This window comes from Schistocerca cancellata, chromosome 1, assembly GCF_023864275.1.
Source record: "Schistocerca cancellata isolate TAMUIC-IGC-003103 chromosome 1, iqSchCanc2.1, whole genome shotgun sequence".
NCBI lineage: Eukaryota > Metazoa > Arthropoda > Insecta > Orthoptera > Acrididae > Schistocerca > Schistocerca cancellata.
Window position 1 is genome coordinate 870,256,225 of NC_064626.1, and position 217,672 is coordinate 870,473,896.

General features: G+C 39.8%; 1 protein-coding gene across 2 annotated transcripts; it reads left to right on the forward strand.

Moving 5' to 3' along the window:
* The first annotated feature begins 55,908 nt into the window (after nucleotides 1-55,908).
* LOC126189981 (F-box only protein 21-like) lies at nucleotides 55,909-160,415 on the forward strand. 2 transcript variants are annotated; one of them, XM_049930983.1, is made up of 11 exons: nucleotides 55,909-56,166; nucleotides 58,611-58,856; nucleotides 59,131-59,296; nucleotides 63,503-63,772; nucleotides 81,643-81,776; nucleotides 82,368-82,521; nucleotides 104,787-104,996; nucleotides 107,695-107,790; nucleotides 126,444-126,500; nucleotides 144,528-144,750; nucleotides 158,231-160,415. In XM_049930983.1, the coding sequence occupies exons 1-11, from the start codon at nucleotides 55,997-55,999 to the stop codon at nucleotides 158,422-158,424; spliced, it is 1,920 nt and encodes a 639-aa protein (XP_049786940.1). In that variant the 5' UTR covers nucleotides 55,909-55,996; the 3' UTR covers nucleotides 158,425-160,415. The 2 variants fall into 2 exon arrangements, with proteins under 2 accessions (XP_049786940.1, XP_049786941.1); XM_049930984.1 differs by lacking the exon at nucleotides 126,444-126,500.
* Nucleotides 160,416-217,672: the final 57,257 nt, after the last annotated feature.

Here is a 217,672-nt window from a genome sequence, read left to right on the forward strand (position 1 = left end):
ATAGTAGGGAGCAGCTTACATTTAGAGATAATACAAGACGACCTGCTTAAATCTTTCGAGGCGTTCGGTTAAAAAGTGAAACGAGTGCATAAAGTAGTTTTCAAAGATCTGGGTACAACAGAACGACCAAAACAAGAAAGAATATGTAGGAAGACCGCAGAATGAGACAAAGGATCAAACAGATGGCACATCACAACGAACGGCAGCTAGCAACAGCAGAAAATGCAGATCATAGCGTCGCAAGTTGCTATGAGCCATTAACGGAAACTATTACTGTAGAAATAGTTTAACATTGCAGAATAGGCCAGAAAGTGATTAAAGATGTGTGTGATGAAAAAGTGATATTTCAGAAATTTTGATGTTGATACAAATTTTGTAATATTCAGGAAACATAATAGTAAACTTAAAACTGAAAAAAATGTAGTCAAAGTTGATGATACATAAGATCAAAAAAAGAGAGTATCTCAAATGAGGACAATTATCAGCTAAATATAGAGGAAGAGGAAAAACTTACAAATAATGGAAGTATTGAAAAAAATATGAAGGGAACGAAAGAAGGATATTAAAGAAATGCTGAGGGAACAAAAGGAAAAGATTAAAGAAAATATCAAGGAAATTTTCAAGACAAGGGAGAAAGTGCTGGATGAAAAAATAAACAAACAAAAAGAGAGGAACAAAATAAAATAAACGAAGAAATAAAATCACAACTAGGGAAACAGGAAACAGAAATCAAGAAAACAGCAGCATGAGAAAGTAACATAGCTTTTCTGGCAAATGTGATGGCGCAAAGACAAGAGGCATCTAGTAAATGCGCAAAGGAGATTGAGCAAGTAATACAATTTGCAAACCAAGTGGCAGGAGAAGTGCAGAAGGTACAGCAAACTATTGAAAAGCGGGTTGAACAGACAGTCAATAGCAACGTGTCCAGTGTAGCAAAATCAGCGACTGGTCACATGCAATAGTGGCCAAGATGGAACCCCAAGTGGAATTTATACATAGTTGTAAATTCAGTAAAGTACATATGTCGTCGTCCATATAACAGGAGAAAGGATGGACCTAATGATGGATTCTTGGAAAAGTAGCTGAAGAGAAATCAGTTTCTTGACACACCCTCCAATGAGAGAAATATGCTGCAATGGGTGGTACAAAGATTACCATGTGAAGTATGTAGCCTCTCAATAGGAATTATGATTGTCAATGCTGAGCAGGCCAGGACCATTTATGCGCAATTAGAACATGGGGACAGACCACCAGAAGTGCAAGGAGACAACTCTAATAATGCAACACTGCAGTGCAACATGTGCCATAAACAAGGGTGGAGAAACGAACATAGAAACTGAAGAGGCAAAGGGCGCAGTGATTACACTCTCAGATACAGGAAGAGAAAGGCACAGGCGGATGAGAGGAATAAGAGTGCAGCTCGTGGGAAGATGCACTACTGGTCATTAAAATCGCTACACCACAAAGATGACGTGCTACAGACGCGAAATTTAACCGACAGGAAGAAGATGCTGTGATATGCAAATGATTAGTTTTTCAGAGCATTCGCACAAGGCTGGCGCCGGTGGCGACACCTACAACGTGCTGACATGAGGAAAGTTTCCAACCGATTTCTCATACACAAACAGCAGTTGACCGGCGTTGCCTGGTGAAACGTTGTTGTGATGCCACGTGTAAAGAGGATAAATGCGTACCATCACATTTCTGACTTTGATAAAGGTTGGATTGTAGCTTATCGCGATTGCAGTTTATCGTATCGCGACATTGCTGCTCGCATTGGTCGATATCCAATGAATGTTTGCAGAATATGGAATTGGTGGGTTCAGGAGAGTAATACGGAATGCCGTGCTGGATCCGAACGGTCTCATATCACTAGCAGTCGAGATGACAGGCATCTTATCCGCATGGCTGTAACGAATCGTGCAGCCACGTCTCGATCCCTTAGTCAACAGATGGGGACGTTTGCAAGACGCCAACCATCTGCACGAACAGTTCGACGACGTTTGCAGCAGCCTGGTCGTAGATATTGCTAATTGCTATAATCGCACTATTTCACTCCCATTTACGGAGCTTGTTAGCACTTGATGTTAGGTTTGCGCCATTCAAATGCATTGTGTTGTGGTAATCGCTGCTACTTGCTGGATCGCTGCCGTGTCTCGATGCTGATGCTGGCTCTAAATCTGGTTGTCTAGGGTTAAAAACATGAGGTCCCGTGTTTTTTATATGCTTTTCATGATAAAGAACGTGCGAAACCAACAAATAAACTTCAAATATTTATTACTCTGGTGGCCATCTTAATTCCACTGTCCACCAAAGACCATGACACAACACAAAGTAGTATTTCCGTTACATGTTCTTTGCATTGTTTATCCACCTCAAACAATAACACACAAACACACTTTATCAAAGTGACATTCCGACTGCCTCTCGACCCTTCTTGCTGCTCGTATTTATAACATTGTCAAAGAACTACTAAAAAGAGATATAGTTTATAAGTCACATGTACATCTGTTATCATAATTTGTGCAGAAAAGTTATTAATTTGCATCGAGTGACATAATTTAACATGTTATTAAAATGACAGACAGATTTGTTGACTTGACAGAATAATTCTCTGTTACAAAAAGGCCGTTTTTTAGAAGTTTGTCAATTGACTTCTCTAATTTGCATAAATAAGTAAATAACATGAATTATTAAGAATTACATTGGTTTTCGTCTAAAATAGGATTGCTTATGTGAATACTGAGTGAAAACACTCCTAGTGAACAAATAGGTTTCACTGGGTGATTTTTATTTAAGGAGATCCAAAATACCTAAGTTGTCCACTATTTTCCGTACTTCATATTAATTATTTAAGATGAACTTCGTGTTTTTACATGATGACATTTGCTGTATCAGTGATCAAGTGATATTAACTTTTGTGTGGGTCAGTTACTCAGTATAATTTAATGGGTTGACTGTTTATGGAGACATGTTATGCAATCATTGTTAACATACACAATACCTTTGCTATAATCATAAATACTCGTTAAACTGGTTGAATTTGGAGGGTATCGCATACTTCGGTACAGTAAAGCCTTTAATATGTTCCGTTACAATACCTCCCTCGGGTAATATCATTTACAGAATGTTAATGATATTAGCCGACTAGGACGAATGTGTCAAATGGTTAAAATTTGGAAAAGTACTACTTTAATATTTTTTTTTTACTATGCATAATGTGTATGTATACAAGGACCGTTACAACGTTTCAAAATGACTTTTTCCTGCAAATATTTTAGTTGTGTTGTTTCAAATGCACTTTGTGTTATGTCATTCAGTATGATAGCATAATAAAAATATTTAGTAATATATGAAAGTAAAAAAAAAATGTTAATCTTTGCTCCCAGTGAGCCACATGGAAAATGATCAAAGACAAACAGAAATATATCACATGCGATTTTAAGATATATAAAAAATATAAGTAAATTATTTCACTGTCAGTTCTCATTGAGTCACAGATTAATCAAGATAATAGAAGGAACATAAATATATTACATAGATGGACAGGTCATATGTCCATAGGAAAATATTGCAACTGTCTGCTCTTTTCGAGCCACATAAAAGAAATGAAAACAAAGAACATAATTATAAGTATGGACATGATATATAAACACAAACACTTGGGAAGTCACATGTATGAATATAATATGCATTTTAAAAAAAGGAATTATTTAAAAACTTGTCTCCCATTGAGGCACATAGTCAAGACAGTACAAGAACATATTAATACTAAAATTGGACACTTAAATTGGTCACAACATAACACAAACATCAGACTTGGTGAACATCTGATTAGCTGTAGAAAATTGTACACAAATCTTATGCCTAAGAACACAATAGTAACAAAATGATGGGTCTTGCACAACAATTTTTTCATTGTCTTTTATTTGGTGCAAGTATGTCCCATATTCAACAATACAAAAGGAAAGTAATAAATGTGTCACCTTCTCGCCCGTTGCAAGTAAAGATGTTTCAAAATTTAATATTCAATAGTGACAATAAAAATATAAAAACATTCTCTCAGAGATCTGGAACTTTTCCAGGATGAGTGGTAGTTGCTATTTGACACACCCAGTAAAATCTTTGCTGATAACATGCGTTATGGAAAATGGGTAAGTAACTGTATTCAAACAGGGAAATGTGCTTAATTATCTTTATATGGTTTCAATTCAGTGATGTTTCTTAATCCAAATAACCTTCTTGATCTGGGAAAGATAAGTCTATACGCATTAGGATGTGGGCTTTCTTTTATTTCAAATGGACAAATGTCAATGTTTACTTTAACATATGGACAACCTAGCTCAACATCTTTGTCTATTTCTGTATTTTCAAACAATAGATCATTTTCAATTTCTTTAGTTCCTAAGTCTAATGTCTCTTTCCTACACTTAGACACATCCCTATCTGTTTGCAAAGCATTGACATTTAAACATAAACCTTTGTTTTCATCTGTTCCTTTTAACACTGTGTTGTCACTTAACACCCTACTGTTTTCACCCCATTTTTTATAAAGTCCACTACGGATTCTTGTCCACCATGTAGGATACAAGGTTGCACTTACCTTTGCTAATTCTTTCCAAAAGGCATCTTTGTTTATACAGTGTCCATAGTTGTTCCACAAAACTTCTAAAAACTTTTCCCCTTTTTCTTGAAAACACACATTTACATTCCATCCCTTTATATTTTCTTTAATATTATTATTATTACCATTCTCATAGGTTAGTGTTTCATAGTTCCCAATAGGCAATAGCTTGTCCTCAGATACACATTCCCTAGTCTGCATTTCACTTACATTAACCTCGTTATTACCTATGTTTGTCACATCACTTACCTTTACCTCATCATCACTTTTCAATTCTACAAATACTTTTATTTCTTCCTCCACACTCTCATCAACAACATCACTTGATTTAGGATCATTATTTAAATGTCCCTCTATTTCTTCTTCCTCCTCCTCCTCCACAACAACCCCATCTTCAGTTTCCCCCCTATGTATCTGAATCTCAGCAATTGAGTCTTTGGCTCCATTACACACTTCGTCATCCCCCTTCTTATCAAATAAACCCCCCAAAATAGATTCTATTTGTGGTGTGTCTGACTTGTTATTAACACCAGTATCTTTTTCAGCCCAACTATGGAACTCTGCAATACCTTCAACTTCTGCACTTTCACTAACTACCTGCGCTTGAACACTGTTTTTAACTGTATCACTTATACTCATAGTATCCCAAAACCTTTTATTAAATTCTAATTTATTTATTCTAACAACATCAGTATTTTCATGGTACTTACTCTTTACATTGTATCTTCTCCTTCTCCAGTTTCGGTTATGTGTTGTCCTGTCATAATATTGTCCAGCCCCAAAACTACGGACATCTAGTGGGACTGTCCACTGTTTCCCGGCTGGTTCCCTCTGTCTATCCGTTTGTAGTTGTCGTTTTGTTCACTAGTTTCAACAAACCCCCTTCTATCTTGTTCTCTTCCCCAATACCTATTTCTATCATTCCTGTTATCTCTCCTCCATCCTCCCTCCTGTGTATAGTTTCTGAAATCATTTTCATATCTCCTATCTCCCCTATTTGGAGCATTATTTCCAGAATTTTCAAAGTCCCTCCTCCCATAATAATCTCTATTTACATTCCTGTTCCACCCCCCATACTGATTGTTGCCAGAGCCAAAACTTTGGTTATTCTCTCTTTCCAAGGCCCTATCTAATCTATCTACAAATTTCAGGAACTCTTCCATTGAATCGTCTGGTCCATGGACCAATTCCCACTGCAGTCTCTCTGGTAACCTTCTTTTTAAAACATCAATTTGTGTCATAATATCAAAAGAGTTATTCAAGTAAGCAAGTTTTTTCAATTGATCTCTGCAAAATTTTTGCATTCCCCCTACTTTCCCTCTATACACTGGTCCATTTAGAAATTCTGACTTTAATCTGGCTTGTATGGATTGTGACCAAAATTTGCAAATAAACTTAGCTTCAAACTCTTCAAAAGTATTCCAAGAATCATTATTCTCATTTTCCCAGGATAGGGCCTCCCCTTCTAGAAACCGTTTTACTAGCTTAATTTTTATGTTATCTGACATTCCTACAACAAACATATCCTTACATTGGTGAATAAAGTCAATAGGGTGCAGATTTTCACCAGGAAAGCATTTCACTTGGATGTGCCCATACATTGTATTTTGTTTGTAAATCGTTTGTTTGGACATCAATGCGTCCTCCAATTGTGTACATTTAGTGTGTATATTTTCTACTTTTGTATCTACATTAGTGGTATACAGGTTGTATTCTTGTTTAAAGTTTTCTGAAGTTTTGTCTATTCTCTGATCTAATCTTTCAACTTCAGTATCTACTCTGTTGTAGATGACAGCAATGCTGTCTGTGTTAGCTTGTATGTTTTCATTTAAACTTTCAACTTCAACTTGAAATTCTTTTCTGAAGTGTATCAACTGTTCTCTAGTGTCCTTACTGAGGGTAGTTTTAATTTCCTCACACTTCTCATTGAGATGAGTACTTAATAGATCAAAATCCAAACTTAACTTATCCAGTCTATCTGTGAGTTTCAAACTTACTTGTTCACTTGATTGTTTAGAATCCAAACGTACTTGTTCACTGGATTGTTTAAGTTGCGAGCTTATTTGAGTTGCAAACCCTGCTAGCCACTCTGTTAAGTTTAATTGTTCACTATCCCCTGGTTCAATTTTTACATTTCCTACGATCTCATCACTCTCAGGTAGAGACATGTTAACTATTAATTATTTTAAATGACAACAACAACAAAATACCTTGCTTTATGCTATGAAGTCGTGATCGGTGTTCTTGTTGGCTTTCTTCACTTCTATTCGGTTTTATCGAAGCTGAAGTCTTGATTGATGAATTCCATTGACATAATCCAGACGTTAATCTTCCAAGCGGTGTGATGATGGTTTTAGGTAGTCGCACAAACACAATTTATTTATTTTTGACATATTTTCACTGTTGCCACACTGCACAAATAAACTTTTTTGGAATTATAAGCACTTACGAAATTTATCGCTGCACTATTATCATCGATGCACTTAAAGATCCCAGCTGAGCCCCCACTTTTGTAATGGTCGCCTGGTCGTAGATATTGCTAATTGCTATAATCGCACTATTTCACTCCCATTTACGGAGCTTGTTAGCACTTGATGTTAGGTTGGCGCCATTAAAATGCATTGTGTTGTGGTAATCGCTGCTACTTGCTGGATCGCTGCCATGTCTCGATGCTGATGCTGGCTCTAAATCTGGTTGTCTAGGGTTAAAAACATGAGGTCCCATGTTTTTTATATGCTTTTCATGATAAAGAACGTGCGAAACCAACAAATATGTAAACTTCAAATATTTATTACTCTGGTGGCCATCTTAATTCCACTGTCCACCAAAGACCATGACACAACACAAAGTAGTATTTCCGTTACATGTTCTTTGCATTGTTTATCCACCTCAAACAATAACACACAAACACACTTTATCAAAGTGACATTCCGACTGCCTCTCGACCCTTCTTGCTGCTCGTATTTATAACATTGTCAAAGAACTACTAAAAAGAGATATAGTTTATAAGTCACATGTACATCTGTTATCATAATTTGTGCAGAAAAGTTATTAATTTGCATCGAGTGACATAATTTAACATGTTATTAAAATGACAGACAGATTTGTTGACTTGACAGAATAATTCTCTGTTACAAAAAGGCCGTTTTTTAGAAGTTTGTCAATTGACTTCTCTAATTTGCATAAATAAGTAAATAACATGAATTATTAAGAATTACATTGGTTTTCGTCTAAAATAGGATTGCTTACGTGAATACTGTGTGAAAACACTCCTAGTGAACAAATAGGTTTCACTGGGTGATTTTTATTTAAGGAGATCCAAAATACCTAAGTTGTCCACTATTTTCCGTACTTCATATTAATTATTTAAGATGAACTTCGTGTTTTTACATGATGACATTTGCTGTATCAGTGATAAAGTGATATTAACTTTTGCGTGGGTCAGTTACTCAGTATAATTTAATGGGTTGACTGTTTATGGAGACATGTTATGCAATCATTGTTAACATACACAATACCTTTGCTATAATCATAAATACTCGTTAAACTGGTTGAATTTGAAGGGTATCGCATACTTCGGTACAGTAAAGCCTTTAATATGTTCCGTTACAACTGTCAGCTCGGAGACCATGGATGCGGTTATACTTGACGCTGCATCACAGACAGGAGCCCCTGCAATGATGTACTCAACGACGAATCTGGGTGCACGAATGGCAAAACGTCATTTTTTCGGATGAATTCAGGTTCTGTTTACAGCATCATGACGGTCGTCTCGGTCACCTCTTGTTCGTATTGACGACACTTTGAACAGTGGACGTTACATTTCAGATTTTTTAAGACCCGTGGCTCTACCCTTCATTCGATCCCTGTGAAACCCTACATTTCAGCAGGCTAATGCGCGACCGCATGTTGCAGGTCCTGTAGGGGCCTTTCTGGATACAGAAAATGTTGGACAGCTGCCCTGTCCAGCACATTCTCCAGATCTCTCACCAACTGAAAACGTCTGGTCAATGGTGGCCGAGCAACTGTCTCGTCACAATACACCACTTACTACTCTTGATTAACTGTGGTATCGTGTTGAAGCTGCATGAGCAGCTGTACCTGTACACGCCATCCAAGCTCTGTTTGACTCTATGCCCAGGCGTATCAAGGCTGTTATTATGGCCAGAGGTGGTTGTCATGGGTACTGATTTCTCAGGATCTATACACCCAAATTGCGTGAAAACGTAATCACATGTCAGTTCTAGTATAATATATTTGTCCAATGAATACCCGTTTATCATCTGCATTTCTTCTCGGTGTAGCCATTTTAATGGCCGGTAGTGCAGATTCAAAGAATGGAGGCCGATAAGTGGGACGGAACCGCCCGAAAATGAGAACATGGGAAATATAGAGCGTTCAGGATTAACCTGGCCTTATACGTACTTGGAGGGGCCACAAATAACTAGAGAAACAAAGAGACACATTTACGCAATAAAATCAGAAAAAATAAGGGAAGAAGCAGAAGACCTGTTAGAAGAAGATACTACAGTAAAAGACCAGGCAGTAACCACTCCTGTAATCGGTGTTAAAATATGTGTGGGTTGACTAAATCATTAGTTGACTCGGGAAGCCAAATGTGCGCCATGGGAAACAACGTGTATACGAATTACTGAGTAGTGGATTCAAAATAAAACGAATCGTGAGTGAATACGGGAAAACTGCTGTCAGGTAATGGTCCCAGTGGAAATAGAAAGAGAATCGTATCGAATGGATGCTGTGGTCATGCCTAATTAAAAAGAGAAAGTCATGACTGGCTCCAATTGGTTGACAGAGAACAATTCTGAGGTAGATTATGGGCGTAATGAAATGAGGTTATACGATGGAGAAAAGAAGAAAAAGTATATTTAGTGACAAAACGACAATGGATAGAATATAATGTTTTTCCTGCATTTACTGATTGGCAACACAAGAAAAGAAAGTAGAAAAGAAGAATTTAGTAGCCAAAGCGGAAGATCTATATATCTGATTAGTGAGGAAGAAGCAAATAAGCTGACATGGGAAGAAATTAATACCAAAATAAATGGAATTTCTAATATAGGGGCTGTAGCAGCTGGACAGCTACCCAGCTTAATTGAAAGTTTTAGCGAAGTTTTTGGAAAAAGACCGGGGATGATAAGAAGCCCACCATATCATACAAAAATTAAAACCTCATAAACGATATTTTAAGCCATCTCTTCTAATTCTTTTACTCAGGAAGAAAACAGTAGGAAAGGAGTTGCAAAAAATTCGGAATACACGAGTAATAGATTGGCCTCGAATTCAGTATTAGCCCTTTAGTCATTGTGGCAAAGAAAATCGGCGATGTGAGGCATGTGTTGGATACATCCCAAGCCAACAAAGTATTTGTTCCAGAAGGTAATCTTCAAATAACCATTCATTAGCTAATTCAAAAATTCAAAGGAGCAAGAATATTTACAAGTCTCGAACTAACGTCTGGATATCACCAAGTTTTGCTGGACCCAGGCGGCACAGACAGTATTTTTATACAAAGGGAGCTGTTATCAATACAAAATGCTAACTTTTGAGTTGGAAGTATCGGTATCAGGTTTTATGTATACACTAGACTGAGTGTTGAAAAAATTGCTATTTGCATGGATAATGTATTGATAACCAATGAAACATGAGAGGAACGAATAAAGGCATTAGGAGAAATATTAGAAAAGTATGTGCTTGTAGGCGCAAGACTTAATTTTCAGAAATCGGAATCTGGCGGACCAGAGATACGTTTCATAGGTATCAAACCATTTCTGGAAAAGCTGGCAGTAATAAGAGATTTTCTGATAGCGAGGAACAGAAAGACATTAAAAGGCTTTTACGGCCTCTGTGGCTTCTATCGATTGTTTGTTGATGAAAAAACTTTGACTAGCGAGATGCTGCATAGAATATTGAAATAAGGCATAGGCTGGGTTAGTAAAATGTATGAGAGATTTCCAGAAAATAAAAGAAGAGCTCTGTGTTGCTCCCCTACTGGCTCATCCAAATATGACGAAAATATTCTACTTGGGTTGTGATGCATCGGATTATGGTGTCAGGATCCATTTATATCAAAGAGAAGAAGAAGATGATGATGAAAAGGATGGTATAGGAACAGCTGCTTCGGTAGTTGGCTATTAAGGGCGCAAGAGAAAAGTATTTCGTGACTCAGAAGGAGGCATGGGTAGTAGTGTTTGGGATTGCAAAAGTTAGATACTATGTAGTGGGACCGAAAATCAGTTGTGGTAACAGATCACAAGGGTCTATCTTTATGCTAACATGTAGACATTGGCAAGCAATATTGGTTAAGTGGTTGCTGGCTCTACAAGAATTTGATTTTAATATTCATTAAGGAGAGACCTGGGCCCCTATCTCGCCCATGTTAATTCACCAATGTTAATGACCCATTATCTCAGAGACTGTTGTAGATACGGATTTTAAATTTCGGCATTATATAAACTACTGTCTCTTTATTCTACTGATCTACAATGGAAGGTTTTGCATCAAAAACAAAAGGTTTTACAAATTTTTTACTCAATGCCTGTACTTCTGCAAAAATTTTGTTAACATAAATATACATAAAAATAGCTGAACTGAACGCAGATTCTTGGTTGTAGATCCATGGCTTACTGGATAGTTGTGCAGGACCCTGTAAAAGTTTCAGTGCAGTAGGATGAATAGTTTCTGAGAAAACGGGGCATTTGTAGTGAAAAATGTATACACTGAGAAAAGGACGTTTAAAGTTTTCATATGACATTCCTTACCTTTATTGTTACATGATGTTATTAAAAACACCCTGCTCCATATTCTAGGTCATCTTCACCACGAGTTCTATCAAGTAAAAGCTGCCTTCTCCTTTTCCTTGCCTCTTTGGTCACATGTTTTGCTGAAACCTCAGCTTTTTTCACTCTTCTGATGTCAACTTTGTGAAGAACTTCCACTGTATGCTTCCCCAAAATCACTCTCAGCTTCTCAAGTACTCTCAGTCTGCCGCTACATCCATTATTAAATGTGATTACAGTGTCATACGTTCCTAACTGTGGGGCCTTCATCCCTACAAATACACTTTTTCGTATGCGAGTCCAGAGAAGATTATTGAAAGATTCGTTGACGTTTTGTGTTTTCTCATGCAAACACCTTTTCAACAGATATGGATGGGCCAGACCTCTAAATATAGGCTTCAGAGCCTCCATTACTGCTTGAGGCACACTGTTTTCATGCTTAAAATCTGCCAGAGATCCTTCAGCTTCAGATTTTCTATATTTGCACCATGTCTCAGGAGGAGGAGGAGGACCAAAACAATGTTAGGGGTTGTTATCAGTTGAAATTTTATGATAGTAGATAGCCCACACAGCTCTCACCATATTGTGCAAATCATTGATGTTGTCCCTGATAGCTTTGCCATAATAATCTTGAAACTGATCTATCACCTTTTCAGTCAGTGTGCCAGGACCTTTTATTGTTTTACTGTCTGATAGCTTTGCGTTGCCAAGTTTTATTTTCTGAGACGTGCACCCATTCTCTTTCTCACATGGCCTACACACTCTAGTTTAGTTATGGGCACACTGTAAGGTTTGCTGTCCACTACTGCTTTGAAGGCTTGCTGTCTCCATTTCCCAAGAACTGAATGTACCTAACTCCCCTTTCTTCCTCAGATCGCTGAAAAATATTTACTGCAGCAGCAACTTCCATCCCTCCACTTGTTCCCTCATAATTTTTTCCACAGTTTGGCTTATGGGCTTATTCTCTCTCTATCCACGCCAGCACTTGTGCATCCTTGACAATATTTTGTCAAAATCTCAAGATCCAGGACTTTTCCTGTGTCAATACTTGTTGCTGTTGCAACTCCATTCTTAGATTTGTGTCCTCGTCTCTGCCAGGAACCATCAAAGGCGATACTGATATCAGTGCAACCATCATTTGCTTCCACTGCTTCTTTTGTTGCAGATATCATGGAATCTGTAGCCATTTCCTTTACACAATCATCAATGACAATTGTGTAGTGTTCATACTCTGTAGGAGGACGTGGAAAATTCATGATGCTGCACAACATTTTCCCAGCTGCCTGACCCTTCCCAATGCACCTCAGTCCATATACTAATCTTACGTTATTAGTATACAAGTTGTTTTTCCACTTGCCTGATGTGCAAAACGATTTAGAGAATTCGCAGTTCTGACAGGAAATACGTAAATGACAAACAATACCTTTCATATCTGATTCATCTTCAGACAGTGTTACTGCACCACTACAAAGAGAACAACTCACTGCTTCACTTAGATCACAAGCCAAAATACCGAACTCCACAATTATATTCGTATCCATGACTTCTACACTGAGCTCTTCATAAACTCTAAAGTCAACTTTTCTTTTTGAAGCACTGGGGGGAGAGGGTGTAGGCACTGCACTTCTCTTGTCACTGCTGTCGCTTGTAGTTCCTTGTGATATACTCAAACAGGCTTCATCAGCTACACATTTTCGGTAAAAAAAGTTACCTTTGTTCTTTCGCTTCTTGAATATTCCGCGTGGTTTTGTCATTTGTCTTCTGCAAAATGCTGTCAATGTCTGCTTGCTGAGCGAACTAAAACCCAGAAAGTTATTCACGAAACACTTCGCTCCTATCAAACCAAGGGCTACGGAAACAATACACTGTGTAGAGCAGACTGTCAACTACAAAACAACAAAACCACAGCCTTTATAGTGAATAGTTTCGGAAACATGACAATTCAAATGAGTCAATGTAAGTCGCGAGGAGGAAAACTGACAATGCAGATATACAGTAAAGGACGATAATACTAACAAGATAATATTTCCACCAAATAAATAATAAAACAGAATGTTCAGGAGATTCCGTAGATTTTAATGAAACAAAAAAATAAAAAGCAATTGTTTTCCATTTTTTGGCACAGGTCTCCCCTTTTGCCAGGCAAGCAAGAAGTAATGTTGAATACGCTATCACATCTGTCTAGGGGTCTAGAGGGCGAACCAACATCGCTTTTGCCGAGGGAAAATAGTATTAGTCACATAGAAGGGGTTACTCACGAAAAAGCAGTGCGAAAAATGTTACGAAACATTAGGAGGGAGGAAAATAAAGAAAAAAAGTTAGTGTTAATCAAGAGAAAATACAACAGTGCCAGGGAAGATATAATCACACTATATTATCTTGTGTACGATGGAGTATTGTAAGTAATGCAACACATTTTTTCTCAGCTAGTTTCGGCTGAAAAAAATGCAGAATTTGTTGTGGGACATCGTGGAATATTACTGCTTCAGCCCCTTTAGTTTCATGAGACTCCAGCAGGAGGTCGCACTATATGCAGCCATCAAAACAGCTTCTGTAACAGAGGTGCACTGCAAGCAGACAGCTATTATTGAATTTCTTTTGACAGAAAAGCAGAGCATCGCAGGTATTCATAGGCTCTTGCCGAATGTCTACAGCGACCTGGCACTGAACAAAAATACGTTGAGTCGTTGGGTAACGTGTCTGTCATCATCGAAAAAGATCGCGAAAAATTGTCCAGTCTCCAGCGTGCCAGCTGACCACACACGGCTGTGATTCCTGCAATGTTGGAACGTGTGGACACACTCATTTGACTTGATCCACGGATCAAAATCAGATACTTCGCTGCAGAACTGGACATCTTGTTGGTAAAGCTTACAGGAATGTACCAACTATCTGTAGAATCGATGATACGCAGAAACGGAGCTGTATTGCGTTACAAAGATGGCCCAAGGAGCTATTAAGCAGGTGGTCATAATGTTTTGGCTCGTCTGTACTTGTAGCTGTGTACCGCTAAAGGGTTCCTAATTGTAGAGTGTGACATGGCGGTGTATAATGTAATTATGTGCGTAAGAAACACCGTACTGTAATCTAGTTCCGAATTTGAAGATTTCGAGCGCTGCGACATTTGCCACAATCCGATGTCTTGGGTTGACTACAATCGATCATGCTCCATATAATCCCGACTTGGCTCCATCCGATTTTCAGCTGTTTCCAAAAATGAAGAACACCTTCGAGAGTTCATTTTGATAGTGATGAAGCGGTTAAGTGGAGGTGAGGTTGTGATTCCGCCAACAAAGTCGAACGTTCTATAGTGACGGTATCAACAAACTGTTCTTCGAGAGTCTGTTGTACAATTTTATTCCATAGTATAATACACTATTTTGAATTTTTGACTTGTTCCTTCTGTTTGGATGTAAACACAGTCTGGATTTGATTCCATGGTCTTGTATTGTGCCATTTGTCATGTACAGATTAAGATTTTTTCTTATATACATGATGTTTTGATAGGTTTATTCAAACAGAAGTGTCAGAGTTTCTAGCTTTTTAAATAAATCTCTACAGTGTGCCCTGTTACAGCCATTTGTTACTATTTGTATATTGAAAATAGTCTGTATGTTTCCAGCACTTATTCCCCAAAACATTATTCCTTAACTGTGGATTGAATGCATATATCCAAAGCAGGCTACTTTGAGACATGAAATGCACACAGGATTCACAATTCATAACAGGCTAAGAATAGCTTCTTTGCCAAAATTCTCACATGTTTTGTCCATTTTAACTGACAATCTACATTCATCCCCAAGAATCTGTTATCAGTTACACGATCTAGTACATCATTGTTTACTTTTAATATGATATCATTGGGTTTCTTATTTTGTCAGAGTTTTATACAGTTTGTATTTTTTGCATTTAATGTTACTCTATTCCTAAATAATCAGTTGATGTCTCTGAGATCTTCATCGGCTTTTTCTGTTAACTGAGTTGAATTTTTGTAATCACTATACTGCTGTTATCGCAAATAGCATTTTTTCTCCATACCTACACTCTGTGGGAAATCATTTACAAATATAGGGAATGAGATAGCTCCCAATACACTTCCCTGGGTGACGCCTATTTGAATACATTTCGGATCTGGTAAGTGTTTTACTACTAGTCTTTCAGAAATATGTGAGATTTCAGCTCTTGGCACCCTGTTTTCTGAATGACTTAAACCAATTCTGTGCTGTATCCATTGTTCCTAATACTTCTAATTTGCGTAGTAAAATTCTGTGGTCAACTGTGTCGAATGCCTGTGACTGGCCCAAAAAAATACGTGTTGCATTATTGCCCGTGTATAATGCTTCAAGTACAACTTTAGTAAACTGTGCTGTAGCTGACTGTGTACTTCTTGTGGAATTGAAACAGAACTGCACATTGAATTGAAGGTTGTATTTATTTAAGTACTTCATTAGTCTATTTTTTCATTATGGTTTCGGTAGTTTTGGAAATGCAAGATAATTAAGAAATTGGGCTGTGGTTTTCTACATTTTCTGGGACACCACTTTTTAATACTGATATTACTTTTGCTTTTCCTGTATCCTGGATAGGGCGTCCGCTTCCCAAAGTTTCCTTGTGACAGCGGAGGGAGTAGGCTGCCAGTTGTCTGCATATTCTGTAACTCAGTGTTGCACATTTTTGACATCGTTTTCACATCTTTAAAGAGACCATTTTTGACTAAGCTGCGTAAATCTGGAAAGGATATGATCTGTATTTGTATGATGAGTCGAAAATGGGTCTCGGCCCGAAACTAGCCATCGAATGAATAAAAATAAAGTAAAATTTGCAACTTGGAAATGGTTTTTCGGTGTACAAAAATAGATATAAATTTGAACTATAAGAGAGCACATAAAATAGCGACGGCATTTCAAGGAACGTATCTACAGATCAGTAACACAAAACATTCTTTACCTTTTTTCAAATTCTCTTCTCAGAATGTAGGATGACGTAAAGTATCGATGCTCTCGAAGAACAATGACACAACTACAAATTTCGACAAATCGACTTTATTGCTTTAGTCACCTCAGAAATAGGCAGCACATACCGCGAAACATCGTCAGAACTGCTGTTGGACACCGTGATACTAGAGGGTACTTGCGTCTTTCTGGAAATATCGATTGTTATGACTTAGAATGGGAAGACCGTCATCATAATTGTCAGTTGCGTTTTTGAGATTCGTGAATGAAATGACGTATTCGGTGAAACAATGACGCAGTTGCTGAATGTTGCAGGTTGGGAATCATTTCAATTGAAATCCTGGGTGCGATAGCGACATTGTGTCACTGTTTTCCCGATGTTCGAGTAACTTCTGCGTCATAATCATTCTTAACATAACTGTTTTCTCAACGTTTAAATAACTTTTATGCCATAACTGTTCATAGCGTCATTGTTCATGTGAGCAAAATGGCTTGACATATAAGTCACTTTCTTTTCTGTTTTATAGAGGCATAAATGGGCGACTGAGCAGTTAAGAATATGTGCCTGAGCTCTTGAAGGGCAAATGGAGCGTAACAAAAGGACTAGGGAGATAAATTGTTCCATGATAAGTGAAACACAGCTACAGGTCAACAGAACAGAGGAACAGCCGTCAATTCCACTGCAACATAAGAAAAAAACAAGTGAGCAAGGAGGAGCCACAGGCATCACCATCAAAACTAAGTTCAACGTGTCATAAATGACGGAAGTTTCGAGTATGTATGTGACTAAAAGGGCAAGTGCAAGAAAATCAGTTTTGAAATGAGTGCCAGTGCCAGTAACATTCTGTCTGGGTCTGTCAAATTCAAGTGAAAAATCACTTATCCATAAAGAAAAAGCTCCGATTAAAAGCCTAAAAAAAGAATGCAGAATGTTAGCAATTGATGCAAAGTAAAAGTTAAAACTTTGAGAAACAGTGGGCAAAGTTTTATATCAAGAATAGGTAAAATTGTTTATGCTTGTGCTGCATTGGTGCTGCATGTATTAATGAATGCACCGCCTCTTGTATAAACTATCAGAAGACTACAGGTGTCAACTGTTCGCTAATTACTAGGTGTTGGGATCGATAGAAAGACAGTGAGCTTTTCTGAATTCACACATTGAGGTGCTCATTCTCAAATGTCGTCGCATTACTGTCCAAGAACCCAGAAAGCCAAGTAGCGCTTTCTACTTAATAAAAGACGAGTAGAAGATTTGTGTGTGCAAAAGGTTTCTGATAAACTCTTTAGGAATATCCGAAAGGAAAATCTGTACTGTTATCGAATTGAAAATGACTGGGACTGAGAGGGCACCTGCGGACAAACGAGGGAAACATGGAGGACATCGTAAGACTGATTCAGAAATCTTGCATTCAGTTAAGAATAAACTGAATTGGCTGTAATGGGATTCACTATGTAAGAAGTGACACGAGAAGTTATCGATGGTGGCTGATCCATTGCAAAAATGCCCAGAAATTACTCTTGAGAGCGATCTTCTGCTAATCTGTGAGCGGCAAATTACAACGTCTATGTACATATATTCAACACCGAAATCAGCGTCATCAATGGGAAGCTTCCAAAAACTCTACAGATGAAGAGAAGGTATAGATACAAAATGCATTTCAAGAATAGGAAGAAAAAGAACTGAGATGCACAGAGGAAAACAAGGACAAGGAGCTGGCTCAAACTAAGGAGATACAACTAGCTATTTATGATTTACAAGCTGTCTTACCAGTGCCAACAGGACAAACATCGACCTTTTTCTGAAATTCGTGCCTCAGCAGCTACAATTTCACAGTAAGTGTCCACACACACATTGTTTTCACATTCTTTTACTACTCTTGAAGTCTGTATTACTTATTTTTGCAGTTTGTGTCAGAAACAGGATTTGCCAAAAGTATTCCCTTTTTTTTATTTTTTGGCATGAGGCAACTGGGAGTAGAGGCATCATAGAAACAGCAGTTGTGTCTTACAATATCTTGAAGAGTTATCTGAGAACCTTCCTGCAACAAACGTTGTGTTTTACTCCGAGAGCTGTGGAGGACAATTGAAGAACGAGTAAGTACCAAAAACTCAGACTGTGATTTGGAGAAAGTGTGTAACAAAATGTTTCTGTTGTAAAAATCACATTGATTAAAATTTTCATTTTCTATTACAGATATGTGATGGCTGTGTATTTGTATGCTGTAAAATGGCTGAATATTCGGTCCATAATGCACAAGTATTTGATTCACACCGAGAGCTGTGGAGGACAATAGAAGAACGAGTAAGTACCAAAAACTCAGACTGTGATTCGGAGAAAGTGTGTAACAAAATGTTTCTGTTGTAAAAATCACATTGATTAAAATTTTCATTTTCTATTACAGATATGTGATGGCTGTGTATTTGTATGCTGTAAAATGGCTGAATATTCGGTCCATAATGCACAAGTATTTGATTCATGCTCACACCCAAAACTAGGGAGACACAATTCAAAGGATTGTTGAAAGATCAGTTAAGAGTGCTAAGAAGTTGGTCCAATTTATGTACCCAATCAATACATATCAATCATCCAAAATGCAAAAAAGAAGGTAATCCTCTACATCTTAGAGAAATGGGTTTTTCAGATTTCAAGGGCATTAAAGCTTTGCATGGTGAGAGGGTTCCTTACAGACAGGCAGCAATAGCTGACAGTGACAGACGCAGCAACAGATAAGTAACCGCATTTGTCATTTACGAGTTCCTAACCAGGAGCGAATTTCATTATATCATCTGTGTGCTTTAATAGTTTAGTTTCTTGAGTTTCTGTGTGTAAATTTAACATCTAATAGCCACAGTTCTCGCGTTTTTCATTTGCGTCAGAAAGTAAACCGATTGTGTGACATATTACAAGTTCCAAATCAGGCTCAAATTATTTAGTTTCACCTGAGTACTTCGGTAGTTAGGTTTTTGAATATCTGCATATTAATAGACACAGTTCGTGCGTTTTTGGCAGGTTCAACAGTAGAATTACACAGCATGTGCTGATAGTCCGTTTATCTGCATAGTTTAGTTTTCCACAGTCTTTAGTATGGACAGGGACTGCGTTTGTTGTGTGCGGATGCGAGCCGAGTTGGTGACACTTCGCTCTTAGCTTCAGGCTGTGATGGCTTCAGTTACACAGCTTGAGGCTGCAGTGGATGGGCACCACTGTTGTGGGCCGGCCGTGGGGTTCCAACGGACGTCCAGCACGTCAGAGTCGTCCGATAGGTCCTCATCGGTGGCCAACCCAGTTATTGCTCACACTGAGGCTGACCCCTTACCTGTGGTCGAGTGGGAGGTCGCCCCGGAGCGAAGCACATGGCGAAAGACTTCCCAGGCGGCCGCACATAAGGTCTTCCTGGTTTGTCTGACAAACAGGTTTCAGGTGCTGTCTGTGGCTGACACTGTCGCTGAGCCAGATGCTGTCGCCTGTCCTGTTTCAGAGGAAACCACTCAGCCTTCAAGATCTGGGTAATCGTTGAGGGTGGGATTATTGGTAGTTGGGAGCTCCAACGATAGGCGGGTTATAGGGCACCTTAGGGACTTGGCTGACAAGAAGGGTAAAAAATCCAATGTGCACTCCGTGTGCATACCGGGTGGAGTCATTCCAGATGTGGAAAGGGTCCTCAGGGATGCCATGAAGAGCACAGGGTGCAGCCAACTGCAGGTGGTTGCTCATGTTGGTACCAATGATGTGTGTCACTTTGGATCAGAAGGCATTCTCTCGGGTTTCGGAGTGGCTAACAGAAGTGGTAAAGGCTGCCAGTCTTGCTTGCACGATGAAAGTAGAGTTGACCATTTGCAGCATAGTCTATAGGATCGATTGCGGACCTTTGGTACAGAGCCGAGAGGAGGGTCTGAATCAGAGGCTCAGACGGTTCTGCGACTGTGTAGGCTGCAGATTCCTAGACTTGCACGAAAGGGTGGTTGGGTTTCGGGTTCCGCTGAATAGGTCAGGTGTTCACTATACGCAGGAGGCGGCTACACGGGTAGCAGGGACTGTGTGGCGTGGAATGGGCGGTTTTTTAGGTTAGAGGGTCTCGGAAAAACACAAGAAGGGCTGCAGTCAGAAAGGGTGCAGGATGAACACAGGAAAAACGTAGATACAGTTGTAAATTGTCGTAGCTATGTTGGGAAAGTACCAGAGCTTCAAGCGCTAATAGAAAGCACTGATGGTCAAATCGTTATAGGCACTGAAAGCTGACTAAAACCGGATATAAGCTCAGCCGAAATTTTTGCGAAGAACCTAACAGTGTTCCGAAAGGATAGGCTAAACACGGTTGGCGGAGGCGCGTTTGTTGCTGTCAGAAGTAGTTTAACTTGTCGCGAAATTGAAGTAGACACTTCTTGTGAGTTAGTATGGGCAGAGGTCATTGTTGGCAACCGGTATAAAATAATAATTGGATCCTTTTACCGACCTCCCAATTCAGATAATACTAGACTTGGCCACTGTTTCTATGTTTCGATTCAGTGTATCGATACGTGGAACTGTTTCAGTGTTTCGGAATGGCTGTGGTTCACTGTTTCGAAACAGTGGTGTTTGATTCCGCCCCTGTCTCGGATAACCGGACCAGATTCGATCTCGAGCCAGACACAGAAACTGTATCGTTGTTTCAAAATAAGGCTGTTTCAGTCCACCTGTGCTTGAAACGGACTAATTGTATCGAAACAGTGATGTTTCATTCCCCTCTGTGTCGGACGGGATTCGGGCTCGGCACAGGTACTGAAACACAATATACCACATCGTGAAACACTTTCAAGAGTGTCGAAATCTTTTTGACAAGCAATAGCATGAAGCTTAAGATATCCGAAAATAGAGCTTCGTTTCTAGCTGACTGTCCTATCCCGAAATGGCGTAACATCTGCTTTATAAACACTAACCAAAGAATAAAACAACACATACAAGTCACATTCAAAATAATAAATATGTGAAAATCATTCAATTAAATTACACTTTTTTTATAACATACGCTTCTCTGTTCATGTATAGTAATCATATTAAGAAACGCAAGTAAGCCTACAACATTGTGAATAAAAAAAGGCGTAGAGTGACAGTTATTAGACATATATACAAATTTAATGTAGGTATAATTGCAAGCAATCTGTTTGACATATCACTGATAGTGTAATGGTGAATGGGAAAGGCTGGGAAGCATGGTGAATTTATAGTTACGGTTCGAAACACTTTGAAAGACAAAATTTTTTTCTGTTATATTTTGTTATTTATTCGAATTATTTGGCATTATTTGTAAGGCTATAGTCACTGTGCCTACAATGATTCCCTTTGTGTGCATGGAAATTATCAGGATGGGTATATTACCCATACTAACGGAATGTGGGAATCCCAGTAGCATATCCGGTGTTTCTGCAGTTTGCTCCCATTTCCAGTTCCGTTCGTGGTGGTTCTTCTGTCTTCAGCTATGGCTGTCCTCAGCCAATTGAAAAGTATGAAAGTCACACGCCACGAAAGCAGCGCCTTCGCTGCATGAAATACGAAACTGCCAAGACGCCTAAGTAGTAGTTTCAAACTTTCTGCGATATGATTAGCGCTCTCGCACCTCATTCGTGTTTATATGGACATACCTATACAGTAGACATTCAAGATGATAAAATGTGTAGGTTTATTAAATTACAAAACACAAACTGTTTCACTGTTTCGAAATAGCGTATCGAAACATTACATTGTACTGTTTCATTTGTTTCGAAGCAGTTACGTGTTTCAGTTTGCCCATCTCTAGATAATACAGTTGCTGAAAGGTTCAAAGAAAACTTGAGTTTGATTTCGAACTCGTACTCGAATCATACGATAATACACTCCTGCAAATGGAAAAAAGAACACATTGACACCGGTGTGTCAGACCCACCATACTTGCTCCGGACACTGCGAGAGGGCTGTACAAGCAATGATCACACGCTCGGCACAGCGGACACACCAGGAACCGCGGTGTTGGCCGTCGAATGGCGCTAGCTGCGCAGCATTTGTGCACTGCCGCCGTCAGTGTCAGCCAGTTTGCCGTGGCATACGGAGCTCCATCGCAGTCTTTAACACTGGTAGCATGCCGCGACAGCGTGGACGTGAACCCTATGTGCAGTTGACGGACTTTGAGCGAGGGCGTATAGTGGGCATGCGGGAGGCCGGGTGGACGTACCGTCGAATTGCTCAACACGTGGGGCGTGAGGTCTCCACAGTACATCGATGTTGTCGCCAGTGGTCGGCGGAAGGTGCACGTGCCCGTCGACCTGGGACCGGACCGCAGCGACGATTTTCTTTACACATAAATTTTCTTTACACATAAATGTTATTTGTTTCTTTTTCTGTCATTTTTAATTGTTTCTGTCAATGTATTATTTTATAACGTATTTAAGAAGTAAAAATTAAAAGTGATGAGGACAACGTGGAGGGTAAAAATCGTAGAGAGAGACCAAGAGATGAATACACTAAACAGATTCAGAAGGATGTAGGTTGCAGTAGGTACTGGGAGATGAAGAAGCTTGCACAGGATAGAGTAGCATGGAGAGCTGCATTAAACCAGCCTCAGGACTGAAGACCATAACAACAACAACAACAACAATAGAACAATAAAACTCTGTAAGAATAAGCAAAAAAATCTGATTAAAAGATATTTTAAACTTTTCCCCATACAATGTTTTTGGCTGTATTTGTTATTTTGGTTAATAATGTCAGAAGAGCAGTGACATACTTGTCAAAAGGGTTGCCAGGGGACGAATGGGTTGTTTAATTGGCAAAAATAATTTTTATATTTTGTAGAGAACACTTGTTGTCACAATCAGATCGACTTTCAATTCTATGTAAATTATACTGTTGTTCAGTGAAGTTTTTAAACAATGTCATTTGGTTTTCTGCATCTCCTGTAAACTTTTCGTTTTGATGGTTACATCATTGTTCATCTGGAAGGTCGATATATTTTTTTACAATAGTGTCTATGCTTCTGGTCTGTCCGTTTAGCAGATCAAATCAAATGGGGTTTCAATTGAATAGTGACAGAGAGCAATTGCAGATTCTGTCCAACTTGCTCAGATGTCAACTCAAGAAGAAGAACCAGAAGACAGAGAAAAGTGAACATAAGATATCATAAATGAGGAACGAAATTAGTGCAGTGAATACACAGAAAAAATCTAATTGTCTTCTATTGCTGGAACTGGACAGAGAAGAAAGCTACTTAATTTTATGGATTTGGCTTTACAATACACCTAAGAGCTACGTGTATCGCATTTGTTACTCATGTAAAACTTCATGTCAATACAGAAAGTGCACAAGGCAATGTTAATAACTTCTGGTTGGAGGCTAAAAATAGTAAAAGTCACTTAGGATCAACAACATTCACACTGAATTATAGTGTTCATATAAATTCATTTGTCCTATAGGCAAACTGAAGTCATTACACATTGTAACTACCAGTATAACAAGTGGTGTGCTCTATAGTGTACCTATCAGGGTGTCTAGGTAGGAAGATAATCATACATGTTCACTACTTAATAAAATAAATGTTGATTTGCATAAATTATTCTACTGACAAAACAAAGATTTTACACGCAATTTGCAGCACTGTAACAAGTGGAGTAATTACCTTGTGCCTCTATCTGAGTTGCTAACACATATGAAAAAAGTAACTATAATATATATGTACAGAGAACATTTAGAATTTTACAGTATAGAAATAACTTGAATAATGAGCAATAATTTATAGGTGTCATTATTTACATATTGAGGTTCGATCATTTAGAATAGCCTTGTTGATATAAAAGTAAGAACTAAAAAAATTATCTCTTATAACATTCCAATAAAAAAAGGAAAAAATTATTTCCTTTCCTTTCTTACATTACATCAAACTCTAGGTAACTTGGAAGTAACAAAATCACCTTTCCTAATGCCACCAAATGATGGAAATGCCTTGAAGCATATGTTGGAAAGGCTATATCGTGACATTTTTTCAAGTCCCACAGAAAAACCAATAAAGCCTGGGGCAGGATATTCTTCATGTAGTTATTTCAGTTTTGGAATATGTTGTGTCTGGAGATTCTGAGATTGTGTGCATCTGGGGTACACCAATAGTGGTCATTGACAAAGTAACTGGAGTGACATCAGGTATGTGAAACTGAGTGAGTGGACTGCTTATGTGCAGTGGTTCAGAGATGACGTAACATGAAATATAAGAATAAATCGTATTACAATGGTTAGATGCATAAAACGTAGTTTTCTTCTTAAAAGGAAAGTTCATTTGGTTAGAACATTGTCTCTTATAATCAGAGATGAACAAAGAGCATTGGAAAATACCATACACATTGATATATAATCGTTTGGTGCACCAGCAGCCTCTCTGTCCATCTCTTTCTGCTCCTCTCTCTCTCCATCTTTTTGTTCCCCCCTCTCTATGTCCATTTCCTCTCTTCTTCTTTATCCATCTCTTTTTCCCTTCTCTCTGGCCTTGAGTATTGCTTCTTGTTATTGCTAATTCGGATTCTGTAAAGGTATTATAATCATAAGCTGATAAGACATAAATGCAACTTTCACCTTTCCTGTGGAAATCAACAGTGAAGCAGAAAATAAAATCACACATTTTCACAGCATTTCTATCTTATAGTCGGTTTTAGCAGAAAACTTGTACATCCTTGTTTAACCCTAGGAGTACCATCGAATTTTCCATAATGAAAAGTAAGAAGGGGGTTACTTTGTGCCAACCATCAAAAAGGCCTCAAATAAAATGAACCTTCTTTAACGTGTTTAACTTTTATTGATAACAAATTTTTAAATGCGTACTGATGCATAAGTAGGGTAGAAACCTGAAAATCCTAGCAGCGCCAACACATTTTCCATAATGTTTACATTGAGTGGAGGGGTATTTATGATCACCACTAAAATTTCAAAAAAATACAAATTTCGTTAACTGTCGTTGATTTTCATTCGTATCATGGCTTTTCAAGTTACATAGATGTCTAACGAAGGTCCTAAACCTGAAACTAAGAATATGATATCTGTTGTGAAATGCCACATTATCATTGACACTTAAATTTAAAACAGTTATGAAACTGACATAAGAAATCATTAAAACAATGGATATTTTTTCAAAATTTTAAAGTAGAAAGTAACAGACTCCATTATGATATTTTCAAGGGGAGGGCACAAAGTACCCCACACCGCCCCTCCTGGTATTGTAAGGGTTGAATCCATCCGAATTTTTATTATAGTATCGTGTAAAAATTTAATGCAAATTAGTCAAGAACTTTTCGAGATTTTTGCTGATAAATTTTCCCCATTAAAAATCTGCAGCCTATGTCTCTCTGAATGTTTATCAGAGTGACATGTAAAATTTTCCAGTAAACTAGTCAAGAATCTATTGAGATTTTTGCTAACAACATTCCCCCTTTATTACATATTCTTTACATAACACACGGATTTATAATATATAGCCTTTGTTCGTCGGAATATTCATTAGGGTATCGTGTAAAAATTTGAAGTTAATCAGTCAAGTGTTTTCGAGATTTTTGGTAACAAGATTAAACAATGACTGGCCTTATAAAGTAGTATCGATGTTTGGGGATATATATATAGTATTCTGACTTCAGTAATATAAACTTAATTGTTGTATTACAGTTGTATAACCAGAATTATAATGATAAATGTTCAACAAAGACTGCTTTTAGGTTCTCTCATTATTTTGCTTGACAATGGGTGTAGATGTGTGTTTTTATACATTGTACTTTCCATGATGTTTTCACTACACCTCGTTCTTAGAAACACGCACCTTGCAATAGATATAAACTCAAACAAAGAGATCAGACGTAAAATGGTGAGTGCATTCCATGATATCTATCTAAAAATAAGTAACACAGGACAATTCTGTATCTCTTTTTTAATTCTCTTCTCAGAATGCAAGATGGCATGTAACATACCTTTTTACAATAGTGCCTGTGCTCCTGGCGTATCTATATGGCAGATCAAATCAAATGTGTTTTGAATCTTATACTGTTGGAGAGCAATTTCGGATACCACCCGATTCCCTCACATGCGTACTTGAGATGAAGGAAAAGTAAACATCAGATAAAACTAATGAGGAGCAAAATTGGTGTAGTGAATTACACAGAAATGGGCTAACTGTCTGATGTTGTCAAAATGGGTCACTGGATGCAGAAGAAAGTTTAATTTTATGGATCTGACGTTACATTATGCGAAATGTATTGCCAGCAGTAGAACAGTTCTACAGTCAGCTTCAAATGCAGGTTCTCTAAATATTCTCAGTAGTGTTATAGGAAAATAATGTTGTCTTCTCCCAGAGTATTCCATTTGAGTTCGTGAAGGATCTCAGTAATATTCACTTGTTGGTCGAACCTACTGGTAATAAATCTAGCATCCCACCTCTGACTTGCTTCGATGTCGTCCTGTAATCTGATCTGATGAGAATCCAAAACACTCAATCAGTACTCAAGAATGGGTCGCAGTAGTGTTCTTTGCATGGTTCTTTTACAGATGTACCACACTTTCCTAAAATAAATAAATTGAACTCGACCAATCGCCTTCACTACTACCTTTTTCACGTGCCTGTTCGATTTCATATCGCTTTGCAATGTTATGACAGGATACTTAACTGACATCGTTGTGTCAAGCTGCACATTACATGTGCTGTATTCGTACATTAGGTGATTGTTTTTCCTACTCAGCTGCATTAACTTATTTTTTTAGATTTAGAGCAAGCTGCCATTCATGACACCAACTGGAAATGTTGTCTAAGCTATCTTGTATCTTCCTACAGACACTCAACAATAGCATCTTCCTGTATACCACAGCATCATAAGAAGATCTATTGGCGGTCCTAAACAGTCGAGAAGTTCTAAAGAATGGGTTGTAGTAGTGTTCTGTGAGCGGTCTCTTTTACAGAAGGACCGCACTTTTCCCAGTATACTGAAGTCGACCACTAGCTCGTTCAATTACATACCAGTTTGTAACGTTGCACATCGATGCTTAATCGTATGACTGAGTCAAGCAGCGCACATTATGGGATTGTTTTTTCTACTCATCTGTACTAACTTGCATTTTTCTACGTTTAGAGCAAGCTGCCATTCATCACACAACTAGAAATTTTTCGAAAGTTATCCTCCTACAGTTACTCGATAAAAACATCTTCTTGTGCACCACAAAATCAGCTGCAAACGGCCGCAGATTGCTGCTCATTCTGCCCATCAGATCATTTATGTATACAGAGAATAAGTGCCATCCTATCACAATTCCCTGGGACACCCCTGACAGTACCCTTGTCTCTGATGAACACTTGCCATGAACGACAAGATAATGAATCCTTTGCTTAAGAAGTCCTCAAGCTACTCAGGTATCTGGGAACCTGATCCATGTATATAGAACCTGCTTGCTGTCCTTCATCCATCATTCGCAAGATACTATGTGAGAAAAGGGCAAGCTGAGTTTCGCAAGGGCGATTCTTTTTAAATCTGCGCTGATTTGTGAACATAAGCTTTGCTGTCTCAAGAAAGTTTATTTTATTCGAACTGAGGATATGTTCAAGAATTCTGCAGCAAAACGATGTTAAGGATATTGGTCTATAATTTTGCAGGACAGTTGTTTTACAGTCCTTATACACCTACACTCTTTCCAGACGCTTGGGACTTTGCACCAGTTGCGAGATCCATGATAAATACAATCTGGGTAAGGGGTCAATGCCATAGAATACTCTTTGTAAAACTGAACTGAGGTTTCCCCCAGACCTGGTGACTTATTTTTTTAACTCTTTCGGGTAATTCTCTACAATAGGTATGCCTGGTACTATGTCCTCAATTTGGGAGTCTGTATGATAGACGGCGGTATGTTGTATGATCTCCCTATGTGAATGATTTCTTAAATGCGAAATTTAAAACTTCGATTTTCCTTTTGCTGTCTACTATTGCCACATCAGGTTAAAACACTTCGACCCTCTTAGCGATTTTACGTAGGGTCACAATTTTCTCAATTTCTCGTCAAGGACTTGTGCTAAGGTATGATGCTTTGTCAATCGATCTTTTCACAGATGCACTAATTTCTGCCAACTGATGCCTGTCGTCATTTTCACCTTCTTTTTGATACGAGAGTGCAACAGTCCCTGCTTCCTCAGCGATTTCCGAATTCTGTTATTAAGCCATGGAGGGTTTTTTCTGTCCTTAATGCACTTATTCGGCACATACTTCTCAAGAGCACGATTTACAGTCTGCTTAAATTTTGTCCATAATTCCTCTACATCCATTACACTGGAGATACATGGTGTCCATTCATTTTCTAAGCGGGACACTAATAACTGCTTATCTATTCTTTCTAGTAAAAATACTTTTCTAGCCTTCTTGGCCGGTTGATTGAGTTTAGTAACCATCATCGCTATGATGTCATCCTTATCACTAATGCCTGTCTCAATAGTGACATTATCGATAAGATCATGTCTGTTTGAAGCTACAAGTTCTAAAATATTTCGATTGTGTGTATATTTTGGATGCCCTTGAAAGTAGCGCCAATTTTGCAGTTTAGATGGTTTGGATACTTTTGGAGACATGGTCAAGATGGCTGCTCTAGAGTTACATTCTGACTGGTTGTTTCATTTATGCAATTCAGCTCATTCGTGTCAAAGAGATTTCAGGTATGGAAATATCATTGCGACACTTAATTTTGTACGTACATTTCTGTGTGCGAGCACGTGCGCTTGTGTGTGTGTGTGTGTGTGTGTGTGTGTGTGTGTGTGTGCTTTGCTGGTGAATCGGTGACAGTTTACTGTTGATAGAGCATATCGCCACTCTCCTGCCTCTGTGTATAGGAAACCTGCCTGTGTGTGTCATGGGTACGATACAAAGCTCAGTATGGTACTTATGCACCGAGAAATGTGCAATAGTCGGCATAGATATACTTTTTCTGTCTCGCGTTCTTCCTCTCTTTTTTCTATAAAATTATCATGATGTTTGTTCCCCTTATATAGACCCTTCATATATTCCCACTATCTTTCCCTTCATAGCTCCGTACAGAATTGCCAACTAAGTTCTCGATATTCAGGCATGACTTTTTCTTTTCTCCAAAGTTCTCTTTAATTTCGTTTCAGGTGGCAGCTGTCTTGCCCCTAGTAATGCACTCTACTACAGCCTTGCTTTTGTTCTCTAGCCATTTCTGCGTTGTCGTTTTGCACTTTCTGTCAGTCTCAGTTCTTGGACGTATGCATTTCCTTCTGCCTGCTTTATTTGCACAGTTTTATATTTTATCCCTTTGTCAATTAAATTCAGTCTCTGTGTTACCCAGGGATCTCCATTAGACCTTTTCCTTTGTCCTATGTGATCTTCTATTGGCATCAGTATTTCATCCTTCAGTGTCACTGATTTGTCTTCTATTGTATTCTTTTTCCTTGTTTCAGTCAAACATTGCCTAGTAGCTAATGTTTACTTCAATTTTTCGAGATCTGTTGTCTTTAATTTATTAACATTGTCTTTAATCTGCAGTTCATAACCAACAAGTTTGGCCAGAGTCTGCATCTGCCCCATAAAACGCCTTACAGTTTAAAATGTGGTTTTGAAATTTATCTCTTAGCATTATACAGGGTGAATCGCCTAAACCTTGCACTGCAAATATTGCGGAAATAGAAAGTGCTTTGATGTGTAGTTTTCACAGAATCGATTGGTAGTCAGGGGCTTGTACTGTTAGCGAATAAAGAGATTGTAATAATACTTACAAAGTGTATTTTTTGTACAAACGTACAGTTTTCTAAATAGGACAATGCCTGTTGAGATTAATAAACTAAAAGTAGGATGAATAAGAATGTCAGTAGTGTTTGTGCAGGATTCTAGTGAGAGTCATTTACGAAGTATCTGATTTCTAAAAGTTTCTACGCTGACACTTGCTGGTGCCATTCAGCCTTCGTAGTTGCTGGGTACGATGTTGTTGTGTTTGTTTACAGTGTGCTTGCGTGTTCCTTGAGTGCATCACGAATTGCTAGTCAGTGTGCGACAGTGGAAGCAGTAGACTGTGAGTGGACGGTGGAATTTACCAATGCAGAGAAAGCCGACATGGTCATGGTGCATAGAGAGTGTAGGAAGAATACAGTGTGTGCCTGTACAATGTATGTGGCAAGATATCCCAATAGACGTCAACCTCCTCAGTAATATTTATCAACCTCTTCAACCAGATATGTGAAAATGGTAGTGTAACACCTAGACAACGTAAGAGAAAGAAACAAATAACGACAGAAGAGGGGGAAATTGATGTTGTTACTGCTGTTTCAGTCGATCCACACTGATTCGCACGTTAGCTCCTGCGCAACTGCACGAGGAACTGGCACGAGTCAGGCAAGTGATCTACGCATTCTCCATCGACAAAGGTTTCATCCCTAACACTACTCTCTCCATCTAGAGATGCATGGAAACGATTACGAAACCCATGTTAACTTCTGTATAAAGGTATTAAGATGGGATACTCCAGATCCACCCTGTATCTTGTTTAGTGATGAAGCCATATCTACCAATCAAGGCCCATGCACTATTGGTCTTTCAACATCCTCCCATTGACTTCGTCAGGTGGAACAGCGTCCATGGAGTGTAAACGTGTGTTGTGCGATAGTCAACCATTAGCTCTTAGCTTGTTTTTCATAGATGGAACTATGAACATACACAAGTATTGCAATCTTACACGGATGCTAGAAGATGCTCCTCTGCAGATTAGGAGGAACTTGTGGTACCAACATGATGGCTGTCCAGCCCATAGCACACTAACTACTACAGCATATCTTCATGAATTCTTTCCAAATTGTGGGATTGAACGCAGAGGACCTGGACCTTGGTCAGTCCATTCCCCAAATTTATCACCTGTTGCCTTTTTTCTGTGGGGAAAGCTGAAAGATGCTACACTCCTGCAACAAACACCACTGACATTCTAATTTACTCTACTTTCAGTTTGTTAGTGTCAATAGGCATTGTTCCATTTACAAAGTGTATGTTTGCAGAAAAATACACTTTCTAACTATTATTACAATCTGTTTATTGCCTAACAACACGGCACCCTTACTACCAATCCATTCTGTGAAAACTGCACATCGGTACCACTTCTCATTTCCACAATATCTGTGGCGCAAGTTTTAGATGATACATCCTTTACATCCAGTCTGAAACAATCTATTTTCCACAGTCTGGATACAGAATCAGGACTAAGGAACTAGCAATGATTAACTTTTGTAAGGGCTGGGACGTGACTCACAGTGGCAGGTGAATTGACTTCAGGCAAATGAGTATGGACCACAGTTTCACTGCCAGAACATGGGATGTGGAGATGGTGGTGACTGGAATCCTATGACGAACCCTCTGTAAAACATTTCTGATTATAGTACCTTTTGTCTGCAGCTCGTGGTCGCGCGGTAGCGTTCTCGCTTCCCGCGCCCGGGTTCCCGGGTTCGATTCCCGGCGGGGTCAGGGATTTTCTCTGCCTCGTGATGACTGGGTGTTGTGTGATGTCCATAGGTTAGTTAGGTTTAAGTAGTTCTCAGTTCTAGGGGACTGATGATCATAGATGTTAAGTCCCATAGTGCTCAGAGCCAATTAGTACCTTTTATTTATGTCGGTTATACAGATGAAACCATAGCTGGAGAGGAGGGTGTTGTCTTCTGTGACATAGGTGGCCATGGGTGACAATGTCAGCGATTTGCATTCCAGGTAGGAAAACATTTGGGAATCAGCAGTTCATGATGGCAGTGTTAGCCACAGAGACGTGATGCAAGTGGGTTGCCATAGGCAATGGAGGACAGACAGCCCCTTCACTGCTCCGCTGCTCCGTGGCTGCAGTGACAATGCACCAGGATAGGCAGTGTTTAAACCATGTGCCCGGTATGACCAAGGGCCATGGCTTACACCGGCCGCAGGGGATGGTCAGAAAGAATGTATGACCATGCATGCCAGATGATAGTGTCATTGTAGCTGGGCAGGCAGCTGACCCAAGTTCATACTCATGGTCAACCAGGCAGATGATTTCCAGCAGAAGGTAGTCACCCAGTAGGGCACCAAGTAGACCACATGCAGACTTTAGCTCAGGAGGGAGCCTGCAGCTACTGAATGCGAAGTCCGTGGATGGTAGACAGCTGCATCTTCTGTTACTGCAAGAGGCCTCCATCTTGTAATCATCAGCTTGTGTATACTGTGTTGCGCAACATACTGTACTCACTGGTATACTGCTGGGTGCAATGAACATCTGAGAATGGAAGTCTGATTTGGGGTGGAGATATATAAGTGAGCTGGCTCTTTAATCTTTCTCTAACAACAGCAGTCCCACTCTGGAAAGCGAATTGTATAGTTTCATCTGTGTGCTTTGGTAGTTAAGTTTTTTAATCTCAGCATGTAATCTAAATTATTAGACACAGGTCTTGCGTTTTCTTCAGTGTCTACAGGAGAGCTCAACACTGTGTGTTGATAATCATTTATTTGTCTGTAAGTGTAGTTTTCCAATCTCTTTAATATGAGTAGGGACTGCAATTGCTGTTAAGCTCCAGATTGTGTTGTCTTCGGTTACACAACCTGAGGCTGCAGTGGATGGGCATAACTGTTGAGGACTGGCTGTGGAGATCCAAAGGACATCTAGCATGACCCACAAGTTGGCTGATCAGTCCATACAGGTGGCCAGTTTAGTTACTGCTCAAATGGAGGTTGACCTCTCACCTGTGGTCAAGTGGGAGGTTGCCTCAGGCTGTACCACGATGTGAATGACTTCCCACAGGGGGGAGAGTGGAGAGGGGCAAACGTAAGGCCTCCAGGTGCTGTCTGTGGCTCCTCAAGCAGGTGCAGTCACTTGCCTTGTTCCACAGGAAATTCCCAACCTGCAGGATTTGGGCGGCCACACAAGGTGGGATTATCGGTAGCTGGGAGCTGCAATGTTAGGCCCATTATGGAGCCACTTAAGTACATGGTTGCCAAGGAGGGGAAGAAAGCCTGTGAGCACTCCATGTGCATACCAGAGGTAGTCATGCCAGACATGGAATTGATCCTTCAAAATGCCATGAAGTGCATGGAGTGCAGCCAGCTGTGGGTGGTGGCTCACGTCAGTAATGATGATTTGTGTTGCTTCGGATCAGAAGAGATTCTCTCTGGTTTCAAGCTTGCAAGATGAAAGCAGAGCTCACCATTTGCTGCATGGTCGACAGGACTGATTGCAGTCATCTGGCACAGAGCTCAGTGAAGCATCCGAATCAGAGGCTCAGATGGTTCTGTGACCCTGTAGGCTGCAGATTCCTCAACTTGTGTCATGGGGTAATGGGGTTTTGTGTTCCACTAAACAGGTCAGGAGTCAATTACAAACAGGAGGTGGCTACACAGGTAGTGGGGACTGTGTGTTATGCACTTGGCGTTTTTTTAGGTTAGAGGGTCTCAGGGCAAACCAAAAAAGCCTTCAGTCCCAAAGAGTGCAAGAGTACAACAAAGGAAGAACATAGGTCTAGGAACCTTCAGTATAACAGCTGTAAATTATCATAGCTAAGTTGGGAAAGTACCAGAGCTCTAAGCACTAATAGAAAGCACTGATGCTTAAATCGTTATATGCACTTAAAGCTGGCTAAAGCCAGAGATAAGTTCAGGGGAAATTTTTGCGAAGGACCAAATGGTGTTCAGAAAGAGTAGGCTAAATACAAGTGCAGTGGCGTTTTTGTTGCTGTTAGAAGTAGTTTATTTTGTAGTGCAATAGAAGTAAAGACATTATTGGCTACCTCAATCACATAATAATTTAAATAAAATAATAATTCGATACTTTTTACCGACCTTAAAAAAAATTTGCGTCTAATTTCAAACACATACCGAACCTCATGCAATCATATTTGGTGGTGACTTCAATTTACCTCGATATGATGGCGAAGATACGTGTTTTAATCTGGAGGTATGCATAAAACATCATCTGAAATTGTGCTAGAAAGTTATTTTGAGCAGCTGGTTCATGAGCCCACTCAAACAGTAAACAGTTGTGAAGACACACTTGATATTTTTACAACAAATAGTCCTGAGCTAATTACGAGCATCAAAACGGATCCAGGGATTAGAGAACAAAGGGTTGTCATAGCGAGACTGAATACTTTAACTCCCAAATTCACCAAAACAAGACTAAAGATACATCTGTTCAAAAAAGAAGACAAAAACTCGCCTGACACCTCCCTGAGAGACAGTCTCCACTGTTTCTAAATTAACAGTGCAAGTTCAAATGTCTCTGAGCACTATGGGACGTAACTTCTGAGGTCATCAGTCCCCTAGAACTTAGAACTACTTAAACCTAACTAACCTAAGGACACCACACACATCCATGCCCAAGGCAGGATTCGAACCTGTGACCCTAGCGATAGTAGAGGACAAGGAGTTATTTTTAGGAAATACGGTGTGAAACTGTGATTTAGTGTGTTTCAGTGCGCGATGCGCCAGCCTCACAGCAAACGGCGGACGAAGGTTGGCCGGCGCGTTATGCAGGTGACACAGTTTAACAACGAGCATCGGTATGTGTGTACGTGCGCGGCAGCCATCAGAACGCAGCATTAGCAGAATTACGCAGACGCTGGCCGCGTGTGGCGCGGTTGCGCTAGCCAACTCATCGAGAACCTTCTAGTAAACTCGCCTCCGCGTAACTGGCAGATTCAGCAGCGGCCTGCACTATTTAAGGGCACTAGAGGTGGGCGTCGGCATTCGGTTCGACCGACTGGGCGTTCGGTCGCTGTCACGTCGTCGTTATCAGTGACGCTGTCTCCGAGGACCGGTAGGAGGGGGGGCGTTGCCCGCTGCTGCATCAGCGACTCCCGGCGTCGTCACAAGCCGCCGCGTCTGCGAGCTGGGCCGCGCCTCGTGCTGCTAACCCCCTACCGCCTGCGCAGCCGCTGACCAAGCGGCGTCGCGTTCCCCGGACTGCGTGCATCAGCTCATCTCCACCACGACACGAGCGGTGGGGCTGAACTACCGGAAAATGTATTTGGAGAACCAACAATAAAGAGGAAGATTGCTAAAAACAGCCACCTTCTTCTACCCAGCCACCCCGGCTGGCAGTGCAAGTCTAGAGCTCCGTCGGAACTGTCCTTTAACCTTGCTTAATAAGTTCTCGTTCAGTTGTTTGTTAAGTGTTTCCACTTTATTTGTGAGATTATTGTAGTCAAGTTTAGTTCCCATCGAAGCACTGGAACACGCCGTCGATGGATCAGAATAGGAATCGGGCACAATTGCGTCTTGAATACGGTCGGCGAGATTGGCTACGGCGCCAAGCGGCATATCAGTTTGTGACACGACGAGGGCTTTCACTTCAGCTGGCAATCTACTGCTCCATAATGTACGAAGTAGAGTATCCAGGACCGTGTCTGCATCGACTTTGCTCCTCACGTGACGGAGGTATTGGGACGGTTTTAGAACCTGTTAGAACCTGCCGTACCCTCTCCTCGTGCGAGGCGGATACTCGTTGAATTAAATCGGTCTTGAGTTTCGTGAAGGTCTCTGTGTTGGGCGGCGAAGTTATTATATCCTGTACTTCGGCAGCGTATCGATGGTCTAATTGGCTCACTACCAATGCAAATTTGGTGGAATCCGACGTCACACCTGCACAAAGAAAACTCGCCTCGACTTGTGTGAGCCATAACACAAGGTTGTGGGGCCAGAATGACAGTAGTCGTACTGCCAGTCTCGAATTCCAGGGAGTTTCTGGTGTATCTGTCATGTTCCCGATAACGAATGTCACTTTCTAGGTCCTAATGAATCGTCTTCTTAGCCACAATCACGTCGCGATCATCAGAAGTCACGTTGCTAATGTGCGTTAGGTTCGCGACTAACTATCGCGTTGTTCTTATTGTGGAAGAAGTAGGTCTTCTATGTTTATTATGTTTTTATTGAAGATCACTCAGGAAAGAACACATAACATAGGCAGTGATTACACTATAATAACCAATGGAACGTTACAGAAAACTTGGGTAGAACTCCCCAGAAACGTGAAATCAACAACGGCACAATTATAACGTAGCACATCGTTTAAGAGTCATGGAACGCTCGCGCGCCGCGGCAAAGAGTACGTATATGTCAGTGGTCCTAGCGGCCGGCACGCTAACCTCGTTGACACTTGCGTATCGTCAGCTGATCGCGGCTGACAAGATATTAGGAAAAATGTACACCCGAACAAGGAGAGTACGAGATAATGCAACCCAGAGTTGGAAAGTGACAGGGGAGGGGAGTGAAAGTGGGTATAATCCTCATGAGGAGGTAATTAGGGAACCAATTATGGACCAGCAATCGCATAATTGAGTGAGGAAAATCTTGGTGAAAGAGTCCCAAATGTAATAAACGTAGGACAGCAATCACATAATTTAAGTGATAGTAACATCATTGATGTAGGGTGACAGTAGAAGCAGACCCAAGTATAAGTAGAAATAGTAATATACAGGAGTCTATAAACACCAAAGTTACACAGGAAACTGTGAAACTTACATCAAATGTTACAGAGCTTAAGGGTGATATTATTATTAAATTCATGGCGAGTATGCAACGTCAGTTAAATGAGAATATGCGACGTTTAAATAATAAGTTTGATACTAAATTTAATTCCCAAACTTAAAAATTCGACACCCAAATGGGTTTACTCAATGAAAAATTTCATAACAAGTTTGAGTCACTTAAAAATGCTAATAGACAGTTAAATGAGAAATTCGATAACTTAAAAGTAGAGTGGGAAGAACGATTAAATACTAAATTTAGTGAATTAGAAATAAAAGTTTCCATAGATATGACTAACCTACACACCGAATTTATGGATAAAATTAATGAGATGGAAAATAAATATGGAACTATTTCAAAGGGGCATAGTGATTTGTCGAATAAAATCTGTAACTGTGAAAATAGTTACTTGAAGGCTAATGTGCAATTTAAGGATCTGTCTAAAAATATGTCAGAATTTGAATAAACGCTTGTAAGGCCATAGATAAATATTTAAAGGATCAAACTAAAAAATTAGATCTTCCTGAGTGGACAGAAGTTAAAAATAAGGAAATCGAAGAGAAAGTCAATATCAGTGTCGAGTTGAAACAAGCTGAGGAAGTTAAGGATAAACAAATGGCAAATGATGAACTTATCAACTTATTTACTACTGATTTTCAGGCTATTAAAGTAGTAACCTAAGTGGCAAAGTGAAACAAATTGTAAATTGTCAGAATTAGAACAAAAATTTTCACGAAATGTATAGACTAAAGACAACTATTCTGAAGACAGGCTTAGGAATAATTAATCCAGTAGTGAAGTAAAATGTAAGTGTTGAATACACCCAATAAATTTTGTGACTGTTGCAGAAATGAAAATGACACCTTTGTCCAAAGGGCTACTTGCTGTCTTTAGAGGCTGAGACAAGCGTATTGAAAAGCAGACATCCTTCAAAAATTTTCATGAACAATTTTAAGCATATTTTTCCTCGCAGTTGGTCTGAACAAGATAGACTTCAATTTATTGTGTCCAAGATCACAGGTGAAGTAGTACTGTGAGCTGCAGAAACGAGTGAGAATTGTAATACATGCGCGAAGTTTGAACAACTTTGCTTAGAGAAATAATGGTCGAGTAGCAAACAGGAGAGTTACGAAAGGAAGTGGTTCAAACGGTTCAAATGGCTCTGAGCACTATGGGGCTTAACTTCTGAGGTCATCAGTCCCCTAGAACTTAGAACTACTTAAACCTAACTAACCTAATGACATCACACACATCCATGCCTGAGGCATGATACGAACCTGCGACGTAGCGGTCGCGTGGTTCCAGACTGCAGCAGCTAGAACCGCTCGGCCACACCGGCCGGCGAAAGGAAGTGTATTAACCGGAATTTTATAATAGTAAACGAGGTTCATTAAGACAGTATTTCGAGAAATACATTAATAAAAGGAGGTACTGGAGTGATCCTATTTCCTATAGAGAAGTGATATGTATTTTGAAATGAAGATTACCTATTGATATACGTGAGAAACTTATAAATGTCCTTGACAATGACGTGGAACAGTTCCTGTCTGTGGTCGATTCGATCGATATGATACTAGAAGATGCCCAAGTATGGAACAATAATCAAATGTCTACCTCACAATGTAATTATAATAATAGTAATAACAATGACGACAGCTTTTACGCCCATGTGAAAAGAATGAATGATGAAAGGCTGACAAAGAAAATATTCATGTTTTTTGACAAGAACCCCAGAACCCAAATTACCTGGTTCAAAGAAGTCAAAGCAGACTTAGAGGAGATGGGTATAGGAGAAGATGATATAACCAACAGAGACTTAATGAGAGACAAAATTCAACATTTTGAAGGATTTGAAGTGAAGAAGAGAAGAACTGGAGGAACAGTGTGGACAGAAGACCGAAGGGAGCAGCACAGAGAGAGGATGAAGACATATTGGCAGAAGAGAAAAGAGGAGGAGCGCAATAGGAGAAATGTACATTGAAAAATAGTTGTTTAACGCGGTCCCTAGACGGCCAAAATCGGTATAAAAAAATGACGACAACCGAGATACAAATACGCCAGAGAGATAAACAAGATAAACATACCGATACAGACAAGACTGAGGATTTGGATGAATTAATTCAGAAAATCTGTGCTGCTCGCTTCCTGACATCCCTTGATATGCGAAGTTCATACAGGCAAACGAAAATCTCTATTGACTCTCGAAAGTATACTGCTTTTATTTTTATTGGCAGAAGTTACCGATTCACTGTTATGCCATTTGGACTAAATATTAGTGGAAGTGTATTTGTATCGGTGCTAGACACTGTACTCTGACGATATTTGCTCGATAGAGTTACCTTGTATGTGGACGACTTATTGATTGCTACCGAAACATGGGAGAAGCATCTCGAGCTGCTTGAAAGAGTATTTGTGAAATTCTTAGAGTATGGAGTAACAGTAAATTTAATGAAATCTAGATTCGCCAGAAGTCAACTGAAGTTCCTAGGACATTTAATTACGCCAGACGGTATTATGCCGAATCCTAAGAAAATGAGTACTATCAAAGAGTGTCCCTATCCTAAAAATAAAAAGGAATTAAAATCTTTCATGGTATTTGCCTCATTTTTCCGCCGATTTTTGCCTAATCAATTGATCAGCCAAGAATGTTTATTGCAGTTATTGCGAAAGAATATCACGTGGAAATGGACCCCTGAATGTAGTCAAGAATTTGACAAAATCTGAGACGCTTTAGTTAATGCCCCATTGCTATATCATCCAAAACTTGAAAAGGATTTTTGCATCGCCACTGATGCTTCTGAAACAGGCCTAGGCGCGTCACTTTTCCAAATGGATGATCCACAAGATATGAATACCATTAAGCTTATAGGATTCGCAAATAGAACGCTCTCTAAATGTGAAAGGGCATACTGTACCACAGAGTTAGAGGTGCTAGATGTGGTATGGGCGCTTAAAAAGTTTAGATATTTTGGTTATGGAAAAAGAATAACCATATTTTGTGACTGTAAAGCTTTGTCTTATATTTTAACGGGAAGAATGTTAACTCAAGGTTAACCAGATGGGCCTTGTTACTTCAAGGATGTAACATATCAGTGCAATATATAAAAGGGAAGGACAATGTTGTGGCAGATGCTCTATCTCGTATGCCTAGGAGACAGGATAGTGAAGAATTTGAGGAACAGACTTTCAATTTCAAAGTAATGAATTTGTCACCGCATTTTGTGAGAAACAAATTTCAAAGTCATGTCACAATATGTCGCAGTTGCAAGAACAAGATCCTTATTGGAAATCTGTACGAGATGTTATCAGCCAAGGAGCTACGAATTATTCTGGTAGTCTATATACTTTACAATTTAATATACTATTTCTGTTGGAATTGTGTGAACAATATACTTCGTGTGTGACGGCGCAAAGTGCACAGTGTAAAATAGACCTCTTTGGCATTGTCTAACACTCTTTGTGTGCGCTAATTATTCTGTTGTGTTCGCTGTAAATTTTTTTTGTTCTTGGATGTGCAAATATAGTTACTAGTAAAATGTCCTTTTTTTCTCCTTAATACTTATCCAGCTGCGCAAATTCCAATAGGTTATGGGCCCAGGCTGCATTTGGAATAAGTATATCAATAAAATAGTAGGGAGAAAGTAATGGAAAAGTTCCAATTTACGCGAAGTGCGAGTTATCCTTACAAGACGATCGCAATTTTTTTCTGCATTATTTTTCGGTGTTCTTTACGGCAATAAAAAGCAAGTTACCGTTAAGAATGAGTGCGGCACAAATTCCACAGATTGAAAGACTTATAGGTAACGAAAATTACGCAACCTGGAAGTTCGCAGTAGAAGCGTATTTACGTTTAGACGACCTATGGGACGTGGTAGATGGGACAATGAAATCCACAGATCAGAATTATTCAAGTAAGGATAGGAAAGCAAAATCAAAATTGATATTACTGATTGATTCGGTGAATTATGTTCATGTTGAAAAAGCTGCTACAGCGAAAGAAGTCTGGGACAATTTACGAAGTGCATTCGAGGATGGTGGTCTTACGAGAAAAGTAGGATTATTACGCGAGTTAATTATCACTCGTGTGGACAAATGTAAGAGTGTAGATGAATACCTTAACAAAATAATAACCACGTCGAACCGACTGAGAAACATCAGATTCGAGATCGCTGACGAATGGATAGGAACATTGCTGTTGGCAGGACTGCCCGAAAAGTATGCACCTATGATTATGGGACTTGAAAGCTCGGGTATACCAATCACAGGCGACAGTGTTAAGGTGAAAATCCTGCAGGACGTAAAGAGTGCTCCAAGCTGTTGTACATTGGAGAAGGAAGGTGCGTCTGCTCCCTACTCGACAAACAAAAAGAAGAAATCGGTGAGGTGCTATAAATGTCAGAAGATAGGACATATTGCGTCTCAGTGCAAAGAAAAAGTAAGCCCAAGATCAGACACTCAGCAGAAGAGGTATGTTACTGATAGCCCAAAGAGAAAGACCAAAAACAAAGGTAAGGCACTCTCATGTTTTTATTCTTTTGGTGGGATGAGTAATCGTTATATGGAATGGATTTTAGACTCAGATGCATCTGTGCATATTGTTAAAGATAAATCACTTCTTTATGACATCAAAGATAAGACTCATATGGGAATATCTACTGATGATGGCAACAAGCTCCAGTGTCACCTGGCTGGGAAACTAGATCTACATGTAAGTGTAAATGGTGAATCAGATATGGTTACAGCACACAATGTTCATTATGTGAAAAATGTGGCGACTAACCTGCTGTCTGTAGGGGAAATTGTCAAGAAAGGAAATACAGTCACTTTTGACATGCAGGGTGCAAGAGTAATCAGTGAAAGTGGTGAGGTTATAGCTACAGCAAGTAACGAAAGGGGTATTTTTAAGTTGGATACCATTGACAGTAAACATAAAAATGTTAGTGATTCAGTATATTCAGCAGAAGGTTTTTTATGGCACCGGAGGCTTGGACATCTAAATAGAAAGAGTATGTCTATAATAAAGCATATGGTAAAGGGAATACAGAATTTTAGTGTGTCCAAGGATCCTTGTGAGACATGTATAAAGGGAAAACAAGCAAGGTTACCCTTCAAGACTAGTAAGGGTAAATCCACAGAAGTCTTACAGTTAATCCACACAGATGTATGTGGCCCGATGGAGTGTGAATCCATAGGTGGGAGTAATTATTTTCTTATGTTTATTGATAATTACTCACGATATACTCATGTTTATTTTCTTAGTTCTAAAGACCAAGTGAGAGATATCTTTGAGGAATATTGCAATATGGTTGAAAGGTGGACGGGAAAGAAGATCAAGATCATCAGGTCTGGTAATGGGAGAGAATATATTAACCAGAAATTGAAGAACCATCTGGCAGAAAAGGGAATCAGGCATCAAACTACCATAAGGTACAGCCCATCTCAAAATGGGGTTGCTGAGAGGGCTAATAGGACCATTGTTGAGAAAGCAAGGAGCATGATGACTGACGCTGAATTATCCAAAGATTTTTGGGCAGAGGCAGTGTCAACAGCTGTATGTTTGAACAATAGATCACCTACAAAAGCATTAAAGAATAGAACCCCTTATGAGATATGGATAGGAAAGAAACCTGATCCAAGCAATATAAGGGTTTTTGGGTGTGATGCAATGGCACATATTTCAAAACAGCTAAGAGGAAAATGGGATCCGAAAGCTAAAAAGTATATTTTTGTAGGCTATTGTGAGAATTCAAAGGGATACCGATTAATGTATCCTCTGACTAAAAAGATTGTCACAAGTAGAGATGTAATATTCTTTGAAAATAGAAAGGACTCAAAAGAGAGCAAAACCACTAAGTCAACTGCACCTAGTTCAGAAGGTGAAACCTTGTGTGAGGAAATAGGAAGTGAAGAAGAGGAAGACGACAGCCAAGGACAAATGGATACAATTTATGATGACAATGAGTTAGAGGATGAAAAAAATGAAGAAAACAATGTAAGGCGTTCTTCTCGTGTACCAAAACCGAAGGATTATCCAGATTTTTAGATGTATACAGCACAGTCTTTTAATGATGAGCCAAGAACAGCAGAAGAAGCAATGACTGGCCCAAACTCTCAAGAATGGAAAGAAGCGATGAAGAGAGAATTAGAATCTTTATATCAGAACGAAACCTTTGAATGGGTAGATATGCCAGGAGATAGGAAACCACTGCAGGCAAGATGGGTATTCAATTTGAAGAACCCTGAAATCTCATCACCAAAATACAAAGCAAGACTTGTGGTAAAAGGTTATTCACAAAGACAAGGGGTAGATTACGAAGAAACTTTTTCACCTGTAGTCAAGTATGCATCATTGAGATATCTTTTAGCCTTGGCAGTAAAACGAAATTTAATAATTCATCATATGGATGTTAAAACGGCATATTTAAATGGGAAATTGGAGGAAGAGATATATGTCATTCCACCAAGGGAAGCCATAAAAACCAGGTCAGAAAGTAAAAAGATTTGGCGTTTGAGAAAAAGTATTTATGGACTTAACAAAGTGGACGTTGCTGGAATCGATGTCTACATGAAACTCTAATAAATATGAATATGAAGCAATCCAAGGCAGATCCCAGCATTTACTATAAAGGGAGAAAAGAAGAAATAATAATAATGGCGATATGGGTGGACGATTTCTTTATCCTGACTGAAAGTGAAGGCCAAATGAGAATTTTCAAGAAACAGCTGCAAACCAAGTTTAAGGTGCATGATTTGGGAGAAGTCAAACGTTATTTAGGTATGCAGATTACTAAGGATGAAGAAAGACAAGAATTGAGCATAAGTCAATCATCATACATGGAAAAAATATTAAAGAAATTTGGCATGAGTGACTGCAAACCCATAAGTACTCCAATGGAAGTAGGAGTGAAGTTAAGTGTAAATGAGACTGATGTAAGATGTGACAAGAATGTTCCTTATTGAGAAGCAGTAGGGAGTCTGTTATATTTGTCTCAAACGTCACGACCCGACATTGCTTTTGTCACCAATGCAGTGAGCAGATATTGCAGAGACCCAAAGGAAAAGCACTGGAAAGCTGTAAAGACGATATTCCGATACCTAAGAGGAACCTCAAACTATGAGTTAAAATACCATAGAGATGGTAGCGCAAAATTAGAGGGATATAGCGATGCAGACTGGGGGAGTGAATTGGGAGACAGATACTCCACCACTGGCTGCTGTTTTAAATTAATGGGAGGCCTCACGTCATAGTCCCGTCAAAAGCAAAAAACTGTTGCATTGAGCACCGTAGAGGCCGAGTATATGGCACTATCTTACACCACACAGGAAGCATTATGGCTACAAACATTAATAAGTGAAATAGAACCCAATTTAATTGAGGAACCTACAACCATCTTCTGTGACAATAAGGGAGCCATAAACCTAGCTAAAAATGATGTTACTAGTGCTAGGACAAAGCATATTGATATATGGCACCATTTCATTTGGGACCACATAGAGCGACAGGAAATTGCCGTGGACTATCTGCGCACAGAAGACATGTTAGCTGACCTTCTGACCAAACCCTTGGAAAGGGAGAAGTTTGAGAAGATTGTGGGACTATTTGGTTTATCTTGTGGAAGCAACACACAAAATATAAGTTCAAGGGGGGGGGGGGTGTTGGAATTGTGTGAACAATATATTTCGTGTGTGACGGCGCAAAGCGCACTGTGTAAAATAGACCTCTTTGGCATTGTCTAATACTCTTTGTGTGCGCTAATTATTCTGTTGTGTTCGCTGTAAATTTTTTTTTCTTGAATGTGCAAATATAGTTATTAGTAAAATGTCATTTTTTTCTCTTTAATACTTATTCAGCTGCGCAGATTCCAATAATTTCGAGGAAAAACTCATGACGAACCATGGAAAGTATGCATTCCAAAGGAACACCTTGAATCTTTACTGTGGTATACACATCTGAAGTGGGAACAGTTTGGATCTTTAAAATGCAAAGCCAAGTTAGCCCAATATTGCTACCATCTGAACTTAGAAACGCTTGGCTAAATTAAATTACATTGGATTAATTATTCATTTCATAGACCCATAAAAGAGGGAATCCTCCTGGATGAGATTTGCCAGAAAACTAAACCCATCAACTATCGCCGAAAAAATTGAATTTCATCCAGTCATACCACCCCAACCTTTGACATTGATATCTTGTGATGAGAGTGGACCATGTCTTACTGCTCATGGAAGATTTAAGTATATTCTGGCATTCCACAATATTTTTTGAAGTATGTGAAATTGTATCTACATGTGCATCCTATGTTAAAGAAATTGGTCAATGATTTCAAAACAGAGGTTGGAATACCAAAGATGGTATTAACAGACAATGCTGCCTATTTCACTAGCAGAATTTGGAGAGAGACTACAAAGGAATACAATATTCTACATATACATCTACATCTACCTGATTACTCTGCTATTCACAATAACATGCCTGGCAGAGTGTTCAATGAACCACCTTCAAACTGTCTCTCTACCGTTCCACTCTCGAATGGCACACGGGAAAAACGAGCATTTAAATTTTTCTGTGTGAGCCCTGATTTCTCTTAATCGTGGTGATCATTTCTCCCTATGTAGGTGGGTGCCAACAGAATGTTATCATAATCGGAAGAGAAAACTGGTGATTGAAATTTCATGAGAAGATCTCATCGCAACGAAAAACGCCTTTGTTTTAATGATTGCCACTCCAATTCACTATCAGTCTGTGACACTATCTCCCCTTTTTCGCGATAATACAAAACGAGCTGACCTTCTTTGTACTTTTTTCGATGTCATCCGTCAGTCTCACCTGATGCAGATTCCACAGCATGTAGCAATACTCCAGAATAGGGCTGACAAGCGTGGTGTAAGCAGTCTCTTAAGTAGACCTGTTGCACCTTCTAAGTGTCTGCCAATAAATCACAGTCTTTGGTCTGCTCTACCCACAATATTATCTAAGAAACCAGGTGTTGAAGACAATGAAAGTATGATACAAAACATATGGAAATAATTATTTGAATTTCATGATGAACTGATAACCATTATGGTAAGGAATACAAATCTAATGAAGGTACAATGGTAGGAAGATGGAAGAACTATTGTCAGACATAAACATAGGACAATTATGTGACGGAAGAAACTTCAATACTGGATGACAATGTATACAACAGAAAAAAGGCACCAAAACAAGCACAGGTGAACAATACCCACAGTATTTATGATGAAGACGCAAATCTGCACAATAAGGGGAAAACGCATAAGCAAATCTGTAGCACACTTTTATAACAATAAGCCAGCACTTGACGGTTAATGAATGAAACATTTTAAACACAGGAATATATTACGATACACATACCAACGAGATTATTCCTAACCTGCAGTAAGCAGCTTCAAGCCGTGAAACAGACAAGAAATGCTGTAATCCAAATTCCAAGGAAATAATCTTTATTAAAACAATTATGAAAGACATTCGCCAAATAACAGGAAGAATTTCGCATTCACTTCGTTTTCTTGTTGACAAAACAATTTTAGGAAAAGACACAGCACTTTCTCCAGAGAGAATCGCAAGACATGCGGTGGAGAAGCAGAGATGATGTTACCAGCTGATATGTCATGCAACCCAACAATGTACACGGTTCAGCCATCCTAAGAAAGAAGACGACCGAGCCGACTATATGTGTGTATACAGATCGGTGGAGGTCACAGTTGTATCCATTTTCTATCAGAACTGGCTGCAATCCCTGCCTTTTGCAGCCAGTTGAAAGGGTTCAAATGGCTCTAAGCACTATGGGACTTAACTTCTGAGGTCATCAGTCCGATATACTTAGAACTACCTCACACGCATCTATGCCCGAGGCAGGATTAGAACCTGCTACCATTGCAGCCACGTGTTCCGGACTGAAGCGCCTAGAACCACTCGACCTCGGCTGCCGGGAGTTGAAAGGGCTTCTCACCAAATAGTGAATAGCTGTGTGTGTGTTGTGTAGTAAATGTGAAGTGCATTGTGTCAGAAAGCGAAATTCGAAGAGATTGATTGACTTTTGAAGACTCATTTAAATGTTTCTGTTAGGCCCCCATTTACAATTATTATTTAAATTTAAATTCAAATTTACAATTATTATTTAAAATTTGATGTAAAGTATATGTTACAACTTGTGGTACGAATCTTGGGATGGCTGAACTAAGGTATAACAGCACAGTACACAACCCTAGTACACTCCAGTGAATCCTGTAACGTCTTCGATCTTGTCGCGACATTACAAAATGGGTGGGGGGGAGGGTGAGAAGGCAGTTTAGCAATGCAAGGGGCACCAAATTTGTTATAAAAGTCAGTAAATTACTCAAAGGACATTATTTTTCAGTACAGGTATTTCGTTCATTCCAACCAAGTGTCGATTCGTTATGTCATCGTTCAGACACTAGTTGACTAAAAATAATAATTTCTCTCAGGCAATAAAATTTTATTGATTATGAAATTAAGTTCTTGATGTTTATTCATAATTGGAAATATTTAATTAGTAATTACATGCCATAATTTATTTGTGTACTATAAAGTGTTTTGAATTTTGTATGCAAAAAAAGTGTCAATTTATGTGTGGCTTTTCCTCTGAGACAAGTCATCACTTATAGTGCTAAAAGTGCACATGTACAGTTCGCTGACCTATGTGGTGAATTTTACTTGTGATCTTGACCCGAATGGAGAGTAAATTCAGTTTCATTTAATCTATACATGAGATAAACACATCATGTTATATCAAAAGAGTCGTTCAGCCCATTAGGAAAAACTGAAACATGCCTGCTCAATTTGAAATACGTTACACACCAGTGGGTGATCGAGCTGTCCAGTAAAGCGCGTACAATAATTGCAAATGCGTTTGGACTTAATGCACGAAGTTGGAAATTAATTTGAGACAAGTGCTGATTTTGACAAAAATTGAACCAGAAGTTTATTCAAAATATCGGGGTCCAGTTTGAACTGAGACATGTATCACCTTGTTGATTACGTTGCCTACCACCACTGTACAGCAGCTTAATTAATTCATTAGAACGATTTGCGACGTAGTAAGGCCCATTACACACACAAAGTGTTACACGAAGTTTGCCTACCGCATGAAAGTATGAGACTGTTTTTCTTCCACGTACATGCCAATAGACTGGCAGTTTCAAACGCTAAATTATTAACTGTTGTGTAACTTCATCGATTGTCCCACATCACTACGGAACTTGTTGTATCGAGTCTCTTCACAAGAGATCTCAAGAAGCTGGGATAAACAGGAAGAAGAAACAGCCTTAGAAGAAGTATAGCAGGTAACAGCTGTAGACGACGTTAGCGACTAGAAACGTAAACAGCTGTGGTCCTTTATGTTATGTGCTTTATTTCTATGTGCGGTGAGTTTGTTTTGCGCTGCAGAATGTCTGAAGCTTGTGTGGCTGCTAAACGGGAAGTTCAGCGATCTACACATATTTCGTGTGGTCAGACACGTGAGTTTGTGTGCTTGGTGAGGGCAATATTTCGAAAACGAGAGAGAGAATGGTGTAGCTCTATTGCATTTAACAAAGGTAGTCGAAAGAACTGCAGACACCTTGGAGATACACAAAAATACTGTCGTCAAAATTTGTAAGGAGGAATACTGTGCAGAAAGGGAAGAGCCTGGTTCGTCGAAACTGCGGACAGCCGGAAAGAAGAGGAGGACAGAACCACATGTAACAAACTTTTGCTCTTTTCAATAAAATGCTGTACATATATATATTATTACGAAAGAAAAGAGCATCCAACTATAAAAATCTGTGAGTTACTCTTCGTGAGGCAGAGTTATTCAAAAGCAGCAAAACATGTTTTTAACGGTTGTCAGAGCCCTTCCTTTTCAGTACAAAAATATTAATGGACCGAAAATTATAATGGAAAGAAGTGACATCGTAGTTTGACGGTGCCGATTTTTAAGAAATATCATTAAAGTGCCATTTGAAGACATTGCGTGGCTCGACGAAACCTTGATAAACTCTGGTCATTCAGCAGAAAAGACTGGACAGATGATAGCATATGTGGAAGATCTGCTGTCCCAGTGAAAGGGCGCAGGAATTATTGTCTTGCATGCTGGAACTTCATCTGGTTTCGTACCTGTCTCCTTGTTTACAAATCGAGGAAAACAAACGACTACAATGAGGAGATGAATCACGATAGTTTTCTGGAAAACTTAAATCGGATATCTGTCACTGTAATGGATAATGCCCCGTACCATTCAGTTACAAAAGAAAAAGTTCCAGCGATGGCAACGAAAAACTCCGACGTTGTTGAGCGGTTGAAACGCCACAATGTGAAAATTCAGTACGATTTATGTAAGGTGGAGCTCATGGAAATAGTAGAGAAAAATAAGCCACAGTTTCGACAGTATGTTGTGGACGAGCTAGCTAAAGCACATGGCCACAGGGCTCTTGGGCTTCCTCCATACCACGCATCTTTAACGCCATCGAAATGATTTGGACACATATTAATAAATTACATGGCAACAAATATCGAAAGTTTCACTGACACAAAAATTCAAAGACTGTTAGAGGAAGCAGTGCCACAAATAACGCCAGAGAAGTGAAGAAATATGCGCCACACAGAAACAGTTGTTAAAAAAGCATGGAAAAGTGAAGCGAATGTCGAGAGTAATATGAAGATATAATTATATCTTTGGACAGTTGCAATGGCTCGTCCAGATAACGACAGGGTTGAGTGAGAAAGTGATTCTAAACTAAGAGGCATTTATCCTTTGCCTTAGCTAGTCTTTATTTTTGTGTTTGTATTCCGTAGTTTTGACTGAATGGTGTGTACAGCAGTTGCACAATAAATCTCATCTAATTATTAAGGAGTACTCCTCTGCACAAACATACACACTACAGTGATTAGTAAGTACTCAAGCAGTTTATATTATTTTATTGTTGTTAGTTACTCTATTACATGAACGATTCAGATCCAGATCGAATACGATAATTGAATGTGATTCATTCTGATTATTCCACACTCAACTGTGCTTCAGTGTCAATCACTTTGTTATTCTGATCTGGATATAGAGACCTCTGCGAGAAATCATGATGTTCATATCCCATTCCATTCTGTTAACAGCCTATAGGAACGCTGCCATTTGATATGCAGTATGGACTGTGTTGATGTTCTATTCTTGTAATCAGTCGCAGTACATGAAGGTCCATTATAAGCCTGTTTGCACAGAGTTTATTGAAATGCCAGGTAGTTATAATTAAACTTCCCATATTTAACACTTTATAACATGGAAACTAATTACTGTATGAGTACCAAACTTGGTAACATTAATGTCCAGATTATGGGATGCATGATTTCCATGTGTCACAGTTCCATCATCCAGTTCCAACTATGGCCACCAGTTGCCATGATCAGTAATCGTGATTCACAGTCTCATTCAACTGACCAGTTGCATCTCACTTGTTGATATGTCAATATGAGCTTGGACAATAGGAGCAGGGTATTATTGGTGGAAGTCTGTTATCAAAACAACAGTAATGCTGCAGCTGGGCTTCAAGAACATCACTGGCTGAAAGGATTATGGAAGAGTCCTCTTTCTCCACCTGCTGTGTGGTGCATGGTGAGGAACTTCGAATCAACTGGAGAAGTGGTCTCGCTCCAGGAAGCACCACAGGTGGTTGATGAAATCGCTGTTGCTATGGCAGACAACGCTGTGCGCAGTCAGGCAGTGTGCATGCTGTGTCACGACAGTTGAACATCCTGTAGTCCACTGTATGGAAGATACTTCGAACCATTCTCAAATGGTATCTGTACAAGTTCCACATTGTACAGCAGCTCGCACCACAGTACGCGTATTGACTTCGCTCTCCACTTTCTCACAAGGCTTGAAGTTGACAAGCGCTGGTCCTAGACCATCCTATGGACAGAGGAAGCTCATTTTTCTCTGATGGGTGAGGTGAACACAGAATTGCTGTGGGGCTCTTCACTTCCAGTAAAGGTGCTTAAAGTTTCTCTGTATGGTGAATGTACCACTGTATGGTGTAGCTTCACTGCTACGTTCATCATTGGCCCATTGTTTTTTGAGCAGGTTGACGCTCAGTTACCAATGATGTGCAATGTGACTGGTCAGCGTTACTGTGATATACTGCACCAGCATGTCACACTCGTACTACAGGAGAGACATTGAACTCAGCAGTTTTCATGTAAGATGGGGCCCCACCATACATCGCTCATGCAGTTCACCTGCTTCTCCAAAACACATTTGGAAATGATCGTATTATCAGCCGATTGTTTCCAAATGATTGGCCAGCACAATCAACTGATCTCATTCCCTGTGATTTCTGGTTGTGGGGCTACCTGAAGGACAAGGTTTACCAGGGGAACGTTCACACATATGCTAATCTCAAGTGCAGCATATCAAGAGAGGTAGCCAGCGTAAATATGGATATGATTTGTTCTGTTGTGTAGAAGGCAATCCTGCCTATTCAGACTCTTCTGGACACTGATGGGCGCCATTTGAGCTCGTTTTGTAGCAGTAATGGTACTGGTATGTAATGGTATGATGTACTGTAGTAACACATTAAAAGTGTTTCAATTGAATTGATTCTGCATTATTTCTCTTCCCCATGTCCTTGACATTAGTGCTATCAAGTTTGGTCCTCATATGGTAATTAGAGTCCACGTTATAATGTGATAAATAGGGAAAGTTCAATTATAACTACCCAGTATGAAATAGTTTACACTCAATGGTGGATGACGATAATACACACAGAGTGTAAAAAAAAGCACCTGACAAATGTAAGTTAACACAAACCAAAAGAACATTAACGTTGTATCATTAACACCCTCTCTCAATGTTAATTATCGGTGTTACAAAAACAAAATTACAAACTTTAAGCAAGTCCTAACAAGGCTCTAAATTTGTCAGATTTTACTCTTTGTAGTGACTATGTCAGAACATCAACTTGTTGCTCATTTGTGCTAAAGTGCTTTTACTGAACTTTCATAGCAAAATCTTTCCCAATCACAAGTAAAATTTTGACTTCTATATGCTTTAGTTTATGATGGAACTGTGGGTTCTTGCAAACGTTTGTTACTGGCATATTGTCTTCATAAAGTACAATAGCTATTTGACTGTCAGAAAGACTACAATACAAATTACTCGCTAGTTGCCATGCTTAAGGCTACAAATTTTTATTCAGTTAATGACAGTAGCACTGTGGGTTTCTTCTTAGATAACCATGAAACGCTACAATCCAAAGCTTTGGAAAGATAACCATTTGTGGACTTTCTATTTACTCTGCTACCAGCCCAGTCACAGTCAACGTAACCAATTGTGGGATTGGTACAATTTTTCTCCCAAGCATATAACAGACTAAGTCTTAGGGTTCCCTTAACATAACACATGTTTTGAACGTTTTCATAAATCCAGACTTGCACATGATTGGCACCTGCTTAAAATACTTGTTGCTGCACAAATATCTGGCTGGAACCTAACATGGCATACATCGGTGCAATATTAATTTTTACATCTTTTCTCGACGTCTTCATTTTCGGATTTTTCTCCTTTTAACACACTGTGATCAAAATTTTCCTCTATAAGAGTTAAAACGGAGTTACATTCAAATATATCAAACACATTCAACACTTTTTCAAGACAGATAATTTGAAAAATATTAATAGTACCCTCCTGTAATTTCTGAACAATATTCATGCCCAAATATTTCCTAATCAGACTTAAATCTTTCATTTTAAAGTGTTCACTTGAATTATCAGTTTCAGTCCGGGAATTTGAAGCTGTCAGCAGGTCAGCAGGTCATCAGAGTAAACAAATAGGTATTTTCTATGACTATTTTCTATCTTTATATACAAGCAATACTCAAAATCAATTCTTACCAATCCTGAGGCAGTAATAACTGTGTTGGATTTAACATCCTAGTTTTAGGTGAGTCCAGAACCTTTCTAAGTTCACAAAATTTACCATTCATGCTACTGAAACACCCAGTAGGTAATTCGGCATAAATGTCTTCGCTTATCTCTCCATAGAAAAAAGCATATAGGTGCTAAAGTTATCCTCAATACAAAAAAAAATCGAAAAAAGACTGAGAAATCTCACTGAAGTTAATTTTGATACTGGTTGTATATTTCTGAATAAGTCAATCTTTGATGGAAACTATTAGCTATAAGATGAGCTTTATAAGAAACAACATTTCGTTTCTCAACTCTTTTTTGCCTAAAACCCCACTTTGTGTCAGTAACATTACAATCATTTGGCTTCAATGTATGATCCCACATATTATTTTCTTCCATATTATTTTCCCTTGCTATCTCATCTTTCCCATTTTCATCATCACTATGAGACATCACTTCAATGTAGGTGTTGCGGTCATCACCTTTCACTGCAATACACAGGTCCAACTCTTTATCCTCTAAGTAATATTTTCAAATCTTCCAAGTGCAATTCTCTGGCATAAAATACTTCAAATGAAGTTTTACCTCTGACACGACTTGGACCAGTTCACTATATACCTATGTCAGAGTTCATAAACTCTAGACTATTATCACTCCTTACATGCTTAATATTCAGATTGGTTTCTCTCTGAGCTTTTCCAGTAAAGTTCTTGTTCAAAGCTTTAACTTCATCCTTCTGTTTCTTAAAGAATACTTTGAGGTAAACTGCGTGGTCATCCTTCAAATGCCATAAGTATCTCACTTCTCCAGGCGAATGCATCTCCATCAGTCCATAGACTTCTGGATGAACCATTTCAAGTGGAGCATTACCACTGGACGAAAGGCAAGCCATGTTGTTTACCCACCAAACACTCTTAACAAGTGACAAAGTCGATAACGAAGTCCATTCCCATACATGGCAAGAAGTCCCTCATATGTATAATGCTCTGAGGGCACAATTCTTTTTTATGCCAAACATTCAAGTTTTCAACATGTTTACACAAATTCACCAGACCACTATCAATATTGACCAATGGAAGCTCATTATTGTCAACCACAGAGTGTGCGTAACAGCACACGTGAGAGTAACCATTGACGGTTATGATTGTATTTCAGTTAGGGAAAACAACCTCGATACGTTGTATTGACCTATTTGGATGATGGTGAACTTCACTGTTCAAGAATTCACGTTGTTCCTTGTTTGAAACTAAACACATACTTTTGTCCAACGCAGTACCTGCTTAAACAGATTGAATTTCAGTTCAGGCACAAAAAGCACTCCACTAAGCACTGTTGCCCCGTTCCATGGATACAGTTTCACAGTACCATGCCAAATTTTACCACCAAGTTTACTGTTACCCACAGTCACTTTCATTGATCTTTGCACACTGTCAGGTTTCTTAACCAGTTCTCTCTTACTGCATTTATGCTCTCTAGCTCCTGTATCAATGAACCAATAATCTTCTAGGTTAACTCCTTGACTCACACGAAAAAGGCATTTATATCCTGAGCCTTTTTTGCCTTCCTTGGACTTCAACAACCTGCAATATGACTTCAAATGGCCTCTTTGCTTACAATAATTGTAGCTTCCCTTTTCTCTCTTCGCTGTATTTTTGCAATCCTTTACAAATTGGTGCTCCTTGCCACAAACATAACAGGTAATTTTTTTCTGCCTGCTTACACTGTCCAAAGCTGCCTCCTGCCGATCAGACATTGTTTCTCTCTTCTTCAATAAGCAATCTTGAACTTAATTCGTTAAGTGTGTGCTTCTCAAAGGGGACAGACTCCCATGCTGAAGAGAAATATTGATATCTCTCTGGCAATGACATCAACGACTTGGTTATTAAACTTCCTGGCAGATTAAAACTGTGTGCCGGACCGAGACTTGAACTCGGGACCTTTGCGCCTTTCGCGGGCAAGTGCTCTCCACTATAGAGTGAAAATTTCATTCTAGAAACAACCCCCAGGCTGTGGCTAAGCCATGTCCCCGCAATATCCTTTCTTTCATTAGTGCTAGTTCTGCAAGGTTCGCAGGAGAGTTTCTGTAAAGTTTGGAAGGTAGGAGACGAGGTACTGGCGGAATTAAAGCTGTGAGGATGGGGCGTGAGTCGTGTTGGGTAGCTCAGTTGATAGAGCACTTGTCCGCGAAAGGCAAAGGTCCTGAGTTCGAGTCTCGGTCCGGCACACAGTTTTAATCTGCCAGGAAGTTTCATATCAGCGCACACTCCGCTGTAGAGTGAAAATTTCATTCTAACTTGGTTATTATTATTTTCTCTGAAACCCCTGCTTTAATTTGGTGTTGATTTCTCATATTTTCGGCATAACTGCAACCACCGAGTTAGCGCTTGGGGCAAGAAAATCATTTAATGAAGTAGGTGGATGCTCACGGCTGACTCTTTCTCATACTTTTTTTTAGTTTAGTCCACATGCCAGTGATGTCGTATATGAAATTATATGAGTGAGTGGCGCTACCTTCATCTGCATCACAATAAGAACCTTGCCTTTACGTCTTTATGCAGTAATGTTTTCTCCTCGCATTCTTTCTGTTTCGGAGGCTTAATAGCTGTCATTGATAGTATCTAGAAGGTTTTTTCCTCTGAATGTTACTTCCATTTGGAATTTTCATACAACCCAATTGTCCCTTCCAGACAACTTCAAATACTTACGCGTTAATTGTTCCACTGTGTCATGCCAACACTATGGCGGTAAAGTCAAATTTGCTGTTACTAGCGGTATCACCAAAAAACTCAGCCACTACACTACACTTATTCACCTGCGCCTATAACCTGTAATCAGGTGCAGTAAATGAAGCTCTATTGTAAGTCTGTTCGTACAGACTCACTCAAAAGTGTAATATGTAACTCAATGGCAGACGACAATAATACATACAGAGGGGAAAGAAAATTAAAGAACACTAACATTGTGCCACTGACACTTACGTCATGTGTAAATCACCTCTAGCGTTTCTGTAAGCTCGCAACATACAATCTGCTGGGGTTCATGTATGCCTGCACGAAGTACTTCAGAGGATGCATGTGCAACTTTTCGTTGTCTGTGGGGTTACTGCTTCTTAGCCGGATTTAATAAGAGTTACTATGAAATCTTCTTTTGAAGTTCTTTGGTAGGCAGCTTTGACAGGGCGATTGAGAAGGGTAAATATTGGGAAGATGAATGGTTGAAGTCAGTTGACATGGATGGTGCTTTGTCTATAACTTATTTACCCAATGAGATAATAGAACATATCCTAGAAAGTGAATGTTTAACGGCGAAAGATTTATGCAACTTTGAAGCAACATGTACCAAATTCAGAAACCTACTCATCAACAACAATAAGCTGTGGAAAATCAAGTTTCATCAATCGTGAGTACATCGCTTCGGACTGTAATAGATACCATTTTTGGTAATAAAACTCAAATATTTAGTGAAGCAAAATATACTGTCATTCAATTTAGAAACACGGGTGCTGATTTTCAGTCCTTAAATTAGAACAGGTCTTATTTAAATAGTGTTAAAAGATCTATTTTTGTACTCGATTCACAATATTTTTGTTTTCCTGTCCGTTGTGTAACGAGTAAGTCAAGGAATGATTATATTATTTTCCCCACTTAGTGCAGTATGTTTACGTGTTAATATGATTGAATGTGAGTGCAACAATTGTACATTTAGTGATTTTGTAGTTTTGGCACACAGAATGTGTTTAACGGAGACGTATGTCGTGATGTTAATGTATTGTTTGATGCAATAATGAATAATGCAGCAATTTTTAGTAAAAGCGTTTTCATCATTCGCTGGAATTTAGACGCGCAGAATAATTTGTATTGCAGAAATCAGTGATACACGTCGTATAGTGGAAGCAGCTAAACTATACGGAAGAGAACTAAAAATGACACCATTCCATCATTTTAGTCACCAAATGGCCACACTGAAGTTGAAGAATCGACAGTGTTTTGAATAGTTTGATAAAGTTTTCTTTGGGCTGAACGGGGCTTGTAATTTTATCGTAGTGTTCCCACGCATCCTCCTAGTAACATTTAAATTTTATAAGAATGTGTGGTCACAAATGACAAGCAAAAATTATTTATTTAATGTAGTTTTACCAGCGAAATTCCACTCAATTATCATTCTTGCACAAATTTTAGAATTTACAAAGACCTCTAGGAAATCGAATATAATCTGCACCATCACAGTTTATTTTGTGATATTAACATTGTCTTTTTGCTTTGTAGAACTTAGAACACTTTCAGAAATCAAAAGTTCAGCTGATCTGGGATATCGGCTTCGTTCTATGGTGTTACTCCATTACAGTGTGTGATGTCGTAGATGTGCAAACAGGAAGAGAACAGAACAGTGACAAATTTTTGGCATCCTTTATTTTTTGCGATATATATTTTGATAGCTGGCAGATTTCTAGTGTAGCCAGAGGACTAGGCGAAGTGGTATCAAAGGCTTCAGTTAAAATAACTTCAAGCTATCAGACTGTTTAGGAGAGTTCGAAGTCTGCCCTGAAGAATAAGTTAAGGAATAATGTGACAGCACTTGTTGGAGAAGAAAATTTGATCTTGCCAAGCTATACAGCTTGTAATTCAACTCAAGTACTGTCGGATCATCACTGAACTACGTCAGATGATGATGTTACTGTTCTGTTTGAGTACTTTAGGATTATCACTGTCATATCACAGTCCAAACACTAGATGATTTGCTCATATGATTGCTATTGTTGAATGTCTTGAAACAGCAACTGGAAGAACCTATCAATTTTTGGAATAACTCCAGTAAATGTGTTGTGCCATACTGAAATATAATTGGTGTAGATGCAGTCAGGTCTGCAGAAAGGAGAACTAGGTGTCATAGAACATAATCTAATGAAAGAGGTAAATATCATACTTATTCGAATTGCAGGATTTGTTATAACCTTCAGTATGACAAAGAAGCATAAGTATCTTAAGGCAGATTTTATTCGGATAATGACAAGACCTTTCATCCAGTAGATAAGATGCGATTGGGATGTGAATCCTCCATTTGATAAGATTCTGAGAGTGCTGAACCCAGCGGTTAGCTTGGCGTTGAACTGTTACATTACCTGAAAATAGGTAAGTGAGCAACAGCTTTTGTTATGTGAGGCTACAACAGGCTGTGGCATAACTCCATCCAGCTGCATCCATATTGAGTGTATTTCGCTGGTTTAAATGGAAACCAGTCTGCCATTTCAGATAATAGTAGAATGAGTGTAGTGTATATTTTTAATATTTATTTTGATCGTACTTCTCCTTAAAATAGAAAGTGAGCAGAGTTTTAACTGTTAGTGATTGGTTGATACCATATTTTGCTTGAGCACTCAACAATGTACTCCTGCATATTTAAGATTCAAGAAACCCCAAATGTGAAACCACATTCCTAATAAAGTCTATGGCACTTGATGTGAAGAAATTTTTGGGTCTGCGCATTTGTTAATCTTGAGCTCTCATAGTGATTGTTCTGAATTTTGGGATAGGTTGTAAATTTATGAAACTAACATTTTTATATATTTCACCATTAAAACATAACATTTAAATATTTTAACTGTATTCATCCAAAATTATTACCTAAGTACTGATGCTAATTTAAGCTCTCTAATTATGCATTTGAACTGATAATATGGTAGCTTGTATTCAGTGATGTTACATTGTTGTCAATATTACTTTCTTCAATGGTAAAAAACATAAGATTGTAGGATTAAATTATATTTAATGGTATCTGTGAAATTTTATAATGCCTGGTTCTTGTGAATCTTGTGTGTAATTAGTGGTATGTGTGTCTGTGTGAAGGTGGCCACGACTTGTCTGCAATTCGAAAAGGCACTATGTTGCTGATTGGAGAGCGGAGTTCAAAACCAGACTCCACTTTGGGTGGAAGGTTAGACAACTGTTATCACAAATGTCTGCAAAGTTTTACAAAAAGGAGGACATTTCTCATGCACAGCTGTCAGATTTTTGGGCTTTGCTGGAACATCATCCACATGCTTATCCTTTCATGATCAGTGAACTGATGCTGATACTATATGACCATAGTGTGTAAGTAGAAAAACATTTCTGTAGCTAATGTAGCTTTAGTAAATTATTGCCATGGTTGATTTATATCATTGTATGCACTATACATAAATGAATTTAAAGTAACGAAAGAAATTGTGCTTTGGAGTTATTGTGCTTGATATTATACGATGGCCTTGCATATTTCCCACTGATAAGTAACTTTCGTATGAGTGACAGAACACACTAAATTAAAAAACAGCCATCATAGACATCTTGCAGTTATCGTAAGTTACCGTGTACTGAATTTCTATTACAGTAGCACAGATCTGACTTTGAAGTACTATGCTGAGAAAGTTACTCGCTTGGTACGCCAAGCACATTTGACTAAGAAGTGGAAGAATTTCATTGCATTACCACCTGAGCGCCAGATTCTGGAGCGTGGGGCGACAATGGTAGCACAATGGTGTCAACCTCTTATAGAGGTCAGTAGTTGAGTTCTTCATTTAATAATATAAATTAACTCGGATATTATTGTGTGAACAGAGGTGGACACAAATGTCTGAACTAATATAAATTTCTGGGAGATGCATTAATTTCCCTAGTTTCTTACTAAGAACAGATGAGCCCTGCAACTGTCAAAACTATATAGAGTTGCACTGACCTAACTTAAAATTGCAGTACCACCCATCGGCTTTGACATGTGGCATCATCTGTCTGGCAGACACATCTGTTTTGAGCTTGTACAACCTGGCAATCATGACATCATTCGTTACACATGTGAACATACACAAATAATGCGAAAAATGTTTAATAGCAGAAATAACATGGAACTAATGGGACAACTATGGGAATTAAGAGGTTTAGACATACTAAATGTATGAGAATCCTTGTAATGGAGGTATACTGAAACAAGTAATACAAAAATTGAGATGAAATCCTCAACAGAAAAAAAAAACTGAATATTGTGAACTTCAACTAAGAAACCCGCCCCCCTCTTGTCCACCCTCCTCGCAGCCTCACACAGATCACTAAAGGAAACAAACCAACAACTGTTCATTAAATCCGTATCCAGCTAACCCTAGCCTCATAAATACCAACCACTGGCCTACCAATTAACATCTGTCCCCAACACAATATCCAAATGAAAATATAATAAATAAAAAAATTAACAGTTATAATATTTTTGGCAGGGGGGGGGGGGGGGGAAGAAAAACACAATCCAAACAAAACACACTTGCATAATAATTCTGCCCCATGTACATGTTCTACTACATTAAAGATGCAGCACCTTTTCTCAATGTCATTACTTCACCGTGCCGTTGAAACTTAAAAACATTCTGCCGTACCATACAAATGCAGAAAATTGCCATATTGTTGCCCATAGCAACATAAAAATTATAAATTGTGAATTTCATCATAACATCCATAACTAGTAACATAGGAAAAGCAAACAATTAAATTTCCAACTAATAACCACACAGTGAACTTAACAGTTCTGAAACTAAAAACAAATGAGTAGCCAATAACTAATGACATGAAAGTAACTCTCTGAATAAACCAACAAAAACAAACTTCCAGAACACAGTAATAGACAGTACTAAGTCAATGTTTCACTAACATTATTCACTTAAAATTTTGAAACATAGACATTCAAATCTAGTGTGGGCCACAGATAAAATGTCATATCCAAACATGATGCATTTGAATTTGCCACACAAACATGTAGTCATGTAACAAATCATAGCTAAGTCGTGCATCAAAGCCGATGGAGGGTACTGCGAACTTAGGTTGACCCGTTGCTTCTCTCTTGCTATTCATATTTCTTAATCAAAAGTCCTTATAAAAAAGTTTATTATGTGATTGGTAGAAATACTTGTACGTTGTTACCTGATGTGTGCATGTTCAATTTGTCTTGAAGATTCTCTCTCTCTCTCTCTCTCTCTCTCTCTCTCTCTCTCTCTCTCTCTCTCTCTCTCTCTCTCTCTCTCTCTAATAGCTTAATTGGACAAGACTAAGAACTTCAGAAAGTATAGCAGCCCAATTTTTTAGCAATCCGCTTGAATTCTTTTATTAAGTTCAAAGAAAGCCACTACAATGCTAAAAATGTTGTAATCGTGTTGAATTAGAAACATCTGATGCTTACAAGATTTACATTCATGTTCTTTGGTCCAAAATTGTGTCCATTAGTCAGGAAAACGCATTTTCAATAACTTGTCACAGCCATAAAAAGTTAAAATACTTGTAAAGCTCAATTTAAGAGAAGCCTCAAAGATTTAAGGATTTGTCAGTGGCCATCTACTCATACTCCATTAACAAGTGTTGACCTCCCCATCATCAGTACCTCTGTCCACATAAAGCATTACCAACCACTAGCAAATCGCCACTTGGCCAGATGCGATCCACCTCATACCAAGAAGTCCCTTCCATATGGCCTAGCCACCCGTGGTTCTTGCGTCTAGGGTGATACAGGCCTCTCCATAAATGCAAAGGGTTTTGTGAAGGCATTCACAGACCAAAATTTCCCTCCCAATCTTGTCCAGAAACAGACCTCCTATGCCACATCTCTCCAGTCACTGTCTTCCACACACCCACTGTCTGTCCACAAAGGAGCACTCCTCTCATGACCCAGTACCATCCAGGCTGGGAGCAATTGTATCGCATTCTCCCCCAGGGTTTTGACTACATGTCACTGTGCCCTGGAATGTGAAATATCCTCTACACTATCCTTACCTCCATTCTCAGAGTGGTATTCTATCACTCACCAAACCTACGCAATATTCTTTACTGTCCCTACTCTGCCTCGGCTTCCAACCCGATGATTTATGGCTCATATCTGTGCACTAGACCTAAATGCAAGACCTGTCCCTTACATATTCACACTGCCAACAACTCCAATCCTGTCACAGGCATGTCTTGCCCATGAGAGGCAGGGACACCTGTGAAAGCAACCATGTGATTGACCAGCTAAGCTGCAACTGCTGTCTCCTTCTTCATTGGCATGACAACTAACAAGCTCTGTCTGCATGAATGCCCACAGACAAACTGTGGCCCAGAGACAGCTGAACTATCTGTTGCTGAACATGCTGCCAATGTTATATGCTTCACTTTGACTGATTCACAACCCACACTATCTGGATTCTTCCTACCAACCATAGTTTTTCCAAGTTTTGTGCAGATGAGAACTTTCCCTACAGCATATTGTTTGTGAAGCCCCTCTGGCCTAAACCTTCGCTAGTCTGTCCCCACCTATCTGTTCCCCTTTGAGCTCCCACTCCAGTACTACACGCATCCTCTATCCCACCAACACACTAAAAGGCCTTCCCCTTCCCACATTTCTCTCCTTTTTCCTCTCCCCTTTCCTTCTGACTGCCCCCCCCCCCCCTCCCCAATGCCCTTCTCCACTCAGCGCAGCCTCCTGACACAGCACAGCATCTAACAGCTCTATCTTGTCCCACCAAGTCCCTGCATGTACCACCAGGCAGTGCTAGTATCTTCCCTTACCCATACCCTGCTATCCCTTCCCCACACATCATGCTGCCTCCTTACCCGCACCACCCAACCCAGCAGATTCCTGCTCAGTCAGATCACACACAGTTGGGCTTTAATGTACAGCTGCCGTGTGTGTGTGTGTGTGTGTGTGTGTGTGTGTGTGTGTGTGTGTGTTGTTTTAAATTTGAAATAAGATGAGTATTAAGTAAAACCTGATTTCCGCACATCTTCTAAGTCTCGCAGACTGCTTTCTGTTTGATATTGTGTTGTTCAAATAGCCTAAGAGTATCATATGAACTATACTGTGTTGTACATTTACATATTCTATCACACATTTGTTATTGCTTCTTAAATGAAAATGTTTCAGATTTTTGCCTTTTTCCACAACTGTGAGTTTTATTTCACTTATGAATTGTTTAAGGAATGATAGAATAACTTTTTCTTTTAAAAGGGTGTTACGTATTCTTGTTTTATGACATGTTCTTTGTCTTTGAGGATCTCCTCATTATGAATGTATGGAGCTAAGTATACTTAATGTAATATGGGCTGAAACGTGATGTGTTGTTGCTATCAAGTTTGTTGATAGTACACTCGGGTGAAAATTTGAAGCATGTTTTTGTGATGTTTTATCTATATTTGAGGGTATTGTAAGAGAAAATGACATGGCATGAAATGGTGAGGGATGATCCTAATGAAGGAATGTCCAGGGGTGCCAAGACTTTATAACCTACTGAATTGTTGATCAAACAGTAAATTTTAGCTAACTGTGGAATAATCATTAAACACTGTGGTAAATGAAAAAGTCATCTGCAGCTACGAAAACTACTGAAGTAAAACTAGAGTTCACATACAACGATATTGGAGTTAGGAATTTCATCTGAGAAATCCTGAGCAAACCTTTATGGTGAAACAAAGTTGGTCCCCTATATTTGTCGCTGCTATTTAAACAAGGAAGAGTTCTCTCTATATTGTACTCCATATGTAAAGTGTGTTTTCATTGTGCACCATGGGAGTGTATTTTAGTGAATATAAGACCAGGAACATTGCATTATTCTTTTAATAAATGCATTGTAATGTGTAATCTTGGGGACTGTTTTATACACATATATTTTTAGTTGAATTTTTAACTCACTTTAATCAGATAGTTATTTGACTGCATTTTATGTTATTCATGTTCCATGATTTACATTGTAATACAGGTTCCATACCAGTCTATTGCTACACAGCTTGATTCAATAGCTGCTCGTGCTAAAGAAGTATTGCAAGAAGAACACCCAAATCATCCCCTTTTATCAGCATCTGTTGAGGACCTGCACCGTTTCCGGGAGTGCAATATTCCAGATAATCAGTGGAAGCCAAGTGAATCACAAGAAGTCCTCAGTGCTGTATGCCATGTTCTGTTCCAGGAGATGGGATTCCATGGCAACAGTACGATGTATTATTCTGCAGATAATTCTTACATTGACAAGGTAAATATTTGTAGTTTTTCTTCACATGCAGAAGGCTGCAACTCAAAAATTAAAGGTGCAAATTTAGAGACAAGTGGTTTGCTCCTGTTATGATTGGTGAATTTTGTGTGCTCACAGTTACAGTTACTGGTCATTATGAAATATTGAATATTTTTGTTACAAATGTTAATGCATGTTCCTAGAACCTGTTGAGAGGGGAGAGGACAAAAAAATATTTTTTTTAAATTGCTCTTTATTCTAAAGCCTTTTCATCTCTAGATTCAAATAACTTGAAATTAACTTGCAAAGTCTATTGGTAAAATGTAGCTCAAATTAATTACCTTCAGCAGTTTGCTTAATGATGCTTTGGCTAATTCTCCATTAAAAAAGGAAAAGATTAAGATGTTCTGCTTTATGAACTGAGTCTCTGTTAGGCCACGTAGCTCTCAGCCATGTTGCAAAAAAGGCAGCAACTCAGCCATAGAAATTTTGTCATCTGCAATTTGTTGGGAATATTACACAAGAGAGATAAAGGCTGCATGCCAAATAATGGTGTAAGTATTTCAGCCTGAAAGCGTACTCTTCATTCATAGATTCTTTCATATTTTGTGTTCAGTCAGTTTCATTGTGAAAGATATCTTCAGGGATGTGGACACATTAACTACTAGCTACTTCTATGAAATATAGTAATGATAAATTATGACCAGTGCTGATCTTACACAGTGATAATTATGGGAATTACTGCTAGAGTACTTTGTACATGCTTATAAATACTAGGAGAACAGCTTTGTAAGAAATGTACTGCTCTTCTGCCTATTCTGCTCAGCTGTTTTTTATCTAATAGTTCAGACAAAGCATTTATGCAACACAGACCTCTACAATCCAGACGCTCCTATGTAGTGCGCAATTGACCACTGCATGTCATGAGGCCGACTGCCCATATAAAAAAAGAGGCTGAGAGTATTGTGTTTCCAATAGAGAAGCGGTAATAGAAGATTGGGTCAATTAGGAGGTCTCTGTAACTTTGAATGTAGATTAGTCATTGGATACCATCTGAGCAACAAATCTGTCAGCGAAATGTCATCCCTTCTAAAGATGACAAAATAGACTGTTCGTAATGTGATTGTGAAGTGGAAATGCAAAGGAACAATTACAGCTAAAAGAGTCCAACACTGGTGGACAGGGACTGCCAAGCATTGCATTGAAATTGGCTAAAGGAATTGCTTGAGAGTTCCAAAGTGCTACCAGCAATCCAGCTGACACAGGGACTGTAAAGAGCTAAAAGGAATGTGGTACAATAAACCACAAATTTCTATAGTTGGTGCTAAGCAACACATGAGGTGATGTCAAGAATGATGCCACTCGATGGTGGATGACAGGAAAAGTGTGATTTGGAGCGATGAACTGGGCAATACCCAGTGGCAATCGAATGGAAGGGTTTGGATTTGGCAAATGATTGGATAACATTACCTGCAGTCGTGTGTAATGCCAGCAGTGAAGTATGGTGGTTTTGGTGTTACTTTATAGGAGTGTTCTTCATGGCTGTGATGTCTGTTTTTAATATTAAGAAAATGCTATATGAGGAAGGATAAGAACACATTTTATTATTGTGTGCTGCATATAGTAAAGAAACAATCCAGAGATGATGACTGTATCAGCATGACAATGCAGCCTGTAATAAGGCATCTGACCGAGCAAGGTGGCAAATTGGTTAGCACACTGGACTTGCATTCGAGGGAATGATAGTTCAAATGGGCCAACCTGACTTAGGTTTTTCGTGATTTCCCTAAATCGCTTCAGGCAAATGCTGCGATGGGGTCTTTGAATGGGCACTGCAAATTCCCTTCCCCAGCCTTTCCTAATCCATGCTTGTTCTCCATCTCTAATGACCTCATTATTGTTGACGGGACATTAAACATTAATGTTCTCCAATAAAGCATCTGTGGAGCAATGGTTTGTGGATAATAACGTTCCTGACATGGACTGGCCTCTCCAGAGCCCCGACCTGAACCCAGTGAACCATCTTTGGGATGAGTTAGAACATCAACTTTGCTTCAGATCCTGGCATTGGGCATCACTACTTTTTCTGGCTTTGGCTGTTGAGGAAGAATGGGATGCCATTCCTCCACGTACATTCAGACACTTAATTGAAATGCTTCCCAGTAGAGTTCAAGCTGTCGTAAAGTTGAAGGGTGGGCACACCCCTTGTTAATTCCTACTAATAGATAGATGTCCAGATTCTTTTTATCAAATAGTGTATATACTGGTAAAGTCAAGATCTGCTCAGATCATATCATTATAGTTAAACGAAATTTTACAATCAAGGGGCTAATTATTCTCGTAAATTATAAGGCTGGCTAATCAGATATTCTGTTACTTCTTTTTTTGGTATTTGGGTGTTTCAAACTTCCTGCCTGATGTATACAGCAACCTTTTGTGTATACTTTTGCACCATAATATAAAACTGTATTCTGAACACTAAATACAGTTACATGATCTCTGTTTTTATTACTGGTATTTAAGTTCTCAATTGCAGCTTTCAACTTATTCACCAGAGGCCTTGAAGAGACTACATAAACAGTTTGGTTATGAACTTCATGCAATATTCTTACTGCAGATTTTTGTAAAATGGTCTTTGGCCTTAATTATAGTGCCCAAGAAGAGTATTCCTGTGGGCAGTGTTGAGCGAAAGTATGCAACCTGTGCTAGCAGTGCTACCAGCAGGCAACAGAATGGGATATTTCTTAGTGGAAACAAATCAGAACTGAGCTTTGTGGTTAACTTATCCACCTGTGGTGACACCTCATTTTATTATTATCTGTGTTGAAAAAAGGCACTGTTAGCACTGTTAAAAGTAAAACATTCACTGGGGCTTCATGAACATCAGGGAGCTGAAGTGAAGATTGGGAAAACAAGGTTGTGGAGTTTTATTGCTGCTCCATTGTGAAAGTTCATGGTAATTTCTCCTAAGGTGGTCAGCCACTGCCCAAAAAATGGACAGTTGAAATGACAATTGGTTATGATGAGTCACAAAGCTGGTGGCGGGTACGCTGAGGGCAGCTTGTTCATTGGAGAACAAAGATTGTCAGTCTAAATTTAAAGGTCACTGTGAAGATACAGATCACCCTTTCTTGAGAAATTCTAGCAGTGTTTAGAATTATGAGGGTGAGGAAAAATGAATTGCACCAGGAATACTAACAAGGGAAATGAATGATGCTGAATGCTTAAAACCCCTCAAAAATGCATTAGAATACAATTCCCCAAAGACACTGGTATGAGCCATTTGCAAGCAAATTGAAGCTGTTGTGTGCTAGTGCCTGTAGGCCAGGCCTGGCTACACTGTGACAAACTTCAGACAGACTGGGTCTGCAGGCCACATGTGGACCTGGCTCAGCCTGTCTGCTTCGCTCGTTCCTTCCTGGAAATACTTGCTACAGTGCAACATTTTGTTTAGTATTGTGGTATGGGATTTTTCAGGCGAGAAAATGCTCTTTGGTCTGGGAGAATTGTCTTATCAGCACTGTTCACCCTAAGCTATTTGTTCATGGAATGATGAAAAGGAAAGTTCCTATGCACCATAGCGGAGATGCTGAGTCGCAGATAAGCACAATAAAGAGTGTCGCGTGCCCCCGCCCCCCTCCCACACACACACAAACAGTCTCAGGCAATTGAAACCACACTGTGAGTGGCAGCACCAGTGCATGATGGGAGTGGTGACTGGATGGGGATAAGGAGGAGGCAGGTGAGGAGAGGGGAGGGATAGTATGTGGGAGGTGGGATGGGCAGACAGTGAAGGGCTGCATGTTAGACGAAGGGCAGGGGAGAGGTGGGGTTGGGGGAGAGGGGGAAGTAGTGGCAAAGGAGTGAAGTAAAAAGACTGAGTGTGATGGTGGAATGATGGCAGTGTAGTGCTGGAATGGGAACAGGGAAGGGGCTGGATGGGTGAGGACAGTGACTAATGAAGGTTGAGGCCAGGAGGGTTACGGGAACATAGAATGCATTGCAGGAAGAGTTCCCACCTGTGCTATTCAGAAAAGCTGGTGTAGGTGGGAAGGATCTATATGGCACACTGTGAAGCACTCATGGAAATGAAGGATGTCATGTTAGGCAGCATGTTCAGCAACTGGGTGCTGCACTTGTTTCGTGGCCACAGTTTGTGGGTGGCCATTCATGCGGACAGACAGCTTGTTGGTTGTCATGTCCACATCGAATACAGCACAGTGGTTGCAGCTTAGCTTCTCGATCACATGACTGGCTTCACAGGTTAGCCCTGCTTTTGATGGGATAGGTGGTGATTGTGACTGGTCTGGAGTAGGTGGTGGTGGTGGGAGAATGCATGAGACAGGTCTTGCATCTAGGTCTATTACAGGGGTATGAGCCATGAGGTAAGGGGTTGGGAGCAGGGGTTGTGTAAGAATGGACGAGTATATTGTGAAGGTTTGGTGGACTGAGAAATACCACTGTGAGAGGGTTATCATTTCTGGGCACGGCGAAAGGTAGTAGATACCCTGTCAGAGAATATAATTCACTTGCTCCTTGTTTACCTTTCGTCATGCCCGAAAATGAGATTTTCTGTCCACTATCCTCCCCACCCCGCCCACAGTGGTATTCGTTGTCCACCAAACCTACACCGTCCTTACACAACCCCTTACCTCATGGCTCATATGCCTGTAATGGACCAGATAGAAGACATGTGCCATACATCCTCCCATCACCACCTATTATAGGCCGGTCACAAACAGCACCCATCCCATCAAAGGGAGGGCTACTTGTGAAACCAGTCATGTCATCTACAAGGTAAGCTGCAACCACTGTGCTGCATTCTATGTGGGCATGACAACCAACAAGCTGTCTATCTGTACAAATGGCCACCGACAAACTGTGGCAAAGAAACCAAGTGGCTCACCCTGTAGCTGAACACACTGCTAAACATGATATACTTCATTTCAATGATTGCTTCACAGCCTGTACCATATGGATCCTTCCCACCAACACCAGCGTTTCTGAATTGTGCAGTTGGGAACTCTCCCTGCACCTGCAATACATTCTACGTTCCCTAACCCTCTTGGCCTCGACCTTCATTAGTCACTGTCCTCACCTATCTAGCCTCTTCCCTGTTCCTATTCCAGCACTACACAACCTTCATTCCACCACCACACCCAGTCTTTTTACTTCTCTCCTTTTCCACTACTTTGTGTTGTGTTTTGTTGTGTTGTCTACATCTATTGTTGATGAAGGCCTTAATGGCCGAAAGCTTTATTTATTTGTGACAGTCTTTTTGTTGTGCCTGTCTGTGACTCAGCATCTCCACTATATGGTGAGCAGCAACTTTCCTTTTCCTAATATTGTTACACTCCATCCTGGATTTTCCATTGTTTGTTCGTGGTATGAAGCATGTTAACAGGTCTGATTACTATTTGCACTAAAAGAGGCAGTCTAGTGATCTGTCATCATAAGGTTTTAAAAATTTATTTGAATTACGAAATAAAGGGATGAAAATTCTCAGCGTATATAATGCAACTGCATAGGTGACAGGTATTGCAGAGTTGTTATGAAACAATGTTACAATACCAAGTAGAAAGAGTTTAAAGAATTAGCTGACAATGAAAACAGTGTTTGACAAAAAGGATTCATTGTTCTGTACACCAAAAAGCACTTTGTGCTAAATTTGCAGGCATGCAGCACTTGATGAAATTAGTGATATGAATAGTAAAGTTTTCATAATCACACCCATTGTTATACTGTCAGTTGTAGCCATTTTCAGTGGAGTGGAATATGGAGATTTTATATATTACTGAAAAGTACATTGATCAAGTGAAAGGGCATGCCTCAAATTACTTTTAGATTTAAAATTCGATGTTATTGAATGTATGAACTAAGAAAAGAGTGCAGGAATGAAAAGTAGAATTATTAGAATGGATTGGAAATGTCACATTTAAATTGGAATTGATTGCACACTGTCTATAGTAAGACATTGCAAGGTGAAAATTTTCTTACTGATTTGATTACAACAAATTTAAAGAGACAATTCCATTATAGAGCACACACATACTGGAAAATGCATTCCAGTTCACTTAACTTAACTGTCATGAGGTGAAAATGTGATGTTTAAAGGCTTCATTGTGGCCTTGAAAGAATTAAAAGAATAGTTTCGTGAAAATTTTGGGGTCGCTGCCATTCTGATGGCTGTTTTCAAGTTTGTTTTGTGTTTTTTTTTGAGACTGTTTGCTGTTCCACTTGAAGGTGTCCCTGTGGATTGCAGATATAACTGATTGACTTGCTAAGTAATTCCTATTTTAATGACAAATCCTTTTGCATTAAAACTGTCCACATTGCTTTTCTCAGGTACAGTTTATATTCTGAGTCGTGGTCACCTTTGTGCTCATACGGCAAAGACTACCAAATCCAGGGGTAAAACCCAATGGGACTCAGGGCAAGTAAGGCTAGCAACCTGCTTCCCTGGTACTTTAGGTATGATGCTGGCAACAACCAGAGCAAAATGCCTCGGACCTTTGGAGGTGACGGAGTCCCACCTCTAACTGACAAACCAGGGACTCCTAAGATACGACTTGGCAAACAAATGGTAATGAGATGGGGAGCTATTAATATCAGTGGGGGCTACTCTGGGAAGAAGGTAGAGCTGGCAGAGGCTGCAAGTAAGATGGGGCTGGACGTTTTAGCTATTAGTGACATTCGGGTGAGGGGTGAGAAAGAAGAGGAAGTGGGAGAATACAAGGTCTACCTGTCAGGAGTCAAAACAGGAATAGCACAATGGGGTGTAGGGCTTTACATCAGGAAAGAAATGGAACCCAGCGTAGTTGCAATAAGGTATGTAAACGAACGACTGATGTGGATAGATTTGACAGTGTCTAGCAAGAAGATTAGGATTGTGTCAGTATATTCGCATTGTGAAGGGACAGATCAAGATAAGATGGATAGTTTTTATGAGGCACTCAGTGATGTAGTTGTTAGAGTAAAGGACAAGGACAGTGTTCTGCTCATGGGTGATTTTAACGCCAGGATTGGAAATCGAACAGAAGGGTATGAAAAGGTTATGGGTAAATTTGGAGAGGATATGTAGGCCAACAGGAACGGGAAACAACTCTTGGTTTTCTGTGCCAGTATGGGCTTAGTAATCACAAACTCCATTTTTAAACATAAGAACATTCACCGGTATACTTGGGAAGGCAGGGGAACCAGATCTGTCATTGACTATATAATAACAGATCAGGAATTCAGGAAGGCTGTGAGGGACACACGTGTATTCAGGGGATTCTTTGATGACACTGATCATTATTTAATCTGCAGTGAAATTGAGATTGTGAGGCTGAAAGTGCAGGAGGTCAGGTCCATATGTAGGAGGATAAGAGTGGAGAAACTTCAGGATAAGGAAATCGGGCACAAGTACATAACAGCGATCTCAGAAAGGTACCAGTTAGTTGAATGTAGTCAATTACAGTCATTGGAAAAGGAATGGACAAGGTACAGGGACACAGTACTAGAAGTGGCTAAAGAATGTCTTGGAACAGTAGTGTGTAAAAGTAGGATGAAGCAAACAGCTTGGTGGAATGATACAGTCAAGGCAGCCTGTAAAAGGAAAAAGAAGGCGTATCAAAAATGGCTACATACCAGAACCCAAGTAGACAGAGAAAGTTATGTTGAAGAAAGAAACAAAGCCAAACAGATAATTGCAGCATCCAAGAAGAAATCGTGGGAAGACTTTGGAAACAGGTTGGAGACTATGGGTCAAGCTGCTGGAAAACCATTCTGGAGTGTAATTAGCAGTCTTCAAAAGGGAGGTAAGAAGGAAATAACAAGTATTTTGGACAGGTCAGGAAAACTGCGGTGAATCCTGTGGATGCCTTGGGCAGATGGAGGGAATATTTTGAAGAGTAGCTCAATGTAGCTGAAAATGTGATCAGTAATGTTTCAGATTTCGAGGTAGAATGGGATAGGAATGATGATGGAAATAGGATCACATTTGAGGAAGTGGAAAAAATGGTCAATAGATTGCAGTGCAATAAAGCGGCTGGGGTGGATGAAATTAAGTCGGAACTCATCAAATACAGTGGAATGTCAGGTCTTAAATGGCTACGCAGGATAATTGAAATGGCCTTGGAGTTGGGACAGGTTCCATCAGACTGGACAAAAGCAGTAACCACACCAATCTTTAAACATGGAAACAGAAAAGATTGTAACAACTACAGAGGTATCTCTTCAATCAGCGTTGTGGGTAAAATCTTCTCAGGTATTGTTGAAAGGAAAGTGCGAGTATTAGTTGAGGACCAATTGGATGAAAATCAGTATGGGTTTAGGCCTCTTAGAGGTTGTCAGGACCAGATCTTTAGCTTACGGCAAATAATGGAGAAATGTTATAAGTGGAACAGGGAATTGTATCTATGCTTTATAGATCTAGAAAAGGCATATGACTGGGTTCCTAGGAGGAAGTTATTGTCTGTTCTACAAGATTATGGAATAGGAGGCAAACTTTTGCAAGCAATTAAAGGTCTTTACATGGATAGTCAGGCAGCAGTTAGAGTTGACAGTAAATTGAGTTCATGGTTCAGAGTAGTTTCAGGGGTAAGACAAGGCTGCAACCTGTCTCCACTGTTGTTCATATTATTTATGGATCATATGTTGAAAACAATAGACTGGCTGGGTGAGATTAAGATATGTGAACACAAAATAAGCAGTCTTGCATATGCGGATGACTTAGTTGTGATGGCAGATTCGATTGAAAGTTTGCAAAGTAATATTTCAGAGCTAGATCAGAAATGTAAGGACTATGGTATGAAGATTAGCATCTCCAAAACGAAAGTAATGTCAGTGGGAAAGAAATATAAACGGATTGAGTGCCAAATAGGAGGAACAAAGTTAGAACAGGTGGACGGTTTCAAGTACTTAGGATGCATATTCTCACAGGATGGCAACATAGTGAAAGAACTGGAAGCGAGGTGTAGCAAAGCTAATGCAGTGAGCACTCAGCTACGATCAACTCTCTTCTGCAAGAAGGAAGTCAGTACCAAGACTAAGTTATCTGTGCACCGTTCAATCTTTCGACCAACCTTGTTGTATGGGAGCGAAAGCTGGGTGGATTCAGGTTACCTTATCAACAAGGTTGAGGTTACGGATATGAAAGTAGCTAGGATGATTGCAGGTACTAGTAGATGGGAACAATGGCAGGAGGGTGTCCACAATGAGGAAATCAAAGAAAAACTGGGAATGAACTCCATAGATGTAGCAGTCATGGCGAACAGGCTTAGATGGTGGGGTCATGTTACACGCATGGGAGAAGCAAGGTTACCCAAGAGACTCATGGAGTCAGCAGTAGAGGGTAGGAGGAGTCGGGGCAGACCGAGGAGAAGGTACCTGGATTCGGTTAAGAATGATTTTGAAGTAATAGGTTTAACATCAGAAGAGGCACCAATGTTAGCACTGAATAGGGGATCATGGAGGAACTGTATAAGGGGGGCTATGCTCCAGACTGAACGCTGAAAGGCATAATCAGTCTTAGATGATGATGATGATGATGATGATGAGTTTCCAGTTCTCCATAATGAGGTTGCAAATGTGCTACAATATTTTGAGCAACATATTTGTGTGGAAAGACCTTTTATCAATTATGAAACCATATTAATCATACATGACAACCTGAGAGAAATCGCCTGTGGCTGCCCATATGCTGACAGTTTGTACCAGATAAAAATTATGTTATGCTTTCAGTGCACTGAAAATAATACTGAAGATCTTTTTTGTTTGTGACCTATGTTGTTGGAGCATGTGAAATATAACACCAAGTTGTATGCAGTGCGACTGCATTGGCATTTAAATGGTCCTCCCCCCCCCCCCCCCTCCCTCTGCTCAAGCCCCCTCAGGTTCAGACAGCATGATATGATGGTGGGGAAAGTGTGTAGCAAGGCTGAGTGCTATGACACTCATTTCAGGGCATGACTCATAAGCCAAATTCATAGCCAAGCCAGCTTTAGATGGTGGCATATTGTACCTGCAGTGGTGAGTATTTACTTAGTTGTGTGCATAGTATACCTGCAGTAGGAGGCCATCTTTTGGAGTGCTCAGTTGCGGATTAAGAGTAAAAAGAGTGTACGTCATTAACATGATGTGAATTAATCCCAAGAATGTTATCAGAATTTCAGACATAAAGTTGCAATGTGCTAATTATGGAAGTTTAATTGGAATTTGAGTCACGGGCATGGAGATCATAGTAGGTTATTAGCATATATGACATACAGCTGAACATCAAATCCTTGATTTCAATGGCTGCTTCACAACCTGGCCCATGTGGGTCTTCATCTCCACTACCAACTTTTCTGATCTGTGCAGATTGGAGTTATCCTTACAACACATTCTCCTCTTCCAGAATTATCGTGGTGTCAACATAAGAGTATTTACTGTCACCACACCTTCCATCCAACAGTTTCCACACCCTTTTTCCTATCAACCCCTCCCAGTTCATGTCTCCTCACTCCCATTGTACACCATTCTCTGCCAATACACCCACTGGACTCTTCCTGCTGCTTCAGTTACACAGTTCATTTCTGGCTGGAGAGAGTGGTCATGGTGCATGATGCTCAATATGTGACAGTATTACATTGTTTGATTTTTGCCTAACAGCTTTCCTTCCATCCCACAACCCAGTGATGTTTATTTTGTTATTACTCACTGTCTGTTCATTATCGTCCTTCCTGTGTATTTAAATTGCTTTACAAACTGGAACTGCTCTGATTTCCAAGCAACACTGTACCAACAGTCTCGTCTACACTCAACACACCACTGTGTGACAATGTGGATGGTCAGGGCAGTATCTCTGCCAGCTGATGGTCATAATTATTCCTGTTGATCACATTTCTTCCCTCGTCTTTCTCTGTTGTTGTCTGTTATTTTCCTCTCCTACCTATGACACACCAATTTGTGAATGTTGCCTTAACCAATTTCCCCCACCCCTTCTCTTTCTCCTCACTTATCCCACCCTGCACATATTCCCATACTTCATCTGTTCTGCCACTTTTACTACGTTTTTTACGAATTTGTGTCTTTTATGTATCTGTATGTATTTTTACTTGTCGTTTTGTTATTTCGTCTTCCCTCACAACTGCTACACCTTCATTTGCCCATTTGCTAAATCATTTCCTGTTTCTCCAATGCCATCCCTGCCTCAGTGGATCCCTTTTCTATGTTTCTGCACCAGTTCAGAAGAGTATTCCTTCTCCTAGCTAAAATAATCATAAATCTTGTTCTTTAAATCTTCTTAAAGCATGAATCCCCAATGGCCTAGCTGGATTCCACCCTTCCTTTCACAATGACCTTCACCTTTCCAGTTTCTGCCAACCCTGTCCCTCGCAAACCTGGTTCTGCGAAAACACATCCATGACCCAGGAATCCCAGGAATTTTTCTGCTCCCTCTGTAAGATACTGCTGCTCTGTAATCCCTACTACATACATCCCATCTCTGAAATTGAGTCCCGTGTTCTTCAGCACCTGGAAGAGCATTCTAGATACCACCTCCATAAGTTATTCAGCCTGCTGACATCCTACTGCTTCCTTGAGGCACCATTATCCAGTCCCTATCCTACCCATAGTGTTCCTCCTCATCAACCTCTCATAACACCTGCCTAACTGACGTTTTCAACTTGCTGCTTCCCCAAAACTTTCTACCAATACTTGACTAAATCCAGAGCTGAAAAATTCCCAGAATACTGTTGTTAACATCTCCACCAAAATCTTCAGCCCCACAGAAGTTTGTCCTATCCAGAGGCCTAACATTTAGCCTCATACCCAAGGTTAACCATTTTGGACTTGTCAAACATCTACTTCCCTTCTCCTAACCCCTGCAATGGAAACGCTTCTCTGCCATTAGTCCCTCCATCCAAAGCCAACCTAATTCCAACAATGAACCCTACCTCTTCTAGTTCATACCATCATCCAGCTGTGATCCTCTCCCCTCACCCCCATGTAACCACCCCCTGGTCATGTTCCAGGAATTTCTTATCTCCAACTTGGGCCTCGCTGTCCTTCCTCAGGATCCTTCCTAAGAACACTTAAGCTTCCAGAAGAAGAAAGGACAGCCATACACAGCCTCGGAACAGATACCGACCTGATAATTCTACCTGTAGACAAAGGTTCCACTACTGTCATTATGAATGCCCGTGATTACCTGGCAGAAGACCTTAGCCAGATGTCTGAGTCCACTACCTATAAACTCTGTCATAGTGATCTCATTCCAGAAGTAAAACATAAAATTTCCCTCCTCATACAACACAACCCCACATACATGCTTTCTACATGCTCCCCAAAATCTGCAAACCCAACACTCTAGGAATTGCTATTGTAGCTGGATATTGTGCTCATTCTGAAAACATTTCGGCCCTCATTGTCCAATACTTCCAACCAGTTGCCCGAAATGTAGCCTCCCATGTCAAGTATAAGAACCACTTAATTCACAGACTCTCAGCCAACCCCATCCCTTCACCTCCTGTGTCCATACTCATGCCACTTCCATATACATGAACATACACTGTGTCCATTGTGTTGCAACTATTGAACACTACCTTTCCCAGCATCTTTGAGGCTACAAACCCAGTTCCTCATGCCTCGTACACCTTAACAACTTAATTGTAACAGAATACTACTACTACTACTTTGAAGGCTAGGTATACAAACAAATCTGTGGCACAGCCATGGGCACCCAAATGATACCCTTGTAGGCCAACCTTTTTATGGGTCATGTAGAGGAAACCTTCCTAGCCTTCCAAAATCCCAAACACCTTGTTTTCGTGATCTGATCCTGTTCAAATCAGTGTGCATCATTCCTGTATGTTGACTTTTTCATCTCTGATGGTTCCATCCACACCTCTGCCCACATTAAATTCACCAACCGTCAACAGTATCTGCATTTCAACAGCTGCCATCCATTCAATACCAAAAGATCCCTCCCATACAGCCTGGCCATCCAGGTATGTTATATCTGCAGCGACAAGAACTCCCTTGCCCAGTATGCTGAGGGTCTCTCAAAGGCTTTCATAGACAGACACTATCCCCCACACTTAATCCGCAAACAATTTCCCAAGTCATCCTCACACACTCCCAAATCTCCCACCACCCCCAAGAACCAGCTACAAAGGAGCACTCATCTCGTCACCCTAATACCACTGGGACTGGAACAGTTGGATCACATCCTTTGTCAGGGCATTGATTACCTATCATGAGGCCCTAAACTGAGGGACATCCTACACAAAATCCTTCCCACCTCTCGTGAAGTGGTGTTCAATCATGCACAAGGAAGTATTCTGATAACCTGTGCTTGTTGAACCTGTCTAGTGTCTAGTACAGACCTATGAGTCCCCACTCTGTGAAGTGGTTTCTCTGGAAATAGTTTTCTGTGGTTGTCTGTAAATAACTCACACGAAACAAAAACTTTTAGAATCAATACTTGGGAAGGCCAGTACCAATTTTTATCTGTATCATGTAGGTAGATGCTTTTTGTCATTAAAAAATCACACAGTGTTGTCAGAAATGACAAAAAAACGAGGTACTGTATTCTCACAGTAAAGAATTATAAATCTATTTTTAATTATACTTCAGATGTTTACCATGATTTTATATGAATCGTTATACCTAACTGCAGCAAAAGTTTCATCCAAATTTGGTGTTTCTGAAATGAAGTTATCTCCTAGGTTTTTTCAGTGCGATGAAATGAATATTGTATAGGATGTAGAACATCCAAAATGCTTATGAGGTGACGAACTGCAGCTATAGGGAAAGATTCTCATCTGGTCGACGTCTTTGATGTCTGTCTGTCTTGTGTTCCTTTGAGTGTGTGTGATGAGGATTATTGAGAATGTTCCTCGGAACATTCAAATTACCAATTTGCTAAAAATTTTGATTTTCATTCTTCTAACAGACAAGTTGCACCTGTAAAGCCAACTATTATGACAATTATTTATGGTGCTACAATCACATTCATGGAGTTAAATGAGCACAATTATTGTGAAAAGGGTTTTGCACTTGTCACCCTTTGGTGTGTAGCACTTTGTCAGTGTCTCTGTGTAAGTTACCCCCCTCCCATTTTAGTACAGGACATTTTAGTCAGGAGTAAAAGATGTATCTTAAATTTAATGTAAATGTAAATACTTCAGGAGCCATGCCCAAATGAGGGCTACCCTGCCCAAGATCCTCCCACCTTTCCTGAAGGGATATTCCACCATCCACCCAACCTACACAATGTCCTGACCCATTGTGACAGTGACCTGCTTTATTTCTTAATTGATTGTCCTCAATGTCGATGTACTGCGTTGCTACATTGGCTGACAAATGGGGTTTGTAATTTCGACACTGACTACTGTAAATAATGTAGCAGACAGGTGCACAGTTGCATTTCACGGTTCTTTACTTTCACTGTTCGAAACCCCCCCCTCCAATAATATACAGTTATATGGCCAGTGTGCTATTGTTTAACTTTAAAAAAGCCTCATTAATAGTTCTCAGGCAAACATCCACATACTGCTACGATAGATTACTGTTGAACACCTACAAGCAGTAAAAACCTAACCACACATTTCACAGTCTTTCAGATATTACAGTACATATTGAACAGACACTGTCGTTGGTTTAACACACTGCATAATTGTTAAACTTATTCCACAGTTAAGTTGATGCATTGTTGTTGTTCCAGCCAACACAGGTTCTTGTCTGAAACTCGGCCGTGGACTAACTGACTCGGGACCAGAAATCGGGCCCTTATATAGCCTTACAGTAATAGGTTCTGAAACTATACATTGTTCAAAGTTTAATTTACAGAAATTACAATTAAAACTTAATTCATTAAATTAACTGAATACATCAAAAAATTGGTTCTTTTTTATAGTTTCTTCTACTAAAAGGGTTAAGCTGAATTATTTGTTTAAATCATGAAATTAACATATATAGTTACACAAACCATACTTTTGACAAAACTGTTAATTACTTTGGAATTAAGGGCTGGCTTCGCTAACGTGTTTTCAAATAGAGCCAGATAGATCCTTCAAGAATACTGTTAGTTGTTCCTCCAAATGTTTATAATTAGTACAGAATTTATATTTATTTGTAAGTCAGCAATAGAATTTAAGTTACGAAACAATTGCTGATCTCGCTCTGTAATGAAAGATACTAACTAGTAATAGTGAAAATAATTTAGAAAATAAATTACATACATAAAATCAAGCTCAAAATTAGACCTGGTGTTATATTCTTTAGAACTGAGGCCCACTCTTTCTCATCTAGGCCCAATCTTTCTCATCAAGACCCAATCTTTCTCATCTATGAAAATGTAGATTATACTCATGTATGTTAAGGGTAATTAATTCAAAATGAAAAAAAGAATTTTAAGGATACAGATGGCAAAACAAGAGGGGAAGTAAAAATATCCCAGCTTGTTTGGTCACACTCCCACTCTCGACTCCCAACCACAGGAATCATAGCCTTGTGGAAGACCCAGATGCAAATCCTACCAGATTCACCGACACTGCACATCCCACTCAAGTCCTGTCACAGTCATAGCCTATACCATCAAAAGCAAGACCACCTGTGGGAGCTGCCGTGCCATAACTAGCTCTGTTGCAATTACTGTATAGCATTTTATGTGGACATGACCACCAAGCAACTTTTCACCAGAATGAATGGCTGCTGCCAAATTGGTCAAGGACAAAGTTAACCGTGCACTGACACAGCACAGTGCTGAGTATAACATGCCAGAGTTCAGTGATTGTTTCACATCTTTGTCACCTGGATTCTTCTCTACAGCACCAGCTTTGCTAAACTACGTAGATGAGAGCGATACTTGCAACACACCCTCCACTCCTGTAACACTTCTGGTTTCCATCTCCACTAACCCACTGTCCCCACGCGCGTGCACACACACACACACACACACACACACACACACACACACACACACACACTGCCTGGACAAAGGGTATATTCTGAAAGCTAGCTTATCTCGTCTGTTGATTACTCATCACTTCTACTATTAGGTAAATCATCATAAATTTAGGTTGACACAGTGTGTAAACACTGGCAGAATACTTGTCTGCCTCATTGATCTGGTAGGATGGAGAGCTTAATGTTTATTGGTAGAATTGTAGGCCACCTGTGTGCTTATTATGCATGCAGATAAAAGGCAAACAGTGATATTTCAGATAGTTGCCACAATTACAGAGGTAGCAAGGCTGATCATGCTTATTCAGTAGTGCAATTACAAACTGGCGGTAGAAATATGGTAGAAATGTTTTATGTAAAAAGCAATAATTGTAACTTTTTAAGTAGAAAATAATAGTGACTTTCGAAGCTATACATTCCTCTTTTTAAGAGGGGCGAGGGCGGGGGAGGGGGGGAGAGAGGGAGAGATAGAGGGGGGGGGAGGGGTTGTGTGAGTGAAGTGGGGGGGAAAAAGGGAAGGGCTCTTACACCTTAGTGGGAGAGTGACCTGAATTCACTCCCCTGTCCAATCCTTTCTGAACTTCAACCAGTCCCCCCTCCTTCCCTGAGGAAGGAGTGTATAGTTCTAGTAGCAAGATATAGTGCTTCTCATGTTACGTGTTTCTATTAGGAATATTGAGAGTTGTGCCTCCTGAAAGTTAAGTACTGACCAGTCTTCCTGTCTCTTTGCAAAATTAAACAATGGAAAATCCAGGCTGGAATGTAACAGTACCAGAAAGGAAAGTTGCTACTCACCATTTAGCAGAGATGCTGAGTCGCGATAGGCGCAATAAAAAGATTCACACACTCTTAGCTTTCAGCCATTAAGGCCTTTGTTAGCAGTACACACACACACACACACACACACACACACACACACACACACACCTGCAGTCTCAGAGAGCTGAAACTACACTGCTAGCAGCAGCACCAGTGCATGATGGGAGTGGCGACTGGGTGTGGGTAAGGAGGAGGCTGGGGTGGGGAGGGGGAGGGATAGTCTGGTGGGAGTGGCAGACAGTGAAGTGTTGCAGTTTAGACGGAGGGCCCTCCCCCTATTCCTCCCCCTCCCCGCCCCAGTCTCCTCCTTACCCCCACCCAGTCGCCACTCCCATCATGCACTGGTGCTGCTGCTCGCAGTGTAGTTTCAGCTCTCTGAGACTCTCTGTGTGTGTGTGTGTGTGTGTGTGTGTGTGTGTGTGTGTGTGTGTGTTTGCGCTACATGGTGAGTAGCAACTTTCCTTCTCTGGTTTTGCAATTTTAACAAGCTTTTTTAATTTAATTTTCAGATTGTATGTGGTGGCTTTCAAATATACGTAAGATTTAATTAAATGTAATACACAGTTCACACAATCGGTGTTCTAGAAAATAAAAATTTGTTGTATGGATGCTATTAACATTTAGTTTTGTATCCTGCCTACCCTAGAACCTGGATTATTTATGTAATCAGAAGAGTGTTGTAATTTTTTTGCATAGTTCTGAAAATAATGCACAAAAGTGTATTATTATGCATGTACCATTACCAGTGAAAAGAGAAAATCAAAATACCTCTTCTTTCAGATACAAATTAGAAGCCTTTATTATTGGGGCCATCCTTTGATTTTCTATTGCAGTCCAGATCTACAAAGTTGCATTTAGTGTAAAGGGAATGGAAAATGTGTAAATTGAAATAGGATGTTCCTTAAATATCTTCCTATTAAAAGTGCACGTGATTGATACTATATAACTGCTGCTCAGATTCAGCCCATAAGCAGAACTTAGGTATATTTGTGATGTTCTATTACTTTTAGGATACTTTTTGCTTGGATCAGGTAATGTGTCCATGTCTTTGAATTACTTATAAATGGTACTCACAATGCTTCGATATTGTAATTGTGTGTTATCAGTTCTTAATATATAATTATTGCTTTTTCACAAACCAGGTACTGCAGTATCGACGTGGCATACCCATTACTCTGAGTATTCTGTTTGAAAGTATTGCGAGACGCCTGGGTGTGAGGTGTGAACCAGTTAGTTTTCCTGCACATTTCTTATTGCGATGGAGAGATCATTATGGGTCAGTATTGTGTTTTATATTCTGTGATTAGTTAAAATGTCGTATTAACATCAGTGGTGATATTACATTGATTATTGTGGAGTAACTTTAATGTGAAGGTTTTGTGTTGCTAGTGTTGGTTGTGTTAGATATCAGTATTAATTGAGCCGGCACTAGGTTGTTTGTGGCATTGCAAAACTCGACAAGCAGTTGCAGTAGGCATTACTGAATGCTTTGTATTGGCCATTGCTTGTTCTGTTGTTTTCAAATGAGTGAAAAGGCTGCTGTAGCTATATGGAACATTGTAAGCAACTCTCTCTCTCTCTCTCTCTCTCTCTGTGTGTGTGTGTGTGTGTGTGTGTGTGTGTGTGTGTGTGTGTGTGTGTGTGTGTGTGTGAAGGGGGGGGGGGATGATCTAGAATATGTACATGTGAGTGTGTGTATACATAGATGTTGTAGAGTGCCTGCTTAGTCCTCCACTACAGTGTGAGTTTTCCTGATGGAATCTGTTGTTTGTATTCCACTTTGGATATCACAGTACCAAATAATATGAATATGGTTTGACATTCTTGCATTGTGGGTCTGGGATGTTGGTAATTTGGATTTTTACAGAACTGATACTGCACCAGATGGTGGTAGCCCAGTCTATTACATAGATGTCTTCAATGGTGGACAGTTCCTCACAAAGCGCAGCTGCCCTCGGTACTCATCAGACATCCCCTGTCCCATGGGAGGACTTACCTTTCAAGCTGCTACTGCTCAACAGGTCTGTTAAATCAACTATTGATCGCTGATAGCCATCAGCATACAGAATATAAATGCTGCTGCCTCTGTATAATACAGGCCATAAAATAGTAAGAGTGTTCAAAGCAGGTTTCTTTAATACCTGAATTAATTGACATTTCCTGAAGTACTTGATACACTTAGATACACTGGTATGCTCTCCAGGGCTTGCAAATATTCTTTTAGCTGCATTTCATATTCCTGACATTTTAATCTCCAAAATCTTCTTATGTAGTGAACAAGGTGCGAGCTTAGTTTTAAATAAGATCTAGAACATATGACTTCCAGTTTCATTCCTGTCAGCATTTAACATTGTCATTAATTTTCTCATTATGAAAATATTGAAGGGCAATGTATTTTAATTGTTAAAAATCATACAAAAGCAAAGATCTCACAAAATATTTTTTATTCGTGACAACTGGTTTAAACTGTCATAGCTGTCAACTTCAGGACTTAATTTTTTTTTTTAAGTAGGCCTAAAACATTTTCACTTTATGCTGGACCTCATGAACAAGATGTGAAGTTGATAAAACTCACCACCAGTCTGTCATTGCTAAAATATTGAAAAACACACAGCACGTTGCCCAGCAGGCCATGTCCTTGTACATATTTCTCACAGAAGCTTGTACTTGATACAAATATGGTACACAATAGCACATATGTTTACATATGCTGGACACATGCTAAACAGTGCAAATCCACTTTAAATGGCCTACAGTAGCACATCTATTTACATATGCAGGACACATACTGAACACTGCAAATCACTTTAAATGGCGTATAGGCCATTTATTGTGGATTTGCACTGTTTAGTATGTGTCCAGTGTATGTAAACAGATGTGATATTGTGTGCAGTATTTGTATTGTGTGCAGTATTTGTATTGTGTGCAGTATTTGTATTGTGTGCAGTATTTGTATTGTGTGCAGTATTTGTATTGTGTGCAGTATTTGTATTGTGTGCAGTATTTGTATTGTGTGCAGTATTTGTATTGTGTGCAGTACTTGTATTGTGTGCAGTACTTGTATTGTGTGCAGTACTTGTATTGTGTGCAGTACTTGTATTGTGTGCAGTACTTGTATTGTGTAACAAGCATCTGTGAGCAATATGTATATGGACATGGCCCTCTGGACAATGTGCTATGTATTTTTAATATTTTAGCAATGACAAACGTCTTTAATGTGCTGGGTTGTATCCACTTGACTTCTTGTGCATGAGGTTGTGTAAAATGAAAATGTTTTACTTAAAAAAAGTTAAGGCCTGAAGATACAGATAAGACTTTTGAAACCAGTTGTCTTAAATAAAAAATATTTTGTGCTATCTTGGCTTTTGAATGGTTTTTAACAATTGAACATATTCTGTTCCATTTATTGCTTTTTCTCACGCATTACTTGTACTTGTGGATGAAGCATTTTGCAGTAGTTAATTTATTTTATTTATATTTATTTATTTATTTATTATCTTTTATTGCATACAGTCACCAACTGGTGACTTTTGCAAATGTCATAGCATTTTTATACAATTTTTGTGCAAACAGTAGGAATTTGCAATTCAGATGTACAAGAAGTCTCTTACGGGTGATGCACTTGGCACTATATGGTGCAGTACTTCATAATGCAACATACAGTTGTTACATAGTATAGGTATTTGAATTTACAAGAGTTAGGCCTGCATTTAAGAATAGCTACATTTTAATATCAGTATTCATTCAATGAGTACAAACATTTGAGAGTTAAGAATGATTTTAATTCCCTTTTGAATACTTTACCTCTGTGGCATCTTATAGCACTTGGCAGTTTGTTAAACCACATGTGGCCACTAATCCAAGGACTATGATCTGTTGTCTTCAGTTTAGTTCTGTTTCTGAAGAAGCAATCTTTTTGTCTTGTGTTATGGGTATGCACACCAGAGCACTTGGTTTCATTATTTTTATGGTCCACAAAGAATGTTATTAATTTGTACAGATACAAGGAATGACTGTTAGATATTTATGTTGTACAAAGTTTTCCCTACATGAATCTCTGTATTCTAGTCGATACATGGTCCTGATTGCTCTTTTCTGCAGTGTTAGGATTCTGTTCATGTGTCTAACAGCAGCACATCCCCATACCTCTATTCCATAATTAATATATGCAAATATTGTCCCATGATAAGCAGTTTTAATGTTTGTTCAGAGACAAATTTAGATTGATAATTAAGTGCAGTAAACTGCTGATTTTATTGCATACAAAATTGAAATAGTCTACCCATCTAAGATTTTTGTCTAGGCATAACCCCAAAAATTTACATTTGTCAGTGTCTACTTTTTTGATGCCACTTAATAATAATTGATAATAATCAATATAGGTTTGGCATGAATTACCAAGTTTAAATAGTAATAGCTAGAATTTGCTAATATTAACTTTTAGACCTTGATCATGGTAGTAAGTAGTTATTTGACTTAAGCCATCAGTTGCAGCCAGTGTCAAGTCATTAGTTTGTTTGCAGAACAACAAAAGTGAGGTATTATCTGAGTAACTTACTAACTGGCAGTACAGAGGTGCCTCTAAATCATTAATGTAGACCAGGAAAAGGAAAGGGCCCAATATGGAGCCCTAAGGTACGCCATGTTTTACTGCTTTGTAGCTGGATTGGAAATGTTTGATCTGATCATTAATTTCATAACTCAGCTTTGTACACTGCTTACAATTGGTTAGATAAGTGATCAGTAGTTGTATGGATGTGGCATTTATATTGTAAGTTTCCAGTTTGCTTAGTAGTATCTCATGGTTCACGGAGTCAAATGCTTTAGTAAGGTCTAGAAATATCCTTATGGTCTGCATTCCCTCATTCGGGGCATCATGCACCTTGTGGAGAAATACAGTAATTGCCGTAATGGTACTGTGATTGCTTTCTGAAGCCCTGCTGTGTTTCTGCTAGTAAATTATTCTTTGTGAAATAATCGTTAAGTTGTCAACAAAACAATTTTAAATATTTTACTGAAAATCTGTATTAGTGATATGGGCCTGAAGTTTGATAGCTCTTCTTTCGATCCTTTATTATGCACAGGTGTAACTGTCCTTTTCTTCAATATATTTGAAAATGTGTGCTCCCTGATACTGCTGTTTGAGGCTTTCCCGGCGCTGCATCTGCTTGATAGGTTCCCGGGATTTACGCCGGATCATATTGTAGAAACCGCACAATATTTCAGCGAGACAACTGCCCGCCATCTTCAGGTGCTACTGTCGCGTCGCTGAGAAGCGCGCCAATTTATATGCTGGCTTTCTAGATCAGCGCAGGCGCCAGCGGGGCATAATGTCATCGAAGACCAATCGTAGACAGCGTCGAATACCAGAGTCCTCTGCTGAAGAAACGGGTCGCGGTCTGCGGAAGCGCGCCGCGGCGTGGGAAAATGCGGCCGGGAGCGACGGACCCCGTTCGCGCGCGCGCGATTTAAGCATCTGCGCTAAGGCTTCCCATCTGCGTTGACTCGGCGCGGTTGCTAATCTGTGGCTGACGATTCCTTAGTGCCGCCAAGGCTGGTTCCCAGGCTTTGCTCAGGTGAAACCCCGTGTCTCTGTTTAATAGGTCACTGCTTATACGTATTTCGACCGCCTCTTTGATGATGGAGTCCCAGTATGTGGAAGCATGCGAGAGGATCTTAGTTTTTTCATAATTCATGCCGTGTCCCGTGTCAAGGCAATGTTCAGCAACCGCAGATTTCTCTGGCTGACCCAACCTCGTGTGACGTTTATGTTCGTCGCATCTGTCTTTGACCGTACGACACGTCTGGCCAATATAAGATTTCCCACACTGGCACGGGATTTTGTATATTCCTGGTCTCCTCAGGCCGAGGTTGTCTTTAACAGAGCCCAGCATCGATTTCACTTTTGCTGGAGGCCGGAAAACACATTTAATCCGATGTTTCTTGAAAATTCTGCCCACCTTAAAAGACACGCCACCGACATACGGTAGAAAAACCAACCCCGTGGTGTTATCTGCTTTCTTGAGGTTTGGAGCGTGCTGGTCGAAACGCGTTCCGGATCTGCTTCTCGGAGTACCCATTCTGGGCAAATACAGAGCGGAGATGGTTGAGCTCTGCCGATAAGCTGTCCTGATCTGAGATGGCTCTAGCCCTATGCACTAGTGTCCGTAATACACCGCTGCGCTGTGAGGGATGATGACAGCTCGTAGCTTGTAAATACAAGTCTGTGTGCGTAGGCTTCCGGAACACACTGTGACCCAAGGAGCCGTCTCCTTTTCTACGCACCAAAACATCCAGAAATGGGAGCTCACCATCTTTTTCTACCTCCATGGTAAAACAGATATTTGGATGGAGGGAGTTCAGATGTTCCAGGAACGAAGGAAGCGTTGCTGTCCCATGCGGCCATACCACAAACGTATCATCTACATATCTCCAAAAACATTTGGGTTTCCGAACCGCCATCTGAAGTGCTTTGTCCTCGAAATCTTCCATAAAAAGATTTGCTACTATGGGAGACAAAGGGCTACCCATAGCAACACCGTCAGTCTGCTCGAAATACTGGTTGTTAAATAAAAAGTAAGTCGAGGTAAGCACATGTTTGAAAAGGTGTAAGACATCCCCTTCGAGCTTGGCTCCTATAAGTTGTAATGAGTCCATCAGAGGCACCCGTGTGAACAAGGAAACCACATCGAAACTCACTAGTAAGTCTGTAGATTCAAGACGCAGGTTCTTCATTCGCCGTATAAAATCTTCTGAGTTTCGAATATGGTGTTCACATTTCCCCACCATGGGACTCAGAAGAGAAGCCAGATGTTTAGCTAGATGGTATGTTGGGGCACCTATATTACTAACGATAGGGCGAAGCGGAACATTCTCCTTATGTATCTTAGGCAGGCCATAAAGTCGTGGCGGAACTGGCGCTCGTTCTCTTAAACTCTTCTTCAGATGGTCAGGAAGTTGGCTGGATTTGAGGAGAGCGGATGTCCTCCGTTGTACGGCATCCGTCGGATCTTTCTGGAGTCGACGATACGCTGTATCCTGTAGTAGGTCCATCATCTTGCCAAAATAAGATGTAGCAGGCATAAGAACAGTGGCGTTACCTTTGTCAGCTGGTAAAATTACTATATCATTGTCTTCTTTTAAAGAACAGAGCGCTCTCCTTTCTTCAATGGTGACGTTCTGCTTGGGTGCAGGCATCCTGGTTATTGATCTACAAGCCTCTCGCCTTATTTCTTCAGCAGCATCATTCGGAAGTTTTAAAACACCTTGTTCAACGGCACTGATGAACTCCTTGATGGGCAAGGTCTTGAGAGTAGGCGCAAAATTAAGTCCCTTTTCTAACACTGACATTGCAGCGTCACTCAGTGGTTTATCTGTGAGATTAAACACAGTCCGTCTGCTAAATTTCCCTTCTTGCAATGACCGGTGTGTAAGGCGTTGGAACTTAGAAGTTTGACGCGCTGTGATTTGCTGCCGCACCCAGTCCAAAAACGCCCAAGTAGAGCTGTCCACCCACTCCCAGGAATCCGCTGACAGACCCGACGAGATCTTTAGGTGAAGTGAGAGCAGGCTTCTGGAGACTTGGTCTAATACTCGTCTAGTATAACGGATTCTTTCTCTCACCAGTGCCCTGCTTGCTCGTTGTTTAATTCTCCTGGCCTCCGCAGAGTCCACATAATGGGTAAACTTGGCGAAAGTTGGTATAGTTTGCTGGTCCCGACATCTCAGTAAGAACGCGAGAGAGCACAACAGTCTCTCCCTCTTGTTGCGGAGTTTATCGAACTCACGTACTGCGTTAACCATCTCCTCCCCGTAGAGGTACCAGATGTGCTGTTTGAGGCTTTCCCGGCGCTGCATCTGCTTGATAGGTTCCCGGGATTTACGCCGGATCATATTGTAGAAACCGCACAATATTTCAGCGAGACAACTGCCCGCCATCTTCAGGTGCTACTGTCGCATCGCTGATACTGCTGTTCATCATATGGGTAATTATTCCAACTAATTCCTTATTGCATTTTTTAATTATAATACTACTCAGTCCGTCCCAGCCAGATGAGGTCTTATTCTTTAACTTATTTATTATGTTTCCTATTTTGTCCACTCTCACTTCCTTAAAGTCAAAAGCAGTTTTCAGCTTAGGGTAAGGCTTTACCATCTGAGTCAGACTTGTGTCATTATCTGGATTCTCCGCTAAAGATATAAAATAATCATTAAATATATTGCAGATTTTATCTGGATCAATAATATGGTTTCCTTCATGTTGGTTTCTGTCAATTTGAGCATCTAACATCGGAGTGACTTTGCAATATCTATTTATTATATTCCGTGAAGTCTTTCCTATGTGTGTTGACTGAGCTATTTCCTTATCTAGGATCTGTCTTCTTAAATTTGAGAGCTGTTCCTGAAATTGTTTTTTAGCTTGATTGTACTTATCCTTAAATATTTGCAATTTAGTTGACTTACGTAGCACACTTAGATCATGTAAGCTGGAAGAGTCAGACTGGTGTTTTTTACATTTTGGTTGTGAGTTACTACTTCCTTAATTTCTTTCACTGGACAGCAAAAATTAAGATACTGTAAAATAATATTATAAAATTTGGCCCATTTTTATCTGGACCCTTTTTGCTGAAGAACTAGTTCCCATTCCTCAGATGCTAGTTTACTTTTAAAAGCATTGTTTTTCTCTTTAAGCATACTTTTATGTTCTATGACCTGAGTCCTTTCTTGGATGCTTGTGTGTCCATTGACATTTGTGGTCAGTAGTGGAAGTCCACATTACAGCATCTAATACTATCTTTTACCTCTTTACTTAGTATTATGTAGTCTGTTCTACTTGAAGTAGACTGAGTTACTCTTGTATCTGAATTTACTGCATCCATAAGATTTTAGGAGTTAAGAGTATCTATTAGCCTCAGTTATGGTTTTTGAGAGATGTTGCCTCTATATTCAAGTCACCAAGGATTGTTACCTCGTTTGTGTCACAGTGTCCCACTATTTTACTAAAAATTTCTATGAAACGCCGTACCTCTGATTTTGGTGGACAATAAATCCCAATAATTTTCTGTTTCACCGTGCCCTTTCTGCAATCTTTGATATGGGGTTCAACGCCTGGTGACTTGAACTTATTCATTTTCAGTGAAAACGGTTTGCAACATCTCTCAAGGCATGCACACAATTTAGTATCCCTACACTAGACAAGTTGTCGGCTATATGTCTGTCATAGATGTAAGTCTGTTTTTGGACTGCTATGTAAAGTTATGATTAAAATTCAGACAGCAAAGTTAGGTAACTGAATATTTTCACTTTCATATCGTGATGTTACAAGCTATAGGTTTTATATGTATAATTGATGATGGAGAGCAAAGACTGGGTTGAACAACATATAAGTAGCTAGCAAGATGCCTGTATAAAGTACGTGATACATATGCCAAAAGGAAGGTTGGGGCAACTGCGTCCAGAAAATCTCGGACCATTAAGTACACCACATGGCCAAGCACTAGCAGACAGCACAACTTGTACTACAGTGGTTGTGTTCCAGAACAGAAAATCTGCCTCAACTACAGAAAAAGATTAACCTCTGCACAATGCAATACGATAAAACAATAGTATAGACTTCAGTTTATATGTATTGGTAAGAAAGTGTAATATGTTGTAAGTGTGTCATTTGACTAAATCAGTAATTGTAAACATGAAGAATTAAGTTGTGAACTTGGATAGGTTACAACAGTCCAGATTCGTAGTGTAAAATATTTACCTAAACGGGATACTTTCAGTGACATAGGAAATTAATATATGTAATATTGGAATTCAAATGAAAAGTAAAAATATATTTAATTTGTTTTGCCCGCGTCTCGTGGTCGTGCGGTAGCGTTCTCGCTTCCCACGCCCGGGTTCCCGGGTTCGATTCCCGGCGGGGTCAGGCATTTTCTCTGCCTCGTGATGGCTGGGTGTTGTGTGCTGTCCTTAGGTTAGTTAGGTTTAAGTAGTTCTAAGTTCTCGGGGACTGATGACCATAGATGTTAAGTCCCATAGTGCTCAGAGCCATTTGAACCATTTTTTAATTTGTTTAATATGAATTATGTTAAACCTAAATAATTTCAAATGGTGGTCTAGAAGTTAAGAATTAACATAATTCAAGTAGTAATCATGTGATAAAGGTGAAAAGGAAGAGAGCAGGGTAGGTTTAAGGGTATTTTGTCAGTGTTCTTGGTTGGGATAAGAACTGTGTGGCCTAAGAGCCATTGATGGTAGTGATAATGTGGTAGGCAGTTTGAACTTTTTCATTTTCAGTGAAAACGGTTTGCAATTGTGAGACTCTGTTATTCAAGAGATGTGTGAACTAGATAAATGTGGGGAATTTATTGACATTAGCGAGTTAGAGTACTGGATGATGCCATTGCTCAAGTAAAAAATTACCTGTGTAGAAACTAATTGTTTGCTTGTGCTGCTATAGGCTAAAATTGTGTTTAATTATTGTGAATATTAGTTCCTGTAGGCCACTGGTTGAGGGAATGTGTTTGATGAGTGTAATAAAACTAAAGTTGAGTCAAAACCTGTGTTGGCATACATCATTGTCCACACAAGCCTTTCCCAGTTTCTTATTTGATGTTTCATATTTGTGCTGTAAATTGTCCATTCACTGTTCTGGATGTATAATACATATAAATAAGACAATAGTATAGTCCTTTATTTATGTGTATTGTACAGGGAACAAAGCAGCTGCACACAACCAGCGCCAACACAAGTATTCAAGCCACTAAATGTACTAAATAGTTGCGTGCTCGCCCACCAGAAACATTGCTGTTGGTTGATCTCTCCAGGTAGAAATCAGCGGTAGCATAATGCATTGCAATGTAACTTAAATGATTTACACAATGTGTATGAGGGGAAAGTTCTCAGGGTACAAGAATGTTACCTGCTCCATATTTAATTGGCATTTGAAATGACATGCCATGACTTCCCACCTACCCAGCTTCACCACCAGTATGACACAGTCCACCCAACTGTCAGAATTGGTGTGAGCTATGGCCACTAACTGGCTGCCCAAGTCCAGCACCAGTCTGGTGTGAGCTATATTTTGTGTGTGACCTTTCTCTGCATTTACCTTTACGCCTCTTAAACATTACCTGTATTTAAATGTCTGAACATAGGTTGGACAAAGGATAGGAGACTTGGAAGAACAAACCCATCCCGAGCACATCAGTTTTCCTTGAAACACATCAGTTTTCCTTAAAAATTACAAATTTATTTCAATATATGGCAACAGTCAGAATGATAATTAAAACTGCAGTCTTCTTTCACCTGAAGTGTAATAATGAAGAGAAAGTTGCTCTTACATAAGCAGTCCTTAAGGCAAGAGAAGCATCAATTCAAATAACAAGCTTCACTTACACAAGCAAATTTAAAATGGAGAAACAATAGTTGAAACAGCTACTGTCCATCACAATAAGTGGGCCGAAACCACCTTTACCCCTGCAGGGGCCACTCTTAAGGGGACACAGTCGCGAACAGGCTCAAAAAAATCGATTTTTTTTTTTAGTCTTAATCTATGCTTCAATTATTTGGCTACAAAATGCCGTTTGTTTCATACAAATATGATTATTAGATTCGGAGTTATTAATTTGTTCGTGAAGCATGGTAACTAGCGCCACGTCCATTTTTGCTGTGTCTTGCGCAGTAGTCAGCATTGACTATAGTACAACAATCATTTATGTTCCACGGGTATAAATACTCTTTATTTGGGTTGCAAGAGAGAATTGTTATTCTTATGTTTGCCAGCCTGTCTGCGTTGTCGACTATCGTTTGTCAGTTTCTTCATCCTAGTTGTTTACGTTTTGGTGATACAAATGTAATGATTTTGTGAAACTTTATAACACAATAGGTAGAATAAGGAAGTTTGGATATAAGCCTAAGTTTCGTGGAAATAAATATGTAAAAATAAACCTCGAAACTGCTAGTTTTGAACAGAGGGCAGAAAATAATATTGAAAGTGAAGTCAGTGCGAGTGTCAGTGCTTCAAGCAAGAAGCTTCTAGGTGCTGCCGTTTTCCAAGTGCCTCTCAAATGCGTGACAATGCAATATGTGGTGTGAACAGTGTTTCTGTTGTTACTGACACAAACATTCTGATCTCCATGAGTTTATTACGTGAACTTATTGAAAAACACACAAATTGTAAAAACTGTGGTGGAAACGTTACTTTGCACGAAGATGTGGTGAAAACCAAGGGAATTGTTTGTAATTTAGTTTTGACATGTTTGGAATGTAGCTGTACTGCCAATACAATGTCATCCCACGTAGCAAGAAGCAGATTGTATAAAAACAATATAAGATTAGTGTATGCACTTAGATCTATTGGAAAAGGGCGAAGTGCAGGTGCTGTTCATTGTGCAGTGATGAACATTCCTCCACCTCCAAGAAAGTTTGATGTTTACAACAAGACTACTGGTGCAGTTGTAGCTGAGGTAAGTGAATCTACAATGTTGAAAGCAGCCAAAGAAGCAGTTCAGTTGAATGATATGAAATCTGACCCAAGGCAAATTTCTGCTGGTTTTGATGACAGTTGGCAGAAACGTGGGCATACATCCCAAATGGCATTGTGTCAGCAACTTCTTTTTATACTGCGAAGGTTCTGGATATTGAAATTATTACCAAGTTCTGTGACATCTGTAGCAAAAATCCCACTATACAACAAGTGTGCAAAAAGGACTATGATGGTTCTAGTGGAGGCATGGAAGTGGCTGGTGTTGCTAACATTTTCAAAAGGTCTGTGCAGTAAGAGGTATTCTCTATACAGACTATCTTGGGGACGGGGACAGTAAGGCTTATCAGAAAGTGGTAGAAGATAAACCTTATGAACCTAGAGTCAAAATTAATAAACTGTTATGTATAGGACATGTACAGAAAAGAATGGGCTCACGACTTCTAAAGATATGTAAGGAAAAAAAGTTAGGTGGTAAAGGGGGCCTGACAAAGGCTGAAATAGACAGGATCCAGACTTATTATGGTATGGCCATTAGAAATAGCTACAACAATGTAGAAGAAATGAGGAGAGCCATCTGGGCTGTATTCTTTCATAAAATTTCAACGTATGAGGAACCACAACATAACCTTTGCCCACAGGGACCTGACAGCTGGTGCAAATTCAACAACCCAGCTATATCTTGCAGCTATAAGCACAAACATTCAATTCCAGAAAAAAACCCTGCTAGCTGTAAAACCCATTTTCAGAGACCTTACCCAACAAGAGCTCTTGAAAAAGTGTCTGCATGGAAAAACTCAAAACCCAAATGAAAGTTTGAATTGTGTCATTTAGACAAGGCTACCAAAAATGTTTTCGTTAGAAAAGAAACACTAAAATTTGGTATTCATGATGCAGTTATGTGCTTCAATGCTGGTGTGTCAAAGAAGACTGATGTATTAAGAGTCTTGGGAGCAAAGGATGGTATCAATACTGAAAGGGGACTGAAAAAGATTGACATGGACCGTATCCGTTATGCTGATATTTCTGCAGGAAATGCTACCAAGGAGGCCAGGATAGCCAGAAGATCAAAGAAAAGAAGATAAAGATCAAGAAGCTGAGCCACAGTATAGCCCTGGAATGTTTTAAGTGTGTCTGTATGACATTGTACATTACTTTCTTGCATGTAAAACTTTAATACCATTTTTCTCAAAACTACATTTTTTGACCTTCTGGTACACTTTTCTCAAAAACTATGACTGCTACAGACATCAGACTTACAGTATCTCTTGTTAATATAACGATGATTAATTAGATAAAAAAAATAGACCAATAGTGATAAAAAGAACAGATTTACAAGCTCCAAGGTGTTTAGAAAAGTTTTAATTTTTTGTCTTATAGAACAAAAAAATAATTACTCATGAAATATATAAAATACATAACCATTTTTTATGTGATTAGAGAATGATGTTTCAGCTGTACACTGTAAAAGTTTCAGGTCTTTATCTCCATTAGTTAATTCAGAAAGTGTACCTGACGTTTGCTCGTTTTAGCATTGATTCCTTGCGGGAGTCCCTCGCGACTGTGTCCCCTTAAAACTCAGTAGACAACAAGTTAGTCACACACAATTTTAAACGGCTGTAAGGCCTTTAAATAAAAGCCCCACATGTATAATAGTGGTATTAAGTAAAGATTTCTAAATTAAATTACACATTAACCAAGACCAAAAATCAATCACCTGAGGAGGAGGGCAAATTTACAACTTTAATTCTTGTAATCTTCCAATGGGTTATAAGAAGTGTGCAACTAAGTTACGCCAAGCTGACTATCAAGAGTAGAGGACAGTGAAGTGCAGATGGAATTTAAACATTCAAAAACTTGAGTTGAAGAGCACAGTATATGTTCATAAATGCAACTACAGAAAACAGATTCTTAGCTTCATTACGTTAGATTCCAAGACAGGGAAAGCTTGAAAAGGCAGTTGCTTAAAACCACCCATTAACTAGAATATCCATAAATCTTAATATGGTTGGCAGCTGCAGCTGGAATCAAAACTCCGTGCGAGAGCTAATGGCCACTGGAGATGCCATCTGGGTACATACAAGAGTACATACATGCGGGTGAGTGCTGTGTTGATTAAAATGTCATGGCTCAGAAGCCAAGGCCGCGAGTTTCGACCACTGCATTTTCGTACATTATCCAAAGAAGTAAATACAAATTCCGTATTGTTCATCTTCAAATGTAGCACAATTTCAGTGTACTACGAAAGTCTGACTGGCAAGACTGTTTGGGATGTTTGTCAATATGGCCAACCCTACGTTCTGAATTTTTTCCTATCTGTGCGAAGAGATGGTTGCTAATAGGAACCTGATGAAATTTGAATCACATACAGTATTCTCTTCACCATAAGAATAATACGAATATAAACATTTTGCCATGTATTCTTTCGTGTTTGCTGCTATCTCATTTAAATCCTGTCTGCCAAATAAACTACGAAACTAGAGTAGAGTGAGACAACAGCAAACGCGGAAGAATGTACGTATCGTGTCATGTTTATATTCGTATTATTCTTATGCCTAATAGTGATACAGTCAGAAATGAAGCACGGCAACTGACTAGATTTTTAAATCTAAGATGACTAATTTCTGTGCAGAATTTGATGTACTAAAGAAGCGGCCGCAAAGATTTTCAAAGGGAGAAAAATTTTCGCCTAACTCTCGTTCAGAACATGTTATATCATACACAGTCTATTATTTGGTTCTTGTTGATTATTATCAAAGAAAGCAGCAGTGTAAGTTACAACAAATAGCAGTCTCTTGCCATTGTTTCGCTAATGAGACAATTCCTCTTTCTTTTTTTTTTTTTTTTTTTTTTTACGCGGCGGTAGCGTGCACAAAAGCAAGCCAAGCCGCGACAGGCGTAAACACGCACTATCAGAATGCGACAAACAATGCATGACACAGTGCAGTAATGCATTTTCAGCTTAAGATTGACGCAAACACCTATAACAAAGAAAACGGCACTTATCAGATCAAAGCAAAATAAGCAATCGATTCAAACCAGACGAAGCACGTGAAAAAGGAAGGACACCTGTATAAATACGGACGGAGCAACTGACGCATAGCAATAGCTATGTGGTAAAGCTTAACTGCTAAGCTTAAGACTCGAACCAAACTACTGTAGCTGTATCGTCATTCATTCGGCCTAAATTGTGTCTCATATTACAATGGACCAACTTTGTTTCGATTTGGAGGTGCGGCCTACAACTTTTCTCTCCCCTTGAATTTCGAGTCTCAAATTTCAGGTGCGGCTTAGATTCGGGAAATTTTTTTTTCCTTTATTTCGAGTCTCATTTTTCAGGTGCGGCTTAGATTCGAGTGCGGCTTAGATTCGAGTAAATACGGTAAGCTGTTTAGATCTTTTAAAACTGAATAAAGCCCTTAAAGTAACGTAACATTTGCTAAGCAATTGCTTAACTCTAAGTGAAGTGAATGAGGTTGAAACCTATTAATTATAAACAGAAATTTCAATTATCTTACCAAAGATCTTAATATAAGAGGAGAAGACGCTTACAATAATCAATAGCAGACTAAGCAACAGACACCGAATGCTCTTCTGAAACTACACAATAGATACAAGCTTGCCTGCCTAACACTGACTTCAGGCTTAGTATTTATAGATAACTTTGAGGTTGCAGATTCTCAAGATTTAAACGCATCTAAAACAAATTTAAAAGAACCAAAAGATGTAAAATACAGGATGGAATGTAACAATATTATGAGAATGAAAGTTGTTACTCACCATATAGCAGAAATGCTGAATTGCAGATAGGCACAACAAAAGACTCTCACAATTATAGCTTTCGGCCTTTAAGGCCTTTGTGAACAATACACACACATACGCATGCGCGCGCCCACACACACACACACACACACACACACACACACACACACACACACACACACACACACAGATTTCAGTCTCAGGCAACTGAAACCACACTGCGAGCAGCAGCACCAAAGCGTGATGGGAGTGGCGACTGGGTGGTTGTAAGGAGAAGACTGGGGCAGGTAGGGGGACGGATAGTATGGTGGGGATGGGAGACAATGAAGTTCTGCAAGTTAGATGGAGGGCAGGGGATAGATTGGAGGGGGAGGGGGAGAATAGTGGAAAAGGATAGAAATAAAAAGCCTGGGTCTGGTGGTGGAATGATGGCTGTGTAGTGCTGGAATGGGAACAGGGAAGGGGCTGGATGGGTGAGGACAGTGACTAACGAAGGTTGAGGCCAGAAGGGTTACAGGAACATAGGATGTGTTGCAGGGAAAGTTCCCAGCTGCGCAGTTCAGAAAAGCTGCTGGTGGTGGTGGTGGTGGGAAGGATCCATACCGCATAGGCTCGTCTTTCGCTATCGAAAGCTGGGGTGACTCCATCAGATTTCATCCTGGTTCCCCATTTTGCATTCATTTCATCCTTTTCTTGAATTTTCACATGCATTTGGATGTATTTCTGCGAAATTTTTTGGATATAATTCTACATTATTTACGTAATTTTTCACATTTTCCCCCCACCATGGATCCTTGCTCCTTCCATCTGTGTCAATACAGGAAAGTTTCCTTATCCTTAGCGAGACCCATATACTGTTCCTGCATTATTGCCTAGTTCGTGGAATCCTCCCAGTGGCCTCACCATCAAATTACCCATCTCCGGCTGCTACCCCTACTTCCACAATGACCTCTGCCTGTTCAGGTTTCACTAATCCTTAGCGCTCACAAACATAGCACTGCAAAACCATATCAACCAAGCCCAAACCTCCTTGCAGTACCTTCTCTCATTTGCAAAATTCTCCTGCTATTCAATCACAAATTCCTTGAACTCGTAACGCACATTGAAACTCTTTCCCTCCAGCAACATGAGCAACATGCACAATGCCACCTCAAAAAGCTCTCCATCTTGCTCACTTCCTGCCCCCGCCTTGGAGTACCACTGTCCAGCAACTCTACAACAACTTCAAAGGCTCCACCACTGTTTTTTTGAACCGCAAGGATTACCTGGTAGAATGACTCAGAGCTGTCAGATACATCCACCTACAAACCTTGCCACAGTGACCCCATTCCAGAAATCCAGCAGGATCTCCAGTCACTCCTCAAAGCCGTAGGCCCATCCTGGAACCTCTCCCCAGAGTCCATCTTTCTACTCACCCATACCACTCGCTGCACTCCTACCTTCTACATGCTTCCTAAAGTCCATAAGCGTAACCACCCAGGATGCCCCATTGTGGCTGGTTACTGTGCCCCCACTGAGAGAATCTCTGCTCTTGTAGACCAACACCTTCAGACTACTACCTGGAACCTGCCCTCCTATATAACAGATACCAACCATTCCCACCACCGACTCTCCACACTTCATCTTCCTCTACCACACGGTGCCTTGCTCGTCACTATTGATGCCGCCTCCCTGTACACCAACATTCTTAATGCCCCCGGACTTAACGCTATCGAACACTACCTTTCCCAAAGCCCGAAGGATTCCAAACCAACAACCTCATTCCTAGTTGCCATGACCAACTATGTCCTCACCCACAGTTACTTCTCCTTTGAAGGCATTACCTACAAACAAATCCGGGTACAGCTATTAGCACCCTCATAGCACCATCCTATGCCAACCTATTCATGGACCATCTAGAGGAATCCTTCCTAAAAACCCAGAATCCCTCACCTGGTTCAGATTCATTGATAACATCTTTGCTATATGGATTGAAGTTGAGGGCACCCTATCCACATTCATCCAGAACCTCAGCAACTTTTCCCCCATTTGCTTCACCTGGTCCTCCTTGACCCAACAAGCAACCTTCCTATATGTTGATCTCCACCTCAAAAGATAGCTACATCAGTACCTCCGTCCATATCAAACCATCAGCAATACCTCCACTTTGACACTGCTACCCATTCCATATCAAGACGTCCCTTCTGTATAGCCTAGCCACCCGTGGTCGTCACATCTACAGTGATGAGCTGTCCCTCTCGAAATATACAGAGGTTCTCACTGAAGTCGTCACTGACCATAATTATCCTACCCACCTTGTACAAAAACAAATCTCCCATGCCTTATCTTTCCAGTCTCCCACCACCTTCCAAAGACCCACCGTCTGGCCACAGAGTAGCATTCCCCTCGTAACTCAATACCATCCAGGCCTGGAGCAACTGAATTCCATTATTCGTCAGGGTTTCGATTACCTCTCATCTTGCCCTGAAATGAGAAATGTCCTGCCCCACTATCCTTCCCAGCCCTCCCACAGTGGTATTCCACTGTCCACTGAACCTACACAATATACTTGTCCATCCTTAAACATCCCCTGCTCCCAATCCCTTACCTCATGGCTCATACCCCTGTAATAGACCTAGATGCAAGACTTGTCCCATACATCCCCCCCCCCCCACCACCACCACCACCACCACCACCACCACCACCACCACCACCACCACCACCTACCCCAGTCCAATCACTAACATGACCTATCCCATCAAAGGCAGAGCTACGTGTGAAACCAGTCATATGGTCTACAAGCTAAGCTGCAACCACTGTGCTGCATTCTATGTGGGCATGACAACCAACAGGCTATCTGTCCACATGAATGGCCACTGACAAACTGTGACAAAGAAACAAGTGGACCACCCTGTAGCTGAACACACTGCCAAACATGATGTCCTTCATTTCAATGACTGCTTCACTGCCTATGCTGTATGGATCCTTCTTACCAACACCAGCTTTTCTGAATTTTACAGATGGGAACTTTCCCTGCAATACATCCTACGTTCCCATAACCCTCCTGGCCTCAACCTTCATTAGTCACTGTCCTCACCCATCCAGCCTCTTCCCTGTTCCTATTCCAGCACTGCATAGCCTTCATTCCACCACCACACCCAGGCTTTTTATTTCTCTCCTTTTCTACTACTTCCACCTCTCCCCCCCCCCCCCCCCCGACCTCTCCCCTGCCCTCTGTCTAACATGCGGCACTTCACTGTCTGCCATCCCCTTCCGTACCCCAGGCTTCTCCTTACCCCCACCCAGTTGCCACTCCTATCACACATTGGTGCTGCTGCTTGCAGTGTGGTTTCAGTTGCCTGAGCCTGTAGTCGTGTGTGTGAGTTGCATTTGCGCATGCGTGTGTGTGTGTGTGTGTGTGTGTGTGTGTGTGTGTGTGTGTGTGTGTGTTAACAGAGGCCTCAATGGCCGAAAGCTATAATTGTGAGAGTCTTTTTGTTGTGTTTAACTGCGATACAGCATCCCCACTACATAGTGAGTAGCACATTCCTTCTTATAATACTGTTAAATTTAAAAGAACTTTAGTTTAAACATCAAAAGCTGATTCAGCATTGCTTAAAACTTACAACAGATAAGGAATGACTTAAAGCTGAGTAACAATAAATGGAAACACCAGTGCACATTATCGCTGGCAGAATTGGTTAGGATAATTCAAAGACAAATTTACTGACTACGAGGTTCTAATAGACTGGCTGCCTGGACAACACTTCTTACACATACATAAACAGAAATCACTAAGCAATTCAGGAGAGTTACACTTGTGGCTTCAAATAGGTTTCAGTAGTTGCGGAAAACCTAATCTTTCAAACTCCACAGGCAAGGTTCACTGAGGGCAAAAATACAGTATGTACCGTAACTTCTTTAGTACTCCATATGCTATCATTCAAAGCACTATTTCGGCCACCAACATCCAAACTGCACACGGTGAGAACACTCCAGAAGGCAACTTGTTGGCGCTCTCTCTCTCTCTCTCTCTCTCTCTCTCTCTCTCTCTCTCTCTCTCTCTCTCCCCCCCCCCTCCCCCTCCCACTCTCCCCCCTCTCCCCTCCCCCCTCCTCCTCTCCCCCCTCCCTCCCCCTCTCTCTTTCTAAACCCCAGAAATCAGCCACAGTGGATGCTATCGTGCATATGGCTCCAAATACAAGAGGCCCCAACAGCCACCATGTCAACAGGTTGGCCCCTCAGTCCGTACCTGCTGCCACCTTGTACCATCATCATCTCACCGTCTGCGGCATGGGTACCAACTTTTCCTCAGTTGCAAACTGCAACAAACCAAGTGAATCATTGTGACACTCATGCCTCCTACCAGGATGTCAGTCAGTCAGGGAATCCAAAGATACCACAATGCTGCCACGGCTCATATATGCCAGAAAATGTATTATCAGCTTCACTTCTGATATGCCATTCAGCACAGATAATTCATGAAGTCAGTGTGTCATTTGTAGAGTGAGATTTTCCACATCCTTGATATCTGTTGGCTGATGAAAGATGTTAGTGGGTTCAGGTAGTTAGTAAGTAGGAAGTAACCCACTTTTAGGAGGTTTTTTGATAGTTTTTGCAGATCAGCATTGTACCAATCTTGTGCTATCAGTGATGTGAGCCCCAGACCAGTGCTTCTACATGCTGGGTGGAGTTGTTTGGTCTGTGGAGCCATGAAGGAAAGGCATGGAGTGCATGTGACCTTCATGATGCCAAAGAAATCGTAACAACATTGATGTTCTGTTTCTGATTGTACTATCGTTCTGAGCCTCGTGTGAGATGGATGCATGACAATATCTACCTGGAATGTAATGCATGTGTAGTAAATTCATTAAGAGAAGTTAGTTGTACATTGTAGGAAATACATAGAGTTCATCTTCTGAGTGTGTTACTCCACTGGAACAAGAAAAGTCTCTTTTCAGCATCTTCAACACATGGGATTGAAGTCCATGAGTGAGAAGCTGTGTCATAATTGAAGGATACTGAATAGTAGGACCCTTACAGCATTGGTAAGAGAAGCACGAAACCTAAGAAGGTACTGAAGCTACAGATGGACTACTGGACTGTTTCAATGGCCTATTCCTAACAGCCCTGTTGGGGAAATAAAGAACAAGGAAACATTCCAGTAGCTTGTGCCGGCCTCTCAGTAGTGGTAGCTTCTGCCAGCCTGGCTACACAGTTGGGTAGCCCTACACCTACCTTCTGTGCCCACAATGGTTCCTCATGAATAAATCTATTTATTACACCAGTTTGTGTAAGGTCATCACTTGATAACTGGTTGAAATAAGTTTTTTGCGTTCCGTCTGACAGTTCTGGTGTCGCATGTTTCCATAAAAAAAAAATAATAAAAAAATGGTGAATTTTGTTTCTTGATGAATGTGGGAAACTCAAAAATCTTTTTTAATACCTTTCCATAGCTGTTCAATATGCCCACTTGAGATGCGCAGCATATGCAAATGCGGTATTCAAATTGTCCCCACACTGCAGCAAGCATGTCTCGAGTTACAGCTTCCACAGCTGCTGTTGTGCAATGTCTCAGGTCACTCATTGTTGGTAGCAGAGGCACATAAACTGTCTTTTATAAACCCCCACAAGAAATAATCACATACAGTAGGGTCCAGTGACCTTGTAGGCCAGTAATGTAAAACTGAATCATTTGGTCCAGTGCGACCAATCCAGTGTTCAATAATCCTTTACTTTGAAAATTCCAACAGTTTCAGATGCCAGTGTGGTGGTGCCACGTCCTGTTTGTAAATGAAGTCATGTGGATCAGTCTCCAACTGTGGGAAAAGAAAGTTCTCAAGCATATCGAGATATGTATGTCCTGTAACAATTGTCTTGGCAAAGAAAAATGGACCGTACACCTTTTCCCATGAAATTGCACAAAACACATAAAATTTTGGAGAGTCCCTCTCATGCTGTACAGCTTCATGTGGATGTTCCGTGCTACATATTCTCACATTATGATGGTTCACCTTTTCATTTAAATGGAATGCTGCCTCAAGTGTGGCAGGAAACTGTTGTCCTCCATCTTGCCAAGAACGAAATTACAGAACTCCACACATTGTTGTTTGTCACCTTCGTGAAGAGCTAGCAGTAGCTGAATTTTGTATGGTTTCATGTGTAAATGTTAATGCAAAACACTCCAGAGGGACATAGAGGCTATGTTGAGCTGTCAAGCTGCACAGTGAACGGATTTCTGCAGACTCCTTGTGAAACTATGCCAGATGTGTTAGATGTCTGTGTCAGACACTAGGGGACGGCCCCGGTGATTTGCTGTTACATGAGCAACCTGTTCCTCGGAATTATTCATGCCATCGTCTAATGCTCTGTGCTGTTGGAGGATCCGCACCATACCTAATACAAAAGTCACGCTGAACAGTTATTACTGACCTGCACTGAGCAAAATGTAGAACACTTGCTGTTGACCTGACACTATTTTTACTAGAATTGAAGTGGGCGCACACTGCTGCTACCTAGTGGGAACCATGTAAAACTCAAGAGTTTGCTCTTTCCAACAGTATGTTCATGCACACGTCTCAAATAACAGAATAGTTACGATTTTTTTTTTTTTTAATCTGATGATTCTTTTTGATACACCCTATATATAAATACACGTATAATATATAAAGGGGAAACATTGTTACAGAAAATCTTAAAGTACTTGACTGTTTTACTTCAAATTTTTTCACAATACTTCAACATTCAGACATAGGTGGACAGGCTGTATATTTTTGTAATGTATTATGTATGTACATATATATGTAATTAATATATAAAAGGGAAATGCAGTTATCAAAAATTTCAAAACGATCTTGACTGATTTACTTCACATTTTTACACGATACCTGAACTTTCAGATGGATAGTGAAATAAGAGTGGAACCCAAAATCTACACCTATGGTACATATGTAGTGATTATTTCTGATTCTGAAGATGCTGTTTTATTGCATACAGTCCCGGGATTTCGTAACACAATATTCTGCATGCTTTTAGTTAGATAGGACATTTCTGATGATATATTTTTGGGCTTTACAAGGAGTGTACTGTGAACTGCACAATGAATTACTTTCAACAAGTCAAAGAAAATGTCAGTTGCTAATACTTTGTTTAAATTGTGTGTGTGTGTGTGTGTGTGTGTGTGTGTGTGTGTGTGTGTGTGTGTGTGTGTGTGTGTGTGTGTGTGTGTGTGTGTAAACATTTAACTGTGCAGCTAACATTACAAGAGATCTTCATGACCTGAATGTGTACTCAAAGCCAAAATTGTTCTCATACAGGCAAACAATTTTTGCTTGGAGTACAGATCGTGGTTATGAAGATCTCCTGTAATGTTAGTCACAAATCCATCATCTTGGAGTTTGAGAACACTCGCACTTCATTTCCATGAAAAAACTTGGCAAAGTTCGATGAACTGCTCCAACAGTTTGGCATGGCTCAGCTAGTGAACTTCCCAAAGACATGGTAAATCTCCATATTCACAAATGAGTTCTAGAAAACATCTTGTACTGTAGATGATTAAACGCTTTCGCTCAGGTAGCATTAGAAATTTTCACTAATCTGCTGAGTAATTAATTGTACACTTTTTTTTTAAACAAGCATTTTCCTTGTGAATTGTGCAGTGTATAGGAATGCAAAAAGGGGCAAAATATATCTTGCCCTGTTGAGTCCTTCAGTAGGATGAAGGGTAATAGCTCCTCACAAATTCCCAATGTTTCATTCACTGCCCTAATCTATTATTTTGTATCAGATAAGTCCAGTGACAGATGCAGTGGCAAAGAAAATACAACAGCGTTGGTTACATTCATTGTTATTTGCAACTGCACATCTGTAATTTCCAGTTAGGCTCATTACATGGCACTTGATTTCTTCTACATAGAAAAAATGTTAGAGCAGTGGATAAATAATTAAAGATTTTACATGTAAAATTCATCCCAATATGATACTTTTTTCAACTTTCTCTAGTGTGAAAAAATATTGCTACCTTATAATACTGGAAACATTTATAATCATATCATAAATCTGTTTTAGGTTGTTGAACGAATAGCAAACAACTTAGAAGTGGCTGGCCGTCAACGCACTCACAGCAGTTGCCGCCGCATGCGAATGCGGAGTAACTTGGAGCTGCTTCACTTGGTTAGCCCTAGTGACCTGAGTTGCATTCTGCATCTGGCTCGTTACTATATGTTGTATAATATGGATCTAGGTGATCTAACAGAAACCATTGAAGCTGTTAGAGATGTGAGTAAATTACTTAATTTCTTAGCTTCTAACAGGTTTTCATAGTTGTCTGCAGCACCAGCACAATTCTTGTCTTTCTCCCCCTCCCTCTTTCTCCCCCCTCCCTCTTTCTCCCCCTCCCCGGGTTCCCGGGTTCGATTCCCGGCGGGGTCAGGGATTTTCTCTGCCTCGTGATGGCTGGGTGTTGTGTGCTGTTCTTAGGTTAGTTAGGTTTAAGTAGTTCTAAGTTCTAGGGGACTTATGACCACAGCAGTTGAGTCCCATAGTGCTCAGAGCCATTTGAACCATTTTTCTTTCTCCCCCTCCCTCTTTCTCCCCCCTCCCTCTTTCTCCCCCCTCCCTCTTTCTCCCCCCTCCCTCTTTCTCCCCCCTCCCTCTTTCTCCCCCCTCCCTCTTTCTCCCCTCCCTCTTTCTCCCCCCTCCCTCTTTCTCCCCCCTCCCTCTTTCTCCCCCCTCCCTCTTTCTCCCCCCTCCCTCTTTCTCCCCCTCCCTCTTTCTCTCCCTCCCTCTTTTTCCCCCCTCCCTCTTTTCCCCCCCTCCCTCTTTTCCCCCCCTCCCTCTTTTCCCCCCCTCCCTCTTTTTCCCCCCTCCCTCTTTTTCCCCCCTCCCTCTTTTCCCCCCCCCCTCTTTTCCCCCCTCCCTCTTTTCCCCCTCCCTCTTTTCCCCCCTCCCTCTTTTTCCCCCCTCCCTCTTTTTCCCCCCTCCCTCTTTCCCCCCTCCCTCTTTTTCCCCCCTCCCTCTTTTTCCCCCCTCCCTCTTTTTCCCCCCTCCCTCTTTTTCCCCCCTCCCTCTTTTCCCCCCTCCCTCTTTCCCCCCCTCCCTCTTTTCCCCCCTCCCTCTTTTTCCCCCCTCCCTCTTTTTCCCCCCTCCCTCTTTTCCCCCTCCCTCTTTCTCCCCCCTCCCTCTTTCTCCCCCCTCCCTCTTTCTCCCCCCTCCCTCTTTCTCCCCCCTCCCTCTTTCTCCCCCCTCCCTCTTTCTCCCCCTCCCTCTTTCTCCCCCTCCCTCTTTCTCCCCCTCCCTCTTTCTCCCCCTCCCTCTTTCTCCCCCTCCCTCTTTCTCCCCCTCCCTCTTTCTCCCCCCTCCCTCTTTCTCCCCCCCGCCCTCTTTCTCCCCCCCCCGCCCTCTTTCTCCCCCCCCGCCCTCTTTCTCCCCCCCGCCCTCTTTCTTCCCCCCCGCCCTCTTTCTCCCCCCCGCCCTCTTTCTCCCCCCCGCCCTCTTTCTCCCCCCCGCCCTCTTTCTCCCCCCCGCCCTCTTTCTCCCCCCCGCCCTCTTTCTCCCCCTCGCCCTCTTTCTCCCCCCGCCCTCTTTATCCCCCCATTTTCCTTTGGGAAACTAAATACTGAATTTTTCATGCTCAGATATATGTTTGATGTTTATTACTTTCAGTCCATTAATTCAGCTGATATTTTAAAACTATTGTCATGTGTAGAAGTTATTTAAAAAAAATTTGCTGAATGATCATTCTTATTTAAATAATTTGGGTGAAACCATTGAAAGTATCAGTGAACCATACCAGTTCCTGTAATCAAGTGGAGTTCAAAGTCTAATTTCTCCCTGAGCCAAGTTGCTTTATCTGGAAGACTCCAAATTTGTACTCAGTGTTGGTGAGGCTGCATGGTAACACCAATAGTGATGGAGGGAAACAGCTTTGTGAATGTGAAGATGACACCACTTCCGTCATCTGGACATGGGTTAAAAGTGGTAGTGGTAGTGAAGATCAGTACTCAAACTGTAGTCCCCCAGCACAATATACTTCGAAGGCCACTTGTCCACAAGGACTGTACTACAGTGACAGGGTAGCCAGGCAGCTACCAGTCCAGATTCAGACACGCATCCTGTCTGGTAGTTGAATGCCTTGAGGTGGTAATCCCTCAGTAGACAACTTGGCAGTGTGAAGACGCCACGTAGTCTGTGTAAAATGTTCTGCTCACGCAGGTGACTGCAGTTCTGGAGCAGAGGTCCAGAGTAGGTGATGGGCTGCACGCAGTCTTAGTCTTGAAGTTTGAGGTTGGCACAGTGTCGTAGCTCGGCATCATGCACACACCTGGATGCTGTCTGAGAACATCTGAGCACAATGAATGAGCATATCTGACTCAAGTGCTAACTATGCGAATCCAGCTGGCTAATGTTGTTCTCTTCTCTTCAGCATTTTAGCCCAGAAACCTTTTTAAGTTAGCGTCCCCATTCGTCACTATGGCCTGCTTTTCTCGTTCAATCAGTTCTTCATGCTGCTTAGCCATAGCTGAAAGGTGTCTTAATTTTGCTTTTCAGAAGTGGTAGCAGATGTATTTCGCAGTGTTGGCGTACTGAATAAGTACACTTGCACTCTGAATATATCTCCTTAAATCGTAATGTGTGGTCACCATAATCACGGCACCTCTTTTCCAATGACAGTTTTGCTTCATTGGTGCCAGGCAGTACAATGCTCCAAACTAGATTGTGGTGCAGCAGTATTTTCCTGTAGCCTTTTTGATCAAATAAAAACAGTGAAATTCTGTACTTTGCTGTGCTAGAAGGTCATATCAGGAAAAAAGTGACAAAATTGTGTTACTGATGGGTGTGGGTGATAGATATATTGCAAACTAGTAAATGTGTACAGTCCAGCAAGACAAGATTTTTAATAATGGAAAGTAGACATTGCGTTTTAGTCTTTGTGCCTAAAAGAGTTCATACTTTAACAAACCCTTCCTTTTTACAGAATATGGAACGTCGCCTAAGGGATCAAGCTGAACACATAATGCAGATGTTGCAAGTTTATGAAACACACAGAACTTATGTCCAAAGTTCTCCTGAGGTATGTAATTTATGATCAGAAAGTATTCTTTATTACATAGCTTTTCTGCCAAAGTGGAGAAAAATAGTTTAACATTGTGTAGACATAATTCACGCACCAAAACAATTTTTTTTTTTTTCCTGATTGATATCCACATAGTGAATTTTGTAGTGGTACTTCGTATTGAGAGCTGTGTAAAATGGCATACCAGTCAGTAGGAACATGCAATGAGAATAATGAAATAGTTCAGACTTTACGGCAGTGTCCACATTTAAATGAGACTGAACAGATTAATCTAGTCAGGGAGTCCTTTTGACTGGCGGGCTAGGAGTAGTTCAGAGAAGTGTGCTTCCTGTGGTATTTCCAGTACTGCCATGGGAGCTGTTGAGCAGTCTGAGTATGGTCATTTGACCAAGAAGAGGGGGGGGGGGGGGCAGGTATATAGCAGAGCCCTTTAACGGGTGAATAAATGTGTTTTTCTGACTAGTGTGCTCCCTCCAGTTGTCGACAGTGCTGTTGCAGGAGATGATTGAAGTGTGAGAATGGAAGCTTGTAAGTTAAAAAGCTTCTTAAGAATGTACAAAAGCTCCCATTAAGAACAAGAACATACTTTATGTATATAATATTTTTTATACATGTATACATGGTTTAAGTGATAACTGTTCACAATGTACCACTGTGGTGTATGTGGAATAAAGATGAACAGTTTGATATAGGGCACTTCTATCAAGGTGGGAAATAGCCACAAATTGACCAACAAAAGCAATCTAAGCTGCAGTGCTAGTGTGCCACACAAGATATCAGCTAAAATTGCCCACAAATATTAAAAACATGGTCTTGCACTTACAAAATGTGGAACAGACTTTCACGTAAATTTTGCCCCAAAATACTATGCATTATAATGGCATGAATTTAATAAGAAGTTTTGTATGTCTGGCCATTTTACTACAAAACTACTGTGCTTATAAGGGTTAAGTCTAGATCAAATTATAACTGCAATTAGTTTGTACATAATGTTTACAGAAGTCTCTTTTTTTCTTTCATTACCCTCACAGGAAAGTTTTAATTGATAATAGTAATGAAACAGCCAACTAAGCTGGTGGCATAAGGGAATGAAAGGATATTGAAAATATCAAATTGTTCAGCTAGACTTCCCCTATACCACTGTGTATGTTGTAAACAATCATCGTTTACACCCTGAACATGTAATTCAATGATATAACAATTTCATAGATGTGAGAGTACATTATGTAGTACAAATGTGCTGAAAACTGTTTTTCCTCATATTTCTGTGGTGGGTTGAATATGCCTTACTCAAACTTTTATGCTTCTCTTAACATTGACATGCTTCAAGATGGGATACACTAGATTATGCACTGGCCTTTCTGAAGAAGTGAATGAATTATAGTGGAATCAGTCTCCGTATTGGGACATTTGCCAAAGTTTATTTAATTTATGCTGACAATAAAATATTGATGATGCCTGAAATGATTTTTAATAGCAAAGAATCTACTATGTTCTAACTTACAGCCAATGCATAAAGAGCCTTAGAACTCGTCTAGAACTCCTGTTCCAGAGCTAAAAATCTGCATTGCTTAATGTGACAAAACTAATTTGATAATTGTATCTAGGCGGTTAATAAATACACAGTAACACTGAATAGTAACAGTGGCCTCATAAAATGGCAAAATGAAAATAAATTATCAATATCGTAGCTTATCTAAAGTGAACTAGGTGTCTGACCCTGTGTATTGGAAGCAGTGCTGTCATGAGACTGTGCAGGCAACTGTTGAAATCCTCACCGTATTCAACTGGAGCACCTCTGAGCCTCTGATGTGGTGTGAAAGCTCCACTTCTGGAAAGAACACTCCATGAATGTTACCACTACAGGGCACACACATTTCCTCTCTTCACAGTCCATTTCTTTAATTGCTTCATTGATTTGATATTTACTCCAAAAACCAAGAATCAATGCATAGGGTGGACTGGTAGCTCTTATTCAGTCAGTCAATAAAGTGTCACAATATTGTAGCAACGTGTCTCAGGCCTTTGCATCATTAAAAACTAGTGGATGTGTGTTACCATATTGAGTCCCACTGCCAGAAATTTAACAGGATTTATTGTTATAACTTTGTTAGTATCAACTAGTTGCAGTGTTTTCTTATGTTACAGTATATTGTTACTTATGATTGTAGGTGGAAGCATAATATTAAGGACATCTTTTATGCCACAATTCCCTCCTTCCTTACTAAATCAAATCAAATAGCTAGAAAAAATTCTTGCTCAATTGAAAAGCACTTCTGGGTTGCTCTGCATTATCTTTCTGAACATTTACCATTCAAGAGTTGTGCTACTGTTTGGATAAAATTCTTTTTGATCACATCATCTAAAAAAATGGAAAGTGTTTGTTTCACCTGAGTGGACTTTGGCATGCTACACTTACTTCAAACCAGTATTGCTTCCTTTGTATAGTACTCAATGTTTGTACATAACTTGTATCTCATCACGTTTTAGTCTGTTCAGATGTATGCTTGTGTGTGTATGGGTTGCTGGTTTAATTTTTTACTTGGAGTTTTATTTTTAAAAGATGCCTATGTCTGTAGGTGCCCTTGACACTAGGAAGTCAGTTTAATATTTTTATCTTATGACTCACTCTCTGAGAACTTGTCATTACTTTCTTTTTACGAAAATGTTCACATTTAGTGCATGTTTTGATTCTTCTAGCATGTTTCACATGCCATACTGTGCATATGTTTATTTTGACACTTCAAGTTTGCTACTTTGCATCATAGTTTAGGATGTCACTTCTTTCACCTGACAAGCAACTTAAATTTTTCTGTTTGACTTACTTCACGGTAGAAGCATATGTACTTACGTTTACTTCCTTTTATACAAAATGTCAGTGTTAGTTATCAACTTGATTTAACACATTTTTTCATCATTTCTGTTCCTTTCTGTGTACATGTTCGTAAATGTATAATATCGACTCTGACTGACTAGCATCTTTGCACTCTCAGGTTTATCCTTGAAGCATATGAGATCTTTGTCACTTTTCCAACATCTGTGTTTCTTCCACCATACTGGTTACATGGGACTTGTTTTATGTGTCTGTTGTGAACATTGGTTTTATCATTATGTCAAGTGTTTTGTCGCTTTTTAACCTTAGGTAATATGTGCTCTGGCATGGTGTTCAGAAGAATGGAGGGATTTATACCACCATATGTTGTTGTTTTTATAATGTTTGGTACCATGTTGCCGTACACGATAAATTTGTTGTTAAGTAATTATAAATTCTTATTTTTCTTTATGGTCAAATTTGTAAACTTCTTGTTTTGTGGGACTGATTGCTTCCAGACCACCTGATGATGACCAAATGTTGAAATTGAAATTGTGATGTAAGAAAAATAAAAGTTTTGGTACAGCCAAAGCGGAATGATTACAGTCTCTCAACAGACACTGCAGGGTACTTTATTATGACCCACAAAACATAAATACCTACAAGAATAGATGTAAACCATTAAACTTAGATTCCTTTATTTTTGTATGCAAAACGGTGTATTAAATATTGCAGGATTACTTGAAAGTGGGCAAATTAGAAAAATGAGATTTGTCATGTGTAAGTTACCATAGAAGCTTCTAGAACTGACCTGCGGGTCTAGATACAACCACTGTGTACCCTTGTGTTTATGCCAACACAATTAGCTACTAGCCACCACTGTTGGCTTCTAGCTGAGTAATAAGGTCTACCATTTTACTTCGCAATGCAGCATGGAACATATTGTGTTGATGATTTCTAACTCTTTGTTGCCAACAACAAAAAAGTAGTGTGCCTAACTTTTCTCAGCTGAGCCCTTTCAAACTGCACTAAAATACAAAATAATCATATTTATAAGATTTTCAGCTTAGCAAAATACCACAACAAAAATATTTTTTCATGTTATTGAAAGTAGTCACAAATTGAAATGGTAATCCAGTACAGGATCAACCAGGCAGAACAGCTGTTCTGGCAGAACAGCTGCACTGGTTACTGATTTCGTTCTGCGACAAAAGCCATTGTTGTCATTAAGCCAAGACCAGGGAAGGGTGATTGCCTGAGCTCTTATCTTCCCTCTGTTTGGAGTATGGAAAGTGTGAACAGTTACCTAAGGCCGGTGTGCTCCCCTCTGTGGGCCCCCTGGAAGGAAGGAGTGCACCATTAGAGATGCTGTCAGTCATGGGGGATTCGCCCACGATGAGTACATAAACTCATCAACACAACCTCCATCTAATAAATGGGAATGGAATGGGGCCAGAGACACAGCGAATCTCCCAGTTGCACCTGGATACCTTACGATGTTGTGCGTAGGGGGAGGTCAGAACTTCATACAGTTGCAGGTGCATTAAAGTCTTGCACTTGCTTACTCAGTGCAACTTTGATTCTAGAGACACAGTGCTTTTCAAGCCCAAAAATGGTTTAAAGCTACATTCTTCCATGGATATGCTGTTCGTATAGAGGCTCATTGAACACTGGATTCTTCAGGTGGTGTCATATACACTCAACTACGTGATGGTATGATAGAGGGAGACATGAGACGTTATCTCTCTGATCAGGCTGTAAACACAGTCCATCGGGCTTCGAAGAAGGTGTATGCAGAATTAGTGCCTACCCGCATCCATTTCCTAGCGTTCGAGCAAGTGGACCTTGGGCTATGAAGTCATCATCAGACCCTACATACCGAACCCAATTTGTTGCTACCAATGACTGTGTATAACCACACGTGCATGTCCTGTAAAAACTTGGCCAAATGAGTGACTTGTGAAAGGGATGTTCATCAGGGAGATTGCAAACCTCCCTCTACCTGCTGCATCAGCTGCAGTGACGAATATGCTGCTTCATCCTGTGAACCTTGATTAGTGAGCTGCTCAGAAGATCCAGGTGAAGGAAAAGATACCCATCAATGTTGCTCATTAAATGTTAGCTAGCCGAAAGCCTTGTATACCACTGTCTGGCAGTTCCAGTACCGTTGTTATTATATCACGATCCATGAAAGATATGGCCGTGCAAACTTGTGACTTCCACTTCAGTGCTACAATTGTGAAATCGTGTCGTGCTAAGGTGATGTCACTACCTCTGCCCACTACAGTTGGTCAACACACCATAAAACCTTCACCCACACTGTTGAAGTCACTTGTGACACGACCAGAAGAATGGAAATTCATAAAAGAATACTCCTGAAATGACTTTTAGTGCACCTCAAAGGCGTCTGGGTCCACATCTGACAAATGCGAAGGTACTAAGAAGCCGAAAACACAAAAGTTCTTCCCCTTCTTCCACTAGGAGGTCCTCTGCAACAGTGGCACTGCACAACACCTCTGTGTGGCTGATCTACATTTCGCAGGTGCTATTCACCAACAGATTCTGTAGCGTGGAGTCAGCTGACCTGACCCAGGGAGGTTTTTTGATACCTCTGAAGAAATAATGGAACAGGCTCCTCCAGCCTCAGAACCCTGTGGTAGTATGCATCTGAAATCTGACAGGGTGATGGAACGCATGATCGATGGTCGGCTTGTATGGTAGCTTGAGTCTTAGAATTTGCTAACAAAATGCACAATGTGGATTTAATGAGCAGCGCTCTACAGTTGATCATCTTGTTTCCCTGTCAACCCATATTATGTAAAAGTTTCTGCTGCAAGTGCCAGACTGTAGCTATGTTTTTTGATTTGAAGAAGACTTGCGATATCTGTCGGAGGGTGGGCATTCTTTGAACAATGCACATGTGGGACTTAAGATTCTGGCTTCCCCATTATATCTGGGTTTTTTAAAAAGACAGGTTTTCAAGGTACGTGTGAGTTCGGTTTTGTTGAACATTTTTATTTAGGATAACTAGGTGCCTCTGGCACTGTTGTGACTTACGGTGGTGGAAGAAGTTTCTTCCACTGTCCCTACGTCTCAGTTCTGTTGCTCTTCTCTTCGTTGAAACAACACAAGTCTTGGAGCAGATGTTCAATAGAAAACTCTGTTGGTCCTGCCACATCTGTTATCTGGTAGCACGCTGTACCTGATCTCTGAATATCTGCGTGATTCAAACTGTACTTCTTGAGATGCAGATCAGAAAATCATCCTTCGCTTGTACCAATCCCTTGTCCGATCAAAAATGGACTATGGTTTTCTCGTTTACTCATTGGCATGACTGCCTATTTTATGCCATCTCAATGCAGTCCATCATCGACGCATTTGACTGGCCATGGGAAGTTTCTACACTATCCCAGTTATAAGTCTCTATCCACATGCTGCCAAACTACCACTGTCATACCGACTTAATCTTCTCCTTAGCAGACATGTGTACCATCTGTTCTCTATGCTCAACCACCCATCCTATGCGCACTTTCTTGATAACTTCCTGACTGCCAGTACATAGTAAGTGCAACATCTTTGCTGCCTCCTGTTTGGTTACTGCTTCAGAAGCTTAACCTCACATTATCTACCATGGTCCTGAAGGATGAGACCCCTTCATCACCTTGCTTTTGTGCAGAGGTTGGACTTTCCCAAGGAACACTAATGTAGATTTGACTTAAATCGCTGAAAGATTCTCAAACTTTGCACGCAACTTGCAGACAGCACCTTAGTCTATGCTGATGGCTCTGAAACCGGCCATGGTGTTGGATGCACCTTTGCCATTAGCAATAAACATTTTAGATACTTTCTTCAATAACAGTGCACGATTTTTGACTGCAGTGCTTTCTGTCCTCTATCGGGCCACCCAGTACATCTGACAACTCGGGCTTCTCAATTGTGTATTATGTTCAGATTCAGTTAGTGCCCTCCAGTGCTTCTGTGTGCTATACACATATTACTCCTAGAAATTGTGCAAGATTCCAGTTCAGATATACTGAGACAATGAATGAGAGTCGTATTGACTATCACCAAATAGAAAAAAACCCAAGTATTCCTGTTTCTATGGATAAAAGGGAATTTTAAAATTTGCTGTAAATTTCTAGAACTATGATATTACTTAGAAATTTTGCAGAGTTGTAAACCATGCTTATTATATTTATCAGGACTATTTTATTAGTTCATTAATAACTGATAATATTGTGCATAGGCTGATAAAATTTTATATCAGGGAATTAATGGAATATTTTCTATTAAATTTATGAGAATGAACCTTTATGATGTATGCGCTTCCTAATCCTAATCCTTCCAATCCTAAAATTCCTTTTTAAAAAAATTAAAAAATATTTAAATGCAAATAAATAACAAAATAATCCAGTATGGTGCTCAGTATCTACTGGAATGTGTGTGAATGTTAGTTTGTGTCTGCTTTTAATATAGTAGAGAACTGGGTTGAGTTGACTGATACTTAAAGTATGTTTCATCAGTGACGGCAGATGTTAACAGAAAGAAAATAACAGGAAGCAATCCCTTAGTTGAGAGTTATAAGATATTATTTTCAGTGAAAATGCAGCTCACTTTGTCTGTAAGTAGCATCAAAAATAGGAAAAAAAGTGGTTGACACTAGAGGGGTTGATGGTAATAAAATTACTGTGCAGCAGAAAACGCTAATTGAAAATACTATGAACAAATGGAGATAGTCACACTGGGCAGCCCACTGTTGCCCATGGTTATGAATGTGTATGTGGCATACTTGCAGAAAGAAGCCCAGAATTCATCCAAATATAAACTTAGGTGCTTTTTCCATTCTGCAGATGGCATATTCATCTGGCCACATGGAAGAGGTAAACTTGGTGACTTCCTCGTGCACCTATACCCTATACTCCCCAACATCAGATTTATTTACCCTATACTCCCCAACATCAGATTCATTATGGAGACTGAAGCAGAGGAAGAGCACTGTTCTGAACATAGTGTCAGGTGAAGAGCAGATTGCATTTAAAGTTGCAGTGTATTTCAAAACAAACGCACACTGACATGTATTAGTGTGCAGACAGCTGCCATCAACTTATGCAGAGGAATGTGCTACCAAAATATTAGTACACAGTGTGTGCGTGGCAGATTAGTATGCTCTATGCTAACCACTACAGTGCAACCTGTGGAGGTGGACGAAGTTATGGAGGAAGAGGCAGTCGCTGCTTTTATATCGCACACTGGTGTGCTATTAGGTAAACTCGCACATGTACTGAAAGAGCCCTGAGTAAGATCTGTCTTCTGCCCACCCAATATAACACGAGTGTAATTGAGGAGAGTAAAAGATGACACTTGTTTATGGAAGGTGTGGTATACCAGATTCTCTGCCAGTGAGGCAACACACATGTTGTGCAAATAATGTGCACCATCGAAAATTGCAATTGAGAACACTAATGACCCACTCAGTTGATGTATCCCGACAAATCAGCACTTGCATTACATTGTTTGTCTGAGGCAGTGGAAGACGGATGATTCTGGACTTCAGCACCAGCATGGAAATACTGGGACAATGTCATTAGAGGCCATCAAAGTATGTAACAGGAACAATCTCATCAACTGGGACTGCAACTGTAGTCCCAGCAAGAACCAGCACTTGATATAATTACAAATACACTCAGCAAACTCACTGAGCTGGTGGAGAGAGCAGATGGAGTACCCAAATCCATGATACCCTAGCCGGGGTGTCCTGCTGGGCGTCGCCAACTGCAGAAGCAGATGCTCTTGCTTCTTAGCCACTGTCACGGGCTCTCAGGCATAGACTGCATACAGAGTAGCCCACAGGCAAAGGGGATACAAGACCTCCTGGGGTGATAAAATAGTGCGCCTGATAATAGGAAGAGGTCTGATCATGAAATATTGTGCCTGTTGGACACAATGAACTGACAGTACATGCGTGGACTTCTAAACTTCTTTTTTTATTTCACATTTTTGAGAAGTGTTTTCTCATATGCTTTGTTTACCAACGATGCTTTCCAGTTTTTGGGTAATTTTGTCATAAATTTTTGGACTGTCAGATAATACATACATAATATAAACGTGTGTGTGTGTGTGTGTGTGTGTGTGTGTGTGGTTGTTTTTTTTTGTGCTCCACATCTCCTCCTATACCACTGGACTGATTTCACCTAGACTTGGTACATGTATCACTTCCTGTCTGGAAAGAACCACCCTTCCAGTCAAAGGTGCTAGGGTGGAGGTGGAAAACAAGTGTAGCCCAAGATGTGGGAATAACCAAATTTTTCATCTAATATTTGAGAATAAGAGCACTTAGTGACTTGCAAAAAATTTTACACATAATTTCAAAACTTTACATAACTTTTCCTCGCTGAAGGCTCCCACACAATGATTAAAGGAAAAAAGCGTTTCTCTTACCGCATTTTTGCTGATGGTACAGTAAAACTGCCGCATCAGGAACAATACTGAAGATATCCACAAAATTATATAGTTGCACAACACACAATTCAGGAGGTACAACTTAAAAAAATGTTGAGCCGTTGGAGGAGGTGGATAGAGTGTGTGATTTGGTGGAGGTAGACAGAGAGGGAGGGGGGTTTTTCGGAGGAGGTGGACAGGGAGGTAGCGGGGGGGGGGGGGGGGTTAATTGTTTATCATTTAGAAACAGCTGCCATTTTTGTTTCGGGCTGCAAGCGGGTTTTTGCATTTCAAGCATCTGCAGTTTTTTAAATTATTCAGTAATGGATTGCCCCAGGCCTTTCAAATAAGAAGTCTTTAGTTCAACACACTGGACTATAAATTAAAACCATGGTTGCCTAGCTGAATGTATTCCTTGATACATTTTTAATGGCACAGTTAATGGTCACAGAATTTTTAAAAAAGCAATTTTTGAACAGTATTTTTCCAAAACACCAAAAAAACGTATTTTCAAAAATGGATTTTTTGAATTTTTTCATTCTTTGCCCAGCAATATCTTTGTTAGGGAGCCAAAAAAAAAATCTGATATCATAACAGTATATTAAGTGTGTAATTTTCAGACTTCAGAATAAATTTCATCTTTGAGATTCAGTGGCAAGTTACCAAAAAAACACACAAAAAACCACTTTTCTTAATATCTGCAACATCTAGACTAATGGAATAGAGTATATCAATTACATAATTTAAATGCATGAAAAAACACATGAAATTAAAGTATGAGTAGGTGTTGAAACAATCCTCTGTGTGTTGTCTGCCCCTTCCACCAACATCTGTTCACTCACACTCAGTTAACAATGTGCTCTTGAAGTGTGCTGTTTAATAATGGAGTCTCGATGTCCTGGTGTTTGTATTAATGAAGCTTGCCATAAAAGAGTGAATGGAGTGTTTCCTAAAGACTTCACTTTAATTGAAGAGTACTCTGAAGAGGAATGTGTTGGTTTATTTAAGAGTTGTCTCAGAGGTCATCTCAGCTTGCAGATACCATGAAATTAAATACTTTAATTTCAGCACATATTTGACCAGTCTTGCTTTGGACCCTTTTCAGAAACATAATAAGCCTATTACAAAAGGTCTGAGAGAAATAATGTTTGATCAGTGTTCTAAAAATAAAATCCCTTTTATTAATGTAATACTAGGAAAGTCATTGTGTCCAACACGTTATTCTAAGATCTTTGTCTTTAACAAAGAAAGGGTTGGTGATATTTAGATGAAGAATTTTTCGACTCATCAGAGACTATAAAAAAGTGGACTTACCTTGTGAAATCCAAGTATATGGCCTGCTACTAAAATTAGAAGACTCAGCACAGAAAATACTTTTTGCATTGAATGCAAAAATTGAGAAATTGCAACTGCTATCAAAAGCAAAGTTGCACTAAACCAAATGGAAGTTCTAAAAATTCTCTGACCAAATATGATGGTTTGATGGAAAAGCTAAAAATTAAAGGTTGTATTTCAAGGAAAGAGGATAAAGTTAAGATTTGTTACCAAATTGTTGGAGTCGAGCAAAAGTTAGAGATGAATTTAATATGTCGGAATGTTTGATTAAATTAACAATGCAATTAGTAAAAGAGCTGGGAATTTTACCTGCATTACAAAAGAAATATGCGTCTAATTTCATAAATGTAAAGATGTCCAAAAAGGTTATTAGGTTTTATGAAGATGACAATAACCGACGTCTGATTCCTGGCAAAAAAGATTTTCTGTGAAAGAAAATTGTACTAAGATTCAGACATAAAAGAGGTTAATATTGTATAACTATTCACTGAATTCAAAAAAGAAAATCCTGACAATAAAATTGGGAGGTTAAAATTTTGCAAGTTGAGACTGTAATGGTGTATTGTTGCGGGGGCATCTGACACCTGTAATGTTTGCATTTGTTTCTATCACCATAATGTAAAGTTGATGATAGATGAGGCTAATCTTGTAGTTGACTATAAAGACCTTTTGGAAGTTGTGGTTTGCAATATTGATAGTTACAATTGTATGATCATGGAAAAATGTCAGGATTGTCCAAACAAGGTTTACTTGACATATTGGAAGAATTGGAAGAAGACGATTTGCTGCCTGACAATATAAAATACAAACAATGGGTGACACAAGACAGAATGGAAATTGTGACAATTACAAAACCACAAGAAGAGTTTCATGAAGTGTTGGTAGCTAACCTTGAAAAGCTGAAAATGTATCATTTTATTACCAAAACTCAGAGTAAATTTCTGAAAGAGAAAAGCAAGCCTTTTCAGTTGATGAATGCTTAGTTCTTAAGACTTCAGAGATGAAGTTTAAGGGCAGCAATGGGTAAACAAATGGACCACAGCTCATCCATTTGTTCTGTTATAAAGATCAAGATTAAGTGTCTCAGTTACTGTGTCATAAGTGACTACCTTGAACACAATGCTACAGCAGTGCTGGCTTTTCAACTGCAATTGACAAACTACGCAAAACAGCACCATCCTCCTTCCATAAAAAAACTTATTACTTCCCTGGTGGTGCTGCAAATACACACACACTTCCTTTCACAAAGAAGATCGTGGACTTGATGCAGAATGGCACTTTTTTTTGCATCATGTCATGGGAAGAATGTGTGAGATAGTGTCACATGTACAATGAAGCAAGCTGTCACGAAAGCTTGAAAGCTAGTCTGCAGCGTACCTGTGAGAACTGGATCTAAATGTTTGAATTCTGTAAAGAACAGGGAAAATATAAGGAAATACAAGAACTTTATGCCAGTTCCTTGGAGAAGATGTTGAACACTTGTTAGAAGATTAAAGGCACCCGATCTTTGCATTGTTTTATACCTCAGTCACACAACTCGTCCAAGTGTGAGTTCACATCAACATCCCATGACAGTGAACTTCCACAATGTGGAAAACTTGTACCACTGACAATTCAAAAAAAGAGGACATAATGGTTTGTGTTTGTGGTGAACAGTGGTGGGTTGCCAAGTTGATAATATTGATTGTCAAAACAAAGATGTGCGTGTTACAATTTACCACCCACCAGGACCGAGGACCTTGTTTAAAAATGTGGAAAAGTATCACGTCTGGATGCTTGTTACAATGTACTGAAGAAGTTTTCTCCCATGGAGTATACAGCTGTAACTGGGCGAACTTTTAACCTAACGACGAAACTGAGTGAAGATATTCCTCTGTTGTTCAATAAACAATGTGGTAAAAACAAATAAGATAAGAACAAGACAATGTAAGTAGTTGGTTTATTTTTTAAGAAAATTATCATAGATATATTTAAATTATGTAACTGATACACTGTATTCATTAGCGCAGATATTAAGAAACAAACTTTCGACTCGCCGGTAATTTCTTTTAATAACTTCTCATTGAATCTCAAAGTGGAAATTTATACTGAAGTTTGATAACATAAAGGTTTATTAAGTGTGTAATTTTCAGATTTTTATCTGGTGCCCTAAACAAAGAAATTGCAGACCAGCGAATGAAAAAATTCAAACACTGTTATTTAAAAAAGTATATCTTTTTTAAGTGTAAGCTTCTCACCATTGGTACTTTATAAAAAGTAACTATACTGTGTAATGTAATAGCACAGAAAATATTACTGCTGAGCAGTTATTCCTTCTTTGGAGAAATACTATTCAAAAGTTGAGTTACTTTAATTTGCGACAATACTTCCAGCTACGTGAGCTTGGTTTTAATTTATAGTCTATGTGGACTGAACTAAATGCTTCTTATCTGAACTGGGGCAACCCATTACTGAATAATTTAAAAACAGCAGATGATTGTAAATGTGAAAGAATGTTTGTGGCTGAAGGAAAAGTAGCTGCTGTTTCTAAATGATAACCAATAAAAAAATCTTATAAATATTTTTGAGTTAACCGAACGTGAGGGAATTCACACAACTAACATAAATTTTTTTTTTTCTGAGATGGTCATGCAACCAGTGCTGGGACCACTTGTTATAGATTTATGGATTGCCATGTGCAAAAAAAAAAAAGTTGTTATGTGATAACTGGAAGTGCTAAAAGTGATTCAGGACAGGCACATCTAGTAAAATTCTTGTATTGTATGTTTTTATAGATCATTTTGGTCCCAAAAATTCACTGTCATATAACCACAGTCACTTCCAATATTGTATTCCATGTATGTATCTGAAGAATTTTTCTTTTGGTTTTCACCCAGATTTATGTTAGAATGCCACTCCCCCTGTTCATATAAAACATCTTGTAGTGGGATTTCCTGTCATTTCAGTTTCTGTAACTCTTTGTGTGTACCTTCTACATCTTTACCAAAATGTGAACATGTTGAATAATTTCCACGGGAAAAAAAGGCACCATGAAGGAATTATCCAAATGGGATGCAAATGGGTAGTGCTCTACATGAAGAGACAAGAAAATGATTAATGTTTTAGAAACATTGGACAATTTATTCAAGAGAGAGAGAGCTTCACAAATTGAGCAAGTCAGATAAGGCTTTGGTCCACCTCTGCCCTAATATAAGTCGTTATTCAATTTGGCATTGATTGATCATCGTTGGATGTTCTCGTGAGGGATGTTGTGCCAAGTTATCTCCAATTGACATGTTAGATTGTCAAAATCTTGAGTTGGTTTGGAAGCCCCTGTCCATTAGCAAGCAAAAAGACAAGCAGTAGAAACCCATGCCATGTGTGAGTTGGCACTATCTTGCTGAAGTGTAAGCCCTGGCTGGCTTGCAATGAAGAGCAACAAAACAGTGTGTAGAATATTGTAAATATACCAAGAGTGCTGCTGATGAGAACCAAAGTGGTCCTGCTATGAAAAGAAATGACCCCCCGGACCATCATTCCTGGTTGTCAGCCCATATTATATATGTTTAGAACAAGTCTTGCTGTTGTGCCTGAAGTCTCAACAGGGTCTGCTATGTATCCTCCATAAATTATTTTTCTGCAACAAGCTATAGATATGAAATTTCTTTCTACTCTGTTTCTCTGTAATAAAATGTGTTCTGCTTCTAATGCTATTTGATCACCTTTGTCACATCTCATTTGATCTTACTTAATTCCTCTTCCAACTCATTTAACCTATCTTATGATCCTATTGAAATTTATTGTTTCTAAGTAAAAATTAGGAAAAGCTTTAGGGTTTTTAAGGGTAATGTTGTTGTCTATTATAAAAGATTTGTGTAGCAAGGTGGAGGTGTAGTAGTAACTGGCCAAGCTTCATGGACACAGCTGTCACCCATACTCAGTCAACTATTCTCAATATTCTTCCTCCTGCATTCAATTACTGGATCTTTTACATCTGCTGTGGCCTGACTCACTTTGTAAGGCATGTGAACATTGTTGCCCGTTCTTCGTATGGAAGTTAAAACTTGCATAGCCTGTACAAAAACAGTTTTTTTCCCCTTCTCTGATTGAATCCACTATGGGGTGCTACTGCAACTGTATTCCTAATCCATAGAAATCCTATGGGAGGTGGCTAGACAGGGATCTTTCTCCCTCAGTAAATATATAAGTGTTTGTTATCTATAGAGTGAGTGTGACACCACTTAGAGGTATGATACCTCAGCTCTGCAATCGGATTTTTTGTGGACATCTCCTTGTTTTACTTCTGTCCTTCCTTTATGAAGTGAGTGATGTAATAGATGCTGAATAGCTTCTCAGATAATTTTATATGAAGAGAATGGTGTCCTCACTGAAATATTTAAAGTGATATCATTTTCATTGTTGCTTTTAATAGTGTTTCCTCCAGTGTGAAAAGTCCTGTTAAGTTTCCTTTGTAAGTGGATGATACTTATTCTTCTGCTCTTTCTCTAACCTTGTGACCACAACTTATAAACTTCAGCTGACACTCAAGAGGTTAGCACAAAACTTCAGTTTTAAATTTTATGCAAACACCCCTTCTGGTCATGTTTCTTAACCCTTTATTTTGATGAAAGGTTTCTACAAAAATATGTACCCATTTTCATAGTATACTTTGCACACTTGGCTTCATGTTACGGACTAAATAATTAATTATGAAATATTATCTATTGTAATAAATAAAATGATCATTCAATAATTACCATGCAAAAGACAATAACAGTACCAGGTGGACTGTAGTGAACCATGTATTCTGGTGGTCATGATCTGTTGTGCGCTGCTGATGTTTTCATAGTGATGCCTGCAGTTGACAGCACTTGCACATGATGGAAGGGCTGAACATCATCTTCAAATGTGTCCCTAAGTTTCCACTGCGGAAAAATATTTCTGTTGCAGCTAACACACAGTAAAAGTTGACGTGCACAGTTATAGTCAGAGATTCTGAATGCGTAACATACCTGACTGGCATGTAAGGGGCATAAATTAGCTTTTAAGAATTTGAAGAGGCGTTAAATTTTGTGTGACTCACTTGGTTGTCACATGTAAGAGTATTTACAGTAACAGTGATGAGACCGCTGAAAAATATTTAAGTGTCTCATTGCTGAAAAAATAGCGAAGTATTGGTGGTGGTAACACCCAGTCCTCGAGTAAGGAAAATCTCCAACCCAGCCGGGATTCGACTCTGTGCCCCTCACATGACATTCAGCCGTGCTGATCACTCATCTGTGGAAAATTGGGGGCAGATAGAAATTGTCTGCTATAGTTATACAGACACTTCAAGTCTTGCCTTGAATATGATTACACATGGATTTCCCCAGTCTTCATATCTAAAGATACGAGGTACATTTCATCATAAGAGGACTAAATTAGCTTCTGGGACTCACAACCAGGACATACTCAGCATGTGCGCATAGGCTGAGGACCCATGATTATCAATCTGTTACCAGTTCCTCATGGTGCAAACTGTATGAAAGACTCATCCGGTAATGCAATAGCCTTCATATGATTTGTTTACCACTCTCGAAGATCGTATGGGATTAGAGTTAAGCAACAACGAATGCGCCTAAATGTAGCAGACATTCAGGTTTTGCCTCAGGGGTGACATCAGGCTACGTTCAAATATAAATGTGCCACAAATCTAGATATTGTGTGAATCTACCAGACAGGCAAATATAGACCCACAATGGAGTCCTTTGCAAGATTTGTTAGGTGCTGAGAACACTGGCTCAAAAGAGTGCTCAGCATCTCCTTGTCCTTCGGTGATCTCTCAACATCTGATACTGTTTCTGCCCCTTATATATATATATATATATATATCCTGTCAGGCCTACTGACAACAATAGCTCACTGTGGTAGCTGTTCAATCTGTTGCAGAGAATTGAGAGTCTAACCACTTGCATATTTGCTGGTGGATTGGGTGTGTTTGCGGGTGCAGCTGCCACCTGAGTGCTTAACGTTTTTTGTCAGGTGCTTCATTTACCTGTAAAATGTCTCCTATTTCTGTATGTGAACTTCGCTTTTGTGCCCAAATTTTTTGCTCTACCCCCTAACTTGCATTTCAAAGAAGAGTCAACAGTTCGAAGAGTAAACACCTTTCATGAGCTAAATCAGCAATATGTGTTGAGCAGGCACAGATGTTTGCAACTGAAAATGAATCTGCACATTTATAAGCATTTATCAATTTTGGTTTCATCTTATTGATCTTAGGAGTAACATGATTTAATTTCTAACTTTTTTCAATATCTTTAGTAGTTAACACAAGAGTTCCCTGTCCAATGTACTGCTAATGGTAGCATAACTCTACACTTAATCATCAGTTATGGATGATGCTGTGATATACAGAGAAGTCTCAATGCTAGAAAATTGCAGCAGAATACAGGAAGACTTGTAGAGGATCGATGCTTGGTGCAGGGATTGGCAGTTGACCCTCAACATAAATAAATGGAATTAAAAAATTTGCTGCACAAATAGGCAGATATACTCATTATTGTATGATTACATGATTTCCAACAGACAGTGGATGCAGGTGCAGCCATTAAGCAACTTTGTAGTCACTCAAAAATGCAATGACCGCACAATAAATTATGGCTGGCAGTTTAGCGGTGGCAGCATTTGCTGTGACATCAGTGTTACATCTTGTAACTGCGCACACCCCATGTCCTATTGACTGCATATTAAGTAAGAAATTCTGTTGGATGGTGGTTTAATATGGTGGTAAATTTTAATAAATGTAAGGATGGTGATAGTTCAGTGAAGTTTTGAGTGTCACATAACATTGGCATTGTGGCTGACAGAAAGGTTAGCTTGTAAAACAAAATTTTGCCCCTACTCCAGCTTGCCTGAGTTTTAAACTTTTTCAGGCTGCTGTATAAACTTATAATTAATTATTAATTGTAGAAAATTGGTGCATTTTGCCATGAATTTGTTTGCTCATCGCAAATGCTATGGAGATTCTGAATAAACTCAAATAACTTACAATAAAAGAGAAGTGCTGTGTATTATGGAGAAGCTTACTCTTAAAACCTCAAAATTTATTGTTTCAATAAGGATTGAATTCCATATTGACTCGCCCCATATAAGCCTCAAAATCACTATGGTAGTAAAATCTGAGAAACTTTTTTATGCATCATTTGCTATTTTTCTGTTGTATGTGTGAATTCATTTGAATTTACATTCTGCAGTCCTGTTGATTACATTTTCACTTTGGCTCACAATAAGTAGAACTCTGTCATCCCTTATGGTAGTTCTTGTAAGAAAATAATTTTCAACGTCCTCATGCTGTTTGAAGACTGTTCTTACTATCAGTTGATTCTTTCTCCTCTTTAAACAGCTCTGGGTTCCCCACTGCCCACTGTCCCAGATATAACACTTCCTAATTCACAGTGTCAATGGCTGCAAGATTATCCTACAAAAAATATTATGAACTTGGTTTGCATTTGGATATTTCTGCTGCATTTCATGATGTGCAGTTGACTGGAGGCTACTAAATGTTGCCGTGACAACCTTCACCAGATAACCTGATAACCTACATGCCCATGTACTGAAATGTACTGCTGTGGCCACCATTGTTTCTCAACAAATGTCTCAAGCTCTGGTCTCTCATTGTCACAACACAGCACCAAACAAATGACACATTACTTTCAAACAATGTAAATTGCAGCAACAATTCTGATAGGCTGGTTTGTTAGCAGCACTCGGAACTTGGTTAATGTAGAGTTGAATAGAAGCGAGTATGATGCATCTATTTGGCTTGTAAGTATTAATGGTGTAGAAAAACTTTTTAAAAAGTAGTTGTAAATACCTTTTAGTACTATATTTGTATGTTATTGCCATGGAACATTGGAATATTCATTAATGAAGCTGCATGCATGCAAGCACATTGGGAAGCAGCCAGAACAATTCACAACTGAAACAATGAGGCTTTATAGACTAGTGCATGTACTTCTAGTATTGCTTCGAACATGAACTGTGTTTTCTTCTAATGAGAATTTTAGAAAGAAACATTTAAAATAAAGTATGAAAATTGTTGCAGACCACTGATGATGCTTTGACAAAATGCAAAGCTAACTGCATCTGGGGCAAGAATAAGGCAAGTAATAACAATTGCATATAGACTGTCTTTTTTTCCTTTACCAACATGATTACATTCAAAAAAGATTATATTTGAGAAATTACATCATAGACGGGATGCCACATAGTCCTCAAAAGCTGCTGATTGTTATATCACTGTATTCGGGGTAGTATTTTAATCAGTGTGTTAGTGGTCTGATTTAATTTTTTAGTTTCACAGGATTTGATTCACCATTATTTTGCTTCCTCATTTTTAATAAAATGCAATTTGTGTTCCTTATATTGATATTTGAAGTATTTTTAGTTTACTGTACATAGAACTGAATTCATTATTTTTCTTTAATTTGCATCATATGTTTATTGATTCGTCTTGTTGTTGAAGTCCATTAATACAAATATTGTGTATTATTATTATTATTATTATTATTATTATTATTATTATTATTAGCATCATGGCATATGAAAAGTTATGTTAGCAGTGTGGTTCCATGTGTTTGTATCTTTGTATACTATGTCATATAAATTAAAAATTTGATATCTTATTTTTAATGTATTAGGTTGGTGTATAAGTTCTTAGCATTTCTGTTTTGCATGTTGGTATTCCAGTTGATACGGGTTTATTGATAGATTCTCATTTTTATTTGTAGTACAGTGTTGCTATTTGAGTTCACATACTGCCCTTTTGTCATTTGGTGATAGTAAGTGAAGCTGTGGACATTAGAAAAGTTTCAAGTGGAGAAATCAGAACATTTCCCACTTACTCTTCTCTTTGAGTCCAATAGAGAGGTGACAGCTTTGGAGGCAGTCAGAAACATTTGCATCATGATGGTACCCTTGGTCTAGGGGTAGCATCTTTGATTCATAATCAAAACATCTTCGGTCCCGGGTTCGATCCCCGCCACTGCCTAAATTTTGATAAATAATCAGCATTGGCGGCCGAAGACTTCCGGCATAAGAAGTCAGCCTCATTCTGCCAACGACCTTGTCAAAGAGGGCGGAGGAGCGGATAGAGGTTCAGGGCACTCACTTGTCCTAGGGGTGGGAAATTGCCCCTCAAGGCGGAAGAATCAGTAATGATCAATGACATGAGGATGCAGAAGGCAATGGAAACCACTGCATTAAAGACACGTAACGTGTATCCACAGGACATGTGGCCTGTATTTGAAGAAGTATCATGATGATCTCTCCATTGGCAAAAGATTACGGAATAGTCCCCCATTTGGATCTCTGGGAGGGGACTGCCAAGGGGGAGGTTACCATGAGAAAAAGATTGAATAATCAACGAAAGGATAATGTTTTACGAGTCGGGGCGTGGAATGTCAGGAGCTTGAACTTGGTAGGGAAACTAGAAAATCTGAAAAGGGAAATGCAAAGGCTCAATCTAGATATAGTAGGAGTCAGTGAAGTGAAATGGAAGGAAGACAAGGATTTCTGGTCAGATGAGTATCAGGTAATATCAACAGCAGCAGAAAATGGTATAACAGGTGTAGGATTCCTTATGATTAGCAAGGTAGGGCAGAGGGTGTGTTACTGTGAACAGTTCAGTGACCAGGTTGTTCTAATTAGAATCGACAGCAGACCAACACCAACAACAATAGTTCAGGTATACATGCCGACGTCGCAAGCTGAAGATGAACAGATAGAGAAAGTGTATAAGGATATTGAAAGGGTAATGCAGTATGTAAAGGGGGACGAAAATCTAATAGTCATGGGCGACTGGAATGCAGTTGTAGGGGAAGGAGTAGAAGAAAAGGTTACAGGAGAATATGGGCTTGGGACAAGGAATGAAAGAGGAGAAAGACTAATTGAGTTCTGTAACAAGTTTCAGCTAGTAATAGCGAATACCCTGTTCAAGAATCACAAGAGGAGGAGGTATACTTGGAAAAGGCCGGGAGATACGGGAAGATTTCAATTAGATTACATCATGGTCAGACAGAGATTCCGAGATCAGATACTGGATTATATGGCGTACCCAGGAGCAGATATAGACTCGGATCACAATATAGTAGTGATGAAGAGTAGGCTGAAGTTCAAGACATTAGTCAGGAAGAATCAATACGCAAAGAAGTGGGATACGGAAGTACTAAGGAATGACGAGATATGTTTGAAGTTATCTAATGCTATAGATACAGCAGTAAGGAATAGCGCAGTAGGCAGTACAGTTGAAGAGGAATGGACGTCTCTAAAAAGGGCCATCACAGAAGTTGGGAAGGAAAACATAGGTACAAAGAAGGTAGCTGCGAAGAAACCATGGGTAACAGAAGAAATACTTCAGTTGATTGATGAAAGGAGGAAGTAGAAACATGTTCCGGGAAAATCAGGAATACAGAAATACAAGTCGCTGAGGAATGAAATAAATAGGAAGTGCAGGGAAGCTAAGATGAAATGGCTGCAGGAAAAATGTGAAGACATCAAAAAAGATATGATTGTCGGAAGGACAGACTCAGCATACAGGAAAGTCAAAACAACCTTTGGTGACATTAAAAGCAACGGTGGTAACATTAAGAGTGCAACGGGAATTCCACTGTTAAATGCAGAGGAAAGAGCAGATAGGTGGAAAGAATACATTGAAAGCTCTATGAGGGTGAAGATTTGTCTGATGTGATAGAAGAAGAAACAGGAGTCGATTTAGAAGAGATAGGGGATCCAGTATTAGAATCGGAATTTAAAAGAGCTTTGGAGGCCTTACGGTCAAATAAGGCAGAAGGGATAGATAACATTCCATCAGAATTTCTAAAATCATTGGGGAAGTGGCAACAAAACGACTATTCACGTTGGTGTGTAGAATATGAGTCTGGCGACATACCATCTGACTTTCGGAAAAGCATCATCCACACAATTCTGAAGACGGCAAGAGCTGACAAGTGCGAGAATTATCGCAGAATCAGCTTAACAGCTCATGCATTAAAGCTGCTTACAAGAATAATATACAGAAGAATGGAAAAGAAAATTGAGAATGCGCTAGGTGACGATCAGTTTGGCTTTAGGAAAAGTAAAGGGACGAGAGAGGCAATTCTGACGTTACGGCTAATAATGGAAGCAAGGCTAAAGAAAAATTAAGACACTTTCATAGGATTTGTTGACCTGGAAAAAGCGTTCGACAATATAAAATGGTGCAAGCTGTTCGAGATTCTGAAAGAAGTAGGGGTAAGCTATAGGGAGAGACGGGTCATATACAATATGTACAACAACCAAGAGGGAATAATAAGAGTGGACGATCAAGAACGAAGTGCTCGTATTAAGAAGGGTGTAAGACAAGGCTGTAGCCTTTCGCCCCTACTCTTCAATCTGTACATCGAGGAAACAATGGTGGAAATAAAAGAAAGGTTCAGGAGTGGAATTAAAATACAAGGTGAAAGGATATCAATGATACGATTCGCTGATGACATTGCTATCCTGAATGAAAGTGAAGAAGAATTAAATGGTCTGCTGAACGGAATGAACAGTCTAATGAGTACACAGTATGGTTTGAGAGTAAATCGGAGAAAGACGAAAGTAATGAGAAGTAGTAGAAATGAGAACAGCGAGAAACTTAACATCAGGATTGATGGTCACGAAGTCAATGAAGTTAAGGAATTCTGCTACCTAGGCAGTAAAATAACCAATGACGGACGGAGCGAGGAGGACATCAAAAGCAGATTCGCTGTGGTAAAAAAGGCATTTCTGGCCAAGAGAAGTCTACTAATATCAAATACTGGCCTTAATTTGAGGAAGAAATTTCTGAGGATGTACGTCTGGAGTACAGCATTGTATGGTAGTGAAACATGGGCTGTGGGAAAACCGGAACAGAAGAGAATCGAAGCATTTGAGATGTGGTGCTGTAGACGAATGTTGAAAATTAGGTGGACTGATAAGGTAAGGAATGAGGAGGTCCTACGCAGAATCGGAGAGGAAAGGAATATGTGGAAAACACTGATAAGGAGAAGGGACAGGATGATAGGACATCTGCTAAGACATGAGGGAATGACTTCCATGGTACTAGAGGGAGCTGTAGAGGGCAAAAACTGTAGAGGAAGACAGAGATTGGAATACGTCAAGCAAATAATTGAGGACGTAGGTTGCAAGTGCTACTCTGAGATGAAGAGGTTAGCACAGGAAAGGAATTCGTGGCGGGCCGCATCAAACCAGTCAGTAGACTGATGACCAAAAAAAAAAAAAGTGGGGATAATGCCATTGAGCATGACTTCCTCATTTTGAGGGGGATCGTTTTCACATCAGTGACATTCCACATTCAGGAAGACGTACAGGATTTGTTGAAGATTGTTTAAACATGTTAGTCCATAATAATCCACATCAGTGTACTTGAAAAGTGGCAAATGTGATGACCTGTGATCATTCCACCACTGTGCAACATTTGCATATGCTGGGGAAGGTTCAAAAATTATGGTTATGGGTACCACATGCTCTAAGCCAAATTTACAAAAATCAGTAGGTGACCATACGTGCACCTTGCTTCCTCATCATCAATTGGCTTGTGAAAACCACCAACCATTCCTATCCTGTATTGTTACTATTGACAAGAAACGTGAGGGATTTGAAAAATATGCCTACCTGGCTTGTGAATATCTTTTGTGTTGCTATGGGCAACTACGGACGCTGTGTTTTATTTTATTCCGTGTATTGAGCTTTGTGTGTGTAATTCGTGTAGCTTCCTTAATGTATTAATAAATTGTTCCAATCAGAAACTGCCCGTACATTACTCTGCTAACAGGATTATAAATCAGCGTAATATTCTAAAAAATTACGAGATCACCGGTTGAGGAAAATTAGCAGCAGCGCGCAGTAATTTGGAACGACGCAATCGCTAAAATCATGGTGCCAGTAAATACCAATTCATTGCCTACGATTGAAAAGCTGATGGGAAGAGAAAACTACAGTACCTGGCAGTTCACTATGTGAACATATTTAGAATACGAGCAATTGTGGGGGTGTGTCAGTGGTGAAGTACAGGATGGAACTAAAATTTGTACAGCAAGAGCCAAAATTATACTCTCTGTTCATCCGTTTATATATGTTCACTTGCAAGATACACCTGCAGCAAAAGAAGCATGGGACAAGCTAAAGAAAGTCTACGAAGATTCTGATCTCTTTAGAAGGGTAAGGTTATTAAAAATGTTACTGTCAACCAGACTGGAGAATTGTTTGTCAGTAGAATAATATGTGTCTAAGATAATTTCCACGTCACAAAAATTAAATGGCTTGAATTTTGAAGTTAAAGGACAATGGATTGGGTGAATTCTGCTTGCAGGATTACCAGACGAATACAAACCTATGGTTATGAGCATAGAAATTCAAATGTGCCGATCACAGGAGACTCCATAAAAAATAAATTACTGCAAGAAATAAATGATGAAGCTTGTAATGAACAATCGATTAGTGATGCTGCTCTGCGAATAGACAAGGAAAAAAGCGATGTAATACTCAAAAAGGGTCCCAGGTGCTATTATTGCAACAAGTGCAGGCATCTGGCTAAAAACTGTTGCAGCAAGAAGAAACAGATGAAAAATCTTCGACCAAGACAGCCAGCTACCAGACATTTCTCACAACAGTAGCTGCAGGTAGAGATACACAGACAGAATGGTACGCAGACTCGGGCACATCAGCGCATGAGTCTAAATGTCCTTGTAATGAAAGTAGTGTTGAAGCATTGACAGGCTCACAAGTTTTAATAGCAAATAATGAAAACTCACCCCTAAAAGGTGTAGGATCTTCATTTGTAGATGTTCTTACTGGTAACAAGAAAGCTAGAATCAAAGTAGAGGATATTCTATATTAACCTCAGCTAAGCACAAATCTACTGTCTGTCAGTAAAATAGTAGAAAAAGATCATTCAATTTTATTTGACAAACAAGGTTGTCATATTTACGATGCATGGTTGCTAATGCGTCATTAGCAAACGGAATGTACCGACTAGACCAACCATATGATCGAATTTTTGAGGCAAAATCCATATTGCAGGCAAATAGTGCAGACTTGAGGCATGAAAGGCTAGGTCATCTACATTCTGAAGCTATGGATGCACTTTGTAAAGGCCTGGCTAGTGGAATTTCATACAAGGGAGCAATAAATACACCCTGTGCAATTTGCTTAGAGGGAAAACAAACAGGACCACCTTTTCCACAATCTAGCTCAAGAGTCACAGAAATTCTCAAGGTAGTTCACTCAGATTTGTGTGGGCTGATGGAAACTAGATCAGTTGGAGGAGCCAAATACTTCCTCACTCTAATTTATGATTATTCCAGGAAAGTATTTGTATATTTCCTCAGAAATAAACATAAAGTAGCACAACCGATACGAGACTTCAAAAATCTAGTAGAAAGCAAACTGGAAAAAGGATCTGCACTCTATGCACCAATAATCGTACTACAGAATATGTAAATGATAATCTGATAAAATTTTTCAGAAAGGAAGGAATCCAACATCAGACTACAGCGCCATATACACCAGAACAAAACAGAGTGGCTGAGTGTTACAACCTTTCAACAGTAGAAAAAGCAAGATGCCTGCTCTTTGAAGAAAATTTGCCAAATAAATTCTGGGCAGAAGCAGTCTCCACTGCAGTTTATTTAATTAAGAGGTCCTCGACTGATGCACTAAAGAACAAGACCCCTGAGAAAGATTGGACAAACAAGAAGCCGAATAGTAAGCGTCTTAGAATATTTGGAAGTAAGGCATATGCTCACATTCCAAGAGCCAACAGAGGAAAATGGACAAAAGAAGTGTCGAGTGTATTTTAGAAGGATACTGTGAAGATTCAAAAGCATACAGACTTTTTGAACCTAACTGTCAGAGAATCATAAAAACGAGAGATCTGATTTTTGATGAAGATACTTCAAAACAGTGTAAAGAGGGAACTGAGTCAAAGGAACCAAGTCGACTGTTTCTCCCACTGAAAGAGAAAAAGCAAGATGAAGTAACTGCAACTGAATTAGAAGAAATTGAACCTGAACCTGAGAGTGTAACATCAAGTAGTAGTACAGTGAATACTAGCAGCAATGACGAAACAAGTCCAGACGATCCAATAAATGATAATGAGCAACTGCAGCAAATACGAAGGTCATCGAGAATTCCAAAGCCAGAGAAACTGCATGACTTTGAAAACTTATCAGTCTAAACAGCCAACTGACTGTGATCCTTTGACATTGGAAGAAGTGATGATGTCGGACAATACTGAAAACTGGCTGAAGACAATACAAGAGGAGTTACAATCTCACAAAGAGAACCACACATGGAATCTGCTGATTTACCTACAGATAAAAAGCCATTAAAAGCAAAATGGATATTTAAAAGGAAACAGATATGAAAGGTCTCATTGTATGCTCTAAAGCACGGCTAGTGATAAAAGGTTGTGCACAGAAGCAAGGCCTGGACTATGATGAAACATACGTGCCAGTCATAAATATAACTCATTAAGATATTTATTTGCTATGGCTGCTAAATATGATCTTGACATTGATCACTTAGATGTTGTCACAGCTTTCTTACAAGTTGACTTACATGAAAAGATTTATGTGAAAGTTCCAGAAGTAGATCCAGTTACAAAGGCAGTGAAAGATAATGGTGTAAAAAGACTGAAAAAGGCAGTATATGGATTGAAACAAAGGTGGTCGCTGATAGAACATGAAAGTAGATGGCACACTATTGAATCTAAACTTCAAAAGGTCAACAGCTGATCCTTGTGTTTATTATAAAAATCAAGGTTCAGACATTTTAATAGTTGCTGTTTATGTGGATGATATGTTCATTTTTAGTAACAATTCACAAGACACATGTTTTTAAAAACAAATTCGGAGAAAAATTTAAGCAATGTATGTACAATTAGGAACAAGGCCGGACCTAGCCTTTCCAATAGGAATTGTTAGCTGTTTTTGTAATAATCCAGGCATACTGCACTGGCAAGCAGTCAAAAGAATCTTCAGTATCTAAAAGGTACTAAAGATATGAAACTTCTGTTTTCTAAATCAGAGGACTGCCGCATAGTAGGTTACTGTGATGCAGATTGGGCCAGAGATTCTGGAGACAGGAAGTCAACAACTGGATATCTCTCTAAATCTCAGGAGCAGTGATATCTTGGCAGTGTAAGAAACAGCCAACAGTGGTCTTATCTACAGCTGAGGTAGGATATATGGCTCTGACCTCAGCATGTCAAGAGGCTCTATGGCTTCAAAGACTATGCAATGAAATACCACCAAATCCCAAAAAAGACCCCGTCAAACTATCATGTGACAACAGGGCAGCAATTGACCTGTTGGAGACTAGCGGCTATAAGAGTCGAACCAGGCATAATTCTAGTGGGGGTGTGGGATTTTAGAATCTATGCCTCCGTGCTGTGTGAATATCTTTTGTGTTGCTATGGCCAATTACGGCCGCTGTGTTTTATTTTATTCTGTGTATTGAGCTTTATGTGTATAACTCGTGTAGTTTACTGAATGTATCAATAAATTGTTCCAATCAGAAACTGTCCATAGATTACTCTGCTAACAAAGTGGTACCTTTAATGTAAGGAAAAGAAAGGAATGGTTGAGCCCAAACAAAGTAGCAACTCCCTGTACAAAGACATGCACGCATGTACAACAGATAATGTTATGTATCTGGCACAACAGTGACAATATGCTGTACTACGAATTGCTTCTCTGAGGTGTAACTGTGACTGCTGAAATTTAGTGTCAACAACTGAAATGTCTTGTAGATGCAATCCAAGAACAACCACCAGGAGGACTGTGCAAAGTGGTGCTACTCCACGATAATGCCTGCCTGCATTATAATAGACTGACAAAAAAACACTTTACGGAAGTTGGGCTGCGATGTAATTCCATGCCCAATTTACTCACTTGATCTTGAGCCCTCAGATTTTCGTCTTTTCCGCTCTATCAAACAAGTTTCAAGGAACTTTGTTTCTGGATGAAAATGTGCTCTGAACATGGCTTGATGAGTTCTTCGCCTGAAACCAAAGTGATTTCCACAGTTGCAGAATTGAGAAGTTACCCCAGTATCAGCAGACTGTTGTAAATAGTGAAGGAGAATATATTGATGATAACTGTTAACTCTCTTTTATTGGTTCTGCTGTGTTTATTAAACCAATAGAAAATGCTACAAACTTATTCACCAACCTAATAGTTTTGTCATTTAATCATTTGGTACTTGCAACTGCGCTCACATCTGTTCTAAAATAGCAGAGGTCTGTATGATCAGTGTTTTACACACACATTCTTTTGTCATAACATCATTGTATTCTGTAAACAGGAAGCAATATCGTGCTTATATATAACTATTTCAAATGTGACAAACAAAATCCAACATGAAAGTCACAAGGTTAAGTAGAGTTAGGTAAATGTTCAAAGAGTAAAAAATTGAATTTATGATTGAACTGATAGAAGCCTTTATTTTATGTATTTGAAATGGCCTATAAATGTGAAAATAATGAGCTTGTCCATAAAATAATTTTCTCCGCAGCAAGTTACTGGCATCAGAAATTTATTTAAAACAAACCCATAGATAGAAGCTTGAATATCATACTTAATTGCAAACATTTGAATCCAAAGTGTGTTCCTCTTAAACCTCAGAGAAATAGGTTGAAGGTATATGTAGGAAATCTGATGGGAGGATCAGTTTTCAGAATTTAAGATCTGAGAATGAGTACCTGCATGGAAAGAAAGATTACAGCAATGGTGGCATTAATATGTGGGGAGTAAAACAGATATTGGCCACCATAAACAGAGAGTTAGTGAGAAAATGTGGTTGGGAAACAGTGCCAGAGAAATATTTGTATGAAAAAAACTACTGTGAACAGAAGTAAGGGGGAGATTAGTTGTAGGGAACAAAGTGATGTAAGCTTGTAAGTGTTGTACTTACATTGTCTGATGTCTGAAAAGGGACTAGAAGCAAGAGATAGTAGGGAGACTGAGAGGATAATGGGTATCAAAACATAGTTACTTTGTTTTCATAATATTGGAATTCTTAAGTGCAACTAGCTTATACACAATCAGACATACAAACAAAGATGTAAAAATAGTTTTGCAAGACCTTTAATTGAAGGGCTTTAATTACAGGGGTTTGACAAAACTATGGAAACACTGCAAGAAATGCATGCTAGAACACACATGCAGTTGCTGATGAAGCGTGCAAGTTGCATTGTTGTATTTAATCATGAACGATACCTGTGAAATGTCCTCAATACATTGCAAGTGTCAGTCATTGTCAGAACAGTGTTCTATGTAGTTGTGAGTGCATTATGTCAGGGCTTGTAGTTGTGAGTGCATTATGTCAGGGCTAAGCGAATTAAAATGTACCAGTTTGCTTTTGTTCTACAATATTACTTTTATTGTAAACCAGTTTTTGGCTTACAAGGTTATCCTCAGACATTTGTAGAACAAAAGCAAACTGTTGCTTTTAATTTATTATAATGTTGTTCTACCAAGAACCGATGGAAGATTCTGTTAATATGAAATTCAAATGTGGGGAAATTGTTGGTGCTTGTATGGTGAGTGCTTCTGTAACCAAGGCAGCCAAAATGTTTCATGTATTAAGAGGCACCGTATTGAAGATTTATACTATTTACAGGAAAAATGGAAAAATGTCACCCAATAAGTGACAGATGGCTATTTAAGGGGATTGTGGTGAAAAATAAGGGGGGAATACAACTGTAAAAGTCACTGCAGAACTAAGTCTCTCTCGAGAACCCTCTCGGCACCAAAGCGACATGAAGGGAACTCTACCAGTCGGGAATTACAGTGTGAGCTGGAATTTCAAAACCACCCGGACTGATGCATATGCACATATGTGGAAAATGTGGTGCCAAACCAAATGCTGGACCATGGAGCAATGGCAGAAAGTCATTTGAGGGAATGAATCTTATTTCATACTGATTTGAAATTCTGTCAAGAGTGTAGAGCATTAGATGGAACATGGCGGAGGTTCGGTGACGATTGGTGCATTGTATTTGTGCAGGGTTGTATTACTGCCAAGTATTATGTGACCATTTTGGTTGATTAGGTCCATCCCATTGTATAATGCTTCTTCCCCATTGGTGATGCTGTGTTCTACAATGACAGGGCACCTGTTCACAAACTTGCATCATCCAGAACCGATTTTTGTGAGCACAAGGATGAAATGTTGTATATCCTCTAGTAACTACTGTTACCAGATCTCAGTATTGTTGAGCCTTTGTGATCTGCTTTGGAGAGAAGGGTGTATGATCGCTATCAGCCTCTACCATTTCTACCTGAACTTCCCACTACTTTGCAAGAAGAATGGCATACGATTCCCTTGAAAGTCATACAGGACACGTGTTTATCATTCTGAGATAACTTCTAGCTGCTTTGAATGCCATTGGTTTTTCTGCACCATATTAGGCATGGTAATGTGTCGTGTTCTTGGTAGTTTACATATTTTTGCCCAGCCCCGTAGTTAACTCCGAAGTCGTCTCTGCAACTAAAAGTTACAGATGGTTCTGGTGATACCAGCCTAGTTTATAGTTGGCTTATTGGTTCAGTACAGTTTTGTAAAGAAATTGTGATGAAATCATATTAAACGATATAAGGGAAAAAAGCGAAGAAAAACATTTTACCTGAATCTGTAAGCTGTTCGTCTTGTGTTACATTTGTAGATTCCCCCTCCACAGTTCTAACGGAATACTGTAACAACTGGTGCTTCTCATTTGTTCCACCTCTTACTATTGAGGCAAACTTCACATATTAAAAAATAAAATAAAGTAAAAAACCATATATTTCATTCCAATTCGAGGTGGAGACAAACTAATCAGTGGGGCAATTTATCATTTCTATTTTATGAGAAATCTGTTAGTTTGAAGCTATTACAAGTTGTTGGTAGTGTTAAAGTGCCTGGGTACTGCAAAATCAAAAACAGAAAAGGAACCTCTCGGATAAAAGCTACTTCATTTCACCAGTGTTGGCCAGACATGCTGCAGCAACTTTCATGCATTAGTCCTTATTTGTATTTCTTGTGATAAAACTTGTTTATAGTAAATATGATAGAGTGCTGAACTACTAAGAGTTCTGTGTCTTGAAAAATAATTATTCTGAGAATATTACATTTGGCTTCCATACTTCCTTCCACTTTCAATGTGTAAAAGATTATTGTTCAGAAAAAAGGTCCTATAATATAATACAAAGCTCTCGTGTAGCCTCATAATCTCATTGACATTAATCATTGCAGAAGCACAACTCCAGTAACTCTGCATTTAAAGCTTTGTACTAACTAAAAGGGGGGATTTCTTTATATTATCTTCAGGCAGTAACTCTGCTTGGTTCTTGTGACAAGTATTTCTGCACACATTTTTAATTATTTAATTTATGTTCCATTTTGATGCCATATCTTTAGCCTTGACTTGGTCCATTACTTTCTGTGCTATACATCACTGTCAGCTGTAAATTTTGAAGCTGTTTGTGGTTGTATAATTGCTAATGCTTCTTCCAAGAAAATTTTCTCACAAAATTTTGGTTTTTACCTGCACAAATTGCAGATACAGTATTTTGATAATAAAAAACTACAACATTGACTAATCTCTATGTTACATGGACAACAGTTAAGAAATACGATGCCATGTCAGCGTGATCCTCTCTAGATCTGCTACCATTAGTTTCTGTGAGTTGCAAATCTATCTGCCGTTAACGTGTCATCAAATCGCAACCAGTAGTGAAATTTAAAAACACTAACTTTTTCTAAGTAGATTGATTTATTGACAGTATTATAAGGTGTACAACCTTGCTTCCGCTGTTTGCCGATAGGTGGAAACAACGGTAAGTAGCGGTCAAACGAAACAGATCGCAGATGTCAGGCAGTTAGCTTGGACCTTGGTCAATATAACCTCATTCAAACATTAGTCGATTTGTGTCTGCATGATAAAGTTGTTCTTGATTGAAAATGTCAGTTTACAAGCTTTCAAGTACATATGGTAAGGATGCTATTAGTGAAAGAACTTGTTGTGAGTGGTTTCAACACTTCAAGAACGTTAAAAATGACGTAGACTGGCATAGTGGTGGAAGACAGACTTTTTTGAAGATGCAGAATTGGAGACATTGCTGAGTGAAGACGTGGGTCAAACTCAAGAAGAATTGGCACGATTAGTGGGAGTGACACAGTAAGTCATTTCAAAATGTCCCAAGGCTATGGGCATGATTCAGAAAGAAGGAACTTGGGTCCCTTGTGAGTTGAAACCAAGAGACGTTGAACAACGTTTGCATGTTTGTGAACAGTTGCGTCAGAGGCAAAAAACGGAAGGGATTTCTGCATCGTATTGTGACAGAGGTTAAAAAATGGGTTCATTACGATAACCCTAAACGCAAAAAATCATGGGGATATCCCGACCATGCTTCCACGTCGATGGCCAAACCAAATATTTGCGGCTCAAAGATCATGCTCTGCATTTGGTGGGACCAGCTCAGTGTTGTGTATTACGAGGATTTAAATCAAAGTGAAACTATCACAGGTTCTCATTATCGAATGCAATTAATGCATTTGAGTAGAGCATTAAAAGACAAATGGCTGCCATACAGCGAGAGGTACGATAGTGGTTTTGCAGCACGACAGTGCTTGACCCCACATTGTGAAAGACGTCAAAATGTACTTGGAAACATTAAAATGGGAAGTCCTACCTTACCCCCATATTCTCCAGACATTGCTCCCTCTGAGTATCACCTGATTAGATCAACGGCACATGGCCTGGCTGACCGACACTTCCGATCTCATAAAGTCACAAATTGTATCAATTCGTGGAATGCTTCAAGAGATGAAAAATTTCTTCGATACGGGATTCGTACCTTGCCCGAAAAGATGGGAGAAAGTAGTGGCCAGCAATGGAAAATACTTTGAATGATGCATGTGTAACCAATTTGTTTCATTAAAGCCTCAAATGTTGGGGAAAAAAACGGCGGAAGCAAAGTTGTACACCTTGTATGAAAAGGATAGTTCCTACTCACCATATAGCGAAGATACTGAGTCACAGATAGGAACAATGTAAAGACTGTTAGACAAGGCTTTTGGCCAAATGCCTTCATCAGAATAGCGTGCGCGCGCGCAGCGCGCGCGCGCGCGCGCGCACACACACACACACACACACACACACACACACACACACACACACACACACAGTCTCTGGCTGCCAAGGCTATTGATTAATTTCTAAATCTGACCAGACATCTATCTACCTTATTTCCATTTCTCAACAAGTTAACAGGGGGGATATGTAGTGTATAGTTATTTCCTCTTTTAATGAAGTTTAATTTGAATGGTTCCATTCATATTGAACAACATATCATACCATAGGTTGATTGCATTCACTGAGGAAAAGCGACAAGTGAGATGAGCAGTTCATATTACATTATTATTTCATTAAAATTTGTTGTTTTCTGAAAAATGTAATCGAAGAGAAGGAACTTACTTTCTAATTAGTATGTAATTAAGAGTTTGAAAGATAAAGAAACATAGATAAACCTCTACCTAATACTTCTCTATTACTATATGTTCATAAGATCATGTATCAGTTGTGCACCACTGTGATTTTGCAACACAGGGCCTAGCACTTTTTATAGCATTGGACAGGTGAGAAAGTTATTGTTAGTGCTTGCTGTAAAGATAGTTTCAAAACAGGAAACATTATAATTGTACCTACTCCTTCATGAGTGTAACTGCACGAGGACACTTTGACATAAGAGGCTGCTTCACGATAACTTTTACCTTCCTCTCAGTAATACAGTTCATCTAGGCAACTAGCTCAGTAGTATTTGAACAATATAGATAAGCTCTTTGGAAGAGCAGTTCAAAAATCACTTCTGAAATGCTTTGACGTACAGACATGCAAAACATGATTACCACATTTGCTCGTTGTTCTTGTTCGAGAAACACCAAATATGATTACATTTTTTTCGTGTTTATATTAAGATGAATTAAGACAGTCATTAAACCATACCAGTTACAATTTCATTTATTTATCACAGCATCAGGTTAGCCATATTTTGTATGTTCTCCGTGAAAGCATTTAAATGGCAATGAATATTAATGAAATATTTAACAAAAGTAAAATTTGAAGTGCTCATTTTCTATGACGATTTCTTTTGCTTTAAAAAAAAAATAGTATTCCTTCCTCATTGTAATTTCAGATCCACATTAGTCTTTGTCATGAATATCACAGGAAATTGAAAGAATGTAGTTTATCCTAAAGTTGAACTTTACATTGTAAATAATAAGAAGTTGCTGCTTCTGGTTGTATTTCTGGTTATGAAGAAAATCAGTATTCCTCGACACAATGCGCCAATAAGGCCAATCAGCTACTCATTTGCTTCTTCAAGGAGTCTGTCTGTACATTGTTCTCTTCTCAAACTCGTTTCTTAGTCACTGGATATTAACTTAAATTTCTGAGATTAGTATTTTGCAGCATATGATATATTCCAGGACACAAGATAATCAACAAATATTTGACTCAGTTCATGTCTATTATGTGAATTTAATAATTATAAGATTTTGCTATTTCTTTCCAGAATAGGAAAAAAATAGGTCGTGTGAGGACTGGATGGGAAGAGAAATGTTGAAGTATTTATTTTAGAAATTTTTTAGTACACACTCCAGTTTGCAGAAGGCAGGGTCACATGTCAGGCACAGATTTAATATTTCATGTCGGCAGTCAAATAGCCTGAAGAGAGAAAGCATCTCAGATTGTAAGCACACACACACACACACACACACACACACACACACATGTTCATGGCAAGACTGATTATTTAGATTCAGTTTGGAGGAAAAAAGGAGAGAGGTGAAGATGAAGAGGCAGAAAGGGAGGGGGAGGGAAGGGAGAGGAGATGAAAAAAAGGGGAGAGGGGGGAAGAGGGAGAGGGAGGGAGGGAGGGGGGGGGGAGAGAGAGAGAGAGAGAGAGAGAGAGAGAGAGAGAGACAGAGACCATATCAGATGTGGGGGGGGGGGGGGGAGTCAGAAGAAGGTGGTGCACAGTCTGAACGGAGGGGAAGAAATGTGTGGTGGGAGAGAGAATCCAAATGGCCCACATAGTGACAGTTATTGTGGTCATTTGTGTTATGGTGAGCTACATGTTCGGCAACTGGATGGCTAAGTTTGTGGTTTGCCACAGTTTCGCCTTGGTCAGTCATGCAAATAGACAGTTCAGGTACTTGTAATGCCCAGACAAATTGCTATACATAACAAACCTGCTTTCACATGTGGCCCTGCGTTTTATTGGGCAGGAAATGCCTGTGACTGAACTGTGGTGGGAGGTATCGGGTGGGCAGGACAAGTCTTGCACCTGGGCTGACCACAAGGGAATGCCCCATGGGGTGCAGAATTGGAAATAGGATGAGATAGGGATGGACAAAATCGTACTGTAAGTTGGCTAGGTGACAGAACACTACATTGGGGATGTGGGAAGTAGATCCCTCATCTCGGGGCAATATGAGAAGCAGTTGTAGCCGTTGTGGAGGATGTGGTTGAGCTTTTCAAGGCTAGAGAGATACTGGGTAATCAGAAGAGTACTGGTCGGTGGCTGGTTAGCAGTTTTACTGTTATCAGAGGAAGCAGATGGCATGGGAGATCTGTTTATGGATGAGCTGGATACGATATTGTGATTCAGTAAAGGTCCTGATAATGCTGTCAGTATAGTTGGATAACTCTTCTTGTCCACTGCAGATATGTTGTCCATGGATGGTGAGGCTGTAAGGAAGAGACTTCCAGAAGTGGAATGGATGACAGTTGTCAGAGTGGAGGTACAATTGGTGGTTTGTGTACCTTGATATGGACAGACTTACTTAAGGAGCCATCTGAGAGTTGGAGACATCTAGGAAGGTGGCTTGTTGAGTTGAGAAGGATTAGGTGAAGTGCAGTTTCGGAGTAGGTGCTGAGGTTTATGGAGGTTTCCCTGCCACGAGTTTAGATTTCGAAAATATCATAAGTGAATCTGAATCAGACCAGAGGTTTCAGCTATTGACTGGATAGGAAGAATAAGTTGGCATAGGATGGTGTCATTAGTTGTATTTTTGATGTTCCTCGTCTGTGGATTTCATTTTATTCATTTCTTCCTGTTTCTATTCATTAATTCAGTGGTTGTAACACAGAATGGTTTTAAGTATTATATTTGTATTCAAGGAGAAAAGTAAAAATCATAAACTAGCATTACTGTATTAGGTCAGGAACCCACCACTTCTGAATTATTTCAGACGAATGCCTTACACAAGGATGTAGCTGTTGTCAACTGCTATCCTTGGCCATCTAATGCTGTAGCTCCGTATCTGTTCATGTGTTGACCTCACTACCAACATTATGCAAAATCCAGTCAAAAATAGCCCAGAACACTTTTATTAAACAATTTTTGATGCTTAATGTGTGTGGCAGTGTTGTTTGTTTGCATATTGCTGGCAACAGTTAAGCATAACACTTTTTCATACGATTGTCAGTTTTCCTGTGCATTTGTGTATCAAGTAGTGCTGTTTCTATCGTTGGTTGGTTGTGAAGAGGGGAACAAACAGCAAGGTCATTGGTCTCATTGGATTAAGGAAGTATGGGGAAGGAAGTCGGCCGTGCCCTTTCAGAGGAACCGTCCTGGCATTGTTCCGAAGCGGTTTAGGGAAATCATGAAAAATCTAAATCACGATGGCCAGTCACAGGTTTTAACCATTGTTCTATTAGGTGTGAGTCCAGTGTGCTAACCACTTTGCCACCTTAGTGTTTCTATCATTGAGTCTGCTCTTATGTAGCCCCTCCTACATAGTCTTCAAGATGTGTATGTAGAGTGTCACATTTTTGTTCTCAAATTCTAGTGAGTGTACCATTTTAATCATAAGCATTTGTGGAACTTGACAGTGGACACATAAACAAAAGTCTGTAACTATAATAATTTGTTTAATGAGCACATAAATCATCATTTTGTTCGCATGTGTGCCATAATGTCAGTGCAACTTTTCTTTAGATACTATGAACAATCTGGGGTTGGTCTTTCCCATACTCATTGTTACTAATACTTACAAGCTTTCATTTTCTAATATAATTTATGTTCACGTGAGATTTGTTATTTGATGATTTGGTTTTCAGATTGAACCAAAATTACGTGACCCCACTGTACAATTTGCTGTTGGAATGATCATGAAGCATCGACTCTTCAACTACAGATGTGTAATCTATGGATGGGACCTGTTATGTATGGAATCAAAGGAGTGGATTACACAGATGGGTGTTGATAACCTCAGCAAAAAAGCAGATCAACCATTTTATAATGTTCTTGTAGAGGATGGATCAACAAGATATGCAGCCCAAGGTAAGACATCTTGAAACAGCAAATTTATCTGTTCATAAGAGAATTTTATAAGGTATAGTCCATATCAATTGAGGCAGGCTAGGAAAAATAATACCTTCATAGCCTCAGATGTTATTGAATTTAGCATGTGTTAAAATGAAGCACTAAGTAAGGAGCACCCCCACCCCCCCTCAAAAAAAATCTGCTCAGAGATACAGCCCTCCGAAGATCACACTGCGCATACTGTTTTGAACATGTGAGTAGTGGAAAAAAATTTAAAATGCTGTGTCTCTGGAACAGTTCTAGATGTTTTGTTGGTTTTTTTATTTGAAAGATAATTGCTTTATGATTACAAAGAAATCCTCAATTTGGACTCGCATGTCACTTTTTATAATTTATGGAAATTTTTTTCCAAAAATGCCAATCCATTAAATTTTTATATATATATATATATATATCTCAAAGACAATGCTGAAGTAGACATATAAGCTGATTTACCAAAGTCTTTATTTGCAAGTTCTGCCATATGGTAGGTACGATAGGCAATAATGTCTCTATCAACAAAACTTTCAAGTCCTGGAACAGTAGGTACTCCTGTACCTCCACGTACAATTTTCTAAGTCCAAGCTACCGCATACACTATATAAGCGAGCGAGAGCTGCGCAGAGGCTCATTCGCACTGCTGCTGCTACACAGGCAACTGCATTGAACGCTGCCACGATGCCTTACAGGAGAATTCGTCGCCGTTCTAAGCAGACAATTTTTAAAACCATTGAGAACATAGACTTCGCCACAACAGCTGGTGACAAGAAGAACCGCATACCACTGAAGAGTGTTGCTGCTACTGCACTTGTTGACGGACCTTGTGTTTTCTGTGGTTGCAGACTTAATTTTAGTATTGACATTAATGATACATTTTCACATGGTAATGGTTGGCTCACGGTAGCCATTGTACGTGGAGGTACAGGAGTACCGACTGTTCCAGGACTTGAAAGTTTTGTTGATAGAGACATTATTGCCTATCGTACTTACCATATGGCAGAACTTGCAAATAAAGACATTGGTAAATCAGCTTACATGTCTACTTCAGCATTGTCTTTGTATACTCGTAATAAGAGAAAAATATCTGTTAATGAGTCTGTATTCATTTGGGTTAAAGGTGTGTGTGTGTGTGTGTGTATATATGTTTGTGTGTCTATCGACGTGCCAGCGCTTTCGTTTGGTAAGTCACATCATCTTTGTTTTTAGATATATTTTTTCCCATGTGGAATGTTTCGTTCTAATATATATATATATATATATATATATATATATATAAACAAAGATGATGTGACTTACCAAACGAAAGTGCTGGCACGTCGATAAACACACAAACATACACATAAAACTCTAGCTTTCGCAACCAACGGTTGCCTCGTCAGGAAAGAGGGAAGGAGAGGGAAAGACGAAAGGATTTGGGTTTTAAGGGAGAGGGTAAGGAGTCATTCCAATCCCGGGAGCGGAAGGACTTACCTTAGGGGGAAAAAAGGACGGGTATACACTCGCTCGCGCGCGCGCGCCCACACACACACACACACACACACACACACACACACACACACACACACATATACAGGCACAAGCAGACATATACAGAGGCAAAGAGTTTGGGCAGAGATGTCAGTCGAGGCGGAAGTGCAGAGGCAAAGATGTTGTTAAATGACAGGTGAGGTATGAGTGGCGGCAACTTGAAATTAGCGGAGATTGAGGCCTGGTGGATAACGGGAAGAGAGGATATATTGAAGAGCAAGTTACAATCTCCGGAGTTCGGATAGGTTGGTGTTAGTGGGAAGTATCCAGATAACCCGGACGGCGTAACACTGTGCCAAGATGTGCTGGCCGTGCACCAAGTTGCAAACATGCCTTCACCCTAGCCAGATTACGCTCGCATATTTTATTTTATTTTCTCAGGCTTGTCTGACATTTGGCATTACCCCCAAAGGCCTCACACTTAAAGTTCCCATCTCTGGCTGCAACCCTTCTTTCCATCAGTCCCTATACCAGTTCCAAACTGAACAATCCATTGCCCTCACCCATCTGATCCTTTACATACACATCAACTCAGCCAATGAACACACCCGTCAACTCCTATCCTTAATAGAAGTACTCAATCTTTCCTCTCCCACATCCACACCGGCTATTCAGAGCATCCTCCTACAGGCCAACCGCAAATTAGAACAGCATGCCACCCTTCACCTCAAAAAACTATCCAATCTCCTGGTTTCCCGCCTCCGGAAAGGCAACTCACTCACCCTTCACAACCTTTCCAGCAAACCTCAACCTCCTCTCATTGCACACAAACCCAGTCTCTCCCATCTACTCAATCTCCCACTTCCAGCTCCACTCCCTCGAAAACCTCAAAATTCCAATCTACACAATCTGGTACCACAACACCCTAATTCAGTAGTTAACCTTTCCTCCAAACCTCTCTCCCAATCTGAAACCTCTGTCCTATCCAAAGGCCTCACCTTCAGCCCCACTCGCAAATTCAACCAAACAGCCCTCGTCAAAGATTTACTGTCCTACACTCGTACTCTCTTCTGGAAGTATCACTTTGCCACGAATAAAAATGATCCTAATCCTACCCCTAATGATCCAACTCCCCAAGACACTATCCAAATTGAACCCTGCCTGGAACAGCAACAAACTGTCCATTCGCATGAATGGACATAGGCAGACAGTGTTTGGTGGTAATGAGGATCACCCTGTGGCTAAACATGCCTTGGTGCACGGCCAGCACATCTTGGCACAGTGTTACTCCGTCCGGGTTATCTGGATACTTCCCACTAACACCAACCTATCCGAACTCCGGAGATGGGAACTTGCTCTTCAATATAATCTCTCTTCCCGTTATCCACCAGGCCTCAATCTCCGCTAAGTTCAAGTTGCCGCCACTCATACCTCACCTGTCTTTCAACATCTTTGCCTCTGCACTTCCGCCTCGACTGACATCTCTGCCCAAACTCTTTGCCTCTGTATATGTCTGCTTATGCCTGTATATGTGTGGATGGATATGTGTGTGTGTGCGCGAGTGTATACCCGTCCTTTTTTCACCCTAAGGTAAGTCTTTCTGCTCCCGGGATTGGAATGACTCCTTATTCTCTCCCTTAAAACCCAAATCCTTTCGTCTTTCCTCTCCTTCCCTCTTTCCTGATGAGGTAACCGTTTGTTGTGAAAGCTTGAATTTTGTGTGTGTGTGTTTGTGTGTCTATCGACCTGCCAGCGCTTTTGTTTGGTGAGTCTCATCATCTTTCTTTTTAGATATATTTTTTCCACATGGAATGTTTCCCTAAGATGATGTGCCTTACCAAACGAAAGTGCTGGCATGTCGATAGACACACAAACATACACACAAAACTCTAGCTTTCGTAACCAACGGTTGCCTCGTCAGGAAAGAGGGAAGGAGAGGAAAAGACGAAAGGATTTGGGTTTTAAGGGAGAGGGTAAGGAGTCATTCCAATCCCGGGAGCAGAAAGACTTACCTTAGGGGGAAAAAATGACGGGTATACACTCGCGTACACACACACACACACATATCCATCCACACATATACAGACACAAGCAGACATATACAGAGGCAAAGAGTTTGGGCAGAGATGTCAGTCGAGGTGGAAGTGCAGAGGCAAAGATGTTGTTGAATGACAGGTGAGGTATGAGTGGCGGCAACTTGAAATTAGCGGAGATTGAGGCCTGGTGGATAACGGGAAGAGAGGATATATTGAAGAGCAAGTTCCCATCTCCGGAGTTCGGATAGGTTGGTGTTAATAGGAAGTATCCAGATAACCCGGACGGTGTAACACTGTGCCAAGATGTGCTGGCCGTGCACCACGGCATGTTTAGCCACAGGGTGATCCTCATTACCAACAAACACTGTCTGCCTGTGTCCATTCATTTGAATGGACAGTTTGTTGCTGGTCATTCCCACATAGAATGCGTCACAGTGTAGGCAGGTCAGTTGGTACATCACGTGGGTGCTTTCACACGTGGCTCTGCCTTTGATCGTGTACACCTTCCGGGTTACAGGACTGGAGTAGGTGGCGGTGGGAGGGTGCATGGGACAGGTTTTACACCGGGGGCGGTTACAAGGGTAGGTGCCAGAGGGTTGGGAAGGTGGTTTGGGGATTTCATAGGGATGAACTAAAAGGTTACGAAGTTTAGGTGGACAGCGGAAAGACACTCTTGGTGGAGTGGGGAGGATTTCATGAAGGATGGATCTCATTTCAGGGCAGGATTTGAGGAAGTTGTATCCCTGGTAGAGAGCCACATTCAGAGTCCGATACAGTCCCGGAAAGTATCCTGTCACCAGTGGGCCACTTTTGTGGTTCTTCTGTGGGAGGTTCTGGGTTTGAGAGGATGAGGAAGTGGCTCTGGTTATTTGCTTCTGTACCAGGTCGGGAGGGTAGTTGCGGGATGCGAAAGCTGTTGTCAGGTTGTTGGTGTAATGGTTCAGGGATTCCGGACTGGAGCAGATTCGTTTGTCACGAAGACCTAGGCTGTAGGGAAGGGACCGTTTGATGTGGAATGGGTGGCAGCTGTCATAATGGAGGTTTGGTGGGTTTGATGTGGACGGACATGTGAAGCTGGCCATTGGACAGGTGGAGGTCAACGTCAAGGAAAGTGGCATGGGATTTGGAGTAGGACCAGGTGAATCTGATGGAACCAAAGGAGTTGAGGTTGGAGAGGAAATTCTGGAGTTCTTCTTCACTGTGAGTCCAGATCATGGAGATGTCATTAATAAATCTGTACCAAACTTTGGGTTGGCAGGCCTGGGTAACCAAGAAGGCTTCCTCTAAGCGACCCATGAATAGGTTGGCGTACGAAGGGGCCATCCTGTTACCCATGGCTGTTCCCTTTAATTGTTGGTATGTCTGGTCTTTAAAAGTGAAGAAGTTGTGGGTCAGGATGAAGCTGGCTAAGGTAATGAGGAAAGAGGTTTTAGGTAGGGTGGCAGATGATCTGCGTGAAAGGAAGTGCTCCATCGCAGCGAGGCCCTGGTCGTGCGGAATATTTGTGTGTAAGGAAGTGGCCTCAATGGTTACAAGGATGGTTTTTGGGGGTAACAGACTAGGTAGGGATTCCAGGCGTTCGAGAAAGTGGTTGGTGTCTTTGATGAAGGATAGGAGACTGCATGTAATGGGTTGAAGGTGTTGATCTACGTAGGCAGAGATGTGTTCTGTGGGGGCTTGGTAACCAGCTACAATGGGGTGGCTGGGATGATAGGGTTTGTGAATTTTAGGAAGAAGGTAGAAGGTAGGGGTGCAGGGTGTCGGTGGGGTCAGGAAGTTGATGGGAGTCAGGTGAAAGGTTTTGTAGGGGGCCTAAGGTTCTGAGGATTCCTTGAAGCTCTGCCTGGACATTAGGAATGGGATTACCTTGGCAAACTTTGTATGTGGTGTTGTCTGAAAGCTAACGCAGTCCCTCAGCCACATACTCCCGACGATCAAGTACCACGGTCGTGGAACCCTTGTCCGCCGGAAGAATGACGATGGACTGGTCAGCCTTCAGATCACGGATAGCCTGGGCTTCAGCAGTGGTGATGTTGGGAGTAGGATTAAGGTTTTTTAAGAAGGATTGAGAGGCAAGGCTGGAAGTCAGAAATTCCTGGAAGGTTTGGAGAGGGTGATTTTGAGGAAGAGGAGGTGGGTCCCGCTGTGACGGAGGACGGAACTGTTCCAGGCAGGGTTCAATTTGGATAGTGCCTTGGGGAGTTGGATCATTAGGAGTAGGATTAGGATCATTTTTCTTCGTGGCAAAGTGATATTTCCAGCAGAGAGTACGAGTGTAGGACAGTAAATCTTTGACAAGGGCTGTTTGGTTGAATCTGGGAGTGGGGCTGAAGGTGAGGCCTTTGGATAGGACAGAGGTTTCTGATTAGGAGAGAGGTTTGGAAAAAAGGTTAACTACTGAATTAGGGTGTTGTGGTTCCAGATTGTGTTGATTGTAATTTTGAGGTTTTGGGGTGAGTGGAGCTGGAAGTGGGAGATTGAGTAGATGGGAGAGACTGGGTCTGTGTGCAATGAGAAGAGGTTGAGTTTTGCTGGAAAGGTTGTGAAGGGTGAGTGAGTTGCCTTTCCGGAGGTGGGAAAGCAGGAGATTGGATAGTTTTTTGAGGTGGAGGGTGGCATGCTGTTCTAATTTGTGGTTGGCCTGTAGGAGGATGCTCTGAACAGCCGGTGTGGATGTGGGAGAGGAAAGACTGAGGACGTTTATTAAGGATAGGAGTTGACGGGTGTGTTCATTGGCTGAGTTGATGTGTAGGTGAAGGATTAGATGGGCGAGGGCAATGGATTGTTCAGTTTGGAACTGGTATAGGGACTGATGGAAAGAAGGGTTACAGCCAGAGATGGGAACTGTAAGTGTGAGGTCTTTGTGGGGTAATGCCAAATGTCAGACAAGCTTGAGAAAATAAAATATGGGAGTGTAATCTGGCTAGGGCGAAGGCATGTTTGCGGAGGGGAATGTAAATAAAACTTAATGAGGTCGTTGTGGGGATGGTGTGAGGGTGACATGGTATTAGAAGGTGAAAAGTGTAACATGAGGCTGAAATGAAAATGAAAATAAAAATATAAATATATGGGGAGAGATAAAGGTGAACTGGAAAGCAACTGGAGATCTGGTGTGAAAAAAGGCGAAAAAGTGTTGGTTATAGCTGGGCTTGTTGATCCTGTGGTGAACTTGGGTTGGTAGACAATGATGTGCACAAAGGTTAGGTAGTTGTGTTGCTGCCAGAACACGTTAAAGGGTGGAGCAATTCGGGAAAATTTCGAAAAAACTGCGTGCAAATGTATTAAAAGGAGTGGTTTTGTGGTGGCAGATTGTTCCTTAAATCCTGCCCTGAAATGAGATCCATCCTTCATGAAATCCTCCCCACTCCACCAAGAGTGTCTTTCCGCCGTCCACCTAACCTTCGTAACTTCTTAGTTCATCCCTATGAAATCCCCAAACCACCTTCCCTACCCTCTGGCTCCTACCCTTGTAACCGCCCCCGGTGTAAAACCTGTCCCATGCACGCCCCCACCACCACCTACTCCAGTCCTGTAACCCGGAAGGTGTACACGATCAAAGGCAGAGCCAGGTGTGAAAGCACCCACGTGATTTACCAACTGACCTGCCTACACTGTGAAGCTTTCTATGTGGGAATGACCAGCAACAAACTGTCCATTTGCATGAATGGACACAGGCAGACAGTGTTTGTTGGTAATGAGGATCACCCTGTGGCTAAACATGCCTTGGTGCACGTTAAAAATGTGTTCCTCTGCTTCAGTATCTTCCTTTGATATAGAATGATGCCTTCCTGTTCAACCAATAATAACTGGAGCACTTACAATTTTCAAAACATTGTTAACAGGAAGTGAGCACTGATGGCATTGTTGCTGTCCTTCAGCTGGAAACCTATATCCAGCAGTTGGTCAATGTTCAGCATAAAGTTCACTACAATTTTGCTTAACTCATAACTGATGTCTGTAATCTCTGTAATCCATCAGTCAGTCATACACACTTGTTACAAACATCCCTTTTTCAGATTGTGAATCTGAATATTATCCTGCTATTTCTGAGGTGTTGGCCAAATGAACAAAATTTCTTCTTTCTTGCTCTTTAAAGTGCATGCAGTATGAATCTGTCCATCACTTTGAGTCCAAAAATGTGTCTTCTGAATTTCTTCCACAGGAGTAGTTTGTTTGGACCATTCTTCTTTTTTCTGCTCACAAAATTCTTTGATTTCCTCTTTGGATGAACAAATGAGGGCTGGGGTTGTGTAAGATTCCATGACTCTCGTAAAATCCTGAGCATTCTGAATTGCAGCTGTATTTGGTCTGGAAAGTTTGTTTTGTAGCATGGTGCTTCAGCAGGCCTCCTACACTATCACGAGGCCGCTTCCCATGACCAGTAGCACTTATACCCATTTGGCGCAGGTGACTTAATTCAAACATCTGGTAATGGGTTTTAAAATGCCTAGGAGCACCATCAGAAAGAACGATTATCTTCTCTGCACCTGTTTGCAGTTCAAGAATTTTGTGTATTGCTAGCAAAGCACGTGCTGAATCATGTACTTTGTCATCACTTATAACTGCAACACTTGTGGTCTTGTTTCGAAAATATGTCACTCCTGTAAAAATTGAAACCTGGTCTCCAATGATACCTTTGTACTTCATGTAACAGAATTACAGACCAGTTCTCAGCAAAATCACAGTGAAGCAGTAAACATAGTTCTTCAGCCTGTACACACTCTTTCACTTCTGCAATGTGTTGTTACAATTTCTTCAGATGCTGGTGTGTTATTGCTTTCACTGACGATTTACCAAGTTCATCAATGAAACTGTCAAAGGCAACAGTTTTTTTTAATTAGTTTATTTTCCTCCTATGTCTCATGTGTAATTTTTGCTATGTCTTCCAGGCCTAATGTCTGTAAAGACAGTCCTTCCTTTCCAGGGCAGACACCACATTCATGAAACATAAAAGTCTTTCACTTTACATCACAGGCTACTAATTACTTCACACACCTGATCAAGGTGTCATATGTCACGTGCTCCAGGAAGTTCTTCCAAGTTACATCAAGTTCAAAATTCGTGCTGTACACACATAAACAGACACCTCTAGGTGGGCACGGAACTACCCACTTAGGTTGTAGTGCATATAGTTTTGATCTTTCAATATGTGAAGTTGTATAGGTGCTCCTGTAAACTGCAAAAGTTTCTTTAATACTGTGAGTCGTGTACCTCTTCACTTTCACAACTTCAACTATGATTGTTATAGTATTCTTCTTGTTGACACTCTGGCAAGAACAGTTCCATTTATCTTCCAGATAAAGTGACTGCAGTTTTTGAATCTGATCTGTTTCTACAGGATGACCATAATAGGGATCTGGTCTTTCAAAGACTCCTTTTACAGACCATACATTTCTTGCTATGTCTACCATGTACTTTGATATACTGATGGAACATGGTTCAAAATTATTTTCTTTGAAAAAGTCTTTGGAATAAAAGTTAAAACTTGCAGCTTTTCACTGTAGGATGCACAATATTCAAAAGCTGAATTGATATTTGTGAAAAATTCCTGGCAAGAGTGCTTTGGTTCATTTTCTTCTGAAGATAGAATTTCTACTTTGAAGAGTGTGGTCAGTTTTGCTGTAGTGTATTTATCCATAGCTTTAGTAATTTCTCTGCGCTTTCTTGATGCATAGAGCTTATGACTCAACTTCACTGACCATGGTTTCTTAACAGAACTAACACCTACCTCTGTAGTTGACTGGCTCAGGGTGTTTAATTCTTCCTCTATTGATGCAGAATCTGAACCACAGGAGGCTTCATCTTGTTCAAATACCATCATTGTTGTTGTTCTGCGAAAACATGTAGAACACAAAAAGTCATCACCGGAAACATCTTCATCTCGGAGCAAGATTTTTTTTTTTTTTTGGAGAAAACAAAAAATGTGCGTTTCTTATTACTCCTAAATTTTAACATATACTAAATTCAATAACGTCAGAGACTAAGAAGGTACCGTATTTACTCGAATCTAAGCCGCACCTGAAAAATGAGACTTGAAATAAAGGAAAAAAAGATTTCCCGAATCTAAGCCGCACCTGAAATTTGAGACTCGAAATTCAATGGGAGAGAAAAGTTTTAGGCCGCACCTCCAAATCGAAACAAAGTTGGCCCATTGTAATATGAGACACAATTTAGGTCGAATGAATGACGATACAGCTACAGTAGTTTGGTTCGAGTCGTACGCTTAGCAGTGAAGCTTTACCAGGTAGCCATTGCTATGCGCCAGGCGCTCCGTCCGTATTTATACGGGTACCCTTCCTTTTTCACGTGCTTCGTCTGGTTTGAATCGATTGCTTATTTTGCTTTGATCTGATAAGTGCCGTTTTCTCTGTTATAGGTGTTTACGTCACTCTAAGTTGAAAATGCATCACTGCACTGTGTCATGCATTGTTTGTCGCATTCTGATAGTGCGTGTTTATGGCCTGTCGCCGCTCGCGGCATGGCTTGCTTTTGTGCGCGCTAGTGCCGCTTACAACTAAAAAGAGGCGAATCGTCTCATTAGCGAAGCAATGTCAAGAGACTGCTATTTGTTGTTACTTACACTGCTGCTTTTTTTGAGAATGATCAACAAGAACCAAATAATAGGCTGCGTATGATAGAACACGTTCTGAACGAGAGTTAGGCGAAAATTTTTCTCCGTTTGAAAATCTTTGCGGCCGCTTCTTTAGTACATCAAATTCTGCACAGAAATTAGAGTCATCTTAGATTTAAAAATCTAGTCAGTTGCCGTGCTTCATTTCTGACTGTATCACTATTAGGCATAAGAATAATACGAATATCAACATGACACGATAAGTATATTCTTCCGCATTTGCTGTTGTCTCACTCTAGTTTCGTAGTTTATTAGGCAGACAGGATTTAAATGAGATAGCAACAAACACGGAAGAATACATGGCAAAATGTTTATATTCATATTATTCTTATGGTGAATGGTGAAGAGAATACTGCTTGTGATTCACATTTCATCAGGTTACTATTAGCAACCATCTCTTCTCACAGTTAGGAAAAAATTCAGAACGTAGAGTTGGCCATATTGAAAAACATCCCAGTCTTGCCAGTCGGATTTTCGTAGTACATTGAAATTCTGCTACATTCGAAGATGAACAATACGGAATTTGTATTTACTTCGTTGGATAATGTATGAAAATGCAGTGGTCTAAACTCGGGGCGGAGAAAAAAAAGTTCGTCTTCCACCTTTTTTTTTTTTTTTTAAATTTATTTACTGATGCAGAGGTTTTGGCGCCAGTATTTATCTTTGTGCTTACAGAGCATGCCTGTGTAGCGCTACATATATTCAACGGCAGAAGTTAGTTGTGGCGGCACCTACCAACATTTTTCAGAACTTCCACTTGCTTTGCACTCGATTCTAAGCCGCAGGCGGTTTTTTGGATTACAAAAACCGGAAAAAAAGTGCGGCTTAGATTCGAGTAAATACGGTAACATCCCCTTCCCCCACCTAAAGTGGTACGGATTATGCCATAAGGTGTTTCAATATATGTTAATTGTTGTTGTTGTTGTTTTTGTTGTTGGTTAAGTATTTGTAACCTTAGATTGAAATGGTTGCTTACTGAAAATGCCACCCTCTGTCAACAATGACAAAATTGAATGTTTGTGATATGGCAACCCAAATTGACATTTGGCAACCCAAATTGACATTTGTACTTCTTAACAAATATGTTGCTTTGAAAAATTTTTGTGAAAGAGAATATTTAGCCACTCTCTTCCAAAAATTTTATTTGCAGTAAGGTAGACTGTTTTACATCAAATTAGTTTATGGAGGGCTTTGAGGGAAATGCTCCTGAATTTTGTAGAATACAATCCACAGTATTTTGGAGAAATGTTGACACCTCCGGAGTGTGATCCCATGGTGAGAATGAGTTATGTCAATTTTTGAATATTGTAAATTCCATCCATTGACATATTCAGTTTACAGTAAAAATTGAAAAGGAGAGCTGCCTTCTGTTGTAGGGTGTTTTGGTTCTATGTAAAGATGATGGACCTTGGAACATACAGTTTTCACAAGTACGCTGATAAGGTCTTGTATTTACATGCAAATAACAGCAGTCTCTCCCACCAGATGACGGCTGTTTTTAAAACTTTGGTTCATAGGGCACATAGCATTACTCACAAGAACACTCTACAGTTTGAGTTTTCACACTTGGAAGAGTTTTATAAGCATATGGTCACACTCAACAGATACGTAAGGCACGATAGCTAAAACCTAAGGTGGATGAAAGGATTGAGGAAGACATAGTTCAGATGATTAAATCCGTGGCTTTCCTACCATACTTTGGAAGTGAGTTAACAAAAATAGCTCAGATTCTCACCAATTATAAAGATAATTCATTTGCCCTCCACTAAAGACAGCTGGACTTCGGGACTGTGACAAAGAGACCAAATGCTATGTTTTATGAAGTTACCTTCAAGTGTGGCCTTTCTGACATCAGGCAACTGATGTGTATAGTTCATGAGATGCAACGAACACCAGCTCTTACAATGCAACAGATTGGTAGTAAGAGAGCACTACATTGGCACTGACCACTCTAAGCTCTGAGAGTTGGGGTTGCATGTGCAACCTGACAACAAAGGATAGTACGCTATTTGCATGTGCTGGATAAACAAACATAGACACATTTTAAACAAGAGAGAAGAGTGTGTGTGTGTGTGTGTGTGTGTGTGTGTGTGTGTGTGTGTGTGTGTGTGTGGGTGGTCATCTGTTGTTGACAAAGGTCTTGTTAGTAGCAACTTTCCTTTCCGTAATATTGTTACATTTCACCTGGGATTTTCCATTGTTTGAATTAACAGAGATAGCGTTTTCACCCTGGACAAAGCCTGAAATGTGGCAATGCCTTTGATCAACCCACAAATATGTTGCTACAGTGCAACGCCTATTGATGCATTAATATTCCAGTGTGGATGGAATATCTAACCACTGATTCAGTTAATACAAAGCTCTTTGCCACCAAGCATCACCTCTGGACTTTGTGTATTCTGTGGCTACAAGATTAATGACATGGCTGTTACATTTAAAGTATGGAACTGATTGCTGTATCTTCAGTTCACCAGCTCAGTCAGAAGATAGCTAAAAGGTATATTACTGAAATATCAGTTGAAGAATGTTGTTTTGGCTGCACATTTGAAATTTGATGGATTAGTCAATACCTCCACAAAAATATGAAGACACACAAAAATTGTGTGTTAGTTTGCTGTTTGTCTTGAGTGAAGGTTACTTCTCTAGCTCTTTGTTTATTGTCAACGAACATCATTGCCACCTGTGTGAGAAGAGAAACAAATCAATGAATTTTCATATGTGAAACAAGAATTTAAAAAATAAAAATGCAGAGATAACACTAAAATCAAAATATTGGTTGGTGGTGGTAAGTGGTATTAGTACTTCATTAAATAAAATGTAATTAATTGAAATACTGTTATTAATTTTACCGTAAGCAAGCCCAAGGGTGGTGTTACAAAAGGCACCCTGACAATAAAGAATAGCACTTGATTTGTATATGCTGGATAAGCACATTTCAAATGAGGCAGAAGTGTGTGGAATGAAAAACATTTATGTACAATATTAGTTAATATTAGTTTTTCCAACTTCTGTCAGTTATTAGCGCACTTAGCTTTGACTATTGGCAATTTTTTGAACTGGTTTTACATAGAAACTATTGCTGTATGCAATGTTAACTCATCCCTCCCTTTCCTCACTTCCTTCTTTAAGCGGCCTCGAAATTAGATCGCTTAATAGTTGAATGAAGAAAATAATAAATTAATATTGAAGTACATTTTCATTGCAAATTTTCTTGTACATTCTAAACCACTCACTTTTATATTGAGCAGCTTTATACTTGAAACGTTAATTTTTAGAGAGTTACATTATTAGTCTCCAAATTTTCATGTAATGATTCCCTTTACAGAAAATCTTGAGATCTGTACGGAGCCAGCCTACATTCCCCACTCAGAAGTTGGCCGGTACTTCGATCGTTTTTGTGTGACATACTTCCAACCAAACACAGAGAAGGAAGAGGAATATCCACAAGATTCGGAGGTCCGCATGCGTCTGTTGAGGGAAGTGGGTATTCCCTGCTTGGAGCAGGCACGTGAAATGTGAGAGAACAAAATTCTGCAATAGTACAATTGTCACAAACTTGCATTCTATTTATTATGCAGAAGTCAGTTGTAAGGATTTTCAACTGAATTGGATTTTTTGGTCACGAGATTGGTGATTTTAAGAGCGTGCAACCAAATGAAGTTATATGCACTGTGCAATAAAGTCAGCTTTTCATACTTAGATTATAGTAAGTACTGCTTTGTGACTGGTCATCCAAATGTGAAAATGGATATACTATTGAAAATGTTAAAAGTTATGCCTCTTAGAAAATTTACTTCCAGATTTCAGAATTTGATTAGTGGTACACAGAAATTGGAAGATGGCTCTAGGCACGTTCCCTCATTCTTTCATCTTGTCCCTGCTTCTTCGTTAAATGTAAAAATAGCATATCCATATCAATATTTATACACAACAGGGGTTTAGTCATCTAAATGCTGAAGTACTTGTCTTAAATTTCATAAATATATTCTCCTCTTATTTAATGTTTATCTTTGTGTATTAATTATTCATGTGAGAATATCTCCAGTGCTGTTTATTTGCCAAAATCATCTATTACAATTCATTAAAAATGGTTTTCTTAATCGGTGGTATAATTATTAAACGAGCTATTCCTGGCATTGCATAATTTCATTTCATTATTCTATGAAAAGACTTCCACAATGTTTAAAAGTGAAACAGAAGTGTTTGTCCTTCAATAATGTTCTTTTCCTCTTTGCAAATTGTGTGGTATGTGAATGGAACACTGTATTGGTTGCAAAATATCTGTGAAGTTTATTGCTCAAGGGCTTACATGATGTGATACATGAAGACACCATTTGTCAAAATCAAATTTCAAAAACAAAGATTTCCTTGTAATATATTCTAATAGAAAAACATGTACAGAGAACTTCATGTAATGAAGTGAAACAGAAGTCTGGAAGAAGCCAGGAAATACTGCATTGTTATGGTTTAGTACTGCTATGGAACCTGGTAAAACAGCAATATGCGTGTTTGTGTGTTGCTAAAGATTTCCATTTTGTTTTGAAATTTAAATGGTGTTGCTTAATATAGTATTAGCTTTTTCTCATGAAATATTAAACAGTAAATAAAGCTTGTTTTGGTATAAGTTAAAAGGAATTGGGTAGAAATGAAGGACCTGATTCCACTGAATACCTCATAGTTGCTTGGATAACTGTAAATATTATTGTATAACTTTATTAGCTGACTGCTTTGTGTTTGAGAAGTTATGAATGCACAGGACAGATATTTTCATTTTGTCAGTTATATTAACTAATTACACTGAAGATGTGGCATTGAAGCCAAACTTAACTAAGAGGCCATAGTTATTTAATGTTAAATTTATGGTTGCCAGAGTTTATAAATAATGCAACAGTGATCATTTTGTGTGATTATTTTGATAATAGTCAGTGCTCAAGAACAGACTATCATGTTCACATAGCACACCTGTTTAAATTCTGCGTGTATCTATCTAGGGTAAATAACAATTTACATTCTGGAAATCTTAATAGATCAAAGAAATTTTAATACCATTAACTGATTCAGTATAGTTGTTGCTGATATTAAATTTGTTTCTTTCTTTGTGTGTTAAAAAGCTGCTTGCTCATGATTATGCACCACATGGAACATGGTGGCTCGCTTATTATCAAGACTCACTAAATGGCAGCATTTCATTTTTGTTAGTTACACTACTTTGGTTCCTTAAAAAAAGACTGAAAGATTGTGTGGAAATTCAACCATAGGGAAGAAATTTACAGAAGTTTTGTTAATGTACAAAAAAATATTATGGCTCTGTACATGTGTATGCAATTTATGAACTTCCTCTGCAATTTTCTGTTGTCTGAAATAATGTAACTGGTTAAACAAGCAGATCATTCATATCTTTGAAATAATGGAATTTTATTACAATTGTTATAAAGTTATTGATGTATGGGAGTTACTACATGTAAGTGTACAAAATAAAACCAGTAATAAATTTGTCATTACAAATGGAGTGCATGCTATTCTTTCAAAATATAACAGTACATACAAACTTAATATTGGAAGCATATATCCCATGCATATGGGGGAAATATTGCTTTTTCTCCAGTAACCATCCCTTTCCTCACCTGCCCATCCCACCTCTTGGCTCACCCTCACCCTCACCCCCACCTCCACACGAACTGTGACACTCAGCCCCAGCCCTGCCGGCTTCGCCTCCGCCCCGGCCCTGCTGATTCTCGTGCAGTTTGTCTGCTACTGATGTGCAGATTAGCCACGACAGTAGCTAAAACACCTACTTGGGCATCATCATTTGTTGCAGGTTGTGGTTGACGTTTCACATGTGGCTGAACACTTCCTGTTTCCTTAAATAACATAACCATCTGGTGAACGGTCCAGACACTTGGCTGATGTCGTCCAGGAACCAAGCAGCATACATAGCACACGCCTGTTGGGCATTTTGATCACAATAGCCATACATCAATACGATATCGATCTTTTCCGCAATTGGTAAATGGTCTATTTCAACACGGGTGATGTATCGTGAATCACATACTGTCCACACTGGCAGAATGTTACGTGATACCACGTACTTATACATTTGTGACTATTACAGCACCATTTGCCACAAAGTGAAAAAAGTGGTCCAACTAAAACATTCATATTTCTTTATGTGCTACACGAATATGTAATAAAAAAATGGAGGTTCCTATTTTTAAAAAATGCAGTTGATATCCATTTGACCTATGGCAGAGCCATCTAGTGGGCCAACCATAGCGCCATCTGGTTTCCCCCTTAAAGCTAGACGAGTTTCGTTCTTTGTAGTTTTTTCGTTTTATGCTTATTTCATGAGATATTTGGCCTGGTCACTATCAATGGGCCATCCTGTATAAGGCCACCACAGCAGCTGTGAAGACAGTCAGTTGCTCGTAACAATGATGATGGAGGCTTTCGTCGAAAGCTCAAGATTTTATCCTAAATTGACGTGGCAAGAAAACTGAGAATGTTTTGTATATCAGTGCCATTGCAAAAGACTTCATTTTCACATTTCTTGCTTACTGTTTTTCCACTTTCCGTGCAGTAAAAGTACTGCATGAGGGATGACATAATTTTTTACTTATTTACTACTAACTGTGTTCCCACTAGATTTTGCAGACAGTATGCACATATATCTCTGAATGTAAGTGCCAAGTTATGTCATTGTATGATACAGTTCAGGAGATGGGAACATCATAGACATTCAGCACAAAACCACATGCTCCATGCTACAGGTTTGGTTGCACAGCTATAAATAAATAAATACCTGGATAATGCTGGGTTTCTCTACTAGAAAATTATAATGTTAAACACTGGAAAATCCAGGATGGAATGTAACAAATTATGAAAAGGAAAGTTACAACTCACCATATAGCGGAGATGCTGAGTCACATATAGGCACAAGAAAAAGTTTGTCACAGAAAATCTTTCGGCCAACAAGGTCTTTGTCAAAAATAGGCGGTGCACACACACGCACACATCTGCAGTATCTGGCAGCTGAAGCCACTCTGAGCAGCAGCTGGCTGGGGATAAGGAGGTGGCCTTGGCGAGGAGGAGGAGGGATAGTAGGGTAGGGGTCAGGGACAGTGAAGTGCTGTTGGGATGTGTGCAGGGACAAAGGTGGATAGAAGGTAGGGGAGGGGGGGGGGGGGGAGTATCAGGAAAGGAGAGAAGTGAAATGACTGGGTGTGATGGTGGAATGTGGGCTGTGTGGTGTTGGTATGGGTGAGGACGATGACTAACGAAGGTTGAGGCCAGGGGAGTTAAGGGAACATAGGATATATTGCAGGGAGAGTTCCTCCCTGAGCAATTCAGAAAAGCTGGTGTTGGTGGGAAGCATTCATATGACAAATGCTATGTGACCGGAATGGAGTAGGTGGTAGTGGGAGGATGTATGGGACAGGTCTTGCATTTAAGTCTATTACAAGGGTTATGGATGGAGTAGGTGGTAGTGGGAGGATGTATGGGACAGGTCTTGCATTTAAATCTATTACAAGGGTATGAACCATCAGGTAAGTGGTTGGGAGCAAGGGTTGTGCAGGGATGAATGAGTATATTGTGTAGATTTGGTTTGACGGTGGAATACCACTGTGGGAGGAGTGAGGATAGTGGGCAGGATATTTCTCATTTCAGGGTATGATGAGAGGTAGTCGAAACCCTGGCAGAGAATGTGATTCTGTTGCTCCAGTCCTGGGTGGTACTGAGTTATGAGGGGAATGCTCCTCTGTGTCTGGACAGTGAGAGAGAGAGACTGGAAAGATAAGGTGTGGGAAATTTGTTTTTGTACAAGGTTGGAGGGTAATTACAGTTTGTGAAGGGACTGTTGATGTTACCTCCCTATATGTCAACATCCCTTGTGCCCATGGCCTTGCCACTATTTAACACTCACTCTCTCATACACCATACCAACAATATCCTGACTCACAACTGCTTTTCCTTTGAAGGGAAGGTATACAAATAAATCTGCAGCGCAGCCATGGACACCCACAATGCACCCTCCTATACCAACCTATCGAGAGGAAATTTTTCTAGCCTCATGAAACTCCCAACCCCTAGTCTAGTTCAAGTTCATTGATGATATCTCCATGATCTGGTATAAGAGCTAAGACATCCGAACCCCATTCCTTCACAACCTCAACACGTTCTCTCCCATCCACTTCACCCAGTCCTCTTAAGCCCAATGTGCCACATTCTTGAACGTTGATGTCCACCTCTCTCAAGGTTCCATCCATACCTCTGTCCCCATATTAAACCTACCAGCCACCAACAGTACCCGCATTTCGACAGTTTCCATCCCTTCCACACCAAAAAATCCCTATTGTACTGCCTAGCCAGCTGTAGACAAAGTATCTGCTGTGACGAGAAAGCCCTTTCCCAATATGCTGAAAGTCTCACGAAGGCCATCATGGACAGGCACTAGCCCCCCACCCCCAAGAAAAAAAAAACCTTATCCCATGCCATATCACACACACACACAATCCTCACACCATCCCGAGGTATAACTACTATCACCCTAGACTGGAACAACTGAACTATCTCCTTCGACTGTGACATCCCTGTGACACACCAAGCATCCTCCATTACTGATTGAAGCTCTCAGGAATGCTGCCATTGAGGAGTGGGGCGATATGTTCAAGAGATCTGCAATGAGTTGGTACGGATGATGCCCCGTCGCATTCAGGAGTGCCTGCGGGTTTGTGGAGGACCTATACATTACTGATCAGTGCACTGAACACTTCATTTTATGATTTTTGATGTTGTGGGACATTACAACCTTTTTGTTTTTTCAAATAATGTTCCTTTTTCATTTCACAGTCGGCTCAAAGAGAACATATAATGTAGTTTTCCTTTGCATAACCTTCTGTATTGTCAACAGAATATACAGTATATGACGTCTTATCTTGTTTTAAGATATGAGAAACAAATATATGCTTAACTTTTTTTGATGTGTTCACTATTGAAAGATAAGGAACCCAGAATCTATTGTGCTCTCATAAAAAACTATATGTTTTAAAATTATTTCTTTTAATTATCCCCCCAAACCAAGGACCTTGCCGCTGATGGGGAGTCTTGCGTGCCTCAGTGATACATATAGACATACCATAGGTGCAATAACAACGGAGGGATACGTATTGACATTCCGGACGAACATGTGGTTCCTGAAGAGTGTCAGCAGCCTTTCCAGTAGTTGCAGGGGCAACAGTATGGATGACTGACTGATCTGACCTGGTTACATCAATCAAAATGGTCTTGCTGTGATGGTATTGCGAACGGCTGAAAACACCGGAAACTACACCTGTAATTTTTCCCAAGGACATACAACTGTACTGCATGACTAAATGATGATGGCACCCTATAGGGTAAAACATTCCAGATGTAAAATAGTCCCCCCATTCGGATCTCCAGGTGGTGATTACTCAGGATGATGTCATCATCCAGAGAAACAAAAATGGCATTCTACGGATTGGAGCATGGAATGTCAGTTCCCTTAATTGGGCAGGTACATTAGAAAATTAAAAGGGAAATGGATAGGTTAATGTTAAATATAGTGGGATTTAGTGAAGTTAGGTGGTGGGAAAAACAGGACATCTCGTCATGTGAGTACAGTGTTATAAATACAAAAATCAAATACGGGTAATGTAGGAATAGGTTTAATAATAATAATAATAAATAGGAATGCAGATAAGCTGCTATGAACAGCATAGTGAATACATTATTGTTGCCACAATAGATACAAAGTCCACACCTACCACATTAATACAAGTTTATATACCAACTAGGTCTGCAGATAAGGAAGAGATTAAAGAAATGTATGATCAGATAAAAGAAATTATTCAGATAGTTAAGAGAGACAAAAATTTAATAGTCATAAGAGACTGGAATTTGATAGTAGGAAAAGGAAGAGAAGGGAAAGTAGTAGGTGATTATGGAGTGAGGGAAAGGAGTGAAAGAAGAAGCAACCTGGTAGAATTCTGCACAGAGCATAATTTGATCATAGCTAGCACTTGGTTTAAGAATCACGAAAGGATGACGTAGATGTAGAAGAGACCTGGAGATACGGAAGATTCCACAGTGGTTACGTAATGGTTGCAGAGAGATTTCGGAACCAGATTTTAAACAGGAAGACATTTCCAAGGGCAGGTGTGGACTTGACCACAATTTAAGGTTTATTAACTGTAGATTAAAACTGAAGAAACTGCAAAGAGATAAGTAATTAAGGAGACAGAACCTGGATAAACTGGAAGAACCAGAGGTTGTAGGGAGTTTAAGAGGGAGCATTAGGCAACTGATGACAGGGGAAAGGGAAACAGTAGTAAAGGAGTAGGTAGCTTTGAGAGATGAAATAGTGAAGGCAGCAGAGCATCAAGTACGTAAAAATACAAGTGGTAGTAGAAATCCTTGGGTAACGCGAGAAATACTGAATTTAACTGACAAAAGGAGAAAATATAAAAATGCAGTAAATGAAGCAGGCAAAAGGGAATACAAATGTCTAAAAAATGAGGACAACAGGAAGAGCAAAATGGCTAGAGGACAAATGTGAGGATGTAGAAGCATATATCACTATGGTTAAGACAGATGTCGCCTACAGGAATATTACAGAAACATTTAGAGAAAAGAGAACCAACTGTAAGAATATAAACAGCTCAAATGGAAAACCAGTCCTAAGCAAAGAAGGGAAACCAGAAATGTGGAAGGGATATACAAAGGTGTATATAAGGGAGATGAAGTAACATCATGGAAAAAGAAGAGGACAAAGATGATGATATGGGAGATACGATACTGCATGAAGAATTGGACAGAGCCCTGAAAGACCTAAGTCGAAACAAGGCCTTGAGAGCAGACAACATTCTGTTAGAACTACTGATAGCCTTGGGAGAGACGGCTATGACAAAACTCTTCCATCTGGTGAGCAAGGCGCAAAATACCCTCAGACTTCAAGAAGAATTAATAATTGCAATTCCAAAGAAAGCAAGTGCTGACAGGTGTGAAAATTACCTATCTATCAGTTTGGATTCTGGAGAAATGTAGGAACAGGCAAGGCAATACTGACTCTATGACTTGTGATAGAAAACAGGTTAAGGAAAGACAAACCTACATTTAAAGCATTTGTAGAATTAGTAAAAGCTTTTGACAATGTCGACTGGAATACTCTTTCAAATTCTGAAGGTAGCAGGGGTAAAATACAGGGAGCAAAAGGTTACTTACAACTTGCAAAGAAACCAGATGGTAGTTACAAGGCTCGAAGGGCAGAGAAGGGGGTCAGACAGGGGTGTAATCTATTGCCGATATTATTCAATCTGTATATTGAGCAAGCAGTAAAGGGGACAAAAGAAAAATTTGGAGTATGAATTAAAGTCCAAGGAGAAGAAACAAAACTCTGAGGTTTGCCGATGACATTGTAATTCTGTCAGACAGAGCAAAGGACTTGGGAGAGCAGCAGAACAGAATGGACAGTGTCCTGAAGGGAGGATATAAGATGATCATCAAGAAAAGCAAAGTGAGGATAATGTAATGTAATTGAATTAAGTCAGATGATGACAAGGAAATTGCATTAGTAAATGAGACGTGTAATGTAGCAGACGAGTTTTGCTATTTGGGGAGCAAAATAAATGATGATGGTCAAAGTAGAGATGATATAAAATGTAGACTGACTATGACAAGAAAAGCATTCCTGAAGAAGAGAAATTTGTTAAGATTGAGTATAGATTTAAATGTCAGGAAATCTTTCTGAAAGTATTTGTGTGGAATGTTACTATGTATGGAAGTGAAACAGCGCCAATAAATAGTTTAGAATAGAATAGAAGCTCTTGAAATGAGGTGCTACAGGAGAATGTTGAAGATTAGATGAGTAGATTATGTAATTAATGGGGACTTTCTGAATAGAATTGGAGAAAAGTGAAATCTGTGGCACAACCCGACTAGAAGAAGGGATCAATTGGTAGGACATGTTCTGAGGCATCAAGAGATCTCTGGTTTAGTAAACTACAACAACAACAACAACAACAACAACTACTACTACTACTACTACTACTATGCCGTTTAAGAACTTTATTACAATTTTACTGCAGTGCTATTAAGAGGCCTATAATTTATTGACAGAGCAGTATTAGGAGAAAAAAAAGTACAGGCACATTAAAATAAGTATATTGTAGTGGGATTAATGTCTGAATATTTATCATACCTGCAACTGTAAAAGCATATTCCTTCTTCTATTAAAATTAAACTATGATTATTAGCGTGTTGTCAATCATGATGAAACAACAATAAGTGCAAAATTAGAAGCACATAATTATACTTACACAACAATGGTTATATTCACAAATTCAGTCATACAGGACCTGTTAAAGACCTTCTCTCCTTCTGCCGGTCCCTTCAGTGGAAACACTTTTTCACCACCAACCGTACTAATCAGATTCAACCAAAGACCAATGCTGAACCCTGCCTAACTCAGTTCCCCCCTCCGTCCAACCATGATTCACCCCCAATGCCCCCAGATCACCCCCTGTTAACTTTCCAAAATTTCTTAACCTTGAACCTTGCCTCACCATCATTCCCCAAATCCTGCAGCATGCAAAATAACCTTACATCCATGGAAAGAACCACAGTCCACCATCTAAAAACTGATTCCAACCTGCAGACAAAGGCCACACCACTGTTGTTTAGAACTGCAAGGATTACGTGGCAGAAGGACTCCACCAGCTGTCAGATACATCAACCTACAAACCTTGCCACAGTGACCCCATTCCAGAAATCCAGCAGGATCTCAAGTCACTCCTCAAATCCTTAGGCCCATCCCAGAACCTTTCCCTAGAGTCCATCTCTGTGCTCACGCCTACCACTCCCTGCACTCCTACCTTCTACATGCTTCCTAAGGTCCATAAACCCAACCACCCAGGGTGTTTCATTGTGGCTGCTTACTGTGTCCCTTCAGCTTATACCTGGAACCTATGCTGCTATATAAAAAACACCAACCATTTCCTCCACCAACTCTCCACAGTTCCTGTCCCTTTACCACACGATGCCTGGCTTGTCACTATTGGTGCCACTTCCCTTTACACTAACATCCCTAATGCCTATGGCCTTACTGCTATTGAACACTACCTTTCCCAATGCCTGACAGATTCCAGACTAACAGCCTTCTTCCTAGTTGTCATGATCAACTATATCCTCACCCACAATTACTTCTCCTTTGAAGGCATTACCCACAAACAAATGTGGGATACAGCTCAGGGCACCCACATGGCACCATCCTATGGCAACCTATTCATAAGCCGTCTAGAGGAATCCTTCCTAAACATCCAGAATCCTAAACCCCTCACCTGATTCAGGTTCATTGATGACATCTTTGCAGTCTGGATTGTAGGTGAGGACACCCTATCCACATTTCTCCAGAACCTCAATGGTTTTTCCTCCATTTGCTTCACTTCCCGCACCATATCTTTCCAATCTCTCACCACCTCCCAAAGTTTCACCGTCTAGACACAGAGGAGCATTACCCTTGTAACTTGGTACCACCAAGGGCTCGAGCAGCTGAATTGCATTCCCCACCAGGGTTTAGACTGCCTCTCGTCATGCCCTGAAATGAGAAATGTCGCGCCCACAATCCTTACCACCCCTCCCACAGTGGTATTCCACCGTCAAACCGAACCTACACCATATACTGATACATCCCTACACAACCCCTGCTCCCACCCCCTTACCTCATGGTTCATACCCCTGTAATAAACCTAAATGCAAGACATGTCCCATGCATCCTCCCACTACCACCCACTCCAGTCCGGTCACAATCACCCCCCCCCCCCCTCCCATGAAACAAGTCATGTGATCTACAAGCTAACAAGGTTACCCTCCATACTGTAAATCACAGATTTTGATGTGCTTCAAATATGTTGTAGAGGCACTTACCCAGAGTACCTGGCTATCCGGTTTTTTTGTGACGGGTCTTAGTTTTTGAGAAAATCGATTTTGAAGTTCATTGCGCACTTTGTATACCATAAAATAACTTATATTGGAGCAAGTCAGTGTAGCGCAGAGGTAAAAGTTCATAGCTACTGTGCTGGAGGTACTGTGTTCGAATCCTGCTTATGTACTTTTTTTTTTTTTTCCCTCAAAATCGACTGAATTTTTCAATTTTATTTCAAAGAATATCAACAGTGTAAGGTGTGTGAAATTATAAAGATATATTCAGTTATTAATTTTTTCAAATATTCATTCCATTTGTGGTTCACAGTTTGAGTTCCAAATGTACGTACTTCTTGCATTGCCTGAAATCGATCTCCACCCATTATCGTCGCCTCTCCCACGAATACAGTTAGCCGTAATGGGAACCCCAGCTCCTTGGCCAATGAGGAAGCGAGTTGCATTCCTTTACATTTGCATCTAACTACAACATCAGTTGCTCACAAAGCGTTTCTAGTGTCGCGTGTTAGAAAAAATCCTGTGAAATGGAAGAACTAAGTGTTCCTGCAGTAGTGCAGCTAGAAGAAGATCCACAAGTAGAGGAGTTGAATGAAGAATCAAAAGGCAAAATCACAAATGCCATTAAATACGCTGAAAATCTACTGCGCAATTTGTATCTCATGACGAATACACCGCCTAGCATGATCTCTACCAATTCCGATGCAATTGTTGATGAGATATGTATCACAATACAGGATCTCTTGGCCAAAAGACAGGTCATTATTGATGATGAATTGATAGATTCCAGCAAAGAAGATGAATTGGGAGAATATGATGTGAACCACAAACGGAATGGATATTTGAAAAAATTAATGACTGAATATATCTTTATAATTTAGCATGCCTTACACTGTTTGTTGATATTCTTTGAAATAAAATTGAATAATTCGGTAGATTTTGAAAAAGAAAAAAAAAGAGTACACTAGTAGGAATTGAACACTGTACCTCCATCGCGGTAGCCATGAACCTTTCCCGCTGCTCTATGCTGACTTGCTCGTAATATATGTAATGTTACGGGTATACACAGCACACAATGAACTTCAAAATTGATTATCTCAAAAACCAACGCCCGTCGCTATAAAACCAGATAGCCGGGCACTCAGCGTAAGTGCCTCTACAACACATTTGAAGTGCATCATAATCCGTTATTTACAGTATGGAGGGTCCCCTTGTAAGCTGCAATCACTGTGCTGGATTCTATGTAAGCATGACAACCAACAAGCTGTCTGCATTAAAGGCCACTGACAAACTGTGACCAAGAAACAAGTGGACCACTCTCGTGCTGAGCATGCTATTCAACATGACATCCTTCATTTCACTGACTGCTTCATAGCCTTTGCCATATGGGTCCTTCCAACCTACACCAGCTTTTCTGAATTGCTCAGGTAGGAACTTTCCCTGCAATATATCCTACATTCCCTTAAGCCTCCTGGTCTCAGCCTACGTTATTCATTGTCCTCATCCATCCAGCCCCTTGACTGTTCCTGTTCCAGCACCACACAGCCCTCATTCCATCATTGCACCCAGTCCCACCCCCCCCCCCCCCACCTCCTCCCCTCCCCTCTTCATGTATTTATCAGATATAGTTCAACTGATAAGTCGATGATATCACTCCAGGGGCACCATCCATTAGTTTTCTTTGACACTTCATGAAGTTGCGAAGCCCAGCTACTACTACTAGATAGTCAGCAGATTCCCAAGCCAGCATGAAGGCAAACACTAGCTTCACTGCTTTGCACTTTTTGGGTTTCAGATGTCAGTCATGCATGAACTGGTCCTATTGCTACCAGTATGTGATGTACTGTATTATGTTGCTCTGGTGCAAGCTTGGGTGACTGTCAAGTAATTTCTATAAAGTGCCTAAGAAGTTTAATGCATGGTGAATCTCCTGTTATTACTTGTTCTCAAGCACAGACACTGTGATGAGATCGATCCTGGCTGCTTAGGCTGGGAAGAAGTTGAGCACATAGTTAGAGAATCAACTCATGGGGGTGACGTCTTAAGACTTCCTGGCAACAAACAGACCTGAATTTGTCCAGTCAGCTAATGCAAAGGAAGGCATCAGTGACCATAATGCTGCGATAGCATCTATGACAATGGGTCTGACAAAGAATGTTAAGAAAGTTAGGGAGCCATTCTTTCTTAGCAAGAGTGAAAGGATGGAAATTTCAGAGTACTCGAGTAGTCAGCATCAAATATTCAGTGACAAGGATGAAGATGTGGAAAACAAATGGAAAAAATTCAAAGGAACTTTATAATATCCCTAGACAAATATGTTCAGAGTATAGTCTTAAGGAACAGGAAAGACTCACCATGGTTTAGTAACTATGTTAGAAAGCTGCTGCAAAGACAAAGAGAGCTTCATCTCAGATTGTCTTGCTGACAAACAAAAGCTGAATGAAGCAAAAGTGAGTGTAAGGAGAGCAATGAGAAAAGTGTTCAATGACTTTGAAAGTAAAACTTTATCAACTGATCTAAGTAAAAAGCCTAAGAGATTTTAGTTGTATGTAAAATCAGTAAGTGGATCAAGATCATCTATTCATTTGCTCAGTGACCATACTGGCACCAAAATGGAAGATAACAGAGAGAAGGTCAAAATACTGAATTCAGTCTTCTGAAATTGTTTCAACATGGAAGATTGTAATATGGTTGCTCCTTTCTATCATCATACGAACAATGAAATGGCGGATATTGAGATAACCGATTGCAGAACAGAAAAACAACCACAGTAATTAGTAGTGGAAAGGTGTCGGGACCAGATGAGATATCTATAAGATTCTGCATAAGATTATGAGAAAGAACTTGCTACCCTTGTAGCAGCAATTTATTGTAGATTGCTTGAGCAACAAAATGTATCTAGTGACTGGAAGAAAGAGCAAGTCATTTCCATTTTTAAGAAGGGCCGTAGAACAGATGTACACAATTAAAGAACTATATTGTTGACATCAGTAGGTTGTAGAATTATGGGACATGTTCTATGCTCAGGAATTATGACTTCCTTGGAGAAGGAAAAATCTTCTCTATAAAAATCAACATGGATTCTGCAAACAGAAATCCTGCAAAACTCAGCTTGCTCTGTTCTTCCATGAGATCTACAGTGCATAGACAATGCACTAAAGTTGATGCCATGTTCCTTGACTTCAGGGAGGCATCTGACCTCATCCCGCACTGTTTTTTAGTGAAAGTAATACGAGCTTATCGAGTGTCAGAGTGGACCTGCAACTGGATTCAAGACTTCCTTGCAGACAGTACTCTATACATTGGAACAAACTTGACAGATGTAAAAGTAATTTCCGGACTATCCCAAGGAAGTGTGATAGTACCGTTAATGTTTACAACATATATAAATGATCTAGTAAAAAGTGTCAGATGCTCTCTGAGGCTGATCGCAGATGACAGTTGTCTATAACAAAGTAGCAGTACCAGAAGATAACAATCTGCAGAATGACATGAATGGTGCAGGCTCTGGCAGTTGACCCAATTGTAAATAAATAAAATTGCACATACATAGGAAAATTAACTCACTACTGTATAGCTACACTATTGATGACAAACTGCTGTAAACTGTATCTGCCATAAAATATCGAGGATTAACTATCAAGAACAACCTTAAGTGGAATGAGCACGTAAAACAAATAACGGGAAAAGCTTATAAGGCGCTTGTTTGGCCGATTCTTGATTATTGTCCATTTATCTGGGAACCCTACATAGAATTTATAGAAGAGATCCAACAAGGAGTGGCACATTTTGTCACAGGATCATTTAGTCAGCTCGAGAGTATTACAGGGACGTTCAACAAACTCCATTGGCAGGCATTACAAGAGAGTTGTGTGCATCTCTTATAGAAATTTTGAGAGAGCACATTCAGGGAAGAGTCAGATAACATATTATTTCACCCCACATATGTCTCAGGTAATGACCATGAGAAGAAAATTCGAGAAATTACATCCAGTACAGAGGCTTCTCGACAATCATTCTTCCCACATGCTATTTGTGAGTGTAACAGGGATGAAGGGCTCAGTTAGTGGTACAAAAAGTATCCTCCACCATACACCATTAGACGGCTTGTGAAGTATGATACAGGTACAATGAGGCAGGTGGATCCCGGATAAAACAACACGTCCACTCCTATGTCCAATAAGAACAGTTATTTCATGTATCATCCAGTAACAAAAAGTCAACGGCTCTTATTCAGAGAGTCAGTTGCTCTCATTACTGTCTTCATCACATTTCACAAGGCAGGTTGCACTTCCTTGCCTCTGTACTGAACTGCCTATGATACCAGCATAATTTTATAGCCTATGGCGAGTATCTGCAAGTTCCTGTTGTGTGACAGCACTGTGGTTGGCTGGTACTCAAGTACAAAGCTGCGAGTTTTGTAGTAAGTTCCGCCAGCTGTACTTGAAGCAAAGCAAATTTTGACTTGGTGGTATGACTTGATTAGGGTGCAACTGCTACCATACTTGCAGTGCATACGTTTCAACAAGGTGGTCAGCCATATGTGCAAGTACATCCAATTCTCCCATGCACACTATACGTTTTGTGCGTGTGATGGCAGGCATGACAACCAAATGTTTCTCAGAATGTCATCAATGACTGCACTATTTGCCAATGTTTTCAGACAATGTAGCAACTGTAATAGTGTGTGATCACCTAGTTCTTCCACCCACAGCAACTTCCTTAATATATTGATGTCTGACTGTGACATGTGTTTGAACAGTGCATTTTTAAGTGCTGTATATCAATCTGTAGCTGGTGGCGCAACTAGAATTCCCTGCACTCACTTCAGTGGCCGTCTCCTCATTAAGAGCTGCTCTGACATAACTATATTTGGTCTCATTGGTAGTAACGTACCAGCACAGACTGGCTGTCCAAATGTGTGAACTGAAGTACCATATTTTGTTGCCAGAACAGAGGTGGCTGCACTGCAATGCAGCCAACTATCATGCTCATTGGATCCTCATCTGCAGTTGTTGGTGTTACCATTGGTAACATCTAGTATTCTATGTAAATCACAGAACATGCTATAGCTGACACAATTGCTTAAACTCAGCCAGGCGACACTGTTGAGTTTTGATTGCATTGTGCAATGTGGTTATTTCTTACTAATCATGTTGTATATGGTACGATTATATTATCATGATGTTAGGGTCACCAATAAATAATGGGTCTTACAACAAGATTTTTATTTCCAAAATTTAACAAGCATGTTGTTGTTGTTGTGGTCTTCAGTCCTGAGACTGGTTTGATGCAGCTCTCCATGCTACTCTATCCTGTGCAAGCTTCTTCATCTCCCAGTACCTACTGCAACCTACATCCTTCTGAATCTGCTTAGTGTATTCATCTCTTGGTCTCCCTCTACGATTTTTACCCTCCACGCTGCCCTCCAATACTAAATTGGTGATCGCCTGATGCCTCAGAACATGTCCTACCAACCGATCCCTTCTTCTAGTCAAGTTGTGCCACAAACTTCTCTTCTCCCCAATCCTATTCAATACCTCCTCATTAGTTATATGATCTACCCATCTAATCTTCAGCATTCTTCTGTAGCACCACATTTCGAAAGCTTCTATTCTCTTCTTGTCCAAACTATTTACCGTCCATGTTTCACTTCCATACATGGCTACACTCCATACAAATACTTTCAGAAATGACTTCCTGACACTTAAATCTATACTCGATGTTAACAAATTTCTCTTCTTCAGAAACGCTTTCCTTGCCATTGCCAGTCTACATTTTATATCCTCTCTACTTCGACCATCATCAGTTATTTTGCTCCCCAAATAGCAAAACTCCTTTACTACTTTAAGTGTCTCATTTCCTAATCTAATAACCTCAACATCACCCGACTTAATTCGACTACATTCCATTATCCTCGTTTTGCTTTTGTTGATGTTCATCTTATATCCTCCTTGCAAGACACTGTCCATTCCGTTCAACTGCTCTTCCAAGTCCTTTGCTGTCTCTGACAGAATTACAATGTCATCGGCGAACCTCAAGGTTTTTATTTCTTCTCCATGGATTTTAATACCTACTCCGAATTTTTCTTTTGTTTCCTTTAGTGCTTGCTCAATATACAGAATGAATAACATCGGGGAGAGGCTACAACCCTGTCTTACTCCCGTCCCAACCACTGCTTCCCTTTCAAGTCCCTCGACTCTTATAACTGCCATCTGGTTTCTGTACAAATTATAAATAGGCTTTCGCTCCCTGTATTTTACCCCTGCCACCTTTAGAATTTGAAAGAGAGTATTCCAGTCAACATTGTCAAAAGCTTTCTCTAAGTCTACAAATGCTAGAAACGTAGGTTTGCCTTTCCTTAATCTTTCTTCTAAGATAAGTCGTAAGGTCAGTATTGCCTCACGTGTTCCAGTATTTGTACGGAATCCAAACTGATCTTCCCCCAGGTCGGCTTCTACTAGTTTTTCCATTCGTCTGTAAAGAATTCGTGTTAGTATTTTGCAGCTGTGGCTTATTAAACTGATTGTTCGGTAATTTTCACATCTGTCAACACCTGCTTTCTTTGGGATTGGGATTATTATATTCTTCTTGAAGTCTGAGGGTATTTCGCCAGTTTCATACATCTTGCTCACCAGATGGTAGAGTTTTGTCAGGACTGGCTCTCCCAAGGCCGTCAGTAGTTCCAATGGAATGTTGTCTACTCCCGGGGCCTTGTTTCGACTCAGGTCTTTCAGTGCTCTGTCAAACTCTTCACGCAGTATCGTATACAAGCATAGCAAAGATAAATGTGAGTGATACCTCTGGCTACACCATAGCAACCAAGGAAAACCAAAGAATTAACAACCCTAGCAGTCACGCTAACACCAGATAATGTGCATTACATCATCTCTGAATTTGAACACTTTGTGTCACTATAATTTATCGCTATGTACATTGTCATTACAGAACCACTGTCTATACACTAAACTAGAATTTTCTGGAAATGGCAATAGAGAAATGATGACCTGCAGTGATGCAGACAGTGGAAATAAAATCAGTGGAAGATACTCTATAACTGGTTCAGGAATAAAAATGCAGAACTCTTCTATTTTGTGCTCTAGCAGAAAGCAATAAAACTATTAAAATTTCTACTTCTGAAGCTGAATATATGGCTCTGGTGATAATTGTTAAGATTTATTGTGTTTAAGACAACTTATGTCTGAGGAACATGCAAGTAGTGTGACAAAGTCACTTAAAGTATATTGTGATAACAAAGGAGCCATTCAGTCAGCCAAGAATTTAGTGACAAATTCTAGATCCAAGCATAGAGGTATAAAATATCGTTTTATAAGAAGGCATGTTGAGTCAGATGTTATTGTTATTGGCTACCTGCCTTTTAAAGAAATGTTAGTTGATGTTTCTGCTAAATCCTTAAATAATACGAGAAATTGTGACCATGTGAAATAAGTGAATAAGTGACAGTACATTTGAATTTCAATATTGTGTGACAATGATAATTTAATGGTACATGTTGGAATATGTAAATAGATATCAATAGCTTTCTGTTTACTCCTTCTTGTTACTATTACTTTGTGGTTGTCAGGTATTCACATGTGAATAGTATTAACAGTGCATGTACTGATTTTCATTAAATAAGACATTCCTTCACAAAATTTTCACACTAATTACATTAAATGTGCTCAAAAGATATATTTGTAGTGTTGCTTGAGAGTTTACTTTTCTTCTTAGCTATTTGATAGTGTGACTGCTTGTACATGTGCTCTGCTATTCTATGAGTACTATTCATACTTTATATGCAACCAATGCCACTATCATTGCTGTTATCAGCCTACATGGAATTTCTATATATATTCTGCCCATCTCTAGCTCCAGGGCAACTTGGAAAATCAGTTTGTTCATGTAGGTGGCTCTTCCTTTGATAGCATATGCTAGCATATGTTTTTCCAGTTACAGAGCTGATACAGGTGATGGCAGGAGGGTTCATAGGTGGAATCTTACAGTGATGAAGGTCACAGGGGTAGGCAACATAGAGCAGGAAATGGTTGCAGAAGCAGTATAGTGCCTGAATAGGATATAGCAGGGATGGAAAGGGGGTGGGGGTGGGGGAGAGAAGCTATCCTGGATGTGGCGCCAAAAGTGTCAGATAGAATGGACTACATTTCAGAGCGTGGTTTTGGGAATTTATAGCAACAACTGCAACAACAGGCCAGGATTCACCTCAGAAAGCTGTCCTACCATCTCCTAAACTATATTAACAGCACTGGTTCCCTTCCTTTCCAGCTCCCTAAACAGCCAAACAGCCACACCCTCAAGCACCACTCCTCTCCAACAAACTGACCTTGGGCAACCTTCCTATCATCCCTCATTCTTCACCACTGCCTCCCAGAGCAGGGAAATGGTTGCAAAAGTGTCAGATAGAATGGACCACATTTCAGAGAGTGGTTTTAGAAAGTTATAGCAACAACTGCAATAATAGGCCCCCCATGGAGTATCATATTACACTGGATAAAATGACTTCAGAAATCAGCGAATATATTACTCCAAAAGATTCAATCATTTTTTAAAATAATTATGTAGCAGTATAGGTTGCAATGTATTCCAAACACATTTTAACAAAAGAATAAGAGCTGCAAACAGCTTACTACCTAAACCAATAAATATCATTTAAATTAAAATAGGCATCTTATTATTTATTAATACACTTTTTTACCCTCAACTCCAAAACAGTTATGAAAAGTACTTTAAGCAACTCCCAATTTTACCAATTTGTCGGTAGAGGACCCCATCTATACTTTTGTTAAGCCATATTCTATTCCCCCAACTCCCCTCCCCCTTTAGCCCCCCCCCCCTCCCCATGACTGACCTACAGAATTGCCCCTGCCTGTATTATCCAAGGGTCTCACTTCCAGACCCAGTCCCAACACTTTTCCAACAGGAAACCTGGAATAGAACCCTGCCTTCAACAGATCAAACCATGATCCCAACTTAACCCATCACTACTACCTCAAAATCATCCTTTACAAGACTTACAGGAATTCTTAAAATCCAGCATAGCTTCACAGTCCTCTCTCAGGACCCTACAACATGACCCTAACCGGTCCTCTGCAGAACTTTTCATTCCCTAAAAATTGATGACTCCATCATTACCCTCCTGGCTGACAAGAAATCTACCACTTGGTGCCAGTGTCTGACCATCAGAAAAATGTAAGTGAGTCTATGCCAGCTGTCTGGCACCTCTACATAAAACATCAGCCATCAAGATCCCATCCCTACGATACAAATGGACCTACAGTCCCTCCTTAAAACCTCAGACCCCTCACAAGGACTAGTACCTCAGTCCAGTTCTTACCACACCCAAACTACTCGCTTTTTACCATCTACCTAAGACCCACAAACCCAATTACCCTGGCCTTCAAATAGCTGCTGGCTTCAAAGAACTCACCAAATACACTCCTGGAAATGGAAAAAAGAACACATTGACACCGGTGTGTCAGACCCACCATACTTGCTCCGGACACTGCGAGAGGGCTGTACAAGCAATGATCACACGCACGGCACAGCGGGCACACCAGGAACCGCGGTGTTGGCCGTCGAATGGCGCTAGCTGCGGAGCATTTGTGCACCGCCGCTGTCAGTGTCAGCCAGTTTGCCGTGGCATATGGAGCTCCATTGCAGTCTCTAACACTGGTAGCATGCCGCGACAGTGTGGACGTGAACCGTATGTGCAGTTGACGGACTTTGAGCGAGGGCGTATAGTGGGCATGCGGGAGGCCGGGTGGACATACCGCAGAATTGCTCAACACGTGGGGCGTGAGGTCTCCACAGTACATCAATGTTGTCGCCAGTGGTCGGCGGAAGGTGCACATGCCCATCGACCTGGGACCGGACCGCAGCGACGCACGGATGCACGCCAAGACCGTAGGATCCTACGCAGTGCCGTAGGGTACCGCACCGCCACTTCCCAGCAAATTAGGGACATTGTTGCTCCTGGGGTATCGGCGAGGACCATTCGCAACCGTCTCCATGAAGCTGGGCTACGGTCCCGCACACCGTTAGGCCGTCTTCCGCTCACGCCCCAACATCGTGCAGCCCGCCTCCAGTGGTGTCGCGAAAGGCGTGAATGGAGGGACGAATGGAGACGTGTCGTCTTCAGCGATGAGAGTCGCTTCTGCCTTGGTGCCAATGATGGTCGTATGCGTGTTTGGCGCCGTGCAGGTGAGCGCCACAATCAGGACTGCATACGACCGAGGCACACAGGGCCAACACCCGGCATCATGATGTGGGGAGCGATCTCCTACACTGGCCGTACACCACTGGTGATCGTCGAGGGGACACTGAATAGTGCACGGTACATCCAAACCGTCATCGAACCCATCGTTCTACCATTCCTAGACCGGCAAGGGAACTTGCTGTTCCAACAGGACAATGCACGTCCGCATGTATCCCGTGCCAACCAACGTGCTCTAGAAGGTGTAAGTCAACTACCCTGGCCAGCAAGATCTCCGGATCTGTCCCCCATTGAGCATGTTTGGGACTGGATGAAGCGTCGTTTCACGCGGTCTGCACGTCCAGCACGAATGCTGGTCCAACTGAGGCGCCAGGTGGAAATGGCATGGCAAGCCGTTCCACAGGACTACATCCAGCATCTCTATGATCGTCTCCATGGGAGAATAGCAGCCTGCATTGCTGCGAAAGGTGGATATACACTGTACTAGTGCCGACATTGTGCATGCTCTGTTGCCTGTGTCTATGTGCCTGTGGTTCTGTCAGTGTGATCATGTGATGTATCTGACCCCAGGAATGTGTCAATAAAGTTTCCCCTTCCTGGGACAATGAATTCACGGTGTTCTTATTTCAATTTCCAGGAGTGTATATATCTGCCTTGTGAATTTTAAAATTTTCCCGGCGAATTGACTGTTCAAACAAATTTCGGGCTTGCAGCCAGTCGTCATTCCATACTTCACACGATATTTCAACTGGGCACCTGCCAGTCATCTTCAGGTGAGCCGTCGCAGACTGGCGAAAACGTCCTCCATTCCGCAATATATAGCGTACTGTAACTATTGTGCGCATGCGTTGAAAACTTGATAGATGAACCACACTGCTGAACGGCAGCACCCTCGCTGGTGGAATAGTAGAACTAAGTCACCCTCTGCGTTGCTGTTTGCCGCGGCCGTCGACGCACTCTGTCGTCTTCGATTAGAGCAAATCGTGGAGATGATGGGATTCCACGCACTGTCCAGCTGGTAGCCACTGTCACGATTTAACAGATTTGCTGCCAGTCGTATTTCTATGGATTCTTTATTAATGGAGTCCCAGAAAGATGTTGCTGTGGACAAAATCATTGTTTTCTCATACTCCATTGAATGTCCAGTAGAAATACAATGTTCAGCAATAGCAGACTTGCTCAGCTGCAAAAGGCGGGTGTAACGCTGAAGTTCAGTGCAGCGTTCTTTCACGGTGTGTGTGGTTTGACCTATGTAAGCCATACCACATTGGCATGGTATTTTGTAAATTCTGGCCTTCGAAGAGAGGATTTGCTATACAAGACGAAAGTTAGATGATATTTCAGCAGTACTTTACCAGTTACATCTGAAGGTTACAAGGTATCTTTCTCCTGTATCATGGGACTGGGTTGATAGAGTGACTTCGCCAAAGTTCGAGTGGATCCAAAAGGATGCTAACTGTTGGCAGATATCAAAATTTGACTGCCTGTTGCCACAGAAGCTATCGCCAGAAGGGATAATGATACAACGTTCCATTGTCAATCTCATGGAGAAGAATTTGGACGACGCAACACTGTCTGTATTAAGCAAGGGACTCAATTTTGCACCTATACCTACAGCACCATCATTAATAAGTTTTTTGAGTGGTGCTGAAGAAGCTGTACGATGTCTTCCTTTGGATGCTGCAAACGAAATAAGAAGGGAACTTAGGCTCCTACTCAATGCAGTAATTTAATCTCTGCAGAAAGGGCTGCATTACGATATCTGAGAGAGGACCCTGATGTAGTGGTACTGAAAGCTGACAAAGGTAATGCAACTGTTTTGTTACCTCATGGTGTGTATAAAGATAAGATGTATGGTCTGCTAAGTGACTCTACCTATAGGAGGATTGATTATGATCCTACAGGACGTGTGCAACAGAAAACTTCAGTACTATTAAATTCATCCTCCTTACCGCAAGAGACAATCAAGAGGTTAAGATCACATGGTTGTGTACCTCCAAGACTGTATGGCCTTCCAAAAGTTCATAAAGAGGGTCTTGCTCTGCGTCCAATAGTGAGCAACGTTGGAGCTCCTACATATGATTTAGCTAAACATCTCGCTTCCTTACTGAGACCTTTCGTGGGCAAGTGCTCACATCACATACAAAACTCAGCTGATTTTATCAATAGACTGGGGACTCTTCGTCTTAGCAGTTTAGACCTTCTAGTAAGTTTTGATGTAGTCTCACATTTTACAAAAGTTCCTCTTGCAGATTCTTTGACACTGATTGATAACATGTTTCCTGTTGATATTACTGCTTTGTTCAGGCATGCTCTTTCCTCGACATATTTTATGTTTAATCAAGAATATTTTGAACAGACTGACGGTGTCGCCATGGGCAGCCCCCTGTCTCCTTTGGTGGCCAACCTTTTTATGGAGGATTTTGAGGAGAGAGCGCTTGAATCAGTTGCCCTGAAACCAACAGTTTTTTTGGAGGTATGTGGATGACACTTTCATAGTGTGGCCTCATGGAGAAGATAAATTAATAGAGTTTCTACACCACCTCAACTCCATTCATAGCAACATCCGGTTCACCATGGAAATAGAGAAAGATGGTTGTTTGCCTTTCTTGGATGTCCTGGTTCGAAGGAAGAATGATGGTTCTCTAGGGCACTCAGTTTACCAGAAACCCACTCATACTGATTTGTACCTGCAAGCATTGAGTTGCTATCACCCATTGCAAACCATGAGTATGCTTAAAACACTTGTTCATAGAGCTCATACTGTCTCAGATCTAGATAGCTTACCTCAAGAACTCCCCCATCTAAAGACAGTATTCAGCAAAAATGGGTATTCCATCCGGCAGATTAACAGGGCACTAAACCACACGCACCGTGAAAGAACGCTGCACTGAACATCAACGTTACACCCACCTTTTGCAGCCAAGCAAGTCCGCTATTGCTGAACATTGTATTTCTACTGGACATTCAATGGAGTATGAGAAAACAATGATTTTGTCCACAGCAACGTCTTTCTGGGACTCCATTATTAAAGAATCCGTAGAAATATGACTGGCGGAAAATCTGTTAAACCATGACAGTGGCTACCAGATGGACAGTGCGTGGAATCCCATCATCTCCATGATTTGCTCTAATCGAAGACGACAGAGTGTGTCGACGGCCGCGGCAAACAGCAACGCAGAGGGCGACTGAGTTCTGCTATTCCACCAGCTAGGGCACTGCCGTTCGGCAGTGTGGTTATCATATCAAGTTTTCGAGACATGCACACAATAGTTACAGTACGCTATATATTGTGGAATGGAGGACGTTTTCGCCAGTCTGCGACGGCTCACCTGAAGATGACTGGCTGGTGCCCAGTTGAAATATCGTGCAAAGTATTGAACCACGACCGGCTGCAAGCCCAAAATTTGTTTGAATATATCTGCCTTGTTTGATCAACACCTGCAACATACAGTACAAAGACTTCTCTATTAAATTAAAGACACCAACTATTTCCTAGATCATCTGAAATCCATGCGCATCTCCCTCCCACCCACACCTTCTTGTTACCACTGATGCCGTCTTCCTCTATTCCAACTTCCTCCATATACATAGTCTGTCTGTTCTGAACATTATCTCGACCAGCACCCACCTGATTCTAAACCTGTGACACACTTCCTGCTCACCTTAATCAACTTTATATTTATGAATAACTGCTTTACTTTTGAGGGGCAGACATACAAATGGTCAGGAACATCACCATGTGAACCACAGTGGCTTCTTCCTGTGCCATAATTTTCATGGGCCTGTTGGAAGACAGATATCCTGGAATCCATTACCCTTTAGCCCCTGATTCAGCTTAAATACACTGATGCCGTATGGACTCACAGTGAGGTGACCTGTTAAAATTTTTGGAAACTGTACGTATATTCTCACAATTAAATTTCACATGGTTTCTATTCTGAATCTCATGCTGAATTCTTTGATGTTGACCTCATTCTCACCAAGGATCAGCTACACACTTCTGCTCAGATTAAACTTAGTAACACAAAACATAACTACACACTTGTGTTCAGATTAAACTTAGTAACACAAAACATAACTACATTTTGACAGTTGTCATCCTTTCTATGTCAAATATTGCCTCCCGTATAACCTTGCCATTCAAGGCAAATATATTTGTTTAGATATAGCCTCAGCCTTCGCTGGACGCAATTATACCACCAGACTAGTTCAAAAGCAGATTTCCCATGCCATGACATCCAGTTGTGGTACTGCTGATCTCTCCATAAACAATTTAGGAGTACATCTCTTGTCACTCAGTACTATTCTGGTATTGAATGTATTAATCTCATACACTGTCAAGACAAAGTTTTGCTAAAATCATGCCCTGAAATTGGGTCCATGGTCCATTCTATCTGACATTTTGCCCACTGCACCTAGAACAGCTTTTTGTTGCCCCCCCCCCCCCCCCCCCTCCCCTCCCAAACTCGGCAGTATACAAGCCAGGCCTATTGCTGTGCTCTATAATTCCTATCCCTGTGACTATACCTGCTGTAAGATTAGCTCTGTGCACCCTCCTACACTATCTATCCTCGTTCTATAACTGGCAAAAGGTTTACTACTGAGGGAGAGCCACCTGTGAAACATCATGTCTTGTACCAGTTGTAATGTAAACATTGTTCAGTCTTCTCCATTGGTATGACTGCCACTGAGTTACCGATTAGGATGAGTGGGCATTGGTAGAGGGTGTATACTGGCAACACATAATATCTTGTTTCAGAGAATGCCCTACAACACGATGGATGTAACCTCAGTGCCTATTCCACCACACATGCCACCTGGATTCTTCCCCCATTCCTCCAGATACCAGTTTCTCAGAACTCTGCTGATGGGAACTAGTGTTACAGTGTGTCCTTGGTTCTCGCCACCCATTTGGCCTTAATTTACATTAATTTCTTTGGTCTCAGCATTTCATCTGAGAAATGGTTCCTTTCTTCACTCCCTTTTAGCTTCCTGTATCTTATATTTTCTGACCTGTGTCTAACATTACCTTCCTTCAACAGAAGTTATCAATAATGAAAATACTTTCTACCATTTAAACAGGTTAATATTATCTCAGCTGTTTTTCTAAAAGAATTTCACATGATTTTGTATATGATGTGGTATATTCCAGTCTATAATCCAGAAAAAGAAATTAATCAATTTTTGTTGTTACAGTCAACATGTACTAACTCTGTATGTACAGTTAATAATACTTTTATTTTGGAAACATTTGAAATTAAGAAATATCTGGTACACTTAAAATTCCTATCATTAATTATGCAATCTGACACTAATTTAAATTTATTTCTGGATTCATTTATAAAATAATGATATAACTTGGTGAATATTCTTCTTTTGTCAAGAAAATTTGTAAACTCTTGGAATATTGTTAGTACCACAAAATCAGTTAGTAGTGGACATGCCTCTGATGATGTGTTCAGACGTGTTTTTAATTTTGGCAACAACAATGTAATTTTTTATTTAAAAGTGGAGAATGTAACGATGGTGTGATATTGAAAAATGTGACAAAATAAAAATCAAGATTGAAAACAGGCAATTCTTCAGTATTAGTATGTCATGTGGAACCTACGAAGTCAGAAATTTCAGTCTCGAGAATCAACCTCAAAACGTGGCAAACTGGGGGCAACTACGAGAAGGGAAGATAAGTAAAAAAGTTATTTGTAAATCTTACTCCTCTTGAAGCTTATTAAAAGAGACAATTATTTGGAAGAGTGAAAATCAACAAATGAAATGTGGCCAGGAGGGGAGGGGGATTAAAATTGGTGGTGTCGTCCAGAATCAATAGACTGATAATGAAGTTTTATCTGTTGCAGAAGAAGGGGCAGTGATTTGTGTCATTTGCAGTTTATATGTAAATGAATTTCCGATCACACCCAACAAAGTCATATCAACAGTGATGAGGTAGTATTAACAATGACAGATCGGATCAATTGAAAGAGGACTTTACAAGAACAACATGGGACATCAAAGATGGAAAGATAAGTACAAGCTATTTGTGAAATTTGTTTGTGGACTTGGTCAATTGTTAACAAAATGGGTAAATTTAATTTTGAGTCAGTGGGAAACATATCAAAGTTTTGAAAAAAAGTTTTTAAATAAATTTTGGTCGGAAGCTGAACACGGGAGAATTAAAAGTGGATTTTTGAGCGGTCCTAATTATAAGAATAAGGATGGTACTCTGAAAGAGGTTTGTAAGAATCAATTTTAGGAACACCTTGACAAACCATTTGATGATATGACATTTATTGATGCACTTAGAAGGAGATTACCAGAAAGGTTGTAGTGGGTTTCAGTACATGGACCTGATGAATGTCTTGAACAATTTTTACGATATGTTGACAGGCTGGATAGGGCAGTAGAAAGAAGTATGTACAATAAGAATTGAAATGATATAAAATCACAATGGGAATAACTACAGAAACAGAGGAAACGGTAACTTCCATCACGATCAAAATGTTAATAGAGAGAGAAATTTTAGACATCAGCAAGATAGGCATAATGGGGATAACCATGGCCAATTTAATATGAGAAACAATCATAGAAGTAACTATTCAGGAAACTGCAGTCCGCCTCAATAAAGGTCCGCAGTTTTGGGGCGCAGAAACACGACAAGTACAGGATCCTCAATTTACACTTGCAATTAGACAATAATAACAATATTAATGATGTGGTACAGGTATCTGAAATTGAACACAAAGAATATCACATTTCTCATTTACATTTTGATCAAATACAGAACTGGAAATCCACACGTACAATGAGGCAACTCCCATCACCTTAACAGAAACAGAAGCAACCTTAAAATCTATGCCTAAAGGAAAATCTTCTGGTGGAGATGAAGTGAACATAGACATGATAAATGCAGCAGGTATCCAAGGCATACAATGGCTGCACCGAATACTCAATGCCTTATGGGCAGATAAGAAAATACCTGTGGATTGGAGCAAGGGTGTAATAATTCCTCTGTTCAAGAAATGTAGCAGGCGGAAACACACCAACTATAGAGGAATAACCCTATTGTCTCATGGGCTGAAAATACTTGAGAAGATCATAGAAAAGAGACTGACAACTATCCCAGAACCACAGCTGGAGGAGGAACAATATGACTTCAGAAGTAACAGATCAAAATAGATCAAATTTTTAGCACCTGCATGTTCATGGAAAAGTACTGGGAGAAAGGCAAGAACCTGGTCACAGGTTTAGAACCAGGTGGGTGCTGGTCAAGATCCCTAGTCTAGAAGAAAATATACATTAAGTTTGTAGATTCATAGGACTATAAAGTGTGTTTTGTTTGTCATGAATTTAGAATGTAATATGATGTGATTTCTAGGGTTCTGTCTTATCTATTGACTGAGTTATAATCTATTATACAGTATATAATTATGTTTTGTAATAGTTTTGTGCTTTAGAATTTGATACATACATGCCATGAGAATAAATGAGTAGATCCTTTTGCAATTTTGAAATGGGCCTATGTTATAATTTGTACTGTAAAATTTAGGAATAGTATCATAGTATATCTGTAAGTATCTCCTTGTTAGTTCCTTTTTTCATTGCACTTAACTCTGTTTATTAAAGTTCCATATGTCAACACTTTTTAATCTTATTTGGCATAAATCCTACATAATAGCTTTTGGAATGTAAATAGGGAGAGCATATGCCGTGTGATGTGAAGAAGGTATTGGACAGCATATTTACTAAACAAAACAATGTTTCAGAATTTGATGTGAATGCTATTCTATTCTATTCTATTCTGTTCTATTCTATTCTAAAAGAAGTTACCGTATTTACTCGAATCTAAGCCGCACTCGAATCTAAGTCGCACCTGAAAAATGAGACTCGAAATCAAGGGAAAAAAAGAAATTCCCAAATCTAAGCCGCACCTGAAATTTGAGACTCGAAATTCAAGGGGAGAGAAAAGTTTTAGGCCGCACCTCCAAATCGAAACGAAGTTGGTCCATTGCAATATGAGACAAAATGTAGGCCGAATGAATGACGATGCAGCTACAGTAGTTTGGTTCGAGTCGTAAGCTTAGCAGTTAAGCTTTACCAGGTAGCCATTGCTATGAGTCAGGCGCTCCGTCCGTATTTATACGGGTACCCTTCCTTTTCCACGTGCTTCGTCTGGTTTGAATTGATAACTTATTTTTCTTTGATCTGATAAGTGCCGTTCTCTTTGTTATAGGTGTTTACGTCACTCTAAGCTGAAAATGCATTAGTGTACTGCGTCATGCATTGTTTTTGCATTCTCATAATGGGTGTTTACGGCCTGTCGCCGCTCGCGGCATGGCTTGCTTTTATGCGCGGTACCACCGCTTACTATTAAAAAAAGAGAGAGGAATCGTCTCATTAGCGAAACAATGGCAAGAGACTGCTATTTGTTGTTACTTACACTACTGCTTTCTTTGATAATTATCAAATGATCAACAAGAACCAAATAATAGATTGCGGATGATAGAGGATGTTCTGAACGAGAAAATAGCGAAAATCTTTCTCCGTTTGAAAATCTTTGCAGACGCCTGTTTAGTACATTACATTCTGCACAGAAATTAGAGTCATCTTAGATTTAAAAATCTAGTCAATTGCCGTGCTTTATTTCCAACTGTATCACTATTAGGCATAAGAATAATACGAATATAAACATGAAATAAGGATATAAATATCCTTCCGCGTTTGCTGTTGTCTCACTCTAGTTTCATAGTTTATTAGGCAGACAGTATTTAAATGAGATAGCAGCAAACACGAAAGAATACATGGCAAAATGTTTATATTCGCATTATTCGTATGGTGAAGAGAATACTGCATGTGATTCACAATTCATAAAAGTTCCTAGTAGCAACCATCTCTTCTCACAGGTAGGAAAAAATTCAGAACGTAGAGTTGGCCATATTGACTAACATCCCAAACAGTCTTGCCAGTACGATTTTCGTTGTTCATTGAAATGCTGCTACATTCGAAGATTTACAATACGGAATTTTATATTTACTTTGTTGGATAATGTAGGAAATGCAGTGGTCGAAACTCGGGGCGGAGAAAAAAAGCTCGTCTTCCACCCCGTTTTTTTTGTTTATTTACTGACGCAGAGGCTTTGGCGCCAGTATTTATCTTTGTGCCTGCAAATCATGCTTGTGTAGTGCTATATATTCGACGGCAGAAGTTGGTTGTGGCGGCACCTACCAACATTTTGCAGAACTTCCGCATACTCTGCACTCGATTCTAAGCCGCAGGCGGTTTTTTGGATTACAAAAACTGGAAAAAAAGTGCGGCTTAGATTCGAGTAAATACGGTACCTATCTGCTGGAGGGTGTGATGAGAACTCTAGGGTGGAAACTGAAAGATGGGGGCAGACACACTCCCACACTGCTGTATAGCTGTACCCTGCTGGACCACTCAACTTACAAGAGATCATAGGTGCTGGCTAATGCACACACGCATCTGTCAACTATACCAGTGTTGTGACTGAGATCTGTAAATTGTTAACCAAGACTGCCAAATACAGTGTTATTTTACATAAATGTATGCTTTTACAAGTAGGGGAATTGACTTCCCAATACATTATCTAACCTTAAAACATTATGTTTTTTTCTCGTCAATTGTAATGAATCTTCTAGGTCTCTATGTATGTAGGTTAGTTTGTATGGGCAATTAGCAGATATGATGGAAGACATTTACTAGCATAGACAATATAACAAGATGTATACATGTCTGCTTTCATACACGGATTTTGGTTCTCAGGCTACTGGATTATGTCATCATTCAAAAGCTAATTATGACTCTGTTTCTACATCTACATCTACATTTATACTCCGCAAGCCACCCAACGGTGTGTGGCGGAGGGCACTTTACGTGCCACTGTCATTATCTCCCTTTCCTGTTCCAGTCGCGTATGGTTCGCGGGAAGAACGACTGTCTGAAAGCCTCTGTGCGCGCTCTAATCTCTCTAATTTTACATTCGTGATCTCCTCGGGAGGTATAAGTAGGGGGAAGCAATATATTCGATACCTCATCCAGAAACGCACCCTCTCGAAACCTGGCGAGCAAGCTACACCGCGATGCAGAGCGCCTCTCTTGCAGAGTCTGCCACTTGAGTTTGTTAAACATCTCCATAACGCTATCACGGTTACCAAATAACCCTGTGACGAAACGCGCCGCTCTTCTTTGGATCTTCTCTATCTCCTCCGTCAACCCGATCTGGTACGGATCCCACACTGATGAGCAATACTCAAGTATAGGTCGAACGAGTGTTTTGTAAGCCACCTCCTTTGTTGATGGACTACATTTTCTAAGGACTCTCCCAATGAATCTCAACCTGGTACCCGCCTTACCAACAATTAATTTTATATGATCATTCCACTTCAAATCGTTCCGCATGCATACTCCCAGATATTTTACAGAAGTAACTGCTACCAGTGTTTGTTCCGCTATCATATAATCATACAATAAAGGATCCTTCTTTCTATGTATTCGCAATACATTACATTTGTCTATGTTAAGGGTCAGTTGCCACTCCCTGCACCAAGTGCCTATCCGCTGCAGATCTTCCTGCATTTCGCTACAATTTTCTAATGCTGCAACTTCTCTGTATACTACAGCATCATCCGCGAAAAGCCGCATGGAACTTCCGACACTATCTACTAGGTCATTTATATATATTGTGAAAAGCAATGGTCCCATAACACTCCCCTGTGGCACGCCAGAGGTTACTTTAACGTCTGTAGATGTCTCCCCATTGAGAACAACATGCTGTGTTCTGTTTGCTAAAAACTCTTCAATCCAGCCACACAGCTGGTCTGATATTCCGTAGGCTCTTACTTTGTTTATCAGGCGACAGTGCGGAACTGTATCGAACGCCTTCCGGAAGTCAAGGAAAATGCCATCTACCTGGGAGCCTGTATCTAATATTTTCTGGGTCTCATGAACAAATAAAGCGAGTTGGGTTTCACACGATCGCTGTTTCCGAAATCCATGTTGATTCCTACATAGTAGATTCTGAGTTTCCAAAAACGACATGATACTCGAGCAAAAGACATGTTCTAAAATTCTACAACAGATCGACGTCAGAGAGATAGGTCTATAGTTTTGCGCATCTGCTCGACGACCCTTCTTGAAGACTGGGACTACCTGTGCTCTTTTCCAATCATTTGGAACCTTCCGTTCCTCTAGAGACTTGCGGTACACGGCTGTTAGAAGGGGGGCAAGTTCTTTTATCTGTGTTTATCCTGAGTACTGCAGTATTGTATCTGACGGTAACTTGAGTTGTTGGCAGACTACAACTATTGATTGAGGCTAGATGCTTCTTATAATTATTCTTTACATATGATTGAACTTGTTGATATAATTATGAACTCTTTATTCATTTCATTGTGTTGAAACATTTTTGCTGGTCTGTGCCTGGTGTGGTTTGGATTCATGGGTTGGTCCCAACATCGTAAGCATAGGCCCTAATATTTTTTCCTTCCATGAGTCAGCATATCCTTAAATACTCTGGTTTATGTGGTGATTGGTTTTGTATTATATTCCTACTCATAGTTGAGTATATTCTTCTGGCCTGTACTCATTGTTTTGATTTTTCGAGTTGGCTCACTCGTTGTACACTTAAGCTCTGAATTTTTTCTCTTCTCTATTGAAGATTTTGAATGTGTGATTATGTGCATGAATACTTACAATTTGTAATTCTAGTAATTTACCTTCTCTCTGTATTTATTTCTATAGTTTAGTGCCATAATGTTGTAGTTTTGACTGCATTATTTGTCTTGTGACAGTATGTTCCACAGATTTGAAAATCTGAATGCCATGTCCTGATATATGTATAGATTATGACTTGTATAGTAGATATTTTTCTTATGTTTTCTCTAATATGTTATGTATCACATACTTCTATACATCTGCATTATATCTTTCAGCATCATTTGTACACTGTTTGGCAAACCTTATAGTCTGTCACAAAATATTGTAAACACATTTCTTCAAAATTTTGTGAGGGGGCTATCGTAAAAGGACACCCTCCTCTAACATTACCTTTCTTCAATGGAAGTTATCGAGACCAAAAATACTTCCTAGTTTTTAAATAGGTTAATATTATCTCAGCTGTTTTTCTAAAAGAATTTCATATGATTTTGTATACAATGTGATATATTTCAGGCTATAATCCAGAAAAAGAAATGAATTGATTTTGTTCTTACAGTTAATGATACTTTTCTTTTCGAAAAATTCCTATAATTAATTATGCAATCTGGCACTAAATATTTAAATTTATTTCTGGATTCATTTATAAAATAATAATATCACTTGGTGAAGATTCTTCTTTTGTCAAGTAAAATTGTAAACTCTTTGGAATATTGTTACTACCACAGAATGAGTTAGTAGTGGGCATGCCTCTGATGTGATCGGACATGTTTTTAATTTTGGCAGTAACAATGTAATTTTTCATTTAAAAGTGGAGAATGTAAAGATGTTATGATACTGAAAAATGTGACAAAATAAAAATAAAGAAAAAAACAGTCTATTCTTCAGTATTATCATGTCATATGGAACCGACAAAATAAAAAATTTCAGTCACAAGAACCAACCACTAGACATGACGAACTGGAGCCAACCTCGAGAAAAGAACGTAAGTAGAAAAGTTATATGTAAATCTTACTTCTCTTGAAACTTATTAAAAGAGTTAATTATTTTGAAAAGTGACAATCAATGAGAGAGGGGTAGACTACACCTGTCTATTTCTCCCCCGTTCGTCTACAATGTACAATGCACTTAGCTTTTTGCTCTTATTTACTCTTGCTCAATGTTTTGTCAGTGATATCTGTCGTGGACATTACCCTATCTTCCACCTTTAAGCTCTTATGTTTTCAAATCACATTTGGTGCAGTCCCCAACAATCAATGTTTCTTTCTCATCCCATCCGATAAGTCTCCCCTGACCCGGAGCTCTGGGCAAATTTTCTTAACTCTCACTATTCTCTGAACCTTACCCCTGTTCCTTTCCTTCATCCACTTTCTTTCCACTTCACATCATCTGCCAGAAGAAGGAGCCATTGGCTCCAAAAGCTTGCATATTTCCTTAACTTTTAATTGTGTTTTTTTCCAGCTGTTGCTTGGTGAGTTGATTTTTTAACCATCCAGTTGTGTTTGATACAGAACCTTGTAATTTAATTGTGAGAAAATGACCCAGACCATGCAATTTTGCATATCTTTTGATACTGGGAAAAAAGTAAACAAAAACAATCCTGCAATTATGAAGAACTATTATTAATAGTGTTTGAGAAGAAAAGCCAATCCTGTTGAAGCAATGGAGAAACAGCAATGAAAATGAAGTGTGTCATGGAACAATTTTAACAATCTATGCCACAAACATCAAATCAAATCTAAGGACCAATTATGGAAAGGATAGATTGTTGCTCAAAGCAGTGCTCATGTGCCACAACAATAAATGGAGTGATGCATTGCCCGTTGTACTACTTGGCTTGAGAACCACTATTAAAACACACATTGATCTAGCCCCGAGTAAACTAGTTTCTGGACAGAAAATTTGTGTTGCAGCAGACCTCACAGAGAGGCAGGAGGCTACAACTCCCCCAGCCCATGCATTCCAAGAATTCACATAGACAATGCAGCAACTCATTCCAGCAGCACCAGCCTGTCATGGCACAGAACAAACATTTTTTCACATGGACTTCTGCAGCTGTTCACCCATATGGTTATAGTTGATGCTATCAAGGTGCCATAGTGTCCCCTGTATGTGTAGCCATATCCGGTATTACAACATGCCTCGCACACCATCGTAATACTGTATGATGCATGGTGAATCAAGCCATCAACGAGACAGTTCCATCAGCAACACCTGTTAGAAGCAACTCAACAACATTGGAACCCCATTGCAAAGAATCATATTATTTTTTTTCCCTTCCTCTTGTTCTTTTCTTTTTACATATATAAGATATTATAATAACAAATGTTCCCCTTTAGGAGAGCGACTGAACTAGAATTCATACTTTCATCTCCGTACATTTTTCTTCTTTGCTTCCCAAAAACTCTCTATCCTCTCAGAATACTTCTCCTCCCATTCTTCTGTCCACTTTTTACCAGACTGGCACAATGCTCTTTCCTCAAACTTCACACTTGTGATTTTATTCCGGCACTCAGGGTGGTCCTTGAGATTTTTTATGTTGATTTGCTGCAGATCCCTCTGGACTTCTTTCAGCCATTCTGTGCACACATTTACTCCTTGTTATAATACTGAAAAGTTCCCTTGTTGTTCTGGAGTCTTCCATCTTGTAGATATGTGTATAAAATTTGGCTCGGCATTTTCTGATTTTGTCTGTTACTGTGTTGGTCTTCAAACAGAGCTTGTTTTATGGTCTCTTCATGCAAAAGCCGTTTTTGTTGATTCGCACCTAAATCTTCCTGAGAATTTATTCTCTCTTCCTTTCCATTTTCCTAATTTTTGAATGACCATCAATCACCCTTGTTTCACCTGCATACATTACTTCTGGAAAATTCACTGTTTTATAGTACCTTAATTTTGCATCTCTCGAAATGCACTTCTTGTTGTAATACATCCATGTTAGCTCATAGGCCTTCTGGAACTTGGTGATTCTCTGTTCACTTTCCTTGATGTTGACCTCCATCTGTCCAATGGCCAGCTTCACACATCCGTCGCCGGCCAGTGTGGCCGTGCGGTTCTAGGTGCTTCAGTCTGGAACCGCGTGACTGCTACAGTCGCAGGTTCGAATCCTGCCTCAGGCATGGATGTGTGTGATGTCCTTAGGATAGTTAGGTTTAAGTAGTTCTAAGTTCTAGGGGACTGATGACCACAGATGTTAAGTCGCATAGTGCTCAGAGCCATTTGAACCATTTGAACACATCCGTCCACATCAAACCCACCAACAAGCAACAGTACCTACATTATGACAGCTGCCACCCATTCCATATCAAACGGTCCCTTCCCTACAGCCTAGGTCTTTGTGGAAAATGAATCTGCTCCAGTCCTGAATCCCTGAACCATTACACCAAAAAACTGAAAACAGCTTTCGCATCCCACAGCTACCCTCCTGACCTGGTACAGAAGCAAATAACCAGAGCCACTTCCTCATCTCCTCAAACCCAGAACCTCCCACAGAAGAACCCCAAAAGTGCCCTACTTGTGACAGGATACTTTCCGGGACTGGATCAGACTCTGAATGTGGCTCTCCAGCAGGGATACGACTTCCACAAATCCTGCCCTGAAATGAGATCCATCCTTCATGAAATCCTCCCCACTCCACCAAGAGTGTCTTTCCGCTGTCCACCTAACGTTCGTAACCTCTTGGTTCATCCCTATGAAATCACCAAACCACCTTCCCTACCCTTTGGCTCCTATCCTTGTAACCGCCCCCGGTGTAAAACTTGTCCCATGCACGCCCCCACCACCACCTACTCCAGTCCTGTAACCCAGAAGGTGAACACGATCAAAGGCAGAGGCACGTGTGAAAGCACCCAAGTGATTTACCAACTGACCTGCCTACATTGTGAAGCTTTCTATGTGGGAATGACCAGCAACAAACTGTCCATTCGCATGAATGGACACAGGGAGACAGTGTTTGTTGGTAATGAGGATCACCCTGTGGCTAAACATGCCTTGGTGCATGGCCACCACATCTTGGCACAGTGTTACACCGTCCGGGTTATCTGGATTCTCCCCACCAACACCAACCTATCAGAACTCCGGAGATGGGAACTTGCCCTTCAGTATATCCTCTCTTCCCATTACCCACCAGGCCTCAACCTCCGCTAATTTGAAGTTGCCGCCGCTCATACCTCACCTGTAATTTAACAACATCTTTGCCTCTGTACTTCCGCCTCGACTGACATCTCTGCCCAAACTCTTAGCCTTTACATATGTCTGCTTGTGTCTGTAGATGTGTGGATGGATATGTGTGTGTGAGGGTATACCTGTCCTTTTTTCCCCCTAAGGTAAGTCTTTCCACTCCCGGGATTGGAATGACTCCTTACCCTCTCCCTTAAAAGCCACATCCTTTCGTCTTTCCCTCTCCTTCCCTCTTTCCTGATGAAGCAACCGTGGGTTGCGGAAGCTTGAATTTTGTGTGTGTGTTTGTGTTTGCTTGTGTCTCTATCAACATACCAATGCTTTCGTTTGGTAAGTTTCATCATCTTTGTTTTTATATATATATATATATATATGAATATAATAGAGGGAAACATTCCACGTGGGAAAAATATATTTAAAAAGAAAGATGATGAGACTTACCAAACAAAAGCGCTGGCAGGTCGATAGACACACAAACAAACACAAACATACACACAAAATCTAGCTTTCGCAACCAACGGTTGCCTCGTCAGGAAAGAGGGAAGGAGAAGGAAAGACAAAAGGATATGGGTTTTAAGGGAGAGGGTAAGGAGTCATTCCAATCCCGGGAGCGGAAAGACTTACCTTAGGGGGAAAAAGGGACAGGTATACACTCGCGCACACACACACATATCCATCCACACATACAAGACACAAGCAGACATTTTCGTGACTGCTTGTGTCTTGTATGTGTGGATGGATATGTGTGTGTGTGCAAGTGTATACCTGTCCTTTTTTCCCCCTAAGGTAAGTCTTTCCGCTCCCGGGATTGGAATGACTCCTTACCCTCTCCCTTAAAACCCATATACTTTTGTCTTTCCTTCTCCTTCCCTCTTTCCTGACGAGGCAACCGTTGGTTGCGAAAGCTAGATTTTGTGTGTATGTTTGTGTTTGTTTGTGTGTCTATCGACCTGCCAGCGCTTTTGTTTGGTAAGTCTCATCATCTTTCTTTTTATATATATATATATATATATATATATATATATATATATATATATATATATATATATATATATATATATATATATATATATATATATATATATATATATATATATATATATATAGTTATAATAGAAGGAAACATTCCATGAAGGAAAAATATACCTAAAAACAAAGATGATGTGACTTACCAAATGAAAGTGCTGGCAGGTCGACAGACACACAAACGAACACAAACATACACACAAAATTCAAGCTTTCGCAACAAACTGTTGCCTCATCAGGAAAGAGGGAAGGAGAGGGAAAGACGAAAGGATGTGGGTTTTAAGGGAGAGGGTAAGGAGTCATTCCAGTCCCGGGAGCGGAAAGACTTACCTTAGGGGGAAAAAAGGATGGGTATACACTCGCACACACACACATATCCATCCACACATATACAGACACAAGCAGACATATTGAAAGACAAAGAGTTTGGGCCCAATATATATTTTGTACCAGTGATACTATTGGGTCACAAACAAAACCATCCACACCATGGTTAAGAGGGTTGCCCAGAAACTATGCACCACATTGTTTTCTTCACCATTTCTTTATTGAACATAGTGAGAATTACACACGCAAAATAATGGTATTTTAGTTACACACCCTTTTTTTCCATGCCATTCTGTGACCTTCATCCAGCACAAAACAAGGACATGTGTGCCCTGTCGGTACTAGTCCTTGTCCTGGTGGTGGAGCTAGTGCTTCACTTTGTGAATCACCTCATCATCCTCAAAATGTCTCCCACAAATGGAATCCTTTACTGGCCCAAACATCAGCTCACTGCTACATGTCAGGTATGACAGCTGTGGATGGTCTCCCCAACTGCTGCAAATTGTGGAACTCTGCCAAACTGCCTTCTGATGACCTCACCCTCCACACTCAGTGGTTTACAGTACTTCTGTCAATAGCAAATGTTCCATAGACTCTGCACAAGCATTTGTGAATGTTCCCCACAGTTTCTTTCTCTGCAGTGACACATGCAATGGCTGCACATTGCTTTTAACGTACATCACCTACAGATGCTATTTTGAAATTGTCCTGCAGCTATGCTGTCTGTTGGAAATGACAAAAACTTGGCACACTCACTCAGGAGACTTCAAATAATACATACATAATGTTTTGCATTTGTAGGACTGTTTCTGAATCAAGAAAAAAAAAGGAAAAAATGTGGTGCATTACTTTCTGGGCAACCATTGTATTACTCGGGTGGATTGCAAAATTAAATGTACTGACCAGTACCTACCAGGTGTCCCACTCTTTTGCTCAGCATAGACATACATCCAACAGGCACAAGCAAAAGAGCCTCTGTGGAGATCATTTTCGCCACCCTCTGCAATAATCTCCAATAGTGGTGTTCCATCTATGCATCAAGACCTTCTGTTCCCTCAAGCAGAACAGAAGATATGCCTCAAATTCCCATTTATTCCCAGAACCCCCCCCTCCCCCCCCCCCCCATTTTGCAAGAAAAATATTCTGTTTGTGATAATCAATTCTTATCCCATATTTGCAGAGACTCGGGGCTCAACTAATAATGACGCTCCAAATGGTACAGCCGTGCTCTACCCTGGACAACATCATACAGCCTATCACTCACTGCTCCTCTCTCAAAAGAGGAAGGCTACTGTGGCAACACACTGGTAATGGAGATCAACAGTCAAGGAATCAGCAAAAATGCATTGAGTAGAGATATGATCTGCAAGACTTTGGATTTTAGATTTTCTTTTTTTTTTCTAGGGCTGTTATTCAATGCTGGTCTTTTGTATGAGAGTTAAGAATTCAGTATCTTGCATCATTACCATTTATCAGTGCTTCTGTAAGCCTGATGACCGTTTAGATATGGTTATTACTGTAATAATCTGACACATTCTACATTCTAGCGATACACTTGCATCAAGGATATAAAGCATACGAAAATAAATAAATAATAAAATAAAGATAAATAAACAAGTAACTAACTACCTATAAAGAGCATTCTTTAAGCTTCAGAAGCTATATTGATCCACACAACCTTATGGATGAAAAACATCATTCAAGTTTATTATTTTTATACACAACCTATGTTCTAGAATGTGACATTAATGAGGAAACACAAAGTAAAATCAGTGAAAACTGCTTTTATCTCACTAAAATACAAGTTCAGGTATGTAAAAATCAACTTCAAGCAATAAACAGCAATAAACCATATGAAAATTGACATAAGATAGCTTGCATTGAGAGTTTGGTGACTGAACTACTTTGTGCTTTATGAAGTTTATTTGCATGGCCATCATATGCAGCAAGCTCAGAAATATTCGTTTTGTAAATGATAACAGTCTTTTCTTGCTGTAATGTATTTTAGTTCCTCCAGATACATTTTGCCTTCTATGGATGAGAGGAAACAAGAAGAACTAAGTAATCACTTATTTACATAAAAAATAAGACATGAGCTGTTTTTATAATCCACAAATATTGCATATCGAAACAAAACTGTATCATTCTAGAGTCCACTGAATGTGCCTTAAAGTAATGGGCGAAATGCATGTTGATGAAAATGAAAAGTAAGTTAAGCCAGTGAAGTAAATGTCATCATTGAACAAAGATGTCACAAGATTTGCACAGAGAAAAATAATGTTAATATGTTGCATCAGAATATCAGGGGATTAAAACAAAGTAGATGAGATTCTTGTTTGTTTAGAAGATATGAAACTGAGGGTGGAATAGATGTACTATGCCTGTCTGAACATCATATAGTCACAGGTATGGAAATGGTAAATGTAGATGGACATAAGCTTTCAGCACCTGTAGGTAGAAACACTATGGAGAGAGGAGGAGTTGCCATATGTGTTAAAATCAGTCATGTTGTTGTTGTTGTGGTCTTCAGTCCTGAGACTGATTTGATGCAGCTCTCCATGCTACTCCATCAGTCATAGTGTGAAAAATTTGAAAACTTAAAAAATTTGCATAGAGCAACTTATAGGAGCATGTGCATGTGAGCTTAAACTAAATAATGGCACTTTTATAATTGTAGCCGTGTATAGGTCCCCATTGAGAAATTATTAACTATTTTAAAAAAAACTTGGATTCTTTGTCATCCTATATGTCAGACATAGGAAAGCAAATTATTGTTTGTGGGGATTTCAATGTAGATTTTCTGGAAGAGTCCAATAGAAAGCTTGACCTTGAAGTATTACTTGGTTCTTTCAATTTGACATCAGTTATTGATTTTCCTACTCAGGTGGTACAGGAAAGCAGCACACTGATAGATAAAGTTTTCATAGACCAATATAAATTTAATCAAATAAAAACTTTTCCTGTTAAGAATGATCTGTCTGAACATGATGCACAGCTGGTTACAGTATATGGTATTGCTCCATACAGTAATGCAAAACAGTCCTCCAAAACAGTGTGTTCAATGAACGATTTAACAGTTCAGAATTGTAGGGAAAGCTCGCAACAGTTACACTGGGATGAGGTGTACAGGGAAAATGGTGCTAATTTAAAATTTAACCTATTTCATGATACTTTATAAAATTGAAATTCAACCCACCTGTCCTACAAAAATTAGGAAAATAATACAGTCGCTCAAAAGTAAAAGCTCACATGAAATTGATGGCATTTACAATAGAGTACTAAGAGCTTGTTCCCAACAAATAAGTAGGTTTCTCAGCCACATATGTAGCAGCTCACTGAAACAGGGCATTTTTCCAGATAGACTGAAATACGCTATTGTTAAACCATTGCATAAAAAAGGGGATAGGTCTGATGCTAACAACTATTGCCCAATCTCACTTCTGACAGCTTTATCCACAATTCTTGAAAAAGTAATATATTCAAGATTAGCGTCACATATTTGTAAAAATGAAGTACTAACAAAATGTCAGTTTGGTTTTCAGAAAGGCTTTTCAACAGAAAATGCTATATACGCTTTCACTGATCAAATATTAAATGCATTGAAAAACCGATCATCACCCATTGGGATATTTTGTGATCTCAAAGGCTTCAGATTGTGTGAGTCATGAAAATCTTCTAGATAAGCTTAAGTATTGTGGTATGAGTGGGACAGTGCACAAACAGTTTAATTCATATTTAACTGGAAGAATGCAGAAGGTTGAAATTAACAGTACAGATAGTCCGCAAAAACCGGCAGAGTCCTCTAACTGGAGAGGTATCAAGAATTGTGTCCTACAGGGTTCAGTCTTGGGTCCCTTATTGTTCTTAATATATACGTTAATGACTTGTCACTCTATATTCATGAAGATGCAAAGCTAGTTCTTTTTGCTGATGCTACAAGTATAGTAATCACACCCAACAAGCAAGAATCAGCTGAGGAAATTGCAAATAATGTCTTCACTAAATTTTGAGAAAACGCGGTTTATACAATTCTGTATAGTAAATGGCATAACATCATTGATAAATATAGACTATGAATGGAAGTATGTTGCTAAGGCAGAATACTCAAAATTTCTAGGTATGGGAATCAATGAGAAATTGAATTGGAAGAAACGCATTGATGATCTACTGAAATGGTTAGGTTCAACTACTAATGCTATTAGGATTATCACAAATTTTTGTGACAAACATATCAATAAATTAGCCTACTATGACTATTTTCATTCACTGCTTTCACATGTCATATTTTGGAGCAATTAGTCACTAAGAGAGAAAGTAATCATTGCACAAAAGCACATAATCAGAATAATTGCTGGAGCCCACCCAAGATCTCCTTGCAGAGATGTATTTTAGGAACTCAGGATATTCACAGTACCTTCGACATACATATATTCACTTATGGAATTTGTCATTAAAAATAACCATCCCAATTCAAAAGTAACAGCGAAGTGCATAGCTACAACACTAGAAGAACGAATGATCTTCAATATTCTGGATTAAATCTCACTTTGGCACAGAAAGGGGTGAATTATGCTGCCACAAAAATCTTTGGTCATTTGCCAAATAGTATTAAAACTCTCACAGATAGCCAGCCAACATTTAAAAGCAAATCAAAAGAATTTCTGAATGACAACTCCTTATACTCAGTAGATGAATGCTTAGATATGAGGTAGCACCTGAAAAAAAAAAATTAATTACTTATTTTGTGTAACGAAAACTTATATTAATAAAATAAAAAGAAACATTCCACATGGGAAAAATATACTAAAAACAAAGATTCCATGACTTACCAAACAGGAAAGCACTGGTAGACAGACACAATAAAAAACACACAAACACACACACAGAATTTCAAGCTTTCGCAACCAACGGTTGCTTCATCAGGAAAGAGGGAAGGAGAGGGAAAGACGAAAGGATGGGGGTTTTAAGGGAGAGGGAAAGGAGTCATTCCAATCCCGGGAGCGGAAAGACTTACCTTAGGGGGAAAAAAGGACAGGTATACATTCGCACACACACACATATACATCTGCACATCTACAGACACAAGCAGACATATGTAAAGGCAAAGAGTTTGGGCAGAGATGTCAGTCGAGGCGGAAGTACAGAGGCAAAGATGTTGTTGAATGACAGGTGAGGTATGAGTGGCAGCAACTTGAAATTAGCGGAGGTTGAGGCCTGGTGGATAACAGTAAGGGAGGATATACTGCAGGACAAGTTCCCATCTCCGGAGTTCGGATAGGTTGGTGTTAGTGGGAAGTATCCAGACAACCCGGACGGTGTAACACTGTGCCAAGATGTGCTGGCCCTGTACCAAGGCATGTTTAGCCACAGGGTGATCCTCATTACCAACAAACACTGTCTGCCTGTGTCCATTCATGCGAATGGACAGTTTGTTGCTGGTCATTCCCACATAGAATGCGTCACAGTGTAGGCAGGTCAGTTGGTAGATCATGTAGGTGCTTTCACACGTGGCTCTGCCTTTGATCGTGTACACCTTCCGGGTTACAGGACTGGAGTAGGTGGTGGTGGGAGGGTGCATGGGACAGGTTTTACACCGGGGGCGGTTACAAGGGTAGGAGCCAGAGGGTTGGGAAGGTGGTTTGGGGATTTCATAGGGATGAACTAAGAGGTTATGAAGGTTAGGTGGACGGCGGAAAGACACTCTTTGTGGAGTGGGGAGGATTTCATGTAGGATGGATCTCATTTCAGGGCAGGATTTGAGGAAATCGTATCCCTGCTGGAGAGTCACATTCAGAGTCTGATCCAGTCCCGGGAAGTATCCTGTCACAAGTGGGGCACTTTTGGGGTTCTTCTGTGAGAGGTTCTGGGTTTGAGGGGATGAGGAAGTGGCTCTGGTTATTTGCTTCTGTACCAGGTTGGGAGGGTAGTTGCGGGATGCGAAAGCTGTTTTCAGGTTGTTGGTGTAATGGTTCAGGGATTCAGAACTGGAGCAGATTCGTTTGCCACGAAGGCCTAGGCTGTAGGGAAGGGACCGTTTGATATGGAATGGGTGGCAGCTGTCATAATGGAGGTACTGTTGCTTGTTGGTGGGTTTGATGTGGACGGATGTGTGAAGCTGGCCATTGGACAGATGGAGGTCAACGTTAAGGAAAGTGGCATGGGATTTGGAATAGGACCAGGTGAATCTGATGGAACCAAAGGAGTTGAGGTTGGAGAGGAAATTCTGGAGTTCTTCTTCACTGTGAGTCCAGATCATGAAGATGTCATCATTAAATCTGTATCAAACTTTGGGTTGGCAGGCCTGGGTAACCAAGAAGGCTTTCTCTAAGTGACCCATAAAAAGGTTGGCATACGAGGGGGCCATCCTGGTACCCATGGCTGTTCCCTTTAATTGTTGGTATGTCTGGCCTTCAAAAGTGAAGAAGTTGTGAGTCAGGATGAAGCTGGCTAAAGTGATGAGGAAAGAGGTTTTAGGTAGGGTGGCAGGTGATCGTCATGAAAGGAAGAGCTCCATTGCAGCAAGGCCCTGGACGTGCGGGATATTTGTGTATAGGGAAGTGGCATCAATGGTTACAAGAATGGTTTCCGGGGGTAACAGACTGGGTAAGGATTCCAGGGCTTCGAGAAAGTGGTTGGTGTCTTTGATGAAGGATGGGAGACTGCATGTAATGGGTTGAAGGTGTTGATCTACATAGGCAGTGATACGTTTATATTGAAGTGATATGTCCCACATCATTATGAAATGTCATGTTCATGGTATATGGAAAAAGGATTAATGTATGTATGAGCTTTTAGAACTTGGATCTGGACTTGACCCTTGTTCATACCATACCCTGCTGATATGACAAAACTTCACTTTCTGCGAAATACATGCTGTAAGTCATTTGAGAAAACAAATAAAAAGTTAAGAAGAGTTAGCACCCATCTGACATTTCTCATTTTGAAAAGTTGATGCTGCTGACTAATAAAATTTTCTATATTGGCCAGAAGCTTTGTTCCATATGTAGACAAGAATTTGCTTATACACAACTACAGCCTCTGGATGAGCAAGAATCAATGTGTGTTGATTATATGGATGTGTTTGGTAATTGTTACACAGCGAATTCTTCAATAGCATCCCTTAGAGATTCACCATGAAAGCTTCCGTGAATTAGCAAAAGAGATTCAATGGGGGTATATAAGGCAGTAACTCAGAAAGCATTTTATGGCAAAACAAGTGATGAAGCAATGCCAGAAATGTAAGTAAATCACCATTTAAATCAATGAACTAAAAATTAAAATGCATCATTTAAGTCATTCAACAAAGTTCAATTTTTGACCCTGCCTCCTAGCAGCTATGGCACACAGTGTAGAACAAACAGCAAAAGGGTTTTGTATATTTGTAAGAATGGTGAAGCAACAAGGAAACTAAATTTATTTTTATTTATTTATTTTCGAGTTCCGTGTATCCTTGACGTGAATGTATCGCTAGGATGTAGAACATGTCAGGTTATTACAGAAATAGCCCCATGTAGATGATCGTGAGGCAACCAATTTCACATATATAAGCAGATACATGAAAAAGGACATCCACATGTCAAATAATTACAAACAAAAATTCAGATAACAACACAGATAATAGTACAGTAATGACATAGATGATAGCATAAATAATAGTGCAGTAATGACATAGATGAAAACATAAACAAATTTAAAGTAATTCGTCTAAAAAATATTCTACCAACAAGTGATATGCTAATCTACACAATCAGTTCTATTAGAAATGCATGAAATTAAACAAAAATTCAAGAAGTGTTACACATTATCAAAGAATTCCTGTAAAGAATAGAAAGAATTATCCTTACACATTATCAAAGAATTCCTGTAAAGAGTAGAAAGAATTATCCAAAACATAAAGTATTAGCTCTGTTTTGAATTTAGTAACATCACCAATGACTGATTTGATATGGACATGAAGTTTATTGAACACTTTTATACTTGAATGATGAACTCCTTTCTGTACCATGCTGAGATTTTTTAAATCTTTGTGAAGATCATATTTTCTTCTTGTACTGTGATCATGGTATGCACTATTCATTTTGTAAATTGCATAATTTTTGTTCATGAAGCACATTAGTGACAAGATGTATTGACAAGGCGTGGGAGGATCCCCACCTGTTTGAATAAATTTCTGCAAGAAGATCTAGGATGCATTCTACTCATAATCCTGATAACTCTCTTCTGTGCAACAAAGACTTTCTTTGCTTGTGGTTAATTTCCCCAGAATATGATGCCATATGTCATAAGTGAATGGAAATAACCAACATATGCAATTTTGATTGTTTCCATGTCACAAACAGATGCAATTGAGCGAGTGGCAAATGCTGCTGAATTCAGTCTTTTACATAGGTCAGTCATGTGGACAGACAGTTTAGTTTGTTATCAATATGTAAACCCAGAAATTTGGAAGATACAACTTTCACTATTTCTTTGTGTCCACATTTTATTTCAACATTTTCCAATTTTTTGTTTACTGTTTGAAACTGAATAAAATGAGTCTTATTAACATTGAGGGACAGAGCATTTGCAGTGTACCAAGCTAGAACTTCGTAGAATATAGTAGTCACAGTGTTCTCTAGGCTGCAGTTGGGTACCTTGTCAATCATAATGGTTGTGTCATAAAGATCGTGGCAGACATCTTGGCAGTACCTGTAAAATGTAAGGCAAATATATTAAACATGAAGTCCTAAGTGTCTGTGAAAATGTTTAATTTTCTTGGCTGTGCCCAGGCAAAAATGGTTACTATACGTAGCAGTAAGAGTGGATGGTGAAAAAGTTCATAAGCAGAAATGCCTTCCACTTTCTAACTTGAAAGAAGGATTGAAATGGGCAGTGAAATGGGCTGCTCAAAGTTTTGTAGACTTAGGCCAAAGTGGTGTATTACAGTTAGTGATGCTGCTATACGATCAATTTGTGAATGTATGAAAATACCAAACTGGTGTTGGCTGCAATACCTGTCAGTCAGGAATGACGACTTCAAGACCATTCTATGCTGTTTGGAATCAAAAGACAGATCCTACAACACTGCGAACAGTGTCCTTGGAAACCTGACCTGAAAACTTACGTGGGAGTTGTTTTCAAAGAATATGATTTGGAAGAAATGTTAGAATAGAAACAATGGGTTCTTATTGACAAGGATACACTATAGGTATGTTGTGCAACTGTAGAAGAGTTTATAAAGGAACTGGTTCAAGAAATTCAAGGTTTGACAACCAACAGTTTTATTTCAAAATACCAAAGTTTATATGTGAGACACATGAAAGAAATCTTGAAGATGGTGAAGTGATCATTTTGGTGGAGTTTGCTGAGAATTATACACTTGTTCAAGATGCTGTTTTGCATTGGGAGAACAGGTAAGCCACGTTTCATCCCTCTGAGGTTTATTTTTTATGGTAAAGAGCTACAGAATATCAGCATCTGTATTATTAACGCCTGCTTCCATCATGATACCATTGCAGTTAACACATTCATAATGAGCCTGAAAAAATATTTAGGATATCAGTACAAGAAATCAAGCACAATCAGTACTTAAGTGTTGGATCTGCTGCCCAGTACAAGAATTTTATCACTGAGCAAAATAGCGCAATGGTTAGCACACTGGACTTCCATTCAGAAGGACGACAATTCAAACCCACATTGGGCCAACTTGATTTAGGTTTTCTGCGATTTCCCTAAATCACTTCAGGCTAATGCTGGGATGGTTCCTTTAAAAGGACACAGCTGACTTTCTTCCCCATCCTTCCCCAATTCGATGGGATCGATGACCTTATAGTTCGGTCCTCTCCCCCCGAATCAATCAACCAACCAACAAGAATTTTATCAATATATGTCTGCATGAAAAGGACTTTAGTATCTCTGCTGACTAGAATTTCTTTGGAACGAGCCATGGAACATCTCCTGCGATGGAACTGGAGAACAGCTGAAAGACTAGTAGGTCATGGTAGTTTGCAGGTGTCTTGAGATAACCAATATTTATGCCTCTTAATTTGTTTTATGTTTTGGAATGACATTTCAGGCATTATCTTTTTTATGTTACACAGATAGAAATTTAACCCTTTGAATGCTGTTGGCGCACGATCTGCTTTGTGTTCTGAGGCGCCAATGCCTGCGGCATAATCCAGCCACCTGCGCAAGCCTGTCCCTCGGAGCCGCCGCCGGGACCAGATCGGCCCCCGCTGCGCAACCCACCCTGTGCTGAATATTTCTTGGCTGATTACGACTCGCACAGAGCCAGCGCAAATTTTTGGCGACTTTGAGCTGTAATATAGTTTTTGTAAAGAAATAAAGTTTGGCCATCTTGTACAACTTTATGCGCTCTCTTAAGAGTAATAATGAAAAGAATTTTACAAGCCACATTGAGCCAGAAAATTGTAGGTAAATCGGAAAAAACAATAGGTGCCGGAAAAAATTCAAAATTTGGCTTCTTGCATCTCCTGAACTAATGTTATGACGAATCTGGAACTTGGCATGAAGTTTCATTTCCATAGCACTTTTCAGTACTGAATGAATTGAGTGTAAAATTGAAGATTTTGTAAAAAAGTAAAAAATGCGGTATTTTTGTTCTGATTTTGCTAAAAAAAAAGCTATGCTCTGTAAAACATACCATGCTGAACAACTGGAATGAAAGTTGGGCGCGAAAATCAGGCCCAAAAACAATGTAAACTTCGGATTTGCATATCTGGTAGAGTGAAAGCATGATGAAAATGAAATTTAGAGTGCAATAAATTGACAGCACAACGATAAGGATTCAAATTTTTTACCCCCATACTATTTCCCAATAATCTACAAATTAGTCGAAAAGATGTTGATTTTTATGAAAATATTCGATACTTCTTTTACTAATACCGTTTGCTATTAATGCTTCTAACCTGTCTCATTCGATCAACAAATTTTAAGCCCCCCCCCAGGAACAATGAGTTTAATTTCCAATATTGGCTAACAACAGAGGCAAAAATCGCACTGAGAACAGAGTTTTAACTTTGGTGTGTTGTTTCTCGTTGATCAAAGGCGTTTAAACCAGTTATGGAAAACAGGTTTTGTACAAGTATACCGAATGTGATCTACAGGGTGGTCCATTGATCGTGACTGGGCCAAATATCTCACGAAATAAGCGCCAAATGAAAAAAATTCAAAGAACGAAACTTGTCTAGCTTGAAGGGGGAAACCAGATGGCGCTATGGTTGGCCCCCTAGATGGCACTGCCATGGGTCAAATGGGTATCAACTGCGTTTTTTAAAATAGAAACCCCTATTTTTTATTTCGTATTCGTGTAGTACGTAAAAAATATGAATGTTTTATTTGGACCCCTTCTTTTGCTTTGTGATAAATGGCGCTGTAATAGTCACAAACATATGGCTCACAATTTTAGACGAACAGTTGGTAACAGGTAGGTTTTTTAAATTAAAATACAGAACGTAGGTACATTTGAACATTTTATTTCGGTTGTTCCAATGTGATACATGTACCTTTGTGAACTTATCATTTCTGAGAACGCATGCTGTAACAGTGTGATTAACTGTAAATACCACATGAATGCAATAAATGCTCAAAATGATGTCCGTCAACCTCAATCCATTTGGCAATATGTGTAACGACATTCCTCTCAACAGCGAGTAGTTTGCCGTCCGTAATGTTCGCACATGCATTGACAATGCACTGACGCATGTTGCCAGGCGCTGTCGGTGGATCACGATAGCAAATATCCTTCAACTTTCCCCACAGAAAGAAATCTGGGGACGTCAGATCCGGTGAACGTGTGGGCCATGGTATGGTGCTTAGACGACTAATCCACTTGTCATGAAATATGCTACTCAATACTGCTTCAGCCACACATGAGCTATGTGCCGGACATCCATCATGTTGGAAGTACATCGCCATTCTGTCATGCAGCGAAACATCTTGTAGTAACATCACTAGAACATTACGTAGAAAATCAGCATACATTACACCATTTAAATTGCCATCGATAAAATGGGGGCCAATTATCCTTCCTACCATAATGCTGCACCATACATTAACCTGCCAAGGTCGCTGATGTTTCACTTGTCGCAGCCATTGTGGATTTTCTGTTGCCCAATAGTACATATTATGCCGGTTTACTTTACCGCTGTTGGTGAATGATGCTTCATTGCTAAATAGAACGCGTACAAAAGATCTGTCATCATCCCATAATTTTTCTCGTGCCCAGTGGCAGAACTGTACACGACGTTCAAAGTCGTCGCCATGCAATTCCTGGTGCATTGAAATATGGTACGAGTTCAATCGATGTTGATGTAGCATTCTTAAAACTGACGTTCTTGAGATTCTCGATACTCGCACAGTTTGTCTGCTACTGATGTGTGGATTAGCCGCGATAACAGCTAAAACACCTACTTGGGCATTTTCATTTGTTGCACGTCGTGGTTGACGTCTCACATGTGGCTGAACACTTCCTGTTTCTTTAAATAACATAACTATACGGCGAACGGTCCAGACACTTGGATGATGTCTTCCATGATACCGAGCAGCATACATAACACTCGCCTGTTGGGCATTTTGATGACAATAGCCATACATCGACACGATATCGACCTTTTCCGCAATTGGTAAACGGTCCATTTTAACACAGGTAATGTAACATGAAGCAAATACCGTCGGCACTGACGGAAAGTTTCGTGATACCACGTACTTATACATTTGTGACTATTACAGCGCCATTTATCACAAAGCGAAAAAAGTGTTCCAACTAAAACATTCAAATTTCTTTACGTACTACACGAATATGTAATAAAAATGGTGGTTCCTATTTTTAAAAAATGCAGTTGATATCCATTTGACCTATGGCAGCGCCATCTAGTGGGCCAACCATAGCGCCATATGGTTCTCCCTTCAAGCTAGACGAGTTTCGTTCCTTGTACTTTTTTGTTTTATGCTTATTCCGTGAGATATTTGGCCCGCTCACTATCAATGGACCACTCTGTATATTTGTACTACTAAGGATAAAAGAATATAACTGTCCATGTTATGCATTAATATTTAAATGTATCATATGCAGATTAATATATGGGTTTTGTTATACTGGACCAATGTACTTGGCTCAATTACATTTGCCACAGTACAGATATTGCACCATCTCAATCACCAAGTCCATTCATTTGCCAGTAAACTGCTACATATGAAGAAGTGAAGCCTCGTTTGAATAATTTTACACCTGTAACATCTATTTCCCATCCTTTTCGATCCGGGCTTTGCACCGGCACTGGCGAAGTTAAAAACAGATTTATAAATTTTTTACATTTTCCCCTTTTTTTAGTAATTCATTCAGAAGTGTCAATAAATTTTCTCAAATGTAGTTCCCAATGGTTAATAATACTTCTTTGTATGATAAGTCTTAAAGCAGGGTACAACACATAATGGAACATTGCAAGTTTTTCATTGGTATCTAGTTTCCTGGAGCACTTTCTGTTTTGTGCAAACCACGCATCTGCGCATTAGCGTACTTTTCTGCAAATCTTCACTCAAAAATACAGCTGGGCAATCTCTCCCTGCTAATCGAAGAGGATTCTTGTCATAGTAACGACTTCCCCTATCAGCTTTTTTCCATTCTGTAGCATATTTTTCTACAATCTCCCTTACGAAAGTAAGGTGAAACTCTGCGAATGCCATTTTTTGCGCTGTTACCGACCGATGGAGAGTATGAGCATTTAGAGTGCACAAATCCAGAATGTGAAAAAAATATTTCTTGAACCATTTCACACTCTTACGCACTGATCCCGCTGAACTCAGTAACATGTCACAATGGTCAACTGCACCCATACTCAAATTGTAATATACAATACCATGTGGTTTCTTTATTTTTTTGCCAGTATTTCTGTCAGTCTTCTCTGTTTCAACCATTTGTGTTGTGTGACTTGTCAACATGCACACCTCTCGCTTATCGCACCACTTGATAGCAAAGACCTTGTCAGTGGACTGAAACTCAGTTTCTTCTCGTTTTAATTTCTCTGGTAGTTTTGGCATGCTGTGCTTATTCTTACGAACAGTGCCATATGCAGCTGTTCCATGGTTGTGAAGCTAGAGGATCAGGTATCGACGTATAGAATATGACCCTGTTCCAAATACGGTCCCATAAGAGTTGTCACTACGTCCCTACTTTTTCCCAAATTGTAGAACCCAGTTTCTGTTGTTGCGCCTGTATATACAATAAAATCCAAAATATACCCACTCTGACAGTCACCCAGTGCAAATGTCTTTATTCCGAATCTACTTCAATTGGTTGGAATTAACTGCTTAAAAGATAATCGTCCTTTGAACAGCAAGACTTTCATCTATACAAAGCTTGTGATGTGGGCGAAATGAATTACGAAAAGTCTTACGAACTTTGTCAACAATCGTCCTAATTTTAAATAGACTGTCGCCTCTAGTACTCGCAGAGTCATCACCGAAGTGTAACGTTCTCAGAAGTAGACAAAAATGGTCTCAGGACATAATTTCACTGGAAACTGATGTGTTCAAAAGTGTATCTCTGGACCAATAATCACTTACCGATAATTTTAACTTCTTAACGTGCACCATTAGAAGGTAAATAGCAAAAAAACAATACATTTCCTCAAATCCAGTGTCTTTCCACTTTGACAGTCGGGAATTCACAGATTCTGTAGTATTTTCTCTGCTGTTAACGTAAAAACGGTTTGCTTCGTCTGCAATAAATTGCAACAGTTCTTGAGACAGAAATATCACAAAAAATGAAAGAATGCTTGGGTCAGTACCTAATTGAGATTTGTGTCCTGAACTCAGTTCATCAAAGTAATGGTTTAACGGCAGGAAATCGGTTTCTTTCCAGTAAAATATGTCACTTAAGTGCGCTCTTTTCCGGACCGTTTCACTGTCACTTTCAGATTCCTCGGATTCAGAGGAACTGATGACTGTAAGTCTTGCTCTCCCCTCTGACGTAAAGCGCTGAGGACTACAGCTTCGAGATTCTGTTGAAGACTCGTCACTGCTTGAAACTACCATCGACTAAACCAGCCTGTAATACCGGCAAAAGCATCTAACCAAAAACGCAACTGAACCAAGTTCCACACCCGAAAATATTCAAGATACAACAAGAAGAACTGGGCACTGGATACCAGAAGCAGTATCCACTAAGGACATCAGCAGATCCAGTCTCAAAAGTACCAACAAGTACATCTAATTTTACATGTATCTCTGAACACCAACAATCAACTACTACCACTCCAGCAACAGGAGGAAGTTCAGCAATTCCAGTGAGAAGAAATGTAAGGCGACCATGCCATCTACAAGATTTTTTATTCCCAAAAAGCCTCAAGACCAAATTAGGATAACTAGTGCACCTAACAACACCACCTGCAGTAGCAGTCCTTGCAGCAAAAACAGAAACCACCTCAACATCGACCACACAAGTAAAATGACCAAAGAGATGGGGAACAGCCCCTTTTCACCATCAGGACATTTTCTTATGAGCAATGGAAAAAAGCAACTCACTTTTCAGGATGAGAATGAAGATTTCTCACATAATTTAAATTCAGGAATATAGGTAAGTGGTCAACCAAGTATAATCATGACAAACCTAAAATCTCACCAGGTCACTCTTCTTCATCAGAATATACAGTCACTTAGGAATAAAGTAAAAGAGCTGGAAATATTGCTTTCAAGTGAACTCAGATATGTTAACCCATTAAGTACCAGTGTCCTATTTTGAGGACAGAGCACATATTTATTTATAAATACACAATAAATTATTAATTTGCATCTATTATTGTTCTGCATCATTTGTTGATGCTTTTTATAACAAATGTATGCTTAGAGCAAATTAAAAGCAATAAATCCTACCATTAATTGATTATTGAATACTAAGGCACACTTTTCGTTATTACAGGTATTTACTTTATCGACAATTTAGTAATATTTGTAATATGCGGCAAAGATCTTTTTGCGATTATTTATAGTCAACAATGTGTCTTTTAAACTACTTCCATCGTTAGCTCAATTGGAGTTATATTCATTGTTTTCCATTGTTATAAAATTTGGTGTTCTTGATATAGGACACTGGGACTTGGTGTTATAATTTCAGTTATTTGTATTGCTGCACGTTCCCATATGAAACTCTGCTACTACTGATGTATTTTCTTTTTAGAACGTGATAATTTTACCAGATTTTGTAGCTGAGGTAAGTAACGACCCCTCTTTTATATATAAATTACAGGATATGAAGTTACTTTGAAATTACAGTGTATTATGTAAGTATATTTATGAATATCTTACCCATTAGTAAATAATACAGTTCCAAAAGGACAGTTTATCCAAGGTAAGCCTATTAGATTTGGCTGTAAGTTGTGGTCTCTTTGTGGAGCAATTGGCTACTGTTTCAAATTCGATTTATACTGTGGAAAGGATCCAGAAAGGCCCGTCCACACGCGACGATCTGTCTGCGCAAATGTCTGCGCACATCACATCTGCGCAGACAGATCGTTGCGTGTGGACAGAAGATTTGCACCGACCTGAGGTGTGTGCAAACCTGGAAGTTGGAGTTGGAGGTTTGAGCGAAACCTCTCAAATCTGTGGGTTCAAACCACATCTACGCAGACAAGGTGGAGCGTGTGGACAGGAGATCGCCGCAAATCTGGCACGAAACAGCTGTTTGCTCAGTCTAGTGTTTGTATTTGTGCGCATAGGGCATTAAAATGGCTGATACTCGTCAGTGTTCTCGAGAGTTTGTAAGTGAATTCATTGAAATATATAGAAACCACCCATGTTTGTGGAAGATTAAAAGTAAAGAATATAGTGACCGAGACAAAAAGACAGCAGCATACAATGCTCTAATTGAAAAATTGCGGGCAGTTGACGCCTCGGCAAACAGAGAAACGGTAATAAAAATAAAAATAAATAAAAATTCGTTGCGAACTGGCGAAATTATTTGCGGATGGATGTCTAAACTTATAATTCTCTCTTAAAGCTTGTACCCCTCATATTATGAGAAAAAATACTAGTATGAGAAGGGCAATGTCTCCTCATGAACGGCTGGCGGTAACATTAAGATTCCTAGCAACAGGAAGGAGCTACAAGGATTTAGAATTTTCAACTGCAATATTGAAACAAGCGTTGAGTAAAATAATACCCAACACATGTGAAGCTATTTACGCTGTCCTGAAGGATGAGTTCATGAAAACAAGCTAAGTAAATTAAGTCTGTCAGCGAACTGTTTACCGAAAAGAGTTATCCAAAGTTCAGAAATCTACAAGATCTGGTGTAAGAGTAGATCAAGTATACCAGCCAACGTTATGGTATTTTGATCTGCTTGGCTTTCTTAGTGATCAAGAAACGCCAAGACCAAGCAGGAGTACAATTGAAGATGAAATTGGAGTGTCAATATGCCAGGAAATGGAACACGAGGTAATGTAAAACAAAACAGGTTCGCCCTGCAACTCTCGCAGTAAATGTACGTGAGAAAACTCCTTTCGCTTTAGCAACCACTATCTACACCATTTTGACCGCCTTCTCTGTTTCCTGCTGTTGGTCTGAATGTTTTTTGCAACACAAGATGCGAACACAGACCACAACAGAACTTCCTCCATTTCTGTATTTCAAAATAACTGAATCAAATTTTTGACGTTTACGGGGAGCGTAGTCGCTTGCCACGGGTTTTTCTTTTCTACGCCGACAGATGGCGGGCGAGTAGTAGATTGGGGTTTGTGTCGTGTGAACACACCACATTTGCAGCGATCTTTTGCATGTACAGACATCTGCGCCAATGTCTGCGCAGACAGATCGTTGCGTGTGGACCGGGCTTAAGATACTGCAAGGGACGACCTACTATTGGGATCAAGAGTAGTTCTAAACATGTTGGACTGCATTGAAAAACCCGAGAATCGTTGTGTGTACTTTGACGATTTCTTCACTAGTAGAGATCCTCTGATTCATCTGTGAAATTTGGGTTTTCGAGCAACTGGGACTGTCAGAGAGAATCGAGTCGGTGACCGTCCATTACTGAGCAGCAACGAACTGACAAAGACAGTTCGAGGAAACTATGACTACCAGTTCGACAGGAATGGTGAAGTCTTATTTGTTCGATGGCAGGTCAACAAACGCGTTACAATTGATACACATTTTGACCAAGTTGAACCTTTGGGAGCAGCTACGCGGTACAGTAGACAAGCAAGTAAGAAGACACAAGTGCAACAACCTGCCGTTTTGAAGTCGTATAACGCGTACATGGGGGGTGTTGACCACCATGACTGGTTAGTTGGAAAATATGCAAAGGTAATTAGAGGGAAAAAATGGTACTGGGTCCTATTACACATTTGCTGGAAATGGCCCTCGTAAATGCCAGACTCTTCTACAGACTAGTACATGGGAAAAATGCACAGGATTTACTGGCTCTCAGACGTGCTGTTACAGTTACATACCTGAAATTGGACACTGGAAGATCGAATATTGGACGTCCAATGGAATACCCATCAAGTCAGTTGAGAGTGATACCAGGCATCAGGTTTGATGGAATTGGTCATATGATTGACAAAAGAAGCATGCAAAGAAGATGTGTAAGAGCTAAATGCAATGGGAAACCAAAAACACATTGTGTTAAATGCCATGTAACACTGTGTGTGAAGTGGATTGTACCATTTCACAAGAAATAAATAGTTAAGGCTAGAATACAGATTAGTATGCTATACAATACTGTTCGATCCCACTGTCCTATTTTGATGACAGTCATTATATCAGCATGTGTAAATATTCTTTGGCTATTTTTGTACTTATTGTGGTTCATACACTATCTACATTATAATTAAGCAATAAAAAATTCAATTAAAAAAAATTAATTTGTGACTTAATGGGTTAATATACTTTGCTTAACTGAATACTGGCTGAAAGAAAATGAGTTAAAGACAGGCATAACAGGTTATGCATTAGCAGCACAAACTTGCAGAAATCAGTTTACACATGGAGGGAACTGCATAGACATAAAGAAAGATATCAAATTCAGTAACTTAGACAATGTTGAATCTTTAAACACTGACAAAGATTTTGAAATATCAGGCATAGGAATACCAGCATTCAAGTTAATTGTAATATGTTTATATAGATCTCCAGATACCAACCTAAAAAAATTCAACGCTCGGCTTGATACATTACTAAATAAAGTGGTAACAAATCGAAAAACAGTTGTTATACGTGGAGACCTGAATGTAGACTTAAATAAGCGAAGCAATTCAAAATATTAACAGCTAATACTTTCGAGATTACAATCCACTCCCCTACACGCGAAACAAATAATTCTAGTACTACTATAGACCAAACAATAATAAACTCCAAAACAAATTATTAATCAGTTGTAATTAACGCTGGACTGGCAGACCACCATGCACAGGCTATAAGCTTTTGTGTAAACACTAATCCATCCTATAATTATAAGAGGAAGATTACACACATGGGCAGAACTTTCAGTAATACTGCAGTACAAACATTCCAGCATTACCTCCAACAAGAATCGTGGGAGCTAGTGTACAGTACATAAAATATTTCTGATAAGTTTCAGACATTTGTGAATATTATTAAATGTTTTTAAATATTATTTGATCTTGCTTTTCCATTGAAATCCAAAACAAGCCAAACCACTAAAATCAACAAGTGGATTACTAGTGGTATAAGGAAATCTTGTGCTAGAAAACGGTACCTTCACAATATTGCAAGAAGCTACCACTCAGAACTTTGATAGTTACTTTAAAAAATATAAATCTATCTTAAATAAAATAATAAAGGAGGAAGAAACGAGACAATGACAAATACATAAAAGATGCTTCAAACAGAAACAAAGCAATCTTGCAAGTTGTAAAGAAAGAAACCAAATCTTACAAAAATAGAGTTAATAATATAGTATTAAGCCTGGCTTAGAGAACATTAATAACCCACAAGAAGTAGCTAATATGTTTAATAACTATTTTATAAATGTAACAGAGAAACTACTACAACAGACCTCTAATAGAAAACAGCATACAGAAACAGGGAAAAAAGTCTCAAGCAAATCAACGTTTCTGTACCCAACAAATGTTACAATAAAAAGTCTCAAAATGAAACACTCTGCAAGCGTAGATGATATACCTGATTTCGTTGTAAAGAAATGTTTGGACTTCATCACTGAGCCCTTATGTCACCTATGTAACCTATCTTTTGCTACAGGAACTTTTCCTTCATGTTTGAAAAAAGCAAAATAAAGCCATTATGCAAGAAAGGAAACAAAGATGATATTTCCAACTACAGACCATTGGTACTTCTGTCTGTTTTCTCAGAAATATTAGAAAGGCTCTTCAATAAGAGACTAACAGACTTCTTAGAGTCCTTTCTATTAGAGGCACTGACAGCATTGGACAACACAAATCTTACCATGGGCATATTTATGGGTTTGTCAAAGGCATTTGACACCATAAATCATGACAAATTGCTACACAAGCTAGAAAATCTTGGCATTAGGGGAACAGCTAACAACTAGCTCTGCTCTTATCTTAAGAACAGTGAACAATATGTGGAAATAGATCAGGACAGGGATGTCATTAGGAAATATTATTTCAAGCTACTGACTGTTAAATATGGTGTGCCACAAGGATCAGTAATGGGTCCTGTTCTGTTCTTACTCTGTGTAAATGACCTAAACTTAAGCAATGACAGCAGTAAAATATTTCAATTTGCTGTTGATACCAGTGTTCTAATAACAGGAAACTCAGAAGAAACTCTTGTAAAGGACATTATAGAAGCCACTGACAGGCTAACATGTTACTTTGATGACACTGACTTAATAACAAACAATGGAAAAACTATAGCTATGGATATACACACAGCACAAACAAAAAATCTGATATCACCCAATCTAGAGCTATATGGACAGACAATTGTCAGAACTGCTTGTACCAAATTTCTTGGACTTCATCTGCAAGACAACTTGAAATGGAAAGCACATATTGAGCAAACTTTTTGTTTTGTGTTACATACATTAAAATATTGTACCAGCTACAACACCCTTCAGTGTCTATGTTATGTGGTTGTACTCTCTCACCTCCGGTACATGATTATGTTCTGGGGAAATTCTGGAGATGCTATCAAAACATTCAATATTAAAAAAATAAGAATAATGGAACGGGTAGATAATCGCAAATCATGTAGACCATTGTTTCAAAAAAGGATGATCCTGCCACTTCCATGCATATATATACTTGAAAATATAATGTATTTAAAGCAAAACTTACATATAAAAAGACCACTCATTACACAAAACCACACAATACACAGCTATGATACAAGACAAAAATTGGATGTACATGTTCAAAGCGTCAACACAAAGTTATTTCAAAATGG

Excerpts from the sequence above, each read along its gene's own strand:
- LOC126189981 (XM_049930983.1), top strand. The coding sequence starts at position 55,997 with ATGGATGGTGCTTTGTCTATAACTTATTTACCCAATGAGATAATAGAA. Across the intron at positions 59,297-63,502 it reads GGTGTCAACCTCTTATAGAG|GTTCCATACCAGTCTATTGC; the intron begins GTCAGTAGTTGA and ends ATTGTAATACAG. Across the intron at positions 63,773-81,642 it reads ATAATTCTTACATTGACAAG|GTACTGCAGTATCGACGTGG; the intron begins GTAAATATTTGT and ends TTCACAAACCAG.